General features: G+C 42.9%; 2 protein-coding genes across 2 annotated transcripts; one reads left to right on the top strand and one right to left on the bottom strand.

The window, feature by feature from the left end:
• Positions 1 to 28,191: 28,191 nt before the first annotated feature.
• Positions 28,192 to 28,584, top strand: LOC126249403 (AMME syndrome candidate gene 1 protein homolog). Its single transcript, XM_049951056.1, has one exon. It carries the CDS (start codon positions 28,192 to 28,194, stop codon positions 28,582 to 28,584), a length of 393 nt encoding a protein of 130 aa, XP_049807013.1.
• Positions 28,585 to 64,040: 35,456 nt separating this feature from the next.
• On the bottom strand, positions 64,041 to 205,754 carry LOC126249402 (monocarboxylate transporter 2-like). The gene is made up of 8 exons (XM_049951055.1): positions 205,652 to 205,754; positions 205,279 to 205,464; positions 180,883 to 181,030; positions 119,342 to 119,618; positions 107,125 to 107,506; positions 88,526 to 88,732; positions 88,083 to 88,399; positions 64,041 to 65,004 (listed from the first exon to the last, which is right to left on the bottom strand). Exons 1-8 carry the CDS (start codon positions 205,752 to 205,754, stop codon positions 64,810 to 64,812), a joined length of 1,815 nt encoding a protein of 604 aa, XP_049807012.1. The 3' UTR covers positions 64,041 to 64,809.
• Between the last annotated feature and the right edge of the window lie 82,604 nt (positions 205,755 to 288,358).

The following is a 288,358-nucleotide window of genomic DNA, read 5'->3' as shown; positions in this document are numbered from 1 at the left end:
ATCTCAGTATATTTATTACATAATGAAATTGTGTCTATTTCAAACAATCAGCACAGTTCATGGATCAATATCAGAAATAAGAACAGTCTTCATAACAACATAAAGTACTCACTTTGGTACTGAAAGCCATCCATTACCAGGAACATATATCTTCAACAGCTTGCAACAACTACAAAACATTTAACAGCTAATAAAGTAGAGTTTAAAATGAACATAAATGACATATTGGTGGCTTACTCCTACCCCGCTGAACAATTTCTTAGGGGCACAAAGTGAAATATGTATTAGGAACTAAAATGTGTATTATTTCCAGTCTAGGAATCATATTAATGAGTTTTATTACAAAATGAAAAGAGACAATACTTAACTTTGACAATTACACAGACGGGTCACAAGCAAAGGGCGACATACGAAATAATGAATCTTCTTTAGTATATCCAATCACAAGTTGGTGCTACATAGAGATTACACGTGAAGTAACTAGAGTTGATGTATCTATCCAAATAGCTAGTTATGAAGCTGCTATTGAACTGGGCTACGACTAGTCGCGTATGGCACTTATCTCCTCTTCGCATACGGGTCGTTTCTGTCGTGTTGTCGGCCTGGAGAGGGGTCATCAGAGTGTGATTTGCTGACGTCTTCTCACAGCTATCTCTCGTCTATTGTTCCTGACTGATGTGCTGGCATGCTGTACCAGTGTGTAACATGAAAGCAAAGTAATACCAAACTTTGGCACATCTCCTGTGCACTAGTAAGAACTGAGTAAGTAGACTTTGTAAGCTGTATTGCTTTGGGCGATGTTTGGGTAATCAGCTTAGTAATTATCTTAGTCACTTTAATATGTATACGTTTAAGTGAATGATACACTTCTCATCAATCTGTAGATGAAAATTTGCATGAAAGTTTGGACATCACCAACTTCATTGAAGGCCATCTCACATAGAACCTATGAATGGAATACTGGCATATTAGATCTTTTGTAACTATGTGGTACGTATATTTGCTTTTTTAACATGTTCCACATTCTCGAGGATGTCATCATCACAATGGGCCTATAGAACAAAGAGAATTTAATATAATTTAGTCTTATCTACGGCATTGTTACAAACATTTTTGAATAGCTTTGCTTAATTCAGTGAACTTTATAATACTGTAATTTATTTTTATCCCCATACTTTTCTTCATCAATTGACATGTTTAATGTGAAATCTGGTTTTGTTTGAACTCAACGCCTGCAGTATATTCCCTATTATTTCCATAAATTGTTAGATATGCTGTTATTTCTTATGCCTATGTCTATGGTTTCTTCATTCTTCAGCAGTTAAAGTATATTAGTTACAATATTTTGGCTAATCAGTAGGTACTTTTACTTATGCGTATATAGATTTCATGAATGACAAAATACAGATTTCTGCTTAATGAATTTGACTTAACAACTTCATGTCTGTTTTTATTCTTCTGTGGTCACAAGAGATTCTGAACTGATTATGAACTCCACTGCTCTACATACAGATGGAGCTATTGTTTTCATCATTAGTAATTTACAGCTGTACACTTACTTCCCACCACAGACAAACTGATTGTGAGCTAGTTTATTGTTGTTGTTGTTGTGGTCTTCAGTCCTGAGACTGGTTTGATGCAGCTCTCCATGCTACTCTATCCTGTGCAAGCTTCTTCATCTCCCAGTACCTACTGCAACCTACATCCTTCTGAATCTGCTTAGTGTATGCATCTCTTGGTCTCCCCCTCCGATTTTTACCCTCCACGCTGCCCTCCAATACTAAATTGGTGATCCCTTGATGCCTCAGAACATGTCCTACCAACCGATCCCTTCTTCTGGTCAAGTTGTGCCACAAACTCCTCTTCTCCCCAATCCTATTCAGTAGTTTATTAGTGACACAAAATTCTATATTTCATTGTTGTCTAGCATAATGTAATTAAACTCACTTTTGAGTCATTATGGAGGCTTGAGGTGACTGCAGTAATTCAGTAAATAGTACTGAAATCATTAAATTGGTGATAGCTGCATATGATGCTTCAGTGCTACTGCAAAGTGACTTCAGTGTAGTTGTTTTGTGGTCAACAACAAGTGAAAAAAATGTATATTTTTTTATCAGTTACAATGTTATAAAGTATAGTGAGTTACTCACACTGCAATTGTATTGGTCACACAAACAAGTAGTTTCACTTCCATAGAACAATGAAACACGTGATCCATTAATCATCTAAATCCTGAATTGAAGAAAAGTGGACCATAAACTGTAGGAAAATATACATGCAGTTATACTTACCTTGAGCAGGTAAATATATCGCAATAGATAAACTCTAGTTACTATGGAAAGGAAAGCTTCACAGACTACAGTTCATACACATAAAAAGATCCCAATTAGGTATCAAGTCTTTTGTGTTATATGAATCAAAAAATGGATGTGTTACGTCTCCATGCATCTTCAAAAACTGTAATGATGCTGGTAAAATCTGACTACTGACAAATATTTTCATGTCTCAATAGTTAGCAAATATTTTAGTAACTAATAGAACAGACTGCGAGCTAACATCCCAGAGTTGTTTGGGTACACATGCGGTTCCTCTTCGTTGAAATGTCTTGGCTCAAACTCATCTAGGGGTTGAACCGCATGTGTCACATTACACACACTAAATTAGACACTTGTGACCCTTTGGTTAAATTGTCTGGCTGATGGCAAGTTTGTGAAATACAAAGTTAACATAACATATAATAACAGAAATAATAATAGCGGGAACTAAATTCTTGACCCATAAATGATGTAAGCCACACAGTTGTGATTTGGTTAGAATAATGTTTATTCAGAAAGCAAACTAATAGCAAAAGTGCTCATATTTAGAGCTACTGTTACACTCTAGTGCATATCCATTTGACAGAGTTCAATCATTCACAATCTCATCACGAATTACAAGTCCACTACTCCACCTCCTGAACTATGCAAAAAGTTACTCCTACACACTCTTGCGCCACATTAATTTCAGATCACACATCAAATTCAGATCCACATTCATTCTCAAACAAACTTTCAAGATCCACAGAGCCATCCAGAATTTTGGGTTCACCTCCATTAATAGAAAGATATGCACAGATTTCTTCCTCTGAAGTATCAATACAAGCAGCTTCAACTTTCGTAACTTCAGCACATAAAACATCATTACTACCTTCCTTCAAAAATAATACACTAGTTTCCACCGATACACAAACAAATTCATCAACAGCTGATGAGATTAATGCTACACTGCCCTTATCAACCTCCTTAACAACTTTCGCCATCACAGTATCACCTGAAACATCATCACCTTCATAATTATAATCATTACCGCTGGTTAGTACCTCTTTAGAATTTTCTATACCATCTAACTCCATTAAATTCAGCTCCACCTTAGCCTTCTTTTGGCACATAGAATCTTTCATTGTATTAACATTCACACATCCATAAAACAAATCATTTACCCTAAATTCTCGTCATTGCCTTTATCATTATCTTTCATTATCTTAGGATGTCTGCCCCCAGTAGCTGAATCATCAGTGTGATGGATTGTCAATACTCTGGGCCCGGGTTTGATTCCCGGCTGGGTTGGGGAATTTTCTCCACCCAGGGACTGGGTGTTGTGCTGTCCTCATCATCATCCTATCATCCTCATTGACTGCAGGTCGCCGAAGTGGCATCAAATTGGAAGACCGGCACCCAGCAAATGGGCTGCCCAACAGAGGGCCCTATCTGTATGAATAAATAAATAAATTATCTTAGGATTACGCCTATTATGCATGCTCTGAATTGAAAATTTACTTATTTGATTCTCATCTCTTACTAATTTCATTTTAAAATTCTGATGCCTTTCTGCCAATTTATTAACACCTATCAGAATTCTGTTTACTCACGTCCTACTCATTGCTGGTTTATTTTGCCACCTCCGGACCTGAGATGCGGTGAAACTTAGTTTCCTGATCTCCCATTACACTGGTTCATTTTTCCACATGCCAGTCCCTCCAATCTACGATCTTGGTGTTGGTCCCTGTCACGAAATTTATCATTGGATGTGCTCCTGTTACCGTTTCCCTTATTAAAACTGTTGTTTGTGTTCCGTTGATAACTTCCCAGATGTCTTCCATAGTAATCACGTGGACTGTAGTTATGATTTCCACTCTGAAAACTATTTGTCTGCTTACTTTGCAGTTTAAATTTCATCGCCCATTCTAATTTTTCTACAAAGTGCAAAAATTCGTCTATTGGGTTGCTAGGACTGTGCACTAGATCCCACTGCAAATTTTCCAGTAACGCCTTTTCAACATCATAATTTCATTAAGCACTCCCACTGGACGTTTCACATGCATTAATCTTGCAAGTTCATGTTTACAAAATTATCACATGAAACCGTTCCCGTATTTAAATGTTGGCCCATTCAGAAACTTATTTTGGAGTCACGTTTGCTTCGCTTCACTCCAGAACTTGTTCAGGAAACTGGTTTCAAATATTTCGTAGGTAGTGAACATATCACTGTGTATATTTGCCCATGATTGCGACTCACCTTCCAAATGTCTTTTCACGAATTTTATCGTCGCCTCGCTGGACATTCCCCTTATAAAACAATCCCTGCATGCTGCTAGAAGATTTACTGGGTGATATTTCCTGTCATCTGCAAACATTTGACCAATCCTGAGTTCATCCATGGAACACTGATCACTGTAGAGGTTTTATGTGCAGCTACAGAATTCAGTTCGCTATTTATTTCATTCGTTTGATTTTTAACTTTACTATTTCCAATTTTAATGCCATATTCTACTTGGTCCTTTATTTTATCTACTTCTTTCTCCCCTTTACCTATTCGAACAGATAAGTTGCTAAGAGCCTCTGTTGTCTCAGCCATTAGAGCAACTTGCCTACTCATACAATTTCTTACATTGCCGCCCAGATCTGTCTTCAACTTCTACACCTTATCACTGAAATTTTTCTCCACATTATCTACCTTAGAGTCAAGTATCCCAAATTCCTCAGAAATTTTGCCCATTTCATCCCAAATGGTGTTTAATTTTCCGTCTACCAATTCCTCAATTCCACTAGCCACTTTACCTACTTCATCTTTCACAGCCAAACCTATTTCAGATTGAACCAAATCAATTTTGAAATTTACATCAACCATATGGGTTTTAACTGAATCAATTTTTAAATTTACGTCACCGATATCGGTTTTAACAGAATCAATTTTGGATGCCAATCCTCTTATCATTTTCATTAATTGTGACATCATGTCTCCCCCAAATTCATCTCCTTTGCCTGATTTCGGACTATTGCTCTACTAAATTCACTGGCGATCATGTTCTCCCACTCTGACTTCAGGCTAAGCGGCTCACTATTATTATGGGATCCACTGGCCAACTGCTTAATATTAACGATGTCTGTTGTTGGTGATTGAACTACAGAACCATACATAATTTCTCTATCAGTGCAGGTACTTAGCTTTGTCATGGTGGATCATCCTGCCAATTACTGCTGATGTTGCAGCTGAAGCCGCTGCTGAAGATCTCGTAGCCTCTGCTGTGGTACTGCAACCACCACTGTGCAATGAATTGCCATTGAAGATGCCAGTGCTGGCTGGAACCACGTGCTTTCGATGTCACCTCTTCTTCCGCGTTACTTTTTTATCACTCCTAACCACTGCTAAAACTCGGTGCACACAACTGTTGCAAAATTCATAGCTCAGAGCTCCCATGCAAACTGCCTGAACTGCCACAGACTTGGGACCCAGGTCATTAATTGTGAGAATTGCAATTGTAATTTCACAATTATTAAAGAAACCTAATATTCAGTCCTGAACCAATCTCACATTTAACTTTTGTGAGAGGTCCTGATTATCAAAGTTCAGATAATACATTTGGAAACATATTGCAGAACACAAATCCAGTTCTAAACTTTCCAGACTTCATATTTCACAACTAATACTTTCCTAAATCCAATCCTGCTCCAACACTCTGCAAGATTCTTATCCATCAAATAACACTTTCGAAGTTCCTATCCTGGATGAGCCCCCAAGTTTTTCAGTCACACATGCAGTTCCTCTTCATTGAAATGTCTTTGGTCAAACTCATCTAGGGGTTGAACTGCACGTGTCGCATTACATGCACTAAATTAGACACTTCCGACCCTTTGGTTAAATTGGTGGCTGATGGCAAGTTTGTGAAACACAAAGTTAGCATAACATATAATAACAGTAATAATAATATCAGGGACTAAATTAATGACCCATAAATGATGTAGAACACACAGTTGCTATTTGGTTACAATAATGTTTATTCAAAAAGAAAACTAATAGCGAAAGTGGTCGTATTGAGAGTTACTGGTACACTCGAGTGCATATCCATTTGACAGAGTTCGATCATTCAAAATCTCGTCGCGAATTACAGGTCCCCTACTCCACCTCGTTAACTATGCAAAAAGTTAGTGTTCACACCAGGCATGTGGCTGCTCACCACTCAGGGACTAAGTCCCATGATACCACACGAAGCGAAATTTTCTAAGTCATTTCACTTCCTAGCTACCTAAGGACCGATCATCTGCTTTGTGTCTGCATCTGAACTGTACCCTTTGGTGTCTCCAGCCGAAATGTCCCTCTGCCCATCTCTGACCACATTGCCTGCGTGCCGAACATTGTCCTCGCTCAACTGACTAGGGCAGTTCCCTTTCCTGCAGACGTCCATCTGATTGGCTACAGCTTATTCCACATTATTTTACATTTTAACATATTTAAATAATCAAATCTTGACCACTTTCACATTCTAAATAAAGTAACAATGATATCCACTACATAATAAACGCTACATTCTTTTACATAAAACCAATACAATTTCCTTCTCAGCTTTGAATGACACGAGCAGTAGCCTTGCACCAATGTGCTTTCTGATATATAAATAAAGAACTAAACTTTACAACAAATATTCTATTACCTAATGATTCAATAAGGTGACATGCTGTCATCATTCACTGTGTTTTGTGTGGAGGAAATGATGATCTGATGCTTAACTGAAAATACTGATAATTTAAATTTGCTATACCTTTTAAACAATAAAGTTATAGAGTTGATATTTACATCATTTGTGATTTTAAAGATGCGCTTCTATATGAAATGTCAATCATTAAGACTGACCAAAGCGTTCAGAATTTAGCATTCAGGTCTTTGTTACAAAACTTGTTAATTTCACTTTAACAGTAAATCCTAAACTATTATATATATGATAAATATTCAGGTTTTATTGCTATCACTATGAAATTTTATGGAGGATGGCAGATTAAAATTACTGTGACTTGATTCCCTGCATTACTACAGCATCAAATAGTTTTCATAAATGTTTCCCTTTATGGTTGACCTTAGGTCCGCCATATTTAACCCTGGTACGTCTCGTTGGCCACAAATGGATTCTACTGGGTTTCCCTGTGACGTAGGTTCAGCCTGTCTCACTCACACACTACAGGACTTAGGCCTCAATAAACAATGGACACCTGTGAGTTTCCCCATCTCATGGTGAATCTTTGCCCTTTGTGGCACACAGTCCTGGATGAGACAATTCATTTCATAATTCCTGTAGGCTGATCTTTTCAGCTTTATATTTAAATGAGAGCAAAATGCTCATTAACTCACAAGACTTTCACAACACTGTCAAGTTGTTATGGAAAGACATGTGACTAGGTGTGAAGAGGCAAAGTAATTACTTCACATTGGAGTGATAAGAGGTGTGATGCATTTTTCAGATCAGAACATATCACTGAAATGATGTAAGTAGAAAACCACTGAAAGTGAATGATGAAACCACTTGAATAGTGGGTGGAGTAGTTCATATAGATCAACAATTCTCATATTATCCTCTACTCAGAAAACAAGGAAGTATATGCTGCAGGAACATAGTCTTTCACATCCACTGTTAATAATGCTAAAAGTACTTGGATTTTGTTAAGGCATGATTGTTGCCAGAATCTTCTGAGGTGACATTTTGGCACTTCTTGGTGGAACCTCCTTTGGAGAACTGACTGCACACTGGAACATATTGTCATAGTTTTGCAAACTTAAGGAGAGTATTTATAAGGTTTATTGCCATAAATGTTCATGATTGGCTATTAAATGACATTCCAATGATTGGCAGAAGCATTTTCCACTGCACTAGTGACTGCAGGGCTGAGTGTGAGAGGCACCTTGGATGTGTTTATGTCTGCAACTGCCAGTGGCAGATTCATAGCACAGAGCCAAACATCCAAGATGCTGGCAGCCAAGCATTATCAAAATTAAAATTGTTTGTGTGTTTAGTAATCTCAGCTGTATATCTCATTTTCCCTTTTACACTGGTATGGTGCTTTTGCTAAAATTGAACATTAGCAACCATCTAACCTGACTGCAGGTTTCATTACGTTCAGGTATGGCTGGCTCATTTGATAGATTGAGGCACACCTGTTGTTTGTGCTCTCTTAGACATTCTGTAACATTGTGACCCATTTATCACAGTTGCACCTAAATTTATATACTCCACCAGTCTAACCACATAACCCCTGCCTGCCACCCTCTCCTCAATAATCTTCCAGAAATATATTACCTTGCCTCACCTACTTTTACTAGATCCATTTCCCTGTTATACAAATGCTTTAACAGCTGAAAGAATTGCCACCCATTACCCTAAAATAAATCCAGACCTGATCATTGTCCCTGTGTACAATGTCTGCACCACTGTCATTATAAACTGCACATGTTACATTGTGGAGGCTCTGCTAGCTGTGAAAGACATTCACATCTGCTGCAGTGACACCATCACATACTCCAGCTTAATCTCCAGACCCTTTTACATCCCCTAAAGCTTCCCACAACACTTTTGGTTCTCATTTTGCATCTAAGTCTGGTCACTATGTGGACATTCACTTCTTACATGCTGTCCAAGCTCCATAACCCCAACCATTAGGGACACACTACTACGTCTAGCTACCTGTCCCTCCTAAAATACACTACACTCATAGACAAACACTGTTAACTCATTACACACCGCCATGGTGGGCTCTACTGTTAAAGTGAGCTAGGCAGCTGCCTTGGACATATAAATGTGAGAGACAGAAAAATTAAAGAAATAAAAATAGTCAACATATTTAGTATCCTGTCCATTCACATTGTTAGCAATCTTGCTTTCTAACCAGCATAATGTACAAGCACTAGTTTTGATCCCACACAGGCATCAGTAGTGTACAGCTACTTTCAAGAATAATTGCACATTGGACAAGAAAGAATGCTTGCACTATCTTGCTGCTACAACAATGCATAAACTGCTGTTCTCACCTACAAGAAGAAGAATGCAACACCAACATAAATACACACACACACACACACACACACACACACACACACACACACACACACATTATAAGTTAAATTTGAGAATATACCTTCTTTCTATACTTACCTAGTCTTCTGTCAACAAACATGAAATGTGCAGTCCAAATAGAGAATCTTCTGAAGTTTTGTCAACACATAAAAACAGATGGACATGCAATCTGCAATTTGCAAGTGATATGAGTGAAATTTTGTGATGAATACTAAGCAATAATGTTATGTCATTTACTTATTTGTAAATTTCATAACTCAGTTGGTACACAGCTACTGCATGGGGTTGTCTAAGAGGGGGAGGACTAGCCCAAGTAAGGGTTGAACATCATTCATGACCAAGATATTTATTGATCAATGTATGCTTAAAGGATTAGTCAAACCAATTAAGAAAAATTTACTTGTAAGCTTTCAAAACCTAACTAAAACATGTTAAGAACAACAACAAAAACAGGTCTCAAAAGAATTTCATGATGTGCACATCCCTACACATGAACTGCAGTGTTTACTTTGCATTCAAGTAAGACTTTGTATTAAAGTCTTACTTGAATGCAAAGTAAACACTGCAGTTCATGTTCAGGGATGTGCACATCATGAAATTCTTATGCTGAGCACACTGTACTGCTGAAAATGGAGGAAACCCAAAATGTTATATATAGTTATGAAAATGTCTATGTTCAAAGACAACAAATAAGGTTTGCACTTAACTATTCATAGTTATTAAAGGAAATGCTATCAATAACACACATCAGAGAGGCAAAGAAATTTGTTGCAGTTCCTTGAGAATTAATCACTTATCACTAAGTTTCAGTTCCTATTATGAGATACCACGTAATTATCAGCACACAAAAGATTTTTTAGCACAAGGTTATGTGACGTAAGAATGATGCAGAAAATTACTACAGTACTTATGCTTCAAAATGACAGCAACAACAAGAAGAATTCGTGTTACAAACAATTTAGAAATTCACCTCATCATATTTTCTGACAGGCTGTTTACTGATTTACTGTTTCTTGGTCTCACAGAATGTCCCACAACACCACTCACCAAAGGAATGAAAATTAGAAATTACTAAAACAATGACCTTAAAATTTATGTTCAGTTTCCCAAAAAGACACACACACATTTTAAAAAAATGCATAATTAAAAAAAAAAACCAGGACAGGTACAATGTTGCTTCAAACAATTTTTTTGGCTACTAAGAGTATTGTTGATCAGGAGGCAGTGCAACCCACAACCACAGGATCCACCTGGTTGCACACTGGTAGTTATTCAGCGTAAATCAGATATAGACATCCCCTGGATAATTGAGACAGTTCTGCACGTGGTGCTAGGAGCTGCTAGTATTACCTGGCAAGAAAAATTATCTTTAAGTTCAACAAATAATCAAATCATTAATGATCTTTAACCCCTCAATCATGGAACTGAACAAAAGATGACTACGAGCCAATAAAGGAGCAGAAACCAAGCCCTGAAGTATTAATAGCTGAAAATAATGGGGGCATTATTAAAGAACACACACCAAAATCTCAACAAGGAGATGAGAAGAATCACCTGCCAACTGCAATTCAGTTCAAAACAATGGTCAACGGAGTAACGGTAACAAGGGGCCGCCACACGGGACATCAAACCAACAAGGTTTGAACGGATGCACATGGTTGCAAACAAACTTTGATTACGTTAGCAGACAATACCTCTATACCAAGAAATTAGCATGAATCATTTTCTCCCAGAATTAACAAGTTAACAAGCAAGCATCAAAGCCACTCACAGCAATAGATGAGGTAACTTGAACCAAAGTCCACAAAGCTATCATATATAAGAAGGCAAAAACACAGTATGTCTTAATTACAGAGAATCACAAATTTATGCTGGTATAATAAACAGTTGGTACAAACACATGCAGGCCTCTTGAACTCACACTCAACATACCAACAAGCAGGGCTTAAGCAAGCAGGAAGATTGAGCCAATATTTTAAAAATTCTAATAGCCATGAAGTAGGTTAAGGCACACAAACAGATGGTGACACACTGGAAAAGATAATAGAAAGGAACATTTGTGAACCTTAGGCTGGCCCCAGATTCATTCAACAGAAGTAAGGGGTCAATGGAAGCATCTGATTCCACTCATTTGCTTTGACCCATTGATGTAATGGTGTTGTCTTGTGTGACGTCACTGCAATGTGGTGTTTTTGAGTTGATTTGTAGATGTCATGTTGTTGTATTTGATGGTGCTCTTTGGCGATCGATGTGTACATGCTGAGTTTAACGTGTGGTACTGGATTCATTTGATTTTTGATTGTCATTGTGCTAATGTGGTTTTGGGCTTAGGTAGTTGTTCCAGTAACGTGAGTTGTGGACATGTTTCAATGAGTTACTAAAGTTTTTTTTATTTATGTGGTTGGCATTTTTGTTAGGTCTGATTAGTTTGATGTTTCTTGTGCAGAAAGAAGTCTAATATTTTTTTATTGCTTTTTAGTTATGTGCGGATATGACAGTGCAGTTCACAAGTGGTTGTTTTAGCAGAATTTGTGTGTGTGTGTGTGTGTGTGTGTGTGTGTGTGTGTGTGTGTGTGTGTGTGTGTGAGAGCATGCATGTGGTGGCCAACCTAGCTGGAAATGCCGAAGGATTTTGTTGGTAAATAATTTTTGTTTTGGTTTTCTTCTATAGTAATTGTGATGTTTTACCTATTGTATATTTCTGGTAGGACAACTGTGTTGTAATTCATGAGTTAATCTGAGGTATTTGGGTTTAGGAGCTATTGGGGTTTTGCTTCCAGCTTTTGGAGTTGTAGTTGATGGTTTTGTGGTATCAATAGTTGCAGCTAAGCTATATAGGTCAGGGGAAATGTCAAATTCCTGTGGTTATGTTAGTGTAGTGGAATGTTGTAATTTTAATTTTTTTGGATATTATTTGTTTTACAATGGTGCAGTGTTTATTATTGTTGTATTTTTAGCTTGTGCTCATCCTAAACCCCCAATTTTCCCTGGATATATTGTTAGTTTCATTTTATGTTTGAAGTGAGATATTATTGTGACATTTTTATTTTTGTTCATGTTTGTTGGCATGTGTATGTAGAGATGTCACTGTTACCATGTTGTATTCAGCAGAACTAGCCATTTCCACCATGTTGATGACATCAGTTTTGTTTGGAACTTATTGTTTCATTAAAAACACATTTTGCCTTCATTGGGCATCTTCAGATTATCCCAAAGTTTTCCTTTTACAACATATTAGAAACAATAAAATCGCTCTGTGCTAGACTGAAGCCTGCATCAAATCAAATGGACCTTCAGAGACCTTTTCCTTCTCCAACATTTTAAAAACAATGAAATGGCTCTGTGTTAGATAGTTAGATAGAAGCACAGAGCTATTTTATAGTTTTTAAAATGTGAGTACAGGAAAGGTCTTTGCAGAACCATCTGATTCAATCCATGCTTCAGTTTAGCACAGAGACATTTTATTGTTTTTAATATGTTGTAAAAGGAAAATTTTAAGATAATCTGAAGATGACCCATGAAGGTGAAACATGCTGTTAATAAAATAATAAGTTGCCACCAAGACTGTTTTAATTCAAATATTCTACACACGATTGCTGTACCAGACAGCATAGTGGAGTAGGAGAAATTGTGTATGGCTTTGAATAAAGCACAATTTAAGCACTGTTAACACTTATTTTAAATTTTAGGGAAGAAGGATGTGTATGTGAAAGAAGCCTGGAGACACTGGATGGTTTCAAATGTAATCATGGTGGTGGTGGTGGTGGTGGTGGTGGTGGTAGTAGTAGTAGTAGTAGTAGTAGTAGATGAATTAATTCATGGATCACATTCACAAAGATATTGGTAATGCCATGGTATTATGGTATAAGAACAAAAATACATTTAATATGTAAATGCATTTTCATATTTACAGCTCAAGTTGGACTTGTGCCTACACACTAGGAACAATCGTGGCACTTGCCTGGAGATTATACAGGGTGGCCCATTGATAGTGACCGGGCCAAATATCTCATGAAATAAGCATAAAAAAACTACAAAGAACAAAACTTGTCTAGCTTGAAGGGGGAAACCAGATGGCGCTATGGTTGTCCCACTAGATGGCGCTGCCATAGGTCAAACGGATATCAACTGCGTCTTTTAAATAGGAACCCCCATTTTTATTGCATATTCGTGTAGTGTGTAAAGAAATATGAATGTTTCAGTTGGATCATTTTTTTTGCTTTGTGATAGATGGCGCTGTAATAGTCACAAACGTATAAGTATGTGGTATCACATAACATTCTGCCAGTGTGGACGGTATTTGCTTCGTGATACATTACCCATATTAAAATGGACTGTTTACCAATTTCGGAAAAGATTGATATTGTGTTGACGTATGGCTATTGTGGTCAAAATGCCCAACGGGCATGTGCTATGTATGCTGCTCGGTATCCTGTATGACATCATCCAAATGTCCGGACCGTTTGCCGGATAGTTAAGTTATTTAAGGAAACAGGAAGTGTTCAGCCACATGTGAAACGTCAACCACAACTTGCAACAAATGATGATTCCCAAGTAGGTGTTTTAGCTGCTGTCATGGCTAATCCACACATCAGTAGCAGACAAACTGCACAAGAATCGGGAATCTCAAAAATGTCGGTGTTGAGAATGCTACATCAACACCGTTTGCACCCGTACCATATTTCTATGCACCAGGAATTGCATGGCGACAACTTTGAACATTGTGTACAGTTCTGCCACTGGGCACAAGAGAAATTACGGGACGATGACAGATTTTTTGCATGTGTTCTATTTAGCGACGAAGCGTCATTCACCAACAGCTGTAACGTAAACCAGCATAATATGCACTATTGGGCAACAGAAAATCCACAATGGCTGCAACAAGTGGAACATCAGAGACCTTGGTGGGTTAATGTATGGTGCAGCATTATGGGAGGAAGGATAATTGGCCCCCATTTTATCGATGGGAATCTAAGTGGTGCAATGTATGCTAATTTCCTACATAATGCTCTACCGATGTTTCACTCTGTGACAGAATGGCGATGTACTTCCAACATGATGGATGTCCACCAACAACACCTGACAGCATTGCGTCAGGGCAAGATGAATGGGTAAATTTGAAGATTGAAGTAGTGAAAGCAGCAGAGGAACAACTGCACAAAAACACAAGGCCCAGTATAAATGCTTGGATAACATATGAGACACTAAATTTGATTGATGAAAAGAGAAAATAGAACACTGCAGCAAATGAAGCAGGTAAAATGGGATACAGATGTCTAAAAAGATGAGTCAAAATAAGTAACTGCTTATATTAAATCACAACTTTGACCGAAATAAATAATTAACTAGAAATAATTAACTTGAATGTGATGCATTGTGGTCTCTCCACAATACTGAAAACAGAGCCTCTAAATTTCATAGCATGAAATCATAGAGGGCCTGAATATATTTCTGGAAAATTTGTCTCCAGCAGTTTTTAAGCAAGTATCAACAGTAGCTTCTGGTTGGGTGTGACAAACAAGTTGTTAATCAGATATGTACTGTACACTTTGAAGAGTGATAAGTCAGGCAAAAGTGCAGATCTATGAAACAGTGATTAAGTATCATGGCCCTGTGAACATGATGGTGGTCACTGCAAACTGTGGTCACAGTGGATCATTCAGTGCCCTATTATGACAATATAAAAAGCTTTTCCAGTCACTGTTTACACATCAGGAGGTCCTGCTCAAGACAAAATGACACCTTATGAGAAATCCATTTCCTGGAGACAAATTTTCTATCTTCTTTGAACATACAAAGTTACTGATATTGCACCTTTTGAGATCAACAAAGAATTACTGACATTTGATTTGACATTTCCACTTTCTTTGATGGTCCTCCACTGATTGAGTTTGACATAATGCTGATCTTTCTAATCACACAGAAAATGATCATATTGATCCGACATGAATGCCTTATCTAAGAATGCATAATAACTTACTGCTGGTACACAGTTCCATACATATTCCATATTTAGATTCATTCAGGTCATTCAGTTGGTGTGTTACAATTTTCAAAAATATTAGTTCACATCTGGGTTTGTATGTATGTATTTAATTGGTCCTCTTTTATCATTTATTTCCTTTTCATCTTTGCATTAACCAACTGGTCTCACATAATGTCATATCCTCTACTGTCTATGTTTCCAGTACCCCTTCATCTCCACCATGCTACTTTTTTCTTTCCTCCATGCACATTATTCCTCTTTATTTACATTCTCCTACCTTGATATCTTCTAAACAGATGACTGTAGGTTCTAAAGTGTTTCTATCTGTTGCTACTGATTATTTGAAGTTGTTTATTTCCAGTTCTTTTATTATTTATGAGGTCCAGGCTACTGTTGAGTGCCTTTTCCAGAAATAAGAGTAGTTCTTTTGCTAGCCCTTCTTCTTTCATTCATTGTCCAATAAAGAGTAATCTTTGTTTTTCCATTACCTCCAATGTTTAACGCATATTTTCCTAGAAATCTTCATTGCTTCTTATTCCCGAACACTCTTTTGTTTCTGCTGCAGCTGCTATTTTTCTAGTGATTAATCTATCAAGTAGACAAAAGTAGACAACAGAGCTTGTATCTCAGTGTTCAGCAATCACATGCTTCTCATTGTAAATAACCAAGATAGAGAGGTGGGGGGGGGGGGGGGGTGAACCAGGGCAATCTGCCAAGGATTGCAATTTCAGGTGAATGACAATTGCTGTTTTTGTGTGTGGTTGATTGGATGTGCAAATGATCAGCATTGTTATAATTATTGTGAAATCTATAGATTCAGACTACCAGGGTGATAATAAATGAATAAATGACTAACAGGAATAACAAGTAAGAAAGATTACATATAATCTTCTTGGCGTAACCAAGAAAATAAAATTTTGAAGAAACCATTTTTGACAGAACCCTACACTCCTAATGACCAGTTTTACAGTCCTCAGTTAGCAACTGCTTAAGTTCTATTCTTGGAATAGTGCAAAAAGTACATTGTACCAACATGTAATAATGCCTAACTGGAGAATAAATTGCGGGGACATGAACCAGTTATTCTGGCAGGGCTCGGGAAGTTAACTGGAAAATAAGTTTTGACAAGAGCAGGAATAGTTACAGTATTAGTGATGACAAGATTGTTTGTTAGAATGAGGAAGGAGAAGAAAAGGGGACATCACAAAAATTAAGGGTAGAATATAATGAGCCCAAATTTATGTAGAAATTTTGTACTCTTTCTTTTCGATCTCATGCTTGAGAAACTGGAGCATATGAATGAAATGTGAAACTTCCCTAATATAAAACTTTTTGCTTGTAGTAGGCCTAATAGACATTTTATATTGGTACTTTGTGAATTATGTTCTGTCTCATTAATTATGTAAATGAGGTATATAAAAATGACCATTTGTGCCAAAACAGTCTCGCTTTTTTGGCATGTGTTACAATTACTGCAATATTAGAAACAGCTATTTCATTTTATCTATCAGACAGTGACAAAATAGATGTTATCAAATTGAGAAACAACACCAATATTGGGTTCTATTCATGTTAGCATTTTTTTTCTGTATTAGACAACGACATTTCGATTTTTCATGTTGTAAAATGTATGACGAACTGTAATAAGGTAACAGATTCTTTTGCAGAAAGGAAAGCAAGTCAGTGTAAAGCTATGGCAAGATAGAGAGAAAAAATGCTGGGAGTTATGGATTGAAGAAATGTGCACTGTCTTGCATGTGTCTTAACTTTACTGGCTTTATGTTTCCAATATTTGTATTTAATTTTATATCACACAAAAGGAAAACTGCTAGCTAATAGGCAATAAAGAGTGCAAATTTTATGAAGAGTTGTTATTCTCCCAGTCACAAATAATCCCATGCAGTATTAAGTGTGAGGTTTCTTTTTTATTTTTCTTTAGAAAAAAGGGGTAGGATGTTAAATTGGTGGACTCTGAGCAGGAGAGGCACCACAGGCATACATATTCAAATACAGAGATATGTAAACAGGCAGAATATGGTGCTGCAATCAGTAACACCTACATAAGACAACAAGTGTCTGGTGCACTTGTTAGATTGGTTGCAAGCCCGATGTTGACGAAGCTGTAACTCTTTGTCAAGCCGTATATTCAAACAAAATTTCAGAAATGCACCTTAATCCTGTTACTGTAGAAGAAATTCAAAAAATCATCATGTCTCTAAAAAGTACGAATTCTGCAGGGGTTGATAATATATCTAGTAATTTATTGAAATATTCTTGTGTGTGGATAAGGGACATTCTCTGTCACATTTTCAATGCTTCCCTTCAGAAAGGTGTTGTTCCCATTAGACTTAAGTATGCCATTGTGAAGCCCCTGTACAAAAAGGGCGATAAAGCTGAACTAACTAACTATCGACCTATCTCTTTGCTGACAGCTTTCTCCAAAATTCTAGAAAAGCTAATACATGTAAGAATTACTGTTCATCTCATGAAGAACGAAGTTCTCAGTAAGAGCCAGTTTGGCTTTCAAAAGGGCCGTTCAACAGAAGATGCAGTCTACGCACTTGCAAATGAAGTCCTAGAAACTCTTAATGAAAAAATGCTAGCACTTGGTGTCTTCTGTGATTTATCCAAAGCGTTTGACTGTGTTGATCACCAGATTCTCTTGCAAAAAGCAAAATTAGTAGGAATAAGTGGTGTTGCAGGCAATTGGCTACAATCGTACCTCCAAGACAGGAAACAAAAAGTTGTGTTGAATAGCTTGGGTGGAGTATGTGACACTTCCTCAGATTCTGAATGGAGTTCCATTACATGTGGAGTGCCCCAGGGCTCAATTCTTGGGCCACTATTATTCCTGATTTTTATAAATGATCTACCATCATGTACAAGCCTGCCGTGTAAATTTACATTATTTGCTGATGATACCACAATTTTTATGAGCAGTAGAACAGACAACAATCTTGAGGAACTCATTAATCACATACTCTCAGATATAGTTAATTGGTTCAAGGTGAATGGTCTCTCATTAAATTCCAGTAAGACCAGCTTTATTCAATTCTGTACAAAAACAGAAAAAGAGAGAGAGATAAGTGTGACATGTGGTAATCAACCAATAGTTAGAATGGAAACAACAAAATTTCTTGGAGTGCACATTGACAAGAAAATGAACTGGTCTTCACATATTATTGACCTCTGTAAGAGGCTTAGCTCTGCTACCTATGCTTTACGGGTTGTCACTACATGTGTTGAACCTAACACTGCAAAAGTGGCATATTATGGCTATTTTCATTGTCTCATTGAGTACGGAATTATTTTTTGGGGCAACCAGCCATTAGCAAGGAAAGTGTTCATTGCACAGAAGCGAGCTTTAAGAATTATATGTGGATTGCGCCCAAGAGACTCTTGTAGAAATAGTTTTCGTAATCTTAAAATATACACAACTACATGCCAATATATTTTTTCTCTCATGTGTTTTGTTTGTAAAAATATAGAGATATTTCAACCAAACAGTAATTATCACGAGCATAATACACGGAGGAAGAATGACATACACAGTGAACTCAGAAATTTGAGCTTGGCACAAAAGGGTGTCCACTACACTGGAGCAAAACTCTTCAATGCTCTTCCTCCCAAAATAAAGACAGAGATTCATAACAAGAGTGAGTTTAAGAAAGCACTAAAAATATTTTTGCTAGAAAAAGCTTTTTACAGTCTAGATGAATTTTTAACTAAATAAATTGTAATATTTTAATATTATATAATACAAGTTGACATAATGCCACTATGAATTTTATTTAACCTGAGCTCTGTAACTGTGTGTTCTCCGTATCTGTGTTCTGTAGTGTTTTAATGATTCTAAGAAAATATGTATTTTCTTTTTCTGTATTGCTGCCCAAAGAATTTACTGTATAAATTTTTATATAATTATGTACTCAAATTTCTGTATATGCTATTAGATTATCAGATTGTATTTGTAAAAAACTGACTCGTTCCACGTCCTTGTGTATCCAACACAGTTGGACCTATGGAACACGAAATAAATCAAATCAAATCAAATCAAATCAGATCAGTTACAGCTGCCACAATAGCAGGTTATCAACATTTAAGTGAGTTTGAGTGTTGTGTTATAATCACTGCACATGCGATGGGACACAGCATCTCTGAGGTAGTGATGAAGTGGAGATTTTCCCATACGACCATTTCATAAGTGTACCATGAATATCAGAAACGCAGTAAAACATCAAACATCTGACATCGCTGTGACCAGAAAAAGATCCTGCAAGAATGGGACCAAAAATGACTGAAGTGAATCATTCAAGGTGACAGAAGTACAAGACTTCTGGAAATTACTGCAGAAATCAATGCTGGGCCATCAACAAATGTCAGCGTGCAAACCATTTAATGAAACTTCAGTGATATGGTCTTTTGGAGCTGAAGGCCGACTCATGTACTCTTGATGACTGCATGACACAAAGCTTTACGCCTCGCCTGGGCCCATCAACACTGACATTGGACTGTTGATGACCGGAAACATGTTGCCTGGTCAGACGAGTCTCGTCTCAAACTGTATCAAGTAGATGGATGTGTACAGGTATGGAGACAACCTCATAAATCCATGGACACTGCATGTCAGCATGGGACTGTTCAAGTTGTTGGAGGAGACTCTGTAATGGTGTGGGGCATGTGCAGTTGGAATGATATGGGTCCCCTGACAGGTCTAGATATGACTGACAGGTGACACATACGTAAGCATCCTGTCTGATCACCTGCATTCATTCATGTCCATCATGCATTCTGATGGACTTTGGCAATTCCAGCAGAGCTATGCAACACCCCACACATCCCGAATTGCTACAGAGTGGCTCAAGGAACAGTCTTCTGAGTTTAAACACTTCTGCTGGCCACCAAACTCTACAGACATGAACATTATTGAGCATATCTGGGATGCCTTGCAATGAGCTGTTGGAAAGAGATCTCCATCCCCTTCTACTCTTACAGATTTATGTACAGCCCTGCAGGATTCATGGTGTCAGTTCCCTCCAGCACTACTTCAGACATTAGTTGAGTCCATGCCACATCATGTTGTGGCACTTGTGCATGCTCACGGGGGCCCTCCACAATGTTAGGCAGGTCTACCAGTTTCTTTGGCACTTCAGTGTAGGTTTGATAGATTCCATTGAAAAATTTACATGTGTGAATCCCACGTAGTGAAATACAGTGATGTGCAATAGAAGAATGCTGTGTGAAGAAGTGTGGCACTGCACTTTGGCACACTTAAGACAAAATAAAATGTCTTCCATTTCCTGAAACATGTGTGTTTTATATATCAAACTCTTCAGAAAGATGTGTACTGTAAAATGAACATATTTTTGGTAAATTGATATTTTTGACATCCTATTTCAAATGATCGGGGGGGGGGGGGGGGGGGGGAGGGAATCCACTATCAAGTTTTTGCCCCAGTTTGGATCTGGGGCTCACTGTAAATGATCTTATTTATGGTACCATTTCATTCTTTATTTTAATTATTTATGTATTATTCACATTCAGACATTTAAATGAAAATGATGTCATCATTTATTTAAATACACACATACATATACAAATACATTGGGAAACTGAAGTTTGTATGGTAACATATGTATATGTCAGTAGCCCATTGCTACTGCTAATTAAGATACAATTTGTACACCATATAGAACATGGTATTTTAATTCTATGCACAAATATTGTGCAACATAAAGGAAACAACGTTAGTAATTAACATCAGCTTTGGCACACATTTTGAAATATTCTCTCTTCAAAGCCACTTTAGAATGGTGTTTCTGAATCATAAATACACAAATAATACATCCTGAAAAAGTGCCTTTTATGTTGTGATAGAAGGTATTAGAACATGTATAATAATGCAGAAATTCCAGAATGAATTTTTCACTCTGCAGCAGAATATGTCCTGATGAAAATGTTTCACTGTAAGAATGGTTGGAATCAGATTATTTTGTACAAATAACATCAGATTTTCATTCAAGTAACTGTGTAGTTGTGCACAATAGTCATAAATAGCTGTGGGAAAATGTGATGCAGAGCTTGAATTAAACATACTGGGAGGAAAAAAAAAAAACTTTGGAAGGTTGTTGGAGAAGGTAATGCCGATGTATGAATGGTGCACCAAAAGTGGTGAGCTGTAAATGATGAACTTTGGACAATAGTAGTAAACAGAACCTTTGTTCTAGTTTCTAAGAATTCAAATACTATGCATCATTACTAAACTGGTTAAAAATTCTGTCTGTGGACTGTGAAAACACATGTGAAAACAATTGACTCATCAAGATTTTTCATATACAAGTCAAGCATAGAAAAATTTCATGAATGTAGCAATCTAGACCTAAGTCTCACAACTGAACAATACTTTATGGCAGTAACTGTTAATAGTGAAATCTAATTATTAACTGTGAAAGAAAGTTAAAGCCATATTAGAATATGAAAAAGGGTTAAATATTCATCTCGTCAGCAAGCCATGGGAAGGGACTGACTTCAGTCATGCCACAAACACAGATACAGCACAGCATAAAAGGCAATACAGAACCAGATGCATCACTGTATGAAATGCAAAGACACTATGAAGAATCCTTTATGAAAACTGGCGGAGGATGTGATGTTCATCATCATGATAGTAAGCTAAAAGAAGTAGGCCTATTAGAAAGAAACAATACCAGCAAATATTTTGTTTCACAGATGCAGTTAGGTTGAAAAGTCATATGTTAATCAAAATGAGATTTTCACTCTGCACTCTGCAGAGATCTCCAAAAAGACACAGGAATCTCTATTAACCTTCACTTGTCATCATTTGTGCACCCCCTTTTGAACCTAGAGTGCAACAGCCTTTGCTTTTTAAGCATCCACCAAATTTTGTTTTTAAACTATGGAGGGGCTTATCCATCCTTTAATGCTGATGTGTTAAAGAGCAACTATTGCGCTAAAGAATGAATGAATTTACACTTACAAAAATGCGAGATTAACGTGCTTAAACTGGGAAACATGCACAAAATTTAATAAAAATAATACAGATAAGTATAATCACTTAAGTTGCCACCCTGTAGATGCACTCATATCACAGCCAAGAGCTAGAGCCTGACTGACTGACTTGCTAAACGAATGGATGGTGGCTTTCAAAACAAAACAAATGAACAACTACTGCACTACAGACTGAGTGAATTTACACTTACAAAAACTGAGTTTTAAATTTCAGGTTCAAGAAATCATTCACACAAGAGAACTGTACAAACATACTATCATTTGACCATCAGGCAGACTCCTGTACAGATGAAATAGAAATAAGCATACCTGGCATAGAGAAACAACTGACAGATTTTTAAAAAATCATCAGGATCGGATGCAATCCCAGTTCAGTTTCACAAAGCGTACTCTACAGCATTGGTCCCTAACCTATTTATCATGGATCTCTTGCCCAGCACAAAGTCCCAAGTGCCTGGAAAAAAGTGCAGGTGATTCCAGTACGTAAAAAAGGTAAAAGAACAGACCCACAAAAGTACAGATCAATATCCCTAATTTCTATTTGTTGCAGAATCCTTGAACAAATTCTCAGTTTGAATATGATAAACTTTCTTGAGATTAAGAAACTTATGTTCACAAATCAGCATGGTTTTAGAAAGCATCACTCATGGGAAACTCAGCTTGCCCTTTTCTTACATGATATACTGGAAACTATGGATGAAGGGAGCAGGTAGGTTGCATATTTCCAGATTTCTGGAAAACATTTGACTGAATTGTTAAAGACTTCTTAAATAACAGAACCCAGTATGTTGTCCTTGTGGTGAATGTTCATCAGAGACAAGGGTCTCATCAGGAGTGCCCCAGGGAAATGTGATAGGACTGCTGATGTTCTTTATATACATAAATGATTTGGCAGAAAGGGTGGGCAGCAATCTGCAGTTGTTGCTGATAATGCCATGGTGTGTGGTAAGGGGTCAAAGTTGAGTGACTGTAGAAAGATACAACATGACTTAGACAAAATTTTCAGTTGGTGTAATGAATAGCAACTAGCCCTAAATGTGAGGAAATGTAAGATAACATTATGAGTAGAGAAACAAACCTGTAATGTTCAGATACAGTATTACTAGTGTGCTGCTTGGCAAAGTCAAGTTGTTTAAATATGTGGGCGTAACTTTGCAAAGCGATATGAGATGGGACGAGCATGTGAAAACTATGGTAGGGAAGGCAAGTGGTGGAATTCAGTTTATTGGCAGAATTTTAGGAAAGAATGGTTCATTGGCAAAGGAGACCACGTATAGGATGCTGGTGTGACCTATTCTTGGGTACTGCTCAAGTGTTTTAGACCTGTACCAGGTCAGATTAAAGGAAGACATTGAAGCAGTTCAGAGGCGGACAGCTAGATATGTTACCAGTAGGTTCAACCAAAACGCAAGTGTTATGGAGTTGCTTCGGGAACTCAAATGGGAATTCCTGGAGGGAATACGATGTTCTTTTTGAGAAACACTATTGAGAAAATTGAGAGAACCAGCATTTGAAGCTGACTGCTGAACGATTCTATTGCCACCAACATACGTTGTACATAAGAACCACAAAGTTAAGATACAAGAAATTAGAGCTTATATGGAGGGAAAATGACAAGTAGTGGTACAGGATACCCTCCACTTCTCACCATACAGTGGCTTGTGGAGCATCTATGTAGATGTAGATGTAGAACATTACGCAAAACATCAACTACACAGAAACTACACGGGGAAGACTGCATTGTACAAAGCTATACTAAACATGATTATGGTTAATACTCCAAGAGTAAAAGTACAAGAATTAATCTCAATGCCTGCAGAATGTACAGCTGAAGCTCTATCAACCTCAAAAGTTCAAGAGGAAGAATTATCATTTGTAGCCATAGATTCATCATCCATCAGAAGAATCTACTAAAAAGGTAGCTCCAGAGCCATCTACACAAGCAGCAGCAGCACTGTCAGAGCATAGTCCTCTCCACCAACATCAACATCACAAACAGTAGAATTGTGACCACCACCAGTAGAATCACCATCAATAACAGCAGCACCAAGCTCCAGACAGAGTCAGAAGAACTGCAAGACATTGCAGGTCAATACGTGAGAAGGACACGAAATTTTTGAACTCACATGTGGGAGGCAAATGTAACATAGATAGTGTTGATATAAATAGCTCAGTCATAAAAATGTCCAGTATTTGTAGAGTACATTAGAGTAGTTTTTATTCCCAACTGAGTCACTATACGATTTTATTATGACAAGCATGATCTGAAAGAAAATGAAATAAGTATTTGCACTCTAGAGAACTACTGTACAGAAGATTAAGAAATTTCTGCAGAGCTCAAGATAAGGAAATGGGAATATAGGTGCATGAAAGTAGTGAAATGAAGAAAAATTACCAGAAAATATTTTTGAAGCAGAAGCCATGCATATAAAGTTACAGGGAGATCACCTTGCTGTGTAGCAAACAGTTCTATGAAGAGACTGGAGATGATTCTAGATAAGGCTAAGAAGGAATTCTTGTACCTAGTCATAGCAAGTGATCTAAATATTGATACATGAAAATAGTTGTCAGTCAAAAAGTTTTTTATAATCTGATGAATATTTACAATGTCAAGCTTGCTGCATGTATCTGATACATAAAGATTTTTGGCCCAAAAGTTTTTATAATCTGATCAATATCTAAAATGTCAAGTTAGGTGTACACACCCAAATGAGACATTGTTGAACCTCATGGACATTGATATATCATGGACTTGCTTATATGCCTCACACTAGACAAATGGTACAGGTAACAAATACATAAATCTGGGCTCATTACGGTCAAGCAGCTTAATTACCTTGGATCACTATTGGGTCTGAAAAACAATATTTCTAGAGTTTAGACAGTTAAAGCCAGAAAATTTAAGCAGACTAGAAATATTACTAATGGCAGAGTGAAGGGAAACACATTCATCTATTAACATAGAGGAAATGTGAAAATACTTTGGCTCAAAATTAGATTACTCTGTGCATACTGCATGTCCAAGAATTACAAAGGGCATATGCAAATTGCCAGTAAACAAAACTCTAGTCAACATTGACACCTATATGGCCAAGAAGAGAGCTTATAGTAGGTTAATAAGAGAAACCAAATCCATTTCATATCCAAATTGATATTTCAGATTCCACTAACATCTCAGAGACAGTATAGATTTGAACTGAATTTTATTTTATCTTGTAGAATTACAGTGTGCACAGTAAATATAGATGTAATATGGAATGTCATGTTAGAAACAGAAAATATTCATTGTTACTCATTTCCTAAAAAGCAGTCACTGATGTTACAGTCTCTAATGTAATTGAGTTTAAAGAATGGTATATATAAATTTAATTCAATAGATGCTTCTTAACAGTGTCAAACTACTTTTCCCTCTCATAGTCTTTGAGTGTCTTTGGAAAGTTAGAGTCATATATACCATCATCCAGGTTTTTAGGCAGGCTTCCTAGTGACTTAATTCTTGAGAACAAATATCCTTTCCCAACAATTATCAGTTGTCTGCCCCCGGTAGCTGAGTGGTCAGCATGACAGACTGTCAATCCAAAAGGCCCGGGTTCGATTCCCGGGTGGGTTGGAGATTTTCTCTGCTCAGGGACTGGGTGTTGTGTTGTCCTAATCATCATCATTTCATCCTCATTGATGCGCAAGTCGCCGAAGTGGTGTCAAATCGAAAGACTTGCACCAGGCGAGAGGTCTACCTGACGGGAGGCCGTCGTCACACAACATTTTATTTCAATTGTCAGTTGATGGGGTATGCTTTGTATCTTGTTCTTCTTCCATGTGTTGTGGGTATATAAACTAGTATATGTGATCCACTCTGAACTATCTTTTGTAATATATATTATTCTTTTACAAAAGAAGAGATGTCAAATTCAAGATGCCTAGATTTTTGAAGAAGTTTCTACGTATTTCAGAAGTCTTTCTTCTAAAAATGACTTTTTCTTTGTCATGTCAGCACTCTTTTCATTTTCTGAATGTTTGAATTTCCCCACACTGTTGCTAAATACTTCAAAAAATATGATTCAAGAGGTCAATGGTATGCAGCACACAGAAACTGTCTGTCAGTATGTTGTGATAGTTGTTTTGTTATCACTATAATGGAGCTGAGTTTCTTACATAGAGAGTAATATGATGTCTCTATTTCAGCTCATTATTCACAGTAATATTAAGAACCTAATGAATTATACTTCTTCCAGTTTTATATTATCCACCACTAAATCCACATACACAGACTTCTCTTTGTTCTGAACTTTGTGTTCATAATCCTTTCTAGGTTCATAATGGGTTCATTTTCCATGAGACATCTGGTTGTGACTCTGGAGAAATATATGCTCTTCTCTCAAGCTGTTCCACAATTTGTTCACTGTTCTGTATTGTTGTCACCTGCACACAATGTTTTCTTCTCTTTATCTTCAACACCTATATCATTTATAATCAGACTAAACAGCAATGACTACATTATTGAAACCTGTGGAACTCCGTATTTGTGGGCTTTGTTTTCTGACTGGTATGAGTTATCTGTTTATGCATACCATTTCCTGCTGCATAAGTATGATTGTATTCACTCTTGTGCTTGCTCTCAAATCCTGTACTTTTCCAATTTTTATATCAGTATTTTATGGGCAATTGTATTGAATGCTTTGGAGAGATCCAGAAATATTGCAGATATGACTTGTTTTTCATCCAATGTCTGTGTAATGTATTCTGTCAGATTGGCGTGTGCAGATTCTGTAAATCTACCCTTTCTAAAACCATCCTGTGACAGTACAAGAATATTGTGCTTGTACAGATAATCAACTAATCTGTTATTCATAGACAATCACAGGGTTTTTGAGGAACCTGATAACACTGAAACAGGTCTGTAGTTGCTGTAGTCATCCTTTGTCCTCATACTTGTACACTAGGTCAATCCTGCTTAACTTCAGTTTTTCTGGAAAAATTCCATATCTGAGAGAGCTGTTTGCAGTGTCCAACAATGGTGTTTTTATTTGTTGATTTACCATATTTATTGTGTGATTTTTTTAATTCATTATCACCAGCTTATTTCTTGGTCTTTCATTTCTGTATACATTTCTCAGTTCATCTTTTGTGACTGGTTTCATGAGCATGGTTCTGTGTGATTTTCTGGTACCTTATTACCCTTCTTCTTTGGACTACTTCTTTCCAGTTTTAAGTTTTCTACCACATTTGCATAATTATAATTCAGTACATTTGCTATTTTTCTACCACCTGCAACTGTATCATACTGTAAGACACAAACAGCAGCAAACTTTATTCTTCTTCCACAAACACACATGAACAACAGTTGAGAACTCAGACACAAACATGGAAACAATCCCAGTACTGATACAAGCACGATGGTGGGCTGGTGCTGTGGTGCATAAGCAAGTATTATGTATACGGTTATAGTACTCCTCCCCCTTTGGGGAAAGGGCATTCTGATGGTGCTGGTGTTAGAGTAACCACTGAAACACCCATGGTCTCTGTGACAGATAAGTTGGTGGAAGGAGATTCTGGACCAGGACCTATGAGTAGGGGTGGAAGTGGTGTGGCCATGGATAAGTGTGTCAGATGCTCCACTACGATGTACCATAAGACGGGACTGGTGACAACATCATCTGGTCCCTCAACAGGTGGTGGAGCTGCACTGATTGTGAAGGTACCAACTGCTCAGTCAGGAGCATCAGAGATGCCAGTGTTGAAGGGCACAAAGGCACTGACCCAGTCAGTGGTGGAATAACTGGTTGCAGTGAATATCACGAGAATGCCTGGTAGCAGCGATATCCACAAGGAGAGAAGGTTTGCTCCTTCAGCAGGGAAGCCCTCCAAGATAAGGACACATCGAGATGGAGGAGGTGGAGGCAGTGGCAAAAGTGGCAGACCCATGGTCCTCGCCGTGGGCAAAGGCACAGCTGGTCATGGTGGCATATCACCAGGCTATCACTGGTGTATGCTATACAGAGGCAGTGGCTTCATCAGCTGTGGACTTCTGCCAGAATCCAGTTCAGCTGGTGTCAGAACCCTTGAGCCCAAAACTGGGAGCCAGGAGCGAATCATGACGATGGCCATTTGTGGTTGTGGTGGTGGTGGTGGTGGTGGTGGTGGTGGTGGGGATTGGGGGGGGGGCATGAGCGAATCCAAAATGGTGCATGGGTGACAACCATGGAGTGTTTGGGCTATACTCTGATCCCCCAATGTCGAAAACCTGTAAGAACTCAAGAAGCATGTCAAGATGTCATCCATAGAGGAGTCCGCAATGTACTTCTTTATTTGAACCTTGAACCTGCAGATGAGATGTTCCATCTCGCTATTAGATTGGGGATGAAAAGGAGGAGCAGTTACGTGGTGAACGTCTTGATGGGAGCACAAATTGTGGAAGGCCTGAGACACAAACCTTGGACCATTATCCATCACAAGCATATAAAGCAGTGCTTCAATAGAAAAGATTTATAATAGGGTCTGAATCATAGCACCAGCAGACGTTGAAGGCCAGTGGGTAACATATGGAAATTTAGAGAAAGCATCGACCAGCAACAACCAGGAAGAATTTAGGAAGGATGCCGTGAAAGCAACATAGAGGTGCTCCCGCAGATGCTGCGGTGTGGGCCACAGAGAGAGCGTCACCTGTAGTACCGCCTGTTGGATACAGTACTGAGAGTAGGCCATGACGAGATATACAGGGCGATTATAATTATTAAACTTTCAAACTGATGTAGAAATAACACCACTGGTCAGAATGACGTCAAATTGCAGCGGAATATTGTCGGAGAAGGGGGAAAACGTATGGCAGAAGAAAAATAAATAGGAACAAAATGTAGCAATAGATGGCGCTGTAAGCATCATAATTTAATAGTGGTCGACTACAAATCACAAATCAATCATACAATAATGCCTAAGGTGTACGTTTGACGTTAAACTAACCATACTACTCAGTGTGTATGGGTGTACAGGTGTGAACTGTTAGTTATGTAAGCCCATCCACCACGGCAATATCACATCAGATGAGAAAAATCGGGTTTTAATTGTCCTGAGGCAAAAAATTGCATAAAAAGCATCAATCGAAATCAAATCGGATTATTAATTTCCTTGTGACTGGTGCAAAACATGTTCAATATGATGTCTACTGTTTTCTACAACGAGTTGAAATCGAGAAGCAGTATGTTTCACAACTGATCGAAGTGTTTCCGGGGTCACGTTCAGAATGTTTTGCGCTATGCGTGCCTTCAATGCATCTAAATTTGTAATCGGAACACTGAACACAACGCCTTTCAGATAGCTCCACAGCCAGAAGTCACACGGATTAAGATCAGGTGATAGGGGTGGCCAGGCTGTAGGGAAATGGCAGCTGATAATTCTAGCATTTGCGAAATGGCGCTTCACAGCCGCTTAACTGGATTTGCAATGTGCGCAGGCGCACCATCTTGCATAAAAATGATCACATCCACACATCCACCCTGTTGGAGAGCTCGAATAATGTGGTTGCGCAAAAGACACTGATAGCGCTTACCAGTGACGGTACAGGTAAAAGAACTGGAAGCACCTGTCTCTTCGAAAAAATATGGCGTCATGATAAATGATGCCTTAAACCCGCACCACACAGTGACCTTTTCAGGATGAAGTGGTACTGGTTCATTTGCGTATGGATTTTCCATTGCCTGTATTCGACCATTCTGTGTATTGACATACCGTGTCATGTGGAAGTGGACTTCGTCTGTCCACAAAATCTTGCACTGCCAGTCATTGTCCACTTCCATGTGAGTAAGAAATCTAAACCAAAGATCTTTCTTGCTGACATGTCAGCAGGAAGCAACTCGTGCACATGAGCAATTTTGAATTGATAGCAAACAAGGATGTCTCGTAGGATTTTACTCACCGTGCTCACGGGTATGTCCAATGTTCGGGCAATGCTCCGTGCACTACACGTTTGCACACCACCACTCATCTCCTCCTGCATTGCTGTGGCGACTGCTTCCACTGACGTAGAATCAATTCGTTTCCTCCCTCTACCAGGTTGCACACCAAAAGAACCCGTCTTTTCGAATTTCCGAATCATTTTGTCCAGACCCACAGCAGTCATCGGACAAACGCCTTTTTTCAAACCCTTCAGTGTCCGGAACTTCTGCAGAGCGACGCGTGCACAGTCATCATTCTCGTAATACAGCTTTACAAGTAGAGCGCGATCGTACATGAGACAGTCATGGCGAACGTTGCAGACGCGAAAGGAGGAAAAGCCGTGTACCCGGTGTGTTTATACCAACTTCAATGGGTCGTGCGCATGACAGGAGTTTTCATTTACGTATTCTGACACATAGAGCGCCATCTATTGATCAATTTTTCACACTTTTTTTTCTTCTGCCATACGTTTTCCCCCTTCTCTGATAATATTTCGTTGCAATATGACGTCATTCTGACCAGTGTTGTTATTTCTACAGCGTTTTGAAAGTTTAATTATAATCACCCTACACAAAGTCATCGCTAATGTTAGGCCAAGACATGTGCTGGTAGGCCAATAAATTAGTACGCAAGACTCCCTAATGTCCCTGATGGCCGGACGAAGTGGCCGTGCGGTTAAAGGCGCTGCAGTCTGGAACCGCAAGACCGCTACGGTCGCAGGTTCGAATCCTGCCTCGGGCATGGATGTTTGTGATGTCCTTAGGTTAGTTAGGTTTAACTAGGTCTAAGTTCTAGGGGACTAATGACCTCAGCAGTTGAGTCCCATAGTGCTCAGAGCCATTTGAACCATTTTTTGTCCCTGATGAAGAAGCTGACGCACATTCTGCCCTAGCAAGACTGGGATCAGAACGCTAGGTGACAGACCGTACGTAAATAAGAGAACAAATACTGAAAGGCGCTGATGGAGGGCAAAATAGTTACTCTAAGGATCAGAAGCGCTGCCCAGAGGCCTGTCTGGCCAACCATGCTGAACAAGGTGAACTACTTGACGCAAAACGAGATCAGCAACAACAGCAGCTGCGATCTGGGAGTCCGTAATGAGAAATACTTCCAATGTACATTGTGCCTCAACATATAAGTGAAAACAAAGGGGTCCATCCTGATAAAATGTGTGATATGAGCTCATAAAAAGCCGAGGCAGTACGGTAGGTCGAATTTCATAGTTGCAGTGGGACAAACGAGGCCCAATGCTGGAGGGGATGTGCTGCTTTGTTAGGTAACAAAGAAGAAGGATAAAGCAACGAAACCAAGAGCTTGTGGTCACTAATGAGGTGGAAATTAGACCTGCATAAGAACACATGATACTTTTTGAGGGTGTAGACAACAGCAAGCACTTCCTTTTCAATTTGGGAGTAGCGCTGCTGAGCAGAGTTGAGCGTTTTCGATGCATAAGCTATTGCACATTAAGAAACATCCTCATATTGATGTGTGTGTGAATGGCCCCAAGTCCATAATGAGAAACATCTATAGCCAGAAAGAGGTGGTGGCCGGGATGAAAAGTAGCCAAGCGATGAGCAGAATGTAATTTAGATTTCAAAAACATGAACACACACTCACAGGCCAGCACCCACCGAAAAGGAACTCAGCGAGGGGATGGACCAACGCAGTTGCGCCTGGAGTAAATTTATGATAGTAAGCAATTTTACTTAAAATGCTTGGAGTTCTTTGACTTTTTAGGGTGAGGGAGCTGTGGCCATGGCCACATGATGTCATAAAGGCTTAATACCATCCTGAGGAACCTCTAACCCCAAATACACAATGGATGACTGTAAAAAGTGTAACTTCGCCAAGTTGCATTTCATCCCTGCAGTACATAAGACCTCGAACAAGGTGTGTGCGTTGCGTAAATGCTCTTCTGTGGAAACACCAGTCATGACGATGTCATCGAGATATTTGATACACCTTGGAACAGACATGGTCAATTGTTCCAAAAAACGCTGAAAAATTGCTGGGGCGATGTTAATTACATGGAGCTGTTTAGAATCCTCATCCAACAGAACCTGTAAATGAGCTTGAGATACACCAGTTTTGGAGAAAAACTGGATCCCGGAGAGTTTAGCAATAACTCATCCTGATGGGCCAAAGGGTCAGTGATAGACTGAGAATTAACTCAAGCTTTGAAGTCGGTTTTTTAGCAACCATGAGAGGTGGTACACCACTCATTCAATGTAATAGGCGGTATGACCCCAAAAGACGTCAGCCTATACAATTCTGATTTCATTTTATCACGGAAAGCCGCTGGAATATGGTGCGCATGGAGAAAGAGCGGCTGTGCTTCAGGTTTCAGGATTATGTGAGCCGCAAAATTAATGGCACAACCTAACCCATCCGGAAAAAGAGACGAGAACTCACAACGCTGAGAATCTAACTGCTGGTAAGGAACCTGGTGGGAAACGATGCGCACCATATCCGAAATGAGGAAAGCAACCAGACTGACCAAGTTTGCGGTACCAGGATCATCTACTACCAAGACAGTCGAGGAATGAACCACAAAGTTATACATAGTGGGAGCCGTAAATTGCCTCAGAACTGGAATACTTTGCTTATGTAACTCACCAAACGTTCAATAACTGAAGACTGCGCTGTAGATCGCAAATCCACGTAAATTTGTGAGTGCAGCAAAGTCACGCCTGCACCAGTGTAACTTGCAGTCTGAACACTTTGTCCGTCAGTAACACATTGATAAACTGTTTCAAATGGTTCAAATGGCTCTGAGCACTATGGGACTCAACTGCTGAGGTCATTAGTCCCCTAGAACTTAGAACTAGTTAAACCTAACTAACCTAAGGACATCACAAACATCCATGCCCAAGGCAGGATTCGAACCTGCGACCGTAGCGGTCTTGCGGTTCCAGACTGCAGCGCCTTTAACCGCACGGCCACTTCGGCCGGCCGATAAACTGTTTGTTGTGATTTTGTAAGCACCAGAGACACACAATTAACGTCCATGTTCATGTCCGCAGGAGGGGGGCTGGGAGCGGCACACAGATGTTATATGTCCTTTTTTCCTGAAGTTGTTGCAAGTCGCCCTTTGCTAGGTCATGCTGCCCTGTCGTGTTGCACGGAACAATATGGGCAAGATGGAAGCGGGGAATATTGCCGTTGCTGTGGCAGTTGTTCGGCATGTCGCTGTCCAGTGCGGCGCGGAGGCCGCGTTTGTACAGCGACCACATCGTCCTCCCCAGCCGAGGAATGACCAAGAACAGGACTCACTGTGGCGAGTCACACCAAGCTGCAATCTGATCACCAGCAGCACGAGATACCTTGAAAGATTGAGCAGTATTTAAAACATGAGGCAAAGATGGATTCTCGCATTGTAGTGCGTGTTGACGTCACCACCTTTTCAGGACCCAACCGGATGATCGCGACACAGACCATAGAATCAGCACATGAACCTTATGAGCATTGGTAACAAACTGATATTTCAGACTGGAGCTGAGGAGTTGGGCCGGCCAAGCCTAATAGGTCTAATGGGGCTGTTTATGACAATGGTGCAACTCTACACGCGCTACAATGACATGTTTGCGTTCACAGTGATAACTGGACAACAACTTAAACATTTTGTTGAGCAAAAGCGACGCAAGTTTGTGGAGCAGGGCTAACTGGCTCAACAACTAATAGATCTGAGGAGAAATAAAAGAAAGGTGCAAAGCCTTTCACATGTATGAATCACTGAGTCCTACAGCGAGGAAGTATAACCGAAGCCGCGTCTCGTAAGCCTCCCACTCTTTGGCAGCATCGTCGTATGGGGAAAAGGGGAGCGGATACGTCAACGACGTGCAAACTTGCATAGTCATTGCGGCCGACAAGTTCGTTGTAGCAACCGTAAGAGCCTGCTGCTGTTCGAGAAGAGATTGGAGCAGTACCTCCATGGACGGAAGAGCTGAAGGAACAACCACATAGACTGAGGAAGTAGATGTGTGCACGACACTCGTCGCCAATTGTATCGTACTGTAAGACACAAGCAACACCACAGTCACAATGAACGAAAATTTATTCTTCTTCCACATACAGGCGAACAATAGTTGAGAACATAGACAGAAACACAGAAACAATCCAGGTACTGATGCAACCAGTTGCTGACAACACACTGAGGTAACAAAAGTCATGGGGTAGCGACACGCACATACACAGATGGCGGTACTATCCAATACACAAGGTATAAAAGAACAGTGAACTGGCGGGGCTGTCATTTGTAATCAGGTGATTCATATGAAAAGGTTTCCGACGTGATTATACCTGCGCGACCAGAAATTACAGACTTTGAACGCGAAATAGTAGTTCGAACTAGATGCAGGGGACATTCCATTTCGGAAATAGTTAGGAAATTCAACAATGGGAGATTCACAGTGTCAAGAGTGTGCCGAGAATATCAAATTTCAGACATTACCTCTCACCACGGACAATGCAGTGCCGACGGTGTCGAATTGTCAGAGCTAATATACAAGCACCACTGCCAAATAGCTGCAGAAATCAACCTGGGAGTACGACGAACGTATCCGTCTGGACAGTGCGGTGAAATTTTGCGTTAGTGGGCTAAGACGGCAGATGACGACGCGAGTGCTGTTGCTAACAGCCACAACATCTCCTGCAGTGCATCTCCTGGGCTGGTGACCATATCGGTTGGACCCTAGACGACTGGTAAATCGTGGCCTGGTCAGATGAGTCGTGATTTCAGTTGGTGAGAGCAGATGGTAGGATTCGAGTGTGGCGCGGACCACCACTGTGGTCGTGCGCAGACCCCACGAAACCATGGACCCAAGTTGTCAACAGGGCACTGTGCAAGCTGCTGGTGGCGTCATAATTGTGTGGGCTACGTTTACAAGGAATGGACTGGGTCCTCTGAACCGATCACTGACTGTAAATGATTATGTTCGGGTACTTGAAAACCATATGCAGCCATTCTTGTACATCATGTTCCCTAACAGTGATGGAATTTTTGCGGATGGCAATACACCATGTCAGCAGGCCACAATTGTTCCCGACTGGTCTGAAGAACATTCTGGGCAATTCGAGCGAATGGTTTGGCCATCCATCGAACATTTATGGCACATATCCGGGAGATCAGTTCGTGCAAAAAAAATCATGCTTTCGTAATTATGGACGGCTGTAGAGGCACCATGACTCAATATTTCTGCATGGGGCTCCCAATGGCTTGTTTTTTTTCTTTATTGCACTTCACTTCCCCATCTGGGGTGAGCTGGTAGCAGCATATGCTCTGCTCTTCAGCCGAAAGACATTAATTATTCAATAGAAGACATTAAAAATTACAAAGGAGAAAATATGGCGTACATAAGTAAAAAAAGGGGGAACATACTGGAAGAGAACAGACAAAAAGGGGACGACTGTAAAATGGAGATAAGACAATTAAAGGAGCACAAGGCGAAGTATGGCTGGAGCATAAAAGTAGTGATGGACGGCGCAACACATGAAGATCACTGACAGTAACACTATGTACAAGTCCAGCACACAATTAAAATCACAGCTCTGGATTCACAGGAGAACAGTACCAAACACGACACTGATATAGCACACTGATGACAATGAGCAAACACAGGATCTACCAGGGGCATGGAGATGAGGGAGAAGGGAAGAAGGGAAGAAGGGAGGGAGGGGCGGAGAGGGGGGGGGAGATGGGCGGAGGCGCGTTGAAGAGGGCTGGGGAAGGAAGGACATGGAAGGGACACAGTTGAGGAGGGGATATAGGGACTCAGGGGGGAGTGGAGGAGGAAAATCCGCTCTGGGAGAAGGAAGGGAGAGGAAAATGGGGCCCTGGTGAGGGAAAGGAACTAGGCCAGGTTACAGTTGGAAGGAAGGGTAGAAGTCACGGCAAAGTTCAACATCCAGGAGGGGAAGGTGCTGGAAATTTCCCTGATGACGGAGATGGAGGGTGTGGAGGTGGAGAGAGAGAGGGACACAGCGATAGAGGCGTGACAATCGGTGGGGGGAAGTTGGTGAGGAAGGAGGAGACCAGGGGGTGGGGATCAAGCCTGCAGACAGTGTAAAGGATGCGGAGATGTTGGAGGGAAAGGAGGAGGTGGGGGAAGGGGATGAAGTCATACAGGAGTCGTGTGGGGGAGGAAGGCAGATATGGAAGGCAAGGTGGAGTGCATGGCATTTGAGGATTTGGAGGGCCTTGTAAAAGCGGGTGGGTGCAGAGATCCAGGCAGCACTGGCATAACAGAGGATAGGATGGATGAGGGATTTGTGTGTGTGGAGGATGGTGGAAGGTTTCAATCCCCATGTCTGGCCAGACAGGAGTTTCAGGAGGCAGAGGCTGGAATGAGCTTTCTGCTGGATGGTCAGGAGGTGAGGGGTCCAGGTGAGGTGATGGTCGAGGGTGAGGCCAAGGTATCTCAGGGTGGGGGTGAGCAGGATGGGACGACCATAAATAGTGAGGTAGAAATCATGGAGACTGAAGGAGCTGGTGGTGCAGCCTATGATGATTGCCTGGGTTTTGGAGGGGCTGAGACAAAGGAACCACTGGTTACACCAAGTGGTGAACTGGTCAAGGTGGGTTTGGAGGGTGCATTGGGACCGTTGAAGGGTAGGATAGAGAGCCAGGAAGGCGGTGTCAGCAGCATATTGGAGAAGGTGGACAGGTGTGGGTGGCTTTGGCATATCGGCGATGTACAGGAGATAGAGGAGAGGGGAGAGGACGGAGCCCTGGGGGACACCAGCAGTGGGATAAAATATATGGGAATTGGTGTTGTGGAAGGTGACATAGGAAGGATGGCGTGAGAAGAAGGAAGCGACCAGATGGAGAAAATTGGTGTTTAAAGAAGAGACCAGTATGCCATACATGGTCATAGGGAAACAAAAATGGCGGAGCGATGGGAGTTAAGCTGGAGGGAGAGAAGGTGGACGAGGTTAAGGTGTTGGTTTTTGATGGAGAAGGAGGGTCAGAAGTCACACTGGGTAAGGGGGAGGAGTTGGAGTTGAGTAAGGTGCTGACGGATATGATGGGAGAGGATGGACTTGAAGACCTTACTGAAGATGGAGGTGAGACAGATGGGACGATAGGAGAGGCGACGGAAGGGGGTTTGTTGGGTTTGAGGAATAAGAGGATGTGAGAAGTCTTCCACAGGTCAGGGTAGAAGCCGGTAGAGAGGACGACGTTAAAGAGTGGCAAGGACAGTCACGAAGGAGAAGGGGATTTTTCTAAGGTGGCAGTAGGTGACACAGTTGTGACCAGGGGCCATGTTGCATTTAGACCAGAGGATAAGTTTAATGTCGTGTGCTGTGACTGGAGTGTTGATGTCGGATGGGGGCAACTGCCCCAAGTACTGGAGACTAGGAGCAAGTGGAGCGGCTGAGGTATTGGCGCGTTCCATGATGGTGGGGAAAAGAGTATAATCATAGTGGGGATCATCAGGGACAGAGAAGACCTCAGAAAGGTGGGAAGCGAAGTGGTTGGCCTTACTGAGGTTGCCAGGAAGGGGGTGGTCGTTATGGAGAAGGGGGGTAATGGGGTGCGGACTGGGAACCAGTAAGGCGATGGAAGGCGGACCAGTACATGGAGGAGTTGATAGGAGGGTGGCGTTGAGTCGTGTACAGGTCTGGCGCCAGCCCCAGCGTTTCTTTTCTGCAATAAAGTTCCATACGTGTCGCCGTATTTGCCGGTGGTGTAGGAGGATATCCCTGTGACGAGTGCACAGGAAGGGGCGATAGAAGCGGTGGGATTCGCGGAGGAGGAGGACAGCCCACGGAGGGAGAGTGGGGGACGGTGGGGGTGGATGGTTTTAGTAGGAACATGGGCCTCCATGGCGTCAGTAATTGCCTTCTGAAGGAAGGACGAGGCGTGGATGACGTCGTCAGGTTGGTGATAGATAAGAGGTTGGCTTTCGACCTGGGTGGCGATGGAGTCCCGGCAGGCATCCCAGATGGCACGACTGTAGTCATGGACGACCTTGGGAGGGGGTCCCAACGGCTTGTTGAGCCCGTGCAATCGAGTTGCTACACTATGCCGGGCAAAATGAGCTCCAACACGATATTAGGAGGTATCCCATAACTTATGTCACCTCAGTGTAAGTACAAACACGAATAAGGGAAGTGCTTGCTGCGCTGCGCTGATTAAGATGAGGGCTCCAGTAGACGGCGCGGCAGATGCCGTGCTTTGTGGGTAAGTCATGTGGCCCGACGCAGGCAGTTTCTGGTGGCCTGCCCGCGCAGATGCCGTTGGCAGAATATTCACAGTGAGGGCGCTGGCGGCCTGGTGACGCGGGGTTATAGCAGTACCCACTGTGCTGTCATTTTCATTGACTGACAACCGTTTCTTTGTTTGATCCACCATTTTCCTTCCTTTCAGAATTATTTCATTCTAGGCTGCCTTTACCTTGTGTTTTGAGTTCATTAGGTTGGTAGGAGAACTGGGCTTAATATCGCACTCATTTTTATTTTTTGATGTAATATTGCTTTTATTACTTTTACTTAGTTGCTTTATAAATTTCCCAGTAAGCTAGTTACTGCTGTTTCATTTCCAGAATAATTGAGCCAATATCTGAATAAATAATTAAAAAATAAGAAAACACACAACTCAACCTATCATTCCAAACAGACATCACAAATAAAGGTTTTACGATTAGTAGCTTCAGAGTATTGTTCATGGCACCACATGTGACATTTAGTACAAGTTATCCATTTTTCTCCAGGCCGGTCAGCGAAATAAAGCTGGTCTCAGAAGGACACTCACACACGTTTTCGCTGTCTGCGTCGTTTGTAGACACCGTGAGTGGTTGATCAGAGTCTTCATCTGATTCTGAGGATGTCACCAATAATGGCTTAAGCAACACATTTCTTTTCTTAATTACAATAATTTCCTTCTTAGGCAAGATTTTTTTTGTATTTTGCCCTCAGTTGATTACTTTTCTTTGAAATATATATATTCTGCGACATTTTTCTTTGATTTCTTAAAAATCTCGTCAATAAGCTTCATTTTATATGGTGTACTTGACAGAACAGTTTCTGGGCAGTTTGGTCGTCCTCTTTTCTTTGAATGAACAGTAAGAGTTTCAACTGTGGCAGGGGGCTTATATCTGCAGGAAAAAATCTGCAGTCATTTTCCTGCGCTCAAAGAATGGGCCTATCACTCTTCGGTACACGTGGTTGGAAGCCACTGAGTCCAGGTTTGGGCTCAAGTAGTTCCTGCCTGATGCGACTTGTTTCAGCTGAATATCTGCCATTTTTTGGTGAACGGCACACTAAGTCTTCTGGGTCGCCTTGATGTTCGGTTGACACAGTAGAATCAACCTCGTTTTGGAAAATGTTTGTGTTCAAAGGATACAGCCTAGTTACTCTAAAGCAATGTTCTGCCATAGCTATTGTAGCCCACTTTTTGTGAGCTGCCAGCCGCTGTGACCGAGCGGTCCTAGGCGCTTCAGTCCGGAACAGCGCTGCTGCTACGGTCGCAAGTTCGAATCCTGCCTCGGGCATGGATGTGTGTGATGTCCTTAGGTTAGTTAGGTTTAGGTAGTTCTAAGTCTATGGGACTGATGGCCCCAGATATTAAGCCCCATAGTGCTCAGAGCCTTTTTTTTTATTTTTCTAGAGGGGATTCGTAAATGCCAAAAATTGCTGAACATTTTCCCTAGTAAATCCACTAATACGTTTCATTGATGTTTTTTGAAATTTTCTTTTACTAAGCTCCGGATGTCTCTGCATAAGTGACCGGAGCCATTTCCAACAGGCAGTAGTTTTTTATTTATTAAAAGGGGTTCGTAAACTTTTTCTGCCAAGTCAAAAGCCGTTTTATTTCTTTTTTTGCAGTTAAGCCATAAAATATGGCCTCGATATCCAGGCAGTTTTTGACAAGGGATTGCTCTAGCTCACCGTTAAGTACAGGTTCTCTTCCAAGTTTAATTGACATTAACTTATTTAAATCACTGTCTCCAGAATTAACTTCGTTTTTCAAAGTTGAACGTCAAATTGCTTTAATGTATGTCCCAGGCCAATCTTTTTATTTGTAACAGCTGTGAAAGCTCTTTTTATATTTTCCTAGATCCACTGATTTCTCTTCTTATATGTCAGTGAAACAATACATTATAACTTGTTGCAGGTACCGATGGAGTCATTACATTGTATAATGATAAACGGACAGCTCAGTAAAGTTACTGAGAGGAACAAATTCGTATGACAAGGCTGCCCCATGTCAATGGCTCTATTACCAATAGCAATAGAACCTCTCCTACCGACACCCACGCAACAACTACACCGATTGCACTTAAATGGCGAGAAAATAGCATGCACCGCTTATGAAGGCGATGAAGGCCTCCTGGTTATGAATGAAAATGAATGTCGCAGGCTCTGTAGATTTTCAACTGATATGATCTCGCAACTGGCGCTCAATCGAATGAAAGGAAATCCAGCATTATGAACACAGGAAGAGGAGCATGCATAAACAACCGGAGGCATCTAACAAAGGTATCCAAATTGTGTTGTTTGGGTGCTGAATTCAGGAGCAACACCCGGAGCACTGTTGCGGCCAGCTAAAAAAAAAAAAAAAAAAAAAAAAAAAAAAAAAAAAAAAAAAAAAAGGAGATGCTAACGAGTATACGAGCATCTGTAATGCAAACGCTCTGAGGCAACTTGGTGAGAGTCGGAAAACCACCCTTGTTAATGTACACAAAACTTCTAAACTTAAATATGTTGCACAGGTTTTACCTATATCCTTAGAAATAGCCAAAGGAATCAAGTCGGCAATTGGGAACTTTGTGAGCCTAGGCAACATTTTTCAAGTGAAGTTCGACATCTTAACCTCACTAATTTCAGCTACAAATTACACTTCTTATACGTGTGCAAAGTGCACAAGCTGTGGAAACAGTCACTAAACACCTGAACAGTCCATCTGTCGAATGGTATAGCCTCTGGTAGCCACAACATCAACAGATGTTCACCATATCCCTAATTGTCCCTATCATTTTAAAAACTTCTTAGTACCAGGTTGGAAGATGGCGATTGTCAAGGATGTCGAGCACAGAACTAATGGACAACACGGAAAGAAATATCGTTCAACAAGAATATCCCAACCATGACTGGCCAGCAATTTTGAAACTCATCCACGACCGAAATTTACCCTCCAGCGTGAAAGCGACATAATATTATCCAGTCAACAGTAAAGTACTGGGTAATTCTAAACTGCATGCTACACATTTAGCAAACTCGCCTGTGTGTAAAGCGTGAAACCTAACTGGTACAGAAGAACATAGATTTATGTGTGAAAACGTAAACGACATGTGGCATCTGGTCAAACAGAAGTTAGCAACTATTGAAAAGGCTTCACCTAATAATGTCTTCGGACCCACAGATTTTCTAAATCCAGACACAGTGTCCTACTCCACAACGAAACGAAATGCTGTAGACTGGATAAAAGGGCACGAGGTGCATTACATTTTGAAGTCAGAAAATAAAAGTACAGAAGATCACTGAGTGAATCTCACGGACTCAACGCCTTAAACCCAGTAGCACCAAAAACTACAAAATCATTTGTTACATAGAATTACAATGTGAAAAGTTTTCAGAACAAATATTAAAAGAAATAAAATATGATGACTTCATAGATTTTGAACTTCAAGACAAGAAACACGCTTTTATTTCCTTTTAGGGAAAAAACAGACGAAAACTCAAGTACATAAAACGACGTCTGCCACGAACTCTTAATTAAAAATTAAGATTCGTGAAATGTTCTTTTCCTTCCTTTTCATTTTTTACTAATTACTACAAAAAGAAAGGTTTTATGTTCTAGCTGAACAGAAGCTGTGGAAACAGCTCCATGATAAAATCAGTTTGTATTCCAGTAGTTTTAACTCCAAAAATAGAAGAACATTTTAGAATAACATTTGGATTTGAATGTGGAAGCAAGATCTTAAGTTTTTTTGTAGAAGGAGGCGAATGACTTTGCGGCTAGTTGGTTTTAATTTCATTAATTTTTCAATTGTTTCAAGAAGAAGATTAATTTTCTTTGAGTATCATCAAGAAGAAGTACTTATTTTCTTTACTGTGATAAGAAGGAACAAAAATGTGTTAAAAACAAAAAAGGATAACTGAATAATTACAAAAACAGTCAAACAAACAAAAAATACTTTTTGTGCGTAATCTAGCATTTCTGGAGATAAACTTACGAATGGCGGAGAAGCCAGGCCAGAGAGGAGAAAAAATGGTCATGCACGCAGAATGCCAATTCGTCGACTTGGATTCGATTCCCGCTGTTACCAGCATTTCCTTTCTTCATTTTATTTTATTTCTCACAGTGTTGAACTATTCATTATAAAATGTAAATATATTTGAACAGTTCATATTATATATGTAAAATTAGTATATACAACTTAGTTATGATTATTATCCTTATACGTCAAAAGGTTGTAGGCTAGATGGTGGTAAAAAAGCAAGTATACGAGGAGATTTAGTATGAAAGTGTTTTTTGTAAATGATCTGCTGAAGAGGCCCTTTGCCAGTAGATCTTTGGAGGAGAAAGTGAGATTTAAAAAATTAGGCTGATCTACTACAAATGTAAATCTAACAGAGAGGCGAGAGACGAGGTTCACCGAATTGGATTTCGTAACACTGAAAATTTCGAAATTCTTTAAAAATATTTTGACTATCTTTTTAATTGTCCAGGATCAATCCATAAACTCGAATATTCAGGCACTCATGAAAATCTAGAAGATGATTTCCTCCAAATTATCAAAGCTATTGAATAAATCATTAAAACCTTATACAGCTAGTGAAGAAGACTCTATAACAGCAGAACTTTGGCAATCGTTTCTACCACAAATAAGAAGTAAGCTAAAGTAAATCTTTCAGAAAACCTGGAAAACAGAAAGACAAGCAGGACAGTGAGAGGTGACCTTGAAACATCTGCTACATACGACGGGCAATAAACAAGATGCTAACAACAACAGAAGGATTTCTTTGCAATCAGTTTCATATACAGGGTGGTCCATTGATTGTGACCGGGTGAAATATCTCGCGAAATAAACGTCACACGAAAAAAACTACAAAGAACGAAACTTGTCTAGCTTGAAGGGGGAAACCAGATGGCGCTATGGTTGGCCCGCTAGATGGCGCTGCCATAGGTCAAACGGATATCAACTGCGTTTTTTAAAATAGTAACCCCCATTTTTAATTACATGTTCGTGTAGTACGTAAAAAAATATGAATATTTTAGTTGCTCCACTTTTTTCGCTTTGTGATAGACGGCGCTGTGATAGTCACAAACATATGGCCCACAATTTTAGAGGAACAGTTGGTAACAGGTAGGTTTTTTAAATTAAAATACAGAACGCAGGTACGTTTGAATATTTTATTTTGGTTGTTCCAATGTGATACATGTACCTTTGTGAACTTATCATTTCTGATAACGCATGTTGTTACAGCGTGATTACCTGTAAATACCACATTAATGCAATAAATGTTCAAAATGATGTCCGTCAACCTCAATGCATTTGGCAATACGTGTAACGACATTCCTTTCAGCAGCGAGTAGTTCGCCTAGGCGTTGTCGGTGGATCACAATAGCAAATATCCTTCAACTTTCCCCACAGAAAGGAGTCCGGGGACGTCAGATCCGGTGAACGTGCGGGCCATGGTATGGTGCTTCGACGACCAATCCACCTGTCACGAAATATGCTATACAATACCGCTTCAACCGCACGTGAGCTATGTGCCGGACATCCATCTTGTTGGAAGTACATCGCCATTCTGTCATGCAGTGAAACATCTTGTAGTAATATCGGTAGAACATTACGTAGGAAATCAGCATACATTGCACCATGTAGATTGCCATCGATAAAATGGGGGCCAATTATCCTTCCTCCCATAATGCCGCACCATACTTTAACCCACCAAGGTCGCTGGTGTTCCACTTGTCGCAGGCATCGTGGATTTTCCGTTGCCCCATAGTGCATATTATGCCGGTTTACGTTACCGCTGTTGGTGAATGACGCTTCGTCGCTAAATAGAACGCGTGCAAAAAATCTGTCATCGTCCCGTAATTTCTCTTGTGCCCAGTGGCAGAACTGTACACGACGTTCAAAGACGTTGCCATGCAATTCCTGGTGCATAGAAATATGGTACGGGTGCAATCGATGTTGATGTAGCATTCTCAAGACCGACGTTTTTCAGATTCTCGATTCTCGCGCATTGTCTGCTACTGATGTGCGGATTAGTCCCGACAGCAGCTAAAACACCTACTTTGGCATCATCATTTGTTTCAGGTCGCGGTTGACGTTTCACATGTGGCTGAACACTTCCTGTTTCCTTAAATAACGTAACTATCCGGCGAACGGTGCGGACACTTGGATGACACCGAGCAGCATACACAGCACAAGCCCGTTGGGCATCTTGATCACAATGGCCATACGTCAACACGTTATCGACCTTTTCCTCAATTGGTAAACGGTCCATTTTAACACCGGTAATGTATCAGGAAGCAAATACCGTTCGCACTGGCGGAATGTTACGTGATACCACGTACTTACACGTTTGTGACTATTACAGCGCCATCTGTCACAAAGCGAAAACAGTGGTCCAACTAAAACATTTATATGTATTTACGTACTACACGAATATGCAATAAAAATGGGGGTTTCTATTTAAAAAAACGCAGTTATCCGTTTGACCTATGGCAGCGCCATCTAGCGGGCCAACCATAGCGCCATCGGATTTCCCTCTTCAAGCTAGACGAGTTTCGTTCTTTGTAGTTTTTTCGTTTGATGCTTATTTCGTGAGATATTTGGCCCGGTCACTATCAATGGACCACCCTGTATTTTCCAGCATTATATTTTCAGAGTAGAAACAACACTGGAGAGTAATGAATATCACGATGGTTTTAGGAAAGGCAGTCATACTGTGAACAAATGTTTAATCTGAAGTCAATAATTTGCCGCTGATTACTGAATTCAAAAGATACTCGTTGATTTTCAAAAGAATATCGATTCAGTTGACAGTTACTATAAAACATAAAGCTATGTTAGTAGAAGCACGTTGATGCCCCTTTAAAATTCCTAGAATATTTCACCTGAATGCGCCATAATAAAATGTAGAACGCTCTCTGGGATTAAGGCATACTGCATGAGAGATTTATGAACGACCCGGCACATAACGGTGCGATACCCAATGGTAAGGCGTACTGACTGGCAGTTTGTCTGTGTGGGTTCGATTCCCGCTGCTGCAATAACTGTTTTCATTATATTTTGTTTCTCGCAATGTTAAACGATTAATTATAAAGTATAAATACATTCAAAAAGTTCATTTACGTACTTAAAATTAATATATTCAATTCAATTACGATTACTACATTTGTAAGTCAGTAGACTATAGAGCACTACATTGTAGCACTGGCTCTAGTTATAGCTAACGTATTTATGAAATACTTCGAGAACAACGTCTTGGACACGGCTCGTGCAAAACCTAGTTGCTTTTATTGTTATGTTGTCGGCACATTCACTGTCTGGCCTCATGGACTTAAAAAACGGGGAAATCGTTCTTGGGCCACATAAATAACACCCGTGACAACATCATATTCACGGTGGAGGTAGAGACGAACTGTGTCTTGTCGTTCTTTGACGTCCTCGCTCGCCGAAAAGTAAATGGGTGTCTCAGCTACAGTGTTTCCAGAAAGCCATCCACACCCACAAGTGTCTGCACGCTACCAGCTACCAACCTCCAACGGTAATTGGAAATTTGTGGTAAGGTCTTATGGAACCAAACTGCTTAGGTCATCGGTCCCTAAGCTCACACACTACTCAATCTAACTTAAACAAACTTACGCTAAGGACAACACACACACCCAACCCGAGGTAGGACTCGAACCTCCGACGGGAGGAGCAGCGCGGACCGTGACAGGAAGACGCCCGAGACCACACGGCTACCCCACGCGGCCCTCCAACGGAGAAACATTGTATTCTAAGGGCCTTGGCACATCGAGTGGAAACCATTTCATATGCTGGAAACCTTCCGAAAAAACTGATCCTACGAGGGCAGTTCAATAAGTAATGCAACACATTTTTTTTTCTGAAACAGGGGTTGTTTTATTCAGCATTGAAATACACCAGGTTATTCCCCAATCTTTTAGCTACACAACACTATTTTTCAACGTAATCTCCATTCAATGCTACGGCCTTACGCCACCTTGAAATGAGGGCCTGTATGCCTGCACGGTACCATTCCACTGGTCGATGTCGGAGCCAACGTCGTACTGCATCAATAACTTCTTCACCATCCGCGTAGTGCGTCCCACGGATTGCGTCCTTGATTGGGCCAAACATATGGAAATCCGACGGTGCGAGATCGGGGCTGTAGGGTGCATGAGGAAGAACAGTCCACTGACGTTTTGTGAGCTCCTCTCGGGTGCGAAGACTTGTGTGAGGTCTTGCGTTGTCATGAAGAAGGAGAAGTTCGTTCTGATTTTTGTGCCTACGAACACGCTGAAGTCGTTTCTTCAATTTCTGAAGAGTAGCACAATACACTTCAGAGTTGATCGTTTGACCATGGGGAAGGACATCGAACAGAATAACCCCTTCAGCGTCCCAGAAGACTGTAACCATGACTTTACCGGCTGAGGGTATGGCTTTAAACTTTTTCTTGGTAGGGGAGTGGGTGTGGCGCCACTCCATTGATTGCCGTTTTGTTTCAGGTTCGAAGTGATGAACCCATGTTTCATCGCCTGTAACAATCTTTGACAAGAAATTGTCACCCTCAGCCACATGACGAGCAAGCAATTCCGCACAGATGGTTCTCCTTTGCTCTTTATGGTGTTCGGTTAGACAACGAGGGACCCAGCGGGAACAAACCTTTGAATATCCCAACTGGTGAACAATTGTGACAGCACTACCAACAGAGATGTCAAGTTGAGCACTGAGTTGTTTGATGGTGATCCGTCGATCATCTCGAACGAGTGTGTTCGCACGCTCCGCCATTGCAGGAGTCACAGCTGTGCACGGCCGGCCCGCACGCGGGAGATCAGACAGTCTTGCTTGACCTTGCGGCGATGATGACACACGCTTTGCCCAACGACTCACCGTGCTTTTGTCCACTGCCAGATCACCGTAGACATTCTGCAAGCGCCTATGAATATCTGAGATGCCCTGGTTTTCCGCCAAAAGAAACTCGATCACTGCCCGTTGTTTGCAACGCACATCCGTTACAGACGCCATTTTAACAGCTCTGTACAGGGCTGCCACCTGTCGGAAGTCAATGAAACTATACGAGACGAAGCTGGAATGTTTGAAAATATTCCACAAGAAATTTCCGGTATTTTCAACCAAAATTGGCCGAGAAAAAAAATGTGTTGCATTACTTATTGAACTGCCCTCGTATTATGGAAAGTACGAGTATTAGAGCAACTGACGAATTTCGCAGACCATTTCATTGAAGACACATAAGCAGAAGTCCCCCGAGGAGAACACATAGAAGCTTTCAAATGGTTCAAATGGCTCTGAGCACTATGGGACTCAACTGCTGAGGTCATTAGTCCCCTAGAACTTAGAACTAGTTAAACCTAACTAACCTAAGGACATCACAAACATCCATGCCCGAGGCAGGATTCGAACCTGCGACCGTAGCGGTCTTGCGGTTCCAGACTGCAGCGCCTTTAACCGCACGGCCACTTCGGCCAGCTAGAAGCTTTCATTTTTGCCCTTCTGTGGCTCCTAAAGTGGCATAAAGTCAATTCAGTCTTAAGCCACCCAGCAAAAATTCAACAACTCATGAAGTCTGTGAAAGATGATGTAGGGTTCAGAACGCCATGGATATGCAAAATACCGTGCGGGTGTGTACAGTTTTACGTCGGTCAAACTGTGGTTACGATTGAACAGCGCCGTATAGATCTCGTGAGGTCCTTCTTCTGCGATATTCTGCGAAATCAGTGATAGCACAACATGCTCTGAGAAACGGGCATCTAATTTTGTTCGCTGAGACATCTAGTACGAGCGCGTACTGAAAAGTAATGCCTCCTAATTTTTTATGTGAAAACTCCTAAAGAATTTTTAAATAAAGCTAACATTATTGACATTCTACATCTTTATTCTTCATGTCTACGTGTTTATTTCTGAGCATAGTCACCCTGGTGACGAACACGTTTCTCGTAACGAGAGAACAGTTTGTTGATACCGTTAGTGTACAGTGTTTGTTTACAGAGCCACGGCCTCATCTATGTTTGAACTGCTTCATCACTATCAAAGTGAAGTTCTCGGAGGTGTTCTTTAAGTTCTGGAAACAGTTGAAAATCGGATGGAGCCACGTCAGGACCGTATGGAGGATGATCGATAACAGTGAAACCAAGGCTAAGGATTGTTGCAAATGTCGCAGTGGTCGTGTGGGGCCTGAAGGTGGGGGTGCTCCATGTGTGGACGACGAAAGTTGATGACAGTATGCTGTTTCTGATGCACCGACACACACTATGTAATCAAAAGTATCCGGACACCTGGCTAAAAATGACGTACAAGTTCGTGGCGCCCTCCATCGGTAATCCTGAAATTCTATATGGTGTTGGCCCACCCAGCTTCCACTCTCTCAGGCATACGTTCAATCATGTGCTGGAAGGTTTCTTGGAGTATGGCAGCCTATTCTTCACGGAAGGCTGCACGGAGGAGAGGTATCGATGTCGGTCGCTGAGGCCTAGCACGAAGTCGTCGTTCCAAAACATTCCAAAGGTGCTCTATAGGATTCAGATCACGACTCTGTGCAGGCCAGTCCATTACAGGGATGTTATTGACGTGTAACCACTCCTCCACAGGCTGTGAATTATGAACAGGTGCTCGATCGTGTTGGAAGATGCAATCGCCATCCCCGAATTGCTCTTCAACAGTGGGAAGCAAGAAGGTGCTTAAAACATCAGTGTAGGCCTGTGCTGTGATAGTGCCCCGAAAAACAACAAGGGGTGCAAGCTCCCTCCATGAAAAACACGACCACATCATAACACCACCGCCTCCGAGTTTTACTGTTGGCACCACACACGCTGGCAGATGACGTTCACTGGGCATTCGCCATGCTCACACCCTGCCATCGGATCGCCAGATAGTGTACCGTGATTCGTCACCACACAACGTTTTTCCACTATTCAATCGCCCAATGTTTACGCTCCTTACACCAAGCGAGGCGTCGTTTGGCATTTGCCGGCGTGATGTGTGGCTTATGAGCAGCCGCTCGATCATGAAATCCAAGTTTACTCACCTCCCGTCTAACTGTCATATTACTTGCAGTGGATCCTGATGCGGTTTGGAATTTCTATGTGATGGTCTGGATAGATGTGTGCCTATTACACATTACGACCCTCTTCAACCGTCGGTGGTCTGTGTCAGTCAACTGTACGCGTCCCTTCACGTTTCCACTTCACTATCACATCGGAAGCAGTGGACCTAGGAATGTTTAGGAGTGTGGAAATCTCGTGTACAGACGTATGACACAAGTGACACCCAATCACCTGACCATGTTCGAAATCCGTGAGTTCCACGGAGCGCCCCATTCTACTCTGTCTCACGATGTCTAATGACTTCTGAGGTCGGTGATATGGAGTACCTGGCAGTAGGTGGCAGCAAAATGCATCTGATATGTAAAACGTATGTTTTTTGGGGTGTCCGGATACTTTTTATCACATAGTGTAGTTACGTTATACACCTCCATGTGATACGTTACAATTCAGAGGCGTCTAGTGGTAGGGGGCTGAAAATCTGTAGATATGAAGAATGAAGATGTAGAATGTTAAAACGTTTGTTTTCTAAAAAGCTTTAAGAGCTTTCACATAAAAAATTCGGAGGCATTACTTTTCAGCACATCTTCGTACTAAACGGACGAAGGATCTCCTGGATAGCATCTTACAAAGAGCGATGGAGATAAAAATTTATAACAACATCCTCAACAGAGACGGCTGTATCCAGCTATGCACAGTTTGAGATCCGAAGGTTGAAGATGCCGCGAAGGTCGCGCAGCGAAAACATAGCCGTAAATGGCATTCGAGTGGGCAATAGCAACGTCACAGATGGCAGCATGGCTGTTTTAAAGACGGCAACACCAACCACACAACAATCACCACTTGACAGTGACCGAGGGTGAAAGGTCGTCGGTATTGCCTCTCTTGATGTGACTGGAAGCCCGATGAGATTTTATCAGTATAAATCACCGTGAAGCCACGTGTTCAGAACATTTGTTCTCATATTATTGAACCGGACAATTTGTCTTCCACCCTCCAAGTATGATCTCAAGGAAATAGTTTACTTTAAGAGAATTGTGTGGATGGCAGATCCATATGAAGGGCGGAAATTAAGTGCCATTTTTTTCACAAAACGAGTTTTTCAGTGCTCTTTTGTTTCGGTACTGTATATCATGTCCCTAAATTTGATACAGGTGCCAAACAACGGAGAAAGTCTTTGAAACATGCATTAGTAAGTGGCATATGGTTTTTGCGACAAGCAGTGCTTTCCTTAGGAGTTGAAAGATTTAAAAAATATGAAAAGTGGGTTCATTTACTACATTTGTACCAGTGAAATAGTTTATGCTGTATTTCTGTACTTGTATTATCAAAAATAAAAAGTAGAGCCCCAATTTTAATCACAATCGGAACGGCATCTTTCTTCCTCTTTTTGTCAAAAACTGACATTTTGTAGACTGTGGCTATCAACAAAATACAAGTTGAATCGTGCAAAGAAGAAAACAGCAATCAGTCACCATAATAAAAAAACACTCCTTCTTCAGGCCATAAGTGACCCATCGGGGCCAACAGACGGCCGTGTCATCCTCAGCTGAGGATGCGAATAGGACGGGTGTGTGGTCAGCACACCGCTCTCCCGGTCGTGGCGATGGTTTTTTTTGACTGGAGCCGCCACTATTTGGTCGAGTAGCTCTTCAATTGGCACCACGCGGCTGAGGGCACCCCCAAAAATAGCAACAACCCATGGAGGCTTGCATTGTCACCCATTCAAGTGCCGACCACACCCGATAGCGCTTAACTTCGGTGATCCGACGGGAACGGATGTATCCACTGCGACAAGGCCATAGCTGCTATTAAGGATGCAATTTATAAATAGCGCCGTTGCCGGTTTCGAACCGGCAGGTTCAGCTTCAGACGGCTGTTCATGTTTATATTACATTCTTTGCTATTAGTTCTTGGGAAAAAAACAGCCAACAACCAATACAAACAACACCAGATGTAAAATAAATGTGAAGAGCGGTCTGAAGAGGAATCTGTCGGTTCGAAACAGGTAAGAGCGCTGTTTGTGTAAATAAATATTATTATCGACAACGGCTGATTGTTGTTTTCTTCTTTGCAAGAATCAGCTTGCAAAAACTTTCATATTGATAGTTAGAACCACTCAGTTTCCTGGTATGGAACTTTGCATGAAATTTAGAAAATTATTAATAAAGTATTTATTTTCTGTCTTGTCTCGTTATGTTTTGCAGTGATGACAGTGAAAAACATAATTGTGTGGTATAAGAATACCTACTCAAAGGTATGGATACAAATCATTTGTGTACAAACAGAGATAAATTGTTTTACTTTCTGCTGAAAAATGTCAGACACGGCATTTAGAACGTTTTCCATTTCGACTCTTCAAATGTCCTGCTGCTATCCTCAAACGTAGATTTACCAGATACTCTTGGTTTAAATGACAATAGTTTAATTGAGACTAAATTTCACCTGTTACTAATATTGACAAACCGCACTTGAAACCATATTTTTAGTCACTTAGAATATTATTTATCAACAAAATATGCTGACAGTCTGGGGGCTGCATGCAGCACACTCCCTTTCTTGAAAGGATCGATGTAAGAGAGACTCAGTGATAATTATTGGGACAACATTTATTACCTCTTTGTACAGAGGAGTGACAGCCGTCATTTTTAAAGACTGAGGGAAACAGCTTTTCCCAGCATCTACACAGGGTCGGTATAGTTACAATGGATGTGGCATGGTTAATTTAACGGGTGGCCGGACGCCCCTCCTGTCTCCACCTCGTGACTTCCCAGGAGGAAATATGTGTACCCTAAGTCTCTGCATCCAGTGTAATTCATGTGAAAGAGCACTAATCTTTTCCTAAACATTTGAAAAGCGAGTAATTGAGGCGGAACTTGAGTATCTGCCCAGCATTCACCTTGTCAGATGTGGAAAACTGCCTAAAAACCACATGCAGGCTGGCCGATCCACCGACCCTCGTCGTTACTCTCCCGGGAGGCACTTTACAGGTACCTTCATACTGAAAGCCAACTCCAACGAATTCGACTGACAATTGTTTTCAGCTCGAAGTTGGACTTACTTTTCAACTGTTGTCAACAGTTATATGAAAACGCCAGTTAAAAAAAAAGTTGAGGAAAGTTTTGGCTCAAGTTTGCAAGTTTGTAGTTTATGGTGAGTGAGCAAAAACACGGCAGAGATGGATGACTGGCGCAGGCGCATTGCCGTGTCGTTTGCTTTATTAATTTCTTATGTTTATAGAGCGGCGACTCCGAGTAGTTACTTTTACAAAATCCTTGAGTACATTCACGATAACCCAGCACACTCTGCGCACAGTTTCACTGGTCTTGGCCAGAGTACGTTAAACTTGTTTAACTGTCACCTGTTGCCATGTATCGAAGGTTTATAATAAGTTATGTTGGTGATGCTGCAGCTGCAAAATCTGTGTTTTTCTGTGGAATATGTGATGTTACTAGCCTCAAGAATATGCTTCGAATTGTCCACTTGTAATTCTGACAAAATTTTTGAAACCTTGCCTGTCTTCAATACACAGTTCCACCAATACAGTATTATAAGCTCCATAGGTCTGTCTTTGTAGCAAAAATTTCTGGGCCACACGCATCTTTCTTTGAGTTAATTTTCGTGATGCATATTCACAGTCAGAATCTATTTTCTTTTTTGTACCAATAATAACAATAGTAATAACAATAATCACAATAAATGCCGAATATGTGAGTTTGAAACTGTTATCAACATTTGGTAAAAAATGACAGAAGTTGCGAGTTTGCCAATTTTACAACAATGGTCTTTTTTTTTTTTTCAGAGTGAAGGTATCTTTACACGCACGACGGGCTAGTCTACGATGCAGGGAAACAGCCACTAACAATTATCCCATTAATAAATTAACATGGTAAATGTACTAATACAACCACTAGTTGGAGAGATCTTAAATGTATTACTATGTGGAGTGACTTAATTGTTCTACTGTTGTTTTAACTTCATTTACTTTTACGTCTTTCCATTCTATGGCAAGAATTACTGGTACATGTTCAGATTGTTACAAGAAGTTGTTAGTACCATCTGAGTTCTGAATATTGTTTATTTATGGCTTTGTTCACTTGCAGCAGCGTTATTCATATCATAACGCTTTGTAACTCATATGTACAGGGAAAACTTATATAACAGCCAAAACATCGAGGTTCAGTGTGGGGAAAAAAGATCTTTTCGATATTATGAAGGAATCCTTTGTAACTTGCACTCATTGCTGTTATGAGACATATATCAACAGACTCCCTGACGTAACCCCATTTCGCTCTGCCAGCATTTCTGCATGTATCTGGTGGAAGAAGAGACATGTTCCTAATTTATTCTAATAGTTATGAACAGACCATTCAGTTGATCTCACAGGCAAATGAAATGATACCGTACTAGCGCACTGCCTGGTATGATGAACATTGGAGCATACATGTGATGAGCAATACGTGATTGAAGTACAGTAAATCTGACACGAGAGACAAACGTGCACTAAATATATTATGAGCTCATGATAAAAACTACTTGCTGTGTTTGCGTTCTCAGCAAATGTTCACGGTGGACTCTTAACAGATGGCATCCAGTGTCCAAGAGAACAATGTTAAAAAATCAATAGTGACTTGTAATATTCCTCTGTTCTTGGTTACATCATCACAGTCCGTCTACAGTGGGCTCATGAAGAAGAAAATGTGGCGCTAGTTCTACTCCAGTTATCGTTGGTGACAGCCAAAATAGTGCTGAACAAGTGAAACAAAAAGTGCTGAGGGTGATGTACAAGCTGGTCACGAAAGTTCAAATAATGACGAAAGTTCTCCGGATGTCCTCAGTAGTCTCTAAAGGATCGCCAGACAACAGAAACTACCTGGAGTTTCTGTTACAGTTCGTTTGGAACGTTTTTAGAGTAAGAAGAGAGAGAACATTCTGTGTCGCTGCTTCTGAAGGGTTTCTTGTGTCACGTGGGCTTGAAACTGTTGCATCAGCCCTCTGGTGTCAGCCTCTTGACAGCCTCCACGTCATATAAGCATTTCAACTGTTGTACGTGTAACATCTTCTAAGTATGGCCTCATTCTCTATAAAATATTTAAGGAAGGGAAATGTGTTTTTTTGAACATTGCTGTCGGCAACTACCTGTCAGCTCCTCTCACCGTGGAAAATAACTGACTCCAACGCTTACACCTTCTGAGTACTTGTTGATCATATAACATTGTTACAATGGTTGCTTAATTTATGTAGTGATATGGCACGTTGTGTGAGCTACTGAACTGTCATCAGTCGAGTTTAACAGTTCGTTTCGAAGAATGGGCATTCTCCATCGTAATACAGAAGAATGTGCATTCTTGTAGGCACCTGTGCACGGGTGCAATGTACTGTGATTGCGTAGCCATTGCTGCTCCATGACGCTGTTGTGCCAATCTTCCATTGCATCCAACGGTTCTATAAACAGTGTGAATAGTATAGGCTATGCCGATTCTGACCCACTTTGACATTTAACTTTTTTGTTGCCTGCAAGTAGAGGCAGTGACTCGTCTATATGCCAGAAGCCATGACTACGTCGAATCCAACGAGCCCTATTGTGCTTTTACCCCTTTCCCCTCTCCTCCTCCCCAACCAATCACAGTGTATTATTAAAATAATGCCTAAAAGTATAAGTAGATATGCAGAAAGAAAGTACCCTCATCAGTAAATTTGATTGCTTTCATGTGTTAGTCTTTCAGACAGGTACAAAATGGTGGATGCCATACTTTCAACTACCTAGTTCCAACTACTTTTCAAGGCCACTCAACTACCCACTTTCAGCTACTTTACAAGATCACCTACCAAAAGATGCATGTAGATTATTATGTGCTTTATTTTTGTATGGTGAATTTTTTAATAACATCCAGCTTAATTTTGAACTTATTATTTAAATATTTAAATCTACATTCAAACCATTTAATTCTTTCTCCAGCCAGTGATTTTACAAATATCAAGAAAGTATGTTCTCGAAGCCTAATATATATCTAATTTTTTCCAATAAACCATCTGTTCTATGTCCTTAACAATTAGCTTCTTGCAATTCTTCTAGAATTCAAATATTTTAATTTTGCCTGTAGCAATATTGTTAAAGTATTATATACCCTTTTCGTTGTAAAGTGGCAGCTCGTCTCTTCCACTCTCAAGCAGATGTATAAATGTAGTTATTCTGTTGGTTTTCAACTCTGCAAACGTATTTTCTGTTGATAGGTGCTCTACCAAATGTTTATGCAATATAGCCACCCTTCTTAAGTATATCCAAATGGGAATGGATGCTTACAAACAGATTTTTAATATATCCTCTAGAGTAGTACACATCCTTGGATCCATTGATTTCTGCGAGTACTCCACTGCTACCTACAAATCAATGCAACTATTTTGTATTTCCCAGACAAATCCAGATTTTACCATCTACTGTCTTTAAAGAAATGCGTAAATCTTGCTTTATATTCTTCTGTTATGCAATTGTTTCCGGCCTATGCTCCAGCTTTCGTTTTTTGACTTTAATTTGTTCCATTTCCAGTTTTCTTTTGCATACACACAATGTATTAACTGCAAGAAGTAACATCCTATTTATTGCGGAATGGTTTAAGTTTGTTCACTACCATAGTTCTTTTTCTTAAGACTTGTGGAATAACATCATTTGCAGGAACCAGTACTAATTTGGCAATGTCCATGTGTGGTGGTATTGATCTGGATGGAGAAAGAAAAATATGCTTCTTTAGCATTAATATAGCACTTCTGTATAATACTAACATCAGCTTTGGTGGAGTCAGTGTCAACAATTTCCAGACAGTTTACGCAGGCAGGCAGAAACTAGTTTATAATATTTTCTCGGTCTCGATTGTCTGGAAGCTTTACTTGCATACCAGTGAACATTTGGCTATTGTTATTGCCCGAATGGATAAATCGTAAAACATTGTTAAACATTACACAGCAACTGTTCTGTTAGTTGCTCTTTAGTTTACACCACATGGAAGTGATTGGTCTAGAGTACAGTGAAGCACGTTGTAAATACTGTTTGTTGATGTTTAATACACATACCGTCTTCCACAGGTTGAAACACACGATTCATTATGTACACAGCAACTGCTCTGTTAGTTGCTCTTTAGTTTACACCACATGGAAGTGATTGGTATAGAGTACAGTGAAGCGCGTTGTAAATACTGTTTGTTGATGTTTAATACACATACCGTCTTCCACAGATTGAAACACACGATTCAATATGTAGTCTGATAAGATCATGTTCTACAGCCAAGGAAGAGGTGAAAGTTTCTTGTTGACATATCTGTGAACACCTTATAAAATCTATAAAATTGTTCCCAATATCTTTGTTCAGTCCTGGGCTTGATATCTGATATATTAATTTCTTATATACCTTTACAACTGGAGCTCATTCATATTAAACAGTTTATTCTAATTGTGTTATCATTTTCACAATAACGTTGTTGTTTCCTTGATAGTCTCATTGCACACAGAAGTCATGGTTCGTTGTTTGTTAAAAATCGCTGCAGAGCCTTTCATTATATCCAGGCAAATAAGGTAATAATCGTTTACACGGAGCTGCTGCAATATCCCAGGCAACTCATCCATTAGTACAGCCATTTCAGCGTCAGCCATTTCCACTTTATATGGTATAGCCACAGGATTTTAGTATTTCCTCGAAATTGTTTCCATGCTACCTTGCCGATTTTTTTCAGTATTGCTGCTGCTGTCGTATTGTTGTTCCTGCGTAGGAGAAATGGTAGTTCGCCTTGACGTCATGTCTCGCACAAACGAACTTGGAGAATTTGGCGTGTAGACAACTATTAAATGCATCACACATTTCCTTCTTTAACATTAAAGAATATCTCATCACTAATTGTTGTTGACAGTACACTTTATAACAGCTTTTAACTAGCACATATTGTCATGACACGGTTATGTAGTAGATGTAGCCACATTTAAATTCTTCTTACTAAAGAGCGTACCATTTACTGTGTAATCTATGTTACCAACGTTAGTAACGACATTGTCGTGGTTCTTCAGTAATAACCACCAGCCACAGCATTTGTCAATTGGTCTCGTCTTCGTCCCTAATAGCTGATGGGCGTTTAGCACTTCGGAGGTAGCCATGTTGATACTTTTCACTACCACAGGCAACTGGTCAGCTGCAGCTATTAAGGCTTCTTTTATAGACAGAATGTTTGCTGAAGAGGCAAAATTTTTGCTGACAATGCAGAATTTTTTATGACGCAAGTGCATATCAGGTTATAGCTGACTCAACATCTTGCCCTGTTGGACGTTCAAAAAAGCATGCACAGGAGAACAGGTAAATGGGTAAATGGGTAAACAGGTAAATGGCTGAATGGTAAAAGGTAAATGTTATCTGTTACCCATTACCCATTAACTGGTACCCGTTACCTATTACCCATTTACACATTCACTCATCACCTGTGCATCTTTCTTCGAAAGTTCCGACAGGGAAAGATGCTGAGTTAAATGTAACCTGATATGCAGTTTCATCAGCAAAAATTCTGTCTCATCAAAAAAAGTTCTACCTCCTCAGCAAAACTCCTTTCTCAAAAGAATCCTTAATGGCTGCGACTGATCAGTTGCCTGTCGTAGTGGAAAGTGTCAACATGGATTCCTCCGAACTGCTAAACGCCCTTCAGCTGTTAGGGAAGAAGACGAATCCACTGACAAATTCCTTGGTTGTTGGTTATTATTGGGGAACGTGTACAAGCTCGTTGCTGACATTGATAACATAATTTAGACGCAAATGGTACTTTTCTTATGAAGAAGAATTTAAATGTGCCTACGACTACTACAGAACCGTTTTGTGCCGATGTTACAGGGGCTGGAATCTATGGTCAAGTGGACTGTCAAGAACAGTAATGACTACTATTGTCCCAGTAGGCCTCGTTGACCCTGGACATCTTTCTTTTCGACCAGATCTTCCTTCTTTCCCAGTATTCTTAACCAGTGCAGACTCTTTAAATCTCCTTACCGCAAAACTCGCTAAAACAGAAAAACATATTATGTACACCGTTAATTTTTTACATCTGGCACTATTGTTATTGTTATTATTGTCATTGTTCTGAATAGTGTTATTATTATTAGATCTATTGTTATCATTATTAGTGGCAGCAGCAGTAGTAGAATTACTACCAATATTAACCCGATTAGTTCATAGTGAGTATTATTTACTCACATTGTGTCTATAGACACTCAATTCATTTTAATACTATCTGTCATATTAAAATTGTTATTTCTTAAGTAACTATGGCGTAAAAAAGGTACGGTATGTGTGAATAACCTGATACCTCTAATCAGATCAGGTTAAATGAATAACCGAAATAGGGAGGATGGCTATGTTGTATCAACATTTGGTAGAATGGAAGTTGTGCATCTAGCATCAGAAAAGACGTTTGCAGAGTTTAAAACCAACGGAGTAACTACATTTAATGACCATTCGTTTAGAAAAACTGTAAAACTTAAAACGCTGAGATGGCTGTAGAGGGGGTGTGGTGTACAAAGCACAACTACGCTAGTTTGGCAATTTTTATTTTTCAAAAATATCTTTTTAGAATATTTTTTGATCCCCATTGCCTTGCATTTTTAAACTCCTTCTCTCTTTAATGTTTAAATTTTCCGCCGTCTGCCATCTTGATGAAGTCATTGCTCCTGACACGTAGGTGAGCCACTGCCCTTGCGTGTAGGCAAGCCAAAAGTCAGACATCACTGTGGGTTAGAATCGGTATAGCCAATACTACTAATGTGCATACCGAACACCTCAGCATTCGTAATTCCATCCATACTGTACCACTACTAACATGCAAGGTGGCCTAAAACTTTGAGGTCAAAAAAATAAACATGGTGGAGGATTATAAACTGTATATGTTGAGATCAGTAACTACCAATAAGAAATCAATATTTAGTTGATTTTAGACTACAACAACTTACTCCTGAAAGCTACGACTTAAGCGCATAGCATCTTTTCAGATATACCACCAGTATCAATCCATGATTTATAATATTACTCCACTGACAGAACTGAACACTAGGTTCAAACTTAGGCCTATTCAGCTCCATTCGTACATTGTACCAGTACATTTCACGGGTAAAATGACGGGTACTTATTGATAAAGTTTGTCCAATTCGATCCAACAACGTTCGGCTTCTCAGTAACTGTCCTAGTGCAGCGCACGTTAAATTCATGTCTGCAAATTTCTGTAACAAACCGTACTCCGTTGTCGGCAGCCAGTCATTGTAACCATCATAGACGATTGTGTATTATTTTTGAAAGGGGTGTCACCTACGTCGTTGTAACAGTCAGTGGTTTGTTTTGGAAAATTAGCGGTTTGGAAATACGTAGTTTAAACATTTGACCATTCAAAACCGTGTACTGCCTGGAATACTAATTTCTGACCGTTGATTCTTTATTTAAAAATACTCCGTTTGAGACATCATGTGTAACTAACACTTTCACTAATGAAACCGTATACCGGTGTACGGGATTGAGGTGTACTCAACTGAAGTCACAGAGCGAAGTGCGTATTTAAGTATGATCTCCACTTGAGTGCCACGAGTCAAAGGAAACTTTTTCATTTGTGTGCAGGTATTCTCAGAACAGTAAAGACACAAAAGTAATTTGCGTAGCAAACAGTGCAAATTATTCTAAGGCTTCACTGAGTATCAACGATCCCTTATGTTACAGATCTCAGCAAGAATCCCTGTCCTCCACATGGACGCTTGTTGGCAGAGTTCAGACTCACCCTGTATCATGTGTGTTTGGCAAGCACTCGTTTTACGCACGGAGTGTCCTACCCACCACGCAGGCTCGCTAAAAGATATTTCATGAAGAACGGGCGAAGAGGATAGTGTTATAACGAACAGAAAAAAAAAATCCTCTAGCCCTCCGAGAAAACGCGCCAGTGTCAAGCCAATAAATGGTTTCGTAAGATACGGAAGTTTTTAGAATATGGATACATAGTGGTAAAGTTAAATCCTTATTGGAGAGTACCGCTAATTGTAACTAATCAGAACGAACCAACAAATCTACTCTGACGTCAGCAAGAAAAAATCGACATGGAAACTAATTTACCTGCTAAGACTCCGAGATAGATGCATAAACCGGTAATATACAGGTTGATTCAAAAAGAATACCACAACTTTAAAAATGTGTATTTAATGAAAGAAACATAATATAACCTTCTGTTATACATCATTACAAAGAGTATTTAAAAAGGTTTTTTTTCACTCAAAAACAAGTTCAGAGATGTTCAATATGGCCCCCTCCAGACACACGAGCAATATCAACCCGATACTCCAACTCGTTCCACACTCTCTGTAGCATATCAGGCGTAACAGTTTGGATAGCTGCTGTTATTTCTCGTTTCAAATCATCAATGGTGGCTGGGAGAGGTGGCCGAAACACCATATCCTTAACATACCCCCATAAGAAAAAATCGCAGGGGGTAAGATCAGGGCTTCTTGGAGGCCAGTGATGAAGTGCTCTGTCACGGGCTGCCTGGCGGCCGATCCATCGCCTCGGGTAGTTGACGTTCAGGTAGTTACGGACAGATAAGTGCCAATGTGGTGGCGCTCCATCCTGCTGAAATATGAATTGTTGTGCTTCTTGTTCGAGCTGAGGGAACAGCCAATTCTCTAACATCTCCAGATACTGTAGTCCAGTTACAGTAGCACCTTCGAAGAAAAAGGGACCAAAAACTTTATTGGCTGAAATGGCACAGAAAACGTTCACCTTAGGCGAGTCACGTTCATACTGAGTTGTTTCCCGCGGATTCTCAGTGCCCCATATACAGACATTGTGACGGTTGACTTTCCCGTTAGTGTGGAAAGTTGCTTCATCACTAAACACAATCTTTGAAACGAAAGATTCATCTGTTTCCATTTGAGCAAGGATAAAATCACAGAAATCGATTCTTTTAATCTTATCAGCTGCAGACAGTGCTTGAACCAATTTCAGACGATAAGGTTTCATAACTAACCTTTTTCGTAGGACTCTCCATACAGTTGATTGTGGAATTTGCAGCTCTCTGCTAGCTCTGCGAGTCGATTTTCCTGGGCTGCGAACAAATGCTTGCTGGATGCGTGCTACATTTTCATCACTCGTTCTCGGCCGTCCAGAACTTTTCCCTTTGCACAAACACCCATTCTCTGTAAACTGTTTATACCAACGTTTAATACACCACCTATCAGGAGGTTTAACACCATACTTCGTTCGAAATGCACGCTGAACAACTGTCGTCGATTCACTTCTGCCGTACTCAATAACACTCGCCATCTTAGCATCAACTGACGCTGACGCCTAGTCAACAGCGCCTCAAGCGAACAAATGTACAACTAAATGAAACTTTATAGCTCCCTTAATTCGCCGACAGATAGTGCTTAGCTCTGCCTTTTGTCGTTGCAGAGTTTTAAATTCCTAAAGTTGTGGTATTCTTTTTGAATCACCCTGTACTTCGGAAGCGTATTTTCAGTTAAGACAACGAGGAACGATTGTATACTATCTGTTCAAAAACGTCATATAGTGTTAATCTTCATACATTGTGTCAGTACATCAAATTAGCAAGTGACTAGGGATCATTCCGATAACACTATAGTAGAGCCAACAAAGCTCTCTGAATAGATATAATTGGGTGGTGTGGGCATGAAACTCACCAAGGCTGGCCACCTTGATGCGTTGCACCATTTTCAGCAGCGTGTTCATGTTCATTTTTCTTCATTTTTATTAACAACGGAACAGGAATTGCAATTTATTGCAGTTTGCGTTATGTAAATTTTTCTAATTTTGTTCAAAGCAACTTGTTCCTTGAAAGGTAACAGCTGTGATTTTTGTGTGTAGTTAACTCAATGCTTGTAGTAGCGTGAAGCTTGTTTTCGGTTTTGTTCTTATCTTCTATAAATTATTACATCTTAAAGCAACTGAAATGAAATTCATTTACGTTTATTGCATTTGGAGTGAGAGTCTTCTGAAGAAGTGACGAAATACACTTACTCTCTCTCCAATACTGGTTACTTTTAATTGTGTGACCTACCTGGAATCAAGAGTTGTAGACAGTAGAGCACAGTCAAATAAATTATGGAAACAAGTGAAGAACTATCAAAATAGAGCATTCTACAACCAACCGATAGCAATTGGCGGAATTTGCGGTAAGGGTTTGTTTTATTTCTTTTTTACATCCTCGTGGCAATAAACAAATAATTGCGCAAGTATTAATAGAGACTGAAGCCAAAATATCGGAGAAGGGAATTACATAGTTTCAGGTTGGTACTAATATCAGAGAATCCGTATTGTTTGTGGAGATTACTACGCAGTTGTCATTAGCTTCGTAAGTGGTGTAGTGTTTTCGTGCTGGAAAATGTAGAATTCATCCATCAAACAGAGCACGAGCATCGGATTCTGTGTGTTTTAATAGAAATGAATATCTGATGCTCCACATATATTGGCAGACGCCTAAGTAAATGGGCCGTAATACTGTCTCAAGGGTTTGAGTGGAACAAGTTACTTCGAGAAGTTTGCGCGAGCGTGGAAGATTGCCCCTTAAGTTGCAAGTTCTTCACGTGCTCTTATCACATTCAAGAAATCTATTTGCCCTGAGTGCTGAAGTACGACTAAGGAACTTTATCTTGACGTTACTCATCTTCTACAATATACTATCTAATGGTACATGAATTAGGATCGGTAGATCAGAGTACTGTACACTATTCAGTTTAGCACCAATTGCAGGTTTAAGTCGGAACAATTTGCTTTGTGAATCACACATATTATTAATATGGCTCTCAAACCTGATCTACAAGTGCTTCTTCCGGATCGTTGATTCTGAATGCACGTCTTCTTACAAGTTCTTCTATGTTCCATGTGTTTTCTCTGAAGTTATGATAAAAAACTATGTGATCGCTACAACTAATTTATAGTTTATTTCACTATTTATGAATAAATTTTTGGCATTTATTTTTGCCATAATAGCTGCCTTCAGACTTTGATTGGCGCGTTATATATATGAAATACTTTGTGGAACGCCCGAAACTATGATAATGATTCTACTTCTATCGATTTCGTCAGAATAGTTAATATTATTTACATATTAAAAGCAGCTTTTTTAAACAGTATTTGATGGTTATGCGTGTTCTTTGAAACTTGAAAAGCAGTTAACACCAATTATCACATGGTTTCTCTGTTACTGCAAGAAAGTATTTTGTACCAATTTTAAAGATTAGAACAGGTGCATCATGTTACGAAAAAGATTATATTGGTGGGAACGATCTATTCTTGATGTAAATTATACTAAATAACTCGCTTCAGTTAACAGTAATGTTATACTATGTAGATGAATGGCAACAGAAAAGGAAATGAAAGGGCATATTTTTAATGGATGTGGTTTAATATGAACATCATAAAATTATGATAAAATTATTTCTTTGTGATGTATGTATTTTTTACTTGTCTTCATATAATTCATAATATACACTTTCTAAATTTACAGCCATTAACAAAATGCACTGCACGTTAAATCGCAAACAGGTGTCGTCATGGAAAATTTGCTGACTACCAATACATCCTGAGGTAAGGGGAAACTAAAACACTAAACATCAAATAGAGAATGATTTGGCATGTCGTCACACACGAAACCTTATAACAATTAAACAATTAAATTAATATGCGACATTTATTTACACACCTAGAAGCTTAAAATGAGCGTCTGCCATGGTAAAAGGAAATGTGAACAGGCACTGTATGAAAGCAGCAGCACAGATATCAGCATATTGTACTTACATAAACGCTAAACGTCATGATAGTTACTAGCGTGTACTGTTTAGTTTCCTGGACTCAAACCAATAAATACATTTAAGATACAAATTTTAGGAAATATATTAAAAGCTTTGAAATATAATACTAAACAGTACAACACGATTATAATAATTAGTTTAACACAATTTTAAATTCTTATTATACTTCTGATAATGATTTTCACTATCACTAACACTATTCCAAAAGCAAGCTACCTTTGTAGTAATTGATGTCTACCTCTCGCTGTAAATAATGGGCACACTATAAGAATACAATTTTTTGAAAACTTTATATGATGTCTTCCAATAGTATTTCAATACGTTTTCAGTGCAGCAACTCAAGTGCTGCAAGTGGTTTCGTTCACTGCCTTTCTAGTGCTGGCTGTTTTATTAGTCTGTGTCAGATTCCACATTTCGTACGAATGTTCAGACGGAAGCTTCATCGATAACAGTAATGACTCTCTTGGGCCCCGACATGACACGCCATTTGCTGCTGCCTCGGAATGGCGGCACGTCCCTTGCGGGCTGCGGAGTCGTCGCTGGCTCCACGGCGGCACCGTTCCCGTTGTTGGCCTCCTCCATCGTGAGAGACGCATTTGCCTCATCTCCCGGACGTGTACCCTGCCTGCAACCGAGAATTTACGTTTATGCAAGCCTTTTCAAGAGGAATGATAAATACTGTGTGGTTGTAACTGTGCAGCTGCTCATAGAGGCACAGTGTGGCCGGTAGTTATTGTATGGCAGCGAATCGTGGTAGGTATGATAATGCGTTAATGCGGAACCGATTTACGCTGGAAAAAAATTAGTTCCAATTTTGGTCACCAGGTGCAAATCTGGCGCTGTACACCATCTCTTCGACGTCTCCGGTGCCCATATTGAGCAGATTGTGTTAGCGGCAGTAAATAATAAAATCAACATTATGCCTTTCTCAATTGTCTGATCTTTTCTGCTCCTGCCCCATTCCTAATTCATTACATATGGAAGCATTTGTATACGTCTTTCTTGCATTCAGGACTCCGGATTTTGCACCTGGCGGCCAAGATCGGAGCTAATATTTTTTCAGGGTAAATCGGTTCCGCATTAATGCTTCAGAATACATACAAAGTTTCGCTGCCATACGATAATTACATCCCACACTGGACCTCTGTGAGTAACTGCATTTTAATTATAACCACCAAGCGAACAAAAAAGTGAAGCACTCAGAACACGCGGTCGTATGCCAGTGTAACTTCGTACAAGTACACACAATCAGTGGTTTTGTAAATGATTACAGTTGCAATTCCCTGTAACAGGTAGAATGCCAACTAGAGTGCATTAGTCATGTTGTCCGCCCCCAGTAATCCGATGACCTCGTTACTTGGTCGCTTCCCCCAAACAATTCAATCCAACTTAAATTACAGTACTCCTGTTTTGTCCTTAGGTTAGATGGTTTAAGTAGTTCTAAGTCTAGGGGACTGATGACGTCGGATGTTAAGTCCCATAGTGCTTACAGCCATTTCAACCATTTGTGACTACTTCTTACATTTTTCCGGCACGGTGGCTCACCGTGTTCGGTCAGAGCTGGTTGGCCTCTGTAATAAAAAAAAGTGAGTGGGAGGATCAACAAACGAACTTAAACGGATCTCATGTGACGTCCGCAAGGACCAAATACAACGATAAAAAAAAGTGGACGGTGCGACAGATCGTCAGTCGTAAGGACCCGGGTTCGATTCCCGGTTGGGTCGTAGATTTTCTGCACTCAGGGACTGGGTGTTGTGTTGTCTTAATCATCATCATCAAAGAGTTGCACCCGGCGAACGGTGTACCCGACGGGAGGCCCTAGTCACACGACATTTACATTTTATTAGTCATGTTCATACTTAATGTTGTTACCATGTCCAGTACGCCACTGAAATGCGTCAGATCTAGAGTGATCACAGTGAAGGACACAAGAGATGCCTCGTACACATGTGTGACAGCATTATCAGCACTTGAGAGAGTGGGTCTTCTTTTGGTCGGCTGGTCGAATTGTCCAATATCTGGATTTTTGGCGCATTTGGATGCGACGAGGCCCCATATTGGACTGCTTGGGAACCTGAGGACGGGCATACTGGTCGTCAGGGTTTCAGTCGACCACTTCTGACCAGATGGGAGGTTGGCCACATTGTGCACCAAGTACAGTGTAACCACTTCACACATGCGCCTGTCATTCGAGAATATGAAATGGACTCTCTACAACATACTGTGTCGTCCTGAACCAATGGTCGCGAACTAGCAGCAGCCGGACAAGGGAATTACCGTTTCACTTTTTGGCTGCTGTTAACATTATAACACAAATGGCGGTGTTTGGAATGGTGCCGTGATTGGGAAACATGAACTGCTGACGGGTGGTGTCGTATTGTGTTCCGCAATGAATCGCGGTTCGGCCCTACCCTGGATGACCATCGTCAGCGATTACAGCGGTGACCTGGGGAGTGGTCAGACTTTTCCAATGTTTTGGGGAGGCACAGCGGTGTTACACCTGGCGTCCTGGTGTGGGCAGTCATCGGTTATGACTTCAAGCCATGGCTTATAGTGAGTATGGGAACTCTGACAGCACAGTGGTACATCACTGAGCGTGACACCTTTTGCAACAGGACAATCCTAGTCCACGCATGGCACGTGTCTCTACGAACTGTCTGCGTGATGTAGAGGTAGTCCCGTGGCCAGCAAAACCCCTAGGTCTGTATCCGATAGAGCACGTGTGGGATCAGCTCACACGTCAGCTCCGTCCCAATGCCAGTATTCAAGATACCAAGGACCAGTGACAACAGGTGTGGTACAGCTTGCTTCAGGAGAGGATACAGCAGCTTCCCAACCAAATCAATACATGCGTCTAGGTCGGAGAGGGTTCAACATCATACTGGTTCAAATGGCTCTAAGCACTATGGGACTTAACATCTGAGGTCATCAGTCCCCTAGAATTAGAACTACTTAAACCTAACTAACCTAAAGACGGCACACACATCCATGCCCAAGGCAGGATTCGAACCTGCGACCGTAGCAACAGCGCGGTTCCGGACTGAAGCGTCTAGAACCGTTCGGACACAGCTGCCGGCCGTCATACTGGTAGTTTGCTTTTACTGCCAAGTACTTCGTAAATTTTACTCTATTCTGTAATCACTGAAATAATATCTCATATCCTCTCAACGCTTGATGTTTCATTTCGTTTCCTTCTCTCCTTCTGGGTCTACACTTTTTGTGACAGTCAGTGTATTTCTGCTTACGGTAGTAGGGACTGTTTCTAGCAGTAACATCACATAAAAGTCTACGTAATGTGTACATGCAATAGCGCCAGCTTTCAGGAATGTGATTCAGTTTCGGATTAATTCCGTGAGCCGTATGTACGACCCTTCGTCTGATACGCACGCCAGTGTGTACGTGACTTCTAAGCAGCCTCTACAGTCATTTAGGTGAATGCAGATTACTCCTTGCTTCTTCCTAAGTAAAAAAAAAGTAAAGTCTTGAGTATACAGTATTCGCATATAGATAGGAATTACTTTCCCTCAGATTAAGATGACACTGTGGCTTATAGAAGTGTATCGAGCTACGGGAAACCATTAGCTGCAATTTATAGAATAAGAAAAGATTGATCAGTTACGGAATACAAAATGAAAGAAAAGTACGCAGATATGGAGTTACAACATTGTGGTTTTCACGAAACAAGAAAATATACAGAAGTTGTTGAAAGGATACGGATGATATATTTACCTCTTATATTCTTTTCTTGTGATTTAGCCGTGCTGATTCATACAGTAGAGGGGTAGTCGGAATGTTCTGTACGGTCAGTGTATACGTGGCTACAGATTTAAAGTAGATTGTTAAATTTCCTCATAGTCACAGATTAGTGGCGTTGGAAAGTTGTTTCAGGAATAATATGTGGATAATATGAGTTACGGATGCAGTTGGTTTCCTGACTAATAAAAGTAACTTCGTTAGCAATTAATGGAAAAGTAGTTAATTGGTTGCAAGGAATTACTCAAGATGAAATTTCAGTCGTCTAGTTGGACACACCTGCAAATGTGTTATACGCGTTGTTGGGTAACATAGCTTAAGCCAATCGTTTGCAATGTAGTTCATTACTAACAACAGTTTCCAATCACAAAACTCTTGGTCGCCACAGTCAGCATGTGTGAAGATGAGTCGCACTGGTTGAAAGAGCACTGTCACAAAACCGTGGTAGGCTAAAGATGAAGATGTAAGTCACATTGCTGGAATCTAGTGCTACGTCGAGACTGACTTTGGCACTGAAAGCTTCGTGCAGTTTCAAACTTCTATAACTCCATACCTAATGAAACCCAAATGCTTTATCGTATGAAGTTTCTTCCCACCAAAATAAGCTATGTCTCATGGTTTCTCGCACAAAGAATATAGTTCTGTTGATTCAGAAAATTTTAATTTTAGTGGTCACAGACATCTCATACGACGAAATTTCTGCAGCTTTACTGGCGGTTCGTAGCATCTTAAGCACCATATTCGTAACTTGTTAGTATTCTTCACGTTCTTGTCCAGCTTTCTACAGAGTTGTTTATTAGTAGCTCGGGGATTTCAGAAGACGACTGCACGAAAACTACAAGACATACAGAAATATGACACTTGTCACTACATAGAGTTTCTCTCCAAGTTTTGATTCGTAAAACGCGCCGCGGCGTAGTTGCAGTAGGCACCACTAGGTGGCACGCTTCTGAGAATATGTAGACAAATCATCTTCCCCATAGTGTCGCATCGAATTAGAGGGAACCTGCAGACAGGCAACCCAATGAACAGACTTCCGAAATGGGATGCCCTCGCGCCTTCCAAGGCAGCAAGCATCAGCGACTTTTATTACACTGTCCAGTAAAAATAAATGTAAATGTTGTGTGACTAGGCCCTCCCGTCGAGTAGACCGTTCGCCGGGTGCAAGTCTTTCGATCTGACGCCACTTCGGCGACTTGCGCGTCGATGGGGATGAAATGATTATTAGGACAACACAATAACCAGTCCCTGAGCGGAGAAAATCTCCGACCCAGCAAGGAATCGAACCTGGGCCCTTAGGAGTAACATTCTGTCTCACTGACCACTCAGCAACCGGAGGCGGACCGCCGCGAGACATGCACGAACGGAGTCCATGAGGTTCTGGAAGGTACTGACTCCAATGCTGTGGCCAGATGCGCTATGTTTCTCGATCGAGGATCCATTGCACAAACAACCCTATCGAGGGTCCCACAGATTCTCGATTAGGTTTAAATGCGAGGAGTCTGCTGGCCAGGGGAGTACGGTAAATTAATTTTGGTGCTATTCGAACCATGCACGTAGGCTGTGAGATGTGTGACACGTTGTATTGTCGCGTTGGTAGATACCATCGTGCCGAGGAGAAACCAACTGCATATATTTGTGGACATGCTGCCCAAGGATAGATGAGTACTTGCGTTGATCCATTGTGCCTTCCAGAAGGACGCGATCGCCAGGGACTGCCACAAAAACATTCCCCAGAACATTATGCTCCCTCCTCCGGCATGGACCCTTCCGACGATTGTTGCAGGCCGTACACGCCAATGACCATGTCTGATGGAGCACAAAACGTGATTCATCTGGAAAGGCCAATGTCGTCACGCAGTGGACGACCAGTTGCGATACAGGTGAGAAAATTCCAACCTTCGTCGTCAGTGAGCAGTAGTCATCATGTGTGCATGAACCAGGCGCTTGCTGCGAAGGCCCATATTCAGCAATGCTCGCTGAACGGTCTTTGTGGAGACACTGTTGGTAGCCCCCTGGTTCATCTGAGCGGTCAGTAGCTTGACAGTTGCACGGCTGTTCGCCAGTACACATCTCCGCAGCCGTCGTCCACCTGTGTCATCAACGGCCCGTGGTGCACCACAGTTGCCTCGGCGACAGTTTTGGATAGCGCCATTTTGCATGCACGGCACACTTTAACCACAGCGACACGCGAACAGTTTACAGACTTAGCCGTTTCTGAAATGCTTCCATCCTTGGTCCGTAAGCCAGTCATCATACCCTTTTGGACGACAGATAAATTGTTTCGTTTTCGCATTACGACAATGACAACCTGTTTTACGCGTCCACCGACTCGGTTTATATATCCTTCGTTGCTAGTGCTGCCGCCTGCCGCCTGTGAGTAGTTATTGCACGTTGACGTCGAACATATGCGATGGTCACATTCGTGTGATTGGACCTTGTAAATGCACGTACGTACTGAAATTTGCTGGCACAAATATTGCCCATATTCAGCGCCTGAAATGTGAACTAAAAGCTAGGACAGATGCTCTATCTATTGATATGCGACTACTTTCTGTATGTCTCGCAGTTTTCGAGCAGTTGTCTTTTGAAACCCCTACGGTATTTATTGGTATTTGTAGTTTTCTTCTTGGCGAGTTTCAAGATACTTGTGACAAATTTCGTAAGCTAAGCTTTCCACATGATCATACCGTCGCTCTATTGAAATGATGGAAATCTTTGTGACAAAGCATAGGTAGCAAAGGTCCCACATTATAACTTTTTCTGCCTCGAGCATCAGTTCAACATATTTATTATTTATTTTAGTATTTTTCTTATTCACAAAAAATGTGATTTCCGCTAACTACTTGAGAATATCAATCTTCGTCTTTTTCTTAAGGTCATGGACCCACACACAGGAAAGTAGCTGTCTTTATACAATTTTGTCCGTGCAAATTTCTCTGAGAAAGTCCTCACAATTTTTTCTGTTTTTCACAATTGCAACGCACAGGCACTTACATTCTTCAATATTTTGAATTTTTGCTAATACTGTTGCGAAAATTTGCACTCCCATAAAGTTTATGTGACTGATGTTTATCTCGAGTCTTCAAGCCTTAATATTCTTCTACACTGAGAGATATGTATTAAATGGTTTAACTTTAATTCTATTCGGCACTGATGTCCATCACAGCATCAGTATGTGGTGTGACCCACATAGGCATGAATGCCCTCTTGTACTCGCTGTACCACGAAAGCAAACAGTTTTCTTATGTCACCTTGAGGACTTTCTTGCCGTGTCTGAAAAGCATGTTGTGGCAGTTTGTGAAGATTACTGGCTGTAGGCTGGTATAAAAATATACATCTCTTCACCTCACGCCAGACGTCCTCTGACAAATCACACGACCGGGTGGTTTAGTCGAGGATCCGTATGTTCTCGAGACGTATGTTGTCTTATAATATGGCATATGACACTTGGTACCCTGGTCATGAAGGATATGACAAAAGGGACTGTTGCTCTTGCCAGATACTGGCGAGCATTCAGCCACCTTTCAACAATTATCAAATCAGTCCCGTTGTAAAATCCAATAGCTCTCCGCACCATTATTCCAGAAGTAGAAGAGCTACGAGTCTGGAGAATGGCGGCCTCTTGTGGTTTTTCACCAGATCGTTTACAGACACGTCGGTGCCGATATGACCGCCACAAACAGAAACTAGACTCAGCGCTAAATGCCACAGAAAGTCACTTAGTGTTCAAGTTGACTGTGGCTGTATGTCGTGCAAGTCTGTCATCTACGGAATGGTGTTACAAGTAAGCGACGGTTCCCTGTGACACACTGCCTATAAACTGGTTCCTTGTGACACACTGCCTATTAACTATGTCCGGATTTAAGTTGTAGGGATCTATCTATTCTTTAGAGCCAATAGAGCACTCTAACGATCATCTTGTGGTACAGTCCTTCTGGGAAGACCCGTGCCTACTCTTCTTGCCACACTGTTTTCCTGAGTCCATCCCGCCAACACTCGTTCTTCAGTCACTGCGCTATACCAATCTGTCTGTATAATCTGCCGGTATGGTACTCCCTTGTCCTTTATGCCTGCTATTCTGTCTCTCTCAGAGTCTGAAAGATGACGATAAGCTGAACGAGCTTGTCCTGTAAGTTGCTATATTTCGATTTCCATATGAAAAAGTCCAGTAACGTTAGACACAGCCAGCCGTCATCGTGTTCTGTAGGAATGCATTTTTTTTAACTTACCGGACAAAAAATTATTACAAGCACCATTTAATAGCGTGTAATTCGGCTCCTGTACATGATATCCGTCTGGATTCGGTTAGGAAGTGAGCCCACAAAATTGTACAGGTACGTCGCATCCGGGTTAAGCCACTCACTGAGGTTTCCGGGATGCTAATATCGGTGTTTTACGCGTTGTTCCAATATATCGCACAGATTTTCCGCGAGGCTCAAGCCAAGTGATTTTGCAGGCCAATCAAGGTTTCTATTGGTGTTGTGTTCAGAAAACCAATCACGTTTTCTTCCAGGCGGGTGAACTTTGCTATTGTCGTCTTTAGGTGCCTGTATGAGCAATGGCCTCTTGAAGGTGACCGACTCAAATACTCATTTCATGCAGTTCCCGTCGCTCTCGCCAACAGATTGAGACGGATCCTCATTCACTGTCTACCGTGTCGGGTTTGCAAGCGACTTTAATTCAGAAGTCGTGAAATGCGTCTCCTGTCCTTATCAGTCAGGATCTTTTTGCGACCACAGTTCTGACGACGTATTTTGTGGCCACGTTGTTACACCACTGCTCATAGTTGGGTTGGGTTGTTTTGGGGAAGGAGACCAGACAGCGAGGTCATCGGTCTCATCGGATTAGGGAAGGACGGGGAAGGAAGTCGGCCGTGCCCTTTGAAAGGAACCATCCCGGCATTCGCTTGGAGCGATTTAGGGAAATCACGGAAAACCTAAATCAGGATGGCCGGACGCAGGATTGAACCGTCGTCCTCCCGAATGCGAGACCAGCGTCTAACCACTGCGCCACCTCGCTCGGTCCACTGATCATAGCCACATTGAACAGTTCGCCGCAAAACACCAACAAATCCAGCTACATCGCACACCGGATGGCCATGAGCACAGCAAAACACAATTGCTCTTTTTCGACACTCTGTCACATACTTAAATTTACCCATGTTTAGGTACAATGTCCGCTTGAAACATAAATGTCTCACTGATCGCTACTGCCTTAGGCTAATGTAGAGGTAGTGTGCCGTTGTGCACGTAACTCGGTTGCTGCGCCATCTGTAAAGGCTTGACGAGTCGACCGTACGTGCGCACTACGGTGACTAATTTTTTGTCAGGTGAGCTTATAGTGGAAATAAGTGAGCATAAACGGTAAAGCTGTTATCAAACCGAAGGTTGGTTTGAAGACCACAACACTTTATTAGGAATGACCCTATTAGAGGACTTTGAACGAGTTACTGAATCAGTTATGGGGTGACAAACATTGCCAGAGACGAAAAAAGTAAAAGATAAAAATCTTACTACAGACTGGGATCGAGCCCCAGGCCTTGGGAATCATAGTCTGGCACTCTATGAATGAGCCACTAAGCCACATGAAGCTCGCAGAAAGATCAAATTTTAATAAACGTAATCCACAAAAGTCTAACTACAGGAGTATCTGGGCGCCTTTAGTGAAAGTGCTGGCGGTGTAACATTCCGTGCGGCTAATCCCGGCGGAGGTTCGAGTCCTCCCTTGGGCATGGGTGTGTGTGTTTGTCCTTAGGATAATTTAGGTTAAGTAGAGTGTAAGCTTAGGGACTGATGACCTTAGCAGTTAAGTCCCATAAGATTTCACACATATTTGAACTTTTTTTTTTTAAAAATTCCGTCAGTGTATAAGTTTCGTCGTCATTTATACCATAATGTCTCAATCCTCTGCGAGAATATCTTCATCAGTATATAAAGTTGTTTGACAAAATAAATAGTCACCTCATAGTGATGTGTTAAAGCTTCATGAGACACGATAACCTCTGTTGCACACTATTGTACTTAGTGCACGAGGTTTTGTATGTAGAATGCGTCAGCATATACTCGTAACAATTCCTTCCGCAATAACCTGCACGGATTGTGAGGCTCTTCCCATATCAGACAACATTTACTTGCAATTTGTCGTTTCATATTTGAACGCTACATGTGAGATGGAAAAGTTGCTATCGTGAGTGGTAGTACAGAACGCTACTGTAATGCATCAGGAGGCAATTCTCACGGTCGGTGGGCGGACAGCGAATATTATCACACCATGAAACAAATAATGGTAAATATGCTACCGTACGAAGTTTACTAAAAATTCTTGTCACGCGCCAATTAGTGAATCTGCGAAAAGATGTCTGGACTTCATGTCATCCGTGCCCTCGTTTCTCAGTACTCTACGAAGTGAAAAGTATCGAACTGGGTAATTCCGCATGATTTAACGGTGTTCATCAATAACGCACTGTTATTGCATCCGGAAGTAATAGTTACAGCAGATTTGGTACCAGTACATCCAATCACAACCACACAATTAGAAGTTTTGGAGCTCAGGACGTTTTCAGTGCGCTAAACTATCTGGTGCGAGAGACGATAGCAACGAGAGTACTGCACAGAACAGGTAGGAGGACGTCCTACCAGTCAAAATTCGCAAAGGTAATCCAAAAAATGCTTATATTTTCCTTGCAGTCTTGGGTGAAGGGGTAAATTTAGTCTAACTGCACATGTCCTACGTTACCTTCTATGGACTCGTGACTATTCCGAGAAAGATTTAATAAGTGTTAGTGCACGAGTGGATATTGCAAGGTCGGCCATGTCACTTAATTTGATTTATTTTTACAGATAATCCTAGAGATTTTCAGCGGAGCTCAAATCTAGGGACTTTGCAGGTGAGTCAAGCAGTGTAACTATTACCGGACATTTCTTATGTCACGCTGTCACGATGATGTTCCGTTCGAAGCAAACATTATAATCTTCGAGCATAGTCTGATAATGCAATGTTTTTCGCTAATATCGCGAGTGAACTGCAAATATTGTTGTCAATCACCTGAACGTAGTCTTTTTGATTTAATACACATATAACCTCAAACAAAGGACCCATTTCCGTGTAATTACAACATCTATGGGACATCACACAGTCCCCTAACTTTTTCACCTCTCTTTGCATGTAGCTCTCCCGGAAACGTTTCCTAGGTTTACTATTAACACGACAGCACCGAAATGATAAGTAAATCAAGACCCTACGCTGCTGACAGGCGTTGATATACATCAACGGGGACAGTTGAAAATGTGTGCCCTGACCGGGAGTCGAACCCGGGATTTCCTACCTACATGGCAGACGCTCTATCCATCTGAGCCAGCGATGGCACAGAGGATAGTGCACCTGCAGGGACTTACCCCTTGCACGCTCCCCGTGAGACCCACAGTCCCAACTTAATGTCCACACACTACATTCGTAGTGCTCCTGGCCATTGCACTCATTACGCGTGGCAGACAATCGTACCGGGTCCCGTAAGAGTTACGACAATACGTGTGCATGCGCACAGAAAAAGAAGGTCAATGGCTGGTTAGCCTAAACTATACAGGGTGGTCCATTGATCGTGACCGGGCCAAATATCTCATGAAATAAGCGTCAAACGAAAAAACTACAAAGAAGGAAACTTGTCTAGCTTGAAGGGGGAAACCAGATGGCGCTATGGTTGGCCCGCTAGATGGAAATGCCATAGGTCAAACGGATATCAACTGCGTTTTTTAAAAATAGGAACCCCCATTTCTTTTATTACATATTCGTGTAGTACGTAAAGAAATATGAATGTTTTAGTTGGACCACTTTTTTCGCTTTGTGATAGAGGGCGCTGTAATAGTCACAAACATATGGCTCACAATTTTAGACGAACAGTTGGTGACAGGTAGGTTTTTTAAATTAAAATACAGAACGTAGGTACGTTTGAACATTTTATTTCGGTTGTTTCAATGTGATAATTGTACCTTTGTGAACTTATCATTCCTGAGAGCGCATGCTGTCACTGCGTGATTACCTGCAAAATACCACATTAATGCAGTAAATGCTCAAAATGATATCCGTAAATCTCAATGCATTTGGCAATACGTGTAACGACATTCCTCTCAACAGCCAGTAGTTCGCCTCCCGTAATGTTCGCACATGCATTGGCAATGCGCTGACGCATGTTGTCAGGCGGTGCATCACGATAGCAAATATCCATCAACTTTTCCTACAGAAAGAAATCCGGGGACGTCAGACAGTAACATCGGTAGAACATTACGTAGGAAAACAGCATACATTGCACCATTTAGATTGCCATCGATAAAATGGGGGCCAATTATCCTTCCTCCCATAATGCTGCACCATACATTAACCCGCCAATGTCGCTGATGTTCCACTTGTCGGATCCATCGTGGCATTTTTCCGTTGCCCGATAGTGCACATTATGCCGGCTTACGTTACCGCTGTTGGTGAATGACGTTCATCGCTAAATAGAACGCGTGCAAAAAATCTGTCATCGTTCCGTAATTTCTCTTGTGCCCAGGGGCACACGACGTTCAAAGTCGTCGCCATGCAATTCCTGGTGCATAGAAATATGGTACGGGTGCAATCGATGTTGATGTAGCATTCTCAAGACCGAAGTTTTTGAGGTTCCCGATCCATGCGAAATTTGTCTGCTACTGATGTGCGGATTAGCTGCGACAGCAGCTAAAACACTTGCTTTGGCATCATCATTTGTTTCAGGTCGTGGTTGACGTTTCACATGTGGCTGAACACTTCCAGTTTCCTAAAATAACGTAACTATTCGGCGAACGGTACGGACACTTGGATGATGTCGTCCAGGATACCGAGCAGCATACATAGCATACGCATGTTGGGCATTTTGATCACAATAGCCATACATCAACACGATATCGACCTTTTCCGCAATTGGTAAACGGTCCATTTTAACACGGGTAATGTATCACGAATCAAATTCCGTCCGCACTGGTGGAATGTTACGTGATTCCACGTACTTATACTTTTGTGAGTATTACAGCGCCATCTATCACAAAGTGAAAAAAGTGGTCCAACTAAAACACTCATATTTCTTTAGGTACTACACGAATATTTAATTAAAAAAGTGGGTGTTCCTATTTAAAAAAAACGCACTTGATATCCATTTGACTTATGGTAGCGCCATCTAGCGGGCCAACTATAGTGCCATCTGGTTTCCCCCTTCAAGCTACACGAGTTGCGTTCTTTGCAGTTTTTTCGTTTAATGCTTATTTCGTGAGATATTTGGCTCGGTCTCTATCAATGGACCACACTGTGTATGAAGATAGTATCTGTTCTTTCGGACATGTCCGAAAGAGCAGATACCATCTTCATATATTCATGCACCGGGTGGTTATAATTAAAATGCAGCTACTCACGGAGGCCCAGTGTGTGTTGTAACTATCGTATGACAGTGAAACTTGGTGGATATGCTAATGTGATAATGCGGAACCGATTTACACTGAAAAAAAAATAGTTTCCGTTTTGGCTACAAGGTGCAAATTGTTTGTATGACGGTATGACATCGACGCTGTCATATGACAAACGATAACGTGAGATGACATCCGCCATGTCATTTGACAAGCCACGACATGAGTGAACAGCATGGATTTCGAGAAGACAGACCGTGCGACGTTAGTGAAACTGTTTTATGTGAACAGCAGCAATTACAGCCTGCACTGAGAAAATACTGCCGACTGATAGGTCCGAGGAGAGGCCCGATGTGTTAAATGGTTTAAAAAAAGATGATAAAATTCGGAAAAACTGGTGAGTTTGGTGTGGCATTTCCACGAGCAAGGCGTCCTATCCCTATGGAAGTTACTGACTAGTTTTCTATAGCCGTAACAGACCATTCAGCACGTGCTAGTGCTCGTGCAGTATCACAACAATTGTCCATACCATGGTCAGCAGTGTGGAAAGTTTTGCAGTCTCTATTACCCTGGTACCTGTACAAGATCCACACGGTGCAGCAACTGAAACCTCATCATCCGCAGCAACGTTCTGAATTTACTCTTCAGTTTCTGGCCCCGGATCGAAGTTGATGAAGTACGGTCCGGCAATATGCTATGGAGGAGGAGGAGATTAGAGTTTAACGTCCCGTCAACAGCGAGGGCATCAGAGACAGAGCAGAAACTCAGATTACGGAAGGACGGGGAAAGAAATTGGCCGTGCAAATTTCAAAGGAACCATCCCGGCATTTGCCTTCATCGATTTCGGGAAATCACGGAAAACCTAACTCTGGATGGTCGGACGGGGATCTGAACCGTCGTCCTCCCATATGCGACTCTACTGAGTTAATTACTGCGTCACCTACCTCGATAACATTCTATGGAGCGACGAGGCATATTTTACACTACAGGGTGCAATGAATTCACAGAACTGCCCGATGTGGGGTACTATTAAACCGCGTTTGTGCACGACAAGCCATTGCACTCGCCGCATCGGACAATGTCCTATGGATTCACAAGCACTTTTATTTTCGGTCGGTTCTTCTTTGAAAAAAATACACCCAGAGCGCCTGCCAGGTGCACCGTGATGTCTGCACATTATCGGGACCTCGTTGAACAGCAAGTGCTTCCTAATTTGGAAGAGCGCAACTGTGTGCAAACCACTGTTTTCATGCAAGATGGGACAACATCTCACGTCGCTCGCTCAGTGTGAAAGATCTGCTTAATGCAACCTTCTACGAACGTGTTATTTCCGGAGGTTTTCCAGATGCATGGTCTGCAAGATCACGTGATCTGAATCCATGTGACTTTTGAGTCTGGGGATATCTAAAAGAACGCGTTCACCAGGGACATGTTTGGTTTCTACCTGATATGAAAGCCAGTATACAGGAACACGTTTCTGTGATTCCATCGGAACTGCTACGAGCAACTGTTGCTCATGTCGTTTTACGGATACAACATCTGGTCGGCGCCTCCGGTGCTCATATTAAACAAAACTGTGTAAGCGGCGGTTAAATAAAATCATCATTATGTCTTTCTCAGGTGTTTCACATTTTTTGCCCACGTCCCATTCCTAATCCATTATGTAGGGAAACATTTCTATACGTCTTTCCTGCATTCATAGCGCCATATTTGCATCTGATGGCCAAAGTTGGAAGTAATTCTTTTTTCCAGCTTAAATCGGTTCCGCGTTAACGCATTAGCATATCTACCAAGTTTCGCTGCCAAACGATAATTACAGCCTCACTGGACTTCTGTGAGCAGCTGCATTTTATTTATAACCAGCCTGTGTAAGCAGAAAAATGAGTAGCGGGAGTGTATAAAATATTTCCAGCCTTTTGCAATCAATTGTTGATATCTCTTCGCCCCCTATAATCAGGCAATTTTATGAGCAGGAGTGAGTAACAGCGTCTTGCGTGCAATTCTCTTCCACATAGCACTGGGATACAATTTTCTCCGGAATGTCGATTCGAATACTGCCAATGCTGACGTCTTGCATTAATTCCTGTGGTATATGGAAGTGATTTTTACACACGGGCCGCACAGTCTGACAGTGGTGACAAATAAGGACAGGATACGGGCACATACCTTTGAAAACAATCACTTAATGAACTAGATGACTTTTTGTATGCCTAAGGTCCAACCACTCACTTCAGTATTGCGCCCCGTATTATACACGGACAAAGTGACAAGTATTGCAACACAACTCCTTTGTGGATTCTTTAAACGTCATTCTGCACTCCGAATATACAGGTTGTTTGATAATGCCTGTTATAGGCTACGAGGGATTGTAGAGGGAACTTAGTAGATGAAGTTTTGACAGGTAACCCATCTCCGTAAATGATACAGTCCTTTTTGGAAGCATCTTATTCCAAAATCTTAAGTTTTCAGTAACGAAGGGAAATGTCCTGCGGGTGAGTGTATGGAGTGTAACAAGATGGGTTTTCTAATGTTTAAAGAACAGAATGAAATGGATTTTTTGCCATTACTGCAGTTGCTAAGTTTTGCAATCTCTTTGAAAATAAGTATGTCCAAAATCTTGGAATAAGGCCCTCTTCTTGGGGAAATAATTCATATCCTTGGTCAAGTTATGTTTTTGTTTCTTGTTTTACTCATATATTTTCATAGTACAATAACTCTAATCAAAGTGCATACAAAATGGTTTCATTGATCTTCATCAGCGCCATCATCATCATCATCATCATCATCAGTAATAGCAGGAGCAGCAGCAGCAGCACAGGGCATTTCAACCAATCACCACAGAAATATCTACATCCATGCGGAATATAACCAAGTAAACGTTGAGTGCCTTGCATTTGGTTCCTCTTCATAGTCACTGGTCCACTGGAAGCCTTTTCAAAATTAAAAACAGCCGACACTTCCGGCAATAAAAGATCGAATGTATGTTTCTATAACCATCCTACGTATTCAGAAGCCACAACATCTGACTGCAACTTATTATGTTAAAACGGAATTAAGGATCATGGTTGAAACCTGACTTTCTGGGTATTTGGAACATGTCTGGCTTGTGATCCGTTCGACAACCCTGCTTTCCTGTAGTATGCTAGCCACCACTTTGAGAAGTTGTAGATATCTTCAGTTTCTATTAGTTTTATGGTGAACTTACAATATTTTGAAGCACTGGAATTCATTTCACAGTATTCTTTCAGCAAATACACTCGGTCAACTCTTCTTGTTACCTGTTTCACCATGGAAAAATTCTTGTCACATACATTATAGGGACGTGCACGAACGGAAAAAACTGTTCCACTTTGTCCAAACGTTTAGTGTTCACCAAAGATACACAAAATAGGATCGTACAGTGATTCTTGTTTTGCCCAGCGCAACCGTTGGAAGACAAATTTAGCTCTTTGATATTTTCTGGCACATATTGTTTTGTCTAATGAAAAAGTAAGGAGCACACTTCATTTGCTCCTTTTTTCGCATTGTCTTCGTGGTATACTTGCATCACAGACTCATTATTCTTCATGTTACGAATACAAAATACATTCATCCATAGCTGCCCAAGGTAAAATACATACTCTAAAGTATAGTGCATTGATGGCATGTGAAGATGATCACCACTGAAAGGGCATTATTGCAGGAGCAAAGCCCTTTCAGAAATGAAGTCACTGTAATGAAGTAGCAAAAACATATTTACAATGTGTGGGAATAAAGCCCTTTTCAAGCAGAAAGATATATCTTTGTGTATAGAATTTTCTACCGTCCTTAACCCATTTTGTCAAAATATGGAGTAAGGGCATTTAAAAAATGACTGTATCAAATGTACCATTTGGATATAAGGTAAGTTTGAAGATCGGATCTCCTTCAAATCTTTCACTTCATGGCACCCGCACAAATTGAGGAGAGAGTGCCATTGTCAGCCGCTGTTGTAATTATAACGTGTCATACCATTTTCGTCTCCGATTACAACAAAGGCTGCTAGAACCTGGTACCTTAAACTAGGTGGGTTGATAGGACGTCCCTCGTCAGGTACAAGGGAACCCGACGATGAGTTCTGTAAACATTTTCCGTGCATGAGCTCCTGTAGAGCGCAGAGATCTGATTGTCCCCGCTGTATGCATATCTTAAGTGGGAGATTTGAAAGTGATCCGACCTTCAAACTTATTTTATATCCAAACGGCACGTTTCCGGACGCGAGTTCCTTATCAAAGTTTTATCTAATAAGTCCCCTCTTCAACTGTTAGAAGCCTGTAATAGGAATTGTGAAACACCGTGCAGTTAACCTAAGGGACAGAAGTTGAGTGAGGAAAATTTCTGTGGATCGCGTAATTTTTGGTCTCTGCGACTGCGAAGGCTTCCGTTGATAGAGACAGTTGACATAAAAAATTTTCTGAGTATCGTACTGAGTCATAATGAAAAAAACTTTACTGAAGAAACCAACTTTCCGGCCATGGTTACAGTGTCTTTCTTCTGGGCCTACTGATGTGCTCTAGCTTTGAGGAGTGACTTATATTTTGTTATTTCCGCTCAATGCGCATGACGTTACTTCATAATTTGGGAAGTTTGTAGTTGTGATTGGTCACTTGAGGCGGTAGGTGCGGGGACTGTGTTACAATAGGTTGCTACGGTGGATGGAGTGGGGATCTGCCATTGTCTGTTGCTTCTTGCATTGTTTGTTATGATTGGTAAGCAACGGCGATTGTGTGTTACCGTATTTTAAATCTTTATGTACCGTATTTTTCTGACAAGGGGACCGCGCCTACTCACCATCACCGATTTGGTCCAAATTTATGGTATATGCAGGACTTGGCCAGAAATTAAAGTGACGGAAATGACAACTGCAGATGGCGAAGCGTTTAGAAAAAATATCATGGTACAAACTTGTAATCCGAGGGTCGTGCGGTGGAGTCATGGTGCGGAATTTTTTACTTTTAATTTTTACGTTACTTGCACTGCAAATAAACCGAAATAATGCTCAGCATATTGTATTTATTAATATTTTCTTAAGAGGCTTGAAAAGGAAAGGCAAAGGAAAATTTCTGATTGCAAATGAATTTCCAGGAAGGGATTGCAGGCGAATATGAGGACTTCATATATAAAATATGTCTTTCATTGAAACTTCCTGGCAGATTAAAACTGTGTGCCCGACCGAGACTCGAACTCGGGACCTTTGCCTTTCGCGGGCAAGTGCTCAGATGGTAGAGCACTTGCCCGCTAAAGGCAAAGGTCCCGAGTTCGAGTCTCGGTCGGGCACACAGTTTTAATCTGCCAGGAAGTTTCATATCAGCGCACACTCCGCTGCAGAGTGAAAATCTCATTCTGGATGTCTTTCATTGTTTTACAGTTGGTGATATAAACGCCCTGGGGTGAAATTCGTCGTAAAATCATAGAAAGCAGCAATTTTCTCGGTATCTTACATAAGCGCAGCATTTTTACAATTACATGGTTGTATTACAGTTCGCACAGAAAAACGAACTTGGTCTACATTTATAAAAGGTTCTCTCTTGACGCACAGTTTGGCACCAGACGACGCGTAACGTATCATTTCTATAAACATTTGCGAGGACAGTTGGTGATGTACAGTGGACTGTTTTTTGATGCAGTCTTCTCGGGACGTGATTTCTTTTTTTCTTTCGATGAGATAAGAGCAGTTTTGAAGCTTTTCGCTCAAGTTCTTAACCTGATGATAAAAACAGACATCGCAGGGCTGCACTAGTGGAGTGCTTTTAGGGTGAATCAGTTTAAAACATGGCAGTCTTCCTTCACTTGGAAAATGTCGTCGTGTAATTGTGGATTTTTTTGACCTCGCAACGAGTCAATTAACAGAATAAATTTGCTCTCCTGGACACAGGGTTTGACCACATTAGTCAAAAAAGTTCTGTAGAAGCCTGTTGTAAGTTTCCCAGATTTTAGTTATTTGCAGTGTAAGTAACGTAAAAGTTGAACATCAAAAACAGTTCTAAATATAGTCTCAACCCCACGACCCTTGTGTTACCATCCTGTACTCTTCCCGCTGCAGCAACCACTGCCTTGGAATCTATGCTGACACAAATGGCTCATGCCTCGTTTGACCCACGCCCAAAATGCAATTTTTTTCTAAACGTCTGGCCTTCTGGACTCGACATTTCTGTCTCTTTTAGTTCTGGCCAAGCACTAAATATAGCACAAGTTCGGACAAAATCGCTGATAATGAGTAGGCGCGGTCCCCTTGTGAGATGGATACTGCGCATATCAGCCCAGAATTTGTCTAAACTAACGTGGAAAGTCGCCTAAATACCACACTCGGGCTGCCGGTGCACCAGTCCAACGACCGCTTATCCGGCACGCGGATTCCGTCTGGGTCGGGCACAATCTCCGTATCTAGCAAAACAAGCGCAATCGAGTTACGATATACGAGCATGTTAACGTGAGATACCATCTAATTCGTATTAATATCATTGAAAGCGATTATCTGTGGCTTATACTACCAATTATCAGCTATTTCTGTACAAGGAGTACGTTTCAGTCCACGAATACTTATCTACGACGTTCATTTCAAAAATTCTGAGCACTATAAGATTGAATTTGAGAAAATAATTTGTTTTACAAAATACATTTGCAGGCCTTCGATATAATCTCCATTCTTGCATACGACTGCTTCCCAACGTTTTGGCAACTTCTGTATTCCGAATAGGCCACTTTCATTGTTGAGCTGTCTGTTTACTCGGGTCACCTCACAATTGGAAAGTCGGAACTTTTCCATTGTGGCGACTGAGGATTCAGTTCTGGCTCACAATCTCATATCCAGGTTTCATCAAGTCCAACAAACCATTTTAGAAACTGTTCTCTTTCTGTTGGATAACGTTGAAGCAATTCCTCTGCGATTCTCTTGCGACCTGTTTTCTGTTCTCCGCTCAGACCATGCGGCAGACACGAGACTTAGGGTTCATACGGTGGCGTGTAGACAGTCGTTTTTCTCTCGCCCTGTCTGCGAGTGGAAAAGGATTGGAAACGACTAGTATTGGTAAAGGGTACCTTGCGCCACGCACCGTACGGTGGCATACGGGGATGTAGACGTGGAACCCATCTGGCAGCAACTATTCTCGTCTTTAACTTCTCAATTATGGTTCTGTGAACTGAAGTGACAGACATTCTGGCCTCATAAGCAATTTTCTCACATGTTTGTCGTCGATCCTGTCTCAAAATGCCATTTACACTAAACTCAAATGTGTAGTCTTTTGCAGCTGATGATCTTCCACTTCTCCGGTTGTCCTTAGTGCTTACCAGACGTTCACGGAAAGGAGTAGACCACCGTGATACTGTGCTACGATCCACTATACTATTGCCACAACCCTCTCGAAGCGTTGTGAATTTACCTTTGGTACCTTCCACGTAGGGATTCGATTTTGATGTATGAACGCTGGTCACTACATGCAGGACCCGACCTGATTCGGTTTCCGATCACATTTTAAAACTGAGTTATTCACGACACAGCCACACGTACCAGCAAACTCATATACGACTGTCACGCCTGAAGTGTCGCTCACTACTGCTACGAATTGCAATTTGATCACGCCGTCGTAATGGTCGCGCATGCGCAGTGTGCAGTACTTACGATATGTTTTGTTATGTGATGGAATGATGGAATGATTGCTGTGGTGTCTCAAATGTCACGTATTGAAAGAAGTTGATGCGTAAAAATTAGTGTGTATTTAATTTTACTCCATTAGTCAATCCTAAATTTTGTGAACTATTTTTCTTAGATTACAATGAAATGAATACCCCTAGCTGCATACAGACGTTGATATAAGTCGACGGGGACAGTTCAAAATGTGTGCCCCGATCGGGACTCGAAGCCGGGATCTCCTGCTTACGTGGCAGACGCTCTATCCATCTTTTTTTTTCTTCGTTGATCTCATTTTGTTCTAAATTGTTCATTGTATTTGTTCGGAGCGAACGTCCCATGACACCCGTTCAGGTTCTTCGTTCATCCGTTCACTCAGTTCTTTTTTTTATTTCAGAGGGTAGCTAGCCCTCTGACCATCCATCTGAGCCACCGAGGACATAGAGGATAGTGCGACTGCAGGGACTTATCTCTGGCACGCCTCCCGTGAGACCCACATTCTCAACTTGTTGTCCCGCACTATATTCATAGTGCCCCTGCCCATTATACTCATTACTCTCAGCTTTTTGCCGACTCCCGTAAGAGTTCCGGCACTGTTTGTGCATCCGCACAGAAGAAGATGGTGAAATGGCCGGTGAGCCTTAATATATACATGAAGATGGTATCTTTTCTTTCGGACATGTCCGAAAGAACAGATACCATCTTCATATACATATTTTTCTTAAAACCCTGTACAGTGACTTAAAATTAGATACGATAATGCAAGCAAACTCTGTTTTATGACCTGGCGATGAATCGTCTCCAAAAATACACCATGTAGGAGAATTACGTGGGATATCACGGTGTTTCACCTTATAATTACAATACAATCAGATATACGTTCGGAGCGGTGAATTTTATGACCATCAATTTTCAAGGAGGGCACAGCAAGATCTTTGTTACATACTATTACATACTATTATATACAGTCATATCGCCAACTATTATACATTTCATATCAACACCTCTACCACGGACAAAAACACAGATATTATCATCATGAGAAAGTTTACAAGACCTACGGGTTCTACCACACAATGGTTTATCAATAAAAAAAATTTGTTGATGTTTCTCCAACACCACGGACTTGAGACACAGTGACCATGAACGTCCGATAACCGAGAACATCACGAGGAGGTATCTGCTCCAAAGTCGTTGCAGTAGACTTAGTAGTAGTATCAATACGAATTATTGCAACAGTCAACCAACATTGACCGACTGGATTATCGGTAACAGAAAAAGTAAAATCAAAACGACCTCCTCGAAAAACAGTCTGTCCTTTCAACACATCAACCAAAACGGACGAACTAACGTTCATGTTATACTCCGTCTCCACATTCAAAGTAGACTTGTAAATAATTAGTATTAATACTACTACTAAGTCTACTGCAACGTCTTTGGAGCAGATACCTCCTCGTGTTCTCGGTTATCGGACGTTCATGGTCACTATGGTTCAAATGGTTCAAATGGCTCTGAGCACTATGCGACTTAACTTCTGAGGTCATCAGTCGCCTAGAACTTAGAACTAATTAAACCTAACTAACCTAAGGACATCACACACATCCATGCCCGAGGCAGGATTCGAACCTGTGACCGTAGCGGTCGCTCGGCTCCAGACTGTAGCGCCTAGAACCGAATGGCCACTCCGGCCGGCATGGCCACTATGTCTCAAGTCCGTGGTGTTGGAAATACATCGACAAATTTTTTTATTGATAAACCATTGTGCGTTAAAACTCGTACGTCTTGTAAACTTTCTCATGATGACAAACTGCCTATTGGCTTCTGTCTCGGGTTCTTCGGCCGACGTTCATCTAATGATTTTTCTGACGTTACGCCAGCACGAGTGGCTGGCATTGTCAAAGCTTCACCCTCCATTGCCGGTGGTGAACTGGAGCCGAGCTCGCGGCCGCAGACTATATGTACCTGGCGCGCCAACGTCCGAGGGCTTCTCCGCGGTCATTTCCGGTGCGCAAACATGGCGTAAAGACGATTTTCAAACCGACAAGGAAGATCAAAGAGTGTCTTAGATCGGCGAAGGAGAAAAGAGACCCACCTGCAATGTCGGGAATATACCGTATACCATGAACATGCGGAAAAGTTTATGTCGGAATGACTGGACGATCAATTAACACCAGGGTCAAAGAGCATAAGCGACATTGCAGGTTGGGGCAGGTGGAGAAATCGGCCGTGGCAGAGCACGCACTGAATGAGACCGACCACGTAATAAAATTCGCCGACACGTAAGTTCTGGCTGTAGAGAAGCACTATCACACGCGCTTATTCAGAGAAGCTGTAGAAATACAAAAACACGCGAACAGTTTCACCAAGAAAGAGGAAAGCCTTATGGTAAACGGATCCTGGTTTCCCGTACTGCAGCGAACGGCCGTCGCAGGTAGCAAGAGGAGAACCGCACCGGAAATGACCGCGGAGAAGCCCTCGGACGTTGGCGCGCCAGGTACATATAGTCTGCGGCCGCGAGCTCGGCTCCAGTTCACCACCGGCAATGGAGGGTGAAGCTTTGACAATGCCAGCCACTCGTGCTGGCGAAACGTCAGAAAAATCATTAGATGAACGTCGGCCGAAGAACCCGAGACAGAAGCCAATAGGCAGTTTGTCAACAAGTGGCCACGAAAGCCTTAACAATTTCTCATGATGATAATATTTGTGTTTTTGTTCGTGGTAGAGGTGTTGATATGAAATGGAAAATAGTTGGCGATATGACCGTATATAATAGTATGTGATAAAGTATGTAATAAAGTGGTGGTACATCCTCTGAACTGTAGACATAGAGCCGTATCCTTAATTTTAATAAACCACATGACAGCAAAAAAGAAACCTATTGGGTCAGCAACTTGCCTGGCGATGGACCAGCGACGGCCCTTGCGATCGAGCGCGACGGGCATCTCCGCGATGAGGTTGTTCTCGAACTCGCTGAGCATCAGGTAGTTCTCGACTTTGTTGCAGGAGGTGATACAGTCGCCGATGTAGTCGAGGTCGTCGAGCAGATTGTCGGGTAGGTCCATGTCGGCGATGCCCTCCTCGGAGATGCAGGTGAGCTCCGGCTTGTCGGCGGCGTGCGCGGCCGCCAGCAGCAGCGAGCCGCCGCCCAGCAACAGCTCGCCGCCCGCCGCCGCCGCCCCCGCAGCCGCCCCCGGCGCCGCCCCCGCCGCCGCGGCCACCACCCCCGGAGCGCCCACGACGACGCCCGCCGCGGTCCCGACGAGCCCGACGCCGGGGGCGGCAGCGCACGGCACGAGCACGCCGGCCAGCTGCGCGTCCGTCAGCTGGGGGTCGCGGTTGTCCGGCTCGTGCGAGAAGGAGGGTCGGCGCCGCTGCGGACACGCCTCCACCTGGCACAGCTGGCGCGAGCCGTCGCCGTGCTTGTGGCGCGCCAGCCGCCGCCGGTGCACGTCGATGAAGAACAGCGTCAGGCTGCCCACCAGCACGCACGACGAGCTGAAGTAGTAGCCCGCCTTGTTGCCGCAGCCCACGTTGATGTACCCTGTGGGGTATCAAAACGCGGTTACAGACAGGCTCTCTGCAAGAAATGAAACAGTGCAACCTATTTCGGGGCGAGAGGGACCACAGGCTACCGTTTCAATGACGTTGGTGCGTACTACTGAACTGACGAACAGCTGCACTAACATGCAGTCACCGATCAGCACAATAACTCCATTGTACGGGTCACAGGAAAGTTTACATTTTAACTCACCGTCGGCGACGAGATTAATATACGGAGTTATTCAGAGATACTTTTTAAAACTTGTTCTTTACACCAAAACAAGAAAAACAGCAGATATAAACTACTTTATTGCAAGTTTTGTACACCATGCGGAGTCTCTCGCATTTAAGTTTCCATATCCTTCTTTCTTGCCAGTTCTCTTCTTGCTTGGATCTGTCCTTCATCTCACGCCTCACTCCAGCATTCCAATGTAGCCAGGGTCTTCCTCTTTTTCTGTGTCGTGGAGGTCTCCATTGCCATATTTTATGAGGCTGTCTTTTCTCTGGCATTCTTGTAATATGTTCATACCATGTTAGTCTACAACATCCTCGGTAACTCTCATCTATAGTCATAGCACATATCTTATTTTGTGTCTTCTTGTTGCTTCACAACTTCGTCTCGTAAACTCCATTTCAGTTACTTTTAATTCCTTCTCATTGGCCCTGGAGACTTCTGGAGACTTCCCGCATTTCAGTACTATAGAGAGTAATGCTCTCAACTAAAGTTTTGCATATCCTTTTTAAATTTCTTGACTTACTTTTATTCCAATTAATGTAGCTTCTTAATTGCCACTTTTCCCTTTCCTGTCCTGTTTTTATTTCCTCGTAGCTTCCACCTTTGCCCGAAATGACTGCCTATGGATATTTATACGATCTGCTATACTTAATTGTAGATTCATTACTGATAACAAGATCAAAAATGTTCAAATGTGTGTGAATATCTAAGGGACCAAACTGCTGAGGTCATCGGTCCCTAGACTTACACACTACTTAAACTAACTTATGCTAAGAACAACACACACACTCATGCCCGAGGGAGGACTCGAACATCCGGCGGGAGGGGCCGCGCAATCCGTGATATGGCGCCTCAATCTGCGCGGCCACTCCGTGCGGCGACAGAATCCCTTCCTGTATCTCCGACAACCAAGTATTCAGTTATTGTAAAGGTTTCATACCGCACTGCTCATGTTCTTCTTTAAGCTTTCTTAACATGTAATACACTTCCTCTTCTTCCTCAACGAAAATGACATGATCGTCGGCGAAATTTAGGGAGAACAGAGTGTCATCACCTATTGTAATACACACGTTTTTCCACTTCCTTTTCCTATTTTTCAGTGCTTCGTTCAAAAACATTTTAAACAGTGTAGACGCTAAGTAGCATCCTTGTATCAGTCTTTCACTAACTTTAAATTTCTGTGACAGTAACTTACCAACTTTAACACAACAAGAATTATCTGAATACAGCTTTACATCTGCTTGTACATAACATTTACGAATTTTCTTGGTATTCATTCGTCCCCACATCCCAGTAAATCTATAAAAACCACGCGAGTCCCCAAATTAAGTTCCATTCTCTTGCCAGTTACCACTCTAATTATCCAGATATTATCAATACAAGACCTACTTATCCACAAACGACTCTGTTCTTCTACTTCCTCCATTTCTCTTTCAGTTCCAGTTTTAAGAATCTTAGCATACAATTTGGATACAGAACTGAGAACTGTGATGCCTTCATAATTTGTGCAGCCATCCTTGCTTCCCTTTCTAAATATGTTTGTGATGAACCCTTCTTTAAACTCGAGAGGGATATCCCCTCCACTAAGACAGATTAAATAGCTTCGCGAGATTTTCAAGTAATATTTTTGGTCCAGCCATCAATAACTCCATATAAACAGCTTCAGATCTCGGTATTTTGCCGTTTTTTAAAATTGTTTAACTGTTTTCTGTATCTCTGCTGTTGTTATCTCTTGGATTTTTGTGTCATGTTCGTTGCCTACAACGGAGCATATATCTTGAAATCCGGATCGATCTTCTTTAAACAGTTCTTCATAGTATGTCCTCCATTTATCTTGGCTTCTCAGCTGTACGATTATGCTACTTCTATCATTCATCAATCTTAGTGCTCATAAGCGATCTGTGTAGGCCTCCTTTTGCATCTTCACCTTTGCTGCAACATTATCACAAACATACCCATATGTGCGAAAATCCTTCGTTCCCAAATTATTAATGAAAGTTTTTGTTGAACGCCTCTCCTGGTACAATCAAACAACGTCAATGCACTCATTCAGAGAAGGCTTTGCCCATTGCATTAGTCAAGCTAGACGTAAGTATCAATTAAAGATTAATGTGTGGTCTAGGTCTGTAGGTGCCTGATAGGTCCCTACGTTCTCCCAGCACGTTTCACAGCTGCTGTCTAAAAGGATTTCTTTCAGAACACTCTCCAGGGCTTACCAGAAGATGTGCCCCATCAAATAAAAAGAAATGTTTGGTTCATGCATGGTGGGGCTCCAGCATACACTCCTGGAAATTGAAATAAGAACACCGTGAATTCGTTGTCCCAGGAAGGGGAAACTTTATTGACACATTCCTGGGGTCAGATACATCACATGATCACACTGACAGAACCACAGGCACATAGACACAGGCAACAGAGCATGCACAATGTCGGCACTAGTACAGTGTATATCCACCTTTCGCAGCAATGCAGGCTGCTATTCTCCCATGGAGACGATCGTAGAGATGCTGGATGTAGTCCTGTGGAACGGCTTGCCATGCCATTTCCACCTGGCGCCTCAGTTGGACCAGCGTTCGTGCTGGACGTGCAGACCGCGTGAGACGACGCTTCATCCAGTCCCAAACATGCTCAATGGGGGACAGATCCGGAGATCTTGCTGGCCAGGGTAGTTGACTTACACCTTCTAGAGCACGTTGGGTGGCACGGGATACATGCGGACGTGCATTGTCCTGTTGGAACAGCAAGTTCCCTTGCCGGTCTAGGAATGGTAGAACGATGGGTTCGATGACGGTTTGGATGTACCGTGCACTATTCAGTGTCCCCTCGACGATCACCAGTGGTGTACGGCCAGTGTAGGAGATCGCTCCCCACACCATGATGCCGGGTGTTGGCCCTGTGTGCCTCGGTCGTATGCAGTCCTGATTGTGGCACTCACCTGCACGGCGCCAAACACGCATACGACCATCATTGGCACCAAGGCAGAAGCGACTCTCATCGCTGAAGATGACACGTCTCCATTCGTCCCTCCATTCACGCCTGTCGCGACACCACTGGAGGCGGGCTGCACGATGTTGGGGCGTGAGCGGAAGACGGCCTAACGGTGTGCGGGACCGTAGCCCAGCTTCATGGAGACGGTTGCGAATGGTCCTCTCCGATACCCCAGGAGCAACAGTGTCCCTAATTTGCTGGGAAGTGGCGGTGCGGTCCCCTACGGCACTGCGTAGGATCCTACGGTCTTGGCGTGCATCCGTGCGTCGCTGCGGTCCGGTCCCAGGTCGACGGGCACGTGCACCTTCCGCCGACCACTGGCGACAACATCGATGTACTGTGGAGACCTCACGCCCCACGTGTTGAGCAATTCGGCGGTTCGTCCACCCGGCCTCCCGCATGCCCACTATACGCCGTCGCTCAAACTCCGTCAACTGCACATACGGTTCACGTGCACGCTGTCGCGGCATGCTACCAGTGTTAAAGACTGCGATGGAGCTCCGTATGCCACGGCAAACTGGCTGACACTGACGGCGGCGGTGCACAAATGCTGCGCAGCTAGCGCCATTCGACGGCCAACACCGCGGTTCCTGGTGTGTCCGCTGTGCCGTGCGTGTGATCATTGCTTGTACAGCCCTTTCGCAGTGTCCGGAGCAAGTATGGTGGGTCTGACACACCGGTGTCAATGTGTTCTTTTTTCCATTTCCAGGAGTGTATTTTAGTCTCGTCGTTCGAAATGCACTGGCCGGTATCTACCATAGAGGAGGTTCAGTTCCATGGCCGGCACGTTCTCCAGACCTCATCCTATGGGTTTTTAACTTTGGGGGCACCTTAAACAATAGTTAATACAGCAGAAAATCCAGACGCACAGACTCTTCATCGAAGTGTCATGGAAACCTCCGAAACCCTTCCCCATCGCGAGGAAGGATTTGAAAGTGTGTGACAGTTCATGATTCGACCAGTTCATGCATGTGTGGAGGACATGTCGAACATTTATTACGAGTTTCTGATGACACTTTAAACTGATAATGTATAACTGGTGTGTTGAGCATGAACTTTCGATCAATCATTTATAAGGTAAGGATTTTTTTGCCTTTGTTTATACAAACTTTTTATCTTGTCTTGGCAAAAATATTTCTGAATCACCCTCTATATTGACCCCTTTTTTAAGATGAGACTGTGATGGGCGAGGAAATCGGCCCTCAACTGTCGCGGGAAGTATCATGGCAAGAGTCTGATGTGATTTAGGAAATCTACAGGGCACCAGAGATTATAAACTTGTCAGCACCCATCTGCTTCTCTGCGTAGAATAACTGCTCCTTCCAGTTAATTACTATGTTCAGTGTGATACATATTTCATTTTTGCATTATGTTTATCTATGAATAACTCATAGTTCGATATCACGGCGCGACCTCAGTGATACACCACCTCATCACAGGGAACAATGGAAAATTTTCGCGTAATTGGGCGCCTCGGAGAGCCAATCAGCGCCGCACACCCCTGCACCGGGTAGACACACTGATTTCGACAGCTGTGTAGTATGCATAGCAGGAAGGAACGACAGATTTTGTTTCTATTGTCACGTTCTCTAAGCACCGCTACGTTATCCTTATGTCTGCTGCTGATGTGTGAACCATATGCAATACCGGTCAAAACTATATACTTTATTTCAATATACGAACATATTGCACAAACTAAACAAATGAACAAAATAAGTATTTTCTCTCTCTATCGTTAAGTACGACACACATGGTTTAGCTGTTAGCCTCTTCAAAGTATGCACTCTTTGCCCTCTGAACAGCTGCACGAAGTCGTGGCATTCTGCAGAAAACATTTTTTAGTGTTTTTGTAGTTATTACAGTGCAACACGTCTGCAAATTATTCCATAGACTTCAACATTAGATGACCTCAATTTTCTGATATCCGTATTAAGTTAATCCCATACGAGTTCAGTGGGATTTAAGTCAGGTGAATGACGTCACCAAATTATATTGTTCAGTTCCCCAAATTTCTCTTTTCCATTGAAATACGCTTTGCACACTTTAGAAGCATGTTTGGGAGCATTATCCTCCTGCGGAACAAACCCACGACCATTAAGTGTCTTGGCAGATGAAACTGAATTGTTGATCAGTCTGCTGTGATATCCTGCCTTCTTTGATGTTCCATTAATACCCACTAAATCATCGACTTATCACTCACAAAGCATCCCCACACCAGGAATGACCCTCCACCATGCTTCACCGTTGGCGTCACACGCAATTTTCATACGTTCTCTACGAAATCGACGAACAAATATTCGACAGTTGTTTTCTGTATAGTTCAAACAAACACCTTGGACCATTGCTGTACGCTCCAGCTTTTATGTTGCTGTGCCCATAGCAATATTTTCACTTTATTTTGTTTTCGTAATAAAGGTGTTTTGACCGATACGAGGCCTTTTAAACAATGTTCATGAAGACAGCGATGCACTGTTGAGTCAGAGATTGGAGCTGCCCGCATTCTATTTACTTCCTCGCGAATATTAGGTGCACTACGAGTTCTCTGGCGTTTTTTCTGTACAAATATAAACTGGTCTTCCCTGTTTGATGTTACTCGGGGTCTTCCAGATTGCGAAACACTTGCATTGGCACAGTTCTCTTGATCCGCTGCAATGTTCACACCACTGTAGATTGGGCTACGCCAACTTTCGTTGCTATTGTCCTATTAGAATAACCTTCCTAATGCAGAGCTACAATTGCACCACGTTTTTCAATTCCAGTGTCCTGCTTCCGTCTCATTAGTAGTTAATATGATACGAACCTGATCAGGTAAACAAACACACCGCTAGGTGCTCACAATGTATTGTAAACTAATGCGAACCAGGTGTTACACAGACATCAGAATGAATTAGGCCTATTCAGATAGAATCGCCTTAGGTAAGGGTACGCCAGTATTATCGTGGATACGATGCGAACGTGGATGCGAACAATCAGTCAGATATTCAACACAGGCAATAGGTCTTTACATGTTTACACTTGTTTTATTTTCAGAACATGGATATGATAGAATATTCAAAACGGAATCTCTGTTTTAACCACAAATCCATAGCTGTCGAAAACTTTCGACCGGTAGTGTACCTCGTCACCGGAGGCTTCGGCGAATGAACTCACTGACTACATACACATTTACGTGCGGGATGAATCCTACCTCCATCGACAAAATATTGGTATAGGGAACCCATGTCGCCCGGTGGCTCTTTACAGAGTAGTTGCATTTCGAATGATTTCTTACCCCCATTTATCTTTACTGCTGTACTGTACTCAAAAACTGAAAAATATCTCCTCAACAGTGTTAATGGCAACGGCATGCGCAGTTTATGTCTTGTTTGCAAACAAACTTGTTCCATTCACTCATTGACACAGAGCAGTATGTATAGGTTTACTAATGAAGGGTTGGCCGTTTTCTCCGCTCGGCCACTAGGTGCTATGTTGTCCTCACGTTCGTATCGTCATACTTTACAGCACACTATTGAGGTGATTGCATGGTCACGTCACAAAAGGCATTAAATTAAGAAAAAGGGTATGGCAGATACGCTCCTAGTGTATGGGTCCACGGAAAGAAGCGGTAGAGCAGCACGTCGATGCTATTCTGAGTTGTTCCTGCAGCGATAAATGTGTACGTATTCCCCCTAAGAGTTGTTGCGTTATTGTGTGTTTTGTGTTCTACAGTTTTGGAATGAAATACTATAGCATCTTTCACTACAGTGTAGATCTTTTTACAGAAAGAAAGGTAATTGGCGTAAGACCCCGAACAAATCATAATTACAGTATTACTCTAACGAACCAACGAAGACCTCGGGTCCCGTGTAGCAAAATACTCAGAGATTACCCCCGCTAACCTCCGAATTTTTCTCGATGGAGTTCAGGTTCAATATGAATATTTAAAATTAACGAAAACAGTGAGAGTGACCTCTAGCGGCGATTCAAATCTTTGAAGGAAGGAAGATTACTGTTTAACAATTCACTGACAGTGTGGTCATTATAGAATGAACCAGCCCTCGCGTTATCACGGAAACCAAGCCTAACATTAGCTTTTACTGATTTCGAGAAACAACGAAAAACCTAAATATTATTGATATTCGTTCAGTGTGCGTGCAATAATCAATTGTTATTGATTTTTGAGTATAATTCAAGTTTAAAGGGTTTTGTTTATTCATTTTGTTTATTTATTTCATTTTATGAGAGGTCGTGGGATCACATGAGCAAAAATCTACTTCGCTGTGGAACGAGCCGCTACTTACAAGGGAACCTCCCCATCGCACCCCCCTCAGATTCATTTATAAGTTGGCACACTCGATAGGCCTTAAAAAACTGAACACAGATCAATCGAGAAAACAGGAAGAAGTTGTGTGGAACTATAAAAAAATAAGCAAAATATACAAACTGAGTAGTCCATGCGCAAGACAGGCAACATCAAGGATAATGTAAGTTCAGGGGCACCGTGGTCCCGTGGTTAACGTGAGCAACTGCGATCCAGAGGTCCTTGGTTCAAGTCTTCCCTCAAGTGAAAAGTTTACTTTCTTTATTTTCGCAAAGTTATGATCTGTCCGTTCGTTCATTGACGTCTATGTTCACTGTAACAAGTTTAGTGTCTGTGTTTTGCGACCGCACCGCAAAATAGTGCGATTATTAGACGAAATGACGTGCCTCTCCAATGAAGTCGCGAGCTGTATTTACTGGACTCATATTGCCCACACAATACATCTCACGTATTTAATGCACTCTCGTCCAAAGTAGCGAACAGTCAACTGCCAGCCAGTGAGCCTCGTTAGCAGGAATACTCTCTTCCGTGTGCTGTAGCCGACTGACGTGTGTTTCGATGTTTGTTTAGTTGTAGCGTCCCCACACTACGGCGCAGTTACGTAGCATCGGACAGACGAACGGACAGATAATAATTGTCTGAAAATAAAAAATTAAACTATTCACTCGAGGGAAAACGTGGACCAAGGACCTCTCGTTCCGCAGCTGGTCACGCTAACCACAGGACCACGGCGCTCCTGAGCTCACAATATTCTTGTTGTTGCCTATCTTGCGCATGGACTACTCAGTTTCTATATTTTTCTTATTTTTTTCATAGTTCCACACAACTTCTTCCTGTTTTCTCGATTGATCTGTGTTCAGTTTTTCAAGGCCTATCCACTGTGCCAACTTATAACTAAATCTGAGGGGAGTGCGATGGGGAGGTTCCCTTGTTAGTTTACAGTCGCTAAGACACACACACACACACACACACACACACACACACACACACACACACACACACACACACACACACAAAATAAAAATAAAGGAAACAAGGAAACGAAAGCTATACTATAGTGTCTACCAATGAAAAACACAGTTCGACCAGAGGTTCTAGATTTGTGTTAGCAACATCTGTTCGTAATAAAAGGAGTGTCATATAAGGAAGACTGTCAGTTGAAATTAGAAATGTGGGGTTTATCTTTCGGATGTTTCAGTTCTACGACAAGAAACCTATTGAAATGGACCCACCGCATACTGCATACCCTCATACACAATTGTTAAGAAAGTGTTGTCGATGCACAAAACGATTTTTTGTCGTGCCTTCACGTTCACTGAGTGAATGAAGCATTTTATTTTGAATGGACCTATGTTATGAGCTACAAATCACATGAGGGATGTATGTACAGGGATAAAATTTTAATTACGAGACGCTTGAACAACGGCCAATGCGCAATTTGCGAAATGACGCCACACAGCATTATGAATGCTCTTTTCTGGATTCACAAAATACCTTAAGAATGCACAAAGTTGCCTAAAATAGTTTACATAAGAGATAATAAAGTGTAAGTAATGCTGTGGCATTAATTGCAGTTAACCAAGATTATAAAACATTTATTTCCTGCGCAAGAAACCAGTTTCTGCACGTGGTATGACAAACATTGGAAAACTCCTTCTGTAATAAAGCCAAATTCATATCACATTTCATATAGCAAAATTTTCTAGGCATCCAGTCTACCTGTTACCTTTCTTTAATGAAATATATGATTCGGAGTCTCCTCCTTTGTTAATCTATTCCGAAGTCGTTTCCGTTCAACAGAAACTTCCATGTCCGCTATAAATCACACAAACCTTCCGGAGGAGCATGTTTCAGATCACGATCCGGTCACCCAGACATAAATTTTCAGAAATGCCCCTAAATCAATTAAGGTGAATGTTGGACTGGTTCTTTTGAAAAGATCACAGCACATTTCCTTCTCCATCCTTGTCCAATTCGAGCTTGATCTGCGTTTCTAATGATCCCGTAGTCGAGGGGATAGTAGATCCTAATCTTCCTTCATTCATTCCTTTTTATTTCTGGGTGTGTATGAAGTATTTCAGGTACTATTAAGCACTACCTTAGGTACAAGGAGTATCAAAGTAGAAACCGAAAAATAATTAATTAGAAAAAACTACAAGGGGAAGGGTAGGACGATATTCCGTATCAGCTCGAACCGTGTGTTAGTACTGCATTTTAATCATGTGCCACTTCGCTCTTGTTCGTGAATCATTAGGAATCCCTATCTAACGCTGCACTGCTTGAAGCATATTACATTGGGTGAAAATCTGAACAGAATACTTCCGAGTACATAAGTTTAGAAAGCTAACCTCAATGTTCATCATCTACTCAAGGTGAATTTCTTACGCCGACTATTACCAGTTTGAAATTGAGATAGTTATAAATATAACATTGAGTGACAGAAGATTTCAGAACATGCAACTATTTCTGAATGTATTAAATACACGTAAATAAAGGAGCTGACTGAATGAAATCGTGGATTTAGTGTAGTTGTACCCGGGGCTTCCGATTTTAGAGCATTATATCTTACAATTATCAGTGTGTTGCTCGTGATGAAATTTCACCACCATCCGGTAATCAGCCATATGTATGCCTATTCATCTGAGAACTTAACTTACAAGACCCGGAGTTTTTCATACACTTTTACCAAACGAATTGGGACATGGTTCAAGAAACTGTAATTTCGCGACGAGCAAGGTCCGATCATCCTGATTATGGTTCTTGTTATCCCTTGAATCACTTTAGGTATATACTGGTATAGTCACTCCAGCAAGACGCAGTGAACTCCTTCCCCCATTGATAGTTTCCATTGCTAACTGTTGCCCTGTCTCCAATATCCCGTTAAGCACGAATATTCATGCCAAGCAGTCTAAACTACATTAGATCACAACGAGATGAGATGAAGTTATTTATACTGATTTTCAAGTAAAATAATAATGTACATCAGACAAAGGCCTCAGATGACGTAATGGAAGCTTTTAATGATGTGTGGTAAACAAAAAGGCGATATCGGTAGTTTTGTAGAAAAATTGGGATAAATTAATGCAATCACAGTATTGAATGCAAGGCAATTAGTACTCTAGTTACCAAGATAAATGTTTATTCGGAGTAATTTTCTGCAAATGGCAATCGCGGTTCTTCTGTGTTCAAAATGAAACTTTTGAAACCCAGTAGTTTCCAGTTGATTGCTGTCATTTATTTAGCTGAGTCAAACTGAAATCTGAAAAGAGTGGGAAAACGTTTTATTATGTATAAGGGATAAAATATGTTACCCTCGAAATAAAAGCATTTGATCAGCGAGTATTTCGTTGCTTTTCAGGCCAGCTGCAGAGAGAGGTGTGAACGGATAACTGATGTAACATACGCACTAATAACACTCGAATAACAGTTGGTTCTCTCGTCACTCCTAATTATCATCTCTGACTAATGAAGCATTACCCAAGCTAGAGCTGAAAAAGAACGCTGAGTCTATAAGCTAAAAATCTGAATTGAAGTTGGTTTAAATAATCCCAGATCACTTTCTTCTTTAAGAGGAACGACACGTTTTCTTCATTCGTGAGTGAAATGCTTCACTGGATCGGCAAAACAGACATTGGTGAAATTAACAAACATACGGAATCATTAAGATATCCCGACAGAAATGTAGAAAAGTGAAAGTGAAAGTTCTTGTAAGACTTGATCACACACATTAAAAATAAACCAGCACAGACAGAGAGGTAGACGTGCCCCTGGTGTGGATCATGTTTCGTTACAGTACTCTATATACGAACCTCGTCGACATAATTCTCTCACGAACTGTACAGGAAACACAGAAAATTCTTATTTCGAGACAACAGTACAATGAGTATGTAATCAGCGATGCGGCAAAGAATTTGGTGTGTCAGTTTATCGTCGTGGTGTTTTGTGAGTTTCTGTTAGTTTAAATGAATCTACCATCAGAATTATTGCCCTGATATGACATTCAGCGTGTCGTCTGGCCTGTCATACAATTTTACGAAACCATCAGATGACACTTATCATGCATCATCATCATCATCATCACCATAGCAACGTCCACTAGCGCCACCGAGAGCTATTGTCGAGTCACAGCACTATTGTTAAAAAGATGTGCTGATTGCTACGCGACACAGAGCGATCAGCATGCAAATAACCCTAAAGAACTTAGGGTTACTACACAATATAATATGTCTGTGCAGACTCCAACTTAGTTGGAGATTAATTCGGATTCGTATATGGAGGACCGACTGAATCGCTACTAGATGATGGATGTGCCCTGTATGAACCGCTGCTTAGAAAGTGGAACACTCGATTTTTATTACAAGTCTATGCGTACTTTTGTTGAATTTTTATTTCATATAATCAGAAAACCTACTGAGTAATAGATCAGCTAAATATTTTCCAAATCTGTTCATTTAGCTTGATAGTCAATTCATAGCAGCACACGTTTTATTCGGCTAACTCATCCAAGTAGGAAAGCACAGTTCGTTATACAGCTTTGAAAGTCGATTACGATTTCCCGAGAACATTAATGAACCAGAAAGTTATTTAAGAGCTCTCTCGGGGCTTAATATTTAGCTAGAATTATATAAAAAAAACTTCTTTAACTTCAAAATGAATTTGCCGTGAGCCAACTGTTGCGTAGTAGAAAGTACGAGAATAAAGTCCCGTTATGGGTCCTTCAACTTTTTTCTGTATGGCGCAAGTTAAAAAGCCACTAACAGTGACTTAGGACCTACGTAAAAATAAAACAAATAGATACTGAATATCATCCATAGTTTTTTAGCTTCTCACGACAACGCTTCGTTGCTAACAGATTGAGTTGCTCCGCAGCATGCCCCGTAACGCTGGCTGCATGCTAGAAAGTTGCGTTTCGACGCCAGTATCGCGAGAACTCTGAACAAATTTACGGTATTGCTACCGCTATCTGAAGAGATCCTATTAGCTATGCGTTACAGCTGTGATATTAGGTCAAGAATGATCTTAACAGAGTTAAGGTGGTATGAACTTGCTCGTAACAATATGGATTCAAATGTGAACGCTCTGATTTTCGCCGACTGGTATACACGTGATGAGATTTTAATAGTGCAGGCGGATCTGGGTAACGTGTGATACTGATGCTTTGGTTCCGTACCTTTTTCCTATTACGTATGTCCATGACAATACGTGTCAAATATATTTGAGAGAGTGTACGCTGTCACTGATGTTAAAACTCACAGATAATGATTATCAAAGGTGTCACAAACATTTAGTTTCCTAATTAAGCGATACGGTGAGGAAAAATTCACGAGACAAACTTAATTCTGCTTATTTCACTTACATTGAAAAAATTTGGTTCTTTCAGTGAACTTTGAAGTCGCCTTATTATTCAGCAAGATAGGTCTCGGAGTTTTTTTTTATCACTAATACGAAGTTTATTTGATGGTGGTTGACAGCAACTACGTCATGGTTGTAGCCCAGAGACACAATATATGCCAAATGTTTTCTTGTAGAACGTCAGAAAGGAATTTATCTTTTTCCTTTTGAAATCTTTAAATTCATTCTAGTCTAATAATAATACTACCGGAACGGCGACTTGAATAATATTGTTTATGTTTTTCTAATTTCATTTTATTGATAGTGCAAATGGTTGAAAATAACAGTTTTTATGTTATAAATAATCAATCAGTACTCGACTCACAAGGCGACGCTACAAATCTTGGTACAGTGCGACAACCGCATCACAGAAGTCAAATGTTGTCTTATGCTGACATGTTGTCTGTGTCGGAAACCTGGTAATCTGGTACCGGTCATTGTCACTTGTATTAAGGCCTGGTTGTGGGAAATACACTCCTGGAAATTGAAATAAGAACACCGTGAATTCATTGTCCCAGGAAGGGGAAACTTTATTGACACATTCCTGGGGTCAGATACATCACATGATCACACTGACAGAACCACAGGCACATAGACACAGGCAACAGAGCATGCACAATGTCGGCACTAGTACAGTGTATATCCACATTTCGCAGCAATGCAGGCTGCTATTCTCCCATGGAGACGATCGTAGAGATGCTGGATGTAGTCCTGTGGAACGGCTTGCCATGCCATTTCCACCTGGCGCCTCAGTTGGACCAGCGTTCGTGCTGGACGTGCAGACCGCGTGAGACGACGCTTCATCCAGTCCCAAACATGCTCAATGGGGCACAGATCCGGAGATCTTGCTGGCCAGGGTAGTTGACTTACACCTTCTAGAGCACGTTGGGTGGCACGGGATACATGCGGACGTGCATTATCCTGTTGGAACAGCAAGTTCCCTTGCCGGTCTACGAATGGTAGAACGATGGGTTCGATGACGGTTTGGATGTACCGTGCACTATTCAGTGTCCCCTCGACGATCACCAGTGATGTACGGCCAGTGTAGGAGATCGCTCCCCACACCATGATGCCGGGTGTTGGCCCTGTGTGCCTCCGTCGTATGCAGTCCTGATTGTGGCGCTCACCTGCACGGCGCCAAACACGCATACGACCATCATTGGCACCAAGGCAGAAGCGACTCTCATCGCTGAAGACGACACGTCTCCATTCGTCCCTCCATTCACGCCTGTCGCGACACCACTGGAGGCGGGCTGCACGATGTTGGGGCGTGAGCGGAAGACGGCCTAACGGTGTGCGGGACCGTAGCCCAGCTTCATGGAGACGGTTGCGAATGGTCCTCGCCGATACCCCAGGAGCAACAGTGTCCCTAATTTGCTGGGAAGTGGCGGTGCGGTCCCCTACGGCACTGCGTAGGATCCTACGGTCTTGGCGTGCATCCGTGCGTCGCTGCGGTCCGGTCCCAGGTCGACGGGCACGTGCACCTTCCGCCGACCACTGGCGACAACATCGATGTACTGTGGAGACCTCACGCCCCACGTGTTGAGCAATTCGGCGGTACGTCCACCCGGCCTCCCGCATGCCCACTATACGCCCTCGCTCAAAGTCCGTCAACTGCACATACGGTTCACGTCCACGCTGTCGCGGCATGCTACCAGTGTTAAAGACTGCGATGGAGCTCCGTATGCCACGGCAAACTGGCTGACACTGACGGCGGCGGTGCACAAATGCTGCGCAGCTAGCGCCATTCGACGGCCAACACCGCGGTTCCTGGTGTGTCCGCTGTGCCGTGCGTGTGATCATTGCTTGTACAGCCCTCTCGCAGTGTCCGGAGCAAGTATGGTGGGTCTGACACATCGGTGTCAATGTGTTCTTTTTTCCATTTCCAGGAGTGTAGAAGTCAATGAATGTATCCACAGACCACAGACGGTACCGCTTACAGAGGGCTAACTTGCGTCAGAACGAGTTGAGCTACATTGGTGCCGTTTCCGTCCACCAGCTCCGAATTACGTACGAGATGAGCAAGAAAGTGGCCCCTGCCCAGCGACTCAACCTAAAACTATGGTCGTACAATGTAATCAAATAAGAAGTTCATTTAGTACACAATTCCAGTTGATCCAGTTAATCTGTGAACACTTCCTCTTTGTGTTCTTTACTTTTAAAAGCGAATAGATCTCGACTTACTTCAAATCCAACTCTAAACGAATGTGGCCTGGCTTTATTTTCGCTATCACGCACATGCTTTCTTGACAGTAATGTAATTTCAGGATGCAGCTTCGAGCAAGACACACTTTTATTGTTTTCCATTTAAGTTCAGTAAGGTCTCTCTACAGAAACTAATAACTGACATAATTTACTTCAAGCACAATGTTATGAATGAGAGAAAATACTAAACAAGAATACAGCTAAGTGCAACAGAAATCTGTGTTCTGTCATGATGGAACTGCCGGGGAGTTAAACAAGAAACGACTCAAAACGAAACTAAAGGTGCCCTTCCTCGCTTCCTTCTTTCCTCCCTCCTTTCTCATTTTCTCTATCTCTCTCTCTCTCTCACACACACACACACACACACACACACACACACACACACACATTGCATGTTAACTGTTCTGTCAAGAAAGTGCATTTTACCATTTTATCAATTGATGACGTTGAATTTTATGAACAATGCTTACATTTCAAGTATAATCGTTCAGAACTTCAATTTGCGTTTTTGAAATTATGTAGAGTGTTGCTGAGCGTCATGCAGACATACACACAAATAATGTGTTTGAAAAACTTTCTTTGCTTGATAATGATTTGTGATGATGAAAAACTGGTAGCAATTACTGAGATTCTTCATAGTAGCTGACGGTGGTGCAACATGATTTTTGGCAAGTATCATCTGGATGTAGGGCACCAGCTTCTGAATATAATTTAATGACAGCCTAGTTCACTTCGACAGCGTAATTTCACATGTTAACGTCAAGTCATAGAACACCAAGCTCCAGTTAATATCCAGATCGAATCACACTATACGTGATATCAACTTCACGGCTCATCAAAGAGTCATTAAGAAATATTAGGTTTGTAATTATCTGCTTTTCTCACACTGTTTTCCGCAAGTTACTTTATTCTAAAGCGTTTTTTGCTGATAGCAAGAAATGTTTTACTCTTGGCAGGGTCGTATGTTCTCGGTGACTCTGAGGGACGTTCCGAAACTAAGTTTCGTCATTGTTTTCCAAAAGGAAACTTTATGGGTAAAAAGAAATACACCATGGCATCACGACTATACACCTTGCAACCTTTTTCGTCACAGTCGCTACCGACATTGAGAAATTTGTCACAGCGTGCAGTCTGTTTTAAGAAACCATTCTGGTAAAACTCTGTGCCCTGTAATGCAAGGAATTGTCACACAGTCTGCTTCACCGCAGCTATGGTTTGGAAGGGACTTGCCGAGAGATCGGCTTTCAATGCAAAGATCAGGTGCAAGTCCGATACGGCAAGATCGGGGTTGTAGACCGAGCGATCCGATCTTCCATTTGACGAGACATGACCTATCCGCTATACACTGTCTGTAGGCATTCATGGATGACGAACACACTGGTCCCACGTATCTATTCATACTGGATGACAGTATGCTCTTCCATTGGTGACCACGCTGTTACTACGCTTCTGTCTGTCATCGTGATGAGTACTCGAACGACTTCTGGCACGCCCATCTGTTGTTACTCTCCGTTCTTCAGCGCTCTGCGCACGTGTCATTCCTCTTCTGCTGAAACCCCTTCCGTCTTTGAACCAGCAACGGATGTGGATTCATATGGCGTCTGTTTGTGTCGCCTGATGTACCAGCTTCTCTTTAAAAAACAACGACGAAACTTACTTTCGAAATTCCCTCGTAAATAGGGTCTAGACGCAACGATTTGTTTGCGAAATGAAGCTAACATCCTGAGTGTGTGGAATGTAAAATACACTCATGCTCATAAATTAAGGAGAATGCTGATACATGGTGAAACAACGCTCTGGTGAGCCGTTTGCGGGTTTAAAGCACTTTGGGGTAAGATCATGCGGTCATATGACCTACGGTCGTTTCACGGTGGCGCTGGCAGCAATCCACATGCGCAGAGGTGTGTTGGTGTATGTCAGAGTACGGCGCAGCGAGTAAGTGTGCAGGCGTTTTAAGACGTGATAATGGTGACTGTGTGTTGAAAGTGGCTCAAAGATCACATATTTGTTACGTTATGAGGGGTAGAATACTTGGGCGACTGGAGGCTGGTCAAACACAGCAGTTCGTAGCACGGGCCCTCCGTGTGCCACACAGTGTTATCTCACGATTATGGCAACGATTCCAGCAGACAGGAAACGTGTCCAGGCGCTACAGTACGGGACGTCCACAGTGTACAACACCACAAGAAAACCGATATCTCACCATCAGTGCCCGCAGACGGCCACGGAGTACTGCAGGTAGCCTTGCTCGGGACCTTACCACAGTCACTGGAACAGTTGTCTCCAGACACGCAGTCTACAGATGACTGAACAGACATGGTTTATTCGCCCGGAGACCTGCAAGGTGCATTCCACTGCCTCCTGGTCACAGGAGAGCCCGTAAAGCCTGGAGTCGAGAACTCAAGAACACAGTATGTGGTCATTGGAACAGTGGTCCTAGGTTATATTCACGGACGAGTCCAGGTATAGTCTGAACAGTGATTCTCGCCGGGTTTTCACCTGGCGTGAACCAGGAACACGATACCAACCCCTTAATGTCCTTGAAAGCGACCTGCATGGAGGTCGTGGTTTTATGGTGTGGGGTGGGATTATGATTGGTGCATGTTCACCCCGGGCATGTTTTTGACAGATGAACTGTAACCGGTCAGGTGTATCGGGATGTCGTTTTGTACTAGTATGTCCGCCTTTTCATGGGTGCAGTGGGTTCCACCTTCCTCCTGATGGATGATAACGCACGACACCACCGAGCTGCCATCGTGGAGGAGTACCTTGAAACAGAAGATATCAGGCGAATGGAGTAGCCTGCCTGTTCTCCAGACCTATACCCCATGGACCACGTCTAGGATACTCTCGGTAGACGTATCGCTGCAAGTCTTCAAACCCCTACGACACTTCAGGAGCTACGACAGGCACTGGTGCAAAAATGGGAGGCTATACCCCAGCAGCTGCTCTACCACCTTTCCAGAGTATGCCAACGCTTTGTGTGGTCTGTGTACGTGAGCATGGTGATCATATCCAATACTGATGTCGGGGTACGTGCGGAGGAAACAGACCTTTGGTAGCACATGTGTTTCGGGACGGTTTTCTCAACTTGTGACCAATACCGTGGACTTACAGACCTGTGTCGTGTGTGTTCTCTATGTGCCTATGCTATTAGCGCCAGTTTTGTGTAGTGCCACGATGTGTGGCACCACATTCTACAATTAACCTCAATTTATGAGCCTGAATGTACATTAAATGAGCTGTATCTTGTGCACTGAATATAGTAACTCACCTGATATGGGCACGCCTATGGCGATGGGAATGGCCTGAGAGCACTGCACAAAGCCCCAGGTGCGAGCGAAATTACGTGCCCGAACGCGCTCGTACGTGTACATCTTGAGCGAGTAGTGGTAGCCGCCGCAGAAGATGCCGTAGATCCAGGCGAAGAGCACGTATCCGTGGTAGCTGCCGCGCACCGTGGTCAGCGCCAGAATGGACAGCCCGCAGATGAAGACGGCGGCCTGGCAGAGGTACTGGCGCGCGATGCGGCACTCGACTGAGTCTCGCACCACCAGCAGCCCGAAGGCGGCGCAGCCCAGCGCCCACGCGAGCCCCAGGTACGTCTGCAGAAGCACCGCCGTCTCGCCCAGGCCCTCCTCCTCCACCTGGTGCGCCTGCGCACACACCACTCGCCTAAACTTCTACACTCAACCAAAATGCGCTTACACACGAAAGAGAAAAAAATTACACGATCATACACTACTGGCCATTAAAATTGCTACACCACGAAGATGACGTGCTACAGACGCGAAATTAAACCGGCAGGAAGAAGATGTTGTGATATGCAAATGAGTAGCTTTTCAGAGCATTCACACAAGGTTGGCGCCGGTGGTGACACCTACAACGTGCTGACATGAGGAAAGTTTCCAACCGATTTCTCAAATGGTTCAAATGGCTCTGAGCACTATGGGACTCAACTGATGAGGTCATTAGTCCCCTAGAACTTAGAACTAGTTAAACCTAACTAACCTAAGGACATCACAAACATCCATGCCCGAGGCAGGATTCGAACCTGCGACCGTAGCGGTCTTGCGGTTCCAGACTGCAGCGCCTTTAACCGCACGGCCACTTCGGCCGGCTAACCGATTTCTCATATACAAACAGCAGTTGACCGGCGTTGCCTGGTGAAACGTTGTTGTGATGCCTCGTGTAAGGAGGAGAAATGCGTACCATCACGTTTCCGACTTTGATAAAGATCAGATTGTAGCCTATCGCGATTGCGGTTTATCGTATCGCGACATTGCTGCTCGTTTTCGTCGAGATCCAATGACTGTGCGCAGAATATGGAATCGGTGGGTTCAGGAGGGTAATACGGAACGCCGTGCTATATCCCAACGGCGTCGTATCACTAGCAGTCAAGATAACAGGCATCGTATACGCATGGCTGTAACGGATCGAGCACCCACGTCTCGATCCCTGAGTGAACATATGGGGACGTTTGCAAGACGACAACCATCTGCACGAACAGTTCGACGACGTTTGCAGCAGCATGGACTATCAGCTCGGAGACCATGGCTGCGGTTATCCTTGACGCTGCATCACAGACAGGAGCGGCTGCGATGGTGTACTCAAAGATGAACCTGGGTGCACGAATGGCAAAACGTCATTTTTTCGGATGAATCCAGGTTCTGTTTACAGCATCATGATGGTCGCATCCGTGTTTGGCGTCATCGCTGTGAACGCACATTGGAAGCATGTATTCGTCATCGCCATACTGGCGTATCACCCGGCGTGGTGGTATGGGGTGCAATTGGTTACACGTCTCGATAACCTCTTGCTCGCATTGAACAGTGGACGTTACATTTCAGATGTGTTACGACCCGTGGCTCTACCCTTCATTCGATCCGTGCGAAACCCTACATTTCAGCAGGATAATGCACGACCGCATGTTGCATGTCCTGTACGGGCCTTTCTGGATACAGAAAATGTTCGACTGCTGCCCTGGCCAGCACATTCTCCAGATCTCTCACCAACTGAAAACGTCTGGTCAATGGTGGCCGAGCAACTGGCTCGTCACAATACGCCAGTCAGTACTCTTGATGAACTGTGGTATCGTGTTGAAGCTGCATGGGCAGATGTACCTGTACACGCCATCCAAGCTGTTTGACTCAATGCCCAGGCGTATCAAGGCCGTTATTACGGCCAGAGGTGGTTGTTCTGGGTACTGATTTCTCTGATAATTGCGTGAAAATGTAATCAGATGTCAGTTCTAGTATAATATATTTGTCCAATGAATACCCCTTTATCATCTGCATTTCTTTTTGATGTAGCAATTTTAATGGCCAGTAGTGTAAATAGCTGGACGAATCATGAAACAATTTGAAAGATCCCTCTACATTCACAATCTCTCGCAATTGTGATACTGTCTTGCAATAAAATACTAGCAACACGTACACTGACTGGCAAAAAAGTGAAGCACCCAGAAGACGTGGCCGGCTGTCAATGTAATTACGTACACATACACACCATCGACGTGTATGTAAACGATTAGAGTTGCAATTCCCTGTGAAAGGTAAAAGGGCAATTCGAGTGCTTTAGTGTTGTTGGAGTTTAGTGCTGTTACCAGGCCTGGTAGGGCGTGAAGAGCGTCAGACGTTGAATGATCACAGTGAAGGACGCGGAGATTAGGTGCGCACGCATGAGACAGCATTATCGGCACCTGACAGAGCTTAAAAGGGGCCTCATTGTGGGTCTTCATTTGGCCGGTAGTTAACTCTTCCGGTATTCAAATTTGTGGAGCATTCAGATGTGACAGTGGCTTGATGTTGCACTGCATGGAAATGTGAGGGCAGACATACTCGGCGTCAAGGTTGTGATCGACCAGGTCTGATCACCACAAGGGAGGATCGCCGTATTGTGTACCACGCGCACCGTAACCACTTCACATCTGTGTCTGTCGTCCGAGGACAAGTAATGGACTTCCTGCAACATGTTTACCTCGACTTTAATTGCATTTATGTAGCGTATAAGGGATGCAGTGTTATTCATTATGTTTGTCAAATCTTACCAAAACTTCCGTTTTAGCTGTTTGTATAATTCGAACTTAATGTTGTTTTGTCTGGAATGCAGTGACTGTCCTTGTGGGAATTTTGACCGGTACTTAAACACGACCTGTTCGTTTATCTGGATGGCTGATGTGCAGTCCTAAAACATCGAGTGCACACCGACCAGCGCAGCGGCACCAAACGGCACCGAGAAGGCGCTGACGCTGACCCGCTGGCCAAAGGGCAGCGCCACACCTCCAGGAAGACAGAGTTCAGTGCCCCGTGGCAACGGTGATTTAAACAGCGGCCCATCGCTGGTTGATCCCAGTTCTGCCGCGGACTTCGAGAGCATCAGACTGCGTTTTGCGGTTAGTAAGATATTGTCAGTGAATTTGCGCGTGGGAGACACAACAAGTTAAGTAATCGTTCCATTCTTTGTAGAAATAAAGTGTTCAATTAATATTTAAGTGCTTTGTACAGATGATTTTGGATTTCTGCCACCGGCCATCACAACTTCTCTCCTTCCTTATTTGTGTCGATGCTCACTCCCACAGTAACCGACGCAACATCTGGCGACGAGAATTCCAGAACTAACGCTCTTCGCCGCTCCGTCACAGCGCGTCGCTAATATTTCTCTCTTTTCTTTCAGAGGCGCATTGCTACTAATTGTGTATGTCCTTTTGCCTTGCTTTTACTTATAATGTGTTGCGGCGCTCCTCTCATTCCAATGGTTCAAATGGCCCTGAGCACTATGGGACTTAACATCTGAGGTCATCAGGCCTTTAGAACTTAGAACTACTTAAACCTAACTAACCTAAGGACAACACACATATCCATGCCTGAGGCAGGATTGAAACCTGCGACCGTAGCGGTCGCGCTGTTCCAGACTGAGGCGCCTAGAACCGCTCGGTCACAGCGGCCGGCTGCTCCTCTCATTAAAATTACCTCTAACGCGCCTCCAATACCACCTGCGCCTACGCCAGTAGTTGCTGCTTGCTTTGATCTAATGCAGTTTATTAAGTTTCAAGACCAACAAATGTCGCAGTTGATGACGTCAGTCCAGCAGCTCATTAATGCACAAGCCGCTGCTGCATCAACTCAGCCACAACAGCCAGCCACAGCCAGGGCACTGCCTCCGTGCATTCCACTCTTTTGAGCTTTCGATGACCAACAAGAGAAACGGAACGTGTACTACGCTCAGTTCAACGCTCATTGTATTGTACTACATATCAAGTGCAAGTACTGTGAAACCTCCTTATTTCTTGTCAACGGCCGGCACAGGAGTTTACCACCTCGCCCAGAAGTTATTCCCGACTAGTATGCCGGAGTTGCTAGCTTTCGTTGAGTTAGTTTCTGCCCTTATTATGTATTAAAAGGATAAGGTACAGGTTGCTGCAACCCGTTATAAGTTCTCGCGATTGCGGAAGCATCCCGATCAGACGTATCCTCAGTGGGTCATGGAACTTCAGGGTTTTACACGACAGTGTAGCTGTGGACAGTATTTTACTGACGCAATGATTCGTGATGCAATTACGTACAGTGTGCCTGACAGTAGGATTCGTGAACAAATTCTCAAAGATTGATCCAACTTTGCAACAAGTGTTACAAATTATTGAACATCAGGACTCGTGTGATAGTGCCGTGTAAAACTTTGAGGCAGCTCCCATTTACAGTGCAACGTGAAGTGACAAACTGGTACGGCCTTGCGACCGACCACTGCATGCAAATAGTCGACCACACCGTGGCCATAGTAAACAAGTGTCAGAGCGTGTGTCTGCTGTGAAATCATGTCCCAACAGATTTTCCACCACTAACAGACTACATTGCCCTTCGCGGAACGAGCATTAATTTGTTTGTGAAAAGCCAGGCCATCTACAGTCTGTGTCCTTGCAACAGAAAAGGAACTCTACCTACGTTCGCTCTTGTAAGCGCGGATCACCTTCTCACTCAGTGAATGTAGTTTTTCTAAACCAGCTACCGGTCCCAGTAATGACCGAATTCAGGATGTGCCTTCATACTGCCCAAGTGCTATACCATAACAAGCAAAAAGACTGTTTGTGACTTTGTCTTTGCTGGGCCCTGTATGCGTTTTTAGTTAGACACTGGTGCTTCCGTAACCTTTGTCTGCCCGTCTCACACCTGATCAGTGACATTTACACGTTTGCATTCAGGAGAATATGAAAATATTTTTGGGTCAGGTTCATTTCATTTCTTTGGTCTTTATATTCAGGACAACTTACATTCTGTTTCTGCTTTCAACCCGAAAGATCTGTTTGTTTATCTGGATGGCTGGTCTGCAGTCCTAAAACATCGACTGCATACTGACCAGCGCAGCACCATGAAACGGCATCAAGAAGGCGCTGACGCTGACCCGCTTTTTTTTTTTTTTTTTTTGTAACTCATTTTGTTCGTTTTCGTTTGTTGCATCTGCTCGGGGCGGATGTCGCAAGACACCTGTTTCAGTTCGTCGTTGATCCATTAACTCAGTTTTTTTATTACAGAGGGCAGCTAACCCTCTGATCGAACACGCTGAGCTACTGTGCCGGCTTTTTTTATTGTTCGTTACGTTTGGTCTGGGCGGACGTCACAAGACATCTGTTCAAATTGATCGTTGATTCTTTGACTCAGTTTTTTTTTTATTACAGAGAGCACGCAGCCCTCTGACCGAACACGCTGAGCTACCGTGCCGGCTTCTTTCGTTAGTTGCATCTGCTGGGGGCTGACGTCGTAAGACATTCGATTAAGTTCGTTGTTGATCGATTAACTCAGTTCTTTGCTACGGAGGGCAGCTAACCCTCTGACTGAACACGCTGAGCTACCGTGCCGGCGACCCGCTCGTCAGTGGAAAGAGCGGGCAGCGCCACAGCTTCAGGAAGACGAGTTCAGTGCCCTGCGTCAACGGTGGTTTAACCAGCGGCCCATCGCTGATCGATCCCAATTCTGTCGCGGACTTCGAGAGCATCAGCCTGCGCCGGCCGCTGGTGGCCGAGCGGTTCTGGCGCTACAGTCTGGAACCGCGCGACCGCTACGGTCACAGGTTCGAATCCTGCCTCGGGCATGGATGTGTGTGTTGTCCTTAGGTTAGTTAGGTTTAAGTAGCTCTAAGTTCTAGGGGACTTATGACCTCAGCAGTTGAGTCCCATAGTGCTCAGAGCCATTTTTTAGCATCAGCCTGCGTTTTGTGGTTAGTAACAGAATGTCAGTGAATTTGCACATAGGAGGCACAACACGTTAAGTAATGGTTCCATTCTTTGTAGAAATAAAGTGTTCATTTAATCTTCAAGTGTTTTGCTCAGTTGATTTGGATTCTTGCACCGGCCATCACAACTTCTCTCCTTCCCTATTTGTGTCGGTGCTGACTAGCCAGTAGCTGACACAACAGCTGGAGCTACCCGTGAATCTTAGAAGGTAATTCTACAATCAAACCGTTGTAGGTGCTTCCTCATGATAGCCTATCATTCCTCTTGTCATTATCGTCATTCACTCGCAAGTCGCCGTAGTGGCGTTAGAGAACTTGTGGAGCGGCGGCCGAACCGCCCCGCGAGGGGTCTCCCGGCCACCAATACCATACGCTCATTATTATTCATTATTATTCCTCTTGTAAGTTATTCGCTTAATACTTTTAGGACATGAACCACACTGTCCAGGTAACGTAACCACCTTTAGCAGTGTGGACAGCTGCGAGACGTGCAACAACAGAGTCAATGAGGTTAAATCCGGCGAGTCTGGTGGCCAAAGGTCAGCATGGTGTTCTTTGAACCACGCACATATACTACGAGGTGTGTGACAAGTTGCATTGTCCTGCTTGTAGACGCCATGATGCTGAAGAAAAACGAAGAAAAACGATAAGGGACGTCCAGTTGCGGTACTGCGGTACTCCACTTTATTCGGCGTGGCGTATCAAGTGTGCTGTGATTGGTCATTGCTTGTTAATGAGACAATATTCTTCTACTATTTACGGACTATATGCTGCGATGGAAATTTGTGACAAGTTAAAAATTTGTGCCGTATCGACACTCAAACTCCGATTTCTGCCTTTTTCTGTGAGCATACAATACTAGTAATAATATCGCTGCTCTGCCCGTTGACCGATTTACAATTAAAACTTGTCACTTGCTTCCCAACATAGCTTGTATCTATTGCTGAATGGTTAAGACAGTGAAAGAAAGGAGAGGATTAAGCCCGTTCGATCGACAGAAAGGCAACCGCCGCCCTTAATTTCCCGACCCAGCGGACAAATCACATTTAACAGCGTCTCATTTTGGCACTACATGAGACACCGTGGACAGTTTTAGCATTTACCTTAGGACAGTAATGCATCGTCCTGTCACAAGAAACTGTACGGCACAGTTACTCCTCTTATGGATCAAATTCTTGTGGAAAGCATCCCCGCCATCACGAAGACTTAACGCGGCTATCTCCACATCGATGTGGCCCACAATAGCCACACTGATTACGGAGTTGGGTGTTAACAAACTTAACAAACTCAAAGTTCAAGCGCTGAGAAAGTCCAGTACATAACTCTAAAGTTTTTTAGGACGAAGGCAAGATTTGACCAGTAACTCGAAAGAATGAGTGCTGAAATTTGTTAAGCCCCAAGAACGGTGAACGACACGTTACATTCACAAGCCGTTGCAAGACGACCCAATATTTTTATAGCACATAAAAAAAAATTTAAAATTAGTGTACCATAAAATTCCCGGCGAACTGCCGGGTGTCAGTAAATTGTTGCCACGATATTTCAGCCCAGTCTTCTGGCCATATTCAGGTCAATACTGGCGGCAGCACACCGAGTTCCCCTATTTAAAGCCCCACCGACGCATGTGGGGTGTGCTGCGTTGTCGCTGCGCATGCGTTGATTACTTGAACGCATGCACTGCTGCAGCAAATCTGTGAGCTGCTGAAAGCGCTCTCCGTGGTAAAAACTCGCCTGCCCGATGTCAGATCGAACGCCTTCGCGCGGTAAAGTAGCAGAACGGCGTCGAATACGTAGAGCAGGAAGTTTTACTGTGACAACTAATAGCATTTTGGCGATACGCTGACGAAACATTTATAGTTTGACCTCATGATTGAGACAGTTTCGGAGAGTTCCTGCAACATGTGAATTCCATACTTGAGAGCGATGATATTCTTTAATATTCGGTGTTTCAAAAGCCCACCCATAAAGAGCTGTATTTACAGGCTGCCAGACTGTGCAACAAAATTAAAGGATCACTTCTTCGAAACCCCGTAATTGTCTCCCATTGCCGTGCATGAGTTTGAAATTAGGCTCAACAGGGCCTACGACCTTCCTCTGTAATGGTGCGAAAGCATGGCGCCTTGCGACGTTACTCTCGGGGTTGGAGATGCTTCAAGCAGCAAGATGTCGACACATAACGAAAAAGGAGGCCACAGCTCAGCTCAGAAGACCATGTGAGATGTAAGGTGGGCTAGCTATGTCACACGTTGGGACGATTGTCACAACCCCCTTTACTGCGTCCAGGTGCTATAGGAGCTGCAATGCTGAATCTGCCGAATTTTCTGACAGATACATTTGTGACGTGCTCAACGAAGCTGAGCGGTGGCACCGAAGTTGTTTCGGAACTGGGGGTCTTAGAGGTCTGCCGTTTTATTCACTCCCATGCTAATGTTGCACCACGCCCCCATCACGCCACAGGAGGGCGCGAAACATGGGGGCTGAAAAAGCATAAACACCCTTTGCTACTTCGGATCACCTTCAGATTTCGTCGAATGGTTTTGAATGGTCGCTTTTGGTTCCACCCGGTATACCGGGACAGAAACTGTGATCGCACTACACTCCTGAGGGGTCAGATGACGTTCAGTGATGCTGCAGATCCACCATGTCCTTATAGTAGAATTTAAACGCCTAGGGGGAGGCAGCAGTGTAGAACGTTGTCAAGAACGTCGTCTTGTTGATCATCGCACTGAGAACTGTCGTTTTCGAGCACGAAATGTGTGGGAATCGATGCCCCAACGGAAGGGGTGGTTTCATTGACGCCCTTTATGTCATCACCTGAGGCCTTTTCGTGTCGATTCTGAGGGGCGGTTTGCCAAAGAAGGGGTGAAATGTGGGTAAGAGGGGATGTGACGAACTTTTCATCACGTGACACGTCCACTGTTGCGTTGATCAGAATTGTAGCAAAACTTGGTGCCAATTTGACATCATGAATCCATCTTACAGTACACATGAACCATTTTTTATATATGTTCCGACACCTTGCACTTTGAAGGGTCGCCGAGCCCAAGGGTGACGTCGCAGCCCGCCACGCTTTTGCACGATTACAGAGGATGGTTGTAGGTATCTTTGAGCCAAATTTCGAACTTAAGCGTCGGAATGGGAGATAGGTCCTCAGTATAGTTACCACCATCAGCTACAAACAATCGAGGTTCTGAAGCTTCGACTGAATGAGCCCATACTATCTCACATGCTAGTAGGACGCAAGCGGAAGTGGAACAGCTCCAAACTGTGTTCCTGAAACATGTATATTCATCTCAGCAAATAGGGAGAGCGTCAGATGCATATAAACGACAGAAAAAGGAAGAAGACGTGGCCATCTTCTTCTGTACGGATGCACAAACAGTGCCCGAACTCTTACGGGAAACGGCAAAAAGCCGCGAGTAATGTGTGTAATGGGCAGGGGCAATATGAATATAGTGCGGGACAATAAGTCGGGAATGTGGGTCTCACGGGAGGCGTGCCAGAGGTAAGTCCCTGCAGTCGCACTATCCTCTGTGTCCTAGGTGGCTCAGATAGATAGAGCGTCTGCCATGCAAGCAGGAGATCCTGAGTTCGAGTCCCGGACGGGGCACACATTTTCAACTGTCCCCCTTGACTTATATCAATGTCTGTGTGCACCTAGGGATATTCATTTCACTGTAAATGTGGATAAGGTGTTCAAGAGGATAGCCAGGTGCCATTTATTAGAAACTTTTCCCGAAAATACGCAGGTACTTCGAAAGCGGAAGTTTAAAGTGACCTTTCGTCCTCCATCAAAAATATCAGCGCCGCTGGTATCGGTCAAAGAAGGAAACGTCACCTATTTTAAGGAGAAACAGCACACATGCATAATATTTGCCCCAGCAATCATTCCTGCATGGAGTTTAGGCCGTAATTCTGACAGGATGCAGTTATGACCTGAAAATACAGCTTTTAAACTTTTACGCGCACCGGTTGCTCGTCACTCGCTCCGCCCCACTGCAGCTGCGTAATGCCTTAGTACGAAGTGCAGACCAACGGAGTGACAACAAGAGTCCCATTCACGGGAAGTTAGAGGCGAGGGAAGAGGAGGGAGGAGGTGGACACTTCTCCTCACGTGTTTTGAAATCTTTTTCGATGACAGTGATGTTATTCTACGCAAAAAACAGAAAGTTATATGAGCACGTAGTATGTCAACCTCACACACATACACGTTTACTCTTATAAGGCTCGATCAAAAAGTTTCCGTTTGACGTCGTTTTGCAGTGTATATGCAACGTAGCGCGACACCGAAGCGGGTGTATTAGCACCGACATGTAGAGAAGGGATTCGTGTGGAATTCGTGTCCGTCCGACATGCGTAAGGCAAATGCGAAGACGTGAACTACGACAATGCTATTATCAAATGCATCCAGACAAGGCCAACGATGTACTATTATTCTTTTCTCTTGGCTGCCGAAGGACAAACGCCGGTAGACATCCATCGGAGAATAAAGCATATGTATGGGGCATCGTGTATGCCGAAAACTACCATTGCGACAAGAGGTGGTGCTGATTCCTCGTCCTGATCTCTCCCCATGCGATTATGACGCTTTCGATCCCTCAAAAACGTCTTGAAGGGACGACGATTCCTGTCAGACGTTGATGTGCAACAGGCAGTTACGGCCAATTTCACGCATCGGTATACGGTTGTCTTCAACCTGGTGCGTCGGTGTGATGCGTTCTTCAATGCTCACGACAATTTTGCCTGGTTGGCATACCGATTCTGGACTGGGCGGCCTTCTAACGATACCTTTTAGATCGCCGTTTATATTTTAACAGCATTCTCTTATTGATATTGGTTCAAATGGTTCTGAGCACTATGGGACTTAACATCTGTGGTCATCAGTCCCCTAGAACTTAGAACTACTTAATCCGAACTAACCTAAGGACATCACACACATCCATGCCCGAGGCAGGATTCGAACCTGCGACCGTAGCAGTCGCGCGGTTCCGGACTGCGCGCCTGGAACCGTATTGATATTCTGCAGCTTTGTATACCCCTCAAAATCTAGATTATTGAACCTAAGTAGCTGAACAATAATAACTATGAAATGAAGTTAATTGTTTTCGATTTACAATTTAATCATGCGAATCACGTTGAAGAGTAGCGCATCTCCTGCAGATGTACTTCACTTTAACAGTGCCTGCTTTAAAATCCAAAGGAAAGAAAGCACATCAGCGATGTTTATAATTATATAGCATTACGCTGCTTCATTAATGCCACACTACATTGCAATACACTGCATTTGTGAATCGCAACATCAAAAGTTCAACAGAAACCTCGTACTTTGATGTAATGAACAAAGTATGCTACCAATGTCAAACAATATTTAACAAACCTCTCACTTACTCCGCTATCCAAATTGCGGCTGCAAGTGGGGCCTAGCGAATGAAAAACAACTGGTGCGAGCGAAAGTACTTTCAGACGGTCATACCTACGTACCATCAGGTTTATGGTCCACATTTTCACTCGGAATCGATTGCTGTGGTTGATACCCTGCACGTGTGCATTTTTATTCAAGTCAAATGAGATCAAGTTCGTGATGTTTCATTGTCAGAGTAGCATAGGGCAGGTATTTATAAGATTCTATGCGAGTACGGCACATAATGCATTGGTCAAACAACGCGCGCGGTTCACAAGCGAACATGGAACGCCAGCTATGTACTAGCCTCCTTTAACCCAACAAATCTACTATCATAGAACGCTATATTCCTACTGGTCATTCGACGAAATACAATGTAACAAAAACTTTGGCCCATACTTCTAACTTCTGGAATTCCTTTATCAATGAATCAGTAGAAATACGGCTGTCTGGGGCTCTTATCGGGTGGGACGGCGGTTTCCAATTGGATTCTGCGTGGAATCCTGTCGTCGTAAATCTTTGCGCTCTGCCGTATTACCGTGTGAAGACGTTCGATCTGACACAGATGAGATTAATTTTCTCCATGGAGGGCACTCTCAGCAGCGCACAGACTTGCAGTAGAAGCGCATGCGATTAAGCAACGCACTCGCATGCCGGCGTGGTTTTAAATAGGAGAACTCAGTGTCACTCTATAATCCGGGAAAGTTTTAAATTTAACAACAAACATGATTATTTTTATTTTAAGGAAAGTGCTTTTGTCTCTCATTTGACGTCGCTTATGTCCAGATCCAGATTATTGGTTCTCGATGATCGACGTTAGGAAGTGTCTATTGCTGGGCCTTGCGAAGTCTGTACTTGTACTTACGAGATAGAAGATGGGTGTGTTGATGCCAAAGGAGCTGATTCCGGTGGAGATGAGCAGGATGCGCACTGTTTTGCTGCGCAGCGTGCTGAAATCAAAGAACGGTGGCCGGTCGTCCACCTTGCTCTTGTCCTTGATTTTGCGCTTCTGGTTCTTGAGGTGGAGGATGGCCCTGCGCTGCGGGTGGTACAGCGACGCCGACCGGTAGAACGTGCCGAGGAAGAACGTGAGGAAGACGGCTCCCGTCACAGCCTGGAGCCCCAGCCGCCAGCCGATGGCACTGCCAAACATGGAAAGCACAAGGCTGCACAACGGTCCTGAGGAATTTTCCACAGATTAATGTTCATTAAACGAAAAAGGGAACAACCTTGTCGATTATGTATACACTGTTAATTTTCTAGAAATAATCGACACAAAGCTTGACCGACTAATGACATAAATGCGTGCAATATTTTGTGACGGACAATGACTGGCCTATACTGCTCTATAATCTGCCCAGGTACCGCGTACGGAACTGAATGCTTGCCCACGACAAAAGAAACAGATCAGTGACCTATTTTAGATCTGGAAGCAACGAACAGACCAGACCTCATCGACGGTGTCAGTGTTGAGACAGGGATTAGTGATCACGATGTTGTCATTACGACTATGGTTACGAAAGTTAAAAAGTCGGTCAAGAAGGCTAGGAGAGTATTCTTACTAGAAAGAGCAGATAAGCAGTTGTTAGCATCCCACTTAGTAAATGAATCGACTTCATTTACTTCCGGTACGATGGACGTGGAAGAATTATGGGCAAATTTTAAACACATTATAAATCACGCCTTGGACAAATATGTGCTGAAAAAGTGGGTTACGGACGGAAAAGACCCACCGTGGTTTAACAGCGCAATTCGGAGAACGCTCAGGAAGCAAAGACAGTTGCACTCGCGGTACAAGATAGATCGGGGGAATAAGGACAGGCAAAAGTTAGTAGAGATTCGTGCTACTGTAAAAAGAGCGATGCGTGAAGCATTCAACCACTACCACCGTCACACCTTAGCAAAAGATCTTGCTGAAAACCCAAGGAAATTCTGGTCTTACGTCAAATCGGTAAGCGGGTCGAAGGCTTCCATCCAGTCACTCACCGATCAGTCTGACCTGGCAACGGAAGACAGCAAAACGAAAGCTGAAATTTTAAATTTAGCATTTGAGAAATCTTTCACGCAGGAGGATCGTACAAACATACCGCCGTTTGAGTCTCGTACAGATTCCCGTATGGAAGACATAGTGATAGACATCCCTGGGGTTGTGAAGCAGCTGAATGGATTGAAAATAAATAAGTCGCCAGGTCCTGATGGGATTCAAACTCGGTTTTACAGAGAGTACTCTACTACATTGGCTCCTTAGTAAGCTTTCATTCATCGCGGATCTCTTGCCCAACATAAAGTCCCGAGCGACTGGAGAAAAGCGCAGGTGACGCTTATATATAAGAAGGGTAGAAGGACGGATCCTCAAAATTACAGACCAATATCCTTAACATCGGTTTGTTGCAGGATTCTCGAACATATACTCAGTTCGAATATAATGAATTTCCTTGAGACAGAGAAGTTGCTGTCCATGCATCAGAACGGCTTTAGAAAGCATCGCTCCTGCGAAACGCAACTCGCCCTTTTTTCACATGATATCTTGCGAACCATGGATGAAGGGTATCAGACGGATGCCATATTCCTTGACTTCCGGAAAGCATTTGACTCGGTGCCCCACTGCAGACTCCTAACTAAGGTACGAGCATATGGGATTGGTTCCCAAGTAAGTGAGTGGCTCGAAGACTTCTTAAGTAATAGAACCCAGTACGTTGTCCTTGATGGTGAGTGTTCATCGGAGGTGAGGCTATCATCTGGAGTGCCCCAGGGAAGTGTGGTAGGTCCGCTGTTGTTTTCTATCTACATAAATGACCTTTTGGATAGGGTGGATAGCAATGTGCGGCTGTTTGCTGATGATGCTGTGGTGTACGGGAAGGTGTCGTCGTTGAGTGACTGTAGGAGGATACAAGATGACTTGGACAGGATTTGTGATTGGTGTAAAGAATGGCAGCTAACTCTAAATATAGATAAATGTAAATTAATGCAGATGAATAGGAAAAAGAATCCCGTAATGTTTGAATACTCCATTAGTAGTGTAGCGCTTGACACAGTCACGCCGGTTAAATATTTGGGCGTAACATTGCAGAGCGATATGAAGAGGGACAAGCATGTAATGGCAGTTGTGGGGAAGGCGAATAGTCGTCTTCAGTTCATTGGTAAAATTTTGGGAAGATGTGGTTCATTTGTAAAGGAAACCGCTTATAAAACACTAATACGACGTATTCTTGAGTACTGCTAGAGCGTTTGGGATCCCTATCAGGTCGGAGGACATAGAAGCAATTCAGAGGCGGGCTGCTAGTTTTGTTACTGGTAGGTTTGATCATCACGCGAGTGTTACGGAAATGCTTCAGGAACTCGGGTGGGAGTCTGGAGGCGTTCTTTTCGTGAATCGCTACTCAGGAAATTTAGAGAACCAGCATTTGAGGCTGACTGCCGTACAGTTTTTCTGCCACCAACATATATTTCGCGGAAAGACCACAAAGATAAGATAAGAGAGATTAGTGCTCGTACAGAGGCATATAGGCAGTCATTTTTCCCTTGTTCTGTTTGGGAGTGGAATAGGGAGAGAAGATGCTAGTTGTGGTACGAGGTACCCTCCGCCACGCACTGTATGGTGGATTGCGGAGTATGTATGTAGATGTAGATGTAGATGAAACCAAAATGCTTCGGTGGACATGTGACCTGATATTGCACGATCATGACCAATGACAAATTACGCAGGCGGTAAGGAGTGGCACCTATCAACGAGAAAATCAGGGATAACCGTGTTCGGTGGTATGGACACGTATTTCGAACAGATCAAGATACAAGAGCAAAACGCTGGTTTTCACTGAAAGTCGATGGAATGCGACCAATCGGGAACCGAGGTAACGGTGGCTAGATATCTTCCACACAGACTTAAAGGTAGCTGGTCTCTACCCTGATGAAGCACAAGATAGCGTTAAGTGGAGACAGGAAGTCTCAACACCGGATCCCGCTACGTTGCGGGACCAAAGCTGGGAAATAAGAGGAAGATTATGGAACGTATATGTTAAGGCATATAAAACATTACGACATGTTTGTTGTAGTCCCAGTTTTCAGTTCTGTGTATAGTCCCGACTTCGTAATTGGTCACCTTTAGCGATAAGATGGGACCTAAGATTCACGAACTTACCGTTGTATTGTTGTTATGTCCGTTAACTTCCACACTGTACCCGGAGGATGTAAGCATTCCTGTCTGGCTACATTAGTATTAGTATTCTAGTATACATAAATCGTAATCGTAGAAGTAAACAACAGTTGAAAATGAGAATATTGCTAATTCAGTCAGAAGAGGTCATTGTAATGGCAAAAACATGCGATTTAGTTATTTTTTCTAAAACATAGGTTATTGAAATGTTAATATGCTAAGTGCTAGGTTTATGAGGAGCTGGACATTTGGAGACAAATGAAAACATTGACCATGCAGCCGAATATGAAGGGAACAAGAGGAGAAAAAAGATTTGACTTTAACATTCGATGGAACTCGGTATCATCAGAGACTAGACTAAGCGTACGAGAATGAGGAGGGAACTGGTAGCTCGGCCAGAAGAACTGAACGACTTAACAGCATATCAGAATTTTCAGTACATATGAAGTACTAGTCGGTACTTATAAATGGAGCACAACTTGCTTCCATGTATAAATGATCGATAGAGAAAGTCTGAGACTGCAGTCTCACAAACTTCAAAGTGAGTAGCACAGTTGCAAACGGTGGTAATAGAAACAGAATGTAGGGTGTTGCTTATTGGAGGAATCATACGGGAATCCACCTGAAGTCAAGGTCACAGCCGATGATCTGTACTAGACTTGTCTACCCAGCTAATGCCGTTTCTGTGATGTCTCGAATCAACAGGAAGCTAAAATCTATAGGCTACCGTCATTTACAGAAGCAACAGTATGATATAGTTTGAACATTTCCTACACTAAAATGATATCTATCATTGTTTTTTTTCTTCTGAAGGAAATATAAATACCTGGTGATTTTCTGTGCCACATAATTTGAAATAATGACTTGTCAGAATTTTCAAAGATCTTTGAAGTAATAAGAACAGAATCGATACGAAGTACGACTTGTCTTTATATCTTCTGGAGACGGTCGTGAAAGCTAAATTAATTAATACGTTTTTATTTTTGTTTTCCAACGCAACAACGATAGCTAAATTAATTAATACGTTTTTATTTTAGTTTTTCTATACAACCACAATTACCTTTATAAATGACCGTTTTCACCCATCTCAAACGGCGCTCTTCGGATCTATAATTAAAAACTTAAAACATCTTCATGATTTGAGATGTCACAAAAAAATACATATAGTATATTATAAAGCGAAGAGATAATATTCTCATATGCAGTTGATGCACAGGAGAACAATGTGTTGTCAATGTGCATCAACCTGACATGATAATTTTGTTGTCTCATTATTTGATAATACTAAGCGAATTTTACGCCTCAAAACGCAAATTATATACACGTCTTAATGTTTAGTTTTATATCTGAAGATATCCGTTTGAGACATTCGAAACCAATCACTGTAAACATAATTGTAGTTGTGTGGGAAAATAAAACATAATTTTTTTAAAGATTCGTAAAAATAATATATAATGACTGCTATCTATTTTTATTACCTTTCATTTGTAAGAGTTTGACGTCGCATAGACGTAATTGGAGGCCGGAGGAAAACTCGAGAACAAATCGTGAAGGAATCTTGCAGCATTCGCCAGAAATGATGTGACTTCACTCACTGACGGAAAACCCAATTTAGAGTGGTCAGAGGAAAAGTGGAATCTTTTTTCTCTCGAACAAAAGTCGAACGAAATAACAATGCAACACGTCGTTACGTTTCGGAGTTACGTCTGTTCGGACAGCGTGTGGGACGTGCTGCTAGCGAAGGTAAGGGTTGCGCAATACCAAGTAAAACATTTTTAAAGGTTATTTCTGCACTCTGATGAATTAGCTGAGGACCGTCGACAGTTAAATAAATCATAAAAGTCATCGGAGAAGGAGAGCAAGTTCGTATTGTCGATGGATGGGAGAAGGTAACCGGACGTGTCCTTTTCAAAGGAACAATTCCAGCATTTGCCTTCGGCGATTTAGGAAAAAACCAGCCAGGAATTACAACCGACGTTCTCCAGAAGGCAAGTCCACTGTCCTACTACTGCGCGACCTCCGTCGGTAAATACAGTGACGGGGAAAAAAATATCACAACACCAAGAGGAAGTTATGCGACACAAGCGAAATTTCTACAAACACTCGCGCCCAAAGCATAAGAGTGGCGCTAGTAGCGCCACTACGAGGATGCAAACAAGGTTTGCTCAACGACACGCTGTAACGATAGTGAACGTTAGTTACCTTTGAGACTTGCCGTGGTGAGCTGATGTTTGTCAAGAATGCGTTTAAGGCGACAAAAACGCCATTATCAACACCTCACTGAGTTTGAACGCGGTTGTGTAATAGGGCTGCGAGAAGCTGGATGTTCGTTCTGCGATACTGCAGAAAGACTTGGTAGGTATGTAACCACTGTACGAGTTTGCTGGCAGTAGTGGTCACGAGAATGAACGGTCGCAAGGAGATAGGGCCCCGGACGGCCACGTGGCACTATCTAGAGGGATGATCATCGTGCTCGGCGTAGGGCTCTGGCGAATCTTACTGCATCTACAGCAGGAATCTGAGCAGCAGTTGGCACCCTACTGACATAGTTACAAATCGATTACTTGAAGGTCACCACCAAGCCAGATGCCATGTAACGTGCATTCCACTGCCCCAAACCACCGCCAATGGTGACTTCAGTGGTGTCTAGTGAGAGCTCATTCGAGGGCAGATTGGAGGTCTGTTGTGTTTTCTGATGAAAGCTGGTTCTGCCTCTTTGCCAGTGATGGTCGTGTGTTGGTTAGAAAGAGGCCAGTTCAGAGCCAGCAACCAAAATAATCTGGGTGATGGTCACGGTTAAAGCAGGCTCAGACATGGTAATTGGATGTCTCTATAGGCCCCCTGGCTCAGCAGCTGTTGTGGCTGTGCACCTGAAGGATAATTTGGAAAATATTTCGAGTAGATTTCCCCACCATGTTATAGTTCTGAGTGGAGACTCAAACGTGCATAACGGGTGGCAGGAACAAAGAATCCAGAAAAATATTTTTAAGTGCTTTATCTGAAAACTACTTTGAGCAGTTAAACAGAGAACCGACTCGTGGAAATAACATATTAGACCTTCTGGTGACAAACAGACCCGAACTATTTGAAACAGTTAACGCAGAACAGGGAATTAGCGATCATAAAGCGGTTACTGCATCGATGATTTCAGCCGTAAATATAAATATTAAAAAAGGTAGGAAGATTTTTCTGTTTAGCAAAAGTGACAAAAAGCAGATTTCAGAGTACCCGACGGCTCAACACAAAAGTTTTTTCTCAAGTACAGATAGTGTTGAGGATCAGTGGACGAAGATCCAAACCATCGTACAATATGCGTTAGATGAGTATGTGCCAAGCAAGATCGTAAGAGATGGAAAAGAGCCACCGTGCTACAACAACCGAGTTAGAAAACTGCTGCGGAAGCAAAGGGAACTTCACTGCAAACATAAACACAGCCAAAGCCTTGCAGAGAAGCAAAGATTACGCGAAGCGAAATGTAGTGTGAGGAGGGCTATGCGAGAGGCGTTCAATGAATTCGAAAGTAAAGTTCTATGTACTGACTTGGCAGAAAATCCTAAGAAATTTTGGTCTTATGTCAAAGCAGTAGGTGGATCAAAACAAAATGTCCAGACACTCTGTAACCAAAATGGTACTGAAACGGAGGATGACAGACTAAAGGCCGAAATACTAAATGTGTTTTTCCAAAGCTGTTTCACAGAGGAAGACTGCACTGTACTTCCTTCTCTAGATTGTCGCACAGATGACAAAATGGTAGATATCGAAATACATGACAGAGGGATAGAGAAACAATTAACATCGCTTAAAAGAGGAAAGGCCGCTGGACCTGATGGGATACCAGTTCGATTTTACACAGAGTACGCGACGGAACTTGCCCCCCTTCTTGCAGCGATGTACCGTAGGTCTCAAGAAGAGCGAAGCGTTCCAAAAGATTGGAAAAGGACACAGGTCATCCCCGTTTCCAAGAAGGGACGTCGAACAGATGTGCAGAACTATAGACCTATATCTCTAACATCGATCAGTTGTACAATTTTGGAACACGTATTATGTTCGAGTATAATGACTTCTCTGGAGACTATAAATCTACTCTGTAGGAATCAGCATTGGTTTCTAAAAAGACGGTCGTGTGAAACCCAGCTCGCGCTATTCGTTCACGAGACTCAGAGGGCTATAGACACGGGTTCACAGGTAGATGCCGTGTTTCTTGACTTCCGCAAGGCGTTCGATACAGTTGCCCACAGTCGTTTAATGAACAAAGTAAGAGCATATGGACTATCAGACCAATCGTGTGGTTGGATTGAAGAGTTCCTAGATAACAGAACGCAGCATGTCATTCGTAATGGAGAGAAGTCTTCCGAAGTAAGAGTGATTTCAGGTGTGCCACAGGGGAGTGTCGTAGGACCGTTGCTATTCACAATATACATAAATGACCTTGTAGATGACATTGGAAGTTCACTGAGGCTTTTTGTGGATGATGCTGTGGTGTATCGAGAGGTTGTAACAATGGAAAATTGTACTGAAATGCAGGAGGTTCTGCAGCGAATTGACGCATGGTGCAGGGAATGGCAATTGAATCTCAATGTAGACAAGCGTAATGTGCTGCGAATACATAGAAAGAAAGATCCCTTATCATTTAGCTACAATATAGCAGGTCAGCAACTGGAAGCAGTTAATTCCATAAATTAGCTGGGAGTAAGCATTAGGAGTGATTTAAAATGGAATGATCATATAAAGTTGATCATCGGTAGAGCAGATGCCAGACTGAGATTCATTGGAAGAATCCTAAGGAAATGCAATCCGAAAACAAAGGAACTAGGTTACAGTACGCTTGTTCGCCCACTGCTTGAATACTGCTCAGCAGTGTGGAATCCGTACCAGATAGGGTTGATAGAGGAGATAGAGAAGATCCAACGGAGAGCAGCGCACTTCGTTACAGGATCATTTAGTAATCACGAAAGCGTTACGGAGGTGATAAACTCCAGTGGAAGACTCTGCAGGAGAGACGCTCAGTAGCTCGGCACGGGCTTTTGTTAAAGTTTCGAGAACACACCTTCACCGAGGAGTCAAGCAGTATATTGCTCCCTCCTACGTATATCTCGCGAAGAGACCATGAGGATAAAATCAGAGAGATTAGAGCCCACACAGAAGGATACCGACAATCCTTCTTTCCACGAACAATACGAGACTGGAATAGAAGGTAGAACCGATAGAGGTACTCAGGATACCCTCCACCACACACCGTCAGGTGGCTTGCGGAGTATGGATGTAGATGTAGATGTAGACCTGTCTGCTTGCTAGACATACTGGACCTACACCTGGAGCTATGGTCTGCTGTGCGGTTTCATATAACAGCAACAGCAGTCACGTGGTTATCCCACGCACCCTGACTGCAACTCAGTACGACAGTCTGGTGATTTGTCCAGTTGTGGTGCCATTCATGAACAGAATCACAGGGGGTGTTTTCTAACAGGATAACGCTCGACCACATACCCGTGTTGTAACCCAACAACTCCAGCGTCATCCACAACCAACATTAACCGTCCCTGTATCTACCGACCAAGAGCAACACGCATGGAACTCCGGCCCTCAAACTGACATCCAGCACATGTACAACACAATGTATGCACTGTTGCACGTCGGTTTCCTACATTCTTGTGGTTACACCGGTTATTAATGTGCTAGCATTTCACATTATCAAAGGATTATCTCGAGCTTACATTAACCTGTGATCTTGCAATGATAATGACTTAAATATGTTACCTAGACAAATGTATTCCCGAATTTTTATTACTCTACATTAATAATTTTTGGTGTTACTGTTTTTTTCCGTCTGCGTATTTTGGGAATGTATTGCATGTACCACGTGTGTTAAAATATAGTTCATTTTAGAACTACGAAATTCGCGCAGTGATCATATACAATAAATTGTACTGCATGCTTAACAGCGTCTACTCATACGCGATTAGGACAAAAAATTATTTCTTCCCATCAGATGGATACCAAAGTTATGTTATCCTTTCGAGACAGATAGCAGTCATTCATAGTATAAAATGAGGCAATGTTTTCTCGCAGGCTTGTGTAAACAAGAACACACAAACAAGCCACACCCACGCGGCGGCCATCTTACAGCCGAGGCTCTTAATCTGCAGTCTGCAGCTGGCTAGCATCAGACGATTGAAGCCACACCATTAGGTCGCCTGGCTACTTTTATCCATTCATAACAATCTTACAGAAATACGACTATGATATCACCGAAGCCGTCAATTCGTGTACTAATTTTAGCCGACGAGCCATCTGCTTGCCCAGATTTTTATTTTCCGCGCGAAGACGTTGCATGGCGCCCCTGGCAGCCCGCCTACATGTCACAGAAACATCTTAATAAACGTGCGACAACCGAAAAAAGCAGTGATTTGTTCTTGCTTTGCCAGAATAAGCTGATCACCGAACACGGCGGAATGTTACTTGGAATTCAGAACATAGCTTAGCAGTACATTTTTTGTTTAATCGTTTTCATCCATGGAGTGGACTCATATCACAGAAATCGATATCTTTTTGTGTTTGGACTGCAGTAAACAAGAGCGAAATGTGCTTGGAACGACAGGCGGCACACATGAACATCAGGGAATTTCGGAACACCGCAGATGAATTATACGATTGAAATAATTGGGATTACAGAACTGCGCAAGATATTTGACTTTGAGAATTCGCTGTAGTGTGCTACAAGAGTTTCGTGGTACGGGACTGTGAAGAACATGTTGCCGACCAAACGTAACCCAGAAGCGTTCGCAGGGTGACACGCCAGGCGAAAGCTGAGACCAGGGTAACAGTAGCATTCGTCGCTTCTCGAAGGAGGTTTACAAATCTCTCGTCACATGTGGCTGGGCATTTTGAAGACTTCGAAGATCGACTGACGGCGTAATATGGCATGAAAGAGGGGCAGTAACTCAGGCTCCAGAAATCCCTAATGTAGCGGCTCTTATTCAAAGTGACTACAGCGCGTAGGTGTATTCAATAGCACCCCACAAAACTAAATTAGAAATTTATCCGCTAAACTGAACTGAATAGCTTTGGTAACGTTGTAGCAACTAAAACTGAAAAATTTTGGTAACGTGGCAGCGACTAAAACGTATGCGACCATCACTGCAAGACAAGTACGAGCACGGTTCTACTGAAAACCCTATATTTTGCCACTGAACGTACAAGCCACTCCGTTCATGTGTCTATATCACTACGAAGTGCTCGTAATTTATGAGCAATGGAACTCAACACAGTTTTATAGCTACCACCAGTCCACTTCGCATACATGGATCCTCATCCGTTGCACTGCTTTTCATTTCCATTTCGAGTAATTGATTATTGCTCTATGATGTCATCTATACAGTATTTCGTCCTATAAATGAAATGTAGCTATATGAGAACGAATAAAGTGTTTGAAACTGCTCACCACGACCGTGACGAGGAAATTAGAAACATCAGAACTAATAGAGAGGCTTACCGGCAATCATTCCTCCCACGCGCCGTTCACGAGTAGAAAATAGAAGGGGGAATCAGTTAATGGTACGGTTAGTACCCTCCGCCACACAACTTCAGGTGGCTTGCGGAGTACTGATGTTGATGTAGAATAGCAAGAAATCATTTAATGTGTTAGAAGCATATCGTCAATTTAGTGGTTGTTATCTGTTATAAAACGTATTTTACTTCCTAAAATTTTACTTTAAATCAATGGTCATTTTGAAATTTCATAATGATAAGTACCTTACTTGGTGATTAGTTAAGAAGGCTATGACACACTTTTTGTTGTACAGGGAGCTCTTTCTACTTATGCCACAAATCTTACCCCATTTGGATCTCAGAAAAAACATATTTTACAGTGTTTTGCACTTGGGAACTCAATCGTTTCTTGTAGAGGTATCTGAAATTTTAAAGTCGCTGGAACAAGTTGTTTTGTTGTTAATTTAGCTTGATACACCATTCTTATAGTTTATTTCAGGCTAATACATAATAAACACTTCCGCAATCAACTAATCATTGTGAAGTCGGTTTTAAGTACACTCCTGGAAATTGAAATAAGAACACCGTGAATTCATTGTCCCAGGAAGGGGAAACTTTATTGACACATTCCTGGGGTCAGATACATCACATGATCACACTGACAGAACCACAGGCACATAGACACGGGCAACAGAGCATGCACAATGTCGGCACTAGTACAGTGTATATCCACCTTTCGCAGCAATGCAGGCTGCTATTCTCCCATGGAGACGATCGTAGAGATGCTGGATGTAGTCCTGTGGAACGGCTTGCCATGCCATTTCCACCTGGCGCCTCAGTTGGACCAGCGTTCGTGCTGGACGTGCAGACCGCGTGAAACGACGCTTCATCCAGTCCCAAACATGCTCAATGGGGGACAGATCCGGAGATCTTGCTGGCCAGGGTAGTTGACTTACACCTTCTAGAGCACGTTGGGTGGCACGGGATACATGCGGACGTGCATTATCCTGTTGGAACAGCAAGTTCCCTTGCCGGTCTAGGAATGGTAGAACGATGGGTTCGATGACGGTTTGGATGTACCGTGCACTATTCAGTGTCCCCTCGACGATCACCAGTGGTGTACGGCCAGTGTAGGAGATCGCTCCCCGCACCATGATGCCGGGTGTTGGCCCTGTGTGCCTCGGTCGTATGCAGTCCTGATTGTGGCGCTCACCTGCACGGCGCCAAACACGCATACGACCATCATTGGCACCAAGGCAGAAGCGACTCTCATCGCTGAAGACGACACGTCTCCATTCGTCCCTCCATTCACGCCTGTCGCGACACCACTGGAGGCGGGCTGCACGATGCTGGGGCGTGAGCGGAAGACGGCCTAACGGTGTGCGGGACCGTAGCCCAGCTTCATGGAGACGGTTGCGAATGGTCCTCGCCGATACCCCAGGAGCAACAGTGTCCCTAATTTGCTGGGAAGTGGCGGTGCGGTCCCCTACGGCACTGCGTAGGATCCTACGGTCTTGGCGTGCATCCGTGCGTCGCTGCGGTCCGGTCCCAGGTCGACGGGCACGTGCACCTTCCGCCGACCACTGGCGACAACATCGATGTACTGTGGAGACCTCACGCCCCACGTGTTGAGCAATTCGGCGGTACGTCCACCCGGCCTCCCGCATGCCCACTATACGCCCTCGCTCAAAGTCCGTCAACTGCACATACGGTTCACGTCCACGCTGTCGCGGCATGCTACCAGTGTTAAAGACTGCGATGGAGCTCCGTATGCCACGGCAAACTGGCTGACACTGACGGCGGCGGTGCACAAATGCTGCGCAGCTAGCGCCATTCGACGGCCAACACCGCGGTTCCTGGTGTGTCCGCTGTGCCGTGCGTGTGATCATTGCTTGTACAGCCCTCTCGCAGTGTCCGGAGCAAGTATGGTGGGTCTGACACACCGGTGTCAATGTGTTCTTTTTTCCATTTCCAGGAGTGTATTTAGTTACGATAAAAGACGTCGCCTGTATTACATCGTAGTTGATACACAAGATTTTCGTCGATCATGATGATATCTTTTGTGTATCTTTTATATAGTACACAAAATGTAATTAACAAAATCACATTGATGAAAAATCCTCTTTTCTTTCCGTTAGTGTGGCTTTGTTTTCCATGTTCATTGACTGGGCTAGGTAAATGAACTACAAAATTATAAATTGATACTTCTACAGCTATAATGACCTTACACGATTTTTACTCGGCATCAAGATAAAGTAACAATCTGAATTTTGTATTTCTTTATATTTATGGTACACGAAGTGCAGAAATCAAATGTCAGTCATCGAAAGCAGTTCGATGCAGGTTACAAAAAGACTCGACAAAATCCGACCATCTTTAATATGCTACACTGAAGTGGCAGAGGTCATGGGATACCTCCTAATATTGTGTCAAACCTCCTTTTGCTTGGCGTAGTGCACGAACTCGACGTGGCATGGGCTCAACAAGTTGTTGGCAGTCCCTTACAGAAATATTGAGCTATGCTGCCTCTACATCCGTCCATAATTACGAAAGTGTTGACGGTGCAGAGTTTTGTGCACGAACTGACCTTTAGATTATGTCCCGCAAATATTCGGTGGGATTCATGTCGCGCGATCTGGGTGGCCAAATCATTCGCTCGAATTATCCAGACTGTTCTTCAAACCAATCGCGAAAAATTGTGGCCCGGTAACGTGGTGCGTTGTCATCCATCGCTGTTTGGGACATGAAATCCATGAATGGCTGCAAATGGTCTCCAAGTAGTTCAGTTGGATCAGAGGACCCAGTCCATTCCATGGAAACACAGACCACACCATTATGGAGTCACCGCCAGCCTGTACAGGGCCTTGTTGATAACTTGGGTCAATGGCTTCGAGGGATCTGCGTCCCAACTGAACCCTACCATCAGCTCCTACAACCGAAGTCGTGACTCATCTGACCAGGTCACGGTTTTCCAGTAGTATAGGATCCAACCGATATGGTCACTAGCCCAGGAGAGGTGCTGCAGGCGATGTGCTGTTAGCAAAGGCACTCGCATCGGTCGTCTGCTGGCATGGCCCATTAATGCCAAATTTCGCCTCCGGAAAGGCTCAAAATCATGAAAAGTTCAATTTTTACTTTTTTGCGTTTTCTGAATCTGCAGACTATTACCTTTTAATAGATATATAATTTATTCAATTGAATCTGCAGACTATTACCTTTTAATAGATATATAATTTATTCAATTCCGAAGACCACAACTATTTTTAAATTTTTTTTGAAATGTGTTCTACATGGGCGTGACCCACTGAGGCGCTGTTAAACTGCTGTCAAATGGTGTTATTATTAACGTCCGTGTTCATCAGGTACATTTTAGTGATGTGAGATAAAGTATAAAACCTATTTTCAGAGACTTAGCAGCACCTGAACTGTTGAAAAAGTGTATTCACGGAAAAACTCAAAACCCCAATGAAAGTGTAAATAGTGTTATACGGTCGAGAATCCCCAAGACTGTATTTGTTGGAATAGAAACACTTCACTTTGGTGTGTATGATGCTGTTGCGACTTTCAATGATGGCAACATTGTAAGGTGCAAGGTGTTTAGAAATATGGGAATGAAGATAGGTTCTAACATGGTACGAGCGATGCTTGCTTTAGACAAGGAACGCCTTCGGGCTGCAGACAGGGCTGTAAAGAGTCTAGAAATACAAGGAAGAGTAAACAGGAGGAGGAACAAGAGGAAGCTGGAGGAGGAGTTTGCAGAGGATGAAGATAATCCATCCTATGGACCTGGAATGCACTAAAAAGTTAATCCAATCTTTGTCGCTCGATTCCCAAAACTTTTATTTTCTCATACTAATTACATGTTTTCTAAGGATCTTCCAAACATATTTGTTTCAAACTTTCAGTAAATGTTACACAGTACCTTCTGCATAATTTAACACAGCCTTTTTCCAAAAAAACTGTATATTTTTGAATATATAAATAAAAAATTGCAAAAAAAAGTTGTGAATTTTCATTACAATTGAAAAAAAATCATCTTTAATAACTGAACTAAAATTTTGTAAAATCCCTGTGTTAAGTTGTAGCCCATATTCCAATAAATAATCTGTAAAAAGTTCAACTTCCTACCTCAAACACTTTGTGAGGAAAGATGTAATTTATAAGCGTTATTTTAACATTGCAAGTATAGGGCGTTCCGGAGCCCCTTAACGGATACGTTGGTCGTATGTTCCACATTGATTTCTGCGGTTATTTCGCGCAGTGTTGCTTGTATGTTAGCACTGACAACTCTACGCTAACGCTGCTATTCTCTGTCGTTAAGTGAAGGCCGTTGACTACTGGGTTGTCCATGATGAAAGGTAATGCATGAAACTTAGTACTCCCGGCACACTCTAGACGCTGTGGGTCTCACAATACTGAATACCCTAAAGATTTCTGAAATGAAATGTCCCATGCATCTAGCTCCAACTACCACCTCGCATTCAGAGCCTGTCCAGTATTGCGGCCATAATCAAGTCGTACACCTTTTCACATTAATCACCTGAGTGCGAATGACAGCTCCGCCGATGCACTGCCGTTTTATATTTGGTGTACGCGATGACTTTTGTCACCTCAGAGTAATGTAAGGTCACATCTTTTCGACAGGGCGTGTGGCGAGTTCTCTGTTCGGCTTTCGTGGCGTGCACAATTCCGCTTCGGCTGTGGGCAGCAGAGCGCTTATTTACTGCAGAGCATCGTTTGTGCTGCAGGGAAGTGTGATTATTACGTCCTCCTGGAGGACAGAAATCTTGATATTGGGTTTTGAATGGCACACCGAATGGCCTACCCCTCTCGCTGTTTGGAAATGGATGATTGAGTATGTAAAGTTGCTCGATGTGGAAGTATTGGGTATTCAAATTGAGAATATTGTGAATAGTGTATGTGCAAAATGTATGAAGAATTACCTTTGTGAACAGTCAGGACCAACAATGGTAGTGTGAAACTGAAGCACAATGACGGGTCTCTCAGCACAGTGTCATAACACGTAGGTCTTGCCTTGCTATCTTTGGGAATCTGTAATTTACCGTTCGAAGTTTCGCTCGTAAAGATCAGAGAAATGCTTAGTTTACGGTGTCAGAGAAGACACGTGGTGAGAATACTTTTGGCATGGCAGGCTCAATGACAATAGAATAGCTAAAGTAGAACTACAAAAGCACATACCCTCTCACGTGAATGTATGCGGTCATAGGGCATATGATGTGTATGAAAAAAAAACCGCGCATGGTCCATATGCAGTTCAAAAGAACACCTGAGGCAAGATTGTTGAAAACAGTCAATCAGAAACAGTGAAATATGCAACTGCTCTGCCAGTTCGGACTAGCCCCACTGTGGGTACTTCAGGACCTGGAAATGGGAGAAATGTCAATGAGGAAATTATGACATTCACCTCCGACCAGCAATAGGTCTGAATAGAGAGCAATAACATTGATAATAAAAGTAACTCAACCGTAAAAGATGCTGTCAGAGTCACAGATGACACCCTTGATGATGGACATCAAAATGTGTATATGGATGGGGGCAAGCATGTAGAGGTGGCAGACCGCTAGTGAAACTATCGCTGAAGAGCAAGGCAACGGAATGAAGAGTGTCACAGCAGGAAATAACTGTTAAATAATCGACGGAGGACGCAGTCAGTGTAACTGACAATGCACAGAACGAAGAAGATAAGGCCGTGGAAGTTGACAGTGGACAGTGGAAGTGGGAGAGAATGTTGAGGTGGTAGCAAGTGTTCACGAAAGCAAAGAACAATTGAGAAACAGTGGCAAATGTTGTTACGAAAAAGTAAAAACTAATTGCCACAACAAATCTTGGACAGAAGAAGGCACCATGCTGGACAAACTACGGGAATTTGATGCAGATATGAATCTCCACATACACTGCGACAATCTTCAAAATCTTTATTGCAAAAGTACAAAGCAGCAACAGTATCTTGTTCAAACCAGACAAGGTAATCAACGAAAAAGCTGAGGAATGAAATGCGAGCTTCCGTCTCGAATACTAAAAACACACAAAAGAGAAGAAGGACGATGAAATCGTACCAGTTTCTGTGTTGGATCTCACTGAATTCCAAGAGCTGCAACAAACGGCTGGGGAGCATAATGTATGCTGGGTAGGAAACCCACCGGACCCAGCGGATGAATCCCAATTTCTACTGAGCTACAGGAAGTAATGAAAAGTTGACGCAGTATGACAGAGACCCTGTAGTGACCACCTGTGTCGCAGAAAGAAGTGATAACGGGAGTTGGTACAAACTGTAATCTGAACTGGAAATTTATACCCTGACTGTCAAGTTATTTTATATATGAACAACGATAGATTTATTACGATCCTAGCACTCAACAACTCAGGTATTATCACCCCACCCAAATGGGAAGTTGTAGGTAAATACTAAAAAATAATGATGTCGATATCACATTTCTGCAAGAAGTAGTATGTCAAAATATTTCCCTTACAGCCGCATATAACATCTACAATAATGTGGGAGAAAACGGACGCGGTTATGTAGCCTGAACAAAGAGAGATCTAGAAATGAGTCAACTTGAATTTCATCCCGACAGCCCGGTGATAAAATGAGTCATCGGTGATATTATTCTTGAAATACGGATGCTCCGTCCGGATCGAACAAGAAAGGGGTCCGACAAACTTTTCTCCAGAAAATTCTCACTTATTATTGAAGAAACTTCCATAATGGACTGATACTTGGGGTGACTTTATTTGTGTACTACAAGCCATGGATACCGAGGGTAACACTCTAATCTGTGAACCCCTACGAGATGTAAACAGCTGCTGTCAGTGCAAAAGACATAGGATTGGATTAGATTGTTTGGGGGAGGAGACCAGACAGTGAGGTCATCGGTCTCATCGGATTAGGGAAGGAAGCCGGCCGTGTCCTTTCAAAGGAACCATCCCGGCATTTACCTGGAGCGATTTAGGGAAATCACGGAAAACCTAAATCAGGATGACTGGACGCGGGATTGAAGCGTCGTCCTCCCGAATGCGAGTTCAGTGTGCTAACCACTGCGCCACCTCGCTCAGTACGTAAAAAGACATAGTCGTAAAGTCTAACATTCAGACGGCTACGTCTACGTTTTCGTGGTTACTCTGCTATTCACAATACAGTGCGTGGCAGAGGGTTCAATGAACCACCTTCAAGCTGTCCCTCTACCGTTCCACTCTCGAACGGCATGCGGGAAAAACGAGCACTTAAATTTTTCTGTGGGGGCCCGATTTCTCTTATTCTTATGGTGATGATCATTTCTCCTGATGCAGGTGGGTGCCAACAGAATGTTTTCGCAATCGGAGGAGAAAACTGGTGATTGAAATTTCATGAGAAGATACCGTCGCAACGGAAAACGCCTTTGTTTTAATGATTGCCAATCCAATTCACGTGTCATGTCTGTGGCACTATCTCCCCTATTTCGCGATAGTACAAAATGAGCTTCCCTTCTTTGAACTTTTTCGACGTCATCCGTCGGTCCCACCTGATGCGGATCCCACACCGCACAGCAGTACTCCAGAATAGGGTGGACAAGCGTGGTGTAAGCAATCTCATTAGTAGACCTGTCGCACCTCTTAAGTGCTCTGTCAATAAATCGCAGTCTTTGGTTTGCTCTACCCACAACACTATCTATGTGATTGTTCCAATTTAGGTTATTTGTAATTGTAATCCCTAAGTATTTAGTTGAATTTACAGCCTGCAGGTTTGTGTGAGTTATCGCGTAATCGAGATTTAGCGGATTTATTTTAGCACTCATGTGAATAACTTCACACTTTTCATTATTCATTGTCAGTTGCCACTTTTCACACTCACTACACTTCATTACACCTACATAATCTCAAACGCAGCATCCCGACCGGACGGGTTTTATGTTTCGGAGATATCGAGGTAGACGGATATGAAGTCATACAACTGAATATGACTGATCACCATGCAGTTCAATTTTTTTATTTTTTTATTTTGGCTTTGAATACAAGGAACAATGGTTATAAAGTGAGAAAGAAACATAATGGCAGAAAAACAGAATAGCACAAACTTACGAAGTTAGCATATAAACACACTCTTAAATTAGCAGTCCTAATTAAAGTCAAAGGATTTGCGAGACCGATCCCATATGGTAAGAGCTGTTGGAAACCAAACACGAGCACCCTTGATGACAAACGAATTGAAGAAAACTTCGGCGCTGAATTCCCCAGCTGGAAAAGAATGAAACGGATTTATAGAAGCAGGGAGTGGTAAGAGAAGAGAGCCAAACCAGACATTTTAAGATTTTTTAAAATTGCTTCGCATCAATTACATGGAGAAAGGCAAGATACCATCGATTTTTATTACAGCACCTTATGGGAAATACAAAAGTAGACAGATGATGATGATGATAAAATAGCGGAACTGTTGACACTCAAACAGAAAGTATTTGAATGACAGGCAGACAGACAGACAGACTGAAAGGGAATACTGTTAGGTCCAAAGACCGCAAATGTCACCCCGATGAAAAGTGGAGTCGCCATCATTTAGCAAGAGATCAAAAAAGGAGGAAAGATTTGCAGAAAATATAACAGCTGGTGAACACGCAACGATAAGCAAATCACCACACCTTCCGGCAACAAGAAACCATTTCAAGGTGCTTTACAGGTACCGCCAAGTTGACGACACGAAACTCGTACAGTTTGAAACAACAATTGCGAACGCAAGTTAAGCGACAAAACCATAAATTGGTTGATGGAATCTGAGACAGAAGACATATTGAAATCCGTGATGAAAAACATGCCAAGAAACAGAAGCCCGGCACTGATGGGATAGCAAACGAATTTTACACAAAATATTGGCGGATCATAGGTACTGAATTTTTCGAAGCCACAAAAGATATGATCGGCAACAGGAAGCTGCCCCATACGGCTACAGATCCAAGGATACTAGAACTTGTGCCGAAACATCCAACAGCGAGCAGAGCGACAACTCTCCATACATTACTTTGCACAGACTACACGTTAATAGCAATAACAATTTTTGACGCACGGACGCCTACCGGGACTTGACTGCTATGCAAAACACAGAAAAAATTTTTCTGAAAAGAAAAAACATCAAGGGGGACGAGACATGGTGTTAAAAATATGAACCTATCACAAAATGACAAAGTACAGAAATTCACATGAAGGGTCAATCCTTTGACGACGTAACCGACATTCGAGCAAATGTGACACGCGATTGAACAATTTGGAAAAAAAGAATCACAACACCAAAAACTAAGTAATGTACAGCAATGAAATTTCGGGAATACATTTGTCTGGGTAATATGTTTAAGTGATTAAAATTGCAAGATCGCGGGTTAATGTAAGCGCGAGATAAGCCACTGAAAATGTCAAATGCTGGTACGTTAAGAACAGGTGTAACTGCCAGAGTGTTGAATGTAAGCAAGCAAACGTGAACGCATTGTTTTGTACATGTGCTAGATGTCATTTTGTTGGATGGAGTTCCATGCCTGTTGCACTTGGTCGGTCAATTTGTGGTTCTATGGAATGAATAATTACCCTAATCTAATCAAACAGGGTCGGTTAATGCTGTTTGTGGATGACACTGGAGTTGCCGTCCGATGATTTCTCATATGTGCTCGATTGCAGACAGATCTCTTGATCGATCAGGTCAAAGTAACATGTCGACACTATGTGGAGTATGTTGGATTACAACAGCGGCATGTGGGCGAGGGTTGTCCTGTTGGAAATACCCCTTGGGATGCTGTTCATGAATGGCAGCCGGCCTTGTGGCCGAGTGGTTCTAGGCCCTTCACTCTGGAACCGCGCGACTGCTACGGTCGCAGGTTCGAATCCTGCCTCGGGCATGGATGTGTGTAATGTCCTTAGGTTAGTTATGTTTAAGTAGTTCTGTTCTATGGGACTGATGACCTCATATGTTACGTCCCACAGTGCTCAGAGCAATTTGAAGCATAAATGGCAGTACAACAGGTCGAGTCACCAGATTGACGTACAAACTTGAAGTCAGGGTGCGTGTGATAACCACGAGATTGCTCCTGCTGTCATACGAAATCGCACTCCAAGCCCTAGCCTCAGGTATAGATCCAGTGTGTCTAGCATGCCGACAGATTGGTTGCTGGCCTTGAACTGGCCTCCTTCTAACCAACACACAGCTGTCACTGGCACCGAAGCAGAAACAACTCTCAGAAGAAAACACAACAGACCTCAACCCTGACCTCTAATGAACTCTCGCTTGACATCACTGAAGTCGCAAATGGCGGTGGTTTGGGGATAGTGGAATGTACGCTACAGGGCGTCTGGCTCGGAGATGTCCTTGAACTAATCGATGTGTAACTAATCGATGCTGCTCATACTGCTGGTGCAGACGCAGTACGACGATACAGAGTCCCACGCCGGACACGATGGTCTTCCCTGTCAGTGCCACGTGACCGACCGGTGCACGGTCTTCTTGCGACCGTACATTCTCGTGACCACCGTTGCCAACAGTCATGTACAGTGGCTACATTCCTGCCAAGTCTTCTGCAGTATCGCAGAACTAACATCCAGCTTCTCGTAGCCCTATTACACGACCTCGTTCAAACTCAGTGAGGTGCTGATAATGGCGTCTGTTTCGCCTATATGGCTTTCTTGACTAACATCAATTAACTACGTTCAATCTAAAAGGTAACTAACGCTCACGACCGTTACAGCGTGTATTTAAAGCAAACCTGGTTTGCATACTTACAGTGGCGCTACTATCGCTTCTCTAATGCGAGTGGCGTGAAATTTGAACAGACGTAATCATTCTGATGCAGATACACACCTACCAACATTCGTTTACCTCGCACAACTCAGGCTTGGTGCTGCGATATTTTATCCGTCAGTGTATCATTGTACTTGTTCTTTTCACGGGAACAATCCTGACATTTGCCTTATGCGATATACGTACACCACTGGTACTTTGGCTGGTTGGATGGGGATTTGAATTGATGTCTTCTGGTATGTAGTCCAATGTATTATGGTTGGAATTATGCAGCCATCTTCAATATATGACAAATATTCTTGGTTACTGACACACTCGCACCATCACAGACTCAGCACACTCTTTGCCATACCCATTATTCTATTTAAAAATCCGAATCGGGCATTTGCCACTGGATAGGTTCATGATATTTTGTACGAAGATGGAAACACATATGACGCACAAAAACATGCAAAATCTTCTATGTAAACAGTGACTTAATAAAGGTCTCGTCTGTTTTGAAACTCTTTATGTCTGCTGCTGCCAGAAGCTTTTTCACGCTGAATGGTCCCATCCCTGCTAGGCACCTGAATTGCCGTAATGGGCCGACAGCTGCTTGTTGCTGTCACTGACGCCTAAGATCTTCTACTCCTCCTCATTAACATTCAGGGGCGTTCGTCTTATACGAGACGATTTGTATGGAATATCCCTGGGATGCTGAGATGCAGCGATTTATCTCAGCTGGAACCACCTCCTAGAGGAGGTAGAAGTTTTCCGTTCATTGTACTACTGGTTACTTAGTGATATCTTCAAAATCACAGCAAAGTCTAAATTCAGGCCTTTATCATAATAGTGCTGGCCGTAATGGTCGCTTACTTTGCTGGTCTGTCCGACAGTTCGATGCACAAAAAGCTGCAGTAAGTGTGCCATAAAATTTCGGGCGTGCAGCGCCATGAATTTCAATTCTTCCTCTGACATTTCCAGCTATCTTCAGAGTGAGGTGAAGTAACTGATGCTACAGCACTCGCTCCGTCCTTTTAAACCCGCGGACCGCGCGACTGCGCATGCGGCCACAGGTACACAAGGCGCCAGAGACGTTAATCGGCGGCAAAGAAGTACAACATATGCATGAAATTAGATCTATGGCATCACAGTCCAACCACACGGTGGTATCGCTGTAGCACTGCGAGATGCACCGTTGTGACGTCTTTACGAGTTTATTACGAAAAGTGCCGCATTCCATGATTTGTCCAAACTGAAGCCGCTATCTCTATTACTTAAATGCATGTCCAACCGAGTTCCAGTTGCTTCTTTCACTACTGAGTCCCAGAAAGGCGAAGTCGAGGCTAAAATTACGACGTTATCGTACACCATAGAATGTCCATTGTCAATACAAAGTTCTACCACCGCCGATTGTTGGTTGTAAGAGCCAGGTGGCTGCCGCACTCACGGGGATCTTATAAACCCCAGGATTCCGCAGCACCAAATCATTTTTAACGGAACTCAGAAGTGCTGCTGTCTTTGGTGGAGGCTGAAAAATCACTTTAACTTCATGTCTGCTGAGAATCCGTCTTATTTCTGACGATAGGCTTCCCACGTATGGCAGAAAAGTCATGGATTTAAAGCTTTGCGTACCTTCTTCTACATTCCTTATGCCCACTGTTGGTTTCATTCATTGTGTCTTACGTATCTGCTATGGAGAATATTCGTTGGCTTCAAAAACTCTTCTCAGGTGTAGAATCTCGTCTTCCAGACTGCTCTCGTTAGCAATGACGTGTGCTCTGTGTACCTGAGTTCTGAGAACACTCATCGTTTGCGAAGGATGGTGGCAGCTATTTGCACGTAAATATAAATCCGTATGTGTGGGTTTCCGATATACTGCATGTCCCAAAGGGCCATCATCTTTGCGTCGTACCAAAACATCCAAACATGGAAGGCATCCATCTTTTTTCGATTTCCGTTGTGAAGTGAATTTGTCTATGAATGGAACTGAGATGATTTAAAAATTCTTTTAATTTATCTTCACTATGGGTCCACACTACAAAGGAGTGAACAACATACCTCTAAAATACTGTGGACTTCAAGCTATCAGATTCCAGCGCATTTTCCTCGAAGTCCTCTATAAAAATGTTGGCCACCAAGGGTGACAAAGGACTACCCATGAACAGACTGACGGTGTCGCCATGGGTAGTTCTTTGTCGCCATTGGTGGCCAACTTCTTTACGGAGGACTTCGAGGAGAAGGCGCTGGAATCTGCTAGCTTGAAGCTCACAGTATTTTGGAGGTATGATGCTGACTCGCTTATAGCGTGGCCCCATGGTGAAGATAAATTAAAAGAATTTTTAAATCACTTGTGTTCCATCCATAGACAAATTCAGTTCACAATGGAAATCGAAAAAAGATGGGAGCCTTACATTTTTGGATATTTTGGTACGACGCAAAGATGATGGCACTTTTGGACATGCAGTATATCGGAAACCGACCTACACGGATTTATATTTACGTGGAGTATAATACTAAAGAAAGCAAAAACTTCAACACTGTGAATCAAGCATTGTGTTGCGTTTAGAGATACGGAATAATTTTAGGCTTGTACGCAATCGACAATGATTCAGACTAGTTTGATCGTTCTTACGGCCTTCTGATGTGATCTCCGCACTCCATTTCAAGTAACAAAATTACGGTAAAATTTAGCTGGCATTTTGCGTGTGAGATTAAATGACTTGAAGTGTTCACTAGTTCCGAAGATGTGTGGGAATAATATATCAGTGCTGTTGCCGATTTACATGGGGAGAGTGCTTATCATTGAGGACTGTCGCTACGAGTGTTGGCCGAAATGTATATATAAATTTCGTATGGCTCCATGACTGAATGCGAGTCTTTCAATTGTACACCACTTCGGCGACTTTGCTGTTCCTAATCTCCCCGATTTATGTAATCTGGGAAAGGGAACCTACAGTTTTAACATTGAATCCGAACCTCTAGCGACTCTTCATATCACTGAGAAGTGCAGCAAGATTTAAGATAGACTGAAAATTTCGTCTCGATCCCTCGACCTCCCGAGTTCCAGCAACGCGCTTTGTCACTAGAGTATGAGGCCCGACTTTGAATATATGGAAGAACGCGTATGTTGCCAGTGGTCAAACGGAGGAACATATCCTTCAATACCATTTGCGATACAGACGCAACAGATAATCACATGTAGGAGTAACCTCAAGACTGAGATTTTCTTGAAGGACCACCGACCATCAGTGCAAATTCTAATAACTGTGGCGTAACAAGCAACACTAAAAATTGCAAGTAATTATTTGAATTCGGCTGCCATATAATCTCGTGCTTCTGCTGCATCTGGTTCCCTGTCACCCTCTCCCATCCAACGTGAAAAACTGGTGCGGTGTCGGTGTAGGTAAGCCTGTATCGAAGCATGGTATAACGACATTTTTAGATGTGAATCGCGCTGCAGTGGTTGTCATAAGCATTAGTGAACAGCTACTAGGAAGAGAGACCGACTTAATCTTACCGTCTAGAGACTTAATGCCTCGCAGAATTCAGCAATATATTGTAAATCGTGGTGGGCATACTCTATATTGATATGTTTCCCCACGTCCCCACCGATGAATAAGGTTACACCTATGCAGTTGTAGATTAGTGTAATGGATTAGGCGTCCTGTAACAGGAAGCAGCAACATTTGCTTTTATGAGGCATAAATGTTTCATTAAATCAATGTCTCGTAAAAATGCAAATGAAGAAAGCCATGCAATTCAGCAGAAGTGATTACGGGTAGGTCCTGACGCGGTGCACTGAATAAGGTAAAAAAATAAAGAGATAGAGATGAGGTTACGAAGACCTTGTAGACCGCTGTTGCTGCCATATTTCGCACGTGATTTTGCTGGAACTTGGTATTTTAATTTGGTTATCATTTTTTCTTCATTGAGGTACTTAGGGATACATTGTATACCAGTTCCACACAAAACACGATATATTAGTGGTTACGGTTCTAGGCGCTACAGTCTGGAACCGCGCGACCGCTACGATCGCAGGTTCGAATCCTGCCTCGGGCATGGATGTGTGTGATGTCCTTAGATTAGTTAGGTTTAAGTAGGGGACTAATGACCTCAGAAGTTAAGTCCCATAGTGCTCAGAGCCATTTGAACCATTTTTTAGATTAGTGATTAAGTTACAAGCGAAATTTAAGTACCTATCACCCACTGTGATCCAGATTTTTCGAGATTTCTCTGAGTCTCTGGTGCTGGAATGATTTCTACAATAAGGTAACTGTCAGTACCTACGCCCATCTTTCTCCAAGTGAGCCACTAGTTAATGAAAGAAGTCATGTTTCCTGCAGAGGCTATTGGTTGTTCGAAGTGAAATACTACACTCCACTTCAGTTCCAGTATCGACTTTAAATGAAGTGAAGAGTACAATTTTCAATATCTTCATGATTGAGGGTTCACTTGTTTATTTCGAAGACACAGCAGCAACTTCACACTCATTGTCATGTGCTTGCAACAAATTATGGCATCATCTACATTTTCTTCTCGACGAGAAGGAGCATAAGGAGGTGGGCTACACACTGTCATTGGACCGTTAATTTACAGATCATTTGAAGTCTCGTTTACGTAATTGTAGTTAGAGACGCAGCACTAACGCATTTACGAATGCATGGAGGAAGGGTGCGCTGTGGTGTATTTCACGACTCATCAATAAATGTTACGAAGGAGATGATTAGGTAAATGCATGAGCACAGTTTCGATTACTGGCGCATCTACGGTACTTGTAATTCTTGCGAGCCACCTCACTCATTCAACAGGCAAGAGGTCGTTGTGAATAAAAGCTGTGGCTACGGGTTTCTCGTTCTTTTTAGGGCTGGAGAAACGGTTCCATCTTCCTGGCAGTTTTGTGGGCAGGATGCTAAACGCTGAAGGCACAACCAGCTGTGAGAGGCGCATGCCATCTTGATATACGCCATCTGACACATGAGGCGCCGGGGTGCAAGAATAAAGCGCCGGCAGCTGGAAGGCGCCCAACAGCGCCGAGGACGTGTCTCTGCTCATCACGGAGGACAAGGCACAAAGCAACAGCTTCTCATTTCTCACAAGCCTTTCATATCAGAGCTAATAAATACCAGATGCGCAACTCCACATTAATTTTCGAAATGGAGGTTACTTAATTTGCTGCCTGATGTCAACACGTTTATTTGAACATGGGCGTTTTCGTTGTGCCGATGTCCTGGGTTCCTCTCGGGACTCAATGTGAAGAAAAAAGACTATTTCTAAAACCTCATCTTGTGCCGAAATGACGGGTCTCGCCTTTTTACTCCTGATGTTGGCCCGTATCATTGCCAAGTTAGGATGGGTCAGCTACACTGGGAAATCCGTTTGGAGCTACGTTTTCGAACTTCCACTTTACCATCTCGATCATTCACGTCCAAGTACGTGCAACGTATGTAACATTCATCATCGATCGGAGAGATGGAGGGAAAGCACTAGATTTAGTTGCCTGCACGACCCCGACACAGCGCCACAAAATAACACGCAAACATCTCCCCGAAAAATGTTTCTCGTCGGCGATTTTATTCACTATATTACTGAATATGAACTCTGATACTCGTTAAAATAGACAAGACATAAACAAAAAAGTGAAATATTCATTTTATTTTTTTATATCTTGCTGACAGCTTAAACCAAATCCTACGTCAGCCACTCTGAGTTATACTAAAACGTCTACTTAATATTATCATCGTCTAATGCGATATGCTCATCTGATGATCGAGTAAAATACGTTGATCCAATAGAAATTTGTGCTTGCTATTTTCCTATGAGTGTGAGTATCTACAGGTCACTTGAACGGCATGTTACAAGCTGCGAAATAAGTGTAATAGGTGCTGCGTATACGGAAAAATTGATTGACCGAATCAGCGTCCTATGAGTAGGGAAACTGGGTAACTTCAGTGGCTTTGGGTTGGGTGCAACGCATTGACCTGGCAGCTGCGAATGAGAATCGTGGAAGTGGAAGGTCTCCTTCAATATTCACGTGCAGCTTTTACTAGTATTATCAGTTGTGGATGTACGGTACTGAGACCGCTGGTACGCAGCAAGATAAACATTCTTACTTCGCCCAAGAACGTGGCCGTCGGATACTCAAACGTTGTTTAGTGAAGCGTACAGCGCATCTGAGAGCAAACTATAGCGTCAGGGGAGGCAAACCATACCACTCTGATGTGTGCCGTTGTTGACATCTACAGCTAAAATTGTAATGAGTAAAGTAACGTAATGGCCAGGTCATAAAAAAATCAGCAATTGTGTGTCTGGTCAGAAAAATACGCTCACAGCCTACAATTCCCAAATTGCGCGGCGCGTAAACATTCCAGTATTAGACACGTTTTGCAACGGTAACAGGTACAGATAAGACAAATAAAAACCCATTAGCTCACTTTAGCAGTTATTTGTAACGTATGTGCGGTGAAGTTCTGATCCACGCAATAGCAATCATGTGTGTAATGGAAATACCGATCACTTTCCTGTGATCCTTTCCGCCTGTGTGGTGGCTTGTCGGTTGAAGGATGTGACGTATGAAATTTAGGAATGACTTCAAAAGCGATGAGAACGCCGTCCTCCATCTTTAGCTACTCCATTGAATGTGATTTGTCTTGTCGTATAAAATTTGTTTTGATGATCACATATCACAGCTTATCAAACGATTCAAAAAATATCTTCGCGTAGATAACACAGAGAGAGTCTCGTGGATTCAAAAGCGGTTTATAGCCAAAACTCCATCTGAACTTATTTCCTTAGAAGAACAAAAACTTATCGAGTTGTCTAGTGGCAGTACATTGAAAACAAAATTGGGCAGCGCGGACATTAATGAATTTTCGATATCAATGAAATGTGAATGTCCGCTGCTAAATGGTAGAGCTCAATGAGCGTTTATTATGTGCGTAGCATCCTGTTTGTGTGAAGCTGTATATTAGGTGGTTACTGTAATAAAAAGAAAATACTGTTCGAAAATTAACATGAAACAAGAAATGAGGGAAGTTGTATCAAATCTGATTCCGAGATATAAGATTGTGTAGTGAACTACAAGTTCATCCTTCCGATTAATAATTTTAATGACAAATATTTTCAATGAGTTGTTTGTGAAATTAAAATACGTACTTCAGTTATCGTCATTTTTTGAACCTTTTACGATCTGGTAGGAATTCCAATCCGCTCTTCAAGAAAAAGAATATATTATATTCTCCGTTTTTTGAAGCCCGAAATGACTGCAGTGTTCCGTTTAATCTTAGTTGGTACGCTGTAAACACATAGCAAAAATTTCTTGGATATATTATACGAGTATGTGGCTCCAGAGCAGTTCGAATTCCAACGCACGCAGTCCTCGCACTGTATGGGTGCGTGCAGTTGCAAGGTGGACATTTTGTGCTTCATTCCGAGTGTCACTCGTGATAAACCGATCTTCTTACTTTTCCACCATTTTGTTCTAAGTCTGTTTATGTTAATACTCGTGTATAAGCAGAAAATATTAAGTACTGTTTAAAATTTCCGTATAAAAATTATGAAATGTTAAGTACTGTTTAAAATTTCCTTATAAAAATTATGTACTTGTAAGTCTCGTCAGGACTACAGCTTCAAGAATTGGCACGATGGGCTTTGGGCAGAAAGTTGAAAGATAAGGAGAGACTGGAGTTCCTCCATCTCGTATTGATGCACCAAATGAGGAAATTAGTTATTCTGAGACAGATCAGTTTCTTGAAGAATTCAGACTCAACGATACACAGGCCAAACAAATGAAACATTACAACACGCCATCCATATATTAGTCAACAAAATACTTCCACTTATTCTACAGAAGCTGAAGGAATTCGATTTGAAGTTATGAGTGATAGTGAGAAACATCTCCCAACTCTTTTCAGAACCAAAGAAAAAAGAATACATTCTCACTTTCAAATGAAATTTGAACCCAAAATATTGATGGCCGTAGCTAGATATTATTGCTAGTGGTGAGAAATGTGAAAACTGCGATACAAAACCGTGGCATAGAATCAAGATCTGATTTAAAGTGCTTCCAGTGTAAGATGTTTGTATGTATCAATCAGAGAAAAAACTGATTTATCACTACCACTTCTCATGTAGCAATGTTTTTCGAAGACTGTACTATTGTGACCTGACGTGACTTTCAAGTATCGTTTTGAAAAGAAGTTGAAATAAACGTCAAAAATATGTTTTGCAGATTTTCTTTGTACTAAAACAATTTTCAATCGATCATAATGACAGAAAAGATGTGTGCAAGTCAAAGATTAAACATTCTGGTCATAAAAAGTGATTAGTCTAACCGCATCAGTTGTGCAATTCAGTTGCGTTACATAGACCATTGTTTTGATTTAGGGCACCACGGAAAAGTTACGATATCCTAAGGACGTAAGGAACCAAAAAGTTTGGGAACCACTACGTTACAGCATTAACCTAGGGACACATTCCACTTGGTAACTTTTGAATTCACCGAAAACACTAGCAGCGTTTAAGAATACGACCATTATGATTATGCCTATATGCATTCCTTCGTATTAGGTGACAATACAACAGACTGTAGCATTTCACAGCAGGAGAACCATCTATGCCACACTGCAAATAAGTTGTGTGTGGCTGCATACATAGTGCTTTGGAATGTGAACAAACAAAATGTTCTTTAGGCGATGTTCGAGTGAGTAAGGTTGGTAAAATGAAAATGAAGCACCGGAATCAACAAATGTAGGACGGCTTCCCAAGAATATTCAATGTCGTCCTTCCACGGAAGAAATTGTAACTAACATGGAAGATCTCGTAGGTTTACAGTCGAAGGTAACCAGATGAAGCATGTATCACTGATGATAAACGGTATATATATGCATTACATCTAATCAGCTGCATTCAGATATGTCCCTGTATCCGCAGGTGTGCTCCACAAACGCCTCAGAAAGGTAGCTTGATTGCTACGACATCAATATCATGTATGTCGTTTACCCAGAACCATGGATGACAACGTTTTCACAAGGCTGGAATTCAATGGAATTGAACCCATGAGATCGCTCGTTAATGATTTACATTTATTTACAACATACTCTGTTTACGATATGTCCAACATACTACATACGTTCACACTATTCATGAACGCAAAACCGTCTTTTGTTAATTACTTATTTTTGTGTAACTTACGCTCACCGATTGTTCATTAACAAAAATTGTTAGAAACAATAACTGCATTAGTTCTATATTCAAAGATCCTTCCTAGCAGAATGCGTAGGATGTTGTTCATATTACGACGAGAGAATTTTCAGAAATGTTTATTCTGAAGTGCCACTAATGGAATAGAGATGACATTAATACCTGGGTATAGAGCCCAAAAAGTGGTAAGTGATACAGAACATGTTTAACATCACATCTTGCAAAACCTCTAGTTATGCTGATGCCCATTTTGCAATATGTCTAACATTTACATTTCTGGCACTGTTTTATGTCTATCAATCGTCATCTTTGTACGCGACCGTCTTTGTGATCCAAGGAAGATAGAGTTTAACGTCCCGTCGTCGTCTATGTCGCTAGTGCTATGGCACAAGCTCTGAGTGTAAAGGAATGAGGAAAGAAACTGGCCGTGTCCTTTTCAAAGGAATCATCCAGGCATTTGAATTAGCAGTTTGGGTCAGGTCTGGTGTGCGGGCAGCATGTGCACCGCTGCTCACCCTATCTTAGCTTTGATGGGTCCTTCTCGGAAGTCCACGGCACAGTGCGACATTTCATTTAGTATTGCTGTGTGTCAGCTTTCGGTCGGCACAACTCTCTTCAGCTCGGCAGAATCGTAGTGTCAGCGCTGTTTCCCATTCACTGTTTCTTCGTGGTATGAAGGACGTTCACAAGTCCAGTGGATGTTTGCACAAAAAGAGGCAGTCTACCGATCTATCGTCACAAGCCTTTGAAAGTGAATGAGAATGATAGAAGAGAGGAATGAGAATTCTCGGTGTGTATTATGCAGCTGCATAAGCGACGGATATTGCAAAGTTGCTACGAAACAATATTACAATACCATGCAGATAAAATTCAGAGATTTAGTTGACAACGAAAGAGCAATTCAGTACTTCAAGAAGCACTTCGTGCTAAATTTGCAGGCATGCAGCACTTAAACAAATTTGTGACACGAACAGTAAAATTTTCTGAAGTCGCACGCATTATTCCACTGTCAGTTGCGAGAACTTGCTATGGAACTGGACGAAGAGTATGGATACTTTATATATTACTGCAAAGTACGTTGGTTAAGTCAAGTGGCATGTCGGGAGCGATTTTTCGATATAAAACTTTTTGATATTGAATTTATGAAGGCAAAAGAAGTGCACGAATGAAAATTAGAACATCTGGAATGGATCGCAGACGTTGCATTTTAAGTGTACTTGGCTGCACACGGCCCACAGTAAGACACAGCAACGTGTGAAACAACTTTTTTCTGATTTGATGGGGACGCATTTAAAAAGAAAATGCGTTATAGGAGGGACACATTATGGCAAACGCAGTCCAGTGCCGTAAGCTCCATAAGGTTAAAGAAAACGCGACGTTTGAGGAATCCATTGTGGCCTTGAAAGAATTACAAGGATAGTTTCCTAAATATTTTGAGGACACTGTCAATCTTACGTCAGTCTTACATCTGTTTTCGAGGCCGTTTAGCCGTTTCAGGTGAAAGCGATCCTCTAACCGCCTGACCTGCAATGTTTTAATGACAAATCCTTTTATGTTAAAGCTGTCCAGGGAGTCTACATTACTTTTCTCAGGTAGAGTTTCCACGTCTCCATAATGAGGTTGGAAAAGTGCTACAATATTTTGATCTACACATATGTGTGTCATACTTTTTTCGATTATGAAACTAAATTTTTAGATTGAAGTCAGCTGATAGGTATTCCTGCTTAAGAGAAGTCTCTCTAACAAAGAAACCGCTTTCGACAAAGCTTAGGTATCCGAGTAATGAGGGAATTAGTATATTTCATCAAAATATACAAGGTATTAGAGATAAAGTTAGTGAACTGCCTATAGATGTTGACTCTGAAATTATTGGTATATCTTAATTCTTCTTAAATAAGGAGATAATTCAGAGGCTTCCTTTACCAGGATACAGGTTGGCTGGCAGCTTTTCTAGGAGCTCTTTGCGGTGTGGGGGAGTAGCCATGTATGTGAAAAACGGTATCTCATTTGAGTCAATTGATGTTTCAAAGTACTGCACTGAAAAGGTGCTTGAATGTTGTGCAGGTGTGGTTAAATTTAGTGGAGTTAAGCTTCTAACTGTTGTCATTTATAGATTCCCAGACTCCGATTTCATAACACTTTTGCTAAAGTTAGAGGAGGTTCTTGGTTCACTTTATAGGAAATACAAAAAGTTAGTTATATGTGGTGACTTCAATATTAATTGTATAAGTGATTGTGCAAGGAAAAGGATGCTGGTAGACCTCCTTAATTCATATAATCTTACGCAAACCGTATTCTTTCCAACGAGAGTGCAAGGGAACAGTAGAACAACCATAGATAACATTTTTGTGCATCCCTCATTACTAGAAGGGCATTCAGTTAGCAAAAAAGTGAATAGCCTTTCAGATCATGATGCACAAGTTTTAACTCTAAAAGATTTTTGTGCTGCAACACATGTTAAATATAGTTATCAACATTTTAGGAAAGCTGATCCAGTTGCTGTAGAGACCTTTGTAAACCTTATCAAGGAACAAAAGTGGCAAGATGTTTATAGTGCCGATACAGTAGACGATAAATATAATGCTTTCCTCAAGACATTTCTCGTGCTCTTTGAAAGTTGCTTTCCGTTGGAACGTTCAAAACAGGGTACTAGCACAAACAGGCAGCCTGGGTGGCTGACTACAGGGATAAGAATATCCTGTAGAACAAAGTGACAATTATATCAAAACGTTAGAAACAGTCAAAATCTAAATGCAGCAGTCCATTACAAACAGTATTGTAAGGTGCTTAAAAAAGTTATTAGGAAGGCAATAAGTATGTGGTATACAGATAGAATAGCTAAGTCTCAGGATAAAATTAAAACCATATGGTCAGTCGTAAAGGAAGTGGCTGGTCTGCAGAGACAGGTCGAGGATATAGAATCAGTGCGTAGTGGGAATGTCCGTGTTACTGATAAGTCGCATATATGTACAGTATTTAATAATCACTTTCTGAATATAGCAGGTGAAGTAAATAGAAACCTAGTCCCAACAGGGAATCATATAGCGCTTTCAGAGAAAAGTGCTCCGAGACTGTTACCTGAAATGCTCCTCCATGATACTGACAAGAGGGAGGTTGAGTTAGTAATTAAATCGCTAAAGACCAAGAACTCTCGTGGATATGACGGGGTATCTAGCAGAATACTGAAGTATTGTTCTATGTATGTTAGCCCAGTACTTAGCCATATCTGTAACTTTTCCTTTAGGAGTGGTCGGTTTCCTGACCGATTAAAGTACTCGGTAGTGAAGTCACTTTATAAAAAGGGAGACAGGGATAATGTTGACAATTATAGACCTATTTCTATGCCATCGGTGTTTGCTAAAGTTATCGAGAAGGTTGTATATACAAGGTTACTGGAGCATTTAAATTCACATAATTTGCTGTCAAATGTACAGTTTGGTTTTAGAAATAGTTTAACAACTGAAAATGCTATATTCTCTTTTCTCTGTGAGGTTTTGGACCGATTAAATGAAAGTTTGCGAACGCTAGGTGTTTTCTTTGATTTAACGAAGGCTTTTGACTGTGTTGGCCACAAAATATTACTGCAGAAATTGGACCATTATGGAGTAAGGGGAGTAGCTTACAATTGGTTCACCTCTTACTTTAAGAACAGAAAGCAGAAGGTAATTCTCCGCAATATTGAGAGTGGTAGTGATGTTCAGTCCCAATGGGGCACTGTTAAGTGGGACGTTCCCCAACGGTCGGTGCTGGGACCACTGCTGTTTCTTATTTATATAAATGATATGCCTTCTACTATTACAGGTGATTCAAAAATATTTCTGTTTGCTGATGACACCAGCGTGGTAGTGAAGGATCTTGTGTGCAATATTGAAACATTATCGAATAATGTAGTTCACGAAATAAGTTCGTGGCTTGTGGAAAATAATTTGATGCTAAATCACAGTAAGACTCAGTTTTTACAGTTTCTAACTCGCAATTCAACAAGAATCGACATTTTGATCAGACAGAATGAGCATATTATAAGCGAGACGGAACAGTTCAAGTTCCTAGGCGTTCGGATAGAGAGTAAGCTATTGTGGAAAGCCTATGTTCAGGATCTTGTTTAGAAACTATTTTTGGCTCAAAAACGGTCTGTTCGAGCCGGCCGAAGTGGCCGTGCGGTTAAAGGCGCTGCAGTCTGGAACCGCAAGACCGCTACGGTCGCAGGTTCGAATCCTGCCTCGGGCATGGTTGTTTGTGATGTCCTTAGGTTAGTTAGGTTTAAGTAGTTCTAAGTTCTAGGGGAATAATGACCTCAGCAGTTGAGTCCCATAGTGCTCAGAGCCATTTGAACCATTTTGAACCCGGTCTGTTCGAGCTATATATGGTGTAAATTCGAGAACCTCTTGTCGACCCCTATTCAATAGTCTGGGAATTCTGACATTGCCCCCACAGTATATATTTTCTTTAATGTCGTTTGTTGTTAGCAATATTAGCTTATTCCCCAGAGTGAGCAGCTTTCACTCAGTTAATACTAGGCAGAAATCAAATCTGCTTGTGGAATGCACTTCCTTGACTCTTGTGCTGAAAGGAGTGCACTATTCTGCTGCATCCATTTTCAATAAGCTACCACAAGAACTCAAAAATCTTAGCAGTAGCCTAAACACTTTTAAGTCTAAACTGAAGAGTTTCCTCATGGCTCACTCCTTCTATTTTGTCGAGGAGCTCCTGGAAGAGCTGAAAAATTAAGCAAATTCCAGTGTTACATTGTTGATTTTCTTTATTTAAACTTACGAATTGTCGCCTGAATACGTCTCTTATATTTCATTTTATCTGTTTCTACTATCGTGTTATAATTTCATGTATTGACTCGTTCCATGACCATAGAGACTTTTCCTTAATTTGGTCCCACGCAACAGTAAATAAATAAATAAATAAAAGTAGTCAGAATTATGTGGCAACGTGAGTGCGAATCTCTGTGATACTTTGTGGGTCTGTCGGTATGCCGACAGTTTGTACCAGATAATATAATTTTAATGTCCTCAGTGTAACAACGATAATTAAATAATACTGAGAATTTGCTTTGTTTGTTATCTATGTTGTTGAGCAATGTGAAATATAAACCTCCCCCCCCCCCCCCACATCCCCCCCTCCTCACCAAACGCTCAGAGAGCACGGCGTGGTGGTGCAGGAAATGCGCAGAGAGACTGACAAGGGAAATTCCCCATCCCACCCCTCTCAGATTTAGTGGTAATAAGGCCCAGTGGATAGCTCGTCAAAAACTGAACATAGGTCAAGCATGAAACCAGGAAGAAGGTCTACTGAACTTTGAAAAAAAAGTAAAATGGGAACATTGAACGGTCCAAGGACAAGTAATGCAATGTAGAGTAACTTGAGATAGTAACGACGTCGTGGTTAAGTGGTCATGGAGATGGACTGTTCAGCGGGTGAGCCGTGTTCGAAACTCCCTCGTGTCATTTGTTTTTTCACAACATTATGAACTGTCCGTTCGGTCATTGAAATGTTTGTACTCCTTCTGTAGTCTTGGCAGTTGTCATACTATACATTGGTTATAGAATATGAGTCATGTGGTAAGAATACATTACCGTCGCAAGTGAATGTGATGAATAATGAGAGCAGGCGAGATACCACAAAGACGTTTCACAGAAATGAAAACAACAAATAAACGGGTGAACTACGTTACAACAAAGGAATTCAAGAGTCAAAATTTCCAGAACCGAACGCAACTTCAAAAACGTTAAAAATATATCTTTTGATAGATCACAGAGAAACTGTGTGGTTGAGACACTGTTGCGCTCATTTGTTGCAGCTTACGTGACAAACTATGTTTTCATAATATCCTTGGGAGTGATCACATTCACATTCTTACGAACACCTTAATCGGGCAAGGTGGCAAATCTCAGTCATTTGCCAGGCGTACAAATAACGTGCGTCGGTAAGCTATTCGCATCATATGACAGACGTACTGCCAATAATGCCGTGTATGACCCACCAGATGTGTTTTCCGGTGGAGGATTCGGCTGACTTGTCGCCTTGTCATCAAAAGTTTGCGGTTCCCATTCCAGAGCCATTTCCTTTCGGCAACTAATAGAGCAGTTAAGCAGAGTCAACTGTCATTATACGTCCCTACTTCCTTAAATCTCGCTGCTGCAAACGGACGTTACACCACGACACAGACCCAAATTTGAATACAGCGAACATAAAAAAATAATTTAAAAGAAATTGGCCGAAGGGAAGTTTCAACACGTCTCGCCTGGTTAGCAGCCCAACACCGTGACCACTTAACCACGACGTCGTTACTCTTACAAGTTGCTCTGTATTACATAAGTGCAGTGCAGTGTTTCTATTTTGCTTTTTTTCACAGTTCAGTATATCTTCTTCCTGTTTTCATGTTTGACCTATGTTCAGTTTTTGAGGGGCTGTCCACTGGGCTCTCTTACCAGTAAATCTGAGATGGTGGGAAGGGGAGTGTCACTGGTGAGCGCTATGGCACTCCTGCCAGAGCACTATCCGTGAGCCGAAATCTTGGCCGCCTTTGGTCTACGTGCTCAAAAATGAACTGTTTAAGTTCTAAGCGCTGTTATGTAGCAGATTGTGTGAAGTACAGAACCTTAGCTGTGAGACAGACAGTGAGGATGGGAAAAGATTCAGTAGACGTTAGAAGTAAGCCTTGAGTAGAGAGATAAATGACGGAGCACAGTGGCTAAAAATGGTTCAAATGGCTCTGAGCACTATTGGACTTAACTTCTGAGGTCATCAGTCCCCTAGAACTTAGAACTACTTAAACCTAACTAACCTAAGGACATCACACACACCCGTGCTCGAGGCAGTATTCGAACCTGCGACCGTAGCGGTCGCGCGGTTCCTGACTGTAGCACCTAGAACCGCTCGGCCACCCTGGCCGGCCACAGTAGCAAAGATCACAGATTTAACCACGTGACAGCGTCACAGAATTTATTAAAAGGTGACTGGCTCGATGTGGATACATGACTGTTAGATTGTGACACGACGTTCAGAGTGGTAGAGAGAGCATAACTAGCGGTAAGCTGGCTTTCGTAATTTTTTATGTTTATCATACGAGAAGTATAGAAATCAAATATACCTCTGTCAAACTAGTTCAATGCAACTGTCAAAAATTGTCTAGAAAATCGACTTCGAAGTTTTCCAACCAAATTTAATACGCTAAAGTAAGGTATATATTTTTCGTTCCGTTGGGCCCGCAGCATTGTAAACATATAGCATCAAAGTAAACAACTGTCATAATACTGAACTGCCAAAATATCTGTCAAAACGTACTTTTTACGTTTTTGTAATTATAAAAATTATTACACTCCTGGAAATGGAAAAAAGAACACATTGACACCGGTGTGTCAGACCCACCATACTTGCTCCGGACACTGCGAGAGGGCTGTACAAGCAATGATCACACGCACGGCACAGCGGACACACCAGGAACCGCGGTGTTGGCCGTCGAATGGCGCTAGCTGCGCAGCATTTGTGCACCGCCGCCGTCAGTGTCAGCCAGTTTGCCGTGGCATACGGAGCTCCATCGCAGTCTTTAACACTGGTAGCATGCCGCGACAGCGTGGACGTGAACCGTATGTGCAGTTGACGGACTTTGAGCGAGGGCGTATAGTGGGCATGCGGGAGGCCGGGTGGACGTACCGCCGAATTGCTCAACACGTGGGGCGTGAGGTCTCCACAGTACATCGATGTTGTCGCCAGTGGTCGGCGGAAGGTGCACGTGCCCGTCGACCTGGGACCGGACCGCAGCGACGCACGGATGCACGCCAAGACCGTAGGATCCTACGCAGTGCCGTAGGGGACCGCACCGCCACTTCCCAGCAAATTAGGGACACTGTTGCTCCTGGGGAATCGGCGAGGACCATTCGCAACCGTCTCCATGAAGCTGGGCTACGGTCCCGCACACCGTTAGGCCGTCTTCCGCTCACGCCCCAACATCGTGCAGCCCGCCTCCAGTGGTGTCGCGACAGGCGTGAATGGAGGGACGAATGGAGACGTGTCGTCTTCAGCGATGAGAGTCGCTTCTGCCTTGGTGCCAGTGATGGTCGTACGCGTGTTTGGCGCCGTGCAGGTGAGCGCCACAATCAGGACTGCATACGACCGAGGCACACAGGGCCAACACCCGGCATCATGGTGTGGGGAGCGATCTCCTACACTGGCCGTACACCACTGGTGATCGTCGAGGGGACACTGAATAGTGCACGGTACATGCAAACCGTCATCGAACCCATCGTTCTACCATTCCTAGACCGGCAAGGGAACTTGCTGTTCCAACAGGACAATGCACGTCCGCATGTATCCCGTGCCACCCAACGTGCTCTAGAAGGTGTAAGTCAACTACCCCGGCCAGCAAGATCTCCGGATCTGTCCCCCATTGAGCATGTTTGGGACTGGATGAAGCGTCGTCTCACGCGGTCTGCACGTCCAGCACGAACGCTGGTCCAACTGAGGCGCCAGGTGGAAATGGCATGGCAAGCCGTTCCACAGGACTACATCCAGCATCTCTACGATCGTCTCCATGGGAGAATAGCAGCCTGCATTGCTGCGAAAGGTGGATATACACTATACTAGTGCCGACATTGTGCATGCTCTGTTGCCTGTGTCTATGTGCCTGTGGTTCTGTCAGTGTGATCATGTGATGTATCTGACCCCAGGAATGTGTCAATAAAGTTTCCCCTTCCTGGGACAATGAATTCACGGTGTTCTTATTTCAATTTCCAGGAGTGTATATTCACCACGACTTGACAGAAAAATTTACTATAGATGCAATATGGTTGTCGCTTTCAACTAGACGTCATTTGATTATGGAAATAAGCCGAAACAGGCCTGTCGTGTAAATATCAAAAGTACAGTATCTTATTGCAGCTAGTTTTGGAGCTTTAATTTTTATTAAATATTTTTCGAAGGGCAGTGTGGCTCTGTGGTAGAGGGATCGCACGCTGTGTGGGGAGATTGAGTTTGATTCCAGGTGGAATCAAATTTGTAAACAAAACTGCATGTTGTACGAGCATGTTCATGAAGTGTAGAACACATAAAGCACCCGATATTGGTAACTGGTAGACTGTCTCGTTTCGGTCATTATTTTATCGCTTTTTCTTTTCAGTTCGAACATCTGTGTCATTTAAGTGTAAAATACATCAAATATATGCTCATTAACACTTTATGAAAAATGCAGCCCGCATCTCGTGGTCGTGCGGTAGCGTTCTCGCTTCCCACGCCCGGGTTCCCGGGTTCGATTCCCGGCGGGGTCAGGGATTTTCTCTGCCTCGTGATGGCTGGGTGTTGTGTGATGTCCTTAGGTTAGTTAGGTTTAAGTAGTTCTAAGTTCTAGGGGACTGATGACCATAGATGTTCAGTCCCATAGTGCTCAGAGCCATTTGAACCATTTTTTGAAAAATGCATGCATTCTTTTTCTAATTATTATTGAACAAAAACTAAAGTTTTCATTGCAAAAAAGAACAATGGGTAATCATCGATATTTTGTAAAAGATTGTTAATCAAGATTGTATAAATAAAAAATTGTATTGTACGCTTCACGTAAATGCACAGAGAACATGCATCGTTGTTTAAATAGTTGATTCCCCCCTCCACTACGTCAGACGAGCACTCTACCACGAGTCCCCTCCACGGTCCTCATCGAGTAACAGCGCTGGGGCCTGAGAGTCCTAATGATCTCTTGGCATACATCACATCACCACACACAAATTCGATATGACTAAGCAGAGCAATGACCTTTTTAAAGACCATCTGTACGGAAAATTTGGTCCCAGAGTCAAAATGTACCAACTGAACATTGAAGGCATTAGTAGACTAAAATGTCAAATTCTACAGAAGATCCTAGATGAACGGATCCTGGAAACTCATCTAGGAGCTAAAGCACAGCTTGTTTTGAGAGGTAAAATACGACTGATCAATGATGCAGCAAGGTAGATTCGGAAAGATAAAGAAAAGGCTCCCGATATCCCCACCAGCACCACGAATAATATCCATAAAGATATTTTCAGAATTGATGAAATACCTGTTGTGACTATCTATACGCCACAGGGCACCATGAAGCCCTCTCATGCACTAGAAACAGACGACCACCCTGGGGAGAATTCAACAGCCGTCAAAGACTATGGAAATACAAACGTAACGATGAAAATGGGAACGAGCTGGCTGCCAGATCTGAAGAACACAGCCTCCACCTTGACTTAATACTAAAGATCGCTGTACATTCTGTTCAGCTGCCTGGAGAAAAGATTAAAACTCTGATTTATGTTTTATGTCCTCTGAAAACAATGACCTCCCATTACCAGTGTCGAGGAAAGTCCTGGGCGACTTCCACCCTAATCAGCACTGCCCGTTATTCCTAGCAACAGGTACAGGCATACCTGTTAAAAGATCATTTCCCAGACCTGGAGGGAACTTTAAAAGAGTCGATTGGTTAGCATTTTCTTAAAATGTGGGCAAAGGTGTGGCATGTATCCCACCAAGAAGCACAGACTGCAAGAGGTTCGTTGGAGCTGCTCTGTCCATAGCAAAGAAATGTATCCCAAGAGGCTTCCGCTACGAATATGTACCTGGATGGAAGGAAAAGTGTGGAATTCTGTACGGACAGCTTTGTGACGAAAATGACGGTGGAGTATCTGACCAACTTCTACACAGCATCGACGCAGCTTGACGTGTGCAGTGAACTGAAACGGTTGAGGTCTAAGACTTCCGCAGCTCAAGGTGAAAAGCTTGGTCCTTGCTAAGAAAACTTGAAGGTGCCAACCCGCCAGCCTGCACGAAGGAGGCTGTTACTCCCGAGCAAGTAACAAATAATGCTGAGACCACCTCAAGAACTCCTCAGATTCGTTCACTTATAATTGTGGTCAAAAATAAATTGAAGGCTCTCAATGTTGTCTGTAAACCTGAGTCAGACTCTAGAAAACAGAGAAGGCACCTGGTTTTGATGGAATCCATTCATAATTCTTAATCCACAGTCGTAAGTACGTAAAAAATTGGTTAGAAGCGTTTTTTACTGATATTCTCCAAACTGGTAACATACTCTATGATTTGTAAAGAGCAAAATTTATAGCCATCTTAAGACCAGGTAAACCAAATAATAAACCACAAAGCTACCGACCCACTGTTTTACTCAGCGCAGTATACAAATTATTGAAAAGAATAGTGCATAACAGAATCAGCCACAAAATTTTCCAAAATGTGCCTGCTGAAAAGGCAGGATTCTACCCAAACTGCAGCTGCACCGACCAGGTTCTCTCGGTGACAACTTTTATTGTAGTAGTATTCCAAAAGAAACAAAACATCTACACTGTGTTTATAGATCTAACGGTGACTGATGATAGCGGGCGGAGGCAAGGGGTGATATTTAGACCTTTACGAGTCTTACCATGTCTCAAAATTGAAAACCTCGTCAATTCTATGTTAAGCAATAGAAGCTTTCAATTTCTGATGGGTAATAAGATGAGCCCACTACTGAAGCTTTATAATGGTCTTCCGATAGGATCTTTCCAATCCTTTCTTTTTTCCCCTGTATATAGCAGACACGCCTGAGACAACATAAAAAAAAATTTGGATATGTTGACGATTGAGCTCCTGCTGCGAGCCACAAATGCCAGGGCGTTGCTGAGTCTGTCTTGACTTAAGCCTGAAGACGTGCAAAATGGTTGGCAAATACTTCCGTAACTGGTGGTTATAGCCTAGTAGTGCCAAAACAGAGGTCACCGCTTCCACCTTAACAATAAGCTCACAAACAAGAAAATAAAGATATACTGTGAAGGGGAACAGCTGTGCCATAACAGACGTCTCCACGTTATCTAAAGGTCATTTTCGACCCGACGCTCAGCTTTAAAGAGCACTTGCTGGAAACTACCGCTAAGATGAAGTGAAGAAGCAAAATCTTGCAGAAACAATGTGGCACGACATGGGAATCATAAGCTCCAACACTAAGAACATCTGCCCTTAGACTGGCGTACCCTGTGGCAGAATATTGCGTTGCAGTCTGGACTAACAGCCCATGCACCAGAATCTACGATACACAGTTCAACCACATGAAGCTCATCACAGGAACAATCAGAAATACTCCAACTTTCTGGTTACCTGTTCTCACCCATATAGCCCATCACTCCCATTTTTGCGGCGAGAAATGAAATGCTCTCAAGCAGGAGTTTACAAAATAGCTGCCGATCCTTACATTCCTGCACACGAGGAAATTTCTGCTCTCAATAAAAACAGACTTCAATCCCGTCATCGACCTCTACAAGGTGTAAAATGTTTGGTGGACAACGGAGCAACAACAATGGACCGATGGACACAAATAGGTAGGTAGTATTAACACAAGGTGGAAACAATACTGTTGCACATTTAAAGACTTGTATGTGTTTGATGTTTCTGCTCGCTTCAGAATCTGTATGATGCTCATTGTCTTAATTACGGGTAATCGGTGAGTACTTGGTAAATTCTGGGAGCGGCACAGGAAAGGTATTTAAAAATAATTTCAGAATATCACACGTTGTGCCTGGTGATTGTGAATTGTCACTCGTGTACTCGATCTTTCCCGAATTAAAGTCATAGAACAGATGTAGCTTGGTGCGAGTTACACTTCGTGGAATTTTCAGCAATGTTAGCTATATTGCATAGATTTTGAATTAGTCGTATTTTTAGATGTTAACTCTAGGACTTTAACATATTCTTCGGTTTTCTGAACTCGAAATTTGGATCGAATGAAGCCTCTTTGACCTTAAAAATATTTTAGTGACTCAATTACGGGTTTACTGAACTCACACGAAAATTTTGTCTGGATGGATGTTAACTTCGAACTTGGAGATAACTAAGCCTGGTTTGGGAACGTTACTGATGCACTTCCACACAATCGGTCTTCTAATTATCAGTCGCCATGTCAACAATGAAGGACTCATCAGTAGTAATTTATGGGTTTGTTTCGTAGGAATAAATTGTCTCGTTGAAGTCAGTTCAGAAACAATAGAACATTTCTATAATTTTAATTGTATCTTATTGGAAAATATTTTGGACGTACTTGGTCAACCCTTGACAACCACCGAGCCATAGCTAATCCAGGTGACTATACATTGCTTAACAGATCTCTTGGAAAGTTCCCGGACTGATAAAAGATGTGAAATATTTTACCCCAGGTTGCTACGCCACATGTTGAAGCATAGGAGTTTTTTTATTTTATTTTTGCTTCCCTACACTGTTATTAAAATACAAGGTGAAAGGATATCAATGATATGATTCGCTGATGACATTGCTATCCTGAGTGAAAGTGAAGAAGAATTAAATGATCTGCTGAACGGAATGAACAGTCTAATGAGTACACAGTACGGTTTGAGAGAAAATCGGAGAAAGACGAAGGTAATGAGAAGTAGTAGAAATGAGAACAGCGAGAAACTTAACATCAGGATTGGTGGTCACGAAGTCAATGAAGTTAAGGAATTCTGCTACCTAGGCAGTAAAATAACCAATGACGGACGGAGCAAGGAGGACATCAAAAGCAGACTCGCTATGGCAAAAAAGGCATTTCTGGCCAAGAGAAGTCTACTAATATCAAATACCGGCCTTAATTTGAGGAAGAAATTTCTGAGGATGTACGTCTGGAGTACAGCATTGTATGGTAGTGAAACGTGGACTGTGGGAAAACCGGAACAGAAGAGAATCGAAGCATTTGAGATGTGGTGCTATAGACGAATGTTGAAAATTAGGTGGACTGATAAGGTAAGGAATGAGGAGGTTCTATGCAGAATCGGAGAGGAAAGGAATATGTGGAAAACACTGATAAGGAGAAGGGACAGGATGATAGGACATCTGCTAAGACATGAGGGAATGACTTCCATGGTACTAGAGGGAGCTGTAGAGGGCAAAAACTGTAGAGGAAGACAGAGATTGGAATACGTCAAGCAAATAATTGAGGACGTAGGTTGCAAGTGCTACTCTGAGATGAGGAGGTTAGCACAGGAAAGGAATTCGTGGCGGCCCGCATCCAACCAGTCAGTAAACTGATAAAAAAAAAAAAAAACTTCTACCCCGTACGGGCCGACAAATAGATTATGATCAACCTCCTAATAAGGTGCCAATACTCTACCGACACGCTAAATAATTGCAGTGCTTGTGAGGCAAGGAAATCTAACCCACTGCCACCACTTTATAAACCGCGCGACCGCTACGGTCGCAGGTTCGAATCCTGCCTCGGGCATGGATGAGTGTGATGCCCTTAGGTTAGTTAGGTTTAAGTAGTTCTAAGTTCTAGAGGACTGATGACCTTAGAAGTTAAGTCCCATAGTGCTCAGAGCCATTTTGAACCACTTTATAGTTCCAAAGAAATTCATCCACATTCTATAGGTCTTAGAAGCGCGCGTGTGCCTCACACCTGCCATAACCGTCAATGTGCACACATTTCAGGTGCTCTAGTACGACTGCGGCAGATTGCATGATTGGGTGAAGGATCGCAATCCGCATGGATTGAGATGGAAACATTCTTTTTATGGACTCTGTACAACGTCACACAAATTCATGATCTAACACTGGCAGGTTTTTTTTTCCCAATCCAGTAAACGGAAGGAAGGAAGATGGCCTAGGGTCTAACGTCCTGTCAACACTGACGGTATTAGTGGCGGTGCAAAAGCTCGGATTGTTGCAAGGATGAGGAAGGAAATCGGCCGTGCCCTTTCAAAGGAACGATGCGAGCATTTTCCTGGCGCGATCTAGGGAAATCATGGAAAACCTAAATTCGGATGGTCGAACGAGGATTTCAACCTTCGTATCCCGAATGCGAGTCCATTGTCCTAACTACTGCGCCACATCGCTCACTGTTAATCCATTGAACGTTATCTATACTTCCTTCGTGGTACGTTCTTATTGCAGGCCTACCTTATGCACAAAAAATGCATATCTGGCGTTTCTTAAGTCACTTAAGGAGACTCTCAATATTTCACAGTGTCTATTGGTTCGGTCTCCAAACGCTCATAGTATTTTTTCTGATAATTATCACTTTTCTCACACCTCACAATGATTCATTAATGTGGAAAATGTCAAGTTGCACGCGGTTTGTAATTCACGTTGAACTGTTAGTTCCCCTATAGCTGATTGGGTATGGCAGTTAGATCGGAGGAAGGTAAGGCCATGCCATCTCCAACGAGAATGCGCTCAATAACGCACTGTAATGTTCAAACCAACTTTCTGGCTTGAGACAGGTTTATTTTATGAGACGAATGTGTAGGACGTACAGGGAAATTTATTGATTTTTCAGACCAACATCCAACTGATCAACCGTTTTTAACTGGGCAACGTGGAATGTTCATTTCATAAATGGTTATTATACACTGGCTTTCAAAATTGAGGCAACAAACCACCTTTTCCCCGTCTTGTGTCTAATTTACGATATAATCATGCAAACTGTCAACAGGTGTCCGTACGATCGTGTCCTGCACGGAAGATGGCATCCTGGTCAACGGACAACGATGACATCACGGCACCTATCAAACGGGCTAATGTTTTCCGGGTGGTCCCACATCCACAGTCGCTGTATACACAGTCAGAGGCGGTGCAGTATGGCACAAGAAGAGGCCTAACAGCCTCTCTACGGTGGAGGCCCATGAGAAAAATTAGGACACTCGCAAACTGAAGTGGGCCGCTGGCTTAATGTGAATCGTTCTGTTGTTTTTCGGATGTGGCGACAGTTTATAGAGATCGAAACTACCCCGAAGACCAGGGCGGGGCCGACTACGGTTAACATCAAAAAGAGAGAGCAGCTGTTTGGCTGTAAATGCACGATGGTACCGCCTTAGTACTACACTCCTGGAAATTGAAATAAGAACACCGTGAATTCATTGTCCCAGGAAGGGGAAACTTTATTGACACATTCCTGGAGTCAGATACATCACATGATCACACTAACAGAACCACAGGCACATAGACACAGGCAACAGAGCATGCACAATGTCGGCACTAGTACAGTGTATATCCACCTTTCGCAGCAATGCAGGCTGCTATTCTCCCATGGAGACGATCGTAGAGATGCTGGATGTAGTCCTGTGGAACGGCTTGCCATGTCATTTCCACCTGGCGCCTCAGTTGGACCAGCGTTCGTGCCGGACGTGCAGACCGCGTGAGACGACGCTTCATCCAGTCCCAAACATGCTCAATGGGGGACAGATCCGGAGATCTTGCTGGCCAGGGTAGTTGACTTACACCTTCTAGAGCACGTTGGGTGGCACGGGATACATGCGGACGTGCATTGTCCTGTTGGAACAGCAAGTTCCCTTGCCGGTCTAGGAATGGTAGAACGATGGGTTCGATGACGGTTTGGATGTACCGTGCACTATTCAGTGTCCCCTCGACGATCACCAGTGGTGTACGGCCAGTGTAGGAGATCGCTCCCCACACCATGATGCCGGGTGTTGGCCCTGTGTGCCTCGGTCGTATGCAGTCCTGATTGTGGCGCTCACCTGCACGGCGCCAAACACGCATACGACCATCATTGGCACCAAGGCAGAAGCGACTCTCATCGCTGAAGACGACACGTCTCCATTCGTCCCTCCATTCACGCCTGTCGCGACACCACTGGAGGCGGGCTGCACGATGTTGGGGCGTGAGCGGAAGACGGCCTAACGGTGTGCGGGAGCGTAGCCCAGCTTCATGGAGACGGTTGCGAATGGTCCTCGCCGATACCCCAGGAGCAACAGTGTCCCTAATTTGCTGGGAAGTGGCGGTGCGGTCCCCTACGGCACTGCGTAGGATCCTACGGTCTTGGCGTGCATCCGTGTGTCGCTGCGGTCCGGTCCCAGGTCGACGGGCACGTGCACCTTCCGCCGACCACTGGCGACAACATCGATGTACTGTGGAGACCTCACGCCCCACGTGTTGAGCAATTCGGCGGTACGTCCACCCGGCCTCCCGCATGCCCACTATACGCCCTCGCTCAAAGTCCGTCAACTGCACATACGGTTCACGTCCACGCTGTCGCGGCATACTACCAGTGCTAAAGACTGCGATGGAGCTCCGTATGCCACGGCAAACTGGCTGACACTGACGGCGGCGGTGCACAAATGCTGCGCAGCTAGCGCCATTCGACGGCCAACACCGCGGCTCCTGGTGTGTCCGCTGTGCCGTGCGTGTGATCATTGCTTGTACAGCCCTCTCGCAGTGTCCGGAGCAAGTATGGTGGGTCTGACACACCGGTGTCAATGTGTTCTTTTTTCCATTTCCAGGAGTGTATATGGCAACTGATATTTGACCTCGCATCATGCGCTGAACGTGTTGTAGCGAAGCAAACGGTTTACAGAATGCTTCGGCAGAGTGGCCTTTATTGTCAGAGATCTGTTGTATGCGTACCTCTGACACGTTTCCACAGAAGGGAACGTCTAGAGTGCAGCCTTCAACATGTCACATGGACGGTCGAACAGTGGGCCAATGTTCTTTTCGCAGATGAGTCCCCATTTGCAGATGACAGACTGAGATTCATTGGAAGAATCCTAAGGAAATGCAATCCGAAAACAAAGGAAGTAGGTTACAGTACACTGCTTGAATATTGCTCAGCAGTGTAGGATCCGTACCAGGTAGTGTTGATCGAAGAAATAGAGAAGATCCAACGGAGAGCAGTGCGCTTCGTTACAGGATCATTTAGTTATCGCGAAAGCGTTACGGAGATGATTGATAAACTCCAGTGGAAGACTCTGCAGGAGAGACGCTCAGTAGCTCGGTACGGGCTTTTGTTGAAGTTTCGAGAACATACCTTCACCGAGGAGTCAAGCAGTATAATGCTCCCTACTATGTTTATGTCGCGAAGAGACCATGAGGATAAAATCAAAGAGATTAGAGCCCACACAGAGGCATACCGACAATCTTTCTTTCCACGAACAATACGAGACTGGAATAGAAGAGAGACTCGATAGAGGTACTCAGAGTACCCTCCGCCACACACCGTCAGGTGGCTTGCGGAGTATGGATGTAGATGTAGATGTAGATTTGGTCTGGCCGTGATTCTAATGGATTCGCAGCTGGAGGGAACGTGGAACACGATTTCGGGATCCAACCATTGTGGAAAGAAACTGGTATCGAGGATGATCCCTAATGACGTGGGCAGGGATTATGTTGAGCACTCTGACACCATTTCATGAAATTGTACGGTAAAACCGGAAAGGTTTAACTCCTGTTAGCTATCTTGACGAGATCTTGGCGGTTGTTGCGAGGTGCTCTGGGCGCAGACTTTGCGTTTCTGGACGATAATGCTCGACCACAAAGAGCATGAGTGGTTTATGTTTTCCTGGAAACGCAAGATATTGCACACATGGCGTGGCCTGCTCACTATCTCGATTTGAATCCCATAGAGCACGTCTGGAATGCACTAGGAACATGGGTTGCATCACGTCAGTATCCACCAACCACTCGCCAAGAATTACGAGCAACGCAGCAACATGAGACTGATGACATCATTCACAGCATGCCCCGTCATTTGTCAGACCTGTATTGCTGCCAGAGGTGGTCACACCACATACTGAGCGCATTAACCAGTTATCGGAAAGTGTGTGTAAATCCGTTAAGTTCGAAAAAACGAAGAACATTTTTGTCTACCGTTACGCATGTTGCAGTTGTTTAAGTACTGTATTCTTTATATTATTTCAAATTTACTATCACCTGATTTTACTGTTTTGGGGCAAAAATAAACACATCCTTGCAAAATTTAGGTTTGTTCCTTTAATTTGGGACACCAGCGTATTTGTATACAGATATGGTTTTCTCTCTTCCTACCCAGTGTGACAGGTATGTATGGAGTTCATTAGAAACGAAACATTAGTTAGAATTACGTAGGGATGCTGGAAGAAATCGAACGTGACGTTTTTGACAGAACCATCCTGGCTTTCATGCGTGATAATTTAAAGAAACTGTTAGAAAGAAATTTCAGCATAGTCTGGTGTGGATTTGTGTGTGGAAATATGAGCCAGTACATACTATTCAATATTTTTGATGTTTTCGTTTATCAGACATAATTGTATTTCATCGGACCCACGTTCGTTCAGCGCTGTGCCAATTCCTTCTTCCTGGAAACTGGTAACCATGCACTTACACTCAAATATTTTCTATGTCTGACATTGTTAATTTATACAACCAAATTAAGTAACACAGAATACAGTTCAACCCATTAGTAAGAATCTCCAAAATATTTTTCCCCGTCCTTCTTGAACCACAACCGTTCTTAGTCATTCTTGTACAAATATTTATTAGTGTCTGTTGTAATATTGTACTGTATTTTATTACTAAAATAGGGTGTACCATCAATTATGTATTTTTATTGCTACATTTTATACTATTATTCAGTGGTCATTCAGCGAAATTTTGTATGTGTTAATACACTCAATAAAAAGAGCGTGCGTATGTGGAACACTGAAACCACAAGAATTCCTCTTATTTAAATTAGCACTATTACGTAACGTTTCCCATTATGCGCGGTGTCTAAGATTACTCTTTTATTTTACTTGAAGCAGATGCTGCGATAGGTTCAGTGTGAGCAGTTTAATGGAAGCCCAAAGTGCTCGGCGTTTTCTTGTCAAGTTGCCAGTTCTAACGTCTCTGATTAGTGACGCTGTTGCCAGCTTCGCATCCGGCAAATAATATTGGTTAAGTAATGACAGAACTGTAGCGGGCTAATGAAACTCGGATATAGGTGCTTGGAACTTGGCCAGTGAACTGAAAGGAATGTAATTTGCACGATTACATCTGAGAGATTATTACATATACTTCCTGACCGTCTCTAATGTTTTCTTTCCTTTCGTTGTTTCTCTGCTGAGTAAGAAGACGGTACGGATTTAAAACTATTCGTTGTCGCCAATATAGCTATTTCATTAATATTAAATAAATATATGAGCAAGGAAGGTGGTGGTATGAACGTTTTGGTAACAAATGATAAATTATTTCAGGATGGCAAAACTGACTGAACTACAATTCTCCTTAAAGCAATTCTACATTATTTATACTGAATCTAAAATGATACCGTGAGAAATACAGTGAAATAAAAAAGAAAAATTAATGATTAGGGTTGAAGGGACCGTCGACGTCGAGGTTATTACGGAAGGTGCTCAAGGTCGAATTATACAGTGTTTGTAAAGGAAATGAATCTTGGCAACCTGTAAGGAATCATCTCCACATTCAAGAAGTGATTTAGAAAAGCACGTAATGCCCAAATCTGGAGAGCCGAAACGGTTTTGAAACCTGCTCTTCCGAAAATCTAGTCCAATGCCTGAACTACGTCGCCTCGTTAACTATGAAAGTACAGTCTCAAAATGAAGGAGACTATGGACGACAGCAAAATCTAAGAGTAAATACTCATGTAACGATGCTATACGATAACATCAAATAATATCAGACAAGATTGTAAGATGACGTTTTTAGAATCTTGAATGAATCTTTCACGCTGCAGCGGAAAGTGCGCTGTTTTAATACGTCCTGACAGATGAAAATTTTGTGTCGAACGTGGATTCGAACCAGGAGGTACTCTAAGGTGTAACGGGAGACATTCAAGTAATACGAGGGTTGGAACTTAAATAGTGGCAATTATTTTTTCACAACCGATAAAAAAGAGTTACATGTTTGCACCTGTTACTGTCCTTCAAAGTAGTCACCAGCGTTGTGTAGAACCCGTTGCCAGTGATGTGGAAGGCGTAGTATACCGTTAGCAGAGCCTGTTTTGTTGATGGTGCGAATGGAGCGATCTTCTGTCTGTCGAATCCCTGGAACATTTCTGAAGCGAATGGCACGAAGTGGTTCCTTCATCTTCGGAATCAAATCAAAGTCACACGTACTTAAGTCTACATCTACATCTACATCCATACTCCGCAAGCCACCTGACGGTGTGTGGCGGAGGATACCCTGAGTACCTCTATCGGTTCTCCCTTCTATTCCAGTCTTGTATTGTTCGTGGAAAGAAGGATTGTCGGTATGCTTCTGTGTGGGCTCTAATCTCTCTGATTTTATCCTCATGGTCTCTTCGCGAGATATACGTAGGAGGGAGCAATATACTGCTTGACTCTTCGGTGAAGGTATGTTCTCGAAACTTTAACAAAAGCCCGTACCGAGCTACTGAGCGTCTCTCCAGCAGAGTCTTCCACTGGAGTTTATCTATCATCTCCGTAACGCTTTCGCGGTTACTAAATGATCCTGTAACTAAGCGCGCTGCCCTCCGTTGGATCCTCTCTATCTCTTCTATGAACCCTATCTGGTACGGATCCCACACTGCTGAGCAGTATTCAAGCAGTGGGCGAATAAGCGTACTGTAACCTACTTCCTTTGTTTTCGGATTGCATTTCCTTAGGATTCTTCCAATGAATCTCAGTCTGGCCTCTGCTTTACCGACGATCAATTTTATATGATCATTCCATTTTAAATCACTCCTAATGCGTACTCCCAGATAATTTATGGAATTAACTGCTTCCAGTTGCTGACCTGCTATTTCGTAGCTAAACGATAAGGGATCTATCTTTCTATGTATTCGCAGCACATTACAGTTTTCTACATTGAGATTGAATTGCCATTCCCTGCACCATGCGTCAATTCGCTGCAGATCCTCCTGCATTTCAGTACAATTTTCCATTGTTACAACCTCTCGATACAACACAGCATCATCTGCAAAAAGCCTCAGTGAACTTCCGATGTCATCCACAAGGTAATTTATGTATATTGTGAATAGCAACGGTCCTATGACACTCCCCTGCGGCACACATGAAATCACTCTAACTTCCGAAGACTTCTCTCCATTGAGAATGACATGCTGCGTTCTGTTATTTAGGGACTCTTCAATCCAATCACACAATGTGTCTGATAGTCCATATGCTCTTACTTTGTTCATTAAACGACTGTGGGGAACTGTATCGAACGCCTTGCGGAAGTCAAGAAACACGGCATCTACCTGTGAACCCGTGTCTATGACCCTCTGAGTCTCGTGGACGAATAGCGCGAGCTGGGTTTCACACGACCTTCTTTTTCGAAACCAATGCTGATTCCTACAGAGTAGATTTCTAGTCTCCAGAAAAGTCATTATACTCGAACATAATACGTGTTCCAAAATTCTACAACTGCCCGGGGAATATGGTGGATGGTACAGTACTTCCCAGTCCCATCGACCGAACAGAGCAGCCACGGCTTGTGCTGTATGCGGCCGAGGATTGTCGTGCAAAATGATGGGTGGGCTGCGCAGAAAGTGTCGCTGCTTCTTTCGCAAAAGTAGTCGTAGGTGACGCTCCAAAAACGAACAGTAATAAATACTGTGCATTGATGGTCCACCGTGGAGGAACGTAATTCGTTAGGATAACACCATAACAGTCGTACACGAGAATCACCAAAACTTTCACCATACCGGGGCTCTGACGCCCTTTCTACTTCGGCGGCGACCCATAATGACGCCATTCGTTCGATTGGCGTTTCTGGTTTGGTTTTCGTGGCATTCGCTTCAGAACTGTTCCTGAGATTCGACAGGCAGTAGACAGCTCCATTCGCACGAAGCAGCGACCCATAATGACGCCATTCATTGGATTGGCGTTTTAGTTTTGGCTTCGTGGCTGATGACCTGATGACTACGCCTTCCACATCACTGGCAACGGGCTCTACACAACACTGGTGACTACTTTGAAGGACAGTAACAGGTGCAAACATGTAACTCTTTTGTTTCGGTAGTGAATAAAAAGTTGCCATTATTTAAGTTCCAACCTTCGTATAATGACACTAATACAGTGAAATATAAAAAAGTGGTGTAAAAGGATGACTTTATTCTTTACGTTAAACAGAAAAAAAAATTCACCCACATAAATGTCACGTGGCTCAACAGTCTAGTGCAAGTTTTTCAAATGAACCGCAGTTGGGTGACTTGCGCCTCCCTAACCTACCCCTGTTGTTCAATGGGGAAATGAGATCTAAAGTTTAACGTGGAATCCGAACCGCGTATCGTTTCTGGCAAATCTCCTCATCATAGAGAGACGAATGCTAAGTTACAGGCGGACTGAACAATCTGTGGTTCGCCCAGGATTCGATCCTGCCGATCTTTCGGTTTCTAGACGAGTTGTTTACTGCCAGACCACCTCCGGCCGGGGTGGCCGAGCGGTTCTAGGCGCTTCAGTCTGGAACCGCGCGACCGCTACGGTCGCAGGTTCGAATCCTGCCTCGGGCATGGATGTGTGTGATGTCCTTAGGTTAGTTAGGTTTAATTAGTTCTAAGTTCTAGGGGACTGATGACCTTAGAAGTTAAGTCCCATAGTGCTCAGAGCCATTTGAACCATTTTTTTTTGCTAGACCACCAGGCCCCAACCAAAATACGAAGATACCCAACCAAATACCGAGAATGATACATGTGACTGCACTTAACTTCATGTCCCGTGACATGGCAATGTAGAACTGATCACAATTACAAAACTGTACGTGATGCCTTATACCGAGAATACAGTGTGGTTTGAAACTCTCATGTGCTGCGATGGAGTCTTGGCATGGAATCAGGTAGGCCCTGGATATGTTCCTGGGGAAGGTTCCTCCTCCCAGTTTCTTATACGAGTTTACGAAGTGTCAACGGTGGTTGATGGGAAGTCGTGCTGAACAAATTATCGAACAACTATAACCCAGACAGCGTCGACGGGCGAAATGTAATTAAATTTCCCAGCCAGTGGTGTTCTTCGAAGATAACGTGGAAATTCATCGCCACGTGTGATCGGACGCTGCTGACACCGAGCGAGGTGGCGCAGTGGTTAGCACACTGGACTCGCATTCGGGAGGACGACGGTTCAATCCCGCGTCCGGCCATCCTGATTTAGGTTTTCCGTTATTTCCCTAAATCGCGCCAGGCAAATTCGTGGATGGTTCCTTTGAAAGGGCACGGCACCCTTCCTTCCCCATCCTGCCCTAATCCGATGAAACCGATGACCTCGCTGTTTGGTCTCTTCCCCCAAATCACCCAACCAAACCCTCTGTGCTGGCAATATACAGCATAGGAAGTTACCTGAAGGATGAATTACACTTATTGCCCTAAATGCCCCCGGATGTAACAATGGTTCTTTTGTTTACTGTCAATGTGAATAAGACCAGATCGCGTGCCGCATTCAGTAGCCCCATAAGCCGTCACAATTGACATTTGTCCACAATATCATATAATAACGCATGCTGCCATATTGTTGTTACCACGGCATCGTCTGACACGTATCTGGCCATTACTGCAGGGCACGCAGAAATAGAATTCGTGTGAAAATAATACATTTTGCGGTTGGGCACCCCAGCTACCACGTTCACGTGTCCATTACACATTACGACGATTATGATTTCTGGACGATGGAGACTGTCGCAATAACATGCATGCCAACAGTCCAGCCTGCAGCAATGACTCCGTTATGAGTAAGTGTGCAATAGGGCAATCGTTCAATACTGTGCTCATTCCGCGTAGTGGAGGGCATTCTTCTTGTTGCGTTCGCCATCTTCTAATGACTGGTTCCACCCGTGCGTGACTGCCATGCCATGTGCCATTTGCAAAGTTACGGTATGACCGTTTCTATAATAGCTACGATGACAATTAGTATTATGTGTAATTGACGTAATATTCACGTTACCAAATTAACTGTAAACAGGAACTGTTCTCCATCAGGAGCTATAGTAGTAGAACGCTTCAGAGGAAACATGCAAAATTTCGTGAGTAAATTTCCTGATTATGCTGTTGTAATAGTGGGTGACCTCACGTTGACAGGTATAGAATGGTAGAATCATGCGATTAAAACTGGTGCCAGAGACAAGTATTCGTGTCGCAGTGTTCTAAATGTCTTGCCAGAAAATTACTTCGAGCAGATAGATGGAAGACCAATTCGTAGACCTCTTAACAACATACAGACCGGAACTTCTCGAATCAGTTGATATAGAGGAGGATATCAGTGATGAAATTTATGGTTACGGGCATTACAACGAATGTTAAGAAATGTAGGAAAATATTTTTGCTTAGCAAGAGTGGTATGATGCAAACTGCTGAACCTCTGAGCAGTCAACACCAAATATTCAGTATTGACAACGAAGATTTGGAGCACAAATGGAAAAAATTCAAAAGGAACGTTCAATATGTCTTAGACAAGCTTTTTCAGAGCAAGGTATTAAGGAAAGAGAAAGATCCACCATGGTTTACTGACCAAGTTAAAAAGCTGCTATGTAAACGAAGAGAGCTTCATCTCAGATTCAAGAGAAGTCAAAACCTAACAGACGAACAAAAACTGAACGAAGCGAAAATGAGCGTTAGGAGATCAATGAGAGAAGCGTTCGACTTTGAAAATAAAATTTTGTCAACCGATCTGACTGACTGAAAACCTTAAGAGGTTTTGGTCTTACGTAAAATCAGGAACCGGATCTAAATCATCTATTCAGTGAGTGAACACAATGTCACCGAAACGGAAAATGACAGAGAGGAGGCCGAAATACTGAATTCGGTCTTCCGAAATTGTTTCACCGCGGACGATCGCAATATGGTCGCTCCTTTCAATTATCGTACGCACATTGAAATGGCAGGTGTTGAGATAAGTGCTCGCGAAACAGAAAAGCAACTGCAACCGGATATTAGTAGAAAAGCATCAGGACCAGATGAGATACCTGTAAGATTCTACAAAGATTATACGAAAGAAGTTGTGCCCTACTAGCAGTTAATCATAGGGTGTAGGAGTAACGAAGAGAATCTAGCGACTGAGAAACAGCGCAGAAATTTCCGTTTTCAAGAAGGGTCGCAGGAAAAATTCATATAATTATAGGCCTGTATCGTTTACGACACTGTATTGCACATTTGTGGAACATGTTTTAATCTCAAGGATTATCACGTTTTTGAAGAACGAAGATGTCCTCGATGAAAATCAAGATAGCTTGTGAAAGTCAGCTCGCTCTGTTCCTCCACGACATCCACAGTGCTGTAGGCATCCGCGCTCATGATGATGGCGTGTTCGTGGACTTCCGGAAGGCATCTGACACCGACCAGCACAGCCGTTTAATGAAATAAATGCGATCGTACCGAGTATCGGGGCATATTTGCGACAGAAGTCAAAAATTCCTTGCAGTGAGAACACAACTCGTCACTCTTAACGGAACAAAATCGACAGCTGTAAAGGTAATTTCCGGACTACCACAAGGTAGTGTGATAGGACCGTTAATGTTTTCAATGTATATAAATGATCTAGGAGACTGCGTAGGAAGCTCTTTACGATTGTTCGCAGCGTTGTCTACAAGAACACAGCAACTCCAGAAGACCGAAGCGATTTGCAAAAGGAACTGTCGAGGATAAGTGAATTGTGCACGGTCTGAACGTTAAATAAATGTTAACATATTGCGCAGTCGTAGGAGAAGAAATCCACTACTGCACAACTATTCCATTGGTGACAAATTGTTGGAAACCGTATCTAGCGCAAAATATGTAGGAGTTATCGTCAGGAGCGTATTTAAATGGAATGATCACATAACACCAGTAATACGAAAAGCAGATAATAGACTGAGATTCATTGGAAGAATCGCAAGGATATTTAATTCATCAAAACCGACTCCACCAGAGCCATGCATACCTGTGCAGGTCTAACACAAATGAGGTGAGACAGGTGCGCCGGAAGTTGTCCATCGGTGACTGTTCCAGCTCAGCAGCCATACACTACATCGGCACACCTTGATGTAACAGTTTCATCTTTTTTCTCAAGAACTTTATTTTTTATGACTAAAATGGCGACATCGGCTGCAGAGAATTTATTTTAAATTTTTGTTAGGTCAGACGGGTATCAGGTCACATGCTAATCTTCAGTGGCAAATTACAGAAAGCAATTCAGAATGGTAGAATGTACATAGATACTTATCTAAGTAACGTGCCCAAAAGTTTTGTACAGAGCCTACTCGAACATATTTGGCCCCATAGGCAAGATATTTAAAATCTAATGTCTAATACAAAATTATCTATAATGGTGAAAGTCTCATAAAAATAGGTATTTCAAAAGTACGTTAACCATGGCACAAATGTGGTTCACGAGATAGTGCAGAAATTAATCAGCTGTAAACATCTTGTATTTATTTATTTTTGTCAGTAGGTCCTGCAGAAAAAGCTACGTCGAATATGACTCTTTACAAGAAGTCAATTTTAATAGCTAATGTGTAACATTTATTTGCTTGTATTTAGATATTTCAGTACAACAAGCTTGCATGTTTCGGCTACACTTTCAAGTTCACCTGTTGATGTTGAGAATAATGAATCTTATTTACGTCTTACTTATTATCAAGAACGCCACTTTCATAATTACATTTCTACTTACATCTAGGAGGAGTTGACGATCATGTGGCCCCAGGGGCCAATTGTGAACTTACTGTAGTGAAATATTATTATTATAATCACATGGTTGTTATTATATGAAATTTTTCGTAATAATAGTTGTTTAACAGCTGTTTGACAGTTGGGATCCTTAGACGTTGTATGTTCTCATTTTTTTTATCTTCACAATTCACAGAAGGCGTGTTTGTTGCATAGATATTACATGGTTATTTTTCTATTTGTGATTTGTTATGTTTATCCTATCTCGTGGTAGATAATTTCAGTAAAATTTTGTAATTAGGGTCTGTGGTTCAGGTGACTTTGTTTACTGAGTAAGTAGAGCAGGAAATCTTTCGTTTGTGTGTCAATCTCCAAGTCTTCCAAAATATTCACTTTATGTCCTTTAGATTTTTGTGTAAAATTTATACAGTATTGTCAATGTATTCTGCGTTGTTGTTTTCATTTTTAGGAAGTAGGTATAACAATGTCTGATTGATTTCACATGCTCTCGTGTGTTCTTAAATTTAATGCTGATGTTTCTTCCCATTTGTCGGTCAAACAGGAAAAAACATCGACATTAGATTCAGAGAACATACTAGAGTATGTGAAAGCAGTCAATCTACATCCTACCAGCCTCTTAAAGATGAAAGCCACAAAGCAGAACACATTGATAACAATGTACAAATTTTACACAAAATATCTAAAGTATGTATTATGAGTATTTTGGAAGAGTTGGAGATATACATATGTACGAAAAATTTCTCGGACGACTTACTCAATAAACGAAATGATCTGAAACCCAAGCAGTACATACAAAATTTTACTGAAATTTTCGATCACGATAAAGGATAAACATATCTAATCACAGATAAAAAAGAAAACAATTATCCATATATGTGAGAGATTCTTTGGAAAGTTCGTTTATGGAGGACTGTGGTTTCATCCAGGTCATGTTTTTAGTTTTTAGTAAACGCACGAGAAAGACGCTGCGAAGGTGAATCTTTTTTCCTTTTCTCCCAATTAACTTTAAAGTCTCTGGTTAGTCAATCTGTGCATGCAGAGCAAAGGGGCCGTCTTCCTGTTCCGAATGTCGCGCTCCAGCTCGTGATTGGCTTGTGCTAAAGTGGGTTTAACCTAAGATGTAAATGTGCTATGCTACCGTGCTGGCGAGGAAAACTGAGAGAAAGAGAAGAGGTCACTCTCGTACTGGCGCTTCGCTAGTAAAGAACTGCAGGTCTTTACGTAAACGTTGAGACTTGTGTCCTTTGCTAGCGTGCCACTTAGAGCCTGTGCCAGTCACCATCTGAACCATCAAATGCTTCTAGCATCACGCACACGAGTGATGCATGGATGTGCTTATTTGTTTTGAGTCGGCCGTCCAAACATTTGACACGTTCCGTCACGCATAGTCGTGGCAGAGAGTCAAATTGGTTTGGCAGATCAGCAGACGGGTCCACCTGCACACTGGAATCCACCAGGGTTTCAGAGGCTCGTAGGGAAGTACCTGCGTTACGAATTAGCTGTACACGAGACCGCGTACTTGCATTTTTCGGGCGCGCACCATTAATAACAGATTACTGCCGTCCATGACTCCAGTCGACGAACGCATCTTGGTGTGCCGCCCTGACCAGCAGGAGGGTAAAGTATTCGCTGCTATGGCGTAGCGCTCCAGTATAGGTTTCACAGCACCCTGTTCTTTGGAACCATATTTTTCTTTATGGAATAGTAGAGTACAGATGCTTGATAGTAGCGTAGTTTTTGTGCCATACCACGGATTCACATGTATGAAGTCAGGTAAAGCGATTAGTTCTGGTTAGTGTCGTGTGATGATCCCCAGCTGATCACTTTGTTCACCATAGACCGCATATTAGTGAAAGCGTTGTCAAATAAAAATGTTTGTCTTGTGATGTTAAAAATGAATAAATCTATTGTTATTTAGGTCACAACTCTTTGCAGTGTCCTGATTAACATTACCTTTCCCATTTTTGTTAAAGTCTTGATTACAATTGAAAGTAGGAAGCTTGGAATGCTATGTAACAAACACACCTTCTGTAACTCCTAAAGATAAGAAAAAATTGTGAACGTATAGCATCTAAGGATCCCAACTGTCAAATAGCTTTTAAACAATTATTGTCACGAAAAATTTCATGTTATAAAAACTAAATGATTATAATAATAATATTTCATAACAATAAGCTCACAGTTGGGCCCTGGATGTCATGTGATCATCTGTTCCACCTAGACGTAAGTAGAAATGTAATCTATTAAACTGATGTTCTTGATCGGAAATAAAACATAACTCACCCAGACGTGCGCTTGAAACTGGTATTGCAAGATGAAACGGGCAAGCTTGTTGTACAGAAGTAGAGAAATACCTAACTACAAGCAAATAAATGTTACACTGCATGTACTGGAATTGACTTATTGTCAAATCTTGTATTTACGATTCTTTGTGCAGTAATGTTACAATATTTCAGCAAGAATGTGAAAATACCGATAAGACCAGAAAATTCTCAGAATGACGGGAAAGAATGATATACACCTCAAACATAAACAAAAGGTGGATTCCGCATATAAGGTTAGTAAAGTAGAGCCAAACTATCACGACAGTGAAACATGCACCGTCTAAAATTGGAAACCTGAGACAACGCTATACTAACGGGTCTCGCTTCCAAGAAGTATGAAGTCAACCGCTATGGATTATCCAACATTAATTAATTATGCCATCCCGTGAACGTGCTGGAAAATAAATCCAAGGACAACTACACGATCGTACACAGAATAACTGAGGCCAGACACATGATTTGGCCAGAGGACTTACAACGAAAGAATACAACTACACTTGGTCGCAGAGCGGAACAAACATTTCTGTAGACATAGCTGGAGCTGGCGATATAATGGCCATTCACTTTGACAGAAAATAGTGTGTGAAAATTCAAAATGATCTAAGGAATATATCGAGGTATGTACATATTTTACAAACTATACGTTTGCTTAACAGGAAAGGTCTAGTGGCGTTATTTCGTATTAATCTTTTAAAACTCGTAGGAAAACGCAGATTTCAAACATATAGGAATCAATGTTTAACAGCGTATACTTTTTTTAGCTCTGGTTTCTATGACCAAAGCGATACTGTGGCTAACCAACCATCCAACTATTAGAAAAGCAAGACGGTCCAGCGTTGCTCCCCACGGTAATCACTGAAACTTAAGCAGGGCTGACAGCGCTGTTTGAAAGTTCCAGGTACGTGCTAGGGCTTATATAGCGAATAAAGCCCTACGTCTTGTAATGCATTTATTCGAGTTCGAAGAAGTACTATGCAATACATTCTAACTAAGTTATGTCCTGTCACAGTGTTTTATTACTTCAAAATTTACAGATGATAACGAAGTTATCTGAAAGGAGCCCCTGCAATATTCGCTTTATAAATCACCATCTGCGGAAAGACTCATAATTGATAGCTTAAAAAGACGAATGAAAAATTATGTAAGTAAGATAACAGACGTCTGCTGCACTCACCTGATGGCGCCCTTGATAAATACTGACATGACAGCAATTCCCAGCCCACTGCCAGACACAATGAAGATTTCGACGAGTTCGCGGCGCCGTTTGAAGTACTGCGCCACCATCAAAGTGGAACAGTCTCTCGTCAGTCCGACTCCCACACCTGTAACACATCGCTTCAGACAATTAGACACTGCGTCTTTCGGGATAAGGTAAATACCAGTTTGTGTGATAGCACTTAACATACAGCATCCAACGCTTTCAGCTAATTACGGAATGATCACTCATGCACCACACCAATCTAATTTTCTTACTAACATAAATAAATTACATGTTTGCATTTATATCTTTCTGTGGACGTATACAGGAAAATAAATATTTTACCACAGATTTTAAAGATAAATATATTCGCATGAAATGCGGTTTACTGTAAAATGAGTGCAAGTTGCTGCACTCAAACACACACACACACACACACACACACACACACACACACACACACAACTGCGTAATAATAATGACAAACCTATTATTAAATTTAAGTTATCAAAATTTAACCGTATCCTAGTAGAATGTGGAAATCACTGTAGACTTCGTACGTGAAGAGTCTCGCGTACTGATGAACAAAACCACTATAATACTGCTCAATAACCTGTTATGTCCACCTTTGAAACGCAATACGGCAGCGATTCTGCATGCCACGGATTCGATAAGTACTTTCTAGGTTTCCGGAGGTATGTGGCAATCAGATATCAACGCATACGTTACGCAGTTCCCGTGGAATGGGTCTCTGGTTTGTAGGCGCGGAGTTGGTGCACATTAGTGTCCTAGGTGTGTTCCATCGGGTTCAGATCTGGCGAATTTGGTGGTCAAGGCATGCGAACAGCCGACCAGCTTCGCCGTTTCCGTGATATTTCCGAGGCGCCTGGCCATAATAATCTGCCCTTTTTCAAAGCCTGTTATATCTGTGGATTTTCCAATTACGTCCCGAATTCTTCTTTAGAATAGAATTCCTCTCTGCTCTGCTTATATACTTTCCCTACCATATCGCGCATCCACAACGCCACCCGGTGGCATTCTATCTCTCAGTGGTCAGTGGCAATGTTTTAGCTCATCAGTGTGTGTAAATAGTCTTAGTGAGAAAATTTAGCCCTCTTAAACACACTCATCCCAACTAATTCCGATGTCCTAAGAACAGTAAACGCGATAGAATGTTCAAATGTGTGTGATTTCCTAAGGGACCAAACTGCTGAGGTCATCGGTCCCTAGACTTGCACACTACTTAAACTAACTTAACGCTAAGGACAACACTTACATCCATGCCCGAGGGAGGACTCGAACCTCCGGCGGGAGGGGCCGCACGATTAGTGACATGGCGCCTCTAACCGCGCGGCCACTCCTCGCGGCAAACGTGATAGAATGCTCACAATGTCGTTGGGGAAATTTTATCTTTATTTTCTTTTAGGTGCTAGAAATAATCCACCTCCATTCAGGCCGAGGAATTTCGTAGGATATTGAAGGAACTAAACGAAGGAGACGGTGTGAGTATTTGCAGAGGAGCAAAAACTTTAGGGGGGTGGGGGAGGAGGGGGGGTGGATGAGCATGGAGCAGGAGGTAATCGGTAGCAATTTTCATGAAACTGTTCCTGTATTTGTCAAAACTGATTCAGGTAAACCATGGAAAGTTTATAACTGGTCTGTCGAATAGGAACTGAAACTCGCTTGAGTCGAAAGAGTGCACAGTGCCTTAAACGCTGCGCTGCTCTCGGTGAACCAGTGGAATATTACAGTTGGCATCGAGAAACTTACATCATAAACTTACATCATAAACTAGTGTCCGAAATGTAACCATAAGGAAAAAAGAGGAAGATACAAAGATAAAAGAGTGGGTTCAAAAATGGTTCAAATGGCTCTGAGCACTATGGGACTTAATTTCTGAGGTCATCAGTCCCCTAGAACTTGGAACTACTTAAACCTAACCAACCTAAGGACATCACACACATCCATGCCCGAGGCAGGATTCGAACCTGCGGCCGTAGCGGTCTCGCGGTTCCAGGCCGTAGCGCCTAGAACCGCTCGGCCATCGCGGCCGGCATAAAAGAGTGGAAATTACTGTTTATAAGGAGTAAAACGTTCCGGAAAATCTAAGAAGGGCTGATATGACAATCGGAGTTTTGTAATTTCTTATATTTGTGGTACATTTATTTCAAAACTAAATAGTCTACAAAATTCTCGAGAAACTCAACTTTGAAGTTCTCCGAGCGACCTACAGGTAGGACAATTTTTGACAGGCCGCGTGGTTCTATCGGTAGAACTCGAGATTGCTAATCTCTGAAAGGCTGGTTTTAGTCTCACTTCGATCATTATTTTTTTCGTCCAGTTCAGATACTTACATCATTTAAATAGCTTATGAAAATTGCATCTGGTTTGAGGGAAAACGCGATATTAGAGAGCGCCTCTCTACGGAGAGAGTTAACAATACTTGTTATCTTCGTATGTCTACAAATTGTGCAGTACGCACGTTACTATTTGTTGATGACGGTTGCCAAAATCGAGATCACATGGCGATGACCAAACGCTTACGCTAGTAGGGTTACCTGTGGAGCAGGCCACAGCTGCTTGGAGACAAAACATTTTGGCAAATTCCACAACGGTTGGAAGGGATACGACATCTTTTGCATGGGATGGCTGTGGCTATAGCAGCATTTCAGCGTTCATTGCCGAAGCAGCAGATAGTGTTCTGCAGCGTTATATGTGAAAATCTTCTAACACTACGAAAGAAAAAAAAAAGAAAGATTTTCATGTCGGAAATGGATGACAGAAACTTGTCTGGTCCTTTAGCGGCACAAGATGATGACGTTGAAGACTCCATATGCAATGGAGTTTCAAGATAACGCGTGAGAAATGCCCTTGTATATTGCGAGTAAATCCTCAGACAAAATAATCTCGTCAAACCAACACCATTGGCTCTAGTTTCTCATGAAGCAATGCTACTAGCCAAAGACTTGTTCTATTATACACTAGAAAATCCACACGGAAATATTTTGTGGTAAATGAAGAGTCAATTATGTTTTCAATAAAATGTTAATTAGTTATATGTTGATTATTATAAATTTGTTTGTTTTTATATTTACATAATTTATTATTTAATTGTCGTGATCGCGAAGTTTTTTGGGCAAAAATGTCTGTTTCGGCTATACGATAGGCATCATCAGAACTGCAATAGAAGTAAAGGAAGAAGGAAAAAACCCGTTACTACTAAATATAATAAGAGATTGAAAATAGTGGACAGAAAATATACCATTAACACGCTATACCTCTCATTCCGCTGTACTATAACACGTCATAACAATGTAGAAAGATATGGACACAACTACGATGCATGCTGTAACTGGAAGTTTATAGGATAGAAAGCGAACATAGACCCCGTTGATGCAAGCGTAACGTACAGATAATTACACAATGTAGTTCAAAGAAGGTTCATTTAAAAGCACAGTTCTTTAAAGTATTCTTAGTTGTATGTAAGTAAGCAAAAATTATTTTTTACATTTAACCATCTGAAAAATCTACTTGTCTCCTGGCAGTGAATTCTGTAATCAAATTTTATTTTTGAATATTTGTTAAATTCTGACCAGCTTCAAGCTAGCATCTTTTCACTACTTTGTGTAAATATCTGTACGTTGTGCATGCATCAATGACCTCTAGGATCGGTTTGTATGCCGTATACGTCCTGTTGAAACATGCATGGCAGTTTTTATTCATATTATTTTGACATGTTGCATTGCAGCGCATTGAGAGTTATATCGTGTTTATTTTAACTTTTCTGTCCTCTGTTTTTGTTCTCTTTTTGTATGAAACAGTAATGATTTTTTTTCTTTTACTTCTGTTGTAGATTCTGAAGATGATTATTGTATAGCCGAAACCGGCAATTTTGTCCAAAAAAATTTGCTATCAAGACAGTTAAATAAAAAATTATGTGCATCATATGATCACTCTTCATATTGTCATTTTATATCATACTCTATTCCGTTTTATATTTTAATTGCGTAGTTAAACGAAATGAACGAAAAAGAACGAAAGAATGACCGATACGAGGCTCGAACCAACGATCCAACAGTTGCCACTCGCATGTGCTACAGACAGAGCCACGCATCACTTCAAAAATCCTCCTACCTGTAGTGAAATAAGGTCGATCGGAGAGCTCTGAAGTCGATTTCCTCTACAATTCTCGAGAGTTGCATCGAACAGCTTTCTGGAATTGACATGAGTTCTGAACGTCAAATGCAGGACATTTCACAATATTTTGATGATTTCAAATTTGGATAACACACAAACTAATCGCGATACAAAGGTGAACATTGTACAGAAGGTACAATGGTTATCCAATTTTACCTACGAAATACTACATAGGACAAATGGCGACGGTCCGCTGCTACACAATGCTCGAGGCGTTTCGTGCGGATTTGAACACATCTTTCGTAATTGCTGGAGGAATTCTGGAAATTCCACCGTGAATTCGATATTTTAACTGTTGCGAGCATTCCGGCCGGTCGGAGTGCTCTCTCGCCTTCAAATAACAACGTAGGCAGAAGTGTGGCACGGAGTTCGGAAAGTTTCACGAGGGCTGGTTGACTCGCGAGTCGAATTACTGGCAGTTTCAAGGAAGTTTCTTATCCTGTTCAATATTTTCCACGAGCAGGAATGGGATATCGCGGCTGATTCTTGAGATGCTTACGAAAGGAACGTACATACCGTAGTGAAAACAGCACTCCACCGCGAACGCGCATTATTGCTTCGACCAATACAACATGATTACTGACTTGTATGTGGGATGAAACCTCACACTCTACACTTATAATAGACGACGCCACCATCACTGTATCTTGTTTCTAGTGCGCGTTATTTAAATCTGAAGTCATCAAAACATTATGAAACACCCTGTAGTCTTTTGACGAAGTGAGCAACGTGGATCTACGAAGCGCTGTTTTCGACACACGTTTACAGCTTACAAGGGAACCTCCCCATCGCACCCCCCCTCAGATTTAGTTATAATTTGGCACAGTGGATAGGCCTTGAAAAACTGAACACAGATCAATCGAGACAACAGGAAGAAGTTGTGTGGAACTATGAAAAAAAAAAGCAAAATATACAAACTGAGTAGTTTATGGGCAACATAGGCAACAACACGGATGATGTGAACACAGGAGCGCCGCGGTCCCGTGGTTAGCGTGAGGAGCTGCGGAGCGAGAGGTCCTTGGATCAAGTCTTCCCTCGAGCGAAAAGTTTACTTACTTTCTTTTTGCAAAGTTATGATCTGTCCGTTCGTTCATTGACGTCTCTGTTCACTGTAATAAGTTTAGTGTCTGTGTTTTGCGACCGCACCGCAAAACCGTGCGATTTGTAGACGAAAGGACGTGCCTCTCCAATGGGAACCGAAAATATTTGACCCAGGAAAACACGTCTGATATATTCTATACGACACTGGTGACGGGATGTGCATCACATGACAGGAATATGTTGTCGACCCACCTAACTTGCACACTTGGCTAATAGGTAAAAAGATTCTTCTACCTTGCCCGATTTGGGTTTTCTTGTGGATGTGATAATCACTCCCAAAAAAGTGATGAAAACATAAGAGTGTGTCACATAAACTGCAACAAATGAATGCAACAGTTTCACAGTCGCGCAGTTTTCTCTGTGCTCTGTCAAAACATATGTTTTTAACGTTTTCAAATTTTTCCGTGTGTAGACCGTCAAATCCTGCATATGTCCAAGCAAATCTGAACATGTCCTGGAATTTTGGAGAGCGAAGTTGATTATGTGTGAGTACCTGAACTCTGATAATTGTCTGAAAATAAAAATTTAAACTTTTCACTCGAAGGAAGACTTGAACCAAGGACCTCTCGTTCCGCAGCTGCTCACGCTAACCACGGGACCACGGCGCTCTTGAGCTCACATCCTCCTTGATGTGGCCAATGTTGCCTATGGACTACTCAGTTTGTATATTTTGCTTATTTTTTCATAGTTCCACACAACTTCTTCCTGTTTTCTGGATTGATCTGTGTTCAGTTTTTCCAGGCCTATCCACTGTGCCAACTTGTAACTAAATCTGAGGGGGGTGCGATGGGGAGGTTCCCTTGTTAGAACCCTTGCGCTGAAACAGGTGCGCTCAGGCCGCTGCTGAATGATCCGCGATGTGTCATTTCAAGATTTTTTCGACGGTACGAGGTACAGGAATTCTAATATTCAACTCGGATAACGACGGGCACGATAGGCAGCAAATTTCAGAGATGGATGGCTGAACAGGTTCCACCGACGGAGACTCTGCGAACGTGGGCGTAATCGCAGTTCCCTCATCAGGTTCGGGGCGACGCAGACTTGCCGGTGTCGTTGATTTTGTCCTGAGAACTTACTAATTCTTGCGAATTATTCCGTCAATGCGTCTTGTCGTCGAATAACTGGTCAACAGGGCGGTCTGCCTGCCCGATCTAGCCCGGCCCAAAGTCACCACCATTACAACACCCGAATGTATCTTTACTTGCTAGTAACGACCAGGTATGCTACTATCGAACGTGGCCATGTTTCGTACCGGGTCTACAGGGGCATCTAGTCATAGCTGTCCTCTCAGGCGCCCAAGCAAGGCGAAAACTGTTCTACGTGCTCAGCGTAGACTAATAACGATCACTGCGTACGCGTATTTCACAGCCGTTTTTGCGTGAACGGGACTCGACTTCACGAGGATCCTGTTCATACATCTATATCTGCATGATTGATCTGCAATTCACAATTAAGTGTCTGGAAGAGTGTTCGTCGAACCACCTTCAAGCTATTTCTCTAATGCTCCATTCTGTAACAGCACGCGGGAAAAACGAACACACAAATCTTTCCGTGCGAGCTCTGGTTTCTCTTATTTCACAATGATCATTTTTACACTCTGAGGAGAAGGTTTGGGTCTGAAATTTCATGAAAACATCCCGCCGCAAAAAAAAAAAAAAAAAAAAAAAAAAAAAAAAAAAAAAAAACTTTGTTTTAATGATTGCCAGCAAAAATCGCATATGATATCCGGGATATCTCCCCTATTTCGCGATAATAAATGTTGAAATGTGTGTGAAATCTTATGGGACTTAACTGCTAAGGTCATCAGTCCCTAAGCTTACACACTACTTAACCTAAATTATCCTAAGGACAAACACACACACCCATGCCCGAGGGAGGACTTCCACCTCCGCCGAGACCATCGCGATAATACAAAACGAGCTGCCCTTCTTCGAACTTTTTCGATGTCCTCCGTCAATCCTAGGTGGTACAGATCTCACACCGGACAGTAATATTCTAGAAGAGGGCGGACAAGCGTAGTGTAAACAATCTCTCTTGTAGACCTGTTACATTTTCTAAGTGTTCTGCCACTAAATCGCAGTCTTTGGTTTGCTTTCCCCACAAAGTTATCCGTGAGATCGTTCTAATTTACGTTATTCGTAACTGTAATCCCTAAGAAATTAGTCGAACTCACAGCCCTTAGATTTATGTGATTGATCGTGAAACAGAAATTTAGCGGATTCCTTTTAGTACTCATGTGGATGATTTCACAGTTTTCGTTGTTTAGAGTCGAAATCATTTTGCAATTGGTTTCAATCATCTGATGACTTTACAAGAAGGTAAACGACAGCATTATCTACTAACAATCGAAGAAGGCTGCTCTGATTGTCTCCTAAATCATTCAAGTAGATCAGTAACAGCAGAGGCCGTATAACACTTCCTTGGGGGAACGACAGATATTACTTTTGCTTTACTCGGTGACTTTCTGTGAATTCCTACGAACTGTGAACTTTTAGTACTCTCATGGATGAAGAACTGTTTCAGTGCATTTCAGCAAATCGCTTCAAGGAAACAGCACCTTTTAGTTCCTTTTTAATTTCACGTCTGTGAGGTGTTCATTAAACTGCGTGACTGCATAAAGGCCTTGAAATCACCTTCTCAATAGGATCAGTATAAGGTTAACCCAAAATAATCATTCAACAGCAGGACTGACAACCAGCCTTAACTGCACGGCGATATTCTTAGATATGTGGAAATACATCCTCCTTCGGATAATACCTGAGACATATTATAAAGATAAAATGAAGCCCAACAGGCTCTTCCTCGGAAATTAAATCAGCTTATTATAGATCTCTTGCACCACCTCAAAGAGCGCATGCGACATCGATGAAAATCATGTGTAGCAGCTCGAGATAACCATATTCAATATCGACTGTTCACATATCGTGAACGAGATTTTTCAGTTCTTTTACTGTCTTTATATTTTTATCTTCGATTTCAAAACGTTGGTTATTTTGACAGTATTGAATGCCGAATGTCTGGTGATTAAACCTTACAGCGCTCACTAACCTTCCGATATCATGGTCGAGAACTATGTCCGGAAGCGTAAGTGTGCTTAATTATTGAGTACTAGAATATCTCAGCTGGGGCAAACATTCGCCATTTCCTTGTTGAAGGAACGATCCCAACAGTCACTCGAATGTATGATTTCATGATCTATTCCTGTTATAGTCGACGCCTTGCCTCCATAACCACATTTACGCAAAGTAACTTGTTTCGTGTATGATAAAAGCACACGATTTGTGTGAAAAGCCGGCCGGAGTGGCCGTGCGGTTCTAGGAGCTACAACCTGGAGCCGAGCGACCGCTACGGTCGCAGGTTCGAATCCTGCCTCGGGCATTGATGCGTGTGATGTCCTTAGTTAGGTTTAATTAGTTCTACGTTCTAGGCGACTGATGACCTCAGAAGTTAAGTCGCATAGTGCTCAGAGCCATTTGAACCATTTTTTGTGTGAAAAACGTGAACATTCATTGGGCTGGTGCACCAGTGTGCTAACGGTTGAAGTTGTTTCAACTGATATTGCAGATCGCCTACAGTATTATCATACCTGCCACTGGAAGTGATTCTCTTTGATTTCTAGTCAAAACATTGTTGCATCTACTGTGGAACATTTACTGCGTATCATCGGAACTGAAGGATGTGTTTCATACTTTACAGTACAGATATTTTTAACGACACTGCACACTTCCAGATGTAGAAATAAAGGGAAGCACATATTATAGTAAGAATGATTTTTTTTTAAAGACTGTTAGTTTGTGGCCTTCAACTTCTCTCTATAGCCTTCTTCGTTTACCAAAATGACATGCATCGACATCCGTTCTCATGGTATAAAAAAGTTAGCTATCCGAAAGCAACGGCAAAAGATCCTTTCCCACTTTCGCCTAATCGGTTACTGTACGCCATCTGATCAAAAGTATGCGGACACGTATTAGTTGACACTAATATGGGGTATGTCCGCCCTTCGCCCATATGACGGCTTCAAATCTGCTGGAAACATTTGCAATGATGTGTCTGAATGTCTGTGTAGTATTGGCAGCCCATTCTTCCTCAAGAGCTCAGAGAAGTTAATGATGTTGGACGCTGGGGGTCTGGAGCGAAGTCGACGTTCTAACTCAGCCCAGAGGTGTTCCACTGGGTTCGAGTCGGGACTCTGGACAGAACAATCCATTTCAGGAACGTTAATGATCACATATCATTGCCTCACAGGTTCTGCCTTATTACAGGATGCATTTTTTTGGTGGTACAAACCATCACAGTCTCCGAAGTGTTCTTCTACTGTACGCAGAACACAATGCCGTAACATATTTTCATATACTTCTGCATTCAGTATTTTCTTAAGTGCAATAAGGAGAACATACGTAACCACGGGAAAACATTACCGTACCGTAACAGCACATCCTCCGTAATTCACTGTTGGCGCTACCCATGATAGCAGGTAACGTTCTCCAGGCACTCGTCAGATCCAAACACTTCCATTGGAGTGCCACAGGGTTCAGCGTGATTGATCACTCCAAATCACTTGTTTCCAATCATCGACTGGTCAGCGGCGTCGCACTTCTCGCCAACTCAAGCGTCGCTTGACTACAGAATTGTGTGGCTTATGAGGAGCTGCCCGACCAGTCTACCCCATTCTTTTTAATTCACTACACACAGTAATTGCGCTTTATGGGCTACTGGTAGCACTTTGGTACTCGCGATTGATTCCTTCCTCTGATTTTATGAAATTTTTAACGACCATCTTCCGCACTGCTCGATGGTCCCTGTCCATTAGTACATGAGGTCGACGTGGCCTTTGTTTAGCTGTGACTATTCCTTCGCGTTTCCACTTCACAGTCACATAACCAACAGTCGACTTGGGCATATTTAGAAGGGTTGATATGTCTAATGGATCTGTTACTCAGGTGATATCCAGTGACTAGTCCACGTTGAATTCACTGAGCTCTCCTGAACAACCCCATTCTACTGTTACTCTTTATCTACTGACAACAAATTACTCCTCGTCCCTCTCAAACTGGTTGATCCGAATCTTGTGACACAGAGTGGTCAATTTCACATTACCTAGGGCTGGCTCAATTGGTTAAAATGGCTCTGAGCACTATGGGACTTAACATCTGAGGTCATCAGTCCCTTAGATTTAGAACTACTTAAACCTAACTAACCTAAGGACATCACACACACCCGTGCCCGAGGCAGGATTCGAACCTGCGACCGTAGCGGTCGCTCGGCTCCAGACTGCAGCGCCTAGAACCGCACGGCCACTCCGGCCGGCAAACATGAAATTAATTCATCATAAATACGAGGGTTGGAACTTTAATAGTGGCAACTATTTATTTGTAGCTCGTACAAAACAGATACGTCTTTCAAAGTCTTACTGACCTTCAAAGTAGTCACCAGCATTGTGTATAACCCGTTGCCAGGGATGTGGAAGTCGTAGGATACTCTTAGCAGTACCAGTTGTGTTGACAGTTCGAGCGGCGCGGTCTATTGCCTGACGAATTTGTAGCAGTTCTGAAGCGAATGCCGTGAAGTGTTTCCTTCAGTTTAGAAATCGAGTTGAACTTGCGAGGGCTTAAGTCAGGGGAGTGCAGTAGGTGGTATAGCACTTAGCAGCCCCATCAGTCAAACAAATCAGTAGTAGCTTACACTGTACGTGCTTGAGCATTGTCCTGCAAAATGGTGGTCCGGTCCTGAAGACAGTGTCATCACTTCTGTCTCTAAGCTGGTTGTAGGTTGTGTTCCAAAAATGAACAGCATAGAGACAGAAGTGATGTCACTTTCTTCAGGACCGGACCACCATTTTGCAGGACAATGCTCAAGCACGTACAGTGCAAGATGTTACTGATTTGTTTGACTGATGGGGCTGCTAAGTGCTATACCACTTACTGCACTCCCCTGACTTAAGCCCTGGCAATTTCATCTCGATTTCTAAACTGAAGGAAACACTTCACGGCATTCGCTTCAGAACTGCTACAAATTCGTCGGGCAATAGACAGCGCCGCTCGAACTGTCAACACAACTGGTATTGCTGAGAGTATCCTATGACTGCCACATCGCTGGCAACGGGTTATACACAATGCTGGTGACTACTCGGAAGGTCAGTAAAACCTTGAAACACGTATCTGTTTTGTACGAGCTGTAAATAAATAGCTGCCACTATTTAAGTTCCAATCCTCGTATATACAAGGTTCAAAATGTCGTAATGGTATTCTTGCGTATACAGACAGTCAAGATAAATTTCCCCTTTCTTACACACTGTTTACTTAAAGGATTACACAATAGAGACAATAAAGTAGAAAAAAAATGCTGACTAACTGAACACTACGTTACTGCACTGCATTTATTAACCTTCAGAGTTAGTTCTCTGTTAGCTATACCAAGTTGCTCGAAAACACACAGGTTATGCAAGACATAGTTCTGCCATCTGATACGACTACCGTTTCCGCTACTCGTGACCCAAAAAGTACGGAGAACATTAAGAAGGAAAACAAATTCGTCAGATTTCATTTCACCACTCCGACAGTAGCACTTACACAGCACAAAAAATGCATACTATGACTATTGCGTAAGCAGTTAGGATGAATGTGTGTAAATTTTGTTCCCCTGGTATCAGTATAAAGAAAGAAAAATGGTGAACTCGTTAAGAGGCGAAAATGAGGTACCTGACAATCTGTGTTCTATGTTGGCATCCGTACTATGTAATTTAACGACTGCCCGGTCTGTAATTTGCACCAATTTCGTTGGCCTTTAACGCACGGCGAACGCTGACGTTCGAAAGCAAAATGGAATGAAAGAAACGATATTTTAGCGCGCTCTAATTTTGTCCTGCATGAAGTTCCTAGCATACATATGATCGTATCTACACTTGTAAGAGATTATCAATGTAAGAACCATAACATCCTGTTCGCAATTCGGACAACGACGTTCACTAAGTGGTACTTTGTTGGTATAGGTAATAAGTTGTTGGTATGTTGCTTGTTGCATTGAATCGTCACAGATTTTGTCTCTCTCACTGCTCCTTTATTCCAGGCACATACTGGTTGTTATAAAATAGCGGTGATTTCATCCGTAACTTGTGACATTAAAGGGATGAAGAAACCTTTATTCCGACACTAACGCTGATCGTTGTTTCTTTTAGAAAACGTGTTAAATTTTTTCTGGTACCGACTAAAGGGTGGAGACAAATGCAAAATACACACTTAATTCTCGTCCTTGATGACAACAGAAGCGCAGACACAAAACAACAAAAATACCCAGAAAAATATTTTATGCACCTTAATATAGGCAACCCAACTTACATCACCACATGGGTGCATGTGGTGTAAGTTGGGTTGTTATCTTAAGGTGCATGAACTATTTTTATCACCTGGGTGCAGGTTATGTAAGTTGGGTTGCCTATGTTAAGGTGCATGAAATATTTTCTGGGTCAGTTATATTTTACCCACCCTGTAATGTGTGTTCTTATTTACTAGGGATAAAAATTTCATTTTGTTTTATTTTGGAAGTTTTTTGTTTATATGTATCTTCGAATCGATTTTAACCAATAGAAAGTTAATGCCAGAGCTCATTTCTGTTATAAATGTGGGGTACACAAAATGGCTCTGAGCACTATGCGACTTAACTTCTGAGGTCATCAGTCGCCTAGAACTCAGAACTACTTAAACCTAACTAACCTAAGGACATCACACACATCCATGCCCGAGGCAGGATTCGAACCTGCGACCGTAGCGGTCGCGCGGTTCCAGACTGAATCGCCTAGAACCGCTCGGCCACACCGACCGGCGTAGGGTACACACTTAATGCAGAAACGTACTTGGAATAATTATATTTCAGCTTTATTCTATTGTGTTCTCTTACGATCATGACAACGTTGCTACCCTGTTTTCAAATTGTAATCTCTGGTTGTTCTACATCAGCAAAAATTTGTGATAACTGCAATTTTCCGTGAAATGTTTTATTCCTTCCTCATTACAGCATTTTGCAGTTATCGGATAACTATCTTTACTATGACGATTTCATTGCATATGCGCTCCCATAATTAATGGTGTGACAGAATGGGTGTAGTATCTACGAAAATTGTTTGGTGCTTTAGAGCTGCTTGTTCACTCATTTCTATTTCAAAACATACTTTATGTCGTTGCTTAAATAAAGGGGATATATTGGAGAATCTACATCTACATCTACATCCATACTCCGCAAGCCACCTGACGGTGTGTGGCGGAGGGTACCCTGAGTACCTCTATCGGTTCTCCCTTCTATTCCAGTCTCGTATTGTTCGTGGAAAGAAGGATTGTCTGTATGCTTCTGTGTGGGCTCTAATCTCTCTGATTTTATCCTCATGGTCCCTTCGCGAGATATACGTAGGAGGAAGCAATATACTGCTGGACTCGTCGGTGAAGGTATGTTCTCGAAACTTTAACAAAAGCCCGTACCGAGCTACTGAGCGTCTCTCCTGCAGAGTCTTCCACTGGAGTTTATCTATCATCTCCGTAACGCTTTCGCGATTACTAAATGATCCTGTAACGAAGCGCGCTGCTCTCCATTGGATCTTCTCTATCTCTTCTATCAACCCTATCTGGTACGGATGCCACACCGCTGAGCAGTATTCAAGCAGTGGGCGAACAAGCGTACTGTAACCTACTTCCTTTGTTTTCGGATTGCATTTCCTTAGGATTCTTCCAATGAATCTCAGTCTGGCATCTGCTTTACTGACGATAAACTTTATATGATCATTCCATTTTAAATCACTCCTAATGCGTACTCCCAGATAATTTATGGAATTAACTGCTTCCAGTTGCTGACCTGCTATTTTGTAGCTAAATGATAAGGGATCTATCTTTCTATGTATTCACAGCACATTACACTTGTCTACATTGAGATTCAATTGCCATTGATTATAAAATTTCGTTGTATTTCGATGAAACTTGTTGTTGGATCTAAGAAAATCTGTAGAATGTTACGTACTGTATCAGCGTGGATGACATTTCTGAAATTGTATCATACGTAGTACTAAATTGGGTTAATGTCCACAGTAAGGTTAAAAGTTAAGACGCTGGACTTGTGTTTGGGGCCGGCCGGAGTGGTCGAGCGGTTCTAGGCGCTACAATCTGGAACCGCGCGACCGCTACGGTAGCAGGTTCGAATCCTGCCTCGGCCTCGGATGTGTGTGATGTCCTTAGGTTAGTTAGGTTTAAGTAGTTCTACGTTCTAGGGGCTGATGACCTCAGAAGTTAAGTCCCATAGTGCTCAGAGCCACTTGAAACATTTTTGTGTTCGGGGGTTGGAATCTCTGTTCGGCCATCCAGTTTTAACTTCTCCATAAGACAAACGCCTGGATATTTCTTTTGAAAATAACGCGACTGATTTCCTTCCCCATCATTGCCATACCTGAGCATTTTCTCCGTCTCTAGGGACGTTATCATTGTAGGCATGTTAAACCCTAATACTTTTTCCTTTGTGACATCTTTTAGAGACTTCGGTTTTGGTCATTTTTCGATTTTATTAAAATTAATGGTGTTGTAGATGCATTATGAGTGGATGTGAGAAGTTTAGAGTGCGACATAGCAAACAGATAGAACTTTCGCTCATATTACCATGAAGTGTCTCTTGACTTGTGTTTATATTATACACAACCGCTAATTATACACCGATGAGTCAAAACGATTATGACAAGCTAACATGTTGATCCACCTTTAGAAAACAAACAGCAACGATAGTGTGTTGTACGAATTCATAAAGTCCTGGGATGGTTTCCGGAGGCAAGTGGCACCAAATATCTAAAGACAGGTCACACAATTTCTGAAAATTACGGGTCGCTTGTTTGTGCACGCCGAGTTGGCGCCCGACAGCGTCCAGAATTGTTCTATCACATTTAGATCAGGCAAGTTTGGTGGCGTAGACATAAAGGTGAGTTGCTCTTCAAACCACTGTAGCACGAGACAGTTACACAGGGTATTTATAAATTGGGGTCCATAAATGTGTGGATGTGTTCATGACACTAAAACATTACAAAAATCTGTATGAACATCGGTAAGCAAATCCTTCGTTAGGGGCTTACATGGGTTTGTTGCTAATGTCGTATTTGATAAATTTAACGACCTATATTTTCAAAAATTGCTCATAGTGACCTCCTCCTGCTTCGAAGCAAGGCACGAATGTACGTCCCATGCTCTACCGTACTCTGTTGAAAATTCCAGGAGTAGGTCAAATTTGGCCAGTCCGTTTACGATATGCTGCCTCAAAACATCCACGTTAGGTACAGAGGGTGAATACGCCAAAGATTTTAAATGTCGCCAGAGGTAAAAACGCACTTGATTCAAATCTGGTTATCGGTGAAGCCAAGCAATAGAGCCCTCTCGATCAATCCATAGATTTTCAAACTGGGTATCGAGATACTGGCGAGCTTTTAGAATTAAGTGAGATGTAGTACCACTGTGCACAAACGACATCCTTTGGATGACCTCTAGAGGTACAGTATTAAGTAAATGAAGCACCTCATTTCTGAGAAATCATATGTATATTTGTCCAGTAAGACATTGTGGGAAGGAATATGAACAAATAAGATGACCATGAATGATTCTGTCCCACACGTTGATGTTGAACTAAAGATCCTCAGACATACTAAAAACAAATGCCAAGATCATCTATAAAGAAGAATGCAGTACACATTTGAGGTGTGTCGCATGATCATTCATTTCACAACTCGTTTATAAAGGATTTTTGGACCACGTTCATTAGAAATATTTGTGACTACTTGGTGTCACAAACACATCCACACATTTATGGACACCAATTTATAAACACACTGTATTTAACTAACGAGGTGCCCCAGTTGTTAGCGCACTGGACTCGCTTTTGGGAGGCTGACAGTTCAAATCTTTGTCCGGCCATTTAGATTTAAGCTTTCTGTGGTTTCCCTAAACCACTTAAGATAAATTCCGAGATGGTTCCTCTGTAAGGGCACAGCCAATTTGCTACCTGATCCTTCCCAAATCCGAGAGTATGCTTTGTCTCTAACGACCTCATTGTTGATGGGATTTTAAACTCTAACCTTCCTTCCTATTTTTACGGACAGTTACCCTGCTGGAAGATGTCATCGCCATCGAGGAAGACATCAAGCGTGAACAAATGAAGACGGTCCACAATAATGTTCACAGTGTCCACAGCTGTTATGATGCCTTCTACTACTATCATAAATCTCATAGAAGCCCAGGTGAACGTCCCCAACGGCACTGTTCATCCGACCAGGCCACACGCTTCCAATGATCCATATTCCATTCTGCTGTGTCAAGGCCTTGCGCCTACTCAGCCAGCAACCAATAATACAGATGCGTTACTGGGGCATGGACATTACAGACAACAGACACCTAGCCACCTGATGGCAACCCAAGCATCATTGGAGGTCACTGGCCCCGGGGACCCTCTCTCTTCTGCGGGTCACGTGACTGAAAGTAGTACATGCAGTATCCTGGCGCCGGGGAGTATTTAGACTGGCGCCCAGGCTATGCGCGGCAAGTTCACTCCGAGAGTTACCTGGACAAGGCCCCTTGCGAAAGCATTCCCACAATCAGGATCTCACTCTAGACCGACTAGTAGGGCAACGACGACATCCACATCGACCTTCGCATCCAGCAGCTGCCAGATACGGACCTATACCAGTCGAGACTTCTATACCGAAGAAACATATCCTCCAACGCCGTAGACAGCAACTGGATTTTATAATATTTGTCTTTATTTTCATTGGAAATGAGTTAGACCTGAACGTTTGTGTGTCCCATTGGGACTCTGATTGTGGTAAACTTAATGTACAGACGCTGGATTTTGGAACATTCAATTTATGGTTACATTTTGAGACCTTCAGCCTTCAAATGTTACTGTTGTTGTTTCAGTATTCAAGGAGTGACTGGCATGAGATTTTCACTCTGCAGTGTAGTGTGCGCTGATATGAAACTTCATGACAGATTAAAACTGTGTGCCGGACCCAGACTCGAACTCTGGATCTTTGCCTTTCGCGGGAATGTGCTCTGGCAACTGAGCTACCCAAGTACGACTTACGACTCGCCTTACAGCCAGGAAGTTTCATATCAGCGCACACTCCGCTGCAGAGTGAAAATCTCATTCTGGAAACATCCGCACCCGGGCTGTGCAACAGCAATGTCTTCGCAATAACCTATCTTCCAGGAGTGCTTGTTCTGCGAGTTTCGCGGGTGTGGGCTTCTGTGAAGTTTGGAACGTAGGAGACGAGGTACTGACGGAAGTGAAGCTGTGAGGGCGAGTAATGAGTCGTGCTTGGGTAGCTCAGTTGGCAGAGCACTTGCTCGCGAAGGGCAAAGATCCTGAGTTCGAGTTTCGGCCCGACACACAGTTTTAATCTGCCGGGAAGTTTCAAGAAATGACTGTTTTTCAATTATTATGTTCCAAACTAAGTCTCATTGGAGAAGATAGTTTGTATGTGTTTTTTCCGGCGCTGCCTTTGGCTGACACATCACGACTTTGATCATTCCGTGCCCATGGCAGTTGTAATCGACGATGTCACTGAGTCCACATGGGAAAACAGAGACTTCGTCTGCTGCAGAGCACCACGTTCAACAGGGAGTACAGAACAGTGTGCTCTGGAACACTTGTGCCTGCACCAGCACTGTACTCTGACGTCAGATCTACTGCAGGTCTCCACGTATTCTGCTTTACAGAGAGGGAAAACCTCCGACCTAGTGTTCCGTGATGAGGCGCGGATGTCCAATAGCTTGTTCCTACTCGTGGCTTCATCGTCCTTCGACCACATTCCGTAGGTTTTTACAAGATTAACACGCGAACAGCTGGCCAGCTTCGACATTTCCGAGATGCTCGTTCCCAGGCTGGATTTGCCCTTTATCTACGATAGTGATGGAAGCTGAAGAAATTACGAGTACTTAAATTTTGTGAGACGGCTGGGACGCGAACCCAGTCTTCTTGCCCTTTGTGAAAGACGTTTATACCAGTGGATTTCCCCATTTGTGGTCAGAATCATTGCTAGAATGATTAAACGTTCGTCTCTGCATCGCTTATACACTCCTGGAAATTGAAATAAGAACACCGTGAATTCATTGTCCCAGGAAGGGGAAACTTTATTGACACATTCCTGGGGTCAGATACATCACATGATCACACTGACAGAACCACAGGCACATAGACACAGGCAACAGAGCATGCACAATGTCGGCACTAGTACAGTGTATATCCACCTTTCGCAGCAATGCAGGCTGCTATTCTCCCATGGAGACGATCGTAGAGATGCTGGATGTAGTCCTGTGGAACGGCTTACCATGCCATTTCCACCTGGCGCCTCAGTTGGACCAGCGTTCGTGCTGGACGTGCAGACCGCGTGAGACGACGCTTCATCCAGTCCCAAACATGCTCAATGGGTGACAGATCCGGAGATCTTGCTGGCCAGGGTAGTTGACTTACACCTTCTAGAGCACGTTGGGTGGCACGGGATACATGCGGACGTGCATTGTCCTGTTGGAACAGCAAGTTCCCTTGCCGGTCTAGGAATGGTAGAACGATGGGTTCGATGACGGTTTGGATGTACCGTGCACTATTCAGTGTCCCCTCGACGATCACCAGTGGTGTACGGCCAGTGTAGGAGATCGCTCCCCACACCATGATGCCGGGTGTTGGCCCTGTGTGCCTCGGTCGTATGCAGTCCTGATTCTGGCGCTCACCTGCACGGCGCCAAACACGCATACGACCATCATTGGCACCAAGGCAGAAGCGACTCTCATCGCTGAAGACGACACGTCTCCATTCGTCCCTCCATTCACGCCTGTCGCGACACCACTGGAGGCGGGCTGCACGATGTTGGGGCGTGAGCGGAAGACGGCCTAACGGTGTGCGGGAGCGTAGCCCAGCTTCATGGAGACGGTTGCGAATGGTCCTCGCCGATACCCCGGGAGCAACAGTGTCCCTAATTTGCTGGGAAGTGGCGGTGCGGTCCCCTACGGCACTGCGTAGGATCCTACGGTCTTGGCGTGCATCCGTGCGTCGCTGCGGTCCGGTACCAGGTCGACGGGCACGTGCACCTTCCGCCGACCACTGGCGACAACATCGATGTACTGTGGAGACCTCACGCCCCACGTGTTGAGCAATTCGGCGGTACGTCCACCCGGCCTCCCGCATGCCTACTATACGCCCTCGCTCAAAGTCCGTCAACTGCACATACGGTTCACGTCCACGCTGTCGCGGCATGCTACCAATGTTAAAGACTGCGATGGAGCTCCGTATGCCACGGCAAACTGGCTGACACTGACGGCGGCGGTGCACAAATGCTGCGCAGCTAGCGCCATTCGACGGCCAACACCGCGGTTCCTGGTGTGTCCGCTGTGCCGTGCGTGTGATCATTGCTTGTACAGCCCTCTCGCAGTGTCCGGAGCAAGTATGGTGGGTCTGACACACCGGTGTCAATGTGTTCTTTTTTCCATTTCCAGGAGTGTATATTTCACTTACTGCGTCACGTGATGGGCAGTGGTTGTAATGTTTTGGGTCAAACATACAAGTAACGGGCTTGTGGAGTCGAGTACCTGGCAAAGGGGCATTGTACACGCAAAGCTACATGTCTTCATTTGTCCAAACAACACAGAAGCTGGATAGTAACTGGCTGGAGGCCTGTAGTGTTGTCAGAGGAGCCGCAATTTTGCCTCTATTCAAATGATGTAAGGCGTCGAGAGCAACGATGTTGCAATGAGACGTTTAACACGCAGTGTGTGGTGGGTGCAATTCAGACCACTGTTGGTTCTAAGATGGTTTGGTGGTGTTTTCATGATGTGAGTCTACTGATTCAGCCTACCGCGAGTATGGAACAAGATGAGTATTTCAATATTCACGCGGACCAAGTGTTGCCCTGTATTCTACATCCTGATGATGGGATCTTCTCTCTTCCATGATGTCCACAGCTCTCTTCATAGGGCTACACACATACGTTCCTGGTTTGAGGAACACCTGGATACTACATCGCAACAACCTGACTGTCTGCTAAAGCACCCGGTCTTAAACCGATAGAAAATTCTGCGACTATTTGGAACAGCGGATGAAACTCAGCATTAAGTGTCGCCACAATATGGTAGCTCCGCAGGATCTAATCACCATCGAGTGTGTTCAGCTGCTTACTGAAAAACCTTGTGGACTCTCTCCTTAGTCGAACTGAACGCCATTGTCAATGTTAGAGACGGTGTTACACGTTATTAGCATAATGTATGCTGGGGGACGACAATTTTTTGTCAGATGTACTCATTTAGGGTGACGCAGTCATGCAGATACGAAAAGACCTCCGCAATATATGCTGATCTAGTCTTCGGACTGATGACTGTAATAATAACAACAACATTCGTAAATTAATCTGACAAGGAAACTCTACCAACTCAACGTAATATTTTAACGAAAAAAAGCACATTTTCAAGATGTCAGCCCCAATATTCGATCCAGCGCAGAAATTTGGCCCATGATTGTGACAGTACGCATTTGACCTTCTGAATTAACAGCATTTAAACTTCTCACACTTCGGTTGTTTGTCACTCGCTCCGTCTCACTACAGCCGCTGGTTGCCCGAGTGCGAAGTACTGTACTGCGGAATAACAACCAGAGGCCTCCAGTTCTCAGGATGTTGACGGCAAGGGAAGAGGTATATGTGGTCGCTTCTGGCGAACGTAATTTAAAATATTGTCCGAGAACACATTATTTAACACGAAGAGAGCACATTTTCCTTGGTTCGTGATTTTTTGCGAATCGTCCGCTAGAACGCCATTCATTTGCCTTGCACGTATCCAACTCTTCGCATCCGCGAATTCTTTGTATCATTTCTATCAAGTTTTCAAAATTTTTCAAGTCGTCTTCTTGAAGAACATCACACAGTTTTCTCCAGCACTTTTCTAGAGTATTTGCTTTCACATTATTCCAAGCTTGCGGAAACAAGTAAATTTCATATTTACTACTCTCACCTGTCCAGTCATGTTTTTTGTTTTGCTTTTCGCTATCTTGCAGGACGGTTCTCAAATATAGCCCACAGCTGTGCCGTTTAAATGTTGCTGCTACGCTTCATTTAGTGGCTGAATTGGACAGGTAACATTAGGAGGAAAGAAACATACCACAATCGATACTACGTATTGTCAATTAATAAGTTAGATTTTTTTAGGGAGATCTGTTTTAAGAAAAAAACTTTACATCTTTCGGGGCAACTGATCACTAAATACTCAGCGAAGAGATCACAACACATCCAAGAAGTTTTTGGGCTCTATATAAACCTGGTAGTGTATTTCGGAAACACCCGTCAAAGTTCTAGGCTTTTCAACTTCCTGATACTTACTGGGAGCAGCCTGTGTGTGCCAGAAAAGGCTGATGCCAAATGAACTGTTTCCCACCCTTTTTTGATTTTTCGTTCAGCGGCAGACAGAAATACATACTCCGTAATTAGCCGCAACAATTTTGAATAACCTTCCTTTTTTAACTTCTTTCACAGACGCTAATTTACCAGCGAAAGTATCCGCAAGACACTTCCGCTCAGTTGCCATTGCACAGAAAATACACAGGCAACGGAAGTAGAACGCGCTACTGTTGGCAGTGTAGATGTATTTAAACTGGTGAGTCGGTGGCTGGGGAAGCATCTCAGGGTTGGGTGCCGATCTCTCCCCACTAGCTATAGTTCAGAACACTCTGTTCTCGAAATGTTCCCGTGCAGTAAAATATTTATTTGGGTTTTACGGTTCTTGCCTTTCGGATAGCCCGCTTTTCGATTAACCCGAGTTCGGTTAATCGAGGCTTTACATACTGACGGGAGAAAAGCAACACCAAAATATAATTAATGAAGAGTAATGGAATTTCGGGAATTCATTTGTCTAGGTAACATAATTAACTCATTAACATTCAAAGATCAAAGATCAATTACAGGCGAGAAAAGCCATTCCAAACATGAAATGCTGGTACATTAATAACTCGTGTAACCGCAAGAATTTTGAATTCAAGCCTACAAACGTGCATGCATTGTGTTGCAGAGGTGCCGGACGTCAGTTTGTGGGATGGAGTTCCATGTCTGTTACACTTAGTCGGTCGATACAGGGACGATTAATATTGGTTATGGATGACTCCAGAGTGGATTGGTCGTCGAAGCACCATATCATAGCCCGCACGTTCACCGGATCTGACGTCCCGTGATTTCTTTCTGTGGGGAAAGTTGAAGGATATTTGCTATCGTGATCCACCGACAACGCCAGACAACATGCGTCAGCACATTGTCACTGCATATGCGAACATGCTGTTGAGAGGAATGTCGTTCCACGTATTGCCATATAAATTGAGGTTGACGGGCATCATTTTGAGCATTTGTTGCATTAATGTGGTATTTACAGGTAATCACGCTGTAACAGCATGCGCTCTCAGGAATGATAAGTTCACAAAGGTACAATTATCACATTGGAACAACCGAAATAAAATGTTCAAACGTACCTACGTTCTGTATTTTAATTTAAAAAACCTACCTGTTACCAACTGTTCGTCTAAAATTGTGAGCCATATGTCTGTGAGTATTACAGCACCATCTATCACAAAGCGAAAAAAGTGGCCCAACTAAAACCTTATTTCTTTACGTACTACACGAATATGTAATAAAAATGGGGGTTCTTATTTAAAAAAAAACGCAGTTGATATCCGTTTGACCTATGGCAACGCCATCTAGCGAGCCAACCATAGCGCCATCTGGTTTCCCCCTTCAAGCTAGACAAGTTTCGTTCTTTGTAGTTTTTTCGTTTAACGCTTATTTCATGAGATATTTGGCCCGGTCACGATCAATGGACCACTCTGTATATGCCTGAAAATCAAAATGAATAAACGTAAGCAACTGAAGGGTTATATGGAACTGGAGTTAATGACTTTCGATTTGAAAAATATCGCTTCGCTACGTCTTCAAAGACATATTCATTCATTTAGTTAATTTACTCTGCATTTATGAATCATAACTTAAAATTGTTCTAAGGAAAGAGGTGAGAAACCGCAAAGTTCGATATAATGAACAAAGCTCTATCGCTCGATTGTTCATCGACATTATGAATACGAACCTCTTACTCACTCAATGGCCGCAGCTTGTGGTGCAGTGGATGCCGGCACGGTAGCTCAGCGTGTTCGGTCAGAGGGTTCGCTACCCTCTGTAACAAAAAAACTGAGTGAATCGATCAACGAAGAACCTAAACGGGTGTCATCGAACGTCCGCCCCGAACAAATTCGACGAACAATGTAAAATAAAATGAGATAAAAAGAAAAATTTGGGTTGTGTTGCTGCATCTGGATCACGGGGTCCCGGGTTCGATTCCCGGCTGGGTTGGAGATTTTCTTTGCCTGGGGACTGGGTGTTTGTGTTATCCTGATCATCTCATCGCCATCATCATTCGTGACAGTGGCTAGATTGGACTGAGCAAAACATTGGACTAAAAATTGGGGCTTTGTACGGGCACTGATGACCGCGCAATTGAGCGCCCAACAAACCAAACATCATCATTATCATCACCACTTTTTTTAAAATTTCGTCGTATGGCTGGGGACCCCCCCACCCTCTCCTTCCCCGTCGGGCAGGCCGATCGCAGGGTGCCGGTTTTTCAATTTGACGCCACGTCGGCGACCTGCAGTCGATGAGGATGATAGGATGATGATGAGGACAGCACAACACCCAGTCCTTGAGTGGAGAAAATTCCCCGGCCCAGCCAGGAATCGAACCCGGGCCCAGAGGATTGATAATCCGTCCACGCTGACCATTCAGCTACCGGGGGCGGACATCATCACTCACTCACTCCATTGTACAGTATTTCACGCTCGGGCATTATGTGTCCGAAGTGGGGCAGAACAAGTCGGAGCGTGCAATGCTCAAAAGCGGTAAATTCAGACGATCATAGCTGCGTACTTTGAGAATTATGGCCCAAATTTTCCCGCAGGATCTATTTCTGGGGTTGATATCGCGCATGTGCGCTATTTCCTCGAGCTGGTGATGTTCCATTTTGAGCTGGGTGGATAATGTGGCTCTGTTACCTATGACAGTTCCGTAGCTGAGGAAGAGCTGGTGGAACTGCGAGGCGAAGGAGGTGAAGAGGCAGCCGAGCGCGGTGACGAGCCCGCCCAGCACGGCGGTGAGGCGCGTCGACTTGCGCCGGCACAGCGCCACCGTCACCGGCGACATCAGCAGCGCCACGCCCGTCGACAGCGCGCCCAGCCACCCTGCAACAGCAGCCGCAGCCTCAGCCTGTTGACTCTGTGTCTCCACACTAAGACAGCTTTTGAAATGTTTACAAAATTTCTTAGTCACACGTATTAACGACAGTCAGAAAGTTTAAATTATTACTTCACGTTTGAATGGTGGTTTCGTTCCGTTTATTTCAACGAAAACACGAGTTGTACGTCCTACCAGTTACAGCATTACTCCACATCAGAGATTTCCCATCTCTCCTATCTCTCCAGTGCATCCCTTTCTCTCTTGATACCGCGGCCTGCTCACCCACCAAACACATCGTCCTTTTCCGTCTTTCCCAATATCCGCCGTACCACCTATTCTCCTTTTATAGAGACCACGAACTACTTATAAATTTACACCCACAGCTAGTGACGTGGGCCGGGCAAATTCCCAGTGGACAGGAGATTTATGAATGGGAATTTGCCCGAGAATTTACCCGGGTATTTGTCTAAAGCAGTTTTAAATGCCCAAATTCTGGGAATTTACAAAAAAAAGTTCTTCTAAAAGTTTTTACTCCTAAAGTGTATAATTTACCAATTAAAATAAGGGATGGGACGATACTCCCGATATTAGAAGTTAGTAAATGTTTGCATTTAAATATACGTATGGCATTCATTGCCTTTCTTACTACGAACGAAAAGAAAGAAGAATGAAGCACTTTTCTTTTCTTATTTTTTTTACTTACTGCACCAAGGATGGACGCATGTTACTGACAGCTGCTTGTCATTTACAATGTACTTTTCATTTCTACAGTTATACCAGTTCTAACTCTTCTCCCTCTCTCTCTCTCTCTCTCTCTCTCTCTCTCTCTCTCTCTCTCTCCCTCTCACTCACACACACACCCACCCACCCACACACACACACACACACACACACACACACACACACACACAGAGAGAGAGAGAGAGAGAGAGAGAGACCGCATTGAATAGCTTTATAGTGGAAAGGTGGAATAAAAAAAAATCCACGTCCTTAGGTCATCGCTTTGTAATGTAACACACTTTACAGTCCGTGTCAAATCTCTGAGTATTACTGACGAATGATTATTGATAGCAAAATTATTACTGAATGTATTAATAAGCTGGCATGTGTTTATTGATAATAAATGTATTCTTAAATGATAAACTGTTTTCAGTAGATAAATGCTTTATTTTCAGATGTAGTGACATTTGAGATATACTACAGAATTCTGTTCAGCTCCTTTCTTTGTTTATTTTCGCATACTGCACTGCTGTGAAAATAAAATGAGAACTCTAACATAAAAAGGATTTAATAACAAATAATATACCGAAGACGCTGGAATCTTTCGATTCCGATACTAGTCGATTCTTCGAGAATCGGCGATTCTTGCATTCGTGGAATCGCAATCAGCACATGACTCATGCGTAATTAAAATCATTATGATTAAACTTTTTTCACTCGAATATTTTTGCAGTAGTATAGTGTAAGTAAAAATACTACTTATAGGCTACCTACTTAATATAAACTATACTTTATTTGAAGACGTACTTGTAAACCTGAGTTTTGGTTTCTTTTTTTTTATTATGTACTACCACAAGAACTGACGTCATTAAAAATGTATAGTTACGTTTACAATTGAATTCATTTCCCCTAATAACTCTTCCCTAAACCTCAAGCAGTTTTATCTACTTGATCACGCAGCTACTACAGAAGCAGTGTTGCAAAATACCTTTTCCAAACCAAAATATCAGTTAAAATTTTTTTTTATAAATGCTGCTGATCAATTAATCTTTAAAATGCATAAATGCCCAGGCATTTATGAATTTTAGGCATTTGCCCAGACATTGATCTTGGACTTTTGCCCCAACGTATAAATGCCCGGGCATTTTACATCATTGCCACAACCATCCTAACATTTAATGTCCCCAAAACTACTTTATCCAGCGCAGGTCCTTTAGCTTTTTAGTGAAAGTGCAGTGATTCCTTTTAATGAACATTGATCTATTACTTGAAGTTTTTAAATTTCCAGTTTTGTAATTTTATCTTTACCTGTCAGACTTTTTATTTCATTTTTAAACTTTAAAAGGAGAAAATCATACTGTATATTGCAATCATCTCTACATTATATTTTAAAACCTTTTTTAAATTTATCATATATATACAGGTGCACCATTTTAATCTTTGATGGGGAATAACTCGGGACAGAGATGGGATACAGAAAAATGTTCTAGATGAAAATTGTAGGTGGCAAAGAGGGTCACGGATTGCTACTAATGGCTGCGACTTGGAACGTATTTTTCAAGCTGATATGGAGGTTAAAACTGATGTTTTTAAAAATCTGAACCCTAACATTTGAATCAAGGTTTGAAAAAAGCGTCGAATTGCATGTATAAAATGGTTCTTTATTCATGGTTATGGCTGGCTCAACGAAGGTCAAGTAAGCAAATATGTTTTTAGTTCTAGTAGAGATTAACTTAGAATAGAGGAGGTATACAGCAAAATATAATGATGGATACAAATTGGGGGGGGGGGGTTCAGGAGGAAAGAGAGGCGAGGGGACTCATTCAACGACTTGTAAATCAATGATCCACCTTTCATTTCTGTTTTTTCTGTCTTGCGGTCGGTCGGTACCGTTGGGCCTTCCCAGGCCTGTTCGCACGGCGTTACTTAGTTAATTGAAGGTTAAGTTTTGTTTCATGGAAACCCCTATTTATGATATCGGATCTGGGAAGAGCAGAGATCTGAACCTAACGTTTTTATTGGCAAAGGCACTTGCAAGACAGAAAAAACAGAAATGAAAGGTGGATCATTGATTTACAAGTCGTTGAATGAGTCCCCTCGCCTCTCTTTCCTCCTGATACCCCCCCCCCCCCAATTTGTATCCATCATTATATTTTGCTGTATCCCTCCTCTATTCTAAGTTAATCTCTACTAGACCTAAAAACATATTTCCTTATTTGACTTTGACTAAACCTTGCCATGACATTGAATAATATATCATATTATACGTAAAATTTACCGATCGTTTCCTTTAACCTCCGAATCATCTTGAAAAACACGTTCAAGGTAATGGGCGTTAGTAGCAATGCGTGACCCACTTTCCCACACGCAACTTTTATCTAAAACATTTCGCTGCATCTCATCTGTACAACAATTTATTCCCCATTATGGATTAAAATGGTCACCTTGTATAATATTTATAATATCATTTATTTTATGTAAATACTCTACGCCGAAGACAGCGGTATTTTACCCCTGGCAATCCACCCTCTGCCCACATGTGACGAGGAGAATGAAATAATAATAAATAAAAAGAATAGTTGTAATTTTCGTAGAGGTTGAGAGCTCAGTGCACAATACAACCTTTGGGCTGAGCGCTGTTACTCAAGAAATGAACACTGTGAAGTATTGCAAGGCCGCGTATAAAGTCCAAGATCGTCGTCCTAATATGAGGGATCCAGCGAAAGTGAGACAGCAAACATAGTCAGAGCTTGCGGTGTGCTACTCGATCACGATGTTATTGCACTTGGATTCCTGTGGCCGTTTTCGGAAATACGCGGTGATGTCACAGTGAAAAAGTGCAGTGGTGACTGAGGAAAACGCATCGCAATGTGAATGATTTCAAGACAGTTACGCATATGCTATCACATGGTTCAGCGTGTCCTCGTCAAATATCACGATAAAATCTCGTAATAAGCCGACCGAGATGCTCTCACTCTGAGGTGTAATAATACTGTGTTCGACGAAAACGTCGTCAACACGAGGACAGGCAGCACTGAATACGACATTGGTTTTTTGTCGCTGTGTGGGCAGTTTTACCCCCTTACGGAGGCAACAGATTTACGTAACATGACCTGGAAGGCATGTCTCCGGCCTGATGCTGTATGCTCGCTGCCTGCTGTGCATGTGTGGCGCCGCCGGTCGTGGGAGCAAGTAGTGTTACGTTATTAAAGTTTGTTTGTTTACAGGTACTTATCTGTAGAGTTGATACACAGTGAAGTCACTGCGCCACTGTACCTAGGAACCCCACTAGAGGAGCCAAAACAAAATGGCGCGACCCACTGATAAATTTGAGATCCACTGCACTATGATGCTTTGGATGCGCTTAAGGTTTTCTGTGGTATTATGATGCGGGCATTTCAGAGTATAGTAGGACTACATATAGGTGTTAGCATACAAACAAAAAATTAATTATGCAACTTTTTTTCTAGGTAACGACTAGAACTTTATGACTACCCTTCGTGAAGTTATAGCAACATTTACACTCCTGGAAATTGAAATAAGAACACCGTGAATTCATTGTCCCAGGAAGGGGAAACTTTATTGACACATTCCTGGGGTCAGATACATCACATGATCACACTGACAGAACCACAGGCACTTAGACACAGGCAACAGAGCATGCACAATGTCGGCACTAGTACAGTGTATATCCACCTTTCGCAGCAATGCAGGCTGCTATTCTCCCATGGAGACGATCGTAGAGATGCTGGATGTAGTCCTGTGGAACGGCTTGCCATGCCATTTCCACCTGGCGCCTCAGTTGGACCAGCGTTCGTGCTGGACGTGCAGACCGCGTGAGACGACGCTTCATCCAGTCCCAAACATGCTCAATGGGGGACAGATCCGGAGATCTCGCTGGCCAGGGTAGTTGACCTACACCTTCTAAAGCACGTTGGGTGGCACGGGATACATGCGGACGTGCATTGTCCTGTTGGAACAGCAAGTTCCCTTGCCGGTCTAGGAATGGTAGAACGATGGGTTCGATGACGGTTTGCATGTACCGTGCACTATTCAGTGTCCCCTCGACGATCACCAGTGGTGTACGGCCAGTGTAGGAGATCGCTCCCCACGCCATGATGCCGGGTGTTGGCCCTGTGTGCCTCGGTCGTATGCAGTCCTGATTGTGGCGCTCACCTGCACGGCGCCAAACACGCATACGACCGTCATTGGCACCAAGGCAGAAGCGACTCTCATCGCTGAAGACGACACGTCTCCATTCGTCCCTCCATTCACGCCTGTCGCGACACCACTGGAGGCGGGCTGCACGATGTTGGGGCGTGAGCGGAAGACGGCCTAACGGTGTGCGGGAGCGTAGCCCAGCTTCATGGAGACGGTTGCGAATGGTCCTCGCCGATACCACAGGAGCAACAGTGTCCCTAATTTGCTGGGAAGTGGCGGTGCGGTCCCCTACGGCACTGCGTAGGATCCTACGGTCTTGGCGTGCATCCGTGCGTCGCTGCGGTCCGGTCCCAGGTCGACGGGCACGTGCACCTTCCGCCGACCACTGGCGACAACATCGATGTACTGTGGAGACCTCACGCCCCACGTGTTGAGCAATTCGGCGGTACGTCCACCCGGCCTCCCGCATGCCCACTATACGCCCTCGCTCAAAGTCCGTCAACTGCACATACGGTTCACGTCCACGTTGTCGCAGCATGCTACCAGTGTTAAAGACTGCGATGGAGCTCCGTATGCCACGGCAAACTGGCTGACACTGACGGCGGCGGTGCACCAATGCTGCGCAGCTAGCGCCATTCGACGGCCAACACCGCGGTTCCTGGTGTGTCCGCTGTGCCGTGCGTGTGATCATTGCTTGTACAGCCCTCTCGCAGTGTCCGGAGCAAGTATGGTGGGTCTGACACACCGGTGTCAATGTGTTCTTTTTTCCATTTCCAGGAGTGTATGTTTCTGTGACTTCTCAAGCAGGTAAAAGTTGTCGTAATTATGACAGTTTCAGAACTTGAGTGACTAGTTCAGGAAGATAAGATTGCTCATAATATGCTGTGAGTTCACTCCTCTCAGACAGTTAAATTTAACACTGCAGTCGTCCTTCCTTTGTTATTTTAATTGCATGCTTCTCTGATTTTTTCCGCCGTTTCCTTTGCTGATTATTCTACGTATGTCAATTTGTTGCGGTTCTACGGAATATTAAATGACTGATATCTCCTCTTCATTCCAGTCCTTTTACAAGACAACGTATTAGTTTCTATTAGATTCGTAGAGCATCCTTTAATACTTGCCGGCTGGAGTGTCCGTGCGGTTCTAGGCTCTACAGTCTGGAACCGAGCGACCGCTACGGTCGCAGGTTCGAATCCTGCCTCGGGCATGGATGTGTGTGTTGTCCTTAGGTTAGTTAGGTTTAATTAGTTCTAAGTTCTAGGCGACTGATGACTTCAGAAGTTAAGTCGCATAGTGCTCAGAGCCATTTGAACCATTTTTTTAATACTTCATGGAGGTGGGCCTTAGAAGCTCTTTTACATCATCGAAAGTTAACAGAGATTGGTCTTTTTACTGTTAATAACGCTACAGTATTGTGAACCAGCTGACTCAAATGTAAGACAGTACGAAATATCAATCATTCGAACTTAATTATCTTTATCACGTGAAATTTTACTGTTAATAACGCTACAGTATTGTGAACCAGCTGACTCAAATGTAAGACAGTACGAAATATCAGTCATTCGAACTTAATTATCTTTACCACGTGAAATTTATACATAAAAGCTCGCAAAGATATAGAATATTTTTTGAAAAATAAGACTGTATTCATTGGCAAGATAATTACGTTTTCCAACGATTTATGCCACTGTAGTGCCCTCAGATCTTTTGCCGCTCGCTGTTTAAACATATTTCCTGACTTTCTGTTCGTTTTCTTTAGTGAATACTCAAGACAATCTTTCTATTTAACGTCTTCACTGAAAAACGTTTCTGCAGAAACTGGAAACTGTACCGCGCTTTTGGCTGTTTACTGGGATTGGATAAAGAGTAGTGGCAACACTGCCGTAAAATGAAGGATGTGCGTCAAATGGCATATGCGCTGTCTGTAACTGATAGCAGATAGCCCCGAAGTATTGCAGTATGCTGCATAAGAGTCAGTTGCTGCGTGCACTGCCTGAAAGTGCGGGAGACCAGTTCAAGCACTCTAACAGACGGTCACTGCACCCTGCTACTACAATTTCTTGCGACAGCATCTTCATCCCGGTAATAAAGCGCAAGCATCTTCTGGCATCATATCACATCGTCCTTCGGGAGAACGCTCGTTGGCACACGGCGAACACCATGCAGGAGCTCCCGCGTATATGGAGGTGGGAGATACTGGAACATTAGCCGTATTCACCCTATATGAGTCTGTGCGATTACGACTTGTTCACTTAACGACAAAACCTCTTCATGACACGCGCTACAAACCGAGAAAAGACATCATCCGTGCCATAGGGCGGTCCTTGCGGAACATCGACGGTGACAAACGCGCTGAGTGTACGATTCCTACCATCTGTGTGGCGGAAGCTGATTTTTCACTTTTCTTGTTACTTTTCTCCGCCAGAACGTGGTCAAAAACTATGGCGAAATATATATGAAGGCTAAACTTTGTATCACATTCCATACCAACACATGAAATACGCTCCTGGAAATGGAAAAAAGAACACATTGACACCGGTGTGTCAGACCCACCATACTTGCTCCGGACACTGCGAGAGGGCTGTACAAGCAATGATCACACGCACGGCACAGCGGACACACCAGGAACCGCGGTGTTGGCCGTCGAATGGCGCTAGCTGCGCAGCATTTGTGCACCGCCGCCGTCAGTGTCAGCCAGTTTGCCGTGGCATACGGAGCTCCATCGCAGTCTTTAACACTGGTAGCATGCCGCGACAACGTGGACGTGAACCGTATGTGCAGTTGACGGACTTTGAGCGAGGGCGTATAGTGGGCATGCGGGAGGCCGGGTGGACGTACCGCCGAATTGCTCAACACGTGGGGCGTGAGGTCTCCACAGTACATCGATGTTGTCGCCAGTGGTCGGCGGAAGGTGCACGTGCCCGTCGACCTGGGACCGGACCGCAGCGACGCACGGATGCACGCCAAGACCGTAGGATCCTACGCAGTGCCGTAGGGGACCGCACCGCCACTTCCCAGCAAATTAGGGACACTGTTGCTCCTGGGGTATCGGCGAGGACCATTCGCAACCGTCTCCATGAAGCTGGGCTACGCTCCCGCACACCGTTAGGCCGTCTTCCGCTCACGCCCCAACATCGTGCAGCCCGCCTCCAGTGGTGTCGCGACAGGCGTGAATGGAGGGACGAATGGAGACGTGTCGTCTTCAGCGATGAGAGTCGCTTCTGCCTTGGTGCCAATGACGGTCGTATGCGTGTTTGGCGCCGTGCAGGTGAGCGCCACAATCAGGACTGCGTACGACCGAGGCACACAGGGCCAACACCCGGCATCATGGTGTGGGGAGCGATCTCCTACACTGGCCGTACACCACTGGTGATCGTCGAGGGGACACTGAATAGTGCACGGTACATGCAAACCGTCATCGAACCCATCGTTCTACCATTCCTAGACCGGCAAGGGAACTTGCTGTTCCAACAGGACAATGCACGTCCGCATGTATCCCGTGCCACCCAACGTGCTCTAGAAGGTGTAAGTCAACTACCCTGGCCAGCAAGATCTCCGGATCTGTCCCGCATTGAGCATGTTTGGGACTGGATGAAGCGTCGTCTCACGCGGTCTGCACGTCCAGCACGAACGCTGGTCCAACTGAGGCGCCAGGTGGAAATGGCATGGCAAGCCGTTCCACAGGACTACATCCAGCATCTCTACGATCGTCTCCATGGGAGAATAGCAGCCTGCATTGCTGCGAAAGGTGGATATACACTGTACTAGTGCCGACATTGTGCATGCTCTGTTGCCTGTGTCTATGTGCCTGTGGTTCTGTCAGTGTGATCATGTGATGTATCTGACCCCAGGAATGTGTCAATAAAGTTTCCCCTTCCTGGGACAATGAATTCACGGTGTTCTTATTTCAGTTTCCAGGAGTGTAGAAGCATGTACGCCTCGGATGAAAAATTTTGGCCGATAGTGCGAAGCTTTGAGTAATGCGTGGAAAACTGTGATTTATACTCTATACCGGGTTCGTAAAAGTGAAAAAAAGTTTTTCCATTCTGGAAGAATCCACAGGGAACATTATTCCTTAAAATTTTCTGCCTTTATATGTTGCGGTTCATGTGGTGGTATTCATTACCGTAGCTATTAGCCCGGTTGTCTTAGCGTCAGGGTGCATTTTCACAGAGAAATATCTCAGTATGTGCCATTCTCTTGGCCTCTTCTGTAGAGTCCGCAAGCACTTTTATAGAGTTCCATCAACCCGCCTCAGAAGCATCTATGGTCGTTGCTATCGTCTGTTCTCAAACTCTCGCCACTTTTAATCAACTCCGTTCACTGACCCTTACATTTTTTTTGAATGTTTTAAATCCGTATCTCCTTTTGCGATGATTTCCATTTCTCTGGTAGTGAAATACTGAGTTGCTCACATAATGTTTTTCTGGATCAAATGTTTAAATGTGTGTGAATGCCTAAGGGACCAAACTGCTGAGGTCATCGGTTCCTAGACTTACACACTACTTAAACTAACTTATGCTAAGAACAACACACACACACACACACACACACACACACACACACACACACACACACACACATGCCCGAGGGAGGACTAGAATCTCCGGCGGGAGGAGCCGCGCAATCTGTGACATGGCGCCTTAAACCGCGCGGACACTCCGCGCGACTTTTCCTGAATCCTACCGAGAAACGTGTGGGTTCCTAACATTTCATAAATACTTTCAAAGACATTCAACCTAAGTTTTTGAAAACTGATTACACGCTAGAGGGTAAATATTTTGTTGTATGATTAATACAGGGTATCAGACGGATGCCATATTCCTTGACTTCCGGAAAGCGTTTGACTCGGTGCCCCCACTGCAGACTCCTAACTAAGGTACGAGTACATGGGATTGGTTCCCAAGTATATGAGTGGCTCGAAGACTTCTTAAGTAATAGAACCCAGTACGTTGTCCTCGATGGTGAGTGTTCATCGGACGTGAAGGTATCATCTGGAGTGCCCCAGGGAAGTGTGGTAGGTCCGCTGTTGTTTTCTATCTACATAAATGATCTTTTGGGTAGGGTGGATAACAATGTGCGGCTGTTTGCTGATGATGCTGTGGTGTACGGGAAGGTGTCGTCGTTGAGTGACTGTAGGAGGATACAAGATGACTTGGACAGGATTTGTGATTGGTGTAAAGAATGGCAGCTAACTCTAAATATAGATAAATGTAAATTAATGCAGATGAATAGGAAAAAGAATCCTATAATGTTTGACTACTCCATTAGCATTGTAGCGCTTGACACAGTCACGTAGATTAAATATTTGGGCGTAACATTGCAGAGCGATATGAAGTGGGACAAGCATGTAATGGCAGTTGTGGGGAAGGCGGATAGTCGTCTTCGGTTCATTGGTAGAATTTTGGGCAGATGTGGTTCATCTGTAAAGGAGACCGCTTATAAAACACTAATACGACCCATTCTTGAGTACTGCTCGAGCGTTTGGGATCCGTATCAGGTCTGATTGAGGGAGGGCATAGAAGCAATTCAGAGGCGGGCTGCTAGATTCGTTACTGGTAGGTTTGATCATCACACGAGTGTTACGGAAATGCTTCAGGAACTCGGGTGGGAGTCTCTAGAGGAAAGGAGGCGTTCTTTCGTGAACCGCTACTGAGGAAATTTAGAGAACCAGCATTTGAGGCTGAATGCAGTACGATTTTACTGCGGCCAACTTACATTTCGTGGAACGACCACAAAGATAAGATAAGAGAGATTCGGGCTCGCACAGAGGCATACAGGCAGTCTTTTTTCCCTCGTTCTGTTTGGGAGTGGAACAGGGAGAGAAGATGCTAGTTGTGGTATGAGGTACCCTCCGCCACGCACCGTACGGTGGATTGCGGAGTATATATGTAGATGTAGAATATTCGAATTGTTTTTTACCGAAGATCTACAACCATTCATTCTAAAACATAGCGATGTGTACTGCATTTAATGGCAATTAAATATTCTTTACCCGAAGCTTTCGACGATATAATCCGTGTTAATGTTTCCAGTGAAAATTGTAGCAATGATAGACAGGACGTACCCTATGTGAACCTAGGATGGCCACCGCAGCGCACTTTCGATTTATATAACGACGATTACATTTTCTATTTTTGAGAGATCTCCAGGGCCATAAAAAGTGGTACATAGTTCGATGATAAAAAAAGCACAGTTAGTCCCATATCTCCGTAGACAAGAAAGTTAATCGTATAATCCATATATGTAAGAATGTAGACTTCACGAGATGCAGTTTGATGGCCTGCGGCGCGTAAAAGTAGATGAAACTTACAAATGAGAAGAACAGCAAAACCTCTGGGTCGATGTACGTAGCTACATTTTCTCTGTAATAGACTAACCTGAAGAACTGGCCATTCGAGTTAAAAAAACAGTAAACGTATTTCATTTTGGAACGACGCCAGAATGTTAACACTGCTTGAGTAGACGTTAATATACCTAATGCTTCATTAAGAACTGATCACAGATAGAGTTTCTAGGAAACCACAAGCACTGAACAACTTGTTTCTTGATTCTTCTCCCTCTCAAAACAACTTCCACAGTTCAGAGCGCCACAAAAGTATCGTTATATTTCAGTCTCACATGAAAAGTAGCAACATAGGAACAAACTTTTCTATGTCTGGTCCTACTTGCAGCATACCGAGAAAATTATGTATTGTGTAGAGGTCATTTTATCTTCTGCCAGTCTCATTACGAGCTCTTTATCCATAATGCAAGAATGCTGGTGGAACAATAGCAAAGACGATGTTACTTCCATCACTTCTTGGATTTGGGGCCTGCGCCGAACTTTTCCTTAGATCGACGGAGTCTATGATACAGGGTTAATTTGAAAAACGAGGCCACACTTCAGGAAACGATCCCGGAGAGAATAAGACGCAAAAGAGGTCGTATGGACATACGGCCGGAAATTCGTTCCAAGGGAGGTACACCCACTTGAAGGTGGAGTTAAAAGATGCTTGACAGTGGCCCCAGCATCATCATCAGACAGGTGATTCGCCAGCATGAGGTAAGTCAGAGGATCGTGTGGAACGTTCTCCAAGACAACTGCCACCATCCGTATCACTTACAAGGCGCGTAGGCCTTATTACCTACCGACTTGCCTCCGTGGCGACGGTTTTGTCGCTGGTTCATTCTGTCTACATCCACATGTACACTCCGTAAACCACTACATGGCATGTGGTGGAGGGTACTTTGTGTACCACTGTCACTTCCCCGTTTTCTTGTTTTCCTCACAAATAGTTAGCAGAAAGGACAACCGCTGGTAAGTATCTGTGTGGGCTCGAATCTCTCATTTTAATCTTCGTGGTCTTCTCGCGAGAAATACGTAGGAGGAAGCAATATATTGGCTGACTCTTCTAGGAACGTGCGCTCTCTGAACTTTAACGGCAAATCACACCGAGATGCGGAATGCCCGTCTTGGAGATGGTTGAGCATCTTCATGACATTTTGGCTCTTTCCAAATGATCCTGCAACGAAACGTGCTGCTCTTCTTTGGATCTTACCTATTACGTAAGCCATCTGGTACGGTTCACATAGAGACGAGCAATATTCAAGTATTGGTTGACCGAAGGTTCTTCTTGCTACTTCCTTTGTTGATGCACTACATTTCCAATGAAATCACAGTGTGGCATCTATCTTGCTCATCGATTTTACATAGGACCAGAATTTTCTCGAGTTCTCGGCAAGATCTTTTGCTGAGGGATGACGGTGGTATTTGTCCTATGCTTCAAGCATCGATCTTCCTACAGACACAGGAATATCTGTCGTCATTTGCGTGTTCTCTTCTGAACCGGCAGTGCAACAGCCTTTACTTCCTCAGAATTTTCCGAATACGTTGTTAAATCGAGGTGGGTCTTTTCCATCTTTAATCCACTTACTCTGCACATGCTTCTGCAGAGCATGATTTACAATCCGTTTAAACTTTGTCCATAATTCCTCTACGTCCATCATACTGGAACTGGACTGAGACGGATGATAACAAGTGCTTATGTGCCCTTTCCAGCAGAAATAGTCTTCTAGCTTCCTTGACTGATGTATTACGTTTAGTAACCGTAGTCGCTGTGATGACATCATGATCACTAATCCCCGTTTCTATACTGACACTGTCGATAAAGTCAGGCCTGTTTGTAGCTCCAAAGTGTAAAATTTTTCACTGCGTCTGGGCTGTCTAACTACCTACTCAAGAGACATTTTGGAAAACGTGTTCAAAAGTACTTCGGAAGACTGTATGTGCAGTGAATCCATAGATGTCCCAGCCTATAGTCGGTACTTTAAAGTCACCTCCAACTAATATTGCGTGATCTGGGTATTTCCTTGCTGCTGACCATAGGCTTTCTTGGAATGGCTCTAAAACTGTCACAATAGAACCCTGGGCCAATAAATACATCCAGTAACGAACTTGACCTCACATAAACCAGCTAATTGCGACCGGATAACTTCACTGTCACACTTAAATTCCATCTCGACAGAGATAATATTTTTGTCAACTGCAATAAACACTACCCTTCTTATTGTGTCTAATTGGTCTTTCTGATATACGTCTCCGCATTGGCCCTCAGCCACGAGTCACGCTTCCTCAGAGAAATGACTACTCATAGATGGTCTGTATGAAATATGTGTCTATTTAGCATTTTGTGATTATTCTTTATGAATTATTGTTATTTTCACTTAGTACATTAAGGTATTTACCTGTGGCACACATGTACATAAGCGTATGAGATATTTTATAGGTGAAGTATTTGACGTCATTTTATCATCACACTTGTTACTAACTCACAATGTGAGTGTGTGAACTGTGTCACCATCGCAAACAGTGAAACATTATTATGAGGAGAAGAATTTTATTTAAGTTTGGTGAGAATATAGGGGATGTAGGTTCATTATATTTTATAAGACCACTATGGCCAGTGCTTAAAATAGTTTTACGTATAACATGAAACACAAGAAATTTAGAAAGACTAGAAATCATACGTAAGAGTAATAAGATGCAGCACAATTGATTCGAATAAAAAGTGAAGATACTGTCAAATTCGTTTGTATCTCAAATCAGCATTGTGGAACCCATGCACAAACAAACTGCAGCAATCCTTTAAAAGCACCAAGACGTGATACCCAGCGTAAAGTAGGTTCCTTAAATGTGATGGGATAGCCATTAAGCATACGGATAGCTGTGCCTGCTTATTATGGTTGCCATGCTAATGGAGTCGCACAAAAACAGCCCAATCTACGCTCAGATAATGAGACAGGCTGCTCGCTTCCATATCCTTTTTGCCTGCTAGCGTAGCCGTACGTAGTTGCATTCCTGCGCCTGTATATAAAAGGTCTCTTCTTCTGTTGTTTCTTTTTCCACACTATGCATCGAATATCTCTCTCTCTTTTTTTGGTACTCAGCAAAAACTATGAATAAAATACAAACAAAACCGTTTTACCTTGCATGTAATCCATTAAAACCAGAAGTCACATGGGACAATATTACCAGAAGGATACTTCTGCCATTATGGACAGATGTGAACTATTACGGCGGAATTCCAAAATCTAGAAACAGTACTCACAGCAGTTGTTGAGTTGTCGAGAAATTACAGAGATAAAATAAAAGTCACAGAACAGTCGTATAAAGTGGTATCAGCAGACGTATATATGAATGCATGTACGCATGTGAAGTTATCAATTGGAACCTGAACGTTATCATATGTTTAGATTAGTCATTTGGTGGTGGGGCTTCAGCGATTGTTAATTATTATAAAACTATTTTTATTCAGTTAAATCACAAATAACTTTTCCTGTTGTAGCCGATTTCGATGTTTAAGTCACTTTCATGTTTCCAGTCCTAATATGGATCTCGATCCGTTTAGGGACGTTGTCTACAGCAATCTTTGTGGTACAATTTTCAGCTGCTGGTCATCAACTGCGCCAATGATCTTCCGTAGTTGCATGTTCACTTGCCGAAGATTCAAGAGGATGACGTCATGTGTGGATGAGAATTTTACTGTCGAAAACTGACACTACGTTATTGTCATATAAGAGGTAACACATTAGGACGCAGTATGTCCATGAAGTACCATCGTGCCATAAGTCACTGATTCCGAACGCTGCCATTTTTGTTGTGGTGTTAACGGGAGGCTATTCATGGGACGGTAATTCCCTAGCTCGGCTGCTATTAGTCACCAGGCAACGTTGTGGGATGACACATACAGTTGCAAGGACTCCATTTCTTGTTGTAGGATGGCAGGAGTAGATATGAAGGAGTTACAATGTTCTTGGTGCACAACATGGCGATGCTCCCTTGTGGTTGTCAGACGCCGAATGGAACTGCCTTCAAATTCGCATGCTGTCCAACATCAGACCACTCTCACATTCGATTGCCCCACAAATGTGGATATTACACGAGTAAGCGGCATCTCTGTTCCCTTCACGGTGATCATTCAACATCTGACGCTGTTCACACCCCTCATATAGCCTAGATATCCAGACCAGGTAACAACACTAAACACGAACAACACCAATGCACTCTCCTGGCCGTTCTGCTTGTCTCAAAGAATGACAACTCCAATCATTTACATAAGCGCCAACGGTGTGTATGTGTACGAAATTACATTGAAATCCGACAATGTCATCTAGGTGCTTCACTTTTTTGTCTGGCAGTGTAGCTGATGAAGTTGTTTGTCATTATGACTAAAAATAAAAGTTTTCTGTGGTTATTATCATATTTCCTGGATTCTTTAGGGAATGTACCAATAATATGGTGTAGTACCACACTTATTTTCTTAGCCAAGTCTGTATCAGTGACGTATCGATAATTTTGATGAATAGTGACATCTCCGTGCTGTTATGGATAATTACGGAAATGAGAGAAAGAAGGAGGATGAAACTTGCAGCTGGTATGTCATTTACTTTTCTCGAATGACGCACAGGACCGCTAAGCTTAACATCCACGCCCGACGTTCAGGCTATCGTAAAGTTGTCCTTACTTTCAGGAGACTGCAACTCTGACTGGATGTATCTATCAAGCATCGATCTGTTTTAAAATTTCAATCAAGATTCTTCGATGGCAATGCATCCTCTTCCGAAAATCTCAGAAAATCAAACATCACGTTCCAGATCGCTATATCACGAAGACGCAGCGGCATTCGAGTCATAGGTAGCGGTTGAAATTCTGGGAGTTAAAAAAGATTTTTAAAAAATGGTTCAAATGGCTCTGAGTACTATTGGACTTAACTTCTAAGGTCATCAGTCCCCTAGAACTTGAAACTACTTAAACCTAACTAACCTAAGGACATCACACACATCCATGCCCGAGGCAGGATTCGAACCTGCGACCGTAGCGGCCGCGCAAAGAGTTTTAGGTACCAAATCTGACAGACAACGAGAAGATGGATGATGCTGTACAGTTCTTGATCTTCCCGATTGTCTTGAGTTGAATTCTGGGTCTCTGTGGAATACGTTAATGAAATGGACTCATGAAAATTAATTCAGAATGAGTAAGCTGCTGTGTTAGTAAACTGTTGTCTCACTGAGCTATGCACGCCTAGCAGGACACAACAGAAGATAACATAGAAAAGATTAAATGTTAGGCATCAGCTTTGGGGAAAAAAACTAGATTTTCACAGCCTTCACATAGTCTCTTCTAGACAATGTGTCACTGTTTATGCACGTATTTAGGTGTATTATCAATTTCCTGCCACCAGTCACTTGCTGATAACTAGTTTAATGTTGTACTAACAGTTTTAGGGTTTATCTGTCACAGTTACGTGCAGTAATTGGAACTGAGGATAGAAGGCCTTCAAATCTAATAAGAAAAAAAAGAAATGCTTGGGAAACTACAATTTCTGCAAAGCCGTATGCTGTGTACTGATCCTAAACTGTCGCGGTTCTTTAGGGAGATCTGTTTCTGATTCAAGACTCCGAGATAGTTGGCTCAGTTGCGGATATAAAGTGTAAACTTGTTCCCAGCTCACCATGACCAGTTGTGTTTTAGGAATTCTTAGCCAAGATGTTAAACAGAAATCATTATTATTACACTCAAGCTTTAAATCCTGTTTGCAAGTCACAGAGCGGCTTATTGTTTGTAAACATTGTTTATCCAAAGAGCGTGATCACAAGATGAACGTATTTCCCAATATATGTAATCATTCACAGAAGTAGGAAGTTAGGAGATGTATGTAATTAACCATAGCACATTACAGTTAAGGTCACAAATGAAGGCTCACGAACGGCAAGTGCCAACAATTTGCTCCGGTAAACATTCACCTGTTCTCTGTATACCCTGAGAAGATATTGTACACTACCCCATTTGGCAAACATCTTTAACAATGACACTTACGTAATGTGCAAGTATAATTAAAAGAGATGAAGAAAGCTTAAAGTTTTACAACTCATCGACAATGACATGGAGCACAAGACAGGATTGGCAAGAGAATTGACAGTACACTTCTAAAGGCACCAATCCTCCAGTCCAGCAGCCGAATAGCGATTAAGGGAAAAGAGGAAAAACCTAAATTTTGATACCTGGACGGATATTTGAACCACCACCATCCCAAATAGGAGTCCATTGTTTCACCATTGCACAACCTCACTACTTTTTTTAAATCGTGTGGTATGTTCAGCGCCTGATCATCGACGTATGCCCAGAAAAGCAAGAACTGTAGCGTATCGATTGTATTCGGTCAAAAAGTACGCCAGAGCGGAAGTGATTTGCAACGGAACAAGCCACAGGCAGGCAGGAGTGTTATGCGCTGCAAAGCAAACTATGGCCGGGTGATACGAAGCAGAGGCAGCTGGACTCAGCATAGCAACAGCCGACGCTGCAATATGCAACTGAAAGGATGGAAGCCTTTCCTCAGTTTCCACCACAGAAGTGTTTAGAGTATGTGCCTTACGCCCTAACCGAACATAGTGTGAAGCATACAGGGTGTTTCCGTAAGAGCGCGTGAAAATTTAACAGGACGTAGAGGGTGCTCAACTGAATAATTTGAGGTAGCGAAACTGAGGTCGGAGAAGTCAATCAAGGAGATAATAGGAATATAATCACATTACTGCGTACTTTTCTATTTACATTACTTACAGTTAACTACAAATACCATCACTAACACAATGATCCGTTGGTACTGAATCTTACAAAATATGCTGAAATTGACAGCCATTAACCTCAATGCAAGCATGACATCGGCGAACATGATTCTGACGCACCCTGACAAATATCCATGGGGTAGTCCTCATGTTGCCAGGTCCCTCGTTTCTTCTTTCCAATGAATCAGTCTCCCGCAATCGTCGATCGAGAGAAATAGACATTTGATGTGACAGAGGATGCCAGTTGGGAAATAGTTCCCTGTACAGCATTTCAGCAGCGAGAGCACTGCAACGTACTTTCCCATACACGAGGTGCGTTTCAGTGGGTTCTGCGAAACTGTATCGGTACCTCTCCATCGTACCGTACTGTACAGCTCTGAATAGCACTGAGTAATGAATGGGTCGGTCATTGACTCATGGAACAATGTAAATACGATACAACAGAGCCACCTTATGTACATGTCCACTACTGGCCATTAAAATTACTACACCACGAAGATGACGTCCTACAGACGCGAAATTTAACCGACAGGAAGAAGACGCTGTGATATGGAAAATGATTAGCTATTCAGAGCATTCACACAAGGTTGGCGCCGGTGGCGACACCTACAACGTGCTAACATGAGGAAAGTTTCCAACCGATTTCTCATACACAAACAGCAGTTGACCGGCGTTGCTTGATGAAACGTTGTTGTGATGCCTCGTGTAAGGAGGAGAAATGCGGACCATCACGTTTCCGACTTTGATAAAGGTCGGATTGTGGCCTATCGGATTTCGGTTTATCGTATCGCGACACTGCTGCCGCGTTGGTCGAGATCCAATGACTGTTAACAGAATATGGACTCAGTGGATTCAGGAGGGTAAAACGGAACGCCGTGCTGGATCCCAACGGCCTCATACGATTAGCAGTCGAGATGACAGACATCTTCTCCGCATGACTGTAAAGGATCGTACAGCCACGTCTAGATCCCTGAGTCAACAGATGGGGACGTTTGCAAGACAACAACCATCTGCACGAACAGTTCAACGACGTTTGCAGCAGCATGGAATATCAGCTCGGAGACCATGGCTGCGGTTAGCCTTGACGCTGCATCACAGACAGGAGTGCCTGCGATGGTGTACTCAACGACGAACCTGATTGCACGAATGGCAAAACGTCACTTTTTCGGGTGCATCCAGGCTCTGTTTACAGCATCATGATGGTCGCATCCGTGTTTGGCGACATCGCGGTGAACGCGCATTGGAAGCGTGAATTCGTCATCGACATACTGGCGTATCACCTGGCGTGATGGTATGGGGTGCCATTGGTTACACTTCTCGGTCACCTCTTGTGCGCACTGACGGCACTTTGAACAGTGGACGTTACATTTCAGATACGTTACGACCCGTGGCTCTACCCTTCATTCGATCCCTGCGAAACCCTACGTTTCAGCAGGATAATTAACGACCGCATGTTGCAGGTCCTGTACGGGCCTTTCTGGATACAGAAAATGTTCGACTGTTGCCATGTCCAGCACATTCTCCAGATCTTTCACCAATTGGAAACGTTTGGTCAATGGTGGCCGAGCAACTGACTCATCATAATACGCCAGTCACTACTCTTGATTAACTGTGGTATCGTGTTGAAGCTGCCTGGGCAGCTGTACCTGTACACGCCATCCAAGGTCTGTTTGACTCAATACCCAGGCGTGTCAAGGCCGTTATTACGGCCAGAGGTGGTTGTTCTGGGTACTGATTTCTCATGATCTATGCACCCAAATTACGTGAAAATGTAATCAGAAGTCAGTTCTAGTATAATATATTTGTCCATTTCTTCTTGGTGTAGCAATTTTAATTGCCAGTAGTGTAAATAAACGGCACAGCATGTGTAAACTGGTATGCACGTTAGTTGTAAATCAGGTGGAAAACAGTAATTCTAGACAAAGCGGTAGACAAGTTTACTTCCATATCTCCATAAGCTGGCTTCTCCGACCCCAGGTGCCCTATCTCAAAATGTTCAGTGGAGAATTCTCTATGTCCTGTTGCATTTTTGCACGCTCTTACAGAAACATCCTGTGTAAGTACTCAGCCATTCGCATATTAAAATATTCTCGTCTCAACATTGCAGCCTACACGACGAGCCTGTGACACCCAGAGGAAAGTACCGGAGTACGAGGTCTGCTGTTTGACCATGGGATGGGGCAGCCTGCCCTGAGTCGCGAGAGCAGCTGCCGCCGAAACGGAGAGGCACCTGTTCGCTGGGGGAGGTCACGGCAGCCTCCGCAGTATCATCAGGTGCGCTGCCACGTTGTCATCACAGTCACAGCTGCAGGAATCGCTATCAGCAGCATTCGAGCGACACCATGCATGGCCCCGCTCTTTGCACCGTCAGCAACGCTTGATGTCTAATGTTATGCATGAGAGGCAACTGGATGCCTCCACCAAGCTGTTCCTGATGTACTACGTCCCAGGGCCAGAATAAAGAAGATAATTAAACAAATCTATAGTCGCCCTGACATCTCATTTCACTCTCCACAGGCGACAATCCGTGGGTCATCTAACACTGGTGTCGGATGATTGACATCACCTTCTTAGAGCAATGCCTGACCCTACAACCCACAGTATCGTGAGTCCAAAAAATTTTGATTGTATTTTTGTCATGGAGGAAAGGTTTGACGGTCATGAATTTTTTGAATTAGATTTTATTGCGAGTAGAGAACCATAGTATTGTCTAGTTTTATAGGTAACAGAAGGCACGACTGGTTAGTGCCCTTTAGATGTGCACAGTGAAACCATGTACAGAATCAGTTCCAGTAAAATGTTATACATGTAATTCTTAGGGACATATGGCTCGCTAGGCAGTTGTCAAGGACAAAGCTTCGACAGAACCAGAGATGCAGGGTGTGTCAGAGCCGGAAGCAGCACACATGTTATTAGAAGAAGTGGCACAATTGACAGTGGACCATACAGAATGCAGGGTAAACGGACAGTGTTTGCAGCTAATATAAAATGTTTCAGGGGTGGATGCATCGAGTATGTGAGGATGCAGTGTCGCCAGCCTCAAGGTAATCTGAATAAAGCTAGAGAAAGTTACAATTTTAGAAGTAGGGGACCGGGGAAGAATAAGGTTTAAACGCTAATGGGAACCTCGAGTCTACACTCCTAGTTAGAGTGGATGCTGTGAAATCGTATGCAGAGGTGGATTGTGCGATAAGATGAATAGTAGGAGAAAAGTGTTGCGGTATTATTGGACACAGGGTTGCATGCGTCAGTTACCAGTAGTGATCTGGTGAATTGTATGCAGTGGGAGCCACCATTGTACAGATTTCGTGGAGTTGGGGATAAAGAAGTCATACGATTAGGGTCGGTGGACGTGCTACATTTGAGTGTGATCTATGACATTATTCTAGGATTAAATTTCTTATATCAGCATTGTGCCATAATCGATCTTCGACAACATAGGGTGGAACTTGACAGAAAAAGGTTTCAGTTAGGTGAAGCTATTGCCAGTGTAATCACGTCGCAAACAGAGCCTGTCACGAAAGACGAACTAATTAAACTATGAATGATTACACTAAGGCTTCAAATGGTTCAAATGGCTCTGAGCACTATGGGACTTAACTACTGTGGTCATCAGTCCCCTAGAACTTAGAACTACTTAAACCTAACTAACCTAAGGACATCACACACATCCATGCCCGAGGCAGGATTCGAACCTGCGACCGTAGCGGTCACGCGGTTCCAGACTGTAGCGCCTATAACCGCACGGCCACTCCGGCCGGCTGCACTAAGGCTTGATTTGCACCATTGTGTACCTAAGGGAACTAGGAAATCACTATGGGTCAGTGTTGAGCCTAGGTTGCCAGTAGGAATTTTGTATGTGGTGGAATCGTTAGAAGAGAATGAAGTGTTAGATCAGGAGGGTTGTGTAGTTAAAAGGGCTATTGTATACATTAAAGAAATAAAGGGTGAAAAGAAAGTACCCATTTTTATAGATAATTTTAGCGGAGAGGACATAGGATTAACAAAGGGATTGTTAATTGCTAATATGGTTTTCCTGAATGAAGAAGCATGGAACATGAAGGGTGTCAGTCATGGACAGTTGCCGAACGTGATTGAAACTGCATTACGAGGAAAAGTGAAACACCTAGAGGCAAGCAAAAGAGAACGGATGGAAAAATTACTTTTGAAATTTAAGGATATATTTTTTTAAAAGAGGTCCATTACCAGCTACGCATATTACATAGCACTGCATACCAATGAGAAATGAATCACCAGTCTACCGTAAACCATATGGAACACCTAGGTACTTACAGCCAATTTTGGAAAAAAAATGTTCGATCAACAGCCGTAAGACAGAATGACTGAAGAAGGTAATAGTGCAAGGGGGGCAAGAACAGTCGTCGTGCCAAAAAAACCAACGGATCAAACACGAAAATATAGGTTTTGTTGTGATTACAGGCATCTAAATGCGAAAACCATAATGGACGTCCAACTTTCGCCAAACATCACAGAAACCTTGGACCATTTAGAGCAATGTAAATTTTTTCCAAATGAAATTGCTAATGGGACAAAAGGAGGTAAGAGAATGCAATAAACAAGTGTTCGCGCCGGAATTGTACTTTCATCAGGCCGAAGTGCATTAGTGGTACTCTACCTTTGACAAGATAGTAGTAGTGGCTAGTTGTTTCGAGCAGGGGAAGCTTACGTCAGCAACGAGCTAGAATTAAATGGGAGTGGTTTGTTATTAAATGGAACAGCTTGCGAGATAACGAGGCCTACTTTCCACCTGCCCACCGTGGTTTCAGGGATAACTCACCTGAGTATTTCGCAGCCTCGTTTGTGTTGACCAGATGAGCCCACGGAAGTGATATCTGCCGCATATCTAAACAGCTTAAATCAAACTCTAGGGCAGAATTAATGCAGTCTATAAACACTCTTCTGAACCAGCAGGAGGGACGAATCTCCCTGGAAACCTTAGTGCAGCATGTAAATTTACAGAGGTAAAATAAGTACCGGAAAGAGACAATACTGACTATTGTCACACCAACAGCCATACTGACTGCTGAGCACAGTCCTTGTTTTGGTATGTAGAAGACAAAGCACAAGACTCAGTTCAGACCCAGCCATCGATCAGATTCCAATGGATTGGATACACGAAGCATAAAGGCAGCAGAAGGAAGGTGAATACACAAAGGGATAGTACTGAGGGTAATTGACTCATTTCAGCTTGTAAGTTTGGAATAGAGTTAGAAGTTATTGTGCAAGACGCCCAGTAATGTAATAAGCAAGGCAATGTGGCCTGTACAAATGTGTACAATTGACAGGGTTAAGGAAACCAGTTGTTAGAATTATTCTTAAAAGGTAAAACAGGGTCAGAAAGGCTGGTCGCCAGGAACTCTAGTGTGAAAGATAATCTAGTTTGGTCAACCCAAGGGAATACGTCATGATAAGAAGGGGGGTATCGACTGTGTCCAATCAAAAAGTACGACAGAGACGAAATGAGTTGCAACAGAGCCAGCCGCAGGCAGGCAGATTGTTATGTACTGCGAAGCAAAACAAGGCTGACCGGCATTGTGAAGAAGAGGCACCTGGGTGCGGTATAGCAACAGCCAACACTGCAATACGCTAGTGGAAGGACAGAAGCCTTTCCTCATTTGCCACCACAGAAGTGTTTACAGCACATGCCTTAAGCGTACGGAACGATTTAAAGTGGAATGATCATATAAAATTCATTGTTGGTAAGGCGGGTACCAGGTTGAGATTCATTGGGAGAGTCCTTAGAAAATGTAGTCCATCAACAAAGGAACTGGCTTACAAAGCACTCGTTCGATATATACTTGATTATTGCTCATCGGTGTGGGATCCGTACCAGATTAGGTTGACGGAGGAGATAGAGAAGATCCAAAGAAGAGCGGCGCGTTTCGTCACAGGGTTATTTGGTAAGCGTGATAGCGTTACGGAGATGTTTAGCAAACTCAAGTGGCAGTCTCTGCAAGAGAGGCGCTCTGCATCGCGGTGCAGCTTGCTCTCCAGGTTTCGAGAGGGTGCGTTTCTGGATGAGGTATCGAATATATTGCTTCCCCCTACTTATACCTCCCGAGGAGATCACGAATGTAAAATTAGAGAGATTGGAGCGCGCACGGAGGCTTTCCGGCAGTCGTTCTTCCCGCGAACCATACGCGACTGGAACAGGAAAGGGAGGTAATGACAGTGGCACGTGAAGTGCCCTCCGTCACACACCGTTGGGTGGCTTGCGGAGTATATATGTAGATGTAGATGAAGCTCTAACTGCACGTAGTCTGGAGTGTATAATAACTCAGCCATTCGTGTTCTAAAATATTCTCGTCTCAGTATCATAGCCTACACCACGAGCCTGTGACACCCAGATCAACATCCTGGAATGCAGTATAGGGTCCGCTGTTCGACCATGGACTGGGACAGGCTGCCCTGAGTCACAAGAGCAGCTGCCGCCGGAGCAAAGAGGACAGAAGCCTTTCCTCATTTGCCACCACAGAAGTATTTAGAACACATGCCTTAAGCTCGCTGGAGGGAGGTCACGGTCACGTCTGCAATATTATCAGCTTCGCTGCCGCACTGTCGCAGTCGTAAGATGTCCCTGTCAGCGGCATTCAGTACTGCTCTTTGCACTGTCAGCAGTGCTGGATATATATATATATATATATATATATATATATATATATATATATATATATATATATATGGGAGGCAACTGGACACCTCCACCAAGCTGCTCCTGACGTACTGCGGTTGAGAGCTAGAATAAAGAAGTTAATTAAACAAATCTACTGTCATCGTGACGTCTCATTTCACTCTCCATAGGTGACAATCCCATGGGTCATCTAACAGAAGCTGGAACAGAATCCTGTGGCGAATCAACCCATCGCCTTTATTCACACACACACACACACACACACACATGCACACTTTACATCATCCAGTCAATTTCATATAGATAAATAAACCAGTAGGACTAAAACCAAAACTAAATTTAGTTTATTAATAATAACAGTGTCACGTAGAACGCTAAATAAACGAATAGGACTAAAACCAAAACTAAATTTAGTTTATTAATAATAACAGTGTCACGTAGAACGTAATCTGGTTAGTACGTGTAGACTTGATAATGAAGTTTTCAGTTCTTCTATAGCAATTAACCACAGCCGTTACGTACAGTTTCACAATGGAAAAATCTACTTAGGTGACTTTCACAGACGGTTTTGTGGAATTTAGCGAAATAATAAGTACAGTTGCAGGTCTGGGATTTTTTTTTCATTATGAAAAAGAAATAAAGGTATAAAGCTAGCACCTTGGAGTTCTATTGGAATCACTAACTCACAGATATTTGCTTAATCGTCTCTCACTATAGTATGTGTCGTGGCAATCAGGAGTGGGTTTGAAGGTTTTGTCCAATCCAGAAATTCGAATGTCTTCGAAAGGGGACTTAATGGATTGATATCTCTTCGACAGCAATGTGTAGATTTAGATAAAACCTATTTAAAAACAGTTTTTACCTCGGAAGATAGTTATATTTGAAATACCAGTAACTAATACAACATTTAAAGAGAACGCCCTCCAGTGACATACTCTGTACAAAATGAGCGTGTTGGGCCAAGGTCGTGAACGACGGCCTCTACGGCCCAACGCACTGACTTCGAGACTTGGTAGGCAATATTGAGAAAAGAATTATGTTTCAGTGTGAGATTTCTGAATTGAAGCGTGCACCCGTCCCGTGAAACTGTTGTATCTTAATAACACCCCTCCGGCGTTGGCGGCGTTAAAAGGGTTTTTAAGCAGGCTGGTACTGCTTCAAACGCTCCCCGGAAGGGAAAATTGGCCACTGTGGCGATATTACTGTAACTGGTCCGCGGCAACATTAACGTTCGGACAAGCGCAGCAAGCATAGTAAGCCGCGGGAGATAATAAAAGTGTTACGAGCGCTCTGCACAAAAACGAGGAGTGTGCGGCGCTTGCGGGCAAGGCTGCGCCGTTACACGGCCCGCATAAAGCCGTCATTTCGGGCCTTTGCTGATCATTTGGAAACTCCCGCCCGTCCAGTACTTTCCATGAAAATGACATAATGGCAGTCTTAAATTTTTATGCGTTTTATCTCGAGGCTGGGCAGGAAATTCTTAGAGAATTAATCAGACCCAAACAGTTCGGAAGAATGAGCACCACGACAGACATTCGGCTACCGGGGCGGGCAATAACGTAGGAATGCAACCGTTCGGAAATGGCGAGCCCAACGAGATTAGGTTTCCGTTTATTTTTGGATCCGCTTCATATATTTTTCCGCCAGCCTGTGTGTTTACTTGCAACTTCGCTGAAAAGTTGAATTCAAGCTGATAGACTGTAGTATTCACATGTGACAAGCAACATGCCGTATCATGATACTGGGGTTCGCGAGAAGGTACCGGCAAAAGGAACGTTTCAGAGAAAAGCAGTTTCTCAATGTTTCCAAACTTCCAAAAACGTTGTGTTCGCTTGACATGAATTGTAATTATTGTCTTATCACAGTAATTTATAAGTTACAGAACGATCTAACACGTAAAAGATTCCCTCGTTTTCGGGAGTTCTAAAACCATATACCGATATCTGAAATGGTTTCTCACATTTAGCTCGATGGCAAAAATAGTGACCGATTTTAGAATACAAATGACTGATATGCCACATGAGGTGTTACCGATTCTTCTGTTTAACTAAATACGAAACAATATATCTATGTGTCTCAATCACTTCCTTAGAGGAAATATACATCTCGCAGTTTCTAAAACTTTATTTAAATATGTTACTCCACTTGGAAGATCAGCTTACGCTTAGATAACGTGCGAATCATGTTTGGACGGGTGCACCAAGTGTGTGTTCCGAAATTTTGATTTAGTTATGTTCCTATCTAAAAGTGAAAAGTCAAAAATTCAAACTCGACAAGCGTAATTTTCAACTGAGATGAAGAAGTAGATGAAGAAGTAGATGAAGAAGTAGATGAAGTAGATGAAGAAGTAAATACTACTGCAGCTATAGAGTCCGGTTTTAGTACCAAAATGTTGGTTGGTTGTTTGGGGAAGGAGACCAGACAGCGTGGTCATCGGTCTCATCGAATTAGGGAAGGATGGGGAAGGAAGTCGGCCGTGCCCTTTCAGAGGAACCATCCCGGCATTTGCCTGGAGTGATTTAGGGAAATCACGGAAAACCTAAATCAGGATGGCCGGACGCGGGATTGAACCGTCGTCCTCCCGAATGCGAGTCCAGTGTCTAACCACTGCGCCACCTCGCTCGGTACCAAAATGTATTTCATGCAGTAATGACCAGTAACAGCGTTTCAAGCTATGGAATCGAAAAGTTGAACTGGAGATCCAGAAGATCTCAGTGAAAATATAATCTCTCGCGTATGATGTTCATCTACATCTACATCTACGACAATACTCTGCAAATCACATTTAAGTGCCTGGAAGAGAGTTCATCGAACCACCTTCACAATTCTCCATTATTCTAATTATTTCTTGTCATATAAAATAATAACGATGACAGCTGAACAAAGGAGTGTCGTTGTGCTGTAATAGCAGGATATCCTTGACCGAAACTAATTAGCTAAATTGTGAAAAATTGGTGCTTTTGGCGGTTTCTTTCAAAAATGATTTGAAGCACAGAAAGCACAAAGGTATTCAAGATAAGGATAATGAAATCCTTGTCAGGATAGCCTAAGCAGAAACTTTTAAGTGTTCTGTACAGTTATAAGAAGCTAGGTTTTGAGTGCAAGTAAACGAGCACAATCAAAAATAAGAATATACCGTATCTCCACTCATTTCGAATGACGAAGGCTATGATTTGTGATTAAAGCAACAACCACCTTTGATTGGGACAAGATACGAAAACTAGCAAAGAATTGGTTCATTTGAAATTTGTTACGGATGTATTCAGGTAACTTGAAGTTATGCTGAAGAAGGAAATCTATGACGTCGCTTACAATAAGGAAATGAAACCAGCAGATAGACATGCTAACGAAATTTATAAATTTGTTTGTTAATTATTTACGAATAGTTTTTTCAGCAAATCATCATGAATAATATACTCTGAGAAGAAAACGTGTCATATCTTCTCTGATGGATCAACCATTCGTTTCATCCTAGACTCTATGAAAGATGCAGTATTCAACGATGCGTCAATACATCTTTACAGAAATTGACTGGAGGCTCCTCGCTCAGCCCTGAAGGTCCAACGGTTGTTGAGCGGCCACCGCGTCATCCTCTGCCGCCCGCATCTCGTGGTCGTGCGGTAGCGTTCTTGCTTCACACGCCCGGGTTCCCGGGTTCGATTCCCGGCGGGGTCAGTGATTTTCTCTGCCTCGTGATGGCTGGGTGTTGTGTGCTGTCCTTAGGTTAGTTACGTTTAAGTAGTTCTAAGTTCTAGGGGACTTATGACCACAGCAGTTGAGTCCCATAGTGCTCAGAGCCAGAGCCATCCTCTGCCATTCGGTGTCATGCGGCCGCGGTATGAATAGGTGTGTGGTCAGCACACCGCACTCCTGGAAGTTTTGACGGCTTCACAGACCTTGGAGCCGCTACTGCTCAATCAAGTAGCTCCTCAATTGGCATACCGAGGCTGCGTACCAGTACTCCCAGCAAGGAAAAATCCTTGGCGCTACCGGTAATCAAACCTGGATTCTCGGCATGGCAGCCGTCCACGCCGACCATTCATCTATGGAGCGGACTTTGACACGAGGACAGAAGTGAAAATCATTAGATGCCACGACTATTCAGGATCATGTCCTACGTTGGTCCCTTGAATCGCTTACAACGAGAACCGCCAATAGTTCTTAAGTAGAACCATGCTCTTACGTAAAATCTCGCTAGCCTCTTAGCCAATAGTTGTTCAATACAGGAAAAATCTTCGTTCCTGTAAGAATTTTCCGGCAACCTCACTGAATGTCGGAATTGGTCTGGGGGGGGGGAGGGGGGTATTTAAAGTCCAAATACCATTATTTAGCATCATATACGTATTTTCTGTTACAGTGCCTCATCTGAGAGAAATGAATAAATTACAAGGGTCCAATTACTTTGGAATTTCGTCAGCAAGGTTTCACAGGAGCTACATGTTCCCTGGTTCATTGTGTTTAGTGTCCAGTGAAATCTTCAGGGAAGAGCCAAACCGAATAATCGCAATCCGGAATTAATTATTTCAGAAGAACACTTTACGGGTGAATAGTCATATGCTCTTATCCGTTACTGCATAGGACTCCTGTTATAGCTCAGGTAGAGATGTCACTGACGAAATGAGCCCTCTAGAGACGTTATGAATCTATTGTCACCCGAGGGTCACCGACCTCAAGAACCAACTTGGAACGTCGTTTAAAGAAGTGTGAAGACCACCATCATTACACTATGGAGCAGTGGAAGGAGATTCTACGGAACGATGAATCACCGAACATAATGTGATACTCAGACGAGACAGGCGAACCATATTTCTCTGAGTGTTTGTCAGTGGATGTAATAATGCAGCTTTTCTGTTCAATTAGTTTTGGTAGATTAGGTTCAAATGGCTCTGAGCACTATGGGACTTAACATATGAGGTCAGCCCGCATCTCGTGGTCGTGCGGTAGCGTTCTCGCTTCCCACGCCCGGGTTCCCGGGTTCGATTCCCGGCGGGGTCAGGGATTTTCTCTGCCTCGTGATGGCTGGGTGTTGTGTGCCGTCCTTAGGTTAGTTAGGTTTAAGTAGTTCTAAGTTCTAGGGGACTTATGACCACAGTAGTTGAGTCCCATAGTGCTCAGAGCCATTTGAACCATCTGAGGTCATCAGTCCCCTACAACATAGAATTAATTAAACCTAACGAATCTAAGAACAGCACACACATCTATGCCCGAGGCAGGATTCGAACCTGCGACCGTAGAGGTCGCGCGGTTCCAAACTGAAGCGCCTAGAAATGCTCGGCCACTCCGGCCGGCTGGTAGATTAGTAAATTAATTCGGTTACATAAGAAAGCGCTTTAGACAACAAAATGCTTTCCTTATTTCGAATAAAATGTATTCTGCGACAGCATGAAAGTTTTGTTGAAACAAAATTACGTAATTTTTTTTGAATGATCTGTTCAAAATTCTTATGAGCCTCATCGAATATGTATTGGGATGATCTAGAGCGTAGCTGTGAGCCACAAAAGTTTGCCCGGAATTCCAGCAACCGCTGTACACCATGTTTCAGCAAGAATGAAAATAATCTCCTCTTTCCGCGAAACAGAAAGATTACCCTCCGCCAGCGATTAAACGACTTGATAGCAGACGAAGCGGTCTTAATCGTTGCCTGATTTCCCTTTTGAAACGAAGGATAATGAATGTTCAAGAAGCTATTGCCACATACCATATGTTGAAAAGAGTTTAAAAGCCAGCCTATGTCACAAGCATAGTTCAGATTTGGTCCTGTCTCTCACCGCCTACACATAAGAAGATTGCTGTTTTTGTTTAATTGCCGGCCGCTGTGGCCGAGCGGTTGTAGGAGCTTCAGTCTGGAACCGCGCAACCACTACGGTCGCAGGTTCGAATCCTGCCTCGGGCATGGATGTGTGTGATGTCCTTAGGTTAGCTAGGTTTAAGTATTTCCAAGTTCTAGGGGCCTGATGACCTCAGATGGTAAGTCCCATAGTGCTCAGAGCTATTTGAACCATTTGTTTAATTCATTGATTTCAGATGTTCTTTTCCTACATTCGTGTTAGCATGAGGATGACAATGTATCCACCTGGATTACCAACAGACTATTTGAAAGTAATACCACAGACCAATATACTCGCATTTTCTTTCATCATGAAAAGTCTAACTGAGCATTACGGCTTCATCATATTAGAGAGATCTACATTTAAAGGAGTACAAAAACGAGAAAAACAACAAAACAGAACTATTACAGTGCCATCTATCACAAAGCGAAAAAAGTGGTCCAACTAAAACTAACATATTTCTTTACGTACTACACGAATATGTAATAAAAATGGGGTTTCCTATTAAAAAAAATAGTTGATAGCCATTTGACCTATGGCAACGCCATCTAGCGGGCCAACCATAGCGCCATCTGGTTTCCCCCTTCAAGATAGATAAGTTTCATTCTTTGTAGTTTTTTCGTTTGACGCTTATTTCGTGAGATACACTCCTGGAAATTGAAATAAGAACACCGTGAATTCATTGTCCCAGGGAGGGGAAACTTTATTGACACATTCCTGGGGTCAGATACATCACATGATCACACTGACAGAACCACAGGCACATAGACACAGGCAACAGAGCATGCACAATGTCGGCACTAGTACAGTGTATATCCACCTTTCGCAGCAATGCAGGCTGCTATTCTCCCATGGAGACGATCGTAGAGATGCTGGATGTAGTCCTGTGGAACGGCTTGCCATGCCATTTCCACCTGGCGCCTCAGTTGGACCAGCGTTCGTGCCGGACGTGCAGACCGCGTGAGACGACGCTTCATCCAGTCCCAAACATGCTCAATGGGGGACAGATCCGGAGATCTTGCTGGCCAGGGTAGTTGACTTACACCTTCTAGAGCACGTTGGGTGGCACGGGATACATGCGGACGTGTATTGTCCTGTTGGAACAGCAAGTTCCCTTGCCGGTCTAGGAATGGTAGAACGATGGGTTCGATGACGGTTTGGATGTACCGTGCACTATTCAGTGTCCCCTCGACGATCACCAGTGGTGTACGGCCAGTGTAGGAGATCGCTCCCCACACCATGATGCCGGGTGTTGGCCCTGTGTGCCTCGGTCGTATGCAGTCCTGATTGTGGCGCTCACCTGCACGGCGCCAAACACGCATACGACCATCATTGGCACCAAGGCAGAAGCGACTCTCATCGCTGAAGACGACACGTCTCCATTCGTCCCTCCATTCACGCCTGTCGCGACACCACTGGAGGTGGGCTGCACGATGTTGGGGCGTGAGCGGAAGACGGCCTAACGGTGTGCGGGACCATAGCCCAGCTTCATGGAGACGGTTGCGAATGGTCCTCGCCGATACCCCAGGAGCAACAGTGTCCCTAATTTGCTGGGAAGTGGCGGTGCGGTCCCCTACGGCACTGCGTAGGATCCTACGGTCTTGGCGTGCATCCGTGCGTCGCTGCGGTCCGGTCCCAGGTCGACGGGCACGTGCACCTTCCGCCGACCACTGGCGACAACATCGATGTACTGTGGAGATCTCACGCCCCACGTGTTGAGCAATTCGGCGGTACGTCCACCCGGCCTCCCGCATGCCCACTATACGCCCTCGCTCAAAGTCCGTCAACTGCACATACGGTTCACGTCCACGCTGTCGCGGCATGCTACCAGTGTTAAAGACTGCGATGGAGCTCCGTATGCCACGGCAAACTGGCTGACACTGACGGCGGCGGTGCACAAATGCTGCGCAGCTAGCGCCATTCGACGGCCAACACCGCGGTTCCTGGTGTGTCCGCTGTGCCGTGCGTGTGATCATTGCTTGTACAGCCCTCTCGCAGTGTCCGGAGCAAGTATGGTGGGTCTGACACACCGGTGTCAAAGTGTTCTTTTTTCCATTTCCAGGAGTGTATTTGGCCCGGTCACGATCAATGGACCACCCTGTATACGCCGCTCTCAGATGTCCGACCGTCAGCAGGTAAGACTCAGTGGAGGAGCAACTTCTCTGAAGATGTCCAGCACAGTTCTGGACGAAATGTTAGGCACAGGAGAGTTTCGTTTACCACTACGTTATCGCCCGAAAGGTTTAACAGCAGCAACCAAATGCGACTCTTTCGACTGGAGAAATACACCTTGCTGGGGAAAACGCTTCTCCTAGAAACCTGGAGAATGTTATCATGACTGTGTGGATACCATGTGCAGGAGTTGATGTGAGGCGTAAAATCTGCCGAGTTAATGACATGTTCTTCCTGATTGTGATGAGTGTAGAAAAAAAAGCACTATGGGACTTAACATGTGAGGTCATCAGTCCCCTAGAAGTTAGAACTACTTAAACCTAACTAACCTAAGGACGTCACACACATCCATGCCCGAGGCAGGATTCGAACCTGCGACCGTAGCGATCGCGCGGTTCCAGACTGTAGCGTCTAGAACCGCACGGCCACCACGGCCGGCGATGAGAATAGAGTTGCTGCTCACACCGAAAGAGGTGGCAAAATGGTAATACACTTCACTCGCATTCGGGAGGATGACAGGTCAAATCACAATACAGCCGTCCAGATTTATGTTTTACGTGGTTTCCATAAGTCACTTAAAGAAAATTCCGGGATGATTCCTCAAGAAATGGACATGACCGATTTCGTTCACAAAACCGAGCTTGCTCATCGTTGACGGCACCTAGAACACTAATCATCCATCCTTCCTTCCTTCTTGCTGTTCACGTAGGACATATCAGGCAGAGTTGTGAGATACGTTAATGCTATGTGAAACTGCTCTAGTACATGTATTCGAATCCTCTTCAAAGCCGCCACAGTCCTCGGAACACCAAAATTTGCCCACCCGAGTGTGTATGTCTTTGTTTTCCGCAGTATTTGCTCTCACAAAAGTTGAAAGGTATAGCATCAACTGACGCGGAATATCTTGTTGATGTGGACATTTGCTTTCCTCCCACTACCTTGCATTTTGCCAGAAATGGACAAGATGCTGATGTACTAGAATCACTATTACTCAGGCATATTAGCTGCCATTGTATTCTATCGCTTGAGCTTTGTCCCGCAGTTACGCAGGGTCTGCCATCGTTAATCGGATTTGGCATGTTAATGGTTAAGGGGTGGCCGGATGCCCTTCCTGCCACCACCCCGTACCCCCCCCCCCCCCCCCCCCCCCGAGACGGAATTAGTGTACCCCAACTGTCTGCGTCGAGTGTAACCCATGGAATAGTGCGAATGTGTTCAGATGTCTGTGAGCCGTGTAACTGAGGATGGATGTGGAAAACCGCCTAAAAACTACATCCAGGCTGGCTGGCACATCGGCCGGGCGGATTCGATCCGGGGCCGGCGCGCTTACCCGAGTCCAGGAAGCAGGATGTTAGCGCTCTCGGCTACCCTGGCGGGTATTAGCTGCCATTCTAAACGACCTTTATTTCTAATCTAATCAATTAGACAACTTGTAGACGTAGGAATCATGTGATATTATACGAACGCAAGAGCTGTATCAGGCTACTCCATCATAAAGGGAAATTACGCTATAAACATCAATAAGACTGCTAGAGTTAAAAACGTGAGTCGATTTTGTTTCTCTCCTAACATGGAAGCGGACCATTCTGCAGAAGTAGGTAAAAATTTTTGCACCAAATTCCGTCTGTTGCCCGTAAAAATGTGTAACAGAAATTTCTGAACTACCCATGCATATGCAGACGAACTACAATAACTCTACATATGATCGACTCTGGAACTGGATGAACCGTGAAGTTCAAAAAGAAACTTTTTTCTCTTTGGTATACATACGACGAATGGTGAAATTAATGTCACAGAATACATTATCTTTGACACACCAAGGAAGCACATCATAAAACAAACCATATGTAGGGAGTTCGGTATATAAATATACGAATATTGTCTGTCGAAGTTTGCTATCGTGATTTCATTGGCTCTATGTACAAAATGCTACGTTTACGTGAACTGACCTGTGTAAGGCCGATAGAAACATGCGGTTACTTTTTCATTCAACATTTGTATTCATTTAGCAGTTACAAACAACAAGGGTGAACACGATCACGGTTCTTGTAAAAAGCGCAGCGCTTCATTCACGTAGACAATAGTAGGGGGAACTGAAATGATAATTGTGCAAGACAAAGCGTAATCGAGCGCGAGAAACAGCGTCGGTAGAACTCGTCCCAAACTCAGAAAAAAAAGTAAAAGCTATGTTGGCTGTTTACTATAATTATGCGCGACACACCAATTGTGATATCTCGGTAGAGAATCGTGACATTTTTGCGGCAGCAGTCGGCGTGAAGGATCACCGGCTCGTGACGTGACTGCTGGCAGGGAAATGGGAGGCCCTAAGCCAGCCAGTTGATGCACAAAAAGCGGAGCACACGTAATGCGCACAGTATAGTGATACTATCTCGCTAACACAACAGGTGACCGGATTCAGGTTTTCTTTCGTTCAAAGGGTAGACCATACAGCCGTAGGCGCATCATTGTCGGCAACTCGACAACCACAGTGTAGTTCTCCGCGTGTATCGCCTGCTGTAAGACGCCAAAGAGAAACAGAGCAAGTTACTGATCCCATAGTGCAGCTGTCTATATTGGTACTCTTTTTCTGTTTTCGCTACCGTAAAATACAGGCTATTCAAAGAAGGGAGCGGATTTTACTTTTTAAATTCTCACAGCACCGTTATAATGATAAAAGTTGCAGTCGACCAAGAGGCTTAGTTTGTTACGTGTAATAAAGTGGTGTATTCACAGGAGTCGTTCGTGTACAGCAGCATAATAAATGTGTTTCTACATCTACATCGACATAGATACTCTTCAAGCCATCGTATGGTGCGTGGCGAAGGGTACCCTGTACCGCTACTAGTCATTTCATTTCCCGTTGCACTCGTAAATAGAGTGAGGGAAAACGACTATCTATACGCCTCCGTATGAGCCCTAATTTATCGTATCTTATCTTCGTGGTCCTTACGCGCAATGTATGTTGGCGGCAGTAGAATCGTTCGGCAGTCAGCTTCAAATTCCAGTTCTCTAAATTTTCTCAACAGTATTTCTCGAAAAGAACGTCGCCTTCCCATCAGCGATTCCCATTTGAGTTCCCGAAGCATCCCCGTAAAACTTACGTGTTGTTCAAACCTACCGGTAACAAATCTAACAGCCCGCCTCTGAATTGCTTCGATTTGCCGGCAGCGGTGGCCGAGCGGTTCTAGGCGCTTCAGTCCGGATCCGCGCGACTGCTACGGTCGCAGATTCGAATCCTGCCTCGGGCATGGATGTGTGTGGTGTCCTCAGGTTAGTTAGGTTTAAGTAGTTCTAAGTTCAGGGACTGATGACCTCAGATGTTAGGTCCCATAGTGCTCAGAGCCACTTTTGCTTCGATTTCTTCCTTCAATCCGACCTGGTAAGGATCCCAAGCACTCGAGCAGTACTCACGAATAGATTGCACCGGCTTCCTATATATGGTCTCCTTTACAGGTGAACCACTCTTTCCTAAAATTCTCCCGATAAACTGTAGTCGACCATCCGCCTTCCGTACCACAGTTCTCACATGCTCGATCCATCTCACCTCGGTTTGCAACGATATGCCCAGATATTTAAACGACTTGACAGTGTCAAGCAGAACACTAGTAACACTATATCCAAACATTACAGGTTTGTTCTTCCTACTCATTCGCACTAACTTCCATTTTTCCACATTTAGGCCTTGTTCCCATTCATCAAACTAACTGGAAATTTTTTCTAAGTCGCCTTGTATCTTCCTAAAGTCACTCAACTTCAACACCTTACTGTAGACCATGGCATCATCAGCGAACAGCCGTAGATTACTGCCCTCCCTGTCCGCCAAATCATTTATGTATATAGAGATCAACAGCAGTCCTATCACACTTCCCTGGGGCACTGCTGATAATACCCTTGTCTCCTACAAGCACTCGCCGTCGAGGACAACATACTGGGTTCTAGTACTTTGAGCCACTCACATACCTGTGAACTTATTCCATATGCTCGTACCTTCGTTAACAGCCTGCAACGGGACGCCATGTGAAATGCTTTCTGGAAATCTAGAATTACGGAATCTGCCTATTGCCCTTCATCCATAGTTCGCAGTATATCATGTGAGACAAGGGCAAGCAGAGTTTCGCACAAGCGGTGCCTTCTAAAACCATGCTGACTCGTGGCCATAAGCTTCTCCGTCTCAAGAAAGTTTATTATATTCGAACTGAAAATATGTTCAAGGATTCTGCTGCAAACAGAAGTCAGGGATCTTGGTCTGTAATTTTGCGGGACCGTTCTTTTAGCCTTCTTATATACTGGAGTCACCTGCGTTTTTTCCAGTCGCTTGTGACTTTGTGCTGGGTGAGAGATTTCGCGATAAATGCAGTACTATTTGTAAAATCGGACTGGGATTCCATCGGGACATGGTGATTTGTTTGCTTTCAAATCATTCAGTTGTTTCACTACGTCAGGGATGCTTATTACCATGTCATCCATACGAGAATCTGAATCAAATGACGGTATGCTTGTACAATCCTTCTGAGTGAACGATTTCATGAACGTGAAATTTAAAACTTCGGCCTCCATTTTGCTATCTTCAACTGCCGCACCAGACTGGCCAACAAGGGACATAATGGAAGCCTTAGACCCGCTTAGCGATTGTACATACGACCAGAACTTCCTCGGGTTCTCTGCCAGATCTTTTGTTAAGGTGTGACGGTGGTAGTTGTTGTATGCCTCGCGCATAGATCTTTTGACAGACGCACGAATCTCTACTACCCTTCGCTTGTCTTCATTTGTACGTTCCCTTTTGAACCGTGAGTGCAACAGCCTCTGCTTCCTCCGAATCCTCCGAATGTCGTTACCGGTCGTATTTGTCGTCGACATAGTGAGTAATGGTGCACATGCCAGAGACCGTAAAGATACGATTTTGTTGGGACTAAATATTACAACAAGAGGATTAGCAGCGTGTAGCAGTGGAAATGTCGTTGGGGATGAACGTGTGACTTTTAGTGTTGCGGCAAATGATTTCAGAAAAAGGAGTGTTTGAAAATTTGGCGTGACTTTTAGTGGCAGAGACGGCGATCATCTCAGTGAATGTGCTCTATTTAATGTGGAAACCACAAGTGGTCGTAACGATAGCGTGAGCCTTATGTAACGGTACGTCACATTAAAGTGAAGGAACAGGTAAACCTTAACAATGAATCTTGAAGCAGTGTGTGTGTTGTACGAACCTCCTTGATAATTGTCACACAATATCTTAATTTCATTCAGTTGGTGATTTTGATAGGATGGATCATCTGAATGGACAAATCATGATTCGAATGACATAATAGCCAAAGTGTAGTATACAGTACGCTAGAATACGGAACATCTGTGTAGCAGTGTACCAGGAGCATATGGGCATAGTCTGTATAGAATTGATGCTGCTGGCGACATTTCGAAACACAGTAACAAAGCAGTTTTCAGGTCTGAATAACAAATGTAACGTAACGTAGTGATAGGATTTCCGCATATAAGTTCCTATAAAACTGGAAGAGTACGTAGGTAGCTGCGTAGCAAAGAGTATTTCATGTACGTAGAGATTTGTTTTGTCAGAGCCTTTTTTTTATTTACTATTCTTGTTCCTATGATTCCACTTTTAGCTTAATTAACTGCAACTTCCGATTCCTTATGCTTTTCTTCGTATTGATTTTTACACACGATATAAATTTTCTATTTGTTGAATAACGTAAAAATAATAAGAATAAAATTAAGCGGAACACCTTCAATACAAGGCCCTTCTTAAGCAAGGGAACAGCAAAAACTCTATATTTAAACATACGTGATAAATATGATACATATTTTCTGAACCTGAATGTAGTTATAGAAAACAAATTCCAGGAAACGGTTTCATCTTGGAAAAATTTGAATGTCTGCATTTGCAGGCACTTCACATCTCACTTTCAATGGATCCCGCTGGATCTCATTAAAGCCATTGCATCCAGAACCCGTTGACTATGTCTCCCAGGTGACATGATCTATTACTTCGAACGATGTTTGACGCAAACCAGTTTGCTATTCTTCTAAATCTGAGAAATTTGATTATCGATGGTGCGTGTCCAATATGAGGGGAAGACACAAATGTTTGGCAATCACCTCGAAAAACTGAAGTTAAGTAATAAATTTTTTGTTTAGTAGCCGGTGCACATGTGTTGTCTTGATACCTATTGAAAACCCCACACCAGATTACCGTAGCACGACTGTAGAGAAGCAAAACAAAATGGCTACACAGTTTGTTTTGGCTCACCAACCGACATGCTGCGATTCCGCGGTACGAGGATTTTAATGTCTACCAGGACTGCTGACATGTGCCTGCAAAAATACTCATAAATTGATTATGTAACTTTATTTTCTTGAGGTGATAATTAAAAGCTTATGACTAGCCCTAGTAAATAATGACACACTTGGCAATAAGTGGGCGCTCCTTTGATGCCTGCAGTGCTGATACGGGTACGCGTTCTGACTGCTATTCAACCGGTGCAAAATGAGTTTTCTTTTATCTGATGCAAAAATTAAGTCCTGTCCTTTATTTTTGTTTTACTCTGTATTATCAAAGCACAACTAAGATCACGCAATAAACAACATACAGAGTTGCATGGCAGTTTCTTTAACTTTACTGATTCCTGTGATAGACTGAAACTATACCAAAGAATCGCCAGCCTCATTCTAGCAATCTAGCTTATGTTTGGAAGAATCTGCTCAGCGCCCAGTAGTTTTTCACGCAGGTTTCTGCGATGCAGCATCATAAGTTTGCCTTTGCGGTGTTCAGGTTGTTAGAGTAAAGTGCTGGTAAAAAGAAAGTGTAAGGCTGACCATGAAGCGTGTTCAACTGGATCAGTTGACTGAATATTGGTTGCAAAAAACAAAGATCATTTTGCAATTTGCAGCACACAGAATAGATACCGTCTGTCAAATGGATGAAAAACAAAAACAAGGTAAAGTTAAATTCCAGAAATCAGTAATTACTGGATGTGTATATCTCCTCTTACATTCGTCTCTATAAGTACATCATCGTAGATAGGAAAACCTTCAGTAAATTCACCTTAGCACTAAGAAAGATAATTTGGTGATATATGTAACTCGTAGCGAGATTGTTTCAAACTTTTGTTCCAACAGTTTCAGTTTGCTTTTTGTACATATTTTAAACTTGTGTTCCGACAATTCCAGTTTCTTTTGTGTACACGACATCAAATTGGGGGCAGTGGGGGGAATTCAGTATTTACCAGAGAGCCCGTCTATAGGTCCTGAGACTACGTATCGTTACTTACGGCCAACCGATTCGGCTAAAATTTGGCAGGTCGTTTGTGTACAACCTAAAACGAAAGAATCTAAGATATTTTGGGTCAACACCTCCGCAATTTTGAGAAAATCACCCCTAAAGGTTATGACAAGCAATCGACTCAAAATTGGAGGGATCGATAGATAATTGTAAATAGAGAATTTTTCATCAGGCATGGGGTCCGCAAACGCAAACTTTTCCACAAATCGAAGAAAGAAACTTTTACAATTGCCGCTTCTGGACCCACACGTTAAACACTTTTCGGCAACAGCGCCGACAGCGCAACGGACAAAGTAGCTGGCTGGGAATCGGAAAACCCGGGTTCGAATCTCGAGGAAACCTAGTGGATGTTCTGTTTGTATTTTTCCAGGAGGGTTAATAAGGTAAGTAAATCAATAAGGAATCATAATAATAGGGTAGGCAAACTAATTTCCCAAACGCCGTTAGTAAAGTATTAAACTTTTAAGCCTTGTCACATGAAAACAACTCCGAGTAAGAGTGCTGCGAATTCCTCAAGAGGGCTCACAGATAGCCAACCGCGCCACACTTGTTTGCAGCGAGGCACGGAACAGAATACATGCAGGAAGTTATGCTGTCCGGGTTGCCTCTTCGTCATATCATAGTTGTGAACCTGGAAGAGTGAAGGTGTCCAGCACGAGCTTTATAGAAGACAATCGGGAAGAGTTGTTTTCCGTCATTAGGCTGCCGCGAACCTCGTGGATACATTTAGTGACTTTTCCATCGTTAATGCGCCGAATGAAATACGTTTTGTGAATGAATACAGTGTTCTTCCGTAAGTAACATATGATGAGTACTGTATGTAGTTTGTAGTAATTAGCTCGTCTGTTTATCCCGTAGTAACAAGTTATTGTTTGTTGTGTCATATCCGCGTAATCTGAATAGTTGATGATGTACACTTCGACTAGCGCTGTAATATATAGCTGGGAGCCTGTCACAGACGATGGCAAGTGGGAAGTTATGGCGCTGTGTTTTGGTTAGTAAAAGAGTCGCAAGACAGATGCATCATCAATGCACTACCAGAAGCAGGCAGTTCTGTTTCTCGGCGTTCCAGATTGATAGGAGCGGTTATCGTTGAGCGATTTTTGGAGCTGACGAACAAAATGACATTTGTTGATACTGAAGTACTATACCATGAAGACGAAGCAAAAGGTGATTCAGTGGAAGATATCCCGACTAGTGAATCGCAAAATGGCCATAACACTTTGGAATTCTCCAAGTCACAGGGAATATGTGCTTCATCTGTTAGCGGTTACTAAACGATTAAACTACGGCGCTATACCCCTTAAAATAAAAGTAAAGGCGGTAGCGCTAGCCAGGAATCATCCAAATTGGAACTTAAAAGAATGGAGCAAAAATAGCCCTGAAAAGGAAGAAGGACTTGAAATTGTGGGAAAGTGATATCGTTGAAGGAGAGAAGATACGACAAACACCAGGCGATAAATAAGTGGAGATACGACAGATTTGTCGAATCTTGTTGTCATAACGAGAATGTAACAACGAGAGAATACTTCAGGAGTGGGCTGCAGGTGCAGCGCTTCAATATACGGCAAACAAAGATTTTACGTTTGCTACATCATTATCTTGGGCAAGAAATTTCAAATCGGAGTATAAAATTCGTCAACGGAACGTCACTAAATACGTCTCTCATAAGGAGGTACAAAATATAGAAGACATACAGAAAGTGGCGGTTCTTTTCAGCACGCAAACGGCGTCACTTATGACCGGTTTTAATCGTGATTACGTGATCAACACCGATCAAACAGGATGCGAGTATCGGGTGAACATTCGATGCACGTTATCGCATAAGGGAGAAAAACGAACCCTTGTCGCAGTTGGTAGTAAAAACAAACCAACACCTTCGTACACGGCGCAATATGTCATCACAGCCTCTGCAAAAGCGTTACCTAAGGTTTTCCTGTGTTTACATGAAACGAATGTTACATTTGATCCTCGGGTTATAGAAGAGGTCAATCGTTTAACCGACTCGTTGAAAAATGTTTACATTACCTGTTCCAAAACCGGGAAACGGACAAATGCGATTTACAGAACATTTCTTGAGAATGTTTTAAACCATACGTTTCTGATAACAAGTTCTGTCTAATGTTGTTGGATTCCTGGAATGGATAAATTAATACTACAATATGTGACACAATGTTTATAGCTGGCGAGGGTCAGCCGACGTGCACAGTAAAAGTAATACCTCCAAACTGTACACCTGTGTGCCTGCCGTCTGATGTTTATTTCTATCACCAAGTTAAAAACTTTATTTCCAGGCTTCAGAATTGCAGTGTGCTTCTGGAAACCCAGCGGGAATTGCACAACAGCACGGATGCAATAATTATTCACAGCATAATTCATAACCAACTTTCAGCACCGATTTTTCATGCAATGATATCGTATGCGTGGTACGCATCAAAATTAATTCCCGAAAAAGACATATTTTTAAATGTAAACGAAGTTTGTTTTCTGCCGACTCTTCGGAAGGAACAGTGTAGCTGTCGAAAGATTGCATTCATTAGATGTTCTTGGTGCCGTGAGTATATTTGTTTCGAATGTTTATATAACAAGTACCATCCATCTAGTTGTTCGAAGAAAAGTGAGGACACGTAACAGTAACTGGAAGAGCCATCCTAAAGTGACCTGGAGTAACATTTTAGTTGTTTACTATCCCAAGAGGTTTCAGAAATTTATGTGCCTACCTTACTATTCTCATTCCTTATTGATTTACTTACCTTATTAACGCTCCTACCCTATCAATTGATATATGGAAAAATACAAAAAAAGGAGGACATCCTCTAGGTTTCATCGAGGTTCGAAACCGGATTCTCCCCGATTTCGAGCCAGTTACCTTGGTCGCTGCAGTCACCCAAAAGCGTTTACCATGTGGGTACAGACGCGACAGTTGTAAAAGTTTCTTACCTCGATTTCTGGAAAAGTAAGCGTTTTCGGACCCCATAACCGATGATGAAAAATGCTCTATTTACAGTTATCTATCGATTCCGCCAATTTCGAGTCGATTGCTCGTCATAACCTTTAGGGATGATTTTCTCAAAAAGGCAGGGCTTTGACCCAAAATATCTTAAATTCCTTCGTTTTAGGTTGTACACAAGCGACCTACGAAATTTGGCCGTGTCTGAGGCCTTCCCCTTGTTAGTATGAAGAAAGCGCACGGCTAAAATTATTTTGTTGCAAGCACGAATGGAGCTAGGGAAAGAAAAAAGACTGTATACTTTTCCTCTCTCATATGCAGTGTGAAAGAAAATACACCTGGTTTGTACAGTGACTATTTCCTATGGATCAGCTGAAGGAGATGCAAATAACCCGAAGATGAAAATACAACACCATGTTGGCCGAAATTAGGGTTACACTGAGACGTAATCGGATAAGACTGGCGAGTTGAAATAACACTGTAGTGTTCCGTAACAATATGAGTAACATGAACAGTCACAACACAAAATCAGGCTTCTGGTACTATGAGACTTTTCCGCATACACCAGATCTCTCATTGGCACCTTAATATCTTTCCATGTTTCTGAAACATGTTGGTGAGGAAATGCTTCACCAAAAAATGGCTGCCTCGATTCATTTTTCACATTTACACTAGTTCACAATGTCGATTTCCTACTAAATGTGTCATTGTTGCTCTATTGTCGTGTTGGCATAATTGTACAGCACGGAATAAAATTCCTTTTATGCTCGGTAACAGTTGTTACAAGTTATATTACCAATGGTTCAAATGGCGCTGAGCACTATGGGACTTGCCGCGCGGGATTAGCCTAGCGGTCTCAGGCGCTACAGTCATGGACTGTGCGGGTGGTCCCGGCGGAGGTTCGAGTCCTCCCTCGGTCATGGGTGTGTGTGTTTGTCCTTAGGATAATTTAGGTTAAATAGTGTGTAAGCTTAGGGACTGATGACCTTAGCAGTTAAGTCCCATAAGATTTATTTAAAAAAAAACAAACACTATGGGTCTTAAATGCTGAGGTCATCAGTCCACTAGAACTTAGAACTACTTAAACCTAACTAACCTAAGGAAATCACACACATCCATGCCCGAGGCAGGATTCAAACCTGCGACCGTAGAGGTCGCGTGGTTCCAGACTGTAGTGCCTAGCACCGCTCTGTCACCCCGGCCGGCTTATATTACCAAACTCGATATTTCCTGACGAATAGTCGTGCACAACATAGACAGATGCAATTTTTAAATGGTTTCAGTACCCCTAAATAAAGTATATAAATCATACACCATATCCCTAAAGTAGTAAGCTTACCTGTACCGCCGGCCGAAGTGGCCGCGCGGTTCTGGCGCTGCAGTCTGGAACCGCGAGACCGCTACGGTCGCAGGTTCGAATCCTGCCTCGGGCATGGATGTGTGTGATGTCCTTAGGTTAGTTAGGTTTAACTAGTTCTAAGTTCTAGGGGACTAATGACCTCAGCAATTGAGTCCCATAGTGCTCAGAGCCATTTACCTGTACCTTCCCTTCTAAGTGAACAATTTCAGTAGGCGAACGTGTTTTACATTGATGATAGTGTAGCTAGGAGCACAAGGAGTTTATTAGTCGGGGTTTTAGTCTAGCGGTCAATTTTAGAATCACGTGAAGGAATGCGCAAGAGAGACCGCCATAAGCAGGTACCACAATTTTCTACTGTTTTTGTTGTTCTGAGACATGAGGCAGTGTTTAGTCCAGCCTTTGTAAATAGTCTGAGTTCTCCACTTTTAATTGCTGTGTAGTAAATCAAAGCTATTGGTAAGATAACGTTAGTTCTTCAGTTACAGAATTTTGTGGCCGGCAAAATTCTGTATTTTTTAAAACTAGTTATACAAGATATGGACGGTCCAGCCATACTTCATCCGACGTGTTTCATCTTGTACCCTGAACGGAAGGAGGCCTTCCAACCAAGGAATATGTTATGTTTGCAAAAGAGCTGAGGTTCTTTAGTGTTTTGAAAATGAAAATTTGTGTTTGGTTCCAAAATGTATTTAACTTGTAAGTAGTTTTTGATAATATTTCTACTTAATTTGGTTTCGCTTACTGATTATTGGTAAGTACAGGGTAATAATATAACAGATAGATTATTGAACACAGTGCTGATAACAATTTTCACTACTGCAGCACTTTTTAATTTCGATATAATGTTTGTACCTAGGTACACGCCTTATTGTATTTTGGAACATTTCTTTCACATTTTGAGAAAGCTTACTTCTCCGGAGTAACGTTCATAATTTTATAAAACACTCCAGCACACATACATCTACATCTACATGGCTAGTTTGCACACTTACATGCCTATCGCTCTCGAACAGCGCACGGAAAAAACGAACACCTCTATCCTTCCGTGTGAGCTCTGATTCCCTTATTTCATTATGATGATCGTTTCTCCCTATCTAGGACGGCGTCAATAAAATATTTCGGATTCGGAGGAGAAAGTTGGTGATTGAAACTTCGCGAAAAGATCCTGCCCCAACGAAAAACGCCTTTGTTTTAATGATGTCTACCCGAAAACCTGTATCATGACAGTGGCGCTCTCTCCCCTATTTCTCTTTAATACAAAACGTGCAGCCCTTCTTTGAACTTTCTCGAGATACTCCGTTAACCTTATCTAGTAAGGATTGCATATCGCGCAGCAGTAATCCAAAAGAGGACGCACAAGCGTAGTGTGGGCAGTCTCTTTGGTAGATCTGTTGCATCTTCTAAGTGTTCTGCCAAAAAAACGCAGTCTCTGGTTCGCCTTCCCTACAAAATGTTCTATGTGCTCTTTCCAATTTCAGTTAGTTCGTAATTGTAATTTCTAGGTATATAGTTGAATCTACGACCTTTGGATTTGATTGATTTGTCGTGTAACTGAAGTTTAAAGGGCGCGCTTTAACACTTATGTGAATGACCTCACACTTTTCATTATTTAGGATCAATTTCCAATTTTCGTACCACGCAGATATCTTATCTACATCGTTTTGCAATTGGTTTTGATTTTCTGATTACTTTACTAGACGGTAAACGACAGCATCAGCCGCAAAGAACCTTAGGCAGTTTCTCAGATTGTCTCCTAAATCGTTTGTATATATAAGGTACAGCAGAGAGACTATAAGACCACCTTCACACTGTGAGTTCTATCATTTAAAACTGAGCCGCGCGGAGTGGCCGCACGGTTAGAGGCTCCATGTCTGATAGCGCGGACGCTCCCGCCAGAGGTTCGAGTCCTCCCTCGGGCATGCGTGTGTGTGTTATTCTTAGCATAAGTTAGTTTAAGTAGTCTAGGGACCGATGACTTCAGCAGTTTGGCCCCTTACGAATTCACACACATTTTATCATTTAAAACTGGACTAAGAAAATATATTAAACTTCTATTACAGGGCTGGCTAAATGTGAAAGTTTGAGAAGTGTTCCAAGGTACAACATCCTCTCATAAAAGAAAGGATGGAAGATTAGGGTTTAACGTCCCGCCGACAGCGATGTCATTAGAGACAGAGCAAAAACCAGGAATGTTTCCAGGATAAGGAAGGAAATCGGCCGTTAACTTTCAAAGGAACCATCCCGGCATTTGCATGGAGTGATTTATGATTATCACGGAGATCTGAATCTGGATGGCCAGACACGGATTTGAACCGTCGCCTTCCCGAATGCGAGTCCGTTGTACTGGCGTGACCTCGCTTGGTCCCTAAATGACGAAATAGATTGTCCTCAACTTAATTTTATGCTATGTGTACCATTTTGCAGCTTTTGTGGCGTACTGCAGTAAAAGTTTAAATCTGATGTATGATACGCAATACAACTTTTCTTAAGTGAGTTTAGTCCGGAGATGTTTTACTTGAAAACCTTTCTAAAGCTTGACACTGTAAAACACAGGCAAAATAAGTAGACTCATGTGTATGTATGTAGATCACAAATGTTTATGTGACGGGAGCGATCTGTCGATTTAGTGAAAAGTAATTTCTTCCGAAGCCAAGTTCTCTAAATATTATTTATTTGACGATGACTGGTTTTGACAGCAGCTTGCTGTCATCATGCTTGGAACACATGCACTTTCAGTTTCCGAAGATCATATGATTTATTCCATTATGTGTATGATTTGGAAATTGCACGGCTCGCTTTTAAGCAACGAAAATCACTCAGTCTAGATTCCCTGCAGAATCTACATGCTGATGACATTATTAAATGTACTACTTCATATGTCCGTCTCCGTAGCTGAATGGTAAACCTAACAGATCCTAATGAGGGGGACCCTGACTGCCAAAGATTTTTCCTTGGTGGGTGGGACTGGACAGAGGAGTACTCAACCTCGGATGCCAATTGAGGAGCTACCTGACTGAGAGGTAACGACCAGGAGTGCGGTATGCTAACCCCATGCACCTCCGTACCACAGCCGATGATAAGTGACTGAGGATGATATGGCAGTTGGTCGACTGTCGCGTCGTCTTCAGGGCCTGATCGCGGGTTTCATTATTTCCCTTTCCTTCACATACCTGGGGAGAGAGAGAGAAAAAGAGAAACAGAGTGAGAGGGAGAGAAATTGTGCGGGGAGAGGGGCAACAGGAAGGGTTTTTCAAGTACGATGTTAGGAATGCCAAAGGGTGAAATGCTTGGAACATGTAAAATAACGTACGTCTAAGTAAACCATCCCATTGACACTGATGTCATTAGAATAAATGATGACTAATTGACAACCTCAGCTGCCGACAGGTGTTGTTGATATACCTCGATGTGGACAGCTGAAAATGTGTGCCCCGACCGAAACTCGACTCCGAGTCCCGGTCGGGGCACACATTTTCAGCTGTCCACATCGAGGTATATCAACAACACCTGTCGGCAGCTGAGGTTGTCAATTAGTCATCATTTATTCCAGGGAAAAGCTGCACGGTCATCAACAGTAACTGTTCTTTCGAGAACAAGTTACTGTCTTCGTATATATAGATGTCATTAGACACTACACAGGGGGCTGAAACGGGAAATGTTGTTGTTGGAGAAATTATTTCGGCAATCAACAGAAAATATCTTGACATACGAACTCGATCCTCCAAAATATTGGTGAGCTGCGGCGCCACTTCGCTCGGGAAGGGGTGAAGGGACTAGTCGTGGAGAAGGGGGGGGGGGGGAAGGGGGAGGAGAAGGGCATGGGTAACTACGAGTCTTCCGTAATGTGCTACTATATAAGTTGGTCAAGGGAAACAAAGTTTGTCGTGCACCGAAAACTGCATCTATAAAAATGTAGTGAAGCCTACCAACAGCGGTGTAAAAATCTGAGTTATTACGGTGCTAAACGTCTTCGATAATTCACCGTTCAAAGCTAAAAACCTATGGAAAACAGACGGGGCGTGTGCTGCAATCTTTTGTTTCTTAGGAGCTGTGGACTAAGATGTCGAAAATAAATGTACTTTGAGATATAGGTTGGTAATGAATGACCCTTAAAATTTACTGCTAATCTAAATCATAAGACCACAGAAGTTTTCAATGTGCGACATTAACAACTTTTTGCTTGTAAAACAAGTAACAAAACCTGGGCAATGTACACATAAAATGATTTAAGGATTTAAATGTCTGCTTTATTCTTTAAGGTGACTTTTATTCTGATAATTCAGACGTTTACTACTGACTAACTTGAAAATGATGGAAGAGTTGTACAGCTGGAATCCTAAAGAGTTTCGTTGTTCGGTTATACCTGACTATATTACCGTTTAAACTGGCCTATTGGTTGTAACAGCCACGCATTCTAAAGGAGCAGGGTTCGAACGGAAACTAGTCCGTCCATCTATATTTAGGTTTTCCGTATTTTCCATAAATAAATTAAAAGAAACGCCTGGATTGTTCGTTTGCGTAGGCTACGACCTATTTCCTTCCCTACCCATATCGACCCTGAGCTTATTAACCGTTTCTATTGCCCTCGTTATCGTCTATGCTGATGTCGTCTTGCAGCCGAAACAAAACCTAAGCAAGACTCGCGAAGGAAGAATGAATTTGCCGAAAAGGAAATTTTATGATATTTTATCTCCTGAAATACAGCATTTAGAAGAACAGACGCCATGTTTTTCGAGTTACCAATAATTAGACTGCATAGACTTAGAGTGAAATGATGCTACTAAGTTGTTTAAGTTACGAGACTCAACCATGAATAATGCTAACGACTAGTTTAATAAAGATACAGTTTCGTTTAAAATCAAAGAAAATATTTGCTCAATAAGATGATTACAGAATGTTTCTGTATAAGTCTTAACTGTGGGTGACTGTCCTGATACATGAACGAATACGAATCACAGACAGTATTTTGAAATCAGGCATTGAATCGTCAGACTACTATACTATGACGCAGAATATCTCAGCGATTCAATTTTCACTTAGTGTACCATTACCCAGTTGAAGGTCGTATTTAAATAAAGCGAGAAAAACTTGTGTCTCCTCAGGGCAAATTTTAATTCAGCGTCTAAATTCTCTCGAGTAGGAGGCACAAAGGAAGACTGATAAGTAATATCTTGGCTATAAACAGAAAAGCAAACAGTCACAACACTATTGTCTGGGATAAATGGATGGCAAGTGCTTTCCCACCATGTCACTAGGTCTTTAATGAGGCAGTGGAAAAGCGAGTAAGTGACGATGACGTCAACTGGGAGATCGGGTTTAGTTGCGCAATACGGCGCTGCAAGTAGCACTAATATTCGACGCTCGCATCTCCCACCACCAACACCACCACCACAGGCCAAGACATCCGCTCCCGCAAGCACGCGACTGGTCCATCCCACCGCTAGGTAGAGGAAGCTGCGGACCAGTGGCTATAGAAGATCGCATTTCAGAGGAACCTGGCACTTCGCCTGAAGATAACGAATAGGAATGTTGTTGAAAGGATGCGTCATGCAAGCCGGCCGCGGTGGTCTAGCGGTTCTAGGCGCTCAGTCCGGAACCGCGCGACTGCTACGGTCGCAGGTTCGAATCCTGCCTCGGGCGTGGATGTGTGTGATGTCCTTAGGTTATTTAGGTTTAAGTAGTTCTAAGTTCTAGGGGACTGATGACCTCAGATGTTAAGTCCCATAGTGCTCAGAGCCATTTGAACCATATCATGCAATTATAAGTGTTTTCCGCTTCTAAATATACATTAGGCACACGAGACAAATGTTGAATAAACAACTGTTCTCGAATACTGAACTGAGTCTGTACTGCGAGTCGTTTATCAACACCGCTGATCAATATAGAAACTAATTGCAAAAGTAGTAGAAAACTTCTACAGACTGATGCAGCGTGCAGTGTTGCAAGCTTGTGCAACCAAACCCATGACGCCACGTTTCTCGCCACATTAGCGAACGGCTGAGACATTATCACGGGAGTGGCCAATGTACAGACAGACTTTTTTTGCTAAATGCTATGTTTGTGCCTCCTTTTAGTCAGTATCAGAATGCAGGAATAAATTCCAGCATTTGCGAATAACAGCAACTTTACAACAGTGATAAAGTTATTTTCAACTGCATAAAACTACATTAAGTATCACGAAGAGTAACTGTTGAATTATTTGTGTATTTCTTGTATACTGACAACATCTGAGTGTCAACCGTAAGAATATAGGCACGAATAATGACTTCTGTTCAGCTAGGGAAAAAAAAAATTAGTATCGAACAAAATCCTCAGATATAAGTTGACTCTTACATAGAAGATTACAGCAACCAGCCACTTTTTACAGTACTATTTATTTATTTACACAGCACCGTTACCGGTTTTGAACCGACAGGTTCATATTCAGACGGATCGGTCACGTTTAACATTAGATTTCGCCTTTTGCTTCCCCATCTGACGAAATTTCTTTGGATTGGTGGAGACCTACAACCAAAACAAGATGTGCGACGTCTTTTTAACTGTAATTGTGCCTCACAACGATTTTAAGTGATGTAAACAAATTATTATTATTAAAGAGAAGTTGTTACGATTACTTACGATGAAGAATCCGCCTCATTATATTCCACTGCAGGCTGCTTATCATCTTGCAGCAGCGAAAACTATATAATGTACATTTTGTGTATAAATTATATAAATAAGTGCATTAAAGAGTTTTCGCTGTTGCAAGAAGATAAGCAGCCTGCAGTGGAAAATAATGTCGCGGATTCTTCATCGTAAGTAACCGAAACATCTTCCCTTTAATAATAATAATTTGTTTACATCACTTGAAATCGTGTAAGGCACAATTACAGTTAAAAAGATTTTGTCGCACATCTTGTTTTGGTTGTAGGGCTCCACAACTCCAAGGAAACGTCGTCAGATGGGGAAAAGAAAGGCGAAATCTAATGTAAAACGTGAACTAGCCACCTGAAGATGAACCTGTCGGTTCGAAACCGGTAACGGCGCTGTTGAAATAAATAAATAGTATTGTAAAAAGTGGCTGGTTGCTGTAATATTCTATGTAAGAGTCAACCTATATTTTGTACACAGCCACGGGCTCCAAATGTCAGTTTTTGACAAAATAGCAAAAACCCTAAGAAGTGAAAGGTGATTCTTATTTCGCACGAAAATGTGATCAGTTCCTCACATACTTCGTCATGGTACCCCGTTACCGTATAAGAAACCAGTAAGGATCTCAGCAAAATCCTACATGGGCATGTAAGTTCGTCTCCGCTAAACTGGATATCTGTTAAAATGAGAGGAGCCGCTCCTGAATCTGGAACACTGTAGTCATCCCATTGTTATCCCTAAACTATTCCGGAAAACATGCGAGTTGGAGTCGCGAATGTACAGCTTTCATTGAGAAATAAATGGGTCATGGGGAAAGGGCAAAAAAATGGTTCAAATGGCTCTGAGCACTATGGGACTCAACTTCTGAGGTCATTAGTCCCCTAGAACTTAGAACTAGTTAAACCTAACTAACCTAAGGACATCACACACATCCATGCCCGAGGCAGGATTCGAACCTGCGACCGTAGCGGTCTCGCGGTTCCAGACTGCAGCGCCTAGAACCGCACAGCCACTTCGGCCGGCGGGAAAGAGCACATGCAGAAGATATTGTCTTTACTACAGCCAATTAAAACTTTAGATATGTCTATACAAAAATGAGCAGTCATTAATTTTTCCACACATATTCTACAGTGATGCAGCATAGCTACATAGTAAAAACTCTAGACTACTCGAGACAGACGCGAATGTTTGCTTAAGATAAATGTGATACGTTAGTTTTTCTGATGACATCAAACCTTATGTTAGGTTTGAGTGGATGTGAGCAGATAAGCGACGTGATTTTCACATACTATATGCTGTTCTTCGGGTTCTCAATCAGCAGACACCTCAATACTTCTCCTCGCATATCAAATAGCTATGATCGACCTGTAACTGCAATACAATATCTGATGTGCGTAGCATCTTGGGAATGTTTATGCATAACACTTTGTATTTCTCCATCCCGTTCTCCAAAACAGCCATACAAATGTGGAATAATTAGTCTGTAACATTCTTCTCATACAACACAACGCTGTAGTTAAGATTAAAGTATTTCCTGTTGTCACTAACATAGGTTACTTCACAATATATTGCTCCTCATCCATGGTTCTTTCTCCCTTTTTCCATCTCGATTACTTTTCTTTCGTTAATTGTTATGCTAATATTTCAGTGTTATCTCTCACTTTTCCGATGAACTGCTCTAAAAAAAAAAAAAAGTTTCAAATGGCTCTGAACACTATGGGACTTAACATCTGAGGTCATTAGTCCTCTAGAACTTAGAACTACTTAAACCTAACTAACCTAAGGACATCACACACATCCATGCCCGAGTCAGGATTCGAACCCGCGACAATAGCGGAACTGCTCTAGATTTGATCTTTAGATACTGCGACCTGGCCTCTGTCTAAGCATATCATTGCACTCATTTAATAGAAATTGTGTTACGAGGAACTATTTACCAGCATTTTGCCGGCCGGTGTGGCCATGCGGTTCTAGGCGCTTCGGTCTGGAACCGCGTGACCGCTACGGTCGCAGGTTCGAATCCTGCCTCAGGCATGGATGTGTGTTATGTCCTTAGGTGAGTTAGGTTTAAGTAGTTTTAGTAGTTAAGTCCCATAGTGCTCAGAGCCATTTGACCCACCAGTATTTTCATAGGACTGACATGTAGGAATAACTAAACTGAGGTGACAAAAGCCATGGGATAGCAATATGCACATATTCAGATATCGGTAGTATCGTGTACACAAGGTATAAAAGGGCAGTACATTGGCGGAGCTGTCATTTGTACTCAGGTCATTCATGTGAAAAGGTTTCCGACGTGATTATGGCCGCACGACAGAAATTAACGGACTTTGAGCACGGAATGGTGGTGGAGCTAGACGCATGGGACATTCCATTTCGGAAATCGTTAGGGAATTCGATATTCCGAGATACACACTGTCAAGAGTGTGCCGAGATTGCCATATTTCAGGCATTATCTCTCTCACCACAGACAATGCAGTGGCCGACGAACTTCACTGAACACCTGAGATCAGCAGCGCTTGCATAGATTTGTCAGTGGTGAGAGACAAGCAACACTGCGTGAAATAACCTCAGAAACCAATGTGGGACGTACGACGAATATATCCGTTAGACAGAGCAACGAATTTGACGTTCATGGACTATGGCAGCAGACGGCTGACGCGAGTGCCTTTGCTTATAGCACATCACATGCAGCACCAGTCCTGGTCTCGTGACTATATCCGTTCGACCCTAGACGACTGGGAAACCATGGCCTGGTCGGATGACTGAGTTTGTAAGAGCTGATGGTGGGGTTCGAGTGTGGCGCAGGCCACACGAAGTCATGGACCCAAGTTGTCAGCAAGGCACTGTTCAAACTGGTGGCGGCCCCATAATGGTAGGGGTTGCGTTTGCATGGAAAGGACTGCGTCCTCTGGCCCAGCGGAACCGATCATTGACTGGAAATAGTTATGTTCGGGTACTTGGAGACCATTTGGAGCCATACATAGACTTCATTTTCCCAAACAAAAATGTCATGTCACCAGGCCACAAATGTTCGCGATTGGTTTGAAGAACATTCGGGCAGTTCTAGCGAATGATTTGGCCACCCAGATCGCCCGGCGCGAATCCCATTTACGAGACATAATCCAGAGGTCAGTTCGTGCACAAAATCCTGCACCGGCAACACTTTCGGAGTAATGGACGGCTATAGAAGCAGAAACTCAATAGTTCTGCAGGGGACTTCTGGAGACTTGATGAGTCCATGCCACATCCTATTGCTGCACTATGCCAGGCAACAGGAGGTCCGACGCGATATTAGGAGATATCCCATGGCTATTGCCACCTTTGTGTGTTCATGTTTATAACTATCTTCATTATGACTTTTACTAGTTTCAATAAAGTCGCAAGCGACTGATTAGCTGCCTATCGAGGAACTCATCGCATGCGATACTGCTGACAAATCATGACAGTCATTACAATGGTCATTTCTACCTAGAAACTCGAAAATATGGAAAATTTTGACATGAAATATGTTTAACAATCGAGGATGTCAGTAACTGGATGACAAAAAAATGGTTCAAATGGCTCTGAGCACTATGGGACTTAACTTCTGAGGTCATCAGTCCCCCAGAACTTAGAACTACTTAAACCTAACTAACCTAAGGACATCACACACATCCATGCCCGAGGCCGGATTCGTACCTACGACCGTAGCGGTCGAGCGGTTCCAGACTGTAGCGCCTAGAACAGCTTGGCCACCGCGGCCGGCTAACTGGATGACAGGGACACTCCAATTTATTCATGTCATCTACAGTTATAAATTGCTAATATCGATAGAGTAACTTTGTACGCAGCAGTCTGCAATCTCGTCATCACGGTTGGAATTAAAATGAAATCGTCGCTCACGCACTACGGCGAAAGTTATAGCGGGGAAAACAGCACAAGAAGTGATGCAAGAACAAATGTTTTCATCGTCATTACGGCTTCATAGGTACGAACGCACGCAGACGGGACTGAAGCATTCAACAACGCAGATATTTTTACCACAAATAGACACGAATTACCTAGCGAGGGTTAATCTCGCAAGATCATGTCGGCGTCTTTTATAAGGACCAGGAAGTGATATGTCTTTCCTAGACGAGTTTGAACTGTGTGTTGTGTGGCGCACTTTGTTTCATCTTAACTCTTTAGCAGCAGTGAAACGACAGCATACGGCTTTCAACAATGTTCGATCGGAAATATGTTGTCGTTGCTGCGATTGTGACATAGTTATCTGAGGTGTAAAAGCGCAGCAAGTCCTACACACGTTGAAGCGTGAAGAAAAAAGTCGCATAATCTTACATTCAGAGCTCTATTTACAATCAGACTCGGTATTCTCTGGTAATGGACAAGTTACTTCGCCTACCACTCTCAGCAATGGCAGTGGGCTGCTGTAATTCTGTTGTGTTAACTGAAAAGCTTGTACTACTTAAAATACATGTGAGATAGACAATCTAAAAAAATATTTTCCTCTAAGTTGTAAGTATAAGCAAAAAAAAAAAAAAAAAAAAAAAAAAACTTTTCAGAAACTTCGCAATTTCTCTAACTGTGCGTTCACTCATGGTGCCTTCACAGATGACTGGGTATACTGCCACTCACATCTGTTCTTGTTCCAAATCAGTAACTAACACGAGATATTTATCTGCAACGCAAAGTTAATATGTGCGATAGCGGTCTAACACTGCAGCAGCCTGAACAGATTTATGCTGAGCAGTCATGCAACTACCTGAAGTAACACAAATAGTACGCGCGTTTGAGATTTCAAAGATTGTACATATATTTATGGTTTTTATTAGTTATCTGAATTCTGGTGAGCGCTGCCATTCCTCTATTGCGGTAGCTTGTGTACTTGATACACGAGGGACGTACGAAAAGTTCGTGCAAAGTCCGAGAGTTGGCACCACCGGCGCGTATCTAGGTCATGTTTAGTTAGTAGCATCTTTGGAAGAAACGTACACCATGTTTCAGCCATATTGGTCAATTTCTTTGTGTTTGGCATTCGTGTGAATCTAGGAAGTCAAGTGATTGTCAAAAAATGGACGAAAAAGAATTTCGTGTGGTGAGTAAACATTACTTTATGAAAGGCAAAACGTCTCAGGAAACTAAAGAGAAGCTTGATAAACATTACGGTGACTCTGCACCTTCGATTAGAACAGTTTATAAGTGGTTTCAAAATTTTCGGAGTGATGCTGAACATTCTGGACGCCCCATGGAGGTTATGACTCCAGAAATCATTGATAAAATCCATGATATGGTGATGGATGACAGAAGAGTTAAGGTGCGTGAAATTGCTAGAGCTGTGTACATCCCGAATGAAATGATACATAATATTTTGCATAAACATTTCGACATAAGAAAGCTATCCCCAAGATGGGTTCCGCGATTACTCACGATTGATCAAAAACGGAATCGTGTGAAGTGTTGCAAGGATGGTATGCAGCTGTTCAGGAAGAATCCCCAGGATTTTCAGCTTCGTTTCGTCACTGCGGATGAAATATGGAAACATTACTATTCTCCTGAGACCAAACAACAATCTAAACAATAGGTTACCAAGGGAGTATCTAAACCAAAAAAGACGAAGACCATTCCTTCGGCCGGAAAGGTTATGCCGACTGTCTTTTGGGATTCGCAAGGGATAATCCTCATCGACTATCTGTAAAAGGGTAAAACTATTACAGGTGAATATTATTCATCGTTATTGAACCGTTTGAAAACCGAGCTGCAGGAAAAACGCCGGCGATTGGACCGCAAAAAAAGTCCTTTTCCACCACGACACTGCACCAGCACACACCTCAGCATTTGGGGTCGCAAAATTATTGGAAATAGGATTTCAAATCGTTTCACATCCACTAATTCTCCAGACTTGGCTTCCTCAGACTACTATTTGTTCCCCAATTCGAACAAATGGCTGGTGGGACAAAGATTTTATTCAAACGAGGAGGTGATTGCAGCAACTAATAGCTATTTTGCAGACATGGACAATTCCTATTATTCGGAAGGGATCAACAGATTAGAACAGAGTTGGACGAAGTGTATATGTCTAAAAGGAGACTATGTCGAAAAATAAAAAAGGTTTATCCCAAACACGTAAGTAGTTTTTATTTTTGCACGGACTTTTCAAACGCCCCTCGTAATGACCGTCGTTTCGCACGACGATGGAACGTTTTATAACACAGGGACCAAAGTCACTGTATAACACCCTAGATGACAAGGATGGTACAAGCGTCTATAATAAACATCCTCAAACTTAGAGTGAGCTACGTGCCGACTGATGTGAATGGATGTCAGGTGAAATAGTCATTAGTGGCAACGTCTAGAACATCTGTTTCATTATCGTCTTCTTTAAACCATTCAATGACATCGGGCTTCTCCTCAGACCTTTCAGTTGGCGATACTCGCTGAGTGCAGCACTATAATTGCTGCCGTTCACTTGAAACATTTTCACTCACAGCACACGGTCTCTCTTCTCGACAACCATTCTGTTCACTCACATTATGGTTTGTCAAATGAGAGCGTGGATGTCATACCGTCATACGAACAGTGTACAGCGCCAGATGTGCACCTGGTGGCCACAATCTGAACCAATAATTTTCCCAGCCTAAATCGGTTCCACATTAACGCATTAGCATATCTACCAAGTTTCTCAGCCATACAGGAATTACAGCCCATAATAACATCCGTGAGTAGCTGCAGTTTAATTATAACCACCTGTTATTTGGGTTAACTCACGTGATGTTCTGCATGTGTTCTACTTCATCCTAAAAATGTTTGACAGAGTTGAGTCCAGCACCTAGAGCACCCCAGTTCAGGAAATGCGTCTAGGTTTCTTCAAAACACAAAGCAAATGGTGCTGGTGTGAGGGGTAGCAGTTGTAAGGAGTGTGTCAGAACACTCCATTACATTGAGAACAATATAGTCAACTTAACACTAGTGTTTGCATTGTGAAAGCTCTCAGATATCGATAGTAACAATCTGAGGGCGAAATACGGGAACGCGATTCTAAGCATTGTTGTGAGACGAGGTCGGTCTGCGAGAGTGGAAGTAGTAGTGTCGGTCGAGAGCTCGGAGACAGAAGACGTGTCACGCTGACCTCACGTCGGTGATGGCAGATCTTACCACACTCAAAGCCTGATTTCATTTATACAGTCAGGAGAGATTTAGATGGCTTAGCTACACTTGAATATGGAATTCAAGGTAAAATTCGCAAGCATGACGCAAAGGCAACTGCAGGGATAGGCTCGTGATTGTTAGTCCGAGTATGCAATAATCCCATGTTTTGCTTGTCAGTTAAAGAAGCATCCTTATCCTCTATATAATAATAACTATTCTCTACATATAATTAATAAATATGCTGTGGTTATTAAATGTTAATGTAACTTTGAAATTGAAACAATTTGTTAATCTGGCACTCAGCCATGACTGATTGCTACGTCATTGTTATTGTCATTATCATTGTCCATTAGTTCTGAAGTTTTAAATAGACTTAATTTATGAAATCCCTTTTCACAAGTTATTTAGTAGTTAACAGGATCCAAGCAAATTAATTTTTATTAAATTCATTCTTAGTAACAATAAGCTTTAGCCGCTGCTGCTGCATGCTGCTGCGAATTGCTGTAAACAACATGGAAAAAGGCAGTCATCTAAAGAGGTGAATGGAAAAATTAGGCCGGCCGTTGTGGCCGAGCAGTTCTAGACGCTTCATTCTGGAACCGCGCGACCACTACGGTCGCAGGTTCGAAACCTGCCTCGGGTATGGATGTGTGTAATGTCCTTAGGTTGGTTAGGTTTAAGTAGTTCTAAGTTCTAGGCGACTGATGACCTCAGATGTTAAGTCCCATAGTGCTCAGAGCCATTTTTTTTTTTTTTTTGAGCAAAACTTAGGGCCAAGACAGAGACACTGACACACCACAACATGTCATGTACTGTAATCCAGTAGTCAGCAGCTCGTGTTCTAGTGGCTAGCGTTTCAGCCTCTAGATCACGGAGTCCCGGGTTCGATTCCCGGCCGGATTGTGAATTTTCTCTACCAGGGGACTGGTTGTTTGCTCAAAAATGCTTCAAATTGCTCTGAGCACTATGGGACTTAACATCCGAGGTCATCAGTCCCCTAGAACTTAGAACTACTTAAACCTAACTAACCTAAGGACATAACACACATCCATGCCCGAGGCAGGATACGAACCTGCGACCGTAGTGGTCGCGCGGTTCCAGACTGAAGCGCCTAGAACCGCTCGGCCACACCGGCCGGCCAGGTTGTTTGTGTTGTCATCATTGCACCATCATCATCATCATCATTCGTGACAGTGTCTAGATTGGACTGTGAAAAATAATGGGACTGTGTAAAAATTGGGACTTTGTACGGGCGCTGATGACCGCGCAGTTGAGCGCCCCACAAACCAAACATCATCATCATCCAGTAAATTCCGTTGCACAAGTCAGATTTTGTACCACTTGTAAATTCTTACTCAAAAACGCAGTGAGATAGCTTACTTATTCATTATTACAGGTTCATTTGTTCCTGTAGTTTTTCATATTCAAATACAGTCAGATAGCTTACCCAAATGTAACGATCTGTTGAGGTCTTAAATGACGGTGAAACTGATACTCATACAACACGCACACAGTGTTATGCAGGTTAGATTCCATTTACTGATAGCTCAGTTTGCTATCACAGCATTTTCACAGACGAACATAGGCAACATTGGTTGTAGCTACGTTACAAATTGTTGCATATACGTCACACAGTGTTACCATAAGGATACAGTAAAGGTTGGATTTCAAACAGTTCCTACAGAGACAAAGGCACACGATCGCCTAACATGTTTTCATATCTGTGTACGTTCAAATTGCTGTGTAATATGAACCAAAAGTGAGAAAAATGTGCAACAGGCCGTCACACCACATCTAACAAAATTCTCTGTCACCACAAGAGTCAAAGGTTGTGTTAGCCAGGAATCAGCTTGGTCAGAACACGCCAATCAATGATAGCTGAGTTTGAACATCGCGTCTCCGTGTTGGTGACCACTGACTTCTTAACAGTAGCACGGTTATGAAAACTGACTCTTCCCCAGTTTTCACGCACATGCACTGAGAGTGAAAATGAGGGAAGGAAAGTCAGTGACTTACGTCCCGAGGTCCTCAGAATTGCAGCTCTAGCGCGGCTTTGACAAGGTTAGCTAAGGGAATCGACTGAGTATTTATTACAGGAAAATCTAAATATAGATGACGGGATGAGGATCTGAAACCCGCTCCCGCTGCACTCCATTCTAGTGCATTAAGTACTGGTGCCACCTCAGTCCGTAAGGCACTGTGTATACTCAGTATAAAAGTTAAGGGAGTCTGACGCGTGGCCGAGTTTTGTTATCAGCGGAGCTCTCGTGCCTGCGGGAAAGTGCGTCGGTAGAAGTGATGAGAGGCCAGGATATGACTTCCGGCGACGTCGTAAAAGACACGCGCAGCCGCGCTGTCTCTGGTCTGCTCTGCCTGTGAAAACACTGCCCCGGGCCCGGGCCTGGGGACATCTGTTGTCGTTTCGCTTTTTGCTGAGGCCGCCTCCGCCCCTCCTCTGTCACATGTCATCGTTCGGAAACAGCCTCTGCGGTTGCTCTTATACTGATCGAAGCTACCGCACCCAAGCGAAGCATCTCGCATCAGCAACTGTTTTAGACGCTATGCAATCTCACAGCAGCCGGCCGGGGAGGCCGAGCGGTTCTGGGCGCTACAGTCGGGAACCGCGCGACCGCTACGGTCGCAGGTTCGAATCCTGCCTCGGCATGGATGTGTGTGATGCCCTTAGGGTAGTTATTGCGAATAGATAGAAAGAAGGATCCTTTATTGTATGATTATATGATAGCGGAACAAACATTGATAGCAGTTACTTCTGTAAAATATCTGGGAGTATGCGTGCGGAACGATTTGAAGTGGAATGATCATATAAAATTAATTGTTAGTAAGGCGGGTGCCAGGTTGAGATTCATTGGGAGAGTCCTTAGGATAAAGTAGTCCATCAACAAAGGAGGTGGCTTAAAATGGTTCAAATGGCTCTGAGCACTATGGGACTTAACATCTATGGTCATCAGTCCCCTAGAACTTAGAACTACTTAAACCTAACTAACCTAAGGACAGCACACAACACCCAGTCATCACGAGGCAGAGAAAATCCCTGACCCCGCCGGGAATCGAAACCGGGAACCCGGGCGTGGAAGCGAGAACGCTACCACACGACCACGAGCTGCGGACGGATGTGGCTTACAAAACACTCGTTCGACCTATACTTGGGGATTGCTCATCAGTGTGGGATCCGTACCAGGTCGGGTTGTAGAGGAAATAGAGAAGATCCAAAGGAGAGCGGCGCGTTTCGTCACAGGGTTATTTGGTAAGCGTGATAGCGTTACGGAGATGTTTAGCAAACTCAAGTGGCAGACTCTGCAAGAGAGGCGCTCTGCATCGCGGTGTAGCATGCTGTCCAGGTTTCGAGAGGGTGCTTTTCTGGATGAGGTATCGAATATATTGCCTCCCCCTACTTATACCTCCCGAGGAGATCACGAATGTAAAATTAGAGAGATTGGAGCGCGCACGGAGGCTTTCCGGCAGTCGTTCTTCCCGCGAACCATACGCGACTGGAACATGAAAGGGAGGTAATGACAGTGGCACGTAAAGTGCCCTTCGCCACACACCGCTGGGTGGTTTGCGGAGTATAAATGTAGATGTAGATGTTAGGTTTAAGTAGTTCTAAGTTCTTGGGGGCTGATGACCTTAGAAGTTAAGTCCCATAGTGCTCAGAGCCATTTGAACCATTTTTGAATCACTCTCACAGCAGACGTTGAGGGCCTTTCTTCTGATGTGAAGTCATAACTCTGCTCTTCGTCGAGGTACCAAAACGCGGCATTCTGAATGACACATGGACGTCTCTGCTGTCACAGTTTTCTGTACCATAATTTAGTATTCAATCATAACTACGTTTCTGCTACTAACAGTTATTCAGATGGAACATTCGAATGTTAGCAAATAATTCAGAATTTATAAACGTAACACAAAACTGGACTTGATTTATTGTTGGAATGGCGAAGATATACCTTCTGTGTATCTGTAAATGACCATATTTGTCTGTGAATGATCATTACAAGCCGTCAATGTCTATGAATGTCATTGAGAACGATGGCATGAAATTTTACTTTGGAACTTTCACAACCAATCATAGATGTGTGTGGTCTAGAGATGGTTAACAGAATAATCGCAGAAACTACATAACGGAACAAAGAATTTTTTTTAAGGTGAAAATACTAATCGTTATTCTGCTACGATTAACGTTTCTATTACTGTAAAGGAAATTATTTTACAGTACATGAGGTAATATGGGAGACTGTCTAGCTTTGGGAATGGGAATGCCGTGTGGCTAGGGCCTCCCGTCGGGTAGACCGTTCGCCCAGTGCAAGTCTTTCGATTTGACGCCACCACGGCGACTTGAGTGTCGATAGAGATGAAATGACGATGAGAAGGACAACGCAACACCCAGTCCCTGAGCGGAGAAAATCTCCGACCCAGCCGGGAATCGAAGCCGGGCCGTCAGATGTGACATTCCGTCGCGCTGACCACTCAAAGGGGCGGACTGTCTAGCTTTCAACTCAGGCGAGTTGTTGAAATGCGGTCAGTTGCAGCAAGTGAATCGAAGACAGCCAGTGTCCGATGCGCAGACAGCAACAGTAACCGAGATAACGGCGGTACACGCTCTTCGAAACGAGACATCTTGGGTGAAGAGTTTTGGAACAGATTTTGTCAAGAACCAGTGCGATACTAGCAACGTCAGCAGAAGAGTGTTGTACCTTTGTACACTTTTCAGACTTTCGTCCCTATCCAGCCCTGTAATAGCAGTTCAACATACACGGTCCAGTCACAGTAATATGACCACCGCCTGTGTTCGACGTCAACGAAGAATAACCACTGAGATAGCAAGTGGCAGCACTAGCAGTGAAGGAATTTATAATGTACATCTGAGGGTCGCTGAAAACAGTGCAGTTGTTGTCGTAACACGGAAACGGAGCGATTTATGCGACTTGCAAAAGGACATAATCATTGGCTCTCGGGCCAAGGGTGGAAGCATTTCTTAAGCAGCTAAGTTTGTAAACTGTTCGCGTGGTGCGTTGGTTAGTCTCCAGTTCATGGCAAAATGGCGCTATTCAGAACCGGCCCCGAAGCAACTATGAGGGGCCACGGATGACAGGGGTAAACGACGGCAGATGAGCCATGGGATACCAACAGTGTCTCCTCAACGATCGTTCAGCGAACGTTGCTGTGTGTGGGTCTCCGCAGCAGGCGCCGGGTTCACTCACCCATGCTGACTGCTGTTCATCTGTGGCGAAGGGAGGGGGCTGCACCCAACTAGGCGCCGGCTGAGTGGCGACAGGTAGCTGTTTCAGAAGACTCACACTGTATGTTCCATTGGATTGATAGCCGTCGGCGTGTAGGGCGTGAAACGTCTGAAAGCGAACACCCAGTAACAGTCATCGGAAGGGTTCAGGCCGGAGGAGGTAGTGTTATGGTCTGGGGTATGTTTCCGTGGCATTCCATGGGTGATTTTGTCATTCTGTAACACAAAATGGATCAACACTAGTATGCATATGTCCTTGTGGACGATGTCCACCCTAAATCCAGTTTGTTTCCTCTCGCCACGTTGGCATCTACCACCAGGATAATGCAACGTGTCACACAGCTCGCAGAGTACGTGCGTGGTTCGAAGAGCACCAGGACGAGTTTACCGTACTCCCCCAGCCACCAAACTCTCCGGATTAAAATCCAATCGAGAATCTGTGGGACCACATCGATTCGGCTGTTAGCGCTATGGATCCTCATCAGAGAAACCTAGCGACGCTGGCCACGGTACTAGAGTCGGTGTAGCTTCGCATGCCTGTCCGTACATCCTAGAAACTCACTGACTCTCTTCCTACACATCTCGCAACGGTCCGCGCTGCAGAATGTAGTGATTCAGGCTTCTGACAGGTAGTTTCGTTCATGAGACTGGACAGTGTATTTTCTTACCTCATATTTAAATGATGACATTCACGTTTATGTGTTGCAGTCTTTTTCTGAAATTTAAAAAAAATCCGGAAAATTAACGCCTTTCTAAAGACGAAAAACTGTTCCAAGGTACAACACCTAGAAATAAATATTCGATTGAAATTGAAAGGTGTTGCAATCGACAAAACCTTGTCAATACTGTATTTAATCATCTTTGTTACATAACTGCTCTGTTACACAACAATAACCAGTAAGTGCAATCAAATTAATCAGAAGTATTATCAAAAACCAGTTGGAGGTTAAGTACATTTTGAAACAGAAGCTGTTGGAAACTAACACAAATTTCTAGTTTCAAGCCAGGTGAAACTGTTAAGACATTTAAGAAATTCGGTTCATTCGCAAGTATCACTTGTTCCATTGTAAAAGACATTTTGTTTCAAAGTAAAAGATGGTGAACGAGCGAAAAAATTTAGCTTAACTGTCAAAATGTTATATAAATAGTTCTAAAAATATATAGCATTTTACTCATCATAAAATTCTGTGACTGAAGAATTAAAAATATGTTCCAAATAGCGTTAATATACACTATGTGGTCAAAAGTATCCGGACACGTGACTGAAAATGACTTACAAGTTCGTGGTGTTGGCCCACCATTAGTCTTGATGACAGTATCGACTCTCGTACTCATACGTTCAATCAGGTGCTGGAAGGTCTCTTGGGGAATGGCAGTCCATTCTCCACGGAGTGCTGCATTGAGAAGAGGTATCGGTGTCGGTTGGTGAGGCCTGGCACAAAGTCGGTGTTCCAAAACAGCCCAAAGGTGTTTTACAGGATTCAGGCCATGACTCTGTGCAGGCCAGTCCATTACAGGTATGTAACCACTCCACCACAGGCTGTACATTATGAACTGGTGCTCGATCATGTTGAAAGATGCAATTGCCATCCCCGAATCGCTCTTCAACAGTGGGAAGCAAGAAGGTGATTAAAACATCAATGTAGGACTGTGCTGTGATAGTGCCGCGCAAAACAACAAGGGGTTCAAGACCCCTCCATGAAAAACACGACCACACCATAACACGACCGCCTCCAAATTTTACTGTTGGCACTACACACACTGGCAGATGACCTTCACAGAGAATTCGCCATACCCACGCCCTGCCATCGGATCGCCACATTGTGTACCGTGATTCGTCACTACACACAACATTTTTCCGCTGTTCAATCGTCCAATGTTTACGCTCCTTACACCAAGCGAGGCGTCGCTTGGCATTTACCGGTGCGATGTGTGGCTTATGAGCAGCCGCTTGACCATAAAATCCAAGTTTTCTCACCCACCACCAAACTGTCATAGTACTTGCAGTGGATCCTGATGCAGTTTGGAATTTCCGTGTGATGGTGTGGATAGATGTCTGCCTATTACACATTACGACCCTCTTCAACTATCGGCGGTCTCTGTCAGTCAACAGACGAGATCGGCCTGTACATTTTGTGCAGTATGTGTCTCTTCACGTTTCCACTTCACGATCACATCGGAAACAGTAGACCTAGGGATGTTTAGGAGTGTGGAAATCTCGCGTGCAGACCTATGACACAAGTGACACCCAATCACGTGACTACGATCGAAGTCCTTGAGTTATGCGAAGCGCCCCATTCTGCTCTCTCACGATTTCTAATGGCTACTGAGGTCGCTGATATGGAGCAGGTGGCAGCGCAATGCACTTTACATGAAAAACGTATGTTTTTGGGGGTGTCTGGGTACTTTTGATCACATAGTGTGTTATACAGAACTTAAATATGTAATACACGAACTATTTAGAAATGTTGCGCAAAACACGACCTCATGTCTGACAACAAAATCTGTAGAGAAAGGCGGAAACTACTTTTGGCGGTCTCTAGTGCGCATTCCTTCAAATGATTCAAGATCAGTCACTAGACTGAAGTACCGACCAAAAAACATTGTGCGTTCCTAGGTGCACTATCTTCCAGGTAGAGCACTCGCCCGTACTCATTCTGCCTCTCAAACAACAGTTATCTGTAATCATAGTAACATCCTTATTGATTTTCATGAGACGTGAAGTTAATTCGCAGGCTAATATTATTTTCGCATTTATTCACTCACTCCAGGAGAAATAACGTCAGAGTACACCACATTGTTCCATTCTCCGCGTCTGTGTTAGATTGATCTTGTTCTTTTCCCGTATTTACATTCTCTATACAAATCAGCGCCAATTTGGTTTGACCTATTTTTAATTGCTTATGCTTTAATCGCCTGTGAAAAGGGCACTTTGTCTGATGAGGATCATAGAAGGATACGCTCTAACAACGAGTTGCCCAGTTACACATCACCTATTAGTAACGTCAAAAGATTCATGTAGAGAGAGAGAATCATTTTCGGAGGTCCTTCGGACATCTCACTTTGTTTTATGGAAATCAATGCTACGAAATTTCATTTCCATGAAGTGGGTATTGGTGGGAGCTACTGTGTACGCCAATCACCGAAGAAATATGCAAAGGCGCCTGGTTTAAGATAAGCAAAAATAGCTGCCGTTGTTGACGTGACATCGCAACTTGCTAATTAATCTTCCAGGAATTACAGACAAATGAGTTTGGCATAATTTTCTTACACTAAAGTTCTCTGTTACTGCTACTGAACCGTGAGACGACATTCTGTTACCCTCCTGTGGTTAGTTTACAATGTGAGAGCGTAATGGGTGCCAGGATCTCGCGCCACAGGTCAGGACGAGTATAAGCGTCTGCAAGAAACGCAAGGGAAGACAGAAAGGCACAGCAGTAAACTATTGCCATTAAACACCGCCACCATCGTTTTATGACATGGAGAGGAATGTATTTCTAACAGGGGGAGGAAGCTACATATTGCAGTAGCAAAGGAATTTCACGAAAGAAATGTTCTGCTAGCTTTATGCTTTTATCCTTTCAATATCTTACTTCCCGCTGGGAACTTCACTTTAATTTCCGACAAGAGAGAAAGTATACTATGCAGTTCTCAACTTTTCTTGCTAGCTGCAGATCCAGTTATGAGGAGATAAGCTGCTATTTGCAGATCGAACTGGCCGTTTTCTCAGGACGTACATTGCCTGGTTGTGACTCTTTGTGTAGAAGCACTTAATGCAGATGCGTCTCGTGTATATATAAATGAAACATAAATTTGCTCACATTTTTTGATGTCTACAACGTCTATTGAATTACAAAGCTGGGAAACATATGGATAAATACACTGTGATTAATACTCATTTACACGCCGGTGATAATACACTTTTGTCTGAAAGCAAACACCCCCTACAAGAGGAATTATTTTTTCTGAAATAAAATGTTGTTCAGCGTTTTTAAGGTATCTGAGGATAAAACAAAATCAAGGGATTTTATAGGAGACGAGCCGAGAATAACAAAAATTCTGTAAATGACATAGCAATAGAAAACTTGATTAAGGTATTTATTTAGGCAATGAAATCGCTTAAAGATAACGTAGATATGAACCCTATCAACGTTCGGAAGAACACACTATGCTTAACGGACAGTCCTCAAAAATATATCAAGATTCAGTTTATAAAATAATGCTACTATTGGGCGTGTGCGCGTGATTTTAAACTTCAGCATGGAGTTTAAAATGTTGTATGGAAGTGAATTATGAGTCATAGACAAATGACGAGACAGCGACTTTCTGTCGTCGGAAATGAGATTTCTTGAAACACATATCATACAGCGTAGGGAACAGTTACGTTGAAAAGACGATAAAAGAGACTGGGATGATCAGAAGTCATATGCTAATCAGGTGAAGTGACTATTACGAAAGGTAAGTAACTAGCTCGTAAGAATGTCACTCACAGAAAGTACTCTCATAAGGCTAATCCTGATATTCAGTTAATATGAGTACCAAAACGAGCCCCATGACAATACATCCTTGTGCAATTCAAGAACGTGCTTCGTCTCCAGTTCCCATTCAGTTTTAAGGGCTTACGACGATAAATCTCTAGACAGTCTCTTTTTGTGCAAATGGCTACTGTATCTGTGAACGCCCTTAATACACTACTGGCTACACCACGAAGATGACGTGCTACAGACGCTAAATTTAACCGACAGGAAGAAGATGCTGTGATATGCAAATGATTAGCTTTTCAGAGAATTCACATAAGTTTGGCGCCGGTGATGACACCTACAACGTGCTGATATGAGGAAAGTTTCCAATCGATTTCTCATACACAAACAGCAGTTGACCGGCATTGCCTGCTGAAACGTTGTTGTGATGCCTCTTGTAAGGAGGAGAAATGCGTACCATCACGTTTCCGACTTTGATAAAGGTCGGATTGTAGCCTATCGCGATTGCGGTTTATCGTATCGCGACATTGCTGCTCGCGTTGGTCGAGATCCAATGACTGTTAGGAGAATATGAAATCGGTGGGTTCAGGAGGACAATACGGAACGCCGTGCTGGATCCCAACGGCCTAGTATCATTAGCAGTCAAGATGACAGGCATCTTATCCGCATGGTTGTAACGGATCGTGCAGCCACGTCTCGATCCCTGACTCAATAAATGGGGACGTTTGCAAGACAACAATCATCTGCACGAACAGTTCGACGACGTTTGCAGCAGCATGGACTATCGGCTCGGAGACCATGGCTGCGGTTACCTTTGACGCTGCATCACAGACAGGAGGGCCTGCGATGGTGTACTCAACGACGAACCTGGGTGCACGAATGGCAAAACGTCATTTTTTCGGATTAATCCAGGTGCTGTTTACAGCATCATGATGGTCACATGCGTGTTTGGCGACATCGCGGTGGACGCACATTGGAAGCGTGTATTCGTCATCGCCATACTGGCGTATCACCCGGCGTGATGGTATGGGGTGCCATTGGTTACACGTCTCGGTCACCTCTTGTTCGTATTGACAGCACTTTGAACAGTGGATGTTACATTTCAGATGTGTTACGACCTGTGGCTCTACGCTTCATTCGATCCCTGCGAAACCCTATATTTCAGCCGGATAATGCACGACCGCACGGTGCAGGTCCTATACGGGCCTTTCTGGATACAGAACATATTTGACTGGTGCCCTGGCCAGCACATTCTCCAGATCTTTCACCAATTGTAAACGTCTGGTCAATGGTGACCGAGCAACTGGCTCGTCACAAAACGCCAGTCACTACTCTTGATGAACTGTGGTATCGTGTTGAAGCTGCATGGGCAGCTGTACCTGTACACACCATCCAAGGTCTGTTTGACTGAATGCCCAGGCGTATCAAGGTCGTTGGCCATGGGTGGTTGTTCTGGGTACTGATTTATCAGGATCTATGCACCCAAATTGCGTGAAAATGTAGTCACATGTCTGTTCTATTATATTACATTTGTCCAATGAATACCCGTTTATCATCTGCATTTCTTCTTGGTGTAGCAATTTTAATGGCCAGTAGTGTACCTAAAACAGCGAGGGATAAACAGCGCTGACACCAGGATTCTCCCGAACTGAAGAGAGGCTGCCGACCGAAAAATGCCACATCGCAATACTAAATGAAATTTCGCGCTCTATCGAGTACTTCTGAGAAGCATCAACGAAGGCTGAGGCAGGCCGAGCTTCGGCTTGCACGCAGTCCGAGTGTTGGCCGGGCGCTGATAACCTCGCTGTTGTGCGCCCTAAAACACTAATAATCATCGTCATAATAATCCGAGTGTTGGCCTGCACACCGCCTGCACGTCCGGCTCGTGAGCGGTTTGGCACGCCATGGCCGGAACTGCGTTAGACAGTGCCACGTGACTCAGTCAGTTATCTTTACTCATACACTGCACTCGCATTCGGAAAGACGACAGTTCACATAGACGTGTGGGCATAAAGATTTAAAGTTCCCACGGTTTTCTAAATCACTTACGGTAAATGTAGGGGTGAAAAGGATATGGCCAAATTCCTTTCACATCGCTCATCATTCCGAGCTTGAATACATTTCTAATGCCCTCGTGGTCGATGGGACGTTAACCTCTAAAAATGGTTCAAATGGCTCTGAGCACTATGGGACTCAACTGCTGTGGTCATAAGTCCCCTAGAACTTAGAACTACTTAAACCTAACTAACCTAAGGACAGCACACAACACCCAGCCATCACGAGGTAGAGAAAATCCCTGACCCCGCCGGGAATCGAACCCAGGAACCCGGGCGTGGGAAGCGAGAACGCTACCGCACGACCACGAGATGCGGGCGTTAACCTCTAATCTTTCATTCATTCCTTTCTAACATTGACTCCTGCATATTCAAGGTAATCTGTAAAGCAACCACTACGTCAGGGGTTATTGGATCCTTAGGTACTGTCCTTCCTTCAGGCACCTACATACGCCATGTATCAACAGGACAATACAAGGCCCCATGTGTTGAGAAATTTGTAAATATTATTGTAGGTATATCTGGTCGCACTGCTTTCCTAACATGTACTCTCGTCACAGACACAACACCCAACGAACATACGGGGTGGCCGAGTGGTTCTAGGCGCTACAGTCTGGAACCGCGCGACCACTACGGTCGCAGGTTCGAATCCTGCCTCGGGCGTGGATGTGTGTGATGTCCTTAGGTTAGTTAGGTTCAAGTAGTTCTAAGTTCTAGGGGACTGATGACCTCAGAAGTTAAGTCCCATAGTGCTCAGAGCCATTTTGAACCAACGAACATATTCGGAATACGATTGTTTGGCTACTTGCTCGTCAGGATGCTCCAGTATCCACTGTTAATATTTCCTGAAGTCGTAAAAAACAGAATGGAGGGAGATAAACCAGGAAACTATATGTATAGTTTTTGATTCAGTGTCACGATGTTTAGAGGATAAGATTGCAGCATCTGATGCCATCACTTTCCCCAAATCCTAATCTCAGAGATCATGTGCTGTACTGTGCATCAAGTTATTCACGGATTGCTTTGTATTTAATCTATGGTATAATGTTTATTTCAGTAGCAAGAACCATTTTTGTTTTTGCCATTTTTGGATATGTTAATGTATATTCCAGTGGGCTTACATCGGGACCTAATAACAGCCATTTCATTGTGTGAAATATCTGAGCGCACTAAATTTGACCTATATTGTGTGAGCAGGTCGGATTATTGCTGCAGACGTAAGGGTCATTCTGAGATTTCGTGAATCACTTGAATTACTGCAAAAAGTCGTCGAGCAGCTTTCGACTGGAATACGTAGGATGGTCAATGGATCCAGGTTATGACACAGGTGAACACACCCGTTACTAAATCAGCAGACTGTATAATGCAATGTTGGCAAACAAAATTCATGGTCTCGAAAACGCTGTCAGCGAATACCGGTGACACATGTAGCTTGAGAAAAACTTAGATTTTCATTCACTAGGATTAACCCAGAGAATATTGTCGACAACATGTTGGCTATTATTCTTTAATGCTGATGGACCTCCACACATAGCGCAAATTGGAAAGGAATCCGAGATCCTAACGACAAAACTTACTTCACTCATTATAAAGAGCCTAGTTGACTCCAGGTAACTTTTACCCCAGTGGGAGCGTCGAATTAGTCGAAACAACAGTTTGTAGACGACCATATGCGACTATTAAGATGAAGCAACACAGTACACTTTTATCGGCTGTTATAAACAGCAATATATCGACCGAAGAATTAGGAGATGTTCACAAAACAGAATGACTGTATAACGCAAAAACTTCCTTCTAGTGAAGCAGATATCGTTTTTAACATATACTGCTTGTAACTGAATGAAGATAAGACAATGGAGAGTCATAGTTTTGTAGCGTTATACAATCGATCGGTCTACAGCCGTAAACACTGGTGCTATTAGGAATAAAGTTATTGCTCTAGGACTTTCAATAGATATTTGAGTTACCTAAAATCTCATTTCATTGTGAATTGTGTCCCTTTCAGATAATTACTTCGTGCTGTGCAGTGTGTAATGTGACTAGAAAAGTGGTTTAATGTGCCATGATTGTCCACGAAATCGTTTGATTTCGATACTTAGTTGGATTCTACAGGCCTATGTAACGTGACCATAACGAATGAGTATGCTGAAGAAATTTTCTACAAACTGAAGCTTAAGTTTCTATGCGTTCTTGAAACTGAATCCTGCCAACCGTTTCTCTAATTATAGCTCTAGCAATGGTACGTTTCATTGGCGCAGATAATCCCTTAGAGGTATTTTAACAGTGCCATCATTATCTGTTCGTGATAGCTACAAAATGATGTTTGTGTCTGGTTACACACAAAGTCTACGTTATGAAATATTTGATAATATTTTGCCTTCAGAGACAGGTAACCATGCAACATATGAGTTGAGCTTGTATTGTTTCCCCTGTCCTTCGTGCTACAGCATTCTTCTCAAGCATACGCAGTTTTAACGTGAACCACAAACTGGAACACATGATAAACTGAAATCATGACCATATGCCTCTCAGAAGACTAGTATATCCTCATGAGTATTTGGGTGCATGAAACGAAATCTCACGTGACTGCTTGTTCTTCATCGTCATCGCCAGGTGACAGTAATCCTTTCAAAAGAATGATGCAGAAATCCATATGTTTGTTTTTTCGATCCCTGTCTGATCCAACCCGAGGTTGAGGCTTTTCCCTGTAGTCTGCTTAGCGTAAACACTAGGCTTTCTGAACAAGCGGCCCGCTCTTCTCATTGTTCTTTAGTAAACCGCTTCTCTCATTGGCTTCGAATAGGATATCGCAATGGCCAGATCTATTCAAGTCCAATTACTGTTAAAAAGATTTATAGTGATGTTCTCAGAATCGGTTACTAATTAAAAAATGTAGACTTCTTCCCACAGCGCTTCTTATACTGTTTTATCGTGTTGTATTCAGTCAACTAACATTGACAGAAATGCCAGCCAACATTTATTTATCCTCTTCAGCACAAAGTAGTTGTGTGGTGGATACTCCGAACCATCAACTTTAGATTCTTGAGTGTCACTGTTCTGTTATTGCAGATCTGGATTAGCATCATCAGTCGCTGTTTTCATTTCCCTATTTTTTTTTTTTTTGCTTTCCTATGTAGTACGGTGGAGGTTCGCAAGAGTTGAAAGCTTATAAGCTGGCTGCAGGAGATAAAAGTCCTTTTACGAGGAATTTGCCGTCAAATGTTGAGTCCAGGGCAGAGGCGCTGCCTCAGGTAAACAGACCGGCATTTATGGCCATCCTCGTTCTCCATTCCACACTCTCCAGGTGGGACACGGACACGTTTTTTACTGGCAAAAGAATTATCCAATTCTTCAGAGAAGCCTTTTGGCAAGATAAGAGCTCCAGGAGTGGTTTCCCACTGGGCGAGTGAATTTTCATTGCGACGTCTCAGAATAACGTTCTGTTTAAACTTTCGGGATACAGCCTTCTGATTGGGTCATACTGTTATTTTCTAGAGGGACCGCACTTTTTCGCTGTGTCTACGTGAAGAACATCGCATAGGCCATCTACAGAATCATGCCATGGAGTGGGAGAGATTTTCTGCCCTATTGGTCGAAAATATAGGAAATTACGAGAGTAGGAGGTCATTTAACGTCTTCACTTGAGTTTTACTGGTTGACACTCGGAATCTTTGCACCATTGGCCTTTGGTCAACGAGCTTCTGTTCTGATGAAAAACTAATAACTTATGCAGTTAGTGGTAGTATCCGCAAATTATCAACGTAACTATGTTTCATCCTCCTCGCCTACCTGTGCCATGGCTATACTTCAGAGTTATAATCGCTTGTGCGTTGTCAATGATTCCTTTCAATATATCAATGGCTATTTCTCATGCTTAAGGATAATAACTCTAATTGTTACAATGAATATTTGTTTCCGTTCATAGCTGGAAGATCCATCGTCCCATTAATATGTCTGAATCTGTGTGAGTGGTATGATATCCATTTTTTCATGTTTAGTTGTGCACCTCTATTAATATTCATTTAAGGGGGTAGGACGTCAAACGGGCCGACTTGGAGCAGGAGAGGCACCACAGGAGATTTTAATTTCCAGTGCCTATACTTTTACAAATAAATTCATAAACTTTGTCAGCATGACCAGAAAGGATTCAGGATTGACATTCATAGCAGTGGAAGTTCAAAAACATAACAAAATAATTTTTTTTACATGTGAAATTTCATCATTTTTTTCACTTACAATTGGCTGCATTTGTTGCTATAGGTACATTTTTCTTCACAAATAAGAGAGATTCTTTGATGAATTTTGCACAGCATACAAACCATACTTGCAGGTGTATGAAACTCTAGAATTTTCCAAATCTATTAAAAACTATGGTAAAAATTGAGATAATTAACTACAATTTTTTTTCCTAACATAAAGCTTAAAATGTAAGAGCTCATTTATTTTTTTCATAAATTAAATAGATACTACAGTTTCAGACACCTGTAAGTATGGTTTGTATGCTGTGCAAAATTCATCGAACAATCTCTCTTACTTATGAAGAAAAGTGTACCTATAGCAACAATTGCAGCCAATAGTAAGTGAAAAAATGATGAAATTTCACACGTTAAAAAATTTATTTTGTTATGTTTTTGAACTTCCGCTGTTATGAGTGTGAATCGTGAATCCTTTCTGGTCATGCTGACAAAGTTTTATGAATTTACAGTGGAAATTAAAATGTCCTGTGGTGCCTCTCCTGCCCCTTAAATAAGATGTTTTGATAGTGTGACAGTACCCATGTTTTAAATTAATTTGCATGAACATTTGGTGTGGTTTCTCACTCTGTGGGTCACCAGAGTTTGGGATTGTGCATCCTGGGGGTATGCTCCAACCACGACACTGACACCCCACAACTATAGTTGGAAATCCGTTGCCTGCTTCCAATCTTTGGAGTAAATTGCCTACCCATTATAGGAGGGTAGCCAGATAAATGGTGGAATTTGGCATTTTCCATGTTAGCGATTCTGTACTAGAGGTGAAAGAATAGGTGCCTGATGGGGAAAATTCTAGGGTGACTCAGGATTGACCACCAGACTTTTGAATTTGTGGTCTGACACTTACCTACATGTCTTACAAATATAGGCACCGGTACATAAGGTACTTTGGTGCAAACCTGCATCTGGACTATTGGCGCAACTGCAAGTAGAGTACAGCCTTTCTGTTCGCAGTGGCACGGCTTTAAAGACCCCACTACTTGTGCTGGCGCCGGCACACCAGTTGGCAAAGAGGTTGCGAGAAGATCGACAGAGGCCAAAACTAGACTCGCAGGAAACGTGCCGCCAACGCCGTCTCGGCCGCCAGTATTTAGATCGCCGCCGTGGTCCGGAGGGCCAGTCTGTCGCACTGAGTCAGTTCCAGTACGTCATCAGTCGCAGCCCAGTCAGAGTCGCAGTCACAACCTCTAGCACAGAATCAGGCAGCACATAGCGACCAGAATAGTGTACATCGCGGACTTTGTACTTCACCAGCCGGGAGGCTAATGCGGACTAGAATGGAAGAGCTTGTACCACAACGTCTATCTAGAGTTAAGTAATTTTCTATTCTTAGGAATAAAGAACTTAGTTAATACATGTGTGCAGTTTCTGTTATAGAAAGAGGATACCAGTCAGCAATCAACGTCCTCTCGTCCTTCCCATGGTACAGCTCTACAGTGACAACGAGAAGACATAAAACTACTCATTTTCACCGCTGGCTGAGTGAACGTGGGTCCCTCCTGGACGGACTGAAGGAGGAGAAATCCCCAGTCCTTTCCAGGATTGGATCCCTGGACCTTCAGGGCCGGAGTCTAGCACTCCACCCACTAGACCACCCTGATCAACGTCTCCACATATTACATTATTTTTATATTGTCTATATTTCTTTTTATGTAACCACCTGTCACGAGTAAGGAAATAAAAAAAAAGGAATTAGAATTTTCTATAATATTCTCTTTAAGCCCAAGGTAAACACTGTAATTATCAGTGATAGCACAGGCAAATGGGAGAATTAAATGCAGCACCCCTGCACCAGGGTTGTGCCTATTCCTTATTACCTGCCAGCATTAGTCTGCGTGGTATTGGTGGTAGTGTGGTGTGACTGTTTCAGGTAGATCGAAAACAAATATCAGCCTGTGGCTCACTCTTGTCGGAATGCGCTGACCTTCAATGTACTCATTTGACGGCCTAAACACGTTTAGGAAATTTCTTGAGATGAGCACGACTAAGGGAAGATTCCAGTTTCATTTTTCTGTAGAGAATTTCTAAAACCATCATTAGTGATATGTTAGATGCATCGGGTGGTCGAAAACACTTTGAGAAGCCTCTAAGAATGTTGCTGAGAAATAATTGTTAGCAAAAAATTTGATACTTTGCGCCGTTTCCGAATTAACTAACATTTCAGTTAGCCAGTCTGGCCGTTGCGTGCACAAATTCAACTGGCCCGTCAGAACAATTAGTGTTAGTTGTTCTCATTGCGTAGATGGTAGTGTACGAGACTGCTCAACCTGTGGCTCTGGTTCTGTTCTTACTACCATCCCACGTTCAATATTTGTATCGCACTCTTGTTCGGTTTTAGGAAAGCAAAGTAAGAACACGTCTGGCGACACCGACTCTGGCGGGCCGCTTGAATTTGCGCTCGCAATGGTCTGACTGGCTAACGTCAATGCCAATTAAGTCGGAACCGGCGCAACATATCGATTTTTTTTCTTAACAGTTATTTCTCAGCACAACCTTCCCTGCAGCACCCTTACAGGCTTTACAGACTGTTTCTGACCACCCTATATAAGAACCATTCCATTCTATACGGATTTAAAAATTGCAAGAGACTCCAAGACAACAAGGAGTACGCGTCCCGTCTTTAGTCAATGTTTCTGCTGCAAACGAGGAATAAAATACTGATGAAATAACAAATTCATATTGCAGTGGTTCAGTGTTATCTGCCTCCAAACACATAAACTAGTAGCACAATTTTGATTCCACCTATGGCCATCCAAACCCTATGTATAGAGAAATATACAAGGGCACCTCATAAATAAATTATCGTACTCAAGCAATGGCTTTTAATCGTGATTATCAAATAATGCATTAAGAAATTTTTTTCTCAATGGACATGATTAATCAGTTCTGACACTTTGGAGATGAGCGCGTGACGCCACCAAAGCTTTGCACCGACTGGCATCTAGCATGTCTGCAAGGTGATTAATGGTCCTGCAGAACGTTGTGCACTCGTTATAAACAGGCAAAGATGATTCAGGTATGCTGGTTCTCAAACAAGATGTTAGATAAATATGTAGGCAGCGAAGCATTGCAGGTACAGTGGTAGATCTACTAGATAAGGTTACATGGCATATCATTTTCTCGTGTTTGGATCAACCGGACTATTTTCTTCGGGGACAGAAATATTTACAGTCTTCAGTTTCTTCACCAGACGAAGCATGCAGTGTAAAGAGTATATTATCCTCTGTATTCGCAATTAATTATCTATCTTACCGTATAGATTTCCATCGCAATTTACTGTTTTTATTACTGCTTTATTAACAACACATTACAAGTTTTGTATTTGCATCCATGGTCGGAACCATACAGTTTTGCGGGAGCGCTCCACCTGGAGGAAACCGGTTCAAATCCGGGATGTGGAAGAAATTTCTTCAATCGAGTATTTGGCCGGAAAGTGGAGAAGAGGTGTTGGCCTAAAGTTACTATTCGCCATACCTAATTCTTGTGACCTGCGTGATATCCCAAAATGCTCCGTGTCTCACGCTGTGAAGGCATAATGCACTGTTGCCCATCCATCAGATGAAACTGCAAAGCTCGGTTGCTATTTTGACTATATGGTATGCGCTGATCCCGGGTTTCAGCCTTTTCCTCCCTTCCACACTCATTGTTGTTGTTGTCGTGGTCTTTAGTACAGCTCTCCATGCTATTCTATCCTGTGCAAGCTTCTTCATCTCCCAGTACCTACTGCAACCTACATCCTTCTGAATCTGCTTAGTGTATTCATCTCTACGAGTTTTACCCTCCGCGCTGATCTCCAACACTAAACTGGTGATCCCTTGATGCCTCAGAACATGTCGTACCAACCGATCCCTTCTTCTAGTCAAGCTGGGCCACAAATTTCTCTTCTCCCCAATTCTATTCAGTACCTCCTCATTAGTTATGTGATCTACCCAACTAATCTCTAGTATCACATTTCGAAAGCTTCTATTCTCTACTTGTCTAAACTATTTATCGTCCACGTTTCACTTCCATACACTCCATACAAATACTTTCAGAAACGATTTCCTGACACTTAAATCTATACTCGGTGTTAACAAATTTCCCTGCCTCAGAAACGCTTTCCTTGCCATTTCCAGTCTACATTTTAAACCCTCTCTACTTCGACTATCATCAGTTATTTTGCTCCGCAAATAGCAAAACTCGTCTACTGCTTTAAGTGTCTCATTTCCTAATCTAATTCCCTCAGCATCACCCGATTCAATTGCACTACATTCCATTATCCTCGTTTTGCTTTTGTTGATGTTCATTTTATATCCTCCTTTCATGACACTGTCCATTCCGTTCAACTGCTCTTCCAGGTCCTCTGCTGTCTCTGACAGAATTACAATCTCATCGGCAAACCTCAAAGTTTTTATTTCTTCTCCTTGTATTTTAATTCCTACTCCGAAACTTTCTTTTGTTGCCTTTACTGTATGCTCAATATACAGATTGAATAACACCGGGGACAGGCTACAACCCTGTCTCACTCCCTTCCCAACCACTGCTTCCCTTTGATGCCCCTCGACTCTTATAACTGCCATGTGGTTTCTGTACAAACTGTGAATAGCCTTTCGCTCCCTGTATTTGACCCCTGCACCTTCAGAATTTGAAAGAGAGTATTCCAGTCAACATTGTCAAACGATTTCTCTAAGTCTACAAATGCTAGAAACGTAGGTTTGCCTTTTCTTAATCTTTCTTCTAAGATAAGTCGTAGGGTCAGTATTGCCTCACGTGTTCCAACATTTCTACGGAATCCAAATTGATCTTCCCCGAGGTCCGCTTCTACCAGTTTTTCCATTCGTCTGTAAAGAATTCGTGTTAGTATTTTGCAGCCGTGGCTTACTAAACTGATAGTTCGGTAACTTTCATATCTGTCATCTATAAAAAACAGTATCATCTATAAAAACACAAACACAAAACAACAACACACTGTAAACATTGCTCAGCATGGTAATCTACGGGACATAGGTACACTGTTGATATTCTCTACCGAGAAAAAAGAAACCATTCTCAATATTGCAGTATACCCACTGAATATTAATAAATTTCGGTCACAATATTCACTTCCTATCAAATGACTAGATAGAAACGTGAACGTACGTTGCTGATTTACTGACTTTTCAGATAGGTATGCAGCTCGTAAAAAAAACCCAGGCTATTCGTTACACGTTCTCGAGATACGGTTTGCTTACCCTGAGCATAAGGATAAGCTGCTGAAACTCCTGCACTTAATTAGTGGGTACTATGCAGAGAAAAATAAAAACTGAGTTTAGTGCACTTCTCGTGTTCACAAAGTGAGCTTCGACGTAATACGCATACCACCCACGCAGGTAAAAACAAAGAGGGGGAGGGAGTTCTAGTGTGCGTGTGTGTGTGTGTGTGTGTGTGTGTGTGTAGGGTGGGGGGGGGGGAGGGGGGGGCGGGAGCGAGTGGGTCGGCGTTCGACGCCCGCTGACACACACCGCGTTAATAATGGGCCACGCCTGCAACCAGCTAATTTACTGTTAATAGGAAAGTCAGGGTGCACTCACCATTGATTTATGAAGGCGCTCCGCCCGTAAAGTTGTCACGGCGCTGCATTCCGCTCAGACACGCGATACGCTGCCCAGTGCAGCGCGCCGCTGTTCTAACGCCGTCTTCGCTAGCATGCCATGCCGGCGGTCGCGCTATGGATTTTTATGTGTATTACCGCGTTGAAACTCTTGCGGTTATTTCAGTAATCTTCAAATCGCCTTTCGGGGCGTCGAGGAGCCGACGAACTTACGACGTACCCAAGAGTTTACTCTTTCCCTAAAGAAAAATGCCAATGTTTCTCATGTAAGTATGGAGCTACATTACAACAAACATCATAAATAAAGCTCTGTTTACTACTGAAGCTTCCGAGGAAGGGGTCTCTGACGCTGTAAACGATAGTTGCATCGGTCAACTACCACAGAATCGCTGTGGTTCTCCGTAATGTGTCAAAGGTAATCACGTATTTCTCCACAACGGCTGGCTCAACAAGTAAAGTCATTCATGAAGATAAGTGACTGCCGTGCCCACTATATAAAAACAGGCTCTTGAGGATTGCAAGAGCATGTCATATCTCAGGCACGCCAACTTAGTTAACAGCGGGAAAGATGTGATAGGTCCCGAGAAGCAACTCAGTAGTGAAGATACTGGACGTGTGTACGCGGGGAGATAGTTTCAAGCTCCTGTGTGACCATAATTATTTCGGTTCTTCGAGAGTGCGCTGAATCGCTTCAGACGCACACCAGGATAGTTTATTCAGCAAAATCTCTGCAGATGCTAACCGGGGTTTCTTCGAGTGACAGCGATTTGCGTTAAAAAACTTCGATGGCGCCAATGCTAAAGAATGGCTCAAGCACTATGGGACTTAACATTTGAGGTCATCAGTCCCCTAGATTTAGAACTACTTAAACCTAACTAGCCTAAGGACATCACACACATCCATGCCCGAGGCAGGATTCGAACCTGCGACCGTCGCAGCAGCGCGGTTCCAGACTGAAGCGTCTAGAACCGCTCGGCCACTCTGGCCGGCGGCAGCATGTAAAGCCCCGCCCTGTAACCACAGAATTTTCTTTACACGAATGATTGACAGTCTGCCTCAGTAGCTGAGTGGATTCGCGGCTGACCGTGCGGAGGACCCGCTTCAATTGCCAGTACTGACAAGGATTTTTCCTTGCTGGGAGGGCTGGAACGGTGTCCACTCAGTCTCACGGTGCGAATAAGGAGTTGCTCTCAAATCTGGAATGGCAGGGAGAGGGGTGTACAGAGCCCACGCCCCTGTATACCTCAACCAAATGACGCCACAGGCACAGGATGTCACGGCGGTCGGTCAGTGCAGGTTCTAACGGTGTCGAGTTTCTGATGTTCATGGTGGTGAGAGATACTGGCACATAGCTTATTCCTATCAAATAGCAAAAAGTTGGTCACCGAACTTCGTGTCCCCATCCGACGGATTGATCACCGTCAGTAGTACCACCTGCCCTCATTCCACTGACGAGAGGTTTAGATTTTGGCGTAAAGTACGGAGGACAGTAATTGTAAGCTACTAACGCTCGTCTTCTAGTGGCAAAATGCTGACGGCGAAAATCTTTTAACCACCGGGCTCCGTCTGACTGCCTCCTTCTTGAGCGCCATCGCACAAACTGACGTTAGCTATATCGGCCACGGGGCTTGATTTATAACGTTGTCTTTTCTACTTGGCAATGAAGCGCACACCAGAACCGTACGTCGTGTGAGGATAAAACATTATCCCTTGCCGGGAAGAGAATATGACCTTTAGGTTTTGCTGCCAAAACTCCAACAACTAAGCGGTCAGAGTGTTTCACGACCCGAATCAAGGCTTCATAAAGCCAGATCTCTTTTCAAATGTTGGTCTTCTGCGTTTCTTACAGAACTAGCAGCCGGGTGTGGAAGGACAGTGGGGATGGCTTAGCCATTGCATGAAGACTGTTTTGAAAATCGAATTCTCGCTCTGCAGTGCAATGAAAGCATGCAGAAGGGCAGTTGCAACAATTGCAGATTAGAATATTTACGGGCAGATTGAGGCTTCGAAACGGGTCGTGGATCATGGTCGGATGGCTTAGTTGGTATCAGCGCTTCGCGTGAAACCACAGTGTCCCGATTCGAACCTCTTTTTGGCACATAGTTTTATTCTCTCAAGACGTTTCAACCATTTTTATTGAGTTTTAGTCTCATCAAGATTTAGTTGAATGTTTCTAAATTATTCATTCTTTAGCCCGCAACCCTTTGTTTCTTGGCACTTCACGAGTTATTTCCTATTTTCCAATTTTCACACATTTCCATTTTTCTGATCTGGGTTATTTTTCAGTGGCTGTTATTTTTGTGATAATATAATTTATGCAGTTACATTGATATTACTTCTGAATTAGAAGTAATACAACCGTATCTATCTTTTAGGGCTTAATGTCCACTGATACAATCACCTGTAACCGCCAACTTCTTGGTTTTGATTTCGTTTAACGAAGAAGCTGACAGCAGCAGGCGGTATGGAGTCATCTCAAAAATTTGTAACAACTGTGCACCCACGCTCAAAATGTAATTACTGTCCTCTCACACAGTGTGGCCACCGCGGTCAGTAAGTATTGCTTCTAATAATTGTTAGATAATTTCTGATCTTCAAGGCATTGTTTTGTGATTCTCCAATAACATCTATGTCGAAATGTGGAATCGTTGCTGTCAGTGCTGCCCTTGCTCTAATCAATCTTCCAGGCGAATCCGAAATATGTTTGACAGTTTTGCTGGCCACGACATTCAATTACGTAGCAATACCTAGCATCTTTTCATTCACCTGTTGAGACCTATGTGATATATTCTCGTCCATAAGATCATTAGAATAGTTATTATACCAGTGGCAACAAAAGTAGAGATCGAAGTATCGCGTCTATATTACATAGCGTTTTTACGATATTGCAATATCCCGTATTCATCATACGTAAACATGTCAGTTTCTAGGCTCAACACTGAATCACACTGCATCCGACGGTAAAACGCGGTTCCATTACATCTCGGTCGACAATGTTCCTCTGACCAATGTATTCGAATACTTTCGTGACATGTAGTAAAAGGGACGAACATCATATGGATACGTACATAGAGTCATCCATTATGGACTATTTTGGTTGATATTATGCGCCCTCTTTCGGCTTCAGAGGATGGAAGTAGTTGCATCTCATTCCAACATCTATTCTGGCGGACTCTAAATGAATAGCAACTTGCGTACCTGGATGCAGTTTCTCGTGGACGACTTCCTCTTGGTCGTCAGTGAATCGTTACGTTGGTTGAAAGGCGTTACTGCTCCGTACGGTTGTAAG

This window comes from Schistocerca nitens, chromosome 3 (genome assembly GCF_023898315.1).
Source record: "Schistocerca nitens isolate TAMUIC-IGC-003100 chromosome 3, iqSchNite1.1, whole genome shotgun sequence".
In the NCBI taxonomy this organism is placed as follows: Eukaryota; Metazoa; Arthropoda; class Insecta; order Orthoptera; family Acrididae; genus Schistocerca; species Schistocerca nitens.
Note: the sequence above shows the minus strand (reverse complement) of the source record. Positions and strands in the feature narration are given on the sequence as shown.

Coding starts and splice junctions, on each gene's coding strand:
- LOC126249403 (XM_049951056.1), top strand. CDS start 28,192: ATGCCTGGTAGCAGCGATATCCACAAGGAGAGAAGGTTTGCTCCTTCA.
- LOC126249402 (XM_049951055.1), bottom strand. CDS start 205,754: ATGTGTTTGGTGGGTGAGCAGGCCGCGGTATCAAGAGAGAAAGGGATG. Junction 88,733..107,124: donor CATAGGCGTGCCCATATCAG/GTGAGTTACTAT, acceptor GATACCCCACAG/GGTACATCAACGTGGGCTGC. Junction 65,005..88,082: donor GCTGGTCCATCGCCAGGCAA/GTTGCTGACCCA, acceptor GGTTGCAGGCAG/GGTACACGTCCGGGAGATGA.